Source organism: Lissotriton helveticus, chromosome 5_1 (assembly GCF_964261635.1).
Source record: "Lissotriton helveticus chromosome 5_1, aLisHel1.1, whole genome shotgun sequence".
In the NCBI taxonomy this organism is placed as follows: Eukaryota; Metazoa; Chordata; class Amphibia; order Caudata; family Salamandridae; genus Lissotriton; species Lissotriton helveticus.
The window spans coordinates 1,796,743,453-1,797,031,810 of NC_136065.1; the positions used below are offsets into that span (position 1 = coordinate 1,796,743,453).

Consider the following 288,358-nt stretch of genomic DNA (forward strand, 5'->3'; position numbering starts at 1 on the left):
GAGTGCAGAGTGCGAGAGCGACTGAGTGCAGAGTGCGAGAGCGACTGAGTGCAGAGTGCGAGAGCGACTGAGTGCAGAGTGCGAGAGCGACTGAGTGCAGAGAGTGACAGTGAGTGCAGAGTGCGAGAGTGACAGTGAGTGCAGAGTGCGAGAGTGACAGTGAGTGCAGAGTGCGAGAGTGACAGTGAGTGCAGAGTGCGAGAGTGACAGTGAGTGCAGAGTGCGAGAGTGACAGTGAGTGCAGAGTGCGAGAGTGACAGTGAGTGCAGAGTGCCAGAGTGCAGAGTGCGAGAGTGACAGAGTGCAGAGTGCGAGAGTGACAGAGTGCAGAGTGCGAGAGTGACTGAGTGCAGAGTGCGAGAGTGACTGAGTGCAGAGTGCGAGAGCGACTGAGTGCAGAGTGCGAGAGCGACTGAGTGCAGAGTGCGAGAGTGACTAAGTGCAGAGTGCGAGAGTGACTGAGTGCAGAGTGAGTGCGAGAGTGCGACTGAGTGCAGAGTGAGTGCAGAGTGAGTGACTGAGTGCAGAGTGCGAGTGTGACTGAGTGCAGAGTGTGAGAGCGACTGAGTGCAGAGTGCGAGAGCGACTGAGTGCAGAGAGTGACAGTGAGTGCAGAGTGCGAGAGTGACAGTGAGTGCAGAGTGCGAGAGTGACAGTGAGTGCAGAGTGCGAGAGTGACAGTGAGTGCAGAGTGCGAGAGTGACAGTGAGTGCAGAGTGCGAGAGTGACAGTGAGTGCAGAGTGCGAGAGTGACAGTGAGTGCAGAGTGCGAGAGTGACAGTGAGTGCAGAGTGCGAGAGTGACAGTGAGTGCAGAGTGCGAGAGTGACAGTGAGTGCAGAGTGCGAGAGTGACAGTGTGTGCAGAGTGCGAGAGTGACAGTGAGTGCAGAGTGCGAGAGTGACAGTGAGTGCAGAGTGCGAGAGTGACTGAGTGCAGAGTGCGAGAGTGACTGAGTGCAGAGTGCGAGAGTGACTGAGTGCAGAGTGCGAGAGTGACTGGGTGCAGAGTGCGAGAGTGACTGGGTGCAGAGTGCGAGAGCGACTGAGTGCAGAGTGCGAGAGCGACTGAGTGCAGAGTGCGAGAGCGACTGAGTGCAGAGTGCGAGAGCGACTGAGTGCAGAGTGCGAGAGCGACTGAGTGCAGAGTGCGAGAGCGACTGAGTGCAGAGTGCGAGAGCGACTGAGTGCAGAGTGCGAGAGCGACTGAGTGCAGAGTGCGAGAGCGACTGAGTGCAGAGTGCGAGAGTGACTGAGTGCAGAGTGCGAGAGTGACTGAGTGCAGAGTGCGAGAGTGACTGAGTGCAGAGTGCGAGAGTGACAGTGTAGAGTGGGAGAGTGACTGAGTGCAGAGTGAGTGCGAGAGTGACTGAGTGCAGAATGAGTGCAGAGTGAGTGCAGAGTGAGTGCAGAGTGAGTGCGAGAGTGACTGAGTGCAGAGTGAGTGCGAGAGTGACTGAGTGCAGAGTGAGTGCGAGAGTGACTGAGTGCAGAGTGAGTGCGAGAGTGACTGAGTGCAGAGTGACTGAGTGCGACTGAGTGCGAGAGTGACAGTGAGTGCAGAGTGCGAGAGTGACAGTGAGTGCAGAGTGCGAGAGTGACAGTGAGTGCAGAGTGCGAGAGTGACAGTGAGTGCAGAGTGCGAGAGTGACAGTGAGTGCAGAGTGCGAGAGTGACAGTGAGTGCAGAGTGCGAGAGTGACTGAGTGCAGAGTGCGAGAGTGACTGAGTGCAGAGTGCGAGAGTGACTGAGTGCAGAGTGCGAGAGTGACTGAGTGCAGAGTGCGAGAGTGACTGAGTGCAGAGTGCGAGAGCGACTGAGTGCAGAGTGCGAGAGTGACTGAGTGCAGAGTGACAGTGAGTGCAAGAATGACTGAGTGCACAGAGAGTGCGAGAGTGACTGAGTGCAGAGTGAGTGCGAGAATGACTGAGTGCAGAGTGAGTGCGAGAGTGGCTGTGAGTGCAGAGTGAGTGCGAGAGTGACTGAGTGCAGAGTGAGTGCGAGAATGACTGAGTGCAGAGTGAGTGCGAGAGTGACTGAGTGCAGAGTGAGTGCGAGAGTGACTGAGTACAGAGTGAGTGTGAGTGCAGAGTGAGTGTGAGTGCAGAGTGAGTGCGAGTGCAGAGTGAGTGCGAGTGCAGAGTGAGTGCGAGTGCAGAGTGAGTGCGAGTGCAGAGTGAGTGCGAGTGCAGAGTGAGTGCGAGTGCAGAGTGACAGTGAGTGCAGAGTGACAGTGAGTGCAGAGTGACAGTGAGTGCAGAGTGACAGTGAGTGCAGAGTGACAGTGAGTGCAGAGTGACAGTGAGTGCAGAGTGACAGTGAGTGCAGAGTGACAGTGAGTGCAGAGTGACAGTGAGTGCAGAGTGACAGTGAGTGCAGAGTGACAGTGAGTGCAGAGTGACAGTGAGTGCAGAGTGAGTGCAGAGTGACAGTGAGTGAAGAGTGACAGTGAGTGCAGAGTGAGAGTGACAGTGAGTGCAGAGTGACGGTGAGTGCAGCGTGAGTGCGAAAGTGACAGTGAGTGCAGCGTGAGTGCGAAAGTGACAGTGAGTGCAGCGTGAGTACGAAAGCGACAGTGAGTGCAGCGTGAGTGCGAAAGCGACAGTGAGTGCAGGGTGAGTGCGAAAGCGACAGTGAGTGCAGGGTGAGTGCGAAAGCGACAGTGAGTGCAGAGTGAGTGCGAAAGCGACAGTGAGTGCAGAGTGAGTGCGAAAGCGACAGTGAGTGCAGAGTGAGTGCGAAAGCGACAGTGAGTGCAGAGTGAGTGCGAAAGCGACAGTGAGAGCAGAGTGAGTGCGAAAGCGACAGTGAGAGCAGAGTGAGTGCGAAAGCGACAGTGAGAGCAGAGTGAGTGCGAAAGCGACAGTGAGAGCAGAGTGAGTGCGAAAGCGACAGTGAGAGCAGAGTGAGTGCGAGAGCGACAGTGAGTGCAGTGAGTGCGCGAGTGACAGTGAGTGCAGAGTGAGAGTGACAGTGAGTGCAGAGTGCGAGAGTGCAGAGTGACGGTGAGTGCAGCGTGAGTGCGACAGTGAGTGCAGCGTGAGTGCGAAAGCGACAGTGAGTGCAGCGTGAGTGCGAGAGCGACAGTGAGTGCAGAGTGAGTGCGAGAGCGACAGTGAGTGCAGAGTGAGTGCGAGAGTGACAGTGAGTGCAGAGTGAGTGCGAGAGTGACAGTGAGTGCAGAGTGAGTGCGAGAGTGACAGTGAGTGCAGAGTGAGTGCGAGAGTGAGTGTAGAGTGAGAGTGAGAGCAGAGTGAGAGTGAGTGCAGTGTGAGTGCAGAGTGAGTATGAGTGCAGAATGCGTGCAGAGTGCAGAATGCGTGCAGAGTGCAGAATGCGTGCAGAGTGCAGAATGCGTGCAGAGTGGAGAATGCGTGCAGAGTGGAGAATGCGTGCAGAGTGGAGAATGCGTGCAGAGTGGAGAATGCGTGCAGAGTGGAGAATGCGTGCAGAGTGGAGAATGCGTGCAGAGTGGAGAATGCGTGCAGAGTGCAGAATGCGTGCAGAGTGAGTGCGAGAGTGGCTGAGTGCAGAGTGAGTGTGAGTGCAGAGTGAGTGTGAGTGCAGAGTGAGTGTGAGTGCAGAGTGAGTGTGAGTGCAGAGTGAGTGTGAGTGCAGAGTGAGTGAGTGCAGAGTGAGAGAGTGCAGAGTGAGAGAGTGCAGAGTGAGAGAGTGCAGAGTGAGAGAGTGCAGAGTGAGAGAGTGCAGAGTGAGAGAGTGCAGAGTGAGAGAGTGCAGAGTGAGAGAGTGCAGAGTGAGAGAGTGCAGAGTGAGAGAGTGCGAGAGTGACAGTGAGTGCAGAGTGAGTGCGAGAGTGGCAGTGAGTGCGAGAGTGGCAGTGAGTGCGAGAGTGGCAGTGAGTGCGAGAGTGGCAGTGAGTGCGAGAGTGGCTGAGTGCAGAGTGAGTGTGAATGCAGAGTGAGTGTGAGTGAGTGTGAGTGTAGAGTGAGTGTGAGTGCAGAGTGAGTGTGAGTGCAGAGTGAGAGAGTGCAGAGTGAGTGCAAAGTGAGAGTGCAGAGTGAGAGAGTGCAGAGTGAGTGTGAGTGCAGAGTGAGTGCGAGAGTGACTGCTGAGTGAGTGCGAGAGTGACTGAGTGCAGAGTGAGTGCAAGAGTGACTGAGTGCAGAGTGAGTGCGAGAGTGAGTGTGAGTGCAGAGTGAGTGTGAGTGCAGAGTGAGTGTGAGAGCAGAGTGAGAGCAGAGAGAGCAGAGTGAGAGAGTTCAGAGTGAGAGAGTTCAGAGTGAGAGAGTTCAGAGTGAGAGAGTTCAGAGTGAGAGTGATTGCAGAGTGAGAGTGCACACTCACTCACTCTGCACGAGTGAGTGAGTGTGCAGAGTGAGAGTGAGTGTGCAGAGTGAGAGTGAGTGTGCAGAGTGGGAGTGATTGCAGAGTGAGAGTGATTGCAGAGTGAGAGGGATTGCAGAGTGAGAGTGAGTGCAGAGTGAGAGTGAGTGCAGAGTGAGAGTGAGTGCAGAGTGAGAGTGAGTGCAGAGTGAGAGTGAGCAGGGTATGCCTGTGCGCTTACACGGTGCACTGACACACAGGAGCTAAAACAAAGAACAGCTGAACACATGTCTTGGGAGCTTCATGGAGGCAGCCAGCCCTCTGTGAGGGGAGCAGCAAGGAGGGGACGCCCCAACCAATCAAGCGCAATGTTGGACCCGGCCTCGTGGCGTGGTCCTACCCCTCCCGCATGGCGGGCCCTGGACGACATCGGCCCTCCATCGACCCGCTGTCGCCCCCCGGACACCACCCTCAACGAACTCTCGACGAGAGCCGCCCCCCTGGCAACCCCCGGCTCTCCCACCCTGGAACCCGGCGAACCCGGTTCGCCTCAACTCTGCAGGTCCGGTCACCACCCCGGGCCACCCTTTCAGGCCCGACTCCATCTTGGGCCCATCGCGTCCCGAGCACGTGGCCTCGGCCCGACCCAGGCCGCGGCCCCAGCGAAGCCCCGACATCGTGGCACCAAGATCAACCCAGGTGGTAAAGTGGCCACTTGACGGATCCAGGAGGAGAGGAGTTTCGATGGCCCTCCAGCCATCCCCGGACGCCTGGTATCGATCGCCCTCCGGCCTCCCTGGGCGCTGGCTCCACCCCCCTGCTGGGTGTATGGACACCTTCATCCCGGCCCCTCTGCCCCCAGGCGCGAGGGTCCGGACATCAAAAGACTCCAGTCCTATATCTGGGCCAGCCCTGGATCAGGAAGTCAGTTGTATCTGGGAGTCGAAGCCCTGCTGACCTCGTCGCGGCTGATCCTGATAAGAACTCTTGTGCCTGGAACCTGGAACCTCTGAGCCCTGCTGACGCTGTCGCGGCTCCACCAAGCTGAACCTCTGAGCCCTGCTGACGCGGTCGCGGCTCCACCAAGCTGAACCATCCACTGAGCCCTGCTGACGCTGTCGCGGCTCCACCAAGCTGAACCATCCACTGAGCCCTGCTGACGCCGTCGCGGCTCGACCAAGCTGAACCACCTTCGGAGCCCTGCTGACGCTGTCGCGGCTCGACCAAGTTGAACCATCTTCGGAGCCCTGCTGACGCTGTCAGGGCCCGACCAAGCTGACCCATACTCAGAGCCCTGCTGACGACGTCGCGGCTCCTTGCACCCCCCAGCTCGAGGATTGAGAGCTGTGCGCCGGGTAGCCTAGTACCAGTTGGTACCAAGACTGTCCCGCTACCCCCTTCCCCGGACACAGACTTTTTGAGGATCTCACGATCCCCCTGTACATATTGCTGCGGAAACTTGCCTTTATTCTTTATATAAAGACTCTTAAATCTACTCGCGTGTGGTGTCTCTGTGGTGGTGTGATTGCTCGGCTGTTACGATAGTAGGAGAGGAGCCTCGCCAAGGAGGCCTCTCGACGGCGCTCGGCCAATTCCATACGGAGAGGTGGTTCTCGGGGCAGGCAGTCAGACATCTTCTGTCTCCCCTGGAATCGCCTTTCTAACACGCAACTACTCACAACCTACTGTACGATTACAACACAGGCCAAAGGGCAGAGCTAGGTCTTTTCGTATTATGTAGAGTGAGCAGTGTGTGAGTGTGCAGGGTGAACAGTGTGTGAGTGTTCAGGGTGAACAGTGCGTGAGCGTGCAGGGTGAACAGTGCGTGAGCGTGCAGGGTGAACAGTGCGTGAGCGTGCAGGGTGAACAGTGCGTGAGCGTGCAGGGTGAGCAGTGTGTGCGTGCAGGGTGAGCAGTGTGTGAGCGTGCAGGGTGAGGAGTGTGTGAGCGTGCAGGGTGAGGAGTGTGCGAGTGTGTAGGGTGAGGAGTGTGCGAGTGTGTAGGGTGAGCAGTGTGTGAGTGTGCAGGGTACGAAAACTCAAACTAATTCCACCACACACACACATAACACCACACACATAAGACCACACACAAGACCACACACACTCGCCACCACACACGCTCGCCACCACACACTCGCCACCACACACTCAGCGCAAACTAACACACACTCACCACCACACATGCAACCAAACACGCAACCACAAACACACACAACCACACCGTCAGTGCAAACTTTCACCAGACACAGACACCATAAGTCATCAGTGCATGCTTCCACCAGGCACACACCACCAGACACACACACCACCAGCTGTCAGTGCACGCTTTCACCAGGCACACACACCACCCACTGGCAGTGCACGCTTCCACCAGGCACACACACCACCAGCGATCATTGCACACATCAATTGTTAACGCATCCACAATTAACTATTGAAGCAATCGCAGTATGGTGCACTTTACTTTGAAACATATTCATCTAAAGTGCAGCATATGCCACTATTGCTACAATTCCAATCCAACCCACATAATTCCACTACACACCACATGCATACACTCCAGGGGAGAGGTGTGGCGCCGCTGCCAGGGCGACTGACGCTGGAATCTGGGGACCACGGTTCGATCCCTGGCTCCGGCGGCAGGTTAGCCCAGCACCGGATCACTGACATAATATCGATGTCAAAAATATCGAGATACCAAAATATCGAGGATAAAATATCGAGGGACAAAATATCGACTGCCTATCTTCAAACAGGTAAGTACTAAAATATCGACTCCAAAATATCGACTTACAAAAATATAGACTGTCAAAATATCGATTTTTTTAAATGTCTTAAAATTAAGTTAAAAATAATATATATAAATATATTTAATATAAACTTAGAAATAATTATTAAATAAATGTAATATTAATAAATAATTAATATAAATTAAAAAATTATATCACCAAAAATACATACATATATATATATTGTTAGACGGAGACCTGGAGGGTCGGCCGAGCACAGTGATCGCACAGACAGGTAACTTCCCCCCCACAGATGGACACCACACAAAGATCAGGGTAACACCTTTTATAGGCACTTCTGGTAGTAGAGTGGTGCGATACAAGGCGATCAGGACACGATGATCCTCTCAATTCTAGTCTCTAGTAAGGGAAGGGGGTAGCGGGACAGTCTTGGTACCTACGGGTACTGAGGTGTAACGGTGATAGCTCACAATCCTCGAGCTCGGTGTTCGGATGGGTCGGACCGCGGCAGCGCCGGCAGGTCCCGAAGAGGTCGTAGGTAGCAACGGGCCGCGGCAGCGCCAGCAGGTCCCAACGAGGATGAAGGTTACAACGGGCCGCGGCAGCGCCAGCAGGTCCCACGAGGATGGAGGTTACTACGGGCCGCGGCAGCGCCAGCAGGTCCCAACGAGGATGAAGGTTGCAGAGGGCCGCGGCAGCGCCAGCAGGTCCCACGAGGGTGAAGGTTGCAGAGCCGCGGCAGCGCCGGCAGGCAGGACAATAGTTCACAAGGCAGGGCTGTGGCAGCGCCAACAGTCCGTCAAGGATGAGTTCTTCTCGGTGTCTCTCGACTCCAGGATACAACTGCCTTCCTGTCCTGGGGCTGCCTCAGTTATAGGTCTGGCGCCCTTTGATGTCCGGACCCTCGCTCTTGGAGGTCGGGAGGTCTGGGATGAGGGAGTCCAGACACCCAGCAGGGGGGTGGAGCCAGCGCCCGAGGAGGCTGGGGGTGCTCGGCACCTGGCGGGGGAGAGCCATCGACACTTCGTACTCCCATTGACCTGCCAAGTGGTCCGTTCACCTCCTGGGTGGAGGGTGGTGCCGGGATGTCGGGGCCTGGCCAGGCCCGGGGTTGGGGTCGGGCTGAGGCCGCGCGGCCGCGTGGTGCCGTGTCCAAGATGGCGGCTGGGCCGGGCAATGGTGCTGACGGTGGCCCGGGCCCTGTCCTGCGGGGAGGGAGCGAGCCCTTCATGTGGCCTGTCCAACATGCGTCCCCCCCAGCTGAAGGCGGGGAGAGTCACCCATCTTCTTGGGGACTTTCCTCGTCGAGGCGGAAAAAGCGGGACAGGCCGTCCGCGTTGGCGTGGTCTTGACCAGGGCGATGCTCCACAGTGAAGTCCATCCCCTGCAGGGAGATGGACCATCGCAATAGTTTGGGGTTCTCCCCCCGCATCTGCATGAGCCATTGCAGGGGCCGATGGTCCGTCTGTACCCGGAAATGGGTTCCGAAGAGGTACGGCCGGAGCTTCTTGAGGGCCCATACCACAGCGAAGGCCTCTCGCTCAATGGTGCTCCAGCGCTGTTCTCGGGGCAGTAGGCGTCTGCTGATGAAGGCCACTGGTTGGTCCACCCCTTCGGTGTTCAGTTGGGAGAGGACGGCCCCAACCCCATGGTCGGAGGCATCGGTCTGCACGATGAACTCGCGGCTGTAGTCGGGGGCCTGGAGTACAGGAGCGGTGCACATGGCGGCCTTCAGCGTCTCGAAGGCTGCTTGACAGTCGGGCGTCCAGTTGACCCTCTTTGGGCTGTTCTTGGACGTGAGTTCCGTGAGGGGCCCCACAATGCTGCCATAGTCCCTCACAAACCGCCGGTAGTATCCGGTGAGCCCCAGGAAGGCTCGGACCTCTGTTTGTGTCTCGGGGGGTTGCCAGGACTGGATGGCAGCTACCTTGAGTTGGAGGGGAGCCACCAGACCGCTCCCCACTTGGTGTCCGAGGTACGTTACGGACCCCTGGCCGATTTGGCACTTGCTGGCTTTTATGGTGAGGCCGGCCTGTTGGAGGGCCTGCAGGACCTCTCGGAGGTGGTGGAGGTGGTCTGCCCAGTGGCGGCTGTATACCGCGATGTCGTCCAGGTAGGCGGCGCTGAACTCTTCGAGGCCCGCCAATACCTGGTTCACCAGTCTTTGAAAGGTGGCTGGAGCGTTCTTCATGCCGAAGGGCATCACTCTGAAGTGGTAGTGTCCGTCCGGGGTGGAGAAAGCGGAACGTTCTTGGGCCCCGGGGGTGAGGCCGATCTGCCAGTAGCCCGCTGTCAGGTCAAAGATGCTTAGGTAGCGGGCTGCCCCCAGGCGGTCGACCAGTTCATCTGCGCAGGGGATAGGGTGAGCGTCGGTTCGGGTGACCGCGTTCAGCCCCCGATAGTCGATGCAGAATCGGAGCTCAGGTGTGGTGCCCGGTGCCGCGGCCTTGGGGACCAGGACGACCGGGCTGGCCCAGGGACTGTCCGAAGGCTCGATGACCCCGAGGGCGAGCATCTTGGAGACTTCTTCTTGGATGCATGTACGTACCCGATCCGGTACTCGGTACGCCCGGTGTCGGACAGGAGGACTGTCCCCCGTGTCCACGTCGTGCAGGCACCAGGAGGTGACTCCGGGTGCGAGGGAGAACAGGTTTGCGAACGGCAGCAGGAGGGCCCGGCAATCTTGACGCTGCTCTGGGGTCAGGGCCTCGGAGAGTCGGACCCCGTCCACCGACCCATCTCTTTCACGGGTCCTCAGTAGGTCAGGGAGGGGCTCAGAGTCTCCTTCGGCGCCACTGTCGGTAGCCATCAGCAGGCTGAGTTCCGAGCGCATGAAGTGGGGTTTGAGCCTGTTGGCATGGAGGACCCGGAGGGGGTTCCGGGGGGACTCCAGGTCGATGAGATAGGTGACGGGACTCTTGCGCTCGATCACCTTGAAGGGCCCCGTCCATTTGTCTTGCAAGGCACACGGTTCGATGGGGGACATCACCCATACCTGCTGACCCGGTTCAAACTCGAGGGAGGAGGCATGTTGGTCGTACCACTTCTTCATGTCCTCTTGACTGGCCTCTAGATTGGCTTTAGCGATTTCCCTGAATTTCCGGGTCTGATTGCGGAGGGTCAAGAGGTATTTGTAGACGTCTGGAGGGGTCTTTAGGGGGGCCATCTCCCATTCCTCCTTCACTAGGCTGAGAGGCCCGCGAACGGGGTGTCCGTACAGGAGTTCGAAGGGGCTGAAGCCGAGGGACTTCTGGGGGACTTCTCGGTAGGCGAAGAGGAGGCACGGTAGTAGCACGTCCCACTGGCGGCGTAGGGGTTCTTCCAGCCCCATGATCATCCCCTTGAGGGTGCGGTTGAACCGCTCGACTAGTCCGTTCCCCTGGGGGTGATAGGGGGTGGTGAAGCGGTAAGTGACTCCGCACTGTTGCCAGAGGGATTTCATATATTTTGAAATAAAGTTCGTACCCCTGTCGCTGACGACTTCCCGGGGGAAGCCCACTCGAGAGAAGATCCCCATCAAGGCTCGACCCACTACTGGGGCTGTTATAGTACGAAGGGGGACCGCCTCAGGATAGCGGGTAGCGTGGTCCACCAGGACCAGGATGAAGCGATGTCCCTGTGCTGTTCGGGGGTCCAGGGGCCCCACAATGTCTATTCCCACCCTTTCGAACGGGGTGGTCACCACGGGGAATGGTTGTAAGGGTGCCTTGAGTTTGCGGCCGCTCTTCCCGCTGGCCTGGCAGGTCGGACAGGACCGGCAATGGTTGGATACGTCATTTCTCATTTTGGGCCAAAAAAAGTGAGTCACCAGGCGGTGGTAGGTCTTGTCTTGGCCCAGGTGCCCGGCCAGGGGGACATCATGGGCTAGGTTCAACAGGAAGTCTCTGAAGTGGAGGGGCACCACCAGCACTCGCCCGGCCCCCAGTTCTGCGATTTTCTGTTCGCTGTACAAGAGGTCATTGTCCCAATAAACCCAGTGGGCCCCGGTGGTGTCTCCTTGGCTCTGGGCGAGCGCTTGCTGTCGCAATCCCTCGAGGGAGGGGCAGGTCTTTTGCTCCTGCCGGAATTGTTCCTGGGTGGGCCCCCCTTCTTGGCGCCACTGAGCCAGGTCGGGAAGCTCGGGGGGCTGTGTGGACCCCTCTGGGGTGGGGTCCGGGTGGTCGGTCTGGAGGAAGTCTTCTTCTGAAGTGATCGAGGGCGGAGGTGCTGCCCATTCTGGTTCTTCGGGTCTAGGGATGGTGCGGGTGGCCATGGACCGGGTGGTTACGCACGCCCAGTCCGGGAGACCCAACATCCCCAGATGCTCTCTTCTTTCCACAGCGGCCCACGGGGAGCTCTCGAGATCGTTCCCCAGGAGGCAGTCTACGGGGGCATCGTCACGGACAGTTACTTTCAGCATGCCGGACACTCCTCCCCATTCGAAGGGGACGCAGGCCATCCGACACAGGCTCTCCGAGTTATCTGCCGATCGGACGGGGCAAAGTACGTTTGGTAGGATTTGTTCTGGGGTCACCAGGTGACAGCGGACGGCCGTCACACTGGCCCCGGTGTCACGCAGGGCCTCGGCCTTGCGCCCATTGATGCTCACCCATTGGCTGTACTTCCGAGTGTTGGCGGGCAGGGGAGTCCGCGGGACCATGTCTCTTCCTCCTAGGCATGCCAGGGTCATGGCGGCGGGTTCCCACTCGAACTGCTCCGACTCATAGGTTTCCGTGTCTTCGGAGACTTGTTCTTCTCCCAGGGCGGCGGCCGCCATCTGGCGGGGCCCGGGGGCCTGGTTCTTCGGGCAGGTCGGGTCACTGGCATCGATGACACGTCACGTTAGCTCGGAACCCCGGGCGCATCGGGGGGTTTCCCCGGCCTGCTGGGGCCGGGGTGGCGTTAGTGGGGGTGGCCGGGACGGCGTCTCTGCCCCGGCCCGGGCCTCCTCCTCCTCCTCGGGGACGATGATGACCTTGGTTGGTTCTGTTCTGCTCATTCGGCCCACTCCGGGCCACTCGGGTGCTCTCCCACCGGTCAGCCTCGGTGGCGAGCTGCCGGGGTTCAGTCAATTTACTGTCGAGGAGGTGCTGCCTGAGCTCGACGAAGCAGTTGTTGGAGAGGTGCTCCCACACAATGATATTGAAGAGTTGTTCGTAAGTGGTTACGTTGTTACCCTTGATCCACCCCTCGAAGGCTCGGCTGAAATAGTTCACGTATTCCAACCACGTCGTACCTGGGATCCGGGTGCAGTTGCGGAACCTCTGGCGGTACATTTCGGGTGTAAGTCCATATCGACTGAGGAGGGCGGCCTTCATGTGGTCATAGGACGTCATTTGATGGTCCGGAAGCTGCAGCAGGGCATCACGACCCTCGTTGACGAATCTCCCCCATAGACCGGCTCCCCAGTCACTTCGAGCGACCCGGTGGGCGGTCATGGCAATCTCATAGGCCTTGAACCACTGCTGTATGTCGTCATTCCGGTGATATTCTCGGACCACATCCTTGGGGATGTGGACCTTCTGCTCGGTAGGACCCGGGGAGTGCGGTTGCTCGGGCACCCCTAGGTTTTTGTTCAGTTTGCGTATTTCTATCTCCGCCAGTTTGCACTCGTGCTCGTATGCCAGTCTTTTTTCTTCGAGGTCTCTCTGTCTCTGTTTTTCCTCTCGCTCTTCTCTGAGCCGTAAGTGTTCTAAGTTTATTTTTTGTTCCGCCAGTTTCAATTCTCCGTCTAATCTGAGTCGTGCCAAGTCTAACTCGTGTAATCTATTTTTTTCCCGCTCTTGGATCTCTTCACGGGAAGGGCCTGTTCTCCGTTCCTCCGTCCGGGTGGTGTTGACTTCCGGGGCTGCGGGGTCCCGGGGGGTTGCGGTATTTGTCTCTGCCCAGGCCTCTAGGGCGTTTTTGAAGTCTTCTTTTGTGCTTAGCCCGGTGGTAGCAATGCCTAAGTCCATGCAAAATTGTTTGAGCTCTCGGTGGTTGTATTCTTCCAGCTTTTCCATCTGGAACTTCTCCGCCGATCCGCTCTCTTTGGTCGTCATTGTGGTTTTAGTCGTAGGGTGAGTTACTGTCTGTACGGTACGCGTTGGTTCGGATCGCGCCGCTAGCCACCAATGTTAGACGGAGACCTGGAGGGTCGGCCGAGCACAGTGATCGCACAGACAGGTAACTTCCCCCCCACAGATGGACACCACACAAAGATCAGGGTAACACCTTTTATAGGCACTTCTGGTAGTAGAGTGGTGCGATACAAGGCGATCAGGACACGATGATCCTCTCAATTCTAGTCTCTAGTAAGGGAAGGGGGTAGCGGGACAGTCTTGGTACCTACGGGTACTGAGGTGTAACGGTGATAGCTCACAATCCTCGAGCTCGGTGTTCGGATGGGTCGGACCGCGGCAGCGCCGGCAGGTCCCGAAGAGGTCGTAGGTAGCAACGGGCCGCGGCAGCGCCAGCAGGTCCCAACGAGGATGAAGGTTACAACGGGCCGCGGCAGCGCCAGCAGGTCCCACGAGGATGGAGGTTACTACGGGCCGCGGCAGCGCCAGCAGGTCCCAACGAGGATGAAGGTTGCAGAGGGCCGCGGCAGCGCCAGCAGGTCCCACGAGGGTGAAGGTTGCAGAGCCGCGGCAGCGCCGGCAGGCAGGACAATAGTTCACAAGGCAGGGCTGTGGCAGCGCCAACAGTCCGTCAAGGATGAGTTCTTCTCGGTGTCTCTCGACTCCAGGATACAACTGCCTTCCTGTCCTGGGGCTGCCTCAGTTATAGGTCTGGCGCCCTTTGATGTCCGGACCCTCGCTCTTGGAGGTCGGGAGGTCTGGGATGAGGGAGTCCAGACACCCAGCAGGGGGGTGGAGCCAGCGCCCGAGGAGGCTGGGGGTGCTCGGCACCTGGCGGGGGAGAGCCATCGACACTTCGTACTCCCATTGACCTGCCAAGTGGTCCGTTCACCTCCTGGGTGGAGGGTGGTGCCGGGATGTCGGGGCCTGGCCAGGCCCGGGGTTGGGGTCGGGCTGAGGCCGCGCGGCCGCGTGGTGCCGTGTCCAAGATGGCGGCTGGGCCGGGCAATGGTGCTGACGGTGGCCCGGGCCCTGTCCTGCGGGGAGGGAGCGAGCCCTTCATGTGGCCTGTCCAACATATATATAAACATATTATTAAATAAACATATTAATATAATATAATTTATTTTAATTTAATTTCATTAAATTAATTTAATTTAATTTTACTTTATTTTTACACTGTACCCCTATACCCCAAAAACCCAAAACTGACCCTGAACCCTAAAAATGCCCCTTTACCCAAAAACTAAAAAGTGACCCTGAACCCTAAAAATACCCCTTTACCCAAAAACTAAAAACTGACCCTGAACCCTAAAAATACCCCTTTACCAAAAAACTGAAAACTGACCCTGAACCCTAAAATATCCCTTTACCCAAAAACTAAAAACTGACCCTGAACCCTAAAAATACCCCTTTACCCAAAAACTAAAAACTGACCCTGAACCCTAAAAATACCCCTTTACCAAAAAACTGAAAACTGACCCTGAACCCTAAAAATACCCCTTTACCAAAAAACTGAAAACTGACCCTGAACCCTAAAAATACCCCTTTACCCAAAAACTAAAAACTGACCCTGAACCCTAAAAATACCCCTTTACCCCAAAACTAAAAGCTGACCCTGAACCCTAAAAATACCCCTTTACCCAAAAACCCAAAACTGACCCTGAACCCTAAAAATACCCCTTTACCCAAAAACCCAAAACTGACCCTGAACCCTAAAAATACCCCTCTACCCAAAAACCCAAAACTTAAATTTAATTTCCAAAACCAATTACTTTTCTTGACGAAGTTAATTTTATTTAATGGTCAATTATTAATTAATTAACAAATGTCATTAATTTACATATTAAATTAGTTATTATTAAATTACTCCCCACCCTATCCCCCTATAAACTCACAACCCACTACAGAAATTAATTTACTAATTATTATTTATTTATTCTTTAAATATTTATAATTACCAATTATATTTTAATTATTTACAAAATAATAATTAATTAACACTTATTATTAATTGACATATTTAATTAATTAAATTTAAATTACTTCCCACCCTATTCCCCTATAAACCCACAACCGAAAATATTTTACGAAAATATAATTATTGATCAATTAATCAATTATTAATTACCAATTATATTTTAATTAATTAACAATTAATTAATAATTACTATTATATTACAGATTTAATTAAATTTCAATTACTTCCCACCCTATTCCCCTATAAACCCACAACCCGCTACAGAATAATATTACACAAAAATATTAAAAATATTATTAACTTACCTTAAATTCGATATTTGTTGTCTATATTATGTCTAGTCGATATTATGTCCATTCTATATTTTTGATTCGATATTATATCCATTTTAGTCGATATTTTTGCTGTCTATATTATGTCTAGTCGATATTATGTCCATTCTATATTTTTTACTCGATATTCTGTCCAGTCGAAAAAAACAACTCGATATTATGACTGCACACCCCCAGCACCATGTGACTCTGGGCAATAGCTCGCTTAATCTTCCCGACGGCCCCCAGCGCCTAGAGACCCTTACGGGTGATTGTGCGCTTTACAAATGTGGACTTTACTCCATAACACATGGCTAAAAGACATTGCCATTTGCAATGCCATTAGCTCTAACTCAAATAAATCCGAGACCTATTGCATTTCCAATGCTTGTTTTTTCTTGTTCTTCACCTTGCTGCTTCCATTGACAGCTGGAAGGTTTTTCTCGTCTCCAGTTTTTCCTTCCTGCTGGATATTATTTCTGGAGCACTACTAGACACCCAGTTACAATCTGGCTTGCAGCACTGCCTCTTTAGATAGGTCATTTCTACGAAAGAAGAAAACTCCCCAAGAATTTCCGAGTGGACCAGCTTTGGACACAGATGGTGAATGAGCAATAAAAATGCCTTAAATCCTTTTTTGTATCTTGCCATATTTGCTGTGCTTTTAAAGAAAAAGGTCAAGTGTCAGGCTACCTCTTCTGACAAATTTCTACTCATTTATTTAACATGGAGATTTGCGTTTACTTTTCTTTCTCTGACTGCAAAGTTAGATGATGTTCTAAAGTGAACTATGTGACAATCGTGCTGGAGTACAGGGAGTGTGAAAAGAAAGGCTGTTTGATGTCAGTTTAACACATCTAACACATAATAAAATTTAAATACCACTAAATGAACTGTACGAATATTTCAAAATATATCAGCAGTTAGGAAAGCACAAAATTAGACTTTTTTGTAAATCTGAAGTGCGATGGAAACAAAGCACTTAATATGATCAAAACAAATCAAGACCCTTTACTTCGTCATTTGGCAATGATAAACATTTGCTGAAAACCAATTTCCACACATTATTTTTCGGGCGCTATACTGTTTTATCAGAAAAACGTAGGCTCTCATTACAATGGCAGTTGGACGAGCACCCGACCGCCATCGCCTCAGACAGGTGTCTGAACGACTATATGTCGATATAATGTGACCGCCGTGCAGGTGGTTGAAAAACTGCTCTTTTCCTTTGTAGCTTGTGCTGCGGCCCTAGAAAAGGGCTGCAGCACAAGCAGCAGTGATAAAGGGCAGTTCTCAAACATCCATGCACCGGTGTGGAAATGAGTCTTTTTAGGGGCCCACTGGTGCAGGGGTTCACCCTAATCTGTCCACTGGTCCTTAAACCAACAAAATAGAGATTGGCATTCAAGCAGGACTATCAAATAACAAGTATATTAATCACTCATGAGTGGGACTACATCAATACAACACCCTCGGGCACTGTATGAGGTAGTACAAGGAATACAGAAACCAAGGGTCTTTTACACCCAGCTTGTTGCTGAGTATTTATTTATGCAATTTGTTGAGCGCGAACAATTGCCCAAGGGCGTCTCGGCGCTATGGATGAATCAGAATGAAGGGAAGAGGGGATCGGGTTACTGGTTGAAGAGCCATGTCTTTATTTTTCTGTTGATACGTGGAAACTGCGATCGCCCCATGCGACAGTTCTGGTGCGTGGGACTGTCATGGTGAAATTATTCATTGAACGGAGTGATCGTTTGCGGACATGGAATGCGAAAGGGTCAATGAGAAAACGCAGGCCCTGTTTGTGCAACGCTTTGTAGGCGATGCAGAGAGCTTTAAACTTTATTCTATTTTTGACTGCTAGCCAATGATAGTTTTATGGTATCGGCAATGGGTTGGAATTTGGGGGTGCCGGAAAGCAATCTGGCTGCGGCGTTTTGTATAGATTGTAACCTTTTAATGAGCTTGTTTTGGGCATTAACCAGAAGTCTGTTGCAATAATCCACTGAGGACATGACAAATGAGGTGACCAAGGTTTTGCCAGAATTCGGGGGAAGAAGTGGGAGGATCTTTTTTATGGCTTTAAGTTTGAAGAACGATGATGAGACAATGGAGTTAACATGGGCCGAGTAAGTGAGTTTGTTTTCTAGGAGTATTCCTAGGTTTTTGAGTAAGCAGGGAGACTCAAATAGAAGGTACAGGCATACACAGGAGTAGCTATCAACTAACACGAGCAGATAGATATCACTTGGTCAGCAAAGTGGGAGGGGAGACAGAACTGCTTACATCAGTTGAAATAGCCTGATAGTTACATTCTAAAACAGCTGCATTCTAGCAGATACAGGCCTTTCTGAGCTCATACACTGCTCTGGCTTAGAATAGAAGGAGTTAACTAAAGCTGATGACTCAAGCAGAATAGAAAGGCAGGCAACAGTGAAGACGGCAGAATCACATGGCTTAACAAAATGGATGCCACAACTAAAATGGCTTCAGATTATGCTAATGGCAATTTCTGCGATTTCCACATTCGGCCCTTTTAGAATTAGCTGAAGAAACATGAAAGTTATCACCTATATCAACTAACATTAGTTCTCCTATTTCTTGGTCAGGTACTAGTCGGGCAATTACATTCTGAACATTTCGTTTAGCTGGTATACATGAGGTACAAGTAGAAACACGTGGGAGAAAATAATGGCTATTATCACAGACAGAACTGTCAATATTTTCCAACCCCAAGCAGAAAGCCAATCCCAAAACCACCCAGTCCAATTCCAAGTTCGAGGGCTCTGATGTATTTCAGTGGCTATTCCACTCGGCTTGGAAACAGACAAAATCACATGTCTGATGCAACGTCCAAATAAAAACATTATCTTGATAGACCTTCTAGTGTTCTTCTTTATGAGGGCTAGAGTACCAATGATATGTTGGGGGGGGAGTAGTATTTATCAAAGTGTGCACAAAATATTTTTCTTGCAGAAAAAAACAGTATTCCGAATACGAATATTAAAGCAAATACACATAGTGTCACAAAAACAATCTTTGTTTTGGGGGACCAGGAGGACCAATCGGGGCCATGGGAATTAGGACGAGGAACCGCAAAGGGCTGCTCCTCCTCAAAAATGGGACGCCCAAAGGGGTATATTGCGAACAAAAAAAGTACTTGGCGAATTGAAGCCACTGTACAACCAGCCAGAGGGGAGTCTTCTCCCTGTGTCTGTCTGAGCCTCACAGGCAGGCTCTTATCGTTCAAGTGTTCACTTCTCCCACGGTAGAGCTGCACAACTTGCAACCCAGAAAAACAATCACGTCCCAGAATAAGGAAAACGTTTTTCTTTCAGGATAGGGCAAATACCCTCAACGATCCTGTCCAGTGTCTCAGACAGTGCACCAGTATTCTTCACTCTAAGCTAACAGGCACTAGAGGCACAGCACCTGTACCCTGAACTCAAGTCCTTCCCTAACTCCTGTGTTGCTCTGCTGGCGCACTGCCCATTAGTCGTGCCGCAGATTGCACCTAGTGTGCCCAGGCACCTGCTTATCAACAAGCAAAGGTGCAGACTTGCATTCACTTGGGTGCCGGAACTCAGGCCTGATGCACAGAACCCAGTGTATCCGAAGCAACCCTTGTTTTAGAGGGGGTCACCTCAGGCAAAACCTCCTTGCTCTTGTTAATGGTCTGTGCCTCTCTCAGCTGGGCATCAAAAAACAGGAACAAAGTGAAGAATCAGCTCTCCGTCCTGATTTGTGACCCCGTCTTTCACCCAAGAATTCACTTTCATGGACCCAGTGCTTCCAGCTACCTTCACTGCGGTGCTAGTTGCCAGCAACACCTGAGCTGGTTCCCTTCACCTCGGCTCTGAGCTAGACTTGCGCTGAATCCCCAGGCTGGTTCTGATGTTCGGGCCCTTTTGGCAATGGCTGTAGGGCAGCAGAAATCTGTTAGTGAACAGAACAGAAATCTTTAGACAAAACATACACATAATCAATCAAAAGAGGATATTCTATTTCAGAAACGCCCCTATATTATTCTTCTGACGAACCTCAAAAAAGGAATTTCAAAACAACTATTCTTTTTAACAAACTTGTACTTAATAAGTCATAGAAATCACAATACAGCTTCCCCTTTGTGAACCTTTACTATTGTGCAAAACTGCAGACACCTCTAAAATTATTTTCCTTGCATAAGAACAGCCATGTTTTGCTCTTATGACCATGCTCTCATATTATAGGTGTAGCAGGAAACTACAAAACTGATAAATTAAACATAACCTAGTAGGTATATGAATTTTCCAGCAGAACTTGTTTGTGGCAGACAAGAAAATAAGCAAAAGAACATTTTGTTCATAATAATGTGTGCTAAGGGGATATGGGCATCTTTCCTAGCATTGTGAACCATATGCATCATACTGTTCTCAATCTGGGCCATGTAATATCATATTCAGGGGAGAAACCTATTCACTAGCTCTAACAAGGGTTGTCAGCTTGATTATATAGACTAACTAATGAGGGACTCGTGATGCCTCTGCGACTTATGTAGTGCTGTAATAACATCAACAATAATGGTGTTGCCACCTGGGAATTTTAAACAAAAACCACTAACATAGTTCCCTTAAAGGTCAAATAAGGGAACATCAGTCTATTCTACTCATCCTTTCATCCTTATCCAATTCCAATTTCATCAGTTTACAGACAGGATGGGCAGTAACATGGCATATTTATTTATTCATTTTGTCAATTCTAACAATTTGTTCAAACAGTATTACTTAAGTTAGTTAGACGTGCACTGGTGAGGTGATTTGTCTCTATTTATTCAAGAACATATTCACAGCATCCTGTGAAATGAACAACTAAAGCGAGCCCAACCAATTGTCTCATGGCCGTTCCTAGACAGCTTAGACAGGCGAGAGAGAGAGAGCACACAACAACAAGCTGCCCTGCGAAAATACAGTGTGTTACTTCATTTTGCTTATCCTTAATTTGCCCTGGAGCTACCCCCCTTTGACAGTAAGTAACCTAAGCAAGTGACCTCCTGTCAACAATATGTATCCCTTTTTGGCAGTTGGGCACGGACAGAATTGTAGGAGATAAATAGCTAGGTGAATCCATACCAAGGAGGCCATGTCCAATACTATTCGACTGTACCACTTTGTACATTTTGGTGTACAAGCACATTGAGCTAACTAGAAAACATTAATCCAATGACCAACTACCAATTCCTTTAGCTATTGTACTGTTTTAACATGATGAAGCATGAATACAAGCTTAATTTTATTGCCTCCTTATCTTAGCCCTGGCACAGCAACCTTAAGTTGAAACCATTATTTCTGTATGCATGGCAGAGCTGCTCTCTGCACATGGCCCACAGACACTGCTGCCCCTTCTCTCTTGTGGCTTCGTAGAACCCGCCTGGTCTTTTGCCAAAAATAATAAGCAAAGCTTCTCTCTCTCTCTTCCAAGGTCAAAGTGCTAGAGAAAATCCAGCCAGAAAGAAACACTCCTATGTGGGTATTTTGCTTTCAGCCATGCTAGTTTGCTAAATACAGAACGTGGCCTCTGACCCTTAAACCTGTTGTCCCTCGTCTGAGCAAAGTTACCCATTGTGGCCATTACAATTCAAAGGAACTCTTCCAGAAGCATGACTAAAGGCATCCCTGCTCCGTGCTGATATTTTAAAGGTAGGATGTAACTTACTCTCTTTTTTTTTCTTGTGCACTGTGTTTTTCTAGCACCTAAAGAATTGGCTCAAAATTTTAGTTTTCAGAACGCCATAATGCGCCCAGAACTATTGTGCATTAAGGCATGCGATGTAATTCACATGTCTCCAGAGCTACTCTTTTTATATAACTTTTAATTGTATTTGAGACTGCAGCCATTAGGCCATACTAGAAATCATATTTTAAGTTTGTCACTAAGATACAGTAATATCATCATTGTTAGAGAAACGAATACTCACCTTTTTAATTTTGATACACAATATATTTAACCATTTAAACACTAATATCTTAATGCACAATTTGCACAGGGTAATTTCCTCCAGTGTTAGTGAGAATTTTCTGGACATTTCAGGGGAAAATGTTTGTGCGGGGGAGGAGGGCGCTATTGAGATTACCCTGTGGACCTCTGCTTACCGTCACATCCAGCCTTGTTATTTTCAACACAGATGCCCTAGACTGCCTGCCCCTTTAAGGCTTGGACGGAACATCCCAATGAGGAGGAGGAGAACAACCTGGGTTCTTCCAGCCAATCCCTGTTCCCGGTCGTGAAGACCCTGGAAGAGATCGTGGAGGGCGGGTTCTCTGCTGAGAAAGTGCTGAAGCTGGAGTGGACATCACAAGATCAAGGACCAGAGCCGAAGTTGAGCAGAAGCATCAGCTGGAAGGAAGACCGCCAGCCTGTTCTCGATGTCGGAAGGACGCCAGGAGACCAATGTCCCCACGAACCACCCGCCACACTCCTGGAGAAGCATGGCTAGCCAAGGTACGTGCCCGGGCCTGTGACCTGAGAGCGAGGTGGGGAGAGAGGCACAAGGAGAACAGGGAAGAGTAACGGATATATCGGTCGGAGACAGAGGAGTTAAGGGGCGCTCTCTCTTGTTTTCTTTTTTGTGTGTATAGTTATACCACGAGAGGGTGGCATAATAGGGGGTGTACCCACCCCAAGGAAGGAACCCATTGGTCCTGACCTGAACACCCCTTTAAGCACCCCTAAATTTAGCATTTAGGGGCAACCCTGAACCTTGCCTCCTCAGATTCAAAGAAGAATGACCAAAGAGCTGTGCTGATTCAGGAAGAAGAGGACACCAACTGCTTTGGACCCAGCCCTACCGGCCTGTCCAGTCTACAACTTGCCTACAGCAAGAATCCCGGCGAGTCCAGCAGCCAGTGATCCCCAGAGTCCGGCGGACCTGCCTGCACTCAACTAGCCTACTCTGTCTCCTGTGAACACCGGATTTGCTCATGCCAAGTCTCACACACAGAATCCGGGTTCCAGCAACTCCGCGATTCTGCACCACTCTGCAACCAAGGCCCACAGACAGAGTTTGATTGGCGCAACACCACGAGGAAGTCTCCCCAGCAAACCTTACCTGGGGTCCCTCCTGTTAGAGGGGTGATCCCAGGGAGGTCAGACTCGCACCTGACCACCCCGTGACCCACCTCTCCTAGGAACGCAGCCGGGTAATGGTGGGAGATCCTCAGGGTGAGGACCTCGAATCTAGGATCGTACACGCTGGGCTAGCACCACTCGACAAAGGGACACCACACCGTAGTATTAAGAGAACGGATTCTTTATCTTTAAGTAAAAATGGACCTTTATGATCCGCAGGTTTTTATGTACAGGCGAGCCAGAGCTCAAAGAGTCTCGGTAGGGATAGGGTAGCGGGACAGTCTCAAGGTTCAAAGTCACTGGTGAGTGCGTATCCGGCGCACAGCTCTCAATCCTCGAGCCGGGGGATACAGGGTGATCTTGGGTCCAGCCGGACCAGGATAGTCCCTGAGCCGCGATCGAATCAGCAGGGCTCGAGTAAGGAGGGGGTAGTTCTTACGGTCTTGTAGAGAGCTGCGATCGAATCAGCAGGGCTCAAGAGGTTCTCAAGGTTGCAGGGGAGCCGCGACAGCGTCAGCAGGGCTCAGGTGGTCTCGGGCAGAAGTCCTTCTCTGCTCGGTAGGAGCCGCGACAGCATCAGCAGGGCCCAGGTGGTTCTTCAGGTGGCAAGAGAGCTGCGACAGCGTCAGCAGAAGTCCTTCTCTGCTCGGTGGGAGCCGCGACCAGGTCAGCAGGGCTCACGTAGTCCAGGATACAACTAACTTGGTCATCCAGAACAACCCTTGATATAGGACTCCTCGCCTTTGATGTCCGGAGTCCATGCAGGCGGAGATCTTAGCACTAAGCCTGGGCGTAGTGGGGCTCCGCGGAGCTACGCGGAGGGGGCGAGAAGCTACGCCCACTCCCGCACTCCGCGTAGCCCCACTACGCACCTCCCTCCCGCTCTCCCCTAGATACATTATTTAAGCAACTACCCTGAAAAATACAATTATAAAGCACTTACCTTGTCCGGGGCTCGTCCGGGGCTCCCTCTTTGAATAGCGTCCTTTCCTGGATACCAATGCGCATGCGCGGGCGGCCGCGCATGCGCATTTCTCCCGAGAAATGCGCATGCGCGGGCGGCCGCGAATGCGCATTGGTATCCAGTAAAGGACGCTATTCAAAGAGGGAGCCCCGGACGAGCCCCGGACAAGGTAAGTGCTTTATAATTGTATTTTTCAGGGTAGTTTGCTTAAATAATGTATCTAGGGGAGGGCGGGAGGGAGGCGGGTGGCGGCCGACTCGGAGTGGGCGTAGTGTTGCCGGCTACGCTGTCTACGCAAAATGCGTAGAAGGCAACACTACGCCTACTCCGTGGGCGTAGCCGAATCGGACGCCCAGGGTTACTTAGCACCTGGGGGTCGGTTGTTGCGGGTTCCGCCTCGGCGGCTTCTTTCATCCTTTCAACGTGGGTCTGGAGGGATCCCAGACACTCCGCAGGCCTGGAGCCAGCCCTCAGGGAGGCCGGATGGGTGATCGAAACTCATCTTCGAGGGGAGGTGGGAGGTGTGATCAAGCTACTCCTCCCTCTCTCGCTCACAGGGAGCGCTCTACCCCCTGGCCGGGTATGGCGCCAAAGGCCGAGGTCGGGCTGGGGCCGGGGCGGCCATCTTAGGTGCTGGGACATGGGCATCGGCCTCTGGTACCAGGGAAAATGGAGGGAATGGTCGGGTGAATCAGGGCCATGGGGAACTGTTCGGGTCAGGAGGGGTCACTACGGGTCAATGGGGACCACGCCACGAGGCTGGGTCCAACACCTCCCCCAACCGCGACCAGAGCTGGTAAAGAAACCCAATGCCAAATGACACCCCGGCGCCTGGCGGTCTTCTTGCACCCTGCACCGGGCCGTCGCAGTGCTGCTGGTGGTGCAGCTCCTGTGCTGGTTGTTAGCCTCTGCAGTGCTGACCTTAACCCCAGGAGCTTTGCTCCTTCACCCGAGTGGCCCGAGTAGACGTCAGAATTTAATTAGCAAGACTTGGGACAGAATGGTCCCTCACTTTCACTGGCCCTCTTTGCACAATTGGCTAACATTGGGCCCGGTACACTGCACCAGGCCACCTCAGTGCCGCTGGTGGTGCAACTTGAATGCCTACCTAGACCTTGGGGAACATTAGTCCTAACCCCCAAAACTCCAAATCATGAGACGTTTACTTACCTGTGAATCCGATAACCATTTTTCTCCCATAGGAACCCATGTTATGAGATTTTTGGCCTAAAATGGTCTGTGTTGAACTGTTGTTTGTATGGAGGAAAAAGTCAATATAACTTAACCCAAGAAAACTCTTACTTACCTTGTATTGTGAGCTGCATTGATTTGGTATCTAGACAGACCACCCCCAGTAGTCAATGTAATCTGCATCTCTCAGGTATGGAGGCTCCTTGGACAGGTCTACAATAGGACAGCGTGTGGGCTGTGTTGGGGTGTAGTATTGCCACATTGCAAGCTGCTGGTGCCAATGCCTAGTTGCTCGTGGAACACTTTGAGTAGATATATCATGTTCAAGGCATTCAAAAGACTGGACCAATATACCGATGGGGTGAGCAGATAGTTGCTGGTTGGCTGCTCCTTCAGTGTCATGGGTGCTTCTTGGTCTTTGGTGTGATGTTTGGTTGGCCATAGTCATGTTGAGATGCTCTACTAGTGGTAGCAGTGATGCACTTGTAGAGGAACCGGCTGTGTTGTAGACGAATCTAGGACCCTATTTAAATATTCCCGATTTATGCCCTTATGTGGTTATATCAAATCATATCCTTATAAAGGCATAAGAATCATACCTATATTCAGTCATAGCCAATGCAGTCCAAATACGGCAAGGCTACACCCATAGACTCCTAGAAAGCACAACGCGTTCTTAAACAAACCAAGCCTCCAGCAGCCCGGGAATTCCCCCTGCTTCGGTATTGATTTGTCCTAGAACTCCTGGAGTCCTGAAAGAACTGCGAGTTCTTAGTGACGTCTCATGTCCAACCTTACGTCAAACTCGGCACCTTCCAGGTATAAATATACCAGCATCTGCCCTAGCAAAACACACGGTGGTTTGGAGCAGATCGGCTATCTACTTGCCCGACGCCCTGCTGAAGCAAGTGCCGAAGGAAGTCGACCCTCCCATTGACGCACTGAGAGAGACGCTGTCTTTTCTCCTGCCGAGAAATCCAGCTCCAGTGTTTCCCTGTCACCCTTGCGGGTTGCTGGGAGATCGAGTCCTGAGAGAGAGAGATACAAGACCTCCTTCATTCTATAACCAAGGTATGGAGCCGATTAGACCCGTAGAGAATTCTTGATTCAGATTCTTGGCAGAAACGATCTTAACTCAAACTATAGCTCACTTACTCCTTCCCACGTACTAGGCTTAGGTTAGGTACACCGGGGTAGGCGTATCTTAGAAGCACCAGTTGAGTACGTTTATTCATGATTTTATCATTGTATATATTGTACCCATTTTAAACACCGTATGGCTTAGAAACCATACCATGCTTTTACAGTATTACTTCGTAATACTCCTTTTACTGTACGCACTTTACTTTATGACAAGTATTGCAATTGTAGCAATTCACTTCTCTTGCATGAGAAAGAAGACTGTTCAAGAAATAAACTCTTTTATTTAAAACGCCCGTCTCTCTGTTTCTCTGCACTTCTGGTGAAACTAAGCATGCACGATTGACTGAGTAAAACAGTTATCTATTGTTTCCGCGACTCTGGAGATATACTCCTTGTTCTTGGGGGAGCAAAGTTGTCATGTTTATGCGGTTGTCAGAAACTAATCCCTTCTTGTGTACTCGAGAAAGTTTCTAGTGACCTCTGAGCTAGCTGGCATTCATAATTAAGTCTAACATATTCAATAGAGACCTAGTCGACCTAAGTCCTACGTCTAAACTATCGTTTGTGTTATTCCAATGCGCAGAGCCTATTGCGAATATAGAAACTACACTACATGGCGCCCAACGTTGGTAAGGCGATAATTTAACGCTAGATACTAGAGTAACTCAGTCGTGCTTTTCACACAGACCCCTTTTCCCGTAAAAACTCCAATAGACGTCTGGAGTGGGTAAAAGGTTAATATCTGCCAAAACTTAGTAGGAATAGAATCCTATGTATTAGTTTTTGGTTTAGTCAACGTTGAAGGATAGTGTTCCAAAATATTGTGCACCTAATCTTTGTTTCCTTGAAACTTGCTCTGCAAAAACTTTGTCAGCAAAAATAACGGGAAGTGAAAACGGAAGAGATGCTTTGGCAACTCAATTGTTAGCGGATGACACAGCTCTCCAACAAAATGACCCGATGCTATAATCATCCCGGCAAATGTAAGGAAAACCATAACTATAAGAAAATGGAGTATCATCAAGAGGTGGTACTGTCATATTTGTGGTAGAGGCACATGAAGATCAGCAGACAGAGGTATTCTATTCATGGATAACATTTCCAGCAGCAAATGCTGTGACACACGAGTTCCACTACTACAAAACAGAGGAACCTCCAGCGGAATACGTTCCCTTCGAGGAGGTTGAAATTCCACTAACTTACCAAGAGCATCAGCTCTGGTTTAATGGTGCCCTAAAACATCAAAATCACATTACCAGGCTCGGTCCACTAGGGAGACCAGGAGCCACATGGCCGATCTAGCCAGCTATACACCACATCCTGACATTGAAGGAATGTCAGACCGAGAACTTTTAGTTCAGCTAAAACAATTAATTAAAATACACAGACAATTGGTCCAATATGTCATGCGGACTTTAACAGTCCAACCAGCAATACAAATTCCACAGCACACCCCACACCAGGGGAACACAAATAAAATTACACCACAGACTATACAATCAGTCATTGGCAAATGACCCGCAAAACTGGAACAAATTCCGTTCTGGTTAGCTCAAAAAATTACTCAAATAGAGGCAGTATTTCCTGATTCTACACCTAATGAAAAACACAGAATTCTGACAATCTGTCTACCAATGGGGATCGCACCACATGTGGAGGACTGCGACACTTGGGGAACAGCCTTTGCTTCAATATACACCAAAACACATGGTGTTCCGTCTATGGCGGTTATACCAGACGTACTAAGACAGATTCAAAATGAATACGGTCCGGAGCCTGCTTTAAATCTAGGTATGAAATTACTGAAAGACTTTAAGCAAGTCTCGGCTATACTACTAGCCAACATAAAAGGAGAAGCAGCATCTGTGGCGATGCGCCAAAAATTAAAAGAAACAGAAATAACAGAACAACCTTTTGAACTTGCCAGAATAATTGAAAAGTGCTATGAAGAATTAGGTAGAGATAGTTTGGGTGGGAAACCACTAAAACCACAACTAACAGAAAATCCTGAAAAAAGCTTTATTAAGAATAATCTCATAACTCCAAAAAAGAAGTGGGAGGGTAATAAACAAACCACACCCAGAGAAAAACAGTTTCAGTCCAGAGGAAGATCTCCCCAAAGGAGAGAAAGATCTCCAGAACGGGGGGGCAGGTCTCCACAACGGGAGCCCTCTGAAAAAAGACACAACCTTAGAAATAGGGACAATTTGAGAAAACCTGACAGATATCAAGATAATGATACACGTCCCTCTCGATCTTTTCAGACTTCCGCACAGAAGTCAGAAAGAAGAGGACGGTCAGAACATAAAGAAGAGCGCGTCAAGTACAAAGACAAAGAACCTGCTCATCAAAGTAAAAAATTACAATTTCCCAAAAAGAAGATAGCTAGTATTAAAATAAAACATGCCGAGGATTCTGAGGACACAACTCAAAAACGGAGAATGGGCCCAAACAATGCTAGACAGCGCAGCAGAAGTGACCATAGCTGGCAAGATACTGATGAATCTTCTGGAGACAGTGGACACGAATGAATACATTCAAGTGGAAACTGCAGACACCAGAGTTAGTGTACCCCATAAATTATATGAAATAACATTACGTATAGAGGGGGACAAAACTAGGAAAATAAGAGGTCTCTTTTGGGAGAATCTATCTAAAGGCTATGATATCCTGCTAGCAGAGAAAGACTGGCCACCAGAGTTTGTCAGGGAATGCCCACATGGCGAAGAAATGATTATGCCTGCCTTCTCAAATCATATTCCAATTCAGAAAAAATACACATATGCTAAAAATGGGCAGTGGCCCAAGCCCCTGCATTATATAAAAATCATGTAGGATGGGATGAAGATTCTCCTCACTACAAAATTCAATTAAAAAAATCAACCTACTGCACAAAGGCAGTATCCTGTTAAGCAAGAAGCAAAAAAACAAGTCAGGGAGATCTTAGATCAACTTGAATACCAGGGAGTGATTAAAACATGCACCTCTCAAATGAACAACCCTTTGTTTCCTGTCTCCAAACCAGATGATTCACATCGTCTAGTTTTGGATTATAGACACCTAAACTCTTGTTGCAAAACATTTGCAGTACAAAACTCACACAGTCCAGCACTAATGAATAACATCGTGTGCAAAAATTATAAAACGGCATTAGATATTTCAAAGTGTTTCTTCTGTCAAAGCATTGCACCAGAAAGCTTTCTCCTGTATGGGGGCCCAAAAGCAATTTTGTCGTCTCCCCCAGGGATTCAAGAACAGCCCAGGATTATTTTCAGCCAGGGTAACAGAAATACTACAAATGTATGATGATGAGGCATTATCTTATGTCGATGACATCTATCTTACAGACGATGACCTGGAGACACACTTGAAAATAGTGAACACCATTATACGTGGGTTCGCATATGAAGGGTACAAATTCAACTTTAAAAAATCACGAATTGCCCACCTAACTGTCCTATTTTTAGGATATGAATTATCAAGTGAAGGCAAAAGCCTAGCAGACAACTTCTTAGAGAAGTGTGCAGTACTCCAAACTCCAAAAATGCTGAAAAACTTACAATCAATTCTAGGTTTCCTGAATTTCGGAAGAACTTATATTCTAAACTACGCAGAGAGGGTTAAACCACTCTACGAATTAATAAAACCTGATTTCAAACCAATTAATTGGACACAGAAACACACAAAAATGTTACGATCAATACAAACAGACATGTTAACTAAAACAAAACTGCAAACACGCGCAAACAAACGCAACCTTGTAATCAAAGTCATCCCAGGAAGATGCGGATTTACGTACCGGACCTCTACTGAGGGAGAAACGGTACCAATAGCTTATAAATCACACTTGTACACTGTTGGACAGGCCGCATGGTCGGGCTGCCCCCCCTCCCCGCAGTAGGACCTGGACCCTGGCTCTCCCTGCATCCCCAGCCAGAGTCCCTAAACGACCACCCGAAGTACCCTGCAATCCCTCCACTACAAGACACCAGCCCCGGACCCAGCTGGCCCGGGTCACCATCCACACCACGACATCGAACCGGCCGCCATCTTGGGGCACTGCAGCACGAGGCCGCGTGGCCTCAACCCGACCCTAACCCTGGGCCCGGCCGGCCCCGACATCGGGGCACCAACCTCCCCCCAGGAGGCAGAGTGACCACTTGGCAAATCAATGGGAGAAGGAATCGTCAACGGCTCCCCTCCGCCAGGTGTCGATCACCCCCGGCCGCCCTGGGCGCTGGCTCCACCCCCCTGCTGGGTGTCTGGACTCCCTCATCCCGGACCTCCCGGCCCCCAGGCGCGAGGGTCCGCACATCAAAGGGGACCAGACCTATAACTGGGGCAGTGCCAGACCAGGAAGGCAGTTGTATCCTGGAGTCGAGAGACCCGAGAAGAACTCATCCGTGACTGGCCTGCTGGCGCTGCCGCGGCCCTCTGCCTCGTAAACCCATCTTGGCCTGCTGGCGCTGCCGCGGCCCTCTGCCTCGTGAAACCATCGTCTTGGCCTGCTGGCGCTGCCGCGGCCCTCTGCCTAGTGAAACCATCTTGGCCTGCTGGCGCTGCCGCGGCCCTCTGCCTCGTGAAACCATCGTCTTGGCCTGCTGGCGCTGCCGCGGCCCTCTGCCTAGTGAAACCATCTTGGCCTGCTGGCGCTGCCGCGGCCCTCTGCCTCGTGAAACCATCGACTTGGCCTGCTGGCGCTGCCGCGGCCCTCTGCCTTGTGAGACTACCATCTTGGCCTGCTGGCGCTGCCGCGGCCCTCTGCCTCGTGAAACCATCGACTTGGCCTGCTGGCGCTGCCGCGGCCCTCTGCCTTGTGAGACTACCATCTTGGCCTGCTGGCGCTGCCGCGGCCCGATCCACAGACCCTCCAGCTCGAGGATTGTGAGCTCGCCCCTTACCACTACCTGTACCGATCCGGTACCAAGACTGTCCCGCTACCCCCTTTCCCTACAGAGACTAGAAGTGAGAGGACCCCCGGGTCCGAGATATCCTGTATCGCTGATATCCTTGCCTTAAGAACCTTATATAAAGCATTGAACTCGACTTGGTGTGGTGCCTGTTTGTGGGGAGGGAGGTAACTTGTCTGTACGATCACCGGAGACGGTCCCCCTCGGGGATCTCTCCCTCAGTATCCGGCCGACCCTCAGGGTCCCCGTCTAACATACACACAAGCTGAAATGAAATTCAGTGCTACTGAAAAAATTCTGACTGCGGTTCAAACTGCTGTAGCAAAAGATAGAGCCCTCGCACAAGGTAAACATATAATAATCGTTACACCGGACCCTGCCCTAGAGGCAGTAACAAGACCAAGCATTCCAAATGCTATGGCATTAGATCCAAAATGGATACAATGGGTTAATTCTCTTGCTGCAACAGACGTGATACAGGCATTTGATCCCAAAATGAAAAAGCTAGATCATCTAGAATACGAACATAAATGTCCTCTGCCAATCGAAATTCTGCCTCTCGAACAATACACCTGTGTAATCTACACAGATGTATCTGCACAACACTACGTTGTGGGTAAACAAGCATATAGTGCTGCGTGCGCGATTGTTAAAGGTCGTTGGCACGAAGGAAAATTTAGACCCCTGGTCACTAAAACTCAATCACTTGGAGACTGTACAGCTCAGCGAGCTGAACTACAGGCTTTTAAGATGGCACTTGAAAATATCAATTGCGAATTCCCCACACTAATAGTGTGTGATTCGTATTATTGCGACCAGTCTTACAATGAATACTTGCAGAACTGGGTTCAAAACGGTTACAAAGATGCAAAAGGTGGCACAATCAAGCATAAATGCTTTGGGAACAAGTAGTTCTTTTACAGAAAGAACTACAAAAGACTCATGTGATCCATACACTGAGTCATCAACGTGATGGTGTTCACGTTGCAGGGAATTCATTGGCTGATGAGGCCGCGAAAGCAGCTGTGCAAACGGCTTCCGTAGCTGCCATCACCCGGTCAAAAACAAAAATAGACAATCTGTCATTGCTTCAGTAAAAGAAAGTAGTAAGACACCCCCGAAAGGCTTTCCAGTAAAGTACTCATATAAAACTGATGCAAATAATGTTCCTTTTGCTGTAATCCCTGGAGTGGGGGATAGAGCAATTCCAAACATGGAACACAGGTTAGGACTAATTTTAGCGGCACATGAAGGGCTCGCTTCTGCACATGCTGGTATTTCCGCCACGGTATCATTAAAACAGAGATAATGGTGGCCTCGCATGAGAAAACAGACTAGAAACTATGTTTAAGAATGTGAAATATGCCAAAAAATGAAGGTATCAACAGTGAAACTACCAGCACAGACGCCCCTTCTAATCTCAGATAAACCATTAGCATGTGTTTACCTGGACAACTGTGGTCCCTTACATAGGGATGGCAACTATAAATATATCATGGTCGCAGTAGATTCCTGCACGAGATTCATTTTGGATGTGGCCCCAGCACTCGGCTGACGCCAGAACTGTTATAAAAGATTTGCGAGTCTTTATCGGCACATACGCAATTGGCATGCTACATTCAGACCAGGGTCCTGCGTTTAGCTCGAGCTTACAAGGAGGCCATGGCCAGCCTTGGCATTGCGGTACTCTAGACCATTCCATCCTGAAGGAAATGCGGTAGTGGAGAGAAGAAACCGTGACATAAAGCAATCTACGGGTGTCAGCTCCCCCGCATCTCTCTCAGTCCCATTCCATCGGCCAGGGAGTCCCTCAGGGCTCTGCACTTAGCCCATCCCTTTTCAATCTCTACGTACAGCCACTTGCGGTAGTGGCTAAAGAGTGGGACCTTACGCTGGTATCATATGCAGATGATACTCAGCTGGTCATCACTCTTACCGAGGGGCCATCTACATCGGCCTCGAGATTCAGGGATGGGCTGGCTGCAGTAGCCCAGTGGATGACGGACAACTGCCTGCAGCTTAATGCAGGCAAGACGGAGGTGCTGCTTGTCGGGAAGAATACCGCCTATTGGAATGAGCACTGGTGGCCATCTTCTTTGGGCACCATCCCACCACCTAAATGATTGGTAAAAAACTTGGGAGTCTGGATGGACTCCTCGCTCAGCTTTCAGACCCACACTAAAAGAGTGGCAGCTACCTGTGTGGGCCTACTGAGGAGTCTCAAGCCGATACTGAAGTTTTTTTACTCCAAAGTTCGGCAGCTTATTGTACAGGCCACAATCCTCTCTCGCCTGGATTATGCCAGTGTTCTTTTTCTGGGCGCCAACAAAGCCGAGATTGCACGACTCCAACGAGTTCAGAACTCGGCAGCAAGAACTCTGGTGGGTCTTCCTCGCAGATGCTCTGCCAGAGCCACTATCAGAAAGCTGCATTGGCTTCCTATTGAATCTCGCATTCAGTTTAAAACTCTTACCCTGGCATTCAAGATCCTTAAATCCAGGTGCCCTAAACTCTTATGCCCGCTTCTGACACCATATGGCCTCAGCGCAATCTGTGCTCATTGGGTCAACACCTAGTGATCGTACCTCGCACGAAACTCTGTCACATTGGCGGCCGCTCCTTCAGGGTGCTGGGAGCTAAGCTCTGGAACTCCCTGCCATTGAACATTCGCTCTATGGAGAACCTGTTTGCTTTCCGGAAAGCCGTTAAGACCCATCTGTTTCCCCCCCCTTAGGATTGCCGTTCCAGCTCTTTCACCTCTATCGGTACTGCACTTGTTGATCTCTAGCGCCGGGACGCCTCTTTGCTGGGGCAGCTGTCGCGCTCACACAAACCATTAACATAACATAACAGCGAGGGTATTAGGTTCGGGTGATGGGTGGGTCAAACATCTAATAAGTGTCCAACGTAGTATTAATAATCTGGCAAGAAATTCTCTGGGTGGAATCACTCCATATGAACTTTTGTTTGTTACAAGAATGATAATCGAAGACCTCGATAGTCAGACTTCAGTGGTTGAACAAAAATCCTTTGATATCAAAGATCGTTTGGCTGTTTTACAGGACTTAAATGAAACAAGAAGAAGTCTAAGTAACACAAAGCTAAAGCCAACGGCCACTGAAGAAAAACCACCTGTCCCAGCAAGACCTGTATGGATTCCGAAGATTGGGGGATCTGGTCAGAGAGAAGATCGCGGTGAAGAAGGAATTTGGGCCTTCTTACAGAAAAGCTGTACCTGTCTTGGCAATCAGCGGAACAAGATCAGTAGTACTACCGCCCCTTGCTGGTAAAAAGGAGAATAGAGTTGTATCAATCGACCTGGTAAAACCACAATCATGTGGCCAATAATAAGTAGTAGGCCCAGTGGACTCCCAAGGAGTAGCAGAAGACCAAACCTTGCTACAATCCAAGAGGTTCAAACTGAGAGACTAATCACATTTGATAAACCTGCAGTGAATAAAGAAGGACTATGCAACAAAGCCATGGAACTTGTGCCTCTTGAAACCCAAATTGCAACAGCTCGTCAAGAAACACCTGTCTACAATGATGTAGCCTCTGAACATACAAATACAAAGATTAATGGAAATCCGGAAGCAATTCCAACAATTGACAGAACTGCATCTGGCTACTTCATCAATTTCGATGACTTTTCGGAGGATCCAAGTGAACATGAAGAAAAGCCAGCAAATAAAACTTTCAATGAAAAAATTAACTGAACTCTTTCATCAACTTGGAGAAACATATCTGATTTCACCATGGATTGAATTGTGGATTGTGTTAGGTGTACTTTTCCTCCTACTCTGGCTCATTTTGGTTTTAAGCTTGGGAAGAATGATTGATGGAAAATATAGTACAATTGACACAGCAAGTCAGAACATCAACTTGGTTCTAAAGCCTCACAGATCTTCTCACATTAAAAAAAGAGAACTATCATCAGTAAACATCACAGCCATTCCTATACCTGGTGGTGTAGCATGGGACGCTACTGATTACGACATCTATGGCCCGGTTGAACTCTTGAAATATCCACATCAGTTCAAGATTTCTTTAAGTGACTTTGTATCACCTAGTACTTTCTCTGATGATTGGGACTTTGAAAATATTAATAATATGATGTCAGATTTAGAAATGTCAGCAAAATTTACAGTACATGATTTAGAAGGTTCATCAGATTATGAAGAAATGTATTGCTTTAATCATTATGGGCACCACTATTTGCATAAATCTGCTAATCCTAGAAATGTTTCCACTTAAAATCAATGGGAACATTGTCCAACACCTCCAAAAGGCAGCTCGAAAACATTTTATGAGAAATTCCCATACTTCTCAGGGTTTAATAACACTGATGCAGAAACGTTTTATTTTAAGATTATGAATAAGACCGGAATGAAAAACATGTTGACAAATACTAAACTGATATATTCTACAACATTTTATGAAAAATTGTCTACATTGAGACAAAAACTGTCTGGGGTACAAAAGACTGGCAGGTACAAGGTTTAGAATCATTATTCAGAGCCTGCATGATCCCAGAACAAATAATGTTCCTGAATGACACCATTCAACAAACAACCTGTCTTGGCTTAGCCAGGATAAAGGACTTAAACAAACCGTCTATACCAAAGCCCATACCGGATAGTAATAGCACTACAGATGTGGAGATAGACGTATCCCGTATTTTACACCAAAACAGAACAAATCCTGATTGGAAAAAATGGTTGATCTGGCCCACGGACACCAATAACTGTCAAGATTGAATCCCTGTTTTTTGTTCAGGAATCTAACAGAACAGGCCAGACCCAAGATATTCCCAGAGACAACATCCAGGGATAATAACAACATACAGTGTAGGAAAACTATGCCTCGAATGGCTACAGAAATCCACACTACCTGAAATTAAGCAGCACTTGACCTTACTTAAAGAAGGTGCTGACTTGCGAGATTTCTCATTGGGACCTCGCAAACAGCGTCAAAAACGTTTCATATACGCCGGTATATATGCTGCTTACAACGAAGCTTGGAAAATAACGCAAATTGAAACTGCTGAAAAAATACGAGAAATTGATCGTATTAATTTGGAAAAATTCACTGTCTGTAGTGGACAATGGGTTAACGACTCTGTCCTCCAGAATTTATTCACTGGACAGCATTGTATCATCTGCTATTGATATAATAGAACAGGATATGCTAATGTTACAACATGACCAGTCCCAATTACGTTCTATTGTACAGTTAGGCTGGACGTTACAAAATCTCCATTCAGGCTACGTGCCATGGCGTCTAATCAACACAACGTCATTATTTTCTGTCTTTAACCTTACAGATAAACAAATCTCTTTGCACAGAGAGGGGCAGACTATACGGAGCTGAGCATTGAAAAAATAGAAAGATTATCATTGACAGTCTCCGAAAAACCTGTCATTGAATGGATAATACATGGCACCATTACAATTCCGGTAACGACTTTTCAGTTTCAATATTGCCAAAAGCACATACCAGCGGGCATGTATGAAAGGTTGGGTAAAGGGTACATCAAGTCGACCTGGAATTTACCTTACACACAGATGTTGGAGTGGGGGAAAAAAAAAAAAAAAAAAAAAAAAAAAAAAAAGAGGTATTTCTTAGTGGTAACAACTGTAAAAATTCACTAAGCGGTATACTTCTGTGTCAAGGAATTAACTTGCATGGAGCCTGCAAAGGTTCATCACATAACCTTTCATGCCACCTGCAAGGCACCCCTGCTATACAAATAGAGCCTTTTTCAGACAACTTTCCAACGGCAGTTACGTTATGATAAGTGACCGCAGCTGTTGTGGCATGGTGCCAGGAACGGCCTATCTCGTGAGTGTTACATCCAGGGTCACTTTCTGTATGCAAGTATTGTATCCAAACAGTAAACCAGACAAGGAGGCAACAATATGGCCTTCTCTGAATATCTCTTCTATTCAGATTGATACTTTAAGCAGAATGAAGTCTATTCTTTTACAAGCAACTGTGCCTTTAACCTCGTCTAGAGAAACGTATGATCTGCAAGTCCCAAGGACAGCAGCAGAGATACATACCTTAGTATCAATAAATTGCCCCGCACATTTCGTAGAAATGTTAAGTTAAATCTTGAACATGTCTGATACAAGTGGCATCGCACATGTATTTAAGACAATTTTTTCAGGACTGTTAGCACCCTTTGAAGCAGTCCTGGGCATCTTCCCTAATTTCGTGCACTCTGTGTTTGGTGGCCTGCCTCTCATCTTGGGACTCGTAGCAGGAATCTTATTTTTGTGCCTTCTGCTCCGATATGGCAAGTCAAGTCACAGACAAAACTCAGGCTACCATGGAAGAAACGATCCTAGCAATGCGATACCGAGATCAGATTACTAAAGTCCTCGGCTTGGCTCGGCTAAGGGATCTGAATACTACCTGGTTTCTTTCATTCAGACCAATCTGGCAGGATTGCATCCTACCTGTTCTACGATGCCTCCTCTGCGGAGAAGAATGCGTGTTAGACGTTTGTCTCACAATCCCATCAGCAGTACCTATGGATATCGATACTTTGCTTGGTTCGGTAACGGCTCATGCAACGTGTTGTCCCCAGCGGCTACCTATTCTGATGACGGCATTCGTTGAGACCTCACCATTACGATTAGGTGGCGGTGAGGTACGAGATGAAAGTGGCACACAGGTACAACCTTCTGTGACCATTGCTGATCTAGACACCGATGACAGCAATGCTTCTCACATATGCACTATTTCTACTTTTTCAGACATGGTCCAACTTTCACCTACTGTTGTAGACGAATTCTTTGCCAGCCTATCTGAGTTAATGTTCTCTCCTAACAACGAGAATAACTTTTGAAAACACGAGCACACAGCGTTCCCTGAACTCTGAATTCGGCCTTCAGTTTTGATAAACAGAACTTCTGAAAGAGAATTGGAACTATTTTTTTCCTGAAAGCGAAATTATTTTTTCCCGTTCCCAAAATATTTACCTTTTTTTTTTTTACACGTGATACTCTGCTTAAAGTAGAACTATTCTTAGAGAACAAGATTTCTAATTTTGAAACTCTAGAGGCAATATTTTGACTTAGCCTCTAGCACATGTACAGTCTTGTATAAATATGTGATGAAATGGTCTCAACCTTCTCTTCTGTATTAAGAACCATTTCATAAATGTAAATTTCGCGATTCATTCAGTCAAGATTCCAATGTACAATATATGCATTATCTGAATGATACCACTGCTTGAAAACGTACAGTATAATACTAATTTTTCGTGTATATACCATTTCAAATGCATTTTATGTATTTTGGGGTGGGATGGAAACACACATGCATAGATATGTTTAAAATTGCTTAGTATTTAGTAATGATGGACATTATACATGGAGTGGGTGTTGTAGACGAATCTAGGACCCTATTTAAATATTCCCGATTTATGCCCGTATGTGGTTATATCAAATCATATACTTATAAAGGCATAAGAATCATACCCATATTCAGTCATAGCCAATGCAGTCCAAATACGGCAAGGCTACTCCCATAGACTCCTAGAAAGCATAACGCGTTTTTAAACAAACCAAGCCTCCAGCAGCCCGGGAATTCCCCCTGCTTCTGTATTGATTTGTCCTAGAACTCCTGGAGTCCTGAAAGAACTGCGAGATCTTAGTGACGTCTCATGTCCAACCTTACGTCAAACTCAGCACCTTCCAGGTATAAATATACCAGCATCTGCCCTAGCAAAACACACGGTGGTTTGGAGCAGATCGGCTATCTACTTGCCCGACGCCCTGCTGAAGCGAGTGCCGAAGGAAGCCGACCCTCCCATTGACGCACTGAGAGAGACGCTGTCTTTTCTCCTGCCGAGAAATCCAGCTCCAGTGTTTCCCTGTCACCCTTGCGGGTTGCTGGGAGATCGAGTCCTGAGAGATACAAGACCTCCTTCATTCTATAACCAAGGTATGGAGCCGATTAGACCCTTAGAGAATTCTTGATTCAGATTCTTGGCAGAAACTATCTTAACTCAAACTATAGCTCACTTACTCCTTCCCACGTACTAGGCTTAGGCTAGGTACACCGGGGTAGACGTATCTTAGAAGCACCAGTTGAGTACGTTTAGTCATGATTTTATCATTGTATATATTGTACCCATTTTAAAAACCGTATGGCTTAGAAAAGATACCATGCTTTTACAGTATTACTTCGTAATACTCCTTTTACTGTACGCACTTTACTTTATGACAAGTATTGCAACTGTAGCAATTCACTTCTCTTGCATGAGAAAGAAGACTGTTCAATAAATAACCTCTTTTATTGAAAACGCCTGTCTACCCGTTTCTCTGCACTTCTGGTGAAACTAAGTATTCACGATTGACTGAGTAAAATAGTTATCTATTGTTTCCACGACTCTGGAGATATACTCTTTGTTCTTGGGGGATAAAAGTTGTCATGTTTATGCGGTTGTCAGAAACTAATCCCTTCTTGTGTACTCGAGAAAGTTTCTAGTGACCTCTGAGCTAGCTGGCATTCATAATTAAGTCTAACATATTCAATAGAGACCCAGTCGACCTAAGTCCTATGTCCAAACTATCGTTTGTGTTATTCCAATGCGCAGAGCCTATTGGGAATATAGGAACTACACTACAGCTGGACAGTGTTACAAGTTGGGTTAAACATCAGAAAGGTTGTTGACGACTTGCCCACAAGTTAATCGAAGTTCTTCTATAGTGAGTTGAGTGTTGGGGATAGTAACCAGAGGGACTTCGTATCCATATCCACCAAGGACCTGCTGGTGCTAAACGCCTTCTGCCTGTAAAAGGCGCTGGTGTTTTAGTGTGGATGCCAAGGGCTGCTAGTCAGCCAGTGACTGTACCTTAACAGTTGTTCTGGGAATCTAGCTAAAGAGACTCCGTTCGTGTATGTGGCTTACTCTTGGTTTTCCTGCTAGGCTTTCGCGAAGTCATTTTCGCTGCACGCTGATGGTCTGCCTGGCATTGATGAGTTGGTGAGCTCACAGTGTTACAGTAGTTTACAATAATAATCTTCTGATATGATCCAGCCTGATCAGAGGGAATACCAAGTTATTTTTTCTTCTCGTGATTGGTGATTGCATGACATCTCCAGCCAGAAAAAGCAGAGGCAGCGTGCTGTGCTCTCGGAGTTAGTGTTATGATCAATTACCGCAGTCTGGTTCGTAGGCGGGGTGAAAACGCTGAGAGAAAGCATGTCTGGGAGAGACTAGCTGAGGACTCAATGTCTCAGAAGATCAGAGCTGTCAGTGGGGAAACAGATTGGGATGACACCTTTGGCAGCCATGATGACAACAAAAGCAATAAAAGCCACACCCCGGGATTGCTCATTATTCGATATTCCATATGGTGTGGAGGGCAAACACCGTCTCAACCAGCAACAGTGCAGAGAGTGCTTGGGGCAGCTTTTAACGTGAAGGGACCTTCTGTGGTCTGTTCCTGCGGGCTGAGCGGTGAGTTAGCACAGACTTTCCTCCTACCTCACTAGTGGGTCTCTCCGGCAGTAGCGCTGGAAGGCAGGGACCATTACACATTGCTTCATCTACTGATAGAAAGTTGATCCTTGCAGTTCTGGAGTTTAGATTCTAGTACAAGGTGCATCAGACTCTGTCATCCCATGCCCTCACTTTGACTCTTCTAACCAACAGGTGTGGAGAGCAGGCGGCTAGTACCTGGGGGAGAGGTACAGGCCTTGTGTTGTGTGGTTAATAGGCAATATCGGGTCCTTCCATTTGTCAGCGCCAGCACAGGAGGGAAGGCAATCCGTCCTATTGAGATAGGATCCAGACAGGAGTTGAACTACAGTTCAGATGATTGTGCTGGGCCAGTTTGACTCAGGGCATTATAGACCTGGTGTGTCCCTTCTTGGTACCAATCTAGCAGAGGGCCATTCCTCTTTCACCAACATGAGGACTGAAACCAGTCACACCCTGAGAAGAATATCACAGAATAGGGTTGGCAGTGCAGCCTTAGCTGGAATCTGGTCTTTCATAGCTATGGCAGCAGACAGGATCCAGTCCACTTTGTCACCAATGTGATGTTGTGGGCCCTGGCAGTGAAAGGATGACATAAACATGGGAGTGCTGGTTATATAGAGTTCTGGACAGATGTACCCAGCTCTCTTATATTAGCAGGATCACCCGACAGGTGTTCGTCCTAGTTGGCAGGGTATGCCCAGACATGGGTCCCTTGCTCACTTTGCCACTGGATTCAAGCTAGCTGGGCTGATGAGGGGTGTTACCCTGAAAGCGGTCTGAGGATGCTTTTTGAGTCCAGGTAAGAAATGGCATGGCAGTTCCGACTGGACTGTTCCCATGAGGCACACGGTCTAGACTGATTTGCATATAGAGGTTTCTGAACTGGGGTGGCGAAGTGAGCTAAAGAACGATGATGGATTCAACCCAGATCTGTGACTGGGGGGTGAGTGTCTGAAAAGTTTCAGCACTCCGTCCATCATCTCCTTGTGTTTGCTTCACCCGACAGGTGATGCCTGTGTCGGATGGGTATGGATTAGTGCAAGGAACAGCAATATGTGAAGGGGCTAGCCACACTGTGTTGTGTCCTTAGGACGCTACAGAGTCAAACAGTAAAGATTATGTTGATACAGGTTATTTGCATTCAGATGAGGTCCATGCTTTTCGAACTACAAAGTACATACGTTCCCAGGATTCAGACAAGGACGGTAGGAGTAGCTTAACCTACCTTCGGCATCAGATGACCATTGCAGAGTACATAGTACATGAATCCACTTTCAGCAGGCATTTTCTTTCTGCTAAGATCTTGCTTCTTTTGGCCGAGCCCTGGGAGAGTGGCAGAGACAATCTTTACCAAAGGGAAGTGCCATACTCATTCAAAACCTAGGACAAATCATTATCTTCTGCCTGCTCCCTTCGAAAATAATTTTAACCCAAAGTAAGAAAATGAACAAGTACAGCGTTTCTATTTAACGTGGCTTTTCTGGCAAACACATTGCTAAACAAAATTAACAATAAACTTTACCATTGGAAAATTAGGAGGCTGCTCAAAATAACCTAAATCTATACCAAATGAGTCAAAACTGTTTATAAATAAAAAATGACGAAAAAACATGGCTATCAAAAGTCCCTTGAAGTCAGCGACACCTTGAAACCCATCGAAGAACAGTCTAAATATAGATCACTGGTGGCGCATCGTTTAAATACTATTCTCAGTCACAGTCCCCGCCCTTCTGTCAACCACACGCACAGCGATTGGTCAAACAATTAAAACTTTTTGCTTCCGCACTTCCCAAAGCAAGTTCTATCATCCCTACTACTGATTGGTTTATTTCCCAAGATAGGGCGTGATCTCTCGTTCAGCTGATCATGAGCACTCGCCCTTAAGAGCAGATCACGTGCCTAAATGGTCACTTTACTTTGATGACAGGGGAGTGGCAAATGGCTAAAGCGATACATTTTGGTAGAAAACCTCAACGAAACCCGCTCCGATTGGTCCGCCAGAGGTTTGCGCGAGCTCCCCCTAATTACAAAACTCACACTAAGACGTTGTAGGTCATGCTTATTTTACCAGAATATGTTGCACTACGTGGTTTTTATTACAAATTGGATTGTGGTGCAACCCGAAATCAGTCTAAAATGTCAAAAATAAGCCCGTAAACGCAGCTGTGTGTGCGTACCTGCTTACATTGGAGCCTTACAGTGAGGCTCAAAGCGATAAGCACTCTGCCTATTCCAGTAGAACGTGTTTAAGACCGGCTTTTCAACTTTCACACAGTTATATCCAGTTAACAGGACAGCTTGGGTTGGCGCTCCGCCTCTACCTCCCCGGAAGCGTCTCACATTGGCTAACAAGTGCGGTAATGGGCGGGCTGCCTGCCACAGTGCACGCGCGTCCATTTACTGTGACGCGCTCTTTTGGACTCACGCTCGTCCCCGCTGGAGTCGCCATTTCGATCGTTGGAAAGAAGCAACTGGAGGTTCCCGGAAGAGAAACGGAGGAGCCAGCAGGAGGTGCGGGGATCGTGAGGTAAAGGGATGGGCGACGAGGATCCGTGGCCATGTAGTCTGATAGCGGCTTGGGGGGGTTGCCGTGCTTCTCTTCGCCCCGGCAAGGCCCTTCCGGCCTCGGATGTTGCGCAATTTGGGCAGTGAGGAGGGAATGCTGCTGCCTGCGCCTGCTCAGATAAGCTACCAACATCACCGACTCGTAGTCTCGTGACACTACAAGAAGCACCTCTTCTAAGTGTCTAGGCGAGCACACGGACTCCTTCAAGGAGATAACATCTGGGTTCTCCATGGGGGCGGTGGTGGGCAGGGGGCGTATCCACTCAGAGGTGTACACCGGCTGAAGGAAATTATTCTTGTAGCCCTACTCTGAATAGAAGTAGTAACCAAGAAACCGGCACAATCTGTTGGCGCACGTATTTGCTGTGCTTTGCCAAGACGCGGTGGGTTTTTATGGTGCTTGCTGTGTGTGTGCAGGGGCCATACATAGGAGGTTGCTTACATTTGCTGTGAATATGACCGGAAATGGTAGATATGAAAGGCAGATCTAAGCCCAGAAACAATTTCCGTGGTGGAGCCTAAAGGGTTGTTAATGATGCTACTGTACCGTGTCATTCTAAGGGGGTGGAATTCCCGTTGTTGTTTGCAAGGGCACCTTACCTGAAGGCACCTGTGTAAATGGCAATGGTGCGATAATCTTACAATGGGCTAAAAAGACAACTCTCGCTACGTAAAATAGTGCGATATGCCTACATAATTGGGACAGTGTTTAAGATCTGTAAGAGAGCTAGGACACGACCCCCCCCCCCCCGCTTCTTGTCGTATTTGTGGGGTGTGCGATAGTACATGAGTTCAAACCTTTGCCCAAACAATGCTAGTGCGTGAAAATGACAAAATATGGTAACAATGTTGTCACAAAATGTGCTGCATTGTGCAACATTTATTTTATTTCCTCATAATTTAGTCCACCCTGCAGCATAATTTGGTTCTCTCCTGTCAACTAATTCCAATAGCCCTGCCTATTGTTTAGAATACGCATATAGTGGGGGTTTGGCAAGCCTTGTTTGGACCCCCCTCAAGCATTTGCTGTAAGACAGCCGTAGTTACATATTGGATCGACTCAATACATATTGTATGTCTCACCCCAAGATATTTGCGGGTTGGTGTATCGTTCTGTATCAGAAGTGGATCTTTTGCAATCCAAGAGGATTTTTTTCCATCTGAAAAGTGCAGTCGGTCGTCATGTTTTATCATATTTAATTCTTGAACTACACTCATTGTGTACTAATGGCAGTACTTTTTAACTGCAATATTTGGGCTTCTTTTTGGCAAAACAAATTATTTGCTATTGATGGCAAATTGTGGTTTCTCTAATGATTTGCATTAGAAGAATGACCTGGCGTCCCTGGCAACCATATTAAACTGCCGGTCTCTTGAGTGATTCGCACAACCGGCAGCTTTACTACCCCTGCCATTTACTTGATGCTGACATTCAAATTTAGCACCCCTGTCCCTTTGGTAAAGACAATATGTTCGGCTTATTAGTGAAAAGCCAGGCATATTGGCTTTGTTTATGCTTATTGTTGATGCCTGACGTGGACAACTTTCAACCGACTAACCGTATTTTCACATGATGGGGTAGTCTTGTGTATTGTACTTTTTGCCATTATTTTGGTTATTACGTTTTCAAGACCATTTTAAGAAGTAACACTCATCCTAATCCTGTATGTTTGGTTGGTGGGTGGACAAGAAATGCTGTATTTTTATTGCAATATGTCGGTGCTGTTTTTGTAGTTGACTACGACGTGAAGGTCGTGTTTTTAGAGCCTTCCCACGCAGCTTGTAGTAGTGGTACAAGATGTAAACCAGACCGCATTTTATTACCCCCCCCCCCCCCCCCCCCCCCCCGTACGTGTTACAGTGCAACTTCATGTTCTTGTGTTGTAGGCTTCATGAGGATAGGGACCCATTTTAAGAGTGACATTTGAATCGCCTCCATCACCTCTGGTACTGTGTTGGCCTGATACTGTTACACACTTCACTGTACTTCCTCACTAAAGTATTCTAATCTGTTCATGAGCTCTGCATTCGTTGGTGGATATTACGTCATCACCCAGCCACGCCGCCTTAACCTTCCCTAACTACGGGACAGCACTTACCCAGTTGAACATGGCTTTGGTGACTGAGCCGTGACTCACAGCCTTACCTCCCCGTGTACGTTCACTTGTCTGCCTTAGCTGAATGGGTTTGTTCTCTTTGTGCTGTAATCCATTCCTTGTTCTTGCAATATGATCGGTACAGGAGAGGGAATCACATTTTTTAAGGGGACTCTATCACTGTCTTCCTGTTACATAGCTTTCTGCACACTGCATTCACACGTCCATTTCCCTTGGCTTATCTCAACGGCCCCCAGTGCAGAATTGAAGTGATCGTGCTCTGGTTTGCTTTTTAGCGCTGTAAACACTGAACTGTTTTGAAGTTTTCTTTCATTATTGTGCGTGCTCAGTGTTTCTCTCAACTTTTGCACGTCATTGTGGGCTTCTCGACCCACCGGCTTTCTCTTCTGTGTTCTCCCTAATAGCCTCACGTCCCGCTCTAGCTCATGTGCTTGTCTTTCTCCCCCCCTCCCCGCCACCTGTGCTAAACTTCGTTCTCTCCGGCCCATGTTTCCTGCATCAGGCACTACGATTTCTTCTAGGGTTACCACCTGCCATGGAGGCACATTTTAGTTATTATTTATTTAAGAGTTTTATATGGCGCTGGCCAGACCCAAATGTATCGGAGTGCTTTACCTAGAAAGTAAAACAAGTCCCTAACCAAAAATGTGGATCATGTATTCATTTGTAATCTTGTCTTTTGTGTAGTTTTCTTCAAATCAAATCAAAAATAACTTTATTCGGTTTTCAATATGAAAGCCACAAAAGTACAAATATACACAGTAAATAACCATTAAAAACATTTAAAAATTCATGATATGTTAAAATTAATCTTTCTTATACTAGACAATGCCTTTATTAAAGTCCATGTTTAAGGCAGTTTTTGTGTTTCTCATAAGTTCGTACGATGTTTAAGGCACACTCTAAGGTAATGTGCCACAGATTTTGACACTAAAGTGTTTTCCAAAAACTGCAATGCCAAATATGCTGGGCGGCATCTTCTCACCTTCATTACTTTTAAGATTGGTAGGATCCACCTTTTACGAAATGATGTATAAAATGTACAAAAGAAAAGGACATGAATTGTGGACTGAGAGGAAGTAGTCACAAGGGCACATTGTAGTATTGTGTGTCCAGATGTTCTGAGTAGGAAATGAAACCATAATATGAAAAAGATTAAACCTGAAACGGGTGAGAAGCAGTTTTTCGAATTGGGTCAGGTCATGTTGCAGATATGGTTGTATAGAAGGAACGGTTTGTATCATTAGGCAGTTTTGTACTGATGGTTTACTTATTTCTGTCATCAGTCGTGATTGGGTTAAATGAGACAGACATATATTTTTTAGATCTTTTTTCGCTATGTCTGTTACTGACTGCGGATCGTCAAAGAACCTCGAAAAACCAATGTCTGCAAAAAAAGATTTTACATACCATAACCACTTTATCTTTTCCATATGCTCTAGTTTCATACAGTCCTCAATGATTGCTCTTGTGAGCTGGCATTCTTCCGTAGCCCATATTCTGCGCCATAACATTATGGGCTGGATCTTGATGAGATCTGAGATATGATCTACTCCGAGTTCCAAATGTGGTCGTGCTCTTTGGGACAGCTAATAAGAACTTGAGGAAAGAGTTTTCAATTTTCGGAATTTGTTCTACGTTTGCTATTCCCCAAACTCCTGCTCCGAAGATGGCCGTGCTAATGCATTTTGCATTGTAGATCTTTATCATCTCTACCAGGGTTTTTTTTCCTAGGCGAAGAGAGAAAGCTTTTAGGGCGCCCACTGTTCTTATGAGTGATAGCTTACGAGAAGTGATTACTTCTTTCCATTTGAACTCCTCGTCAATGGTGATGCCAAGATATGGATAAGTTTTAGTTCTTTCAAGGGGCAGATTGTCCACCAGGATTGTCTTCACCTTTTTCCCCTTGTTGCCGGCATGCATCACAAAGGTTTTTTTAATGTTGACTTTTAAATTGAGGTTAGTCATAAAAGTACAGTAGTTGTTTAAAGCTCGCTGTAGCTGAATCGGAGTTCGGGCGAGGATCACCGCATCGTCGGCGTATAACAATGCTGGGATTGGTCGCCGGCCTGCAGTTGGAAAATCTCTTGCTCCCTGTAGCATTGCCGCCTCAAGTCCATTAGTGTAAAGGTTAAATAAGAAGGGGGCCAGCACGCACCCCTGCCTGACCCCCTTCTGTATTGGAAAGCTATCTGTGAGTTGGCCTTCCAGTCCATATCTTACTTTTCCCGTGGCGCCAGAGTATAACTCGCGTAGAAAATCCACGATTGCGGGCTCAATCCCCATTTCCAACATTATTAGCCATAGTTTGGAATGTTCTACACAGTCAAAAGCTGCCGTGAGGTCGACATAGACCATGTGCAGACTAGATTTTTTTTACTGTTGTGTATTTTGCGGCCAATAAGGTTAGATTCAAGACTTGGTCCACGGTACTCAGACCCACCCTAAACCCATATTGAAGATCTGAAAGTACCCCATGTTCTTTGGACCACTCCTGGAGACGATCAAGAAGTATCCTCCCCGCCATCTTTCCCGCTGAGTCCAAAAGCAAAATGGGTCGATAACAGGAAGGACTGTCTCTGTTGCCTTTCTTGAAAATAGGAACTAAGATTGATGTTGACCAGGAGTTAGGGAGGTTAATTTCCTTCGCTGCGTTCAGTACCTTTGTTAGAAAAGGGGACCAGAAATCAGGGAAAAGTTTGTAACGGTCCATGGGAACGGAGTCTGGTCCTGGCGCTTTGCCATTTTTTGCTGACTTAATGGCTTTCTTTGTCTCATTGATGGTGAAGTGTATTTCTAACTGGTAATTCGCCGGTGATAGGACGGGTAGAGGGGCTGGGTCTCCTAATTTTACTTCTCCAAAACCCCCTGAAAAATACTGTACCCAATCCTCCGCATTTATTGCAATGTCTAAGGAGGGACCCTCATTGCTCCCGGCTAAGAATGGCGTCTTAACTATTCTCCAAAAGGCTAGACTATCTTTTTGAGTACTACTATCTACGAGTTGTGTCCAGAGGTTGCTTTGTATCTCTTTTTTCCTTTAAGTGCATGCGCATATAGTTTCCTTAGTTGCACTATCTCTTCCCTGTTTCGATCTTTCTTTGCTAGGGCTTTCTTTAGGTTCGAATAGGCTTTTGTACACTGGCTATTAAACCATCCTTTTCTTAGTGTGTTATTTTGTTTTCTTGGTTTGGTTAATTCGTTTCCTATAATTTTCACTGTTGCATTGTAACCGTTCAGAATTTCAGCTGCAGTAGCAATAGGGTTTAGGCAATCATCGATATGGGTCCTGCATTTTTCAATTATTCTTTTGTTGATTATTTCTTGATTTAGGTTACCCCACTTTAGGGTAAAGCCGTTCAGTCTGTTTAGTGTGAGTGTTTCTTGATGCAATGGAGCAAAATAGTCCTTTACTTGGTTCTTTTGATGATCAGGCTCAGAGTAGGTTAGTTTAAGTGGATAATGGTCACTGAGTGCGTTGTTATTCACTTCAAAGTGCTTTTTCCGTGTTGCGGTGTTGGTAGAAACTAAGATGTAATCAATTAATGTTTGAGCGCCTCTTCCATGAAAAGTTGGTGAAAATTGGGTTGTCGGTGTCATTATTATATTGGCAAACCCTAAATCTAGCTCAATCATGATGGTCTGCATGTTATTTCCTTCATCCGTGTGAGAAAAGTGAGTTAGAAGATTGTCCTGGTCTTCTGTGATCCCGCATGTGGGTATGTTACTTTTACTGCATAAGTGTAGATTAAAATCTCCACCCCAGATTATTGAGTGTGTAACTTTGGCGTTTTTAATTTTTTGCATGTTTGTTACGTTTCGCTTAGAGTTTTGGATAGTTCCGTCAGGCTCATATTGTTATAGAAGTTTATTATTGTGTAGATAACTTGATTAGTTACTTTAATGTTAATCACTTGATAATTCTGATGAAGTGCTATGGGCGTTGTTTCCTGACAGGGCCAAAGGTTCGAGATGTATGTTATTAGGCCCCCTTTGCTTCTCCCTGTAGTTTTCTTATTTTCATGATCAACACAAGTGTATTACAATAATGGATTGTTTTTTAATGTTATAATGATGAATAAAAATTGATTTGTACATTTTTAAGAAAAACTTTGTTTTCTGCATTTGTGTCGACTACAATTACGCGTTAGTGTGATCTTTCTGTAAACACTATATGGCAGAGGAATATTTGATAATTTCTGCATTTTTGTGAATGTATCTAATTGGTCTAACCCCACTGAGATTACAAAGCAACACATGATCAAATTTTTTGGTTAGGGACTTGTTTTACTTTCTAGGTTTTATTACCCTGTCCCTATTTTGGAACATATGGTTTCTCCTTTCGTTAATTCAGAGCGCTTTACAACATTTATCATGAAGCAATCGAACACAAAGTAAAACAATCACATTGATTCGTGACAAGTCCAATTCAGGGAGGGAGGAAAGAGGAGCGAGTCAGGAGGTAGGTGAGGTGATATAGAAGCCTTCTTATCAAAGTGACTATATACTGCAATGGGCAAGATTCAACGTTAGGCGGCAGCTATCCATTCAGGAGAGTTCGGTTGAGGAAGAGGTCTTTGAGCTGACATTTGAATTTTAAGAAGGAGGGGTTAGTCCTGATATGGACTCGGATGGATTTCCAAATTTTGGACGCATTTCCAGAGAAGGAGCGTGATGAGGTTTTTTGTTTGCGAGCTTTTGGAGGTATGAGAAATAGTGTTAGTAATCCTGAGGTTCCTTGTCTGACCGGCCTTATTGAGTTTGGAGGCCAGGTAGGGAGTTTTACCAGTGTGCAGAGCTTTGTGTGTGAGACAGGCAGTTCTGAAGTTGGCATGCATTTGGATTGGGAGGGGTCTGCTCTTTGTTGGATATGAGAAGGATTTTTGTCTTATTTTGGTTGAGTTTCAGGTGGTTGAGGGATAGCCAGTGTTGGACTTCTTAGAGTGTCGTTTAGTCTCTGAATGTCACCAATGGAGGAAGTGTGTCGATAGATCTGGGTTTCGTCCGCATAGAGGTGGAAGGGGATGTTGACTTTTTTGAGTATGGTGGTGAGGTGCTCCGTGTAGATGTTGAACAGTGATGGGGAGAGAACTGATCCTTGAGAGACCCCTCTGCTGATGGGGAGTAGGTCAGACGTGAAGTTTTCAATTTTTATTCTTTGGGTGCCGTTCTGCAGAAAGGAGGTAAACCACTGCAAGACCACCTCTTCTGCTTCAACCATTTCTCGAAGTACATTGATGAGCAGTTTGTAGTCTACTGTGTCGAAGGCTGCCAACAGGTCCAGGAGTATGAGTAGACCGCATCGGTCCGTGTCGATTGATTTGTAGACATCATCTTTGACATTCAGGCTCGCTGTCGCTGTGCTGCAACCTTTTCTTAAGCCCAATTGGTGAGTGTCTAGAAAGTTGTTACTGTCAATGTGTTGGGTAAGTTGAAGGAGAACACATTTTTCCAGGATTTTGGCTAAGAATGGGATATTGGAGACGGGCCTGAAGTTATTGAGAGAGTGTGGGTCAGAGCCCATTTTCTTTAGTAATGGCGTGACTTGGCCGATTGTGAGACAATCTGGCATGACTCCGGTTCTCAGGCAGCTATTTATAATCTTCGTTCAGAGCGGGGCTTGGGTGAGTTTGAGCTTTTTAGCCAGTTGGACAGGGATAGGATCCGAAATGTGTGACGAGGGTTTAGAACTGGTAATCATTTAAATGATCTCTGCTTCGGAGATGGGATTGAAAGACTTCCAGTTGTAAAGGTGGCATCTGGGTGGGATGTTATCACCTTTGCCGGGGGGGCGGGCTTTTGTTAGTGGTCGGCGGTGGTCGTCCAGGGAGAGCTCAATCTTGGTGATTTTACTGTTAAAGAAATTGGCAAAGTTATCACATATGTCTTTGGAAGCCTGCACTGAGGATGAGGGGGTCTTGGTTGTTTGTTGTCTAATGAGATGAAATAATTATTTGTGCCGATTTTTGGCATTGTTTAGTGCATCACAGAAGAAGGACGTTTTTTCATTCTTGATGTGTTTTTTATATTTCCTGCGTTCAGATTTGAGTTGATCAAGGTGGATTGTGGACGGGTTGTTCCGCCAGAGTCTTTCTGCAGCTCTTAGTTGTCTTCTTTCAGAGTTTAGGTCTGTGTTGAACCAAATCTTGATGGAATGTTCCTGACTATTTTTTGTTTCAAGGCAGCTATTTGGTTAAATATGGAAGTCCCTGTTGAATTGCAGTGCGAGTTAAGTTCAGTTGTAGAAAGGTCGCATGTGGTGGTGGGAAGGAGTGAACTTACCGTTTCTTCAAGGACGGCAAGGGGATTCGGTCTTAGATTTCTCGCCCAATAGGAGGATTCCTGTGTATGTGGTAGGCAGTGGATCGTTTGGTTGATGTGGAATAGAATGATGTGGCGGTCTGACCAGTCAACAGGAAGGATGTGGTCAATAGTGACTGTATCTCTGTGAGCTATAATGGCATCCATGATTGAGCCTCTGTTATGGGTTTGCTCTGTGCAGTGTTGGATAAGATTGTTGTTGCGCAGAAGTTCGTTCAGGGATTGGATCAGAGAATTATTTTCGTCATTCCAATGTAACTTGAGGTCACCTAGTATTATGTTGTTGGAGTCCAAGAGTGAGCAGTGTGTTAACAGGTTGGAACGGTGTTCTCTGAATGAGGGGGTGTTGTCTGGTGGATGGTAGAGGAGATGGCAGTATAGCATTTTGTTGTCAATCGTCTACAGTGAGGCAGCAACCTAGTGAGAGCATGTTTTACTCTAGGAACCACTCGTGGATGTTTAAAAACGGAAACTCCAAGTCCTAAAATTCAAGTACGTGTTGCATGCTGTTGACTTTAAAAGTGTTCATTTTAGGCCTTGCTTAATTTGAGCCATTGGTTGCTGGTGGGGCCACTTATTTTTGGGGACCATTTATTTTCACTCCTGAAACTGACCCAGAGCAAGAGAGGAAAGGACATAAAAGGAGTAAAGCAAGAGAAAGGTGGAAAACCGTGACAGAAGGGAGAAATTAGGGAAGAAAAACTTGCAAGAGTGAGATAATGGGGCAAAGATTGCATGGTGGTGGATAAAAGTGACATCAGGGGAATTTAAGATTAGGCAGTTTTTGTATTCAGCAACCCTGATATTTTGCAGAGTCTACCAGGGGCATCTGAAATCTTTAGGCGCTGGCACATATTATTGTACAAAAGAAGCCTAGGTTGTAGGTATTACACATGATTAGAGCTTATTGGTTCCCTTTTTTTGGGTATGTTTAGTTGTAACACCTCTAAAGCACTGGGGCAAATAATTGCTAATCTGGGATTGACGTATGGAATCCCAGTTTGAAGTGAAAGGAAAAAAAACATGGACTGCAATGACATTAACTCAATGTAAGGTACAACTTTTTGAGACCGCTGTTACTGCAGTATGCAACGTTTATTTCTTCTTCCTGTGCTCAATCTAAGGTACAAGCTAAACTAGAATATTGGTAGTCTGGGTAAAGCTAGTAAAATCTCATCCCAGCATATATTAGAGACCTTGCAAATGCACTTCAGGAGCTCGTTACATTGCGTAAAAGGGAACCATTCGGAAACTGATTTCATTGTCCGGACAAAAGCACTTTCTTCTACTCATAATAAAGTGTTACTCAAAGTGGCACACACAAGGCATTACAATGTTACCCACATGCCCATTGAAAGTTAGGAGTTAAATTGGCACCTGCACGGCCTTACTGGAACTAACAGGGCCCTGTCTAGACTTTGTTAAAACCAGCTTGTATGTCTACAGCCCATTGGAGGTTCTCCAGATGGCAACCATGGCAGGAGCACAGGCAGAAGCAGCGGAGTGGGCACTAGTGACCCACTAACATTGGTCCTCCTCTGGCTGCCTAGGCCCATGGCTATCAAATGCCTTCTTACCAGACGCTAAAACTGGAAATCTAGATCTTTCAATTCATATGTTGATGAACAGTTGCCGACAGAAAATGTCACATAAGACCTTATAAATCACAGCTTACAACAACAGCATTGTAGATGCCTGTTGGTGTGGATTGTTAGAGATCCAGGACTGCACATATAGAACCATGCTTTTGTTCCTCAACACTGGATGTCGCCTTCAAAAGAATACTTTTGCTCCTCATAAAATACAACTATTCGCTAAATACATGGTGCACAGGATATGATCAACTGAAATTCCTAGGTCCATTCATAGCAGTGTCTAGGAAATTGGAAATAAGTAAATGAACAGGTTTACTAAAGAGATTTTTCTAGAGTTCCCAAAGAAAATATTAATAAGTGTAACATGGTTTGGAAAATATTTCTACTTCTTTTACGCTGGTGTCAAGCTTTTACCAACAATACAGACATTTTTACACACAAAATATGACCAAGGGTAGTGATCCACTTTTTCCTTCATCTGTAAGTGATTCCACCAGAAAGCAGATGTTGGATAGTCAGATTTGCTAGCATTTAAGTATAGAAAGTTAAGTGCTGTAGGAAATTATTGTAGATTAAGTAATTTATATATGCACTTTCTTCCACCCACCAATTAGAGGACCATCTGATTGGTTGTTTCCACCATAAAAGAAGAATCATATGTCAAACAGGAATCAAGTGATTGGAGATTGTAAAAATCACTGGTGGAGCAATGATGGAAAGATTTTTCCATAACTGTTTTATTGGCATCTCGCTCATGCCTTTCATCTGTGTTTTAAAAAAAATAACGGGGGCAGATTGACATACATTATACAGGGACTGGCACAGTATCTAACTTGAGTTGCTGAACCGTTGCACTAGTATGTGTTTTCCTGGTTACTTTCTTTTGGAGAGTTCTTGGATTTTAAGATGGTAAGATTGTCTCAGCCTGCAATATAGTCAATGCTATTTCCTGCTTAGTAGTTTCCTTTAGAGCTTTAAAAAAATATGTTTTATAGTTCCATGTTGTCTACCACACTTTGAGTTTGGCTTCCAGACAATACCGAGTCCTGTTTGTTGCCACCAGTGCCCTGAACAATATGGATGGATCATAGTTTCAGGAACTTTTCACTGATGCATAATTCTTGATCTCTCATACTTTCTAGGCGGCGTTTAAGGCATTTTGGTCTTAAGTTTGTTGCCTCTTGGCTTGAACAAAATTGGCATACATAGAGAGCAAAGCCGATGGGATCAGAACGATTTCATAGCTATAGAGATGGATAATTTCATTTGTATAAAGGTCATAGATGTGAGGATAATAATTATTACTCTTTTACTTTCCCTACTGAGTAGCATAGAAAATCTTTTTTTTAAAATGCAATAACAAAAAACCATCAAGGGTACACACTACAAATGGTAAGCTTGCCTGAAAGGCACCAGCACTTTCTCCAGTCATTAGACTGCTCCTCACATAAGGGCCTTAGTTCCCCCTGTTCTCCCTTCACACAAACTATGAAACAAGTTAAATCCAAGTGTTAAATCTTTTGTCCTTCTGGTCTAATCCAGTCAGATATATGAAGGAAAAACAGGTTTACGGTATACAACGTCCTGAATGTGAAATTTAAAACTTTGGAACATAAAATACGATAACACATCATCATACATTCTCCTCATTACTAGACACAAACTCATTTATACATCACAATAGTGATGACATTTTTCATTCTGATGGAGGTAATATCAGTCGCACTCCCGCTGGGCAGAATTCTGCTATCATGGCTGCATATTCCCCAACATAATAAAAACAAAAGAACTTACTCTCTGAGGGCTGTATTAGAAAATGTTTTTGGTTTATAATAAGCTCCAAGGCATTGGAGACCCACTGCTCAGGAACATCCAAGAAGGCGGAGTGTGAGTATCTGATTTGCTGCTCCTGGCCACCGTAGATGCCACCCTATTTGTGGTGAACATTCTTGGGTAAATCCAGAGCCTGAACATCTTCACCTGAAGATTAAGGTGCAAGGCAAACTGGTCAATCTTGCACCATCTTAATCTGTCCACCAGTCATGAGTCCTCCATGTGTCTGGAGTTCACTTTACCACCACCTTAGATGCTCTTGGCAGTTATTCCAATACCACAGATATCTGTTTGGCCATGCAGAAGTGTCAAAAATCATTGGCTAACTCAACCAAATTCTTGAATTTGGTACTCCCAAGGTGGTTTATTATTATTTTTTATCACCAGTATATTGTCCATGTGATAAAGGATGTAACAAAATACCCTGTTATTTGTGAGACATTTCCACCCAAGGGACCCAGCCAGAATCTCCAACCAATCGATTCTCATCTTGAGCTCTTCTTTTGACCTCAGATCTCCTGTAGACATACCTCCACTACACACACTCCACGCCAGTCTGCTTGTGTCCAACTCTGATGTGCTTTGTGGTGTTCCCAAAGATAGCCCTGCTGTTCTGGGCATCCATGGGTTCCAACCCGCACTGAAGTTCCATACTGGACTTCTCTGACAGGGAAATCAGCTCTGCATATTCTAGACCCTTCTGGAGGTGGAGGAGGGTCATTGCCTCTGAAGAGTACAATAGTACAGAGGACCCAAAAAGATCACCTGGCTGAACAACAGTAATAGCTCTACCAGCACACCAGAAACTCTTGTGAGACTTTGTCCAATGTTAGAGCTCTCCGCAACTATTTGGTGATTTTTTTTTAAAAATTATTTTTATTTTTTATTTTATGTATTTATTTATTTTTTACTAATTTCTTCTTTGGGAAATGAAGCTTTGCTATGACGGAGTGGATCACAAGCCCTAAGAAGGTTATAGACTAGCAGGGAACTAGGTCCAGCATCTCTCCATTAATGAAGAACACCAGACTCTATAGAAACTACACTATCACCCCCATAGTCGCTTGGAGTAGCCCATGAAACTGATCCCTCAGGAGGATATTGTCTAGATATTAATCTGTGACCCCTGGACCTAGGGAACTCTCAAACTGGCCCGAGGAGCTTGTGAAAGCGCAAAGGACTTCCCAAAGAGAAGTACTGTGAATTTGATCTGGCCTCATCAGCGGAATTGTAGGAAGTCCCGATGGGGACCACCAACTGGAACAGTCATGTAGATGTCCTTCCTATCCAGCCTCCCCATCCATTCATTCTGTAGAAGCAGGTCTCAAATTAGCTGAATCCCTCCATCTTGAAATGATGGTAATGTAACCATCCTTTACATTTCTGGAGGTTGACCACTGGATAGAATTCTTTCTTCTCCACCAGAAATCGGTTGTTTGAGAAGCCTTGGGGATTGACTGACCAGACAATGGCAAATGTGAACTATTAAGTGCGCCTCTTCTGCTGCCACTGTATCACTTTGCTCCTGGAAGAAAATCAGTGGCCTTGCCACCTTTCTTGCCGCGGGGAGCTATAAAACTATCTGAAAACCTCTTGTTGGTTGTAAAACCTGTGCATTTGTTGTTGAGCAATGCCAAGCAGTTAGAAACTAGGCTAACCTTCACCCTAGTCTTAGATGGGATGAAAGCACAAGATCCACCTGTGGGCCCACCTAGGACATTGAGGCTCCTCTGAAGCACCTGCATGCGCCCTGCCATGGCCACCTCTGGTTGGGAAGAAGCCCCGTTATTTGGGTTTATTTTGGAAGTGCAACATTCACTTGATTTACGACTTGGTTTGCAGGGCACACTCCAAAAACTTCCTTAGTGTTGGAAGATCAGTTTCCTTCATGATGGGGAATCTGTGAAGATGACGGTACTAGCCCTTTTATTAGTTTGAGGCCTGCCACGTTTCCCAGGGCCTGCATGCCAAGACTCTCCAGTATTTTCTGCCTTTTTTTGCATTCTGAGACATGTACGCTTGTTTAACTATAAGTCAAATAATGGACATAAAAAACCTGAGCTGGACCTTCTTTTCGTGCATGGATCTGAGAAACTTAGCAGTTATGGTGCTTTGTAGCTCTTCGTCCAGTCAGTCACTCCGATGTGATCGTCCACCATTTGTAGAGACGTACTCCTCACATGGCGAACATCCTTCCTGTTCCTAAAAAAACAAGTAATGTTGTGGAACATCTCATGGTTCTGCTAAGGTTAGGAGTTTTAATAGTGCAATTGGCATTGTAGTAGAATACTGGCACTTCAATTCAAAAATCTTTATTCGGAATCGGATATATCCATGAAAGCACAAGTCCTATAGCAGCATAATAGTAAACAAGTCTTATTGATAATAAAAGCAATAGGATAAAATCAATTCATATTCAAACGTCCAAATATAAACCAATAAAAACAATTTTCCAACTAGGGCCCTTATGCCTTTTCACAATTATAGTGGGGTGTTAAAAGGGCAAGTTGTAGAGAGTATCCATATATTTCACATTACTGGCACATCACTTGTCATGTTGCACTTGTTGCAAAATATATATTTCAGATTACTCCTATGTCAGTTTGGCTAAAGCAATTCCAAGAAAATATTGGATTGCAAGTAGATGCACACGTAGAAAATGCATCCTCATAAATTCTGTTCAAGGCTCTGTTAGCCATCAGATCCTACAAAGGAAGGGACCCGCCTACCTGCACGACTTACTAACTCCCTATTCCCCTACCTGCCAATTGAGATCTAGCGGGACGGGGCAGGTGAGCACGCCTACCATCAGGAGAGCAAGGATGGGTGGCCGTTTCTTTTGCTTTCTGGCAGCACAGCAGTGGAATGAACTCCCTCAGGGGCTCCGGCTGGAGGTTTCGGAGTCTATTTTCCATAAGCAGTTGAAGACTCCTCTCTTTCCCTCTGACTAGATTCCTATCTATTGTTCATCTACTCTATGGTCCTCTTTTGGATGCTGGCCTCGGATTGTACCGCAGCGCAGGGACACACTAGCCTAGTGTAACCATGCACTTTACACATTTTATTATTATACAGAAGAGCAGTGGCGTTCTTAAAGTACTCTCGATTAGGATGGACCACATGTACAGTAGTGCTCTCTTGTTGCTGTATGGACAATAAGGATTGCACTTTGGGGCTCATAATTGGAAGGTAATCAAAAAACAAGGATACTACACTTTTACATCTTGGTACAATATCTGGTCAGGAGTTGGGCTGGTCGAGTAGGTGGCGACGGAATGGCTTGTTGCTTTACATTGCTAGTAGCTAAGTCCTGTAGGAGTTTCATGTTGGGAGTGAGGGAATCTGTTCCATAAAATGAAGGGTGTACATGGGCATTCTGGCACATGGATGTGGTATGCTGCACTTGTGGCCAGTAATCTGCACATAGTCAATATGGTGTTTCTTAGGATTCTACTACACATGCTCAAATGCCTTAGGGGTGATAAGTGTTTTGTTGGTCCTGTTAACGACCGCTACTGTGTTGGGGAATCTTACAATGGTATATAATTTTGCTTTCACTGCTTTAGTCATAAGGGGAAAATAATAGATATTGAGATATTGGACAGGCCATGTGCTTAAGGAGGAGATGCATAACCTAAGTGCACGTCGCGTCCCGCGCTGTACACATCGCAGACAGACACTCGCTCACACCCCCCCTCCCCCACAGTCACACACACGCACTCCAAGACACACACACACGCACACACACACACGCACAGGCCGCCTCTCCCCCCCCCCACGCGTGCGCGTACATGCTTTCTCCCCCCCCCCCCCCCTCCCTCCCCCCCCCGCGCGTGCGCGTACATGCTTCCCTGTCCCCCCCCACCCCCCCCCCCCCCTCCCCCTCCCCCCCCTCCCCCCCCTCCCCCCACCTCCCCCCACCCCCTCCCCCCCTCCCCCGCGTGCGCGTACATGCTTCCCCCCCGCTCAGCAACGCACTCACCGGCTTCCTCTCCTCAGCTGCAAGGCCCGGCAGCAGGACTCTTCTTCCCTCCTTCGGCACCGGGGCGCAGGGTAGGCTCCTGCCTGCTCCGGTGCTCCAAACACGGCTCCAATTGCGGCTCTTCCGTGGGAGGCGGGGTAGGCTCCCGCCCTCCTACTTCCTGTTTCCTGTTGTCGCGCCGGCCTGCCTGACTTCCTGGTCGCAGGCCGGCAGAGTAACGAGGATGTTTTGCGGTATTTATTTATTTATTTAATTATGGACTTTTATATAGCGCAGACTTTACCCGAAGGCGGTATTTATTTATTCATATATTTATGCATTTTTATATAGCGCAGACTTTACCCGAAGGCGGTATTCATTTATTCATGTATTTATGCATTTTGAAAAACGAATCTGACTTTGTGTAATACTTCAGTGAGGATATCTCATCTAACTTTCCTGTCTAATGTTTATCATTAGGGGCAGAGACAACACTATGCTAAGTGTTTGCAGAGAGTGCGCGCCTTTTATTATTACACAATAATGTACACATTTATTTTAAGACAAAAGATGTAAAATATATTTTTTATTTCGTCTATAACGACCATCCACCAAATCTACAACGGACACAATATTTAACAGAACATTGTTTTTTTTCTCTGAAACCATGACTGTATGCGTGATCCCCTCCTTCGAGCCCCCGCCCCCTCAGATCCTCAGTGCATCCCAGTTGACGCACTGAGTTGGACATCCCTGTGTTCTGCATTTCATTGTGAAAGACATAACTATACAAGATCGTGTAGAAACAAAATGCTTTTCTACCATAAACTTCGGGGTGAAACTTAAAAGTTGGCATGATTTTTGTGAGTGTGTGTTTTATCTGACAGCACAGTTGTCATTTCATGCACAGTTGCATACACAGGGGCAGGAATGCTTGCTCTTTAAGCAGTGTAACCAGAACAGAAGGGCTTCAGAAACAGACGTGCGTGCACAACAGAGCTGCTCGCCTTTTAATTCACTTGCAAGAACTGGAGACATGATTTTAGTCTTTTTTCCCCAGTTGTTACATAACTCCTTAATTCGTTCTGGGAAGCACTTGTAATGACGTTCGCCATTAAGAACCGGACGACGATTTCCCAGAGATCTTGCGGGGTCCAGTCCTGTTTTTTCATCCAGTCATCCCGGTTTGAGTCCATAGGTTGACTGGGTTTGCTTAACCCTGTGAAAGGTGAGGGCGAGGAAAGGTGTCCATTCACTCCCAGTACAAAGGAGCATGGAAGTCTATTCACTGGGCTCTGATAGCAGCATGTGGGTCATCCCTGACCCCTGGCCACCCTTGTTGCTGGTAGTAAAGGGCGTTGCAGTGAAAGGGACTGCGCTACACCACCCTCTCCCACTACAGATTACCCCATGAAGCAGACATCTCAAGCTCATTACATGTGGGTAATTCCTACCGGAAAAAAAATACTGCAGTATGGGAAGGGCTCTCCTACTGGGAGCTGCATCAGGAGGGAAGGTCTATACCGTGAGCACTGCCATGTGATTGTGCACTGATTTATTTTGATTGCTCAGGCTGTATTAGTGCTTGTGCAATTTTATAATGTCATTTCTTCAATACATTGATTGCACCATTGCAACACTGCACCACTATTTCTGGTGGACATAAAGTGCACATGTGAACTATAACAAAAATTTATCTGGGTTAAAATGATAAGACGAGCCAAATTTGCACATATATTTCTGGATTGCAGAGATTAACTTTAGTAAGATTTTTTACTTTCAACCACACTGCATTACAACATGGCACAAAAATAATAAAGCCAATAGATATTGTATAGGCAATACCTGTAGGGCTATGCCGATGATTGTTCTTTTAAAGTCTGTATAGCTGAGTGTGTGAATGGGTGATATCCTGAACCATGACATACCTCTGGTTACACTTGAGTGTGTTTGGGCTTTCCCGTGAGTCTCTGTGTCTGGCTTCAGGGGTGGCAAGGATCCGTGCTGAGATAGATGGCTGTCTGTATGCTTTTAACCCCGTGCACCATCCCAATCAATAGGATTAAATGCTACCTGGAAGGGGTAAACAACCTTTTACAACGACCTACCATTACAACGCAACTTTTACAACGCATTGCTATGGGGGGCGCTCTAGGATAGGGAATAGGTTAATTTACTATCCAATAACCTTCCCTACTATCCATGGGGACTGGAGTTGGAATAGTAAATTAAACTATTCATTATCCAGCGCCTAAAAGCATTATGCGTTGTAATGGTATGCGTTGTAAAAACCGCGTTGTAAAGGTAGGCATTCCTGCACTTATATTCGACTGACTTGAAATAGGGCGGTTAATGCCTCACTGTTCATTTGTGGGCACAGCTGTCTGTCACAGAATAAAGTCGTTCTTAGACAGCTGCTGTTCCACTTAATGTTACAAATACTATAGGTGTCACATTTGTGAAAGTTAAAACTATTGGCATTGTAAATGACAAAGCTATTACTTTAGCTATTACTATAGCTATTTTCACAACCAACACATAAATAAAAAAAAATGTAATTCACAATACCAATGGCTCAAACTTTCCTAATGCGAGACCTATTGCATTGCAAATGCTTGTTCTCTTTGTAGTGGGCACCTTGACCTGATACAGGTTACAAATTACTTTCTGTTTGAAGCAGGAGGGTATCTCTTGCTCCATCTCTGCTCTGTACAGCCATTTTTTACAGGTACATCCAACGAGGCTGGTTTTGGGGGTGCACTGATCGTGTCAGGACGGATGCATATCAGAAAGAAGCACTACATGCACTTGATGACACTGAAGCGTCTAAGCCTATACACACCATGACCTAATGTATTGCGGATATCTTTTCATATCTTGCCTTATATTGAGGCATGTTACTTTTTGCCATATTTATTTTATTAATTGTTAATGGCATACATTTCACAGCATTCTTCTGCAATAAACTAGTAATGTACCTTAAGTAAAAGTCAGCTGTACGCAATCACCAACTGGAAAATGCAATGAAACTAAAACTCTTTTCCTACTCTGCAAGCTCTCAAATACGATGCCCTGTACGCTTTCTCTGTGTGGCTACACTTAGGCCAACATACATAGTTTAACATGGAGAAAATTTTATTGTGACTTGTCTGTATTTTTCTTAAAACTCTCTTAACCACCCTTTCTATTCCTCTAGGGTCTCTGTTCATTTATACCTCCCAGTTCATTATTCGTAGATTTACTAATTTTTTAACTGAAGAGCCCTCAGTCTTGTTGAGGAGAAGCATAAATATTGTAGTCTGAGCAGTAGCATATCAGAGTGGCAAATTGGGCGAAGAATTTGCTTTCAGACTGGTTGAAGTTACTCATCATTTTTCATTCCTGCCTAGGCAGTGCTAGTGCGGTCTCGTCCCAACATACTGTATCTAGCATATGAGCTTGAAAAAACACTCCGCTTTGTAATTTGTTCTTGTTGCTGTTCTTTACAAATGGTGGCTTTTCATTGGTGAATACACTTAGTAGTCCCTCCTTTTGGAATTTTGTGTCCTCCCGTGAGGACTGGCCCTCTTACATGTGTTCTTAGTGTTCAGGTTATTTATACTTGGAGAGAACTTTTATTTTTTATTGTTTTTTGGATGGGCTGCATCTTTGCTTCGTAAGTGTTCTGTTTACTTGTGCACTGAAACGTCTGTTGCTTCATTTGCTGTCCCATCGCTTCATTTGCTTTGTCCCATGATCTCCCTATGCCCCCCCCCCACCCCTCTTGACGCTTCCCACAGCACTTCTCCAAGCCTCCACCACCCCTCTGAGGCCACTGCTTGCCGGCCTCCGTTGTATTCTTATGTTACTTTACATTTCCCATTTTTAGCTTTTAATTTTATAGCGCACCTATCCACGTGCGGAAGGGATAAAAAAAATCAGGCTGACACCACACTCGAACCCGGGTCGGCAGCTCTCACCGCTCTGTCATATCCTTTCCTTGGCCACGTTGCAGGGTGCAGTACCGTATGTGGGCAGAAGAGGTCACATGGGTCACCTAGTGACAGCCTGTGGTACTGCTCCCTCTCAACTCTGCTTGTTTCATACATGTTAGTGAGAATTAAAGTTAAAGCCCTTCCCTGATTGTTGGCGTAACAGCACTGCTTCTTCATTCACTTGAAATCGTCAGGCGTTGAGACGAGAACCTCACAAATTGACCAAATCGCCTTTTTATAATATATATGATGGTTAATTTACAGTAGCTTATTTTCAGGAAAGCAAGAGTACACTTGTCATCAGCAAACTCTTGACTTCTTAAAGTTAAATAAAGGGATACTTAAATAGAACATGTAGATATGTTTAATGCGAGTTTGAAGCAAAAAAAAGTGTTACTTTCCAAATACTAATGCTGACATGCCAACAAAGGCTGTCTTTTCTGGAACTGCAGCACAGTTGAAGAATTCAAGCATTCTAGTCTACTGTTTATAATAGATTGCTTAAACACCGCATCCATCTTGGGTGTGTCAGCACCAACTACACTAAATGTGCTGAAACATAGATAGACATTATCTACAAAATATATTAAGCAACCGTGCTTTACTTTTTTCTTGTGCTAAGGTTATAAAGTGCATTAAATATCGGAATAACGTTCACAGGCTGGCTTGCATCATTTAATCGGGGTTTAAGCCACACACAGCTCAACATTCCACTTCCTGCCTGTTTCTGTTGTAGCCACATTTAATTACCTACCCTCCAATCTCCAGCTGCATCCTCTTGACCGATTGGGTTAACAACTTGCATTTACAACACCAATAGCTCTAACTTTCACCAGTGCGAGACCTATTTCATTGCAAATGCTTGTTGCTATTGCTATCGCATACCAGAGTAGGTTAACCTCTCTTTCCCTATTTTTTTTTTTTAGTCCAGGGCCACTTATTGCCTCACTGCGCCCAAAATGTGGGAAGCCAAAGGCCATTCCTGATGAAGTATCCCCTCAAAGTTATCAGGTCTTAAACCCAGTGTAACACTGTGTCTCCAATAACCAATTAATATGGCTAAGGCATGAAGGGTTCCTCCTGTTCCTTGCTCCTCCAGATGAGTTCTATGTCATGGAAAAGATACAAAGTATAAGAGATGAAGTCATGTCATTGGTGAATTTTGTATGATGTTGCCTTTAGTGAAACGTTTTTGAATGTTCTTGGAATTTCAGGCCAGGGAGTTTTCCACAAATCTTCCAATATGTCTCCCTTTAAGTCCTTTTTTTCTCCCACCTAGATGTAACAATTAGTATCTAGTCACTCGTCTGCAGTGTTGTGTATGTTTGAGATGAGTCCTCCTAACCCCATTTGCATTTGAACTACCTTCTCGAACTGTGTGAGGTGCCTGGTATTCGTTTCTGAATTTAGTGGGTGTAATGCTCAATGCCTCAGCGGACTGTATCGGAGCCATTCTGTTTCTGAAATTACAAATTTCAAATCGCACTTTTGGAATGCTTTAATCATTCCCTGGTGGAAAAAGGTCTGCCATTACTCTACACTATGTTCTTCCTATCCGTGAAACGTGGGGCTCCCCAGGGTTACTGTTAAGCCTGGATTATGGTGTATAGGAGTCTGGGTTGATGAGAACATATAGAGACCCCCTGTTTACTGCTATTTGGATCAATACCTGTAGGTCAGTTTTAACAGTAGCCACCAGGTAGGCCTTTGGAGGGTGGTGCCCCCTCCTCCCTATGCCCACCCTGCACCCCTCCCTTTCGACCATTCCTGGTCCCATAAGTAGGATCCTGTTATTGCCCAGACTAAAAAAACACATCTCAGATTCTAGGCCGTTCTATGATCATGCGTAGGTGTTCTGTCCTGCTGTATTGTAGGAGGTCTGGCATGTTTGTCCTCCTGACTTCCTGGGTACCATGAAGATTTTCTTAAGGATTCATGCTTGAACCCTGCCCATATAAATGCCATTGTACGTTTGGGATAGTTTTTAGAGTGTGCTACTTTCATGCTAATAACAAAGCCAGGCAAAAGGAGCCTGAGAGCGAACATTTATTGTTGGTTCATCGAATGTGTTTTCCCCAATCTTCCACCCTCTTATTTTGGCAGGAGACATTTCAGAGTTATGTTATGACTGGTCATATCGGTTGTCACCTCACTTTTTATAGATGATAAGCTGTAGGTATTTCCTTTTTTAATAAATGTGTATTTAGGCATTACTTTAGAGATGACCAGTAATAGCCCATAAAAACACCTATGAAGAGTTGCTAAACCTGAAGTAGCATATAGTTCTCTTTGGTTATTTTGGGATTGCACTAATTTTCAGGAGCAAGTATTTAAGCCCTTTATCACAGAGAATTGCAACACTATCAGGTTAGCAAGTTAATTTAAAGTACTCCTTGAATCATACAGTCGAACTCCCAAGTGGCCATGCTTAAATTAATGCCATATAGTCTGCATCAGTTCCCTCAGGATGTAGATTTTGAAACCCCAGCGAATACAGATTTTAAGTGATGACATTCTGATTTAATAGAGTACAAAAAATATGATCACCATAGCCAAGCCTCAAAAGATTTGCACTTGAAACGATTTCCAAATTGAGAAAGTGCATCTTCCATGATTGCTTTGTTTTCTTGCTTTCTGGAAAGGCACATTTTGGGCGGGAAGACCTGGTGCACTTGTTTGTGCAGAAATCTTACTCTCAGTTAAGGTTTTTTAGTTCTTAGGTGATTCCTAGCATTCATTGTCTAAAATGATGGCTGATGCTGCCTTGGCTGGAAATTAATGTGTATTCTGGCTCATCTGTGCAGTCACTGGAACTAATCCCCAGGGGAATCAGGCTGTTTGTCAAGTCCACAACAAAGGACAAGACGACTTCAGGAGAACTGTTTTGTGAATCGTTCGCTACAACATCCATAGGACATAGGCCACTCTGTACCAGTGCTCATTATATAGACCGCATACAGGGTCCAAAAAACAGGAATCATCTGCATTGCCTTGAATTTAATTTGTCATGAAGTCCACTTGTGGGTTTTTTTGTAATGTATTATATATAATGGGCTGACTAGAAAAGTTTAATGGGGGATTAGCTTGATGGCACCATTGTCCTAACCATCTGAGTACTTTTATTCCTACAACTTAAACTTTCGTAGATGTGTGTTTTGTGGCCAGGGCGGATCGTCTTCTGAGACCAACGTTTCTGGGCTTATTAATAGTAAAATAAAAAAATAACTGATTCTAAGTAAATACATTCCCTAACTGCCAGTGCCAAGGTCCCATAGTTTATAGTGACCAGCTACTCTGCGCCTAAAATGCAGTTCCCCATAGGGAGCGTACTGTGGGTGTTGATACTGCATCTATGGGTACCTGAATAACGTTTAGTTGTTGGTATTTTAAACGTTGCTCTTTTTCCAACTATGCGGTTCCATAAGAGACCAATCCGGGCTGTCTTTAACTGGAATCCCAAGACACAGACACTTTGTCCAGTTTTATGTGTGCCAGGCTGTAGTTCCTCATGTGTGTGGTGGAGTCCAGGTACCTCTTGAGTGGTGGGCTACTGGGTTTGTTCAGATTATGCTGCAGTTTGGTTAACATTGCGGCCATTTCTTCCTTGGGTGACTGTTAGATCAACACTTTTACTGCTTTAGAAACATAACTTTTAGAACACATGGAGCACTTAACAGTGCTCTTTTTGCTACATGTTCACTAAACAGCAGAACTGCTGTTCTGTTCCCATAAATTGTCTATTGAAAGCAGGTGGTTTGTAATTGCAGTGTGTACAGTCCGTAATGATTTAAGAATCGAACCTTCCACTTGTATTTATTTCATTTTCGCAAGATGTTTGATTGTATGCTTCTTTTTACTTTGTTTTTGAAAATGTATTTTGATATGTATTACATGAGACTTGTGCTTTTAATCTATTTAGCGTTAATTAATGCTCGCCTACCACGGGTACTTAAAGTAACCTCTGCAGTGTAACGTATCTAGATGAATCAATTTTCCAGGTTTCTTATCACCATTGTTGCAAATTCTACACGTTTTAACTAATGTCAGAGGCATTTCGACCGTGGTGAAGACTTATTTATTTAAGCATCCCACACCCGCATGGCACCGAAGAACTCTGCGTCATGATGAAATGTAATTAATGTTCACTTCAATCTGCTGAGCTATTTGCCTGCCAGCTCGCAGCGTGATTGGGAATTAAGATCCTACAATTAAGAGACTGCTTCACGATGGATGTTGACGCTGATGCAGTTATTCAAGCATTGACCATTTTCAAATGGAGGTTCCCGTGCCATGCAGCTTCTTTAGTGATCACGGTTTGTTCTGTTTTTAAATGGTTTGGGAAGATCAGCTGCAGTGAATTACCTAAAAGGTTTCTCTTCCCACTTTTTTTTACCTGTTGAAAAGAAGCGGTGAATTGGCCTCACTTGCAGCTCTAAGTGCCGCAAGAAGAGGGCTCCCGTAGCTCGCTGTGCCGTAGGACTCGAGCTGCACCTAAATGCTGAAGCCCCACATGGTCCACGCTTTTGGGGTTACTTGTTCTCTTACAGAGGGGAGGCAGATTGGCAGTTACGGGGCGGGACCAAAACGGATTTGCAGGTGGCTAGTTTTTGTAGTGGCACAGGGAGCAAACCAGCATTGGCAAAATCTGCTCTTGCTTTGCTAATGCTTTTTGGATGGCAGTAGCTTTTATTATTGTCCGCATTTGCAAAGCCAGTATCGGCGACAAGTATTTTGACGTTTTAGTTCTGATCTTTCAAGGAGTCTGCACCTTGCATGACTCCGCATTGTGGGTAATTTTGAAAGCAATTAAAAGCACGACTGGTTTCGGCTATTGATGGCTTTGCAAGTACGAGCGCAATTTTAAAGATTTAAAATAAATATATTGTTTTTCATGTGCTGTACTAGCGCAATTCAAAAAGAATCAACTTTGGCAGAGCCAAAGGTGGTGGGAGAGTGATGGTGAAGAAAGAGAAAACTGGGTGAGCTGAAGCAGACGTGACACCGAGCTGCAGCAGATTTTAGTGTGGGAGGATTACAAGAGAAACTAGGTAGCGGAGCTAGTGAAAGACCACAAACGTACACTCGAAGTACAGACCAGAGATGGAGAATTAAAAGCAAACTATGATCTCCATTGGAGTGCTGTATCAGAATGAGAGTAAAGAGACAGGCGAGCCATCCAGTCAAGAGCAAAGAACTGTGGGGCAGTCCAGAAAGCCATCTAGTCATCACCAAGGGGCTGACCCAAAGCCCACTCTATGTAATGTTCTAGGCAATGCTGTCTGTAACAAGGCGGCAAACTGGGAACTGGAATGTGGTTTGCAGGGTTTACCCAGTGGCTGGGATTAAATCAAGTGTTGCACACTGCAGTCCACAGTAATTGCATCGTTTTGTGGGATGTGTTGATTCTGATGTGTGAAATACTGCCCAAAGCCAGGTGCTGTTACTAATGTCAAGCGGTATGGCCTAATTTGCACAAAGGCAGAGGAAGATAGGAGAATTGAGTGCTGTTTAATGTTATTCTTCCTCTCCCACTGCAGCCTACATGTGCTGCCCACCCACTGCGGTGGCAGAACGAACTGTCAGTGAGGGGTTTGTGATTCATGGTTTAATGAACAGGATTTTCTTAAAGGAAATGTTAAAATGTTCCATGCGCTCCTTTTGCTACGCAGCAAGCGCCCCCCACCATCAAACCATTGTGCGAGCTATAGACTAGTGAAAGGATTCGCGATCAGGTGGTTTTCTTGAAGGATCCACGCTCTCGATGCAGCTGTGTTAATGTGAGGAAAATGCTGCTGATGGATTGCAATAAACTCAAATGTTACCATGGAAACCATTGCATCACAGCCTATGTGCGACATTCCACTTACTCCAGCAAACAGCCTATTTGTACATTACCTGGTTTGTGAGATAGATTTCACATCCGAATTTTTTTTTTCCAAATGTACTTTATCAGAAATGTAATGGCGGGCTGGCACAAAAATCTTCTGTTTATGCACACAACTAGTTCTTGAAACATCACTCTTCTGGCCCCTGTCTGCCACTGAAATAAAATATCGCTAGCAGCAAGGCTGAAGTTTAACCTCAATCCAGAACGGCATCAACCCTCTGCTATCACAGCAGGAGGAGCGCTCACTTCTTTGCCATTGCATCTCGTCACCCGAACCACAATCTGCTGTACCCTTCCTTTTTTAGGTCTCGGCCTGCCAATGCGCTTGCGCATTGCTGGCTGAGATTATAGTAATTGGGTAAAAGAACAGTCTACCAACGGTGGATTTGGCACAGTTCATGTGACCTATGCGCGTGCACAAACCAGCCCCGTCACAAACAACCATTTGTCTGTGCCTCCCGTCACACTTCAAAGCTGCCGCTCCCCGCCCCCGCATCAGACTTCAAAACAATGCGCTCCTGCCCCCCCTCCCCACCCCACAGCAATGCCAAGAGCTTGTTAATCCTCCTTGTGATAAAACCAGCTGCTGCCGCCCCCAGGGAAAGTTTGCTCGAGCTGTCTCCTTCACTAAACCCCACCTCTCGGTCTTGTTCGTCTTCACGTCTCATCCTTTCTTCTTTGCGCCCCTCTCGTTCACCCTCCGTCTTCTTCATTTCTCTCCACTCCCTTGTCATATTTTTTATATATTTAACTCCTTTCTCGCATTTTATTCTCTCTTCTTGTTTCCCTTCTCTGCGTTCCTCTCACCCCGCATCTCAACCCGCCCCTACTTCTGTTCTCTTTTGCTTTCTCTTCTTACCTCACCTTATCACTTTCTTCCTCTTAGTCTCTTTCTTTCATGTATTACCTTGTTCTTCATTATCGCATATCCATCCACCTTTCAATATGTGAGTTTAGGGAGTGCACTGTACAAAATACCCCATATTCATTTATGTGAAGCGCTTCTGCGCTTCATTTCACTTACATAAACAAATGTGGAGCTATCTCGGCGCCCCTCTACTCTGGTGCTATGAGCCAAATGAGCTTCATGTTTTAACATGGCAGCCGACAACCAACGGTGCACAGATGGTTGGCTCTACGCTCACCACAATCTTGTTATATGGTAGATAAGATGTCTATTGAAAGCAACTAAAAGTTGGCTATATGTGACCAGTTGAATCAGTCTGTGAAGAAAGCTTGCACGGAAATAACACCGCTAAAATTGCTTTTTTAAACTGCATTCTATTCCTTGAATGGCAGCCAAAGCAAACCTGTCAGCACCCCGGCGAAAAGCTATGAGTATGCACGGTCTGAGACCTAAGGTGTTTGTAAAAAAAACTCATACAGTTTTGAAACTCATTTTCCTGCGTCGGGCAAGAATCCATTTAATGGTGATACGGCGAGCTCAAGGTAAGTGTTTTTAAAATTTAAATATTGCCTATCCCGTCGTCTGTTGAATTCCAACACCCCGACTTCACCCCGCCCGTCTCACTGCCCTGATGCTCTTACCTCTGCAGACTGCCACTTTGCCTGTGTGTGTGCGCCTGTGTGTGTGAGTCTGTACGTACGCTTGTGTGTGCCTGTTCTTGTACGTGTATCCGTGTGTGTGCTTGTGTGTCCTTGTGTCTGCTTGTGTGTGCTTGTGCGTGTGCGCCTCTGTGTGGGTGTGCTTGTGTTTGTGCCTGTGTGTGTCTGTTCCACATCACTGACTCCATCCAAGAGTTCTATGCCATACCACTCTACACAGTCGAGTGATCATGCACACCAAGTTATTGCTCCCATAAGGATAGATGAGGCAGTTGCCTTATGGAGTCAGCAGTAGATGGTGCCCAATAGCAAGCAAGACCTGGAGAATAGTTTAGCCAGTGGATGCCAGACTCCAGTGTCCATGTGCTGATGTGCCCACCCTTGCACCGTTCGTTGCACGCAACGCTTCGACCATTTACACTACCACCTTACTGGTCAGCCCCCATCTCTGTAGCCCAAGGGGCGTGCTGAGATCCCTAGAAATGCTTCCATAGCCCGCAAGATCATAGACATTCTTTGGGGTGATGTTGTGTGTTGAGTAAGCGATAAATGTTCCCTAAATAAGTGGATAGACATGCAGGCATCCAGGTCTAGTTTTTCTTGAAGGCAACACGCCGGAGGCCACTAGGTTTTGTATCTCATATAAATAGCGCGGTGTCAGAGGGACAGTCATTGACATTCTGGGGACAGGCCTCTCTTTTATGGCTTGGGGAAGTCGGGCCACAAAAGACAACATTAAAAAACCTGATGTGACTGACCTTGAATGTTACTCCATAAAGGCTAATATTGTGAGCGTGCACGGCAAATTAACCCTCGTTTCCAGCGCTTTGTTTAATTTGTTTAATTATTTAAGGGCAAATATGCAGGGCTTTTCCTCTCCATTATAGCAACAAACCTTGCCCGAAGGAGGAACATTAAATCACATCGTAATCTGTACTACTGCCTTGGGCCTCCCTTGACAATTTGGTGTTGTTGAAATTTCATTTTAATATTTACTTCTTGGATTACTTAAGGGCTGTCAAGTTTGGTGTTGTTGAAACTTCATGTTAATATTTACTTCTTGGATCACTTAAGGGCTGTCCAGTTTAATAACCTTTTATCAATCGGATACTTTTATTATACACTGTTTTGTTAAAATAACAAGGCTGTCTTAGGCTTTTAATCAAAAACACAAGAGGGTCCCTGAACAAGAATGCTAGGGGAGGAAGGCAGGGAAAATCTCTGAAATCAAAAACAGAAGAACCCCCCCCCCCCCCCCCCCCCCCCGGATATAAAGAAAGGCAAACGCTCTAATCTATAATTCAAAACATCATCATTGTCCCACACAAAACATTTTATTTGAAAATCATATGTAAATTTATTTTATAGAAAGATTTCTTTTCATTTATAAATCCAGTCCAATAACAGTAAAGACCTAAATGTATATACAAATTCTATTTACATATAGAACACAAAATTGCAGCCTACCCACTTTAATATAATCAATCACACTCACTCAAACCATCATCAATCATGCCACTCAACACTATTTACAAAATCATACACACCTCACAAAAAGAAAAACATTCCTATATATAAATCATTTTAAAAAAGGCATACAAAGAGAAGAAAACAGCAAAACAACAAGCGCCGACGCGCGTTTCGGAACAGGACCGATATTCTCCAATCCTTCTTCAGGGCGCAATTAGGTACATAAAAGTTATTTAGTAGTATTTCACACCGGAAAAAAACATATAATAATTTTCAATGCTTTTTGTAAAAGTTATCGTAGAAAGATGAAATCCAGGCTGCAGGTTCACATCACATTATTCGGTTAACTCCCTATCCTTAGTAGGGAAACACACGGGCGATGTACGGAGGCAAGAGGATGCTTCACAGGGGGGGCACAGTTTCAGATCCACTGGATGGTGGAACTAAGTCCAGGATGACATTCCCCACGAAAGTTCAATCTGTAATATAGAGGTTCCGACTCCCCACAAATCCTCTCCAATACCACCGTGCCTCAGAATCTCCCCGGGGAAGGCCGGTGGCCTACACAAAGTTTGCAATTCCAATCTGTATTCTAGTGCTTTGTTCGAGTACCTCCGAAGGGGAACAAAAGGATGAACTTCCCGGGACGTAACGAATCAGCGCATCTCTTCAAACAGCGTTGTGGCAAGGCTCCGTTCAAACTGCCGAGAGGGTCCAGGCTTTTAGTCCTGTGCGGAGAAAATTATGTTGACTGGACAGGGATTTAGTTTCCAATAACTGTTGGGATGTGTGAGCAGCTTCCCGGCACGCGCAATCAGTTGCGCATCACTGCGGGCATTTATTCCCCTTTTCCTTTACTACACTCATGGGGAATGCACAATCATTAGCCTTTTTTCCCGTTCACGCTTATGGGTCCCCTCTGAGCATCCGCCCCCGCCCCTTGAGCTTACACAGAGCTATTCTGCCAGCCACACTGCCCGGCCAGACCTCTGCCACCCTGGTCCCCACTCCGGAGCCATTCTACGGCCCTGCTCCAATTGCTAGTCACCCAGTACTCATTATTGTCAACTACATGCCATCTCGGGCTTTTGGGCAGGTTCAGCCACTTTTCGGCTAATTCCCCTCCAGTACTGTTGTTCCCTGGGTCTCTCTGGGCACAGTTTCATACTGGTCTCTCTGTTCCTGCCAGCTCCACCACTTACTGTGCAGGCCTAAGAGACTGCGTGATGTTTAACTTTCACCTTTATGGCAATTATTACATCCATAATTTCAGCCCCCCGGGAGCACTTATTTTGGGCCCCTTGCGATTGCGTTTGGCCTCATCCCTGCTCAATCCGACATACTATCTATCTATTGCCCTCCCTCTAGCTAGCTATTGCCCTCTCTCTATCTATCGCATCACCACAGCACCACTCAGGGTCACCACAACATCACTATGTGCTACCACAGCATCACTCTGCGCCACCAAAACATCACTCGGGGCCACCACAGCAGCAATCTGTGCAACCATTCAACAACTGATTCAAATAGGTTCTCTCAATGTTTCAAGCTTTATTACAAATGTCACAAAAAATGTAAATATTTCACTTCTTATTTATTTTTATTTTATTTTGAAAGTTTTATATAGCGCGAACAAGATCTTTGCAGATATCAGAGCGCTTTACAGACGAAAGGAACGACCTGTGAGTAGCTAACAATTGGGGTGAGGAAGGTACATGCGGGAGCATAGTCAGACAGATACATCAATAAGGATACAAGTACAAATTCGTGGTAGCGTAAACACTCAGGTAGGTCAATAACACGAGTCATACAAAAATGCAAAAAGATCAGTAGGACTGAATGGTACAGTGTCTGTAAATATCATCCCCAGTAATAATTCAAGTGTATTTAGCCAGGAGGATAGCTTTTACTTCTTTCTTAAAAAGTATGGAAGAGGAGATGAGCCTGGTTTCAGGGGGGAGTGAGTTCCAGATCCTGGGTGCCATTCCTGAGAAGGAGCGTTTATAGGTTTTTTCCTTGCGGAATCTTTGGGGCTTTAGCAAGAGATTGTTTGTGACTCTGGTGTTTCTGGAGCCTCCAGAAATCGTCAGCTTCTGGGCGAGGTATCCGGGTGAGCTCAGGTGGACAGCCTTGTGTGTCATGCAGGCGATTTTCAGATGTATTCTGGCTTCAAAAGGCAGCCAGTTCAGGGCTTTCAGGTCAGGAGAAATGTGTGAGTGTTTTTTAGATCCAGTGATGAGTCTCGCTGCGGCGTTTAGAGAAGCTCTTATGGGTGCCGTAGTAGTTGGGGGGAGACCGCAGAGGGCGATGCTGCCGTAATCTATTCGAGGGATGACTAGTGCTTGTACCGCAGTTTGAAAATCTTTGGCTGGAAGGAAGGGTTTGAGTTTCCTTAAGGTATTAATCTGGTAGTTCGCACCCTTAGTTGCTTTGTTCCTGCATGTTGAGGTTGGTGTCAAGATTTATGCCTAGAGATTTTGCTGAGTCCACGATGGTGGGATGAACATTGAGTGCAGTTAGGTGTTTAAGCCACATTTGAGCGGTAGTGAGCTTCGCAGGAGGTGAGATCAAGAGGAACTCTGTTTTGAGAGCATTGAGTTTGAGATGATTAGCGGCCAGCCAGGATTGGGTGCTTCTGATCGTTGAGTTTAAAAGCATAATGTCTTTGGGTGATTGTAATTTGAGATAAAGTTGGGTGTCATCGGCGTACATGTGGAAGTGAACATTGGATGCTTGTAGCAAGGTGGTGAGAGGTTCCATAACTAGGTTAAACAAAGTTGGGGATAGGGAGGATCCTTGTGGGACGCCTAGCGATACAGGTAATGGCGAAGACATCAAGTTGTTACTCTTGAATTTCTGCGATCTGTTGTGTAGCAAGGAAGTGAACCACTCGAGCACAGTTCCAGATATACCCATTCTTGTGTTTAATAGATCCAGTAAGTTCTCATGTTTGACGGTGTCGAATGCAGAAGAGAGATCAAGAAGGATAAGGAGGCAGGTATCGTTTTGATCTAGGATTTGAAGGGCGTCATCAATGATGTGAGTCATAGCAGTTTCTGTACTGTGATCTGCTCTGAAGCCTGATTGATGAGGGTTGAGTAGATCAAACTGATTAATGTGTTTAGTCAATTGTATTTGTGCGCATTTTTCCAACAATTTGGCAAGAGTCAGAATATTGGTAATGGGACGGTAATTATTTAGATCAGAGGGGTCGGCTGTAGGTTTCTTTAGTAGAGGTGTGACTTGACCAACTTTGAGGGAGTTGGGGATGGTCCCTTGTTGAAGTGAACTGTTGATAATTTTAGTCCAGAGTGGGAGGAGCGACGGGGTAAGGTCTTTGACAGCGTTGGCAGGAAGCGGGTCCGTGAGGTGATTGGATGGTTTCACAGTGCTGAGAAGTCTACAGATTTCTTCTTCCGAATAGGTGACGAAGGACGACCATGTGGCGTTGTTTTTTGGTTCAGTTGGTTCTGTGTAATGGCGTTTGGGGTAGAGACTTGCGTCAATGAGGAGATCGTTCTTTGTTGTTGGTTTTTTGGCTAAAGAAAGAGGCGAAGTCTTCACAGGAGGGTGCTTCGCCCAAAGTACTGAGTGGTTGGGGTTGTTCCTTGGATTGTGTTCTGATTAGTTCAAACAGCTTTCTCGGACGATTTTTGGCTTGGTCCAGCTGACGGCTGAAGAAATCAGATGTTGAGCGTTTTATTTTCCTGAAGTAGGCATTTCTTTTTCTTCAGCGTTTTTAAGTGCAGTGCGGAGGGAGCTGATCTCCAGGTGCGCTCTGCCATTCGCACGGCCCGTCTATCGTCATTGAGGCTCCCATCGTACCAAGGATTGGACATTTTTGTGGAGGCTCTTTTTAACTGCATAGGTGCAGCTTCATTAACTATAGAGGTCATAGCGTTGAGATAGTGATCCGTCAAGGATTGGACATCCGTAACACCAGAAGGAGGAAGTAAGAGGTTGCAGCTGTTGGGGGGGGGGGGGGGGCGGTAGAGAGTTTGGGTTGAGTTTCTTTAGGTCTCTTTTCCAGACTTTGGGCTTGCAGGATTGAACCGGGTTAAATTTGAGTTTTTCATTGATGAAGAATGTGACAATATGATCTGACCAGTCACAGGGTTGGATAGATTCGAGTTGGATAGAGTCCTCTTTGGAGATGATAAGGTCAATGATAGCCTTTCTCGTGGGTCGGGCTGTTGCATATTTGGGTGAGGTCCAAGGCGTCGAGGAAGTTTTTAAGACTATTTACCACCGCGTCATTATGATCGTTCCAGTGGAGGTTGAAGTCACCAAGGTATATTTGTGTGAGTTGTCGCCCTGAATTGGTTGTGATCAGATCCATGATTTGTTGCGAGAAGGTAAGGTTGTCCCCTGGTGGGTGGTAAATGCCATGAAGAGAGCATATCGGTTTGCCCTCACTGATAATATCGAGGCAGATGTATTCACAGGAGGTTGGGGAGGGTAGGGAGGGAGAGGTTACTTTCAGGACAGAGAGGTTACTCCTGTGTATACATGCGATTCCATCACCGTCTGTTCTTGGATTTTCGTCACAATAAAATACACTGAACATAATCTTCACAAATTATTTACAAAAGTTTCAGCTATTGCCATTATAAATGACAATAACTTTTATTTAAGTATTAATTATTTAAACAAATAAAAAGACATTGTTATTTGTAATATAAATACATCTAAGTCACTTAAATACAACACATATTGCATTACAAATGCTATAGGTGTCACATTTGTGAAAGGTAAAACTATTGGCATTGTAAATGACAAAGCTATTAATGTAGCTATTTTCAAAACCAACACATAAATAAAAAATGCGTCATTTACAATACCAATAGCTCAAACTTTCCTAATGCGACCTATTGCATTGCAAATGCTTGTCTACTCTAGTCCTCTCCGACTGGCCCCACACAGTTCTTTGTTAATGCCTCTTATGCACGACCTGCAGTACTTCCTCTCCTCCCTTTCCTTCAGCACGCCGACAGAACCCTGCCTTAACTCGCTAACTTTCAACTGAGTTGCAGTTACGGGAATACTGTTTTCTACAGTATGACGGAACTCAAGAGAAAGGTGGAGGTGTAGCAGCTCTCTAAAAAAATAAATGTATATATTCTTAAATGCTACTGCCTTCCCGAGCCCTGAATTATGTTCGCAGTCTAAGCTTCTTAGGTTTCGACGAGGTTGCAGTAGTAAACGTATCGCAGACCGTGGAATTTGTTGTTTTCGACCAGGGCCAGCAAAGCTTCATTTGAATCCTTTTCGGGCATCGTTATCATATGGGTATTGAGGATTATCCAGTAGTATAGATGAGTGATTATAATCTTATTGTAGAAGATCAATCCTACTTGAGTAGGTTACTTAATCAGCCTCACCAACATGGGGTTCATACAAATTATTAATAAGCCAGCTCTAGTTATGGGACGTAACGCAGGCAGCATTCACGTACTGCACCTAGGTGTACTCTAGAATTCACGAGTGCGAAACAGAACTGGAGTGCTGAATGGAAACTGTGCAAATACTGCAGCTTGCAGGCTATGGTTCTTGTTTTGTAGGCCTTTAAAGCGCCTAATAGAATGGAAAGTACGAGGCTCACTCTGTAGAGTGAGGGACACAGTGTAAGTAAGGAACCGTGGCAGTTGGTGGATGGGACTTGAATAGAAAGTTATGCAGGAGGATAAGGATTATGAATTTACAATAAACGCTACATTTACTGGTTTCGTGTAAGTAATTGAACTACACAACAATTTGTTAATAAGCTGTATATCGGAAGCCGGCCGCTATATGGACCAATGCACAGTGCGGGGGAAGGCCAAGCAGCTGTTCAAAACTCGACATTGGTAACTAGATATGTACTGGTGAGCAGGGCTAGTTAAGCGCGAGAGCGGTGCATGAGCCCTGAACTCCAGATAAGCTTCACGTGCAGGACAGCGACGCCGTCCATCCCACCTTATTTCATTTGTTGCATCGCACCAAATGAACACGAGAGAACTGTACTCATTGGATACCTTTCTGGCTAACACAAGTTGATGGACGGAGTGCTGAAACTTCAACCACTCTGTCAAAAGACCTGGGTTGAATGAATCCTTTACTCTTTTGCTCACTATGCCATCCCAGTTTAGACCCAGCCATATGCAAATCAGTCGTAACCCTGCTCTCCATGGGAACAGTCCAGCCTGAACTGCCAGGCCAGGTCCTCCCTGGACAGGAAACAAGAATCCTAGTGGCAGTTTCGGGTATCAGCCCTTATCAGCCAGGCAAGCTGGGATGACAGTGATTCAACCCAGATCTCTTGACTACGGGTGACTGGTTGAAAAGTTTAAGCAGTCCGTCCATCATCTTGTTGTGTTTGCAAAGTGCTTTTCCGAGCCACCCCAAAAGTAGTGCTTTAAATGGAAATCTAAAAGTGCTAATACTCGCTATCCAGAGTACATGGATACGTTCCAGTACTCATTAAATGCTTTGTGGGAGTCCCAAGCAGTGCGGGTTTTCTCCATTCCAAATTGAAGTGCAGGTACTCCGTACCGTACACTACCTGTCCATTTAAAGCAATGCTCATAAGTAGTGCAACAAACTGAATTCACGCAAAGCAAATTATGTGCAGTAGTTTCATCTTGGTAACTAAGTAAGTAAACGCAAATGGTGTGTGGGTGAAGGTGTAAGACATAAATGTGGAAAGTACACCATACGTCTTTCAATTTTAGCAAATTTTTTCTTGCATGCATATTTTATGTGATTCATAATACCGTAAGATGGTTACATCGCAAACATTTTCATTCAAGGCACAATTAAACTTAGGCTCTCCTTGTGAGCCACTTCTCCGTTTGTTAGAATGGAAGCAATATACTTAAAATGCGTTCAACAGTAGAGGACTGAAGTTTTAATCCTAAAAAAAAATACACATTTACATTCTGTCTCTTGAAGGATTGCTTATTTATAGCCGAACGTGGGAAAAAAAAGATGCTAAATATGTTTTTCTGAACGCTTTGGCTGATCTGAATGAACACTTCTCACATGTAGTGTGTGTGGTCATTACCGGATTCTTTGTTTTTATGACAATTAAACAGTGAGACACTGGTTGACTTTTTCAGCTTAAAAAAAACTGTTGTAAGTTTGCAATGTTACATGACATGTTTATAAGAGACCAGATTGTAATGCGTAACAGTAGACTTGGGATACAGGATAGAACGTGTGAACTTCTGCGGATTTCCAGGGCCTTGTAATGGAACTTTTGTTGACTAAGGTGGGACGGACTATTTTCGGGATGATCTACTGGTGATTTGGAAGAATAAGGAAGAACCAGACAAGTGTTCTGGGAAAGTGTTGCAGAATTTGGGAAAAGGGTACTTACGGCTGAAATCAGTAAACATGAGAGAATTAAGTCATTTGTTTAGGTCAGAAGGTTAGTTGGAAAGGAATAAGATCACAGGATAATGTGCATAAAGCTGTAAGAACTGCACCTTCACATTGATATAAATATGACCATAGATCTTTTCTGAGGTTGGCAGAGCTCTAATTTGTTCCAAATTTTTCATTTTGAGACCACTTATAAAAACTCAGGCCAAATTCGAATGATCGGATGGTGTCAAGCTAGCCTTTGGCAAAATAAAGTAGTCTGTAAAGCGATGCACCTACATAGTTGCAACTCTACTGTAAATACCATTGTGACCACTGATGCAAGCAGAAAAGTTTTAGGTGCGGTCTTCTTGCAAGTAGAGTAAATGTAAATTTCAGAAGGTTTAGTTGGTGGTATTATTAATAAGTAGTCACAAACCTTTTGCAAAACTGTTAATCACTGAGGGTTTGTTGAGAACTTATTTATGTGATTTCAGTTGTGAAGTGAAGCATGCGCATGGTGTGCAAAGAGGTGGATGAGCGCTAGTGAAAGTGATGCCCGGTTGAAATTGGTTCAACTTTCCGTTCTGAATAACTGTTTTATTTGCTCAACGGGACGTTTTTCCCACACAAATCCAAATTGTGGCCTGTACCATAAACTCTGAAGAATTTTAGGAAATTAATTTACTATTGTATCCGTTCTCTCCATTTATTACCTTGCAAATTAAATATTTGTTCTTGGGTGGTGGCCATATCGTAAATCGTGAAAGGATTTTGTTTGCCTGCTGGAATACAGCCCCCGAGAGGGGTAGCTGTCATTATTGGTGCCAAAGGCTGTTAACAGAAGCTTCTCAGGGTTAGTGTCATGAACTCCTGCACTACCCTTAGTACCATATAACAAAAGATTAAACAAGCATTTGCAATGCAATAGGTCTCGCATTTATGCGAGTTTGAGCTATTGACATTGCAAATAACAATGCCTTTTATTTTTGTTTTTGTTTTAAGAACATATATAAAAGGCATTGTCATTTACAATGTCATTAGCTTAAACTCGGGTAACTGCGAGACCTATTGCATTGCAAAAGCTTGTTTTTGCTCTTGCTCCTGTTGTTGCGGCCTTGGGGGGGCTGTGCGCTTGGTCTTCCGGATTTGCTGCTGGTCGCAGCTCAGTGTGGATTTGAACATCCCTTTGTCTGCTGATCTTGGCTCACTCTCAGTGTGTGCTCCTGTTGCTTCCAGGGCCGTTTCGTCAGCCTGAGTAGGCAACAGTCATATAAACTTTCACTGATACCTGCATGGAGCACAAGCTGCGGAATGCAAATGTTGCTTTGAAAGGCTGTGCACTTCAGCAGGCACTCGGTGTTTTAGCATCAAGTAATGGTGAAAAACAATTTAAATCTGTTCTTTCCCATGTTGTCCAAGTGCCTCTCACTGTAAATCGGTGACTGAGGAAATGCACGAGTCTGTAACTGACAGTGTTTTGTGAGTGCGATTACTATAACTTTGTATGTGCGTGAGTACAGATGTGTACACACACATGTGCACAAACACCCTTCACGATTGCCCATCATAGGTGGCTCCACCAATTCTATTTGTGGCCAGGTGCATCTCCTTTCCTTGTCCCCAAGCCCCTAGAAATCACTTCCAGAGATGCCACTGTGGCTGTAAACAGCTGCGCCTTTCATCCTTTGGAGGTCGATAAAACGAGTGCTCTGTCTTTTATGCGAGCGTAGCTCTGCAGCACCGTTTGTAAAGCGCCTAGGCACTTTGGAAAGAGTGTTTCGTGGCCCGTGGGAGTTTCAAGTATTAATAAAATGCCCTTGGGAATTGAAAAGTAGTATGGTGACTCGCACATGCCGGTTCCTAGATTCCTTCCTGCTGGTCTTTATCTTCGCATGACAGTGAGTTAAGTCGCCTAGGAGCTTCGTACAATACAGGTCAAGGGTCCTAATGTTGGCCGGGCTGTTACAGCCTTTCATCCTTCCACTGTCGTGGTTGCCATTTCGTTACGGAACAGCCTAACTATTCTCGAAGTGTGCAACCACATTCCGGTTTGTAGTTTGCTTTCTGCGAAGGGCCATTGACAGAATTACATCCCATGAGCTGGGAGCGGATTACTCCTCCGCCATCAGAGACGCACAAAGGAGCTGTCACATTCCGGACCCTAATGAGTCACTCAGGAAGAAGAGGGGGCGCAGTGAGAGCCCCCCGCGAGGAGATGCAGTGTTTTGTGAGTGCGATTACTATAACTTTGTATGTGCGTGAGTACATATGTGCGTACACACACACACACACACACACACACACACACACACACACACACATGCACAAACACCCTTCACGATTGCCCATCATAGGTGGCTCCACCAATCAGATTTGTGGCCAGGTGCATCTCCTTTCCCTGTCCCCAAGCCACTAGAAATCCCTTCCAGAGATGCCACTGTGGCTGTAAACATCCGCGCTGTTTCAGGTCCAAATCCCACTGAGGTCTCCTCTGCATTTCATCCTTCGGAGGTCGATAAAATGAGTGCTCTGTCTTTTATGCGAGCGTAGCTCTGCAGCACCGTTTGTAAAGCGCCTAAGCACTTTGGAAAGAGTGTTTTGTGGCCCGTGGGAGTTTCGAGCATTAATTAACCAAAGGTTCAGAAGCAAGATTAACGCCTTAGCCACTTAGGTAGACCCTGACTACGGAATTCCGTCTTCTGTTCCCCCGCCACTCCACCACAGGGTGTCACACCCCACCCCACCTCTGGATCGTGCCTGCAGCTCCCGGCTACTTCTACAGCCCCCGGTGGGGAGCCCGCCTCGCCACCCATCACCCCCAGAGGAGGAGCGCACCGGCTGAGGCCTTCAGCGCACACATGGCCTGTGCGGCAGTGGCCAGCTACGGATAGCAGCAGCACAGCTGGCGGCGGGCAGGACCCCTCACCCCGCAGCCTGCTCACTCCCACAGCAACAGAGCGAAGCCCGCTCGCCGCTCCGGAGCCTCGGCACGGTCTCCCTGGTTGACAGCAGTGCTTTTGCAGACCGCTCTTAGTGCGTGCTCCCTGCAGGATGACGGAGGCTGAGCTGCACAGGGAGAGGCGGCAAGCCATCACGGCGAGTGCCTTCTTCGGTACCGTGCAAGCTGGATGCTGGCTGTTCGGGTGGGGCTGGGAATCTGGGGGTTGCCCCCTCTCGAGGGGGTGCAGGAGGTGTAAGAGCACCTGAGAAGTTTGCAGCAGCTCCTCTGCTTCTTGGCTGCTCCCGCTTATATTGGTGTGATCTTGGGCTGGTTCTGACCATTTCTTGCCCGGGTACTGACCATTTCTTGCCCCACCTTGACCTATAGTGAGATCGGTTCTAGTAGCATCAACGTGATAGGGAAGAATCGATTATGAAACTGATGAGAGTGAGGAAAAAGGGTGGAGCATGGCGCTTCTGATCAGAACTTAGTAGCACAAAGGGGTCCTCTTCAGGTACACAAAGCCCCCATCGCATTGATGAAGAGGATGAGTGTAACGGAGAACGAGACAGCACCACCCATCAACTGGCTATTCTAAAGGCACGTGAACGCCCTTATCAAAACACTGATTGCTCAGACCAGCCAAGAATCTAGCAAGTTTAACACATTAACTTGTATGCAGTTGTATTTAACATGCGCACTTTTTGATCACTCTGGCTTGTTAAAAACGCGTGGATACATGAAATGCCGTACAAACAGTATGAAAATATTAAACAAACAATTGCAATTCGAAAATATACTGGGGTATTTGGATAGGCAGGGACTTTTAGGGAATAATAATAACAGGTAACGAGAGAAAGAAAACGTGAGTGATAGTGGAGACGGAGGCAGGCGACGGAGCGAGAGGGGAAAGAAAGAGAAGTAGAGACAAACGGAACAAGTTCAGCGTGATGCCACGGAGTGCTAGCGGAAGTCAGGCAGCCTTCGTTGGGACGTGGGCGGAGCCTGCAAAGAAACCGGAAGGAACTGCCGGGAGAACGTCCTGGAACCCTGCACGCTGAATGCGGTCTGCCGAGGGACACGCGGAAAGAGCCCGGTGAGTGGAGGGGTGGAGGGGGGTGTACGCGAGTGTCTGTGCGTGCGCGTATGTATGTATTGTATGTATTGGTGCTCTTATATAGCGCAATGGCTGTCACCCTACGGGTATCCTGGTGCTTGGACTTGAGATGACATATCACAGTGTGCAGACAGTTGCAGAACTAACAGGGGATTCTAACAGTTTCTAGGGAACAAAAAAGTTTTCAAAGCCTTCTTGAAGGAAATGAGGTCATCTGTGCGGCGCAAGTCAAGAGGTATAGAGTTCCACAATTTTGCCGCTGTAAATCTAAAGGAGCGGCCTCCTAGGCGAATCCTAAGAATCTTGGGAACGATCACCGTACATGCTGAAGCCGAACGAAGGGGTCTGGTAGGTACATACCAGGCAAACGGCTTCTGCAAAGAGGAGGGTCCTTGACCATGAAGAGCTTTGTGTACCAGACAGAGGGCCTTGAACTCAATCCTCTGAGGGATTGGAAGCCAGTGGAGCTCCCTAAGTGCTTTTGATGAAGAGGCAAGCCGACTCTGTGAAAGAGCCAGCTTGGCAGCAAGGTTTTGTACTTGTTGCAGTTTTGCCACCAGGGTCTTTGGAGCCCCCAGAAGTAGTGAGTTGCAGTAGTCCAACCTACTTTGTATGATACTTCTCACTACTTCTGGCCTGGACTGTGCCGGGAGCATCGGTAATATTGTGTGTCTGTTTAAGGGGGGGTGCGTGTGTGTATGCAGTGTGTGCCTGTGTGTGCATGTGCATGCGTGTGGCTGTGTATGTGCGCATGCGTGAGTGTGGCTGTGTGTGTGTGTGTTTGCGCACGGGAATCTGCGGCAGGAGATGGGCACGGCGCCGTGCGCGCCCACGAGGTTAAATCTGCGCTCGTGCACATCTCGTGTCCTCATTCCCAGAAACGGGTGACAATAGTCGTCGAGCAGACAGCAATCAATGCTTTGCATTGATTGCACGTCTAGGCTCGACCTAAAAAGTGGGCTTCCTATATCGCTTTGACACTTTCATGCAAAGATGATTGTGCTATGTCCAGAAAACCAGGTAAACAGTAATGTTGAATCAGTAGCGGACTTATTCCAATAACATAACCAACATCACACAGCATTCCCTGGATGCTGCTCCTGATTCTCGCAGCAACTGCCAGAATCTGGAACACTCACCAAAGTGCACCCAACCGTAGATTCCATTGTTAAAGTGACCTACCAACCCATAACGTACATCTTTTCCCTTAACAAAACTTGACTAAAAAACATACTAGAAGAACAATCCCCCAACAAACATCACCCCAAAGATACAAGAGCAAAGTATAAACTCCTACATAAACAACATAAATTTACAGGAGCAAAATATTACACAAACGCAAAAACATTAATTTGATTTTTAGTCTTGCATGCATTTGGGACAGCGTGTAACCCTTCTGCCCCACCAGCTAAGGAATTATGAACGTAGTCCGTCCCCGCAGGAAGAGCGCCAACCCTATTTCCTCCTCCATTAGACAAACCCAAACTCAAAACGTTTTGAGAACCTGGACTGTCAACCCCACACACCTTCCCAAGCCAGCCAACACACTGGTTCCATAGCGCCAGCCTCATGGTTGCATCACCAGCCTCCTATCGACCATCCTTCATTCTGACAACATAATCACTCCTCTCCCACACCCCCCCCATTTTCCACCAAAATTGCATGCTTGGACACAACACAAATAGCGGGGGGAAACCTAGATCTTTTTCTTATGACCTCGACGTCTCTTAATCTTAACCAAATTACCCCCCTGAAACTGCACATCTCTCACCTTGTTCAAAGCATTATACTTTTCTTTGCTTTGTTCATGAAAATCCCTTACCTTGTGACATACAATACTCAACTTGGGCACTAGTAGCAGCAGCTGTTTTTATTGAAAACCCAATTAGGTGAAAATTTGCAGGAAGAATGCTTTCTCCTCAACCACAGAAATGGGGACACACCTGTAGAAGAGTGCGACGTATCACAATAGCTCCACAACCTGTCTTGAACTGTTTCCATGACATAAACCCCCAGTAGACATAGCAACCTGACTGATTTTCTTCAGCATCCTGTTCACCCTCTCCACCATTCCATTGGGCACTATAAAACGTCACCGACAAATACTTAATGTCAAATGGATTTAAGAACCCCCTCCATTGCTCGGGACTTTAGTTGTATTCCATTGTCCGTAACCAAATCCGGGAAACACCTCCCCTTCTCAATACATTTGTTAAACATTCAATAACCGAATGCGTGTCAGGCTCCTGCAAAATGTTACGTTACACCCACCGTGAAAAATAATCCAGCACCACCAAAGCATACCTCATATTTGCTTGCAAATTGTACATAGGCCCCGTCAAATCCATCCGGAATTTTTCCCCCGGTCGGTTACGGAGATCAACAGGACAAAACAAGGTTTTGTACACCTGTAAGGACTAATCTGCTTCACTGCAACTAGTGCAATTACTCCATCACCTAAATCTCGTTGTTCTTTCCGGCTACCATTAATAAACTTGAACTCTCTTCTTGGTTCCTGTCATTCCTAAATGTCCTTGATGAGCCAGCTTTACAAATCACAACTTCAAATACTCTGGCTGGATGATTATATTTCCTCGTAAAACAAAATCCAATTCGACAGGCGTCCATGACCTTAATATGGGACTTGACCTCATTGCCCAAATTCCTTTCTTGGGGCCAACCCTTGGTAATGGACTCCTTCAGGGCTACTTGACATGCAACACGTACCAAACAAGCATTCCACTCCTTAAGTGTTATAGAACCTACAGTGACTATAACTCCAACAACACATTCAAGTTTCTTCTCTTGACACTCGCAGTCATCCCCCATAGGGCACCTAAACAGAAAGTCCACTTGTGAATCCTCCTCACGAAATTCAACTCCTCCATCAGTGCCAACAATCTAACCAATCTTGGACTCGCTCAACTTAGATTCTTCTCAGAAAAGTAGAGAAATGTTTAGTCACCCATACACAAGCTAAAACTTCCCTCTCTTGGTTCTATAATTCTGTTCTATTGAAGACGACATCTAGAAGCATACGGTACTCTATTTACTGTTAAATCTACCAGCTGATTGAGAATTACTCCAAAACCCAGACCACTGGCATCTGCAGTCACACATAGTACTTCATCTCTGAAGGCACTAAGAGCTGGAGTGTCCGATATCAACTTCTTCAAATTTTCAACCACCGCGTGATCTCCAGAACGCCACAAATACTTCTCATCTTTGCATAACTTCCCCAGGGCTTCAGTTTGGAAAGCAAAATTGGCTATAAACCGGGAGTAATATTCACACATACCCAAGAAAGATCTTAGCTGGTCTTTATCCACAGGCTAGGGGCTCTTTGATGGCATTCATCAATTCAGCATCTGCTTGATGTAATTTCCTGAAAACACATATCCCAGATACCACACTTCTTTCACCATAATTTAGCATTTTTCCCTTTTAACTGTAAATCCTTGAACTTGGAAAACGCTCAACACTTCACTCTGTATTTTCAAATGACACTCCACATCATCAGGAAATACCTTAATATCGTCCTTGTACAGCATCACATGCTTACTCCGCTCAAATTGCTTAAACATTCATTTATGAAAAACCAATGCTGCAGGGTCTAGGCCAAAATGTTAGTCGCAACAATGTTAATGCCTCAAATAGATTGTTGAAGGCAGTCAATGACTTAGACTCCTCATATAACTCCTCCTGATGTTATGTGGCTTTTAGGTCTAATGTGGAAACTTTTTTAATGCCTCCCAGTTGAGCTAACCTTTCTTGCATCTTTGGGAGAGTAAAACAGTCAACCAAGACACATTTTTTCAAGGACCTTACAGACTTACGTCCCCGGTCGTCATCTTTCCACTCAATGGATTGCTCTTATCATTGTGGCAATCCACTAGCTCTATGACTTTTCCTGAATATAAATTATCCAGGTGTGCCTTCGGTTGACTCCTAATGCTCAATTGAACACTCTTGACCTTGTGCACAACCGGGAAGGCACCATCTCTCAACATTATTTTGTGTTTGAATCCCTTCACTTACCCTAACCTATCTTCTAACAAAGAATCATGCCTACCCAGTAACTGGCCACGATTGTGGAATAAGGGAAAGGGGAGCAGTGCCAGCTAGCGAGATAGGTTACTGAATTTCATATCTCAAAATCATTCCGAATGCTCTCTGATCCCTCCAACTGAAGATATTGTAACCTTTGTTGGCTATGTAAAAATGTATCTAACCTTTATATTTGACAGTTTCTGGAAAATAACCCAGCATGTCAATAGTATGTTCTCCAAAAGTCACTGTACATGTATCAGGAGGACACAATTGACCTGTACCACATTCCTTCAAATACAACTTGTCTGTGATGATGGTGGTAGGAGAACCAGAATCGACCCTGATTTCTATTCCTATGTTACCTATACCAATGTTACATACATGGCCACCTCCTCTGGCTCCATTTTGATGGGTTTCTAACATTTCAATGGATAAAACCACCCTACAATCTTAATGTTACATTTTTGCATTACCTCTTTGGTGTAATTATCATTGAGTACCACTTTTTGCACATTTTTACACAACCTAGCAAAATGGCCAACCTTTTTACACTTTATATAAGTGAATTAGAACCATGGGATGGACCTGAATTCATAGCCATTTCCCCCAATTTCTTGGAAGTACCAGAGCCGAGGTTCAACTTTAGAAATATTGCATTAACTTGTTCCACATTCGTAAGGTTTCTGAACTTACTGAATTCTTTCGAAGCCATTACTGATCTTTCATGCCCTCGGACTATTTCCAAAGTTTCTTGAAGATTAGTATTGCTGCAGCGTAACAAAAATGTGAAGCGGCCCCGTCCCCTACCTCGCTGATGCAGCATCATCACATAAGATCCCCGGCGTCAGAACCCGACCGGGCAGCGTCTATGACAACCCGGGCTCCACCCCTCTATCCTCCATTTCAGGAACCAATGGGAACAGCCGGGAGACCGGAAGCACCTTCCCATGACCCCAGAAGTCCCTCCCTCAACATGGAGCCGGAATCCGGAAAAGCCGACCTCCGAGACAGAAGGGTGTTCGATACGGCGGACTCGTGGCAGGAGACAGCGTGCGGAGAACCCAAGAAGGCGACCGGAGGAGACGAGAAGGACGTCGAACTCGAGAGGAAGATCGGAGGAGGAGGAGAAGACGACGACGTCTGGACCGAGGACTGGTGGAGTCCCCAGGAGGTGGCTGGAGAGCGGCCGCAACTCGCGGAAGAGTTGCGGCGGGGCATGTGAGTACCCTGTCTCCTTGTCCCTTCACAGACGTGTGTGTGTGTGTATAGTTGTAAAAAAGATAGACACCGCCCCCCCCCCCCCCCGGCCCGCACTCCACACTGTATATAGATATTGTATAGCAATATTTCTTCACACGGTCACTGTATAAAGATCCCATCACCTACCCTTCACCCCTATACCCTTCTCCCTTCCCGCTCTCCATCTCTCTGCTCCTACTCCCCTCCCATACCTCCCGCACGATCGCTTTAACCTTCTGCACCCCCTGGTGTTGGTAGAAAGCCCCGATCAGTCCAGCTTTCATGGGCTAACAGTCCTCTTCTTTTCTCTCATTTCAAACACCTCAGAGGACAACATCTGGACCAGTCCACGACCAGGATCCCTCATCGAGACGACCAGTCCCGCAAAACCCAGAACGAGAGGTCATCCTTCCGACGTCCAGACGAGTCAAGCCCAAGGACCTTTCCCTTCCTCCACCACCCTTTGGTTTTTTTTTTCCGCCATTTGGCATCCACCTCTGTAAAACAATAAACAAAGGCAAATCATAGCCCACTATATCCGGCCTCCTCGCCTGTTATTCCAGTCCGCCCTAAACCCACGATCACAAACAATTTTTGTTGAATTTGTCATGTCAACCACTATCTGATTCCTAAAGTAATTACCAAGATTACCATTAAATTCACCGGTTGGAGCTGAATTACAAGTTTTAGCTTCTAAGGTAAATTTCAGTTTTCATAGGCATTATTAGGTCGAAACTTACCAGGCAGCACAGCTGTATGGCTGCAGAGGCCAATTAGGTGCGCGCTGCAAGCTAACCTAGGAATGCATTCCGCACATTACTTGCCACTGACTTTCTTTTGTCACTCATTTGCTTGCTCTGTATTTGCTTGATTTGTTTATTTTAGGTCACACAGCATGTCTTCGTCACTTCTATGGAGCATAGCCTCCTTACCACCTCTCTGATTGGGTGCTTCTATACTTCCACCGGCGCTCGATTTTTGGGAACTGAATTTTTTTTCTTTTTTCTTTTTCACAAAGCACTCCATAAGAGTTCATCCGGTTTCCAGCAGTTTCTCTTTTATGTTTCCCTCCCACCTCCAATGCACAAGCTGCATTTCACTGTCCAGCATAGTGTGCTTCTGTACACAGCCTGCGCGCCACAAGTCTCTCACACGCATGTACTTCTGTAAACGCCCACCTCGTTTTGCTCTTTCTCCCTTTTGATTATCTGACCCCTGCCGCGCTTGTCCGTGTGCACCTCCTCGCCCTCCAAGTTGATTCAAACTCTCCCCAGCCTGCTTTCCACTTAGAACTTTGTTTTCAAACACTTTTGCAAAAAAATCTACGGAGCCATTCTCCGATCAGTAAATAAAAAAATAGGAGTGATGATGCCGTGTCAAAGGAATACTCATTGGCAAAATCAACAGGTCTCGGCTTAAGGACTTATTGACTTTGATAATGCTGACAAGCATGCAAGCCTACAAAACTGTGACCATGCCTACAAAATTATGCGGCAACATAATTTTGTAGGTGCGCTGTCATTAGCAAAGTCAACTGTTCCTCAAGCCAAGACCTGATGACTTGAATAATGCTTGTTAAAGAATATCTCTAAGACAGGTTTTCCGCTGTCCTCTGGCAAGACCATGTATGATACAATGGATTGCGTGCATTTCACAGGCTTCATTCCTTTTCAAGTAGATAGACACTGGCAGCTGCCAGACAGCAGGCCTCTCAGTCCAATTACACATCTCGTGGTCTGACCCCCCACTTCTCCATGAAATATACAAACCATTTTTCAAATGTATCTGTTAACGAATTAGTGTTTTGATAGCATTGAACATGTGTACAGCTAGTGTGCGCTTTGGGGTCGTGTCTAAAAAAGAAAAAAACACAACGAACAGTACAACACTTACAGATGTGGGATAGCTCTGGATCTACCAAACCTGCTAAAATCCCAAAATCAACTTCCCAAAAACACCGCTCTTAGCCGCTTCATGTATCCATGTGCCATAGATAAAATGAGTACAATCAAGCTTGGTAAGTAAAAGTGCCAAGAAGCAGCTAAGCAGTGCTGACTCAGATGCCGGTTTCTGATAATACAAATACTACAGTTCCTTATTTGGGTTAGTGTACATGCTATTGACGTCATGGTAAAGCCTACAGGTTGCATGTATGAACTTCTGGAATTATTTCACTCCTTGGGAGTTGATGAGAGTAGCGCCACAAAGTTAAGTAGCAGTAACAAATGCTACTAACAGTGCAGACCTTTGACAGTCTAATTATATTTTTATGGTCTGCATCTTCAAGCCAGTTGTTAACAAGTCATGAAAATAGTGTGTGTTGGCTCCATCCAGAGGTCTATCTCTGTCCCCACCACATTCTGCTATTGGTTGTTTGGTATAGAATTACTACCTGCCACTGGTTACTTCTCAATCATAAACGCGGGAGTTGTTATTCCCGGCAATCTTGTTTTTAGGAGGACTTGGTGGCGCTGCACTGAAAGTTTCTCCCTAAACCAGGCCTGGTTGCAGAAAACCTATTATGGGCTTACCAAGAACATCCACTCAATTTCTAACAATTGGTTGGATTTCCTGTCACCCTTTTTTGATTTTTTTTGTTGTTGTTGTTGTTGTACATTTTGTTTGTCCCTCCCATGGAGCATTGCCTCTTTTCTCTTTGGCTGGCTTTGTGCTTCCTCTGACCTGCTTTTTAGGTCTCGCCTATGCAGAGCGCAAGCGCTGCTTAGAGAGACCTCTTGGCATCGCTCATCACTTTTGCTAAAACGTCTGCATGTTTGCACCGCTCACTATGGGCACTATTGAACGTATTGCGTTTCCCTTGCCGGAGCGAGCAGCGGCGCCATCTGTTAGCAATTATCGACCCTTGCTGCTTGCTCACACCAGGGAAACACCAGACATGCCCTCCGCATCTACAGGTGTCCTTAGCGCGATCGGATTAGTTAATTGCTTCTCCATTGCGCGGACGCCCTCTCTCGCTTTTTTCTATTTCCCTCGCTGGCTTTCTCCCTCTTTTTGCCCCCTCTCTACATTCACCTTGTCAGGGATCACGGCGTAATTCTCTTTTGACTCAGGACAATGAGAATCCAGCCTTGCACACCCAGCCCTGTTCTGCCGGCCATTGTGCGCAGAGTTTACATAGACAAGCTTTGGGTTTCACCAGAACTCTCCCGCGTCACCCTGCGCGACTTCCTTGTGGTATGCTAGATCCCGGCCCTGCCTGCTTCCTTAACGGTACTAGAGACGGCATGGGTAGGGCACATTTGGGGGAGGGGGTGGATTTTATTTATGCTGTGAATGCTCTTGTACTCCTTTCTCACCCTCATGGATTATTATTGTTCCTGTTTGCACACTCCTCTGTAAGTTGCTGTCACTATGTTTTTGCCTGGTGATTCTTCCTACCCCCTTCCCTCTGCTTTGCTCCTCTCCATCTTGCAGGCAGCCTGCGGGATGTACTCTCTTCCCCAGTGATCCGATCCTGGTTTCCTCTGTCCCCGGCGTGTTGCCTGCGCAGGGTGGTGCTGGGGAGGCTGGCTGGTGAGCAGGAGGAGGCACTGGGGGGGGGGGGGGGGGGGGTCGGGCTTCACGCTACAATTCTTGCCACTTAGCGCAGTGCCCAGCAGCTTGGAGTCCATCAGATCCACTCTCTCCTTCTGGCTCTGGGCCTCAGCACGGGACCTGGACACCCGGCATGCCTGCCCACACCCCGGATGCCAGCCCTCTAAGTGAAGCCCTGTAGAATTTGCTATTGGAGGAAAGAGTTGCTTGTTTAGGTTTTGCACCTCCCTCATGTTGTCCCCTATATGTTGTTGCTGCTCCCGGCCTCTTGTTTTTTTTGCTGGGGGTCGGGTTAGTTTATTTATATAGTGCAATTTCAGCTCCGAGGTATTGGTGGGCTTTACCTGAGTGCCCCTTACCAACGAGGTAGAAACAGTCCTGGTTTCAGCCCTTTTTGGTAGGATGAACAAAGAAGACCTACATCTGCATAGTTTACCTGGGCATGTTAGGGCACTTCTGTCGTCCAAGGGGACGACGACCCCCCCCCCCCCCCCCCCCCCTTACGATGGAACTTTTACGCAGACCCCCAATACGGAAAAGGCACCTCAGCAGCTCTAAAGCACTCCCATGTACCCCCGTTCGTCTCAACCCCCCAAGACACAACGGCATTTAAGTAATGGCTATGCAGAGTATATTTATATGTGAAGCAGCTTAATCAGTGTCCCATGCACACACTGTACATCTAATCCCATGTGGTGGGATGCGGAGGCGTTGTATTGCACAGTGAAAACGACACTGTGCTCTGCCAAAGAACGGCACAGGTTCAACTTTGGTATGCTGTGGGTGGATGTATAAATTCACGAGCATATGCTATGTTGTTTTGAGCCTTCGCTCCACAAAAAGTGTGACAGCCCAGTGGGTTGAGCACATGCGGTTGACATCTATGTTTAACTGCAAGTTCCAGATTCAAAGCCGGTTTATTGAGCATTAGAAGGCTGAGTCATGTTCATTGGGTCTGCCGTTTACTGTGGCCAGCTCTGCAGTACCATTTTCCTGTTGTGCAGGGATAGAATTGCTGCACGTTTTCATATCTAATGTTAGTATAGTCAAAGTTCTGAAGTTATGCTCTGCTATTAAGCATGCAGTGTGAGGTTCCCTATTTTGACATCAGGAATGCATGTGCAGTCATCTTTCTGCTGAGCGTTCCAGTTACGGCACAAAGATTGTGCTGGTACACATAATAAGGGACTTGTGACGGGTGCCCCCTCCCATTTGGGAGCTACAATTGAATGTATTGCAACCACTGTTGCGTTTGCAAACCATTGATCGGATACTGATCGATGGTTCCTGTAGGGAAAGCGTCCTCTTTGGTAATCCTGTTGAACAGCCTCAGAAGACCACTGCATGCTGCACCGATTCTAATCCCAAAATAAAACAAGCATTCGCAGGTGATCACACCATGCAACCTACCTACTTAATATTCAAGTAAGTTGTTTTGTCACTCCCTGCGAATGAACAATTTACGAGTTGATCTATAGTACATAGTTGGCATCACAAATTTTGTACCCATTCGAAACGAATTGGTGTGCAAATTGCACATCCTGGTTTGCAAATTTGGGACCAGATTTACCACTTACTCATGGAAATAAATTACCTTAAAAAAAGCTGAATGTTATAATTACAATTTAAATCCTTTTATAAGCACAAAAGGTCAAACACATATAGTTAAACGTTTGTCCAGAGCAACTAGCACTGTTAAACGAACTGTGACTGGTTGCTCTGTCTTCTTCCTACGGTTGATAAACACGCAGCTTCTGTGCTGAATGGCTAACCACTTATATGGTCCCAAATGCGAGACCTTTTGGCTATGCCAATGCTTGTTTTCGTATTGTTTGTTTAAGCACTTCATGAGTGCATGTGTCTTTCAGCTACCTCCTTAATGTGCTTTTCTTCCCCACCCTTGCTCTCTGCCCATGTTTCTCTTCTCCACCTGCACTCTTGTTGCTCTCTTTCGTTTCTGTGATTCTGCCCTTGCGCTTCATGTTAATCTTGCGCTTTGTTCTCTCCTCCTGTTGCTTCTCCCCGCCTGCTCAGTTTATCTACACCCCTGTCTGTTCTATTGCCTTACTCTCTTCTCAAACCGCTCCTGAAACCAGCTCAGTTTTCCCCCCCCCCCCCCAAGGCGCTGTAGTGCTAAGATTTAAAACTGCAGCTTTGTGCTACTTTTTAAACATTTTCCATATAATCTTTGATAGATAAAAACGCAAGTGCCCTTTTGGCATGTGCAAGTGTGTCTAGCTCATGTACGTGACTAAAAAAGAAAAATAACGCCCCTCTATCATTTTGCAGCCATGCTGCACAGGAGCTGTCATTCTGTACAGTCTGGCTAAAAAGACATTAGCAAGCGAGACCTATTGGCTTTGCTTATGCTTGTTAATGAGTCAACTGAGGCTTGGGTGGGGTTTGTATGCACCTTTGAAGTTTTTCAAATGATTCCACTGTTCAGTTTGTAAGATGTGGTATTATTGCATAGAGCTGCCGGTTTGTTCCGGTGCTCAGTGCCATTATGCTCTATCCAATAATGCTTTAATTCTTGTTTTTCTAGATTGGCACTTGTCTATTGCTCGAGTTAAGAGTATTGCATAGTGATGAGGAAACTTTCTTCTTTGCTCGCTCCTTCTAGGGGCCTTTTGTTATCCAGCAGCTTGGAGAAAGGCAATGGAGGTGGTTTCTACCAACGATATTGTTGGATAGTAGAGGGTATGATCATCCCCCATCTCCTAGTCCACAGGCACGGTTTTCACCTCAAAACATGTATAGCAGAAACGTCACAGTTTACTTCTAGGAGTTGCGTTATTCGTCCTCTTTCAACTGACAGGGGTGCTTGCTGCCTCAAATACAAATCCGTGATACATAGCCTACTGACGAGAAGGAGCAACTCTTGGGGGTTTTCAACGTATCAGGCTAGTTTGTGAGGCATATGTGCCAAGCAGAAATGTGGAACACATGTACGTGGTAAGTACAGACAACTAAGGTTTTTTTTTGGGTATTCCAGAATTACAAGGCGCACAACCAGAGTGTCCGTGAAGTTACAGTTTGAAACAAAGGTATTCAATAGTTGGTACAGGCAATAGGGCGAACGGTAAAACCTCACAACCGCTCCACGATGGACCAAGCTTGGTACATACAAGAACAAGAAGAAAACCACAATGCCCCTGCACTTGTACAGAAGTGTAATTAAGGTGTATGGTAACAACACTGTCAATTCGCTAAGTATGAGGAAAAATTAGAACAACATCCAACTCATACAAGTAGCTCAATTGTCGGTGATCATTTTTAAGACAAAATAGGGAAAGAAGTTCAGGATGTAATCCGTTGTTGGTACGAAAGAGTTTCGTTTATTGTTCCTTTAGGTAGGCCAACACGTGTTTCATCGCAGGGAAACAGACTGCGAATCTTCAGGGCTGGATTAAAACATAGAGAGTACATTTGCGATCATATTTACGTTGCAAGTGTATTCAGATGTGACTTGGTAGTGTCACCAATAGTGACAGGAAGACATGCCAACATGTGACTGTAGGTGACTCAGTGTTAAAGTGTGTGGACATTTTTCTTTTGTGAACGGTGGAAAAAGGTGCAAATCTGTAAATTTCCTGATCGTATTGTTTCTAGTGACGCGTTGTAGACAGTTGAACATTTTGTGGCCGTGGAAAAATATGGTGCTACAAGTGAAAAGGTTGTGTAACAACGTGAGGTGTCTAGCAAGAAAAGAATACGACATCCCGAGTGACTGTTGAAGTGAGTTTACATACATTTATGAGAACTCATATGGTATCTGTACCATGGCGCTTAATTGGTAGATAATTCCTAAAATTCCTATCGGGGTTTCTTTTGTATACATTGTAAGTCCCAACTATTAAATATTGAAAAGCTAGGTAGTTATTAATTTTCCAAAATAGCTCTAGGCTCTTGGAGGCCAGCTATGTACTTAATGCGATGTTTATGCTTTAATGTGTTGTCCAAATATGAGCGGTGATTGTACAAACTGTCTACTATCCAGACGTGTGTAGTCTGAATTTGAATAAGTCTAAAACTGAAGAAACCACAATTAGTAAAATAAAATTAGAGATACTCAGTTTGAGTAGTCTCTGGTTCTGGTATTAGTCAGGAGTTAGGTACAAAAAACGAACCGTGCATCGCATGCTCTTGTGGATGTGTTAATTAACTGAAAAAGGGACCGAGGAGCACTCACCCTAATTAGTGAGGTGCAAAGGCCACCTCGGATAAGTGTATTCAAGGGATCCTGTAAGGCGGAGTTTCACTGGGTGAGTGAAGTCGCACTCGGAGACCTGATGAGTCTGTGGGTAGTACAATCAGGGGTTTTGTATTAAAAACAATTGATCCGGATACTATTAAATAGCTTAGTCTACATGTACTGTGAGAAACAAACAAGGGTTGAAAAAACGCGCGAAAACAAGGGGAGATGGACCTACCTCAATAGTAAAGCACAAGGTTTAAACCGGGAGGAGAGGATTAACAGGTTACTTCATATGAGTGACGTTGTCAACAAACACGAAAGGCGGGTACACCTATATTTGTCCGTCACGAGAAAAATAAATAAAGCAAAACGAATTACTTAGGCTCCATATTCGTCTCTGGAGACTGGGCAAGGCAATTACGGTTATGGGAGAGGAAGAACACGTCAGGGAGAGGTTGCTTACCTTAACGCAGCAGTTCTCCCTCTTGAGTTTCCCGGCGCCGTTTTCCGAGGACGGTCACGTGACAGGAAACCCGGCGTGAAGATATACCGGCCGGCGGTTTCCTGTTCTGATAACGACTAGAACGTCAACCCTGTATGGTTAAATTGTTTAGTGGTGGCTGTGGTGAAGAAATACTACAAGTCCACAGTGATAACTGTGGGCTTAAGTGTGCCCGTCTACGTTTAACGGGTCTTTCTTTAATTCTATGAGTATTATTTATCCGAATTTGTGTAAGTCTGGTGCCATAATATCTATATTGCTTCAAAATAGTAAATCCTTTAGTTAGCAGACGATTCTCTGGCGATGGTTAAGCGGAGATGATTAATTACTTTGAGAGCATGCGTGCAACAATGTTCATAGATTGTGAAGTGAGTATATATACCACACAATCCTTCATTATTAAATCATTAATTCTTGTATAAATGAGGCTTATCGATTGATGTTTTTAGAAGGAGGAAACCTTGTTGTTGAAGTTCCTCACATACAGTCAAGTACTGTATTTCTCAGAAGGTGTACAATTAGGTTATGAGCACAAAGCTAGGTTATTTTTATGTGTGTCTATCAATGTTTAGTTGGGGAAAAGAAAGTCCTGCATCACGATAAGGTTTAGTTTGTTAGGACTGCTACTATTAGCATATTTAGTTTACGTTGTCCTAGTTATCCCACAAAATGCAAGACAAACACACAACATTATTTTTATCAAAAACAAAAACAAAAACAAAAATCCCACAAATAATTTTCCTAAGACATTTAGGGGGTCCTTATGCCAGCACATTTCAAACAGTACCTCATTGTTCACAATTCATTACATTAACGTAAATATGCTTACTAAGAAAATGAAAAAGAGTATGAAAAACTTGAAGAAATTACGGTTAAGGCCGATGTGCCACAGGTTTAAGAAAAAAATAAATATATATAGAATGCATATAGAATCCCAACATACTGAAATTTCTTAAACTATTCTTTCAAAAATTATTTTTTCTCTTCAGTTTAAGTGATGCGAATGGTTATGGATACAAAATCTCCATTTTGGATCCATTGGGATTGCTAGTTTCCTAGGAAGAATTGCATCTCTGGGTCATAATTTAGTCCGTGTTCAATACTTCGAAGACGCATTATCCATGTGGCTTCTTTGCGTCTGAGTGTCAATTCTCTATTGCCTCCTCTTATGTGTACAGGCACAGTTTCAATTCCATAGAAAGAAACTGAAAAGTCTTCCGTATTAGCCTGACACGTAGCCACATGCAGAGCCACCGGATATCTGGGGTCCTGTTTTTGAATGGCTCTCATGTGTTCTGCCATTCTCTCTTTTAGTGCTCTGATGGTACTTCCTACGTAAAGTTTGCCACATCGGCATTCAATGATGTATACCACATATTTAGTGACACAATTGATATTGACTCTTATCTCATAGCTCTCTTTGTCTGGTCCATAGAAGTGTTTAGTTTTGTGTTTGGCCCATTTGCACATCGTACAGAGGCCGCATTTAAAAAACCCATTACTGCGTTGGGTTAACCAGGTAGGTCTCAAGTCGCTTTGTGGGACGGTTGGACTCAGTCTGTTTCTAAGTGTTCTCCCTTTTCGAAAGGTGATTTGAGGGGTTGTAGGTATTATAGCTTCCAAGGTCGAATCATCTTTAAGCAGACCCCAATGTTTCGTCATGCTGTGTCTAAGTGAGTGATGCATTGCGTTGAATTCAGTAATCAATCTCACTGTAGAGTCTTTTGCTAATGGTTGAGTTTTTGGTTTCAGCGTATCTGGTCTTTTGATTTTGTGAAGTTTTTTCTTGGCCTGAGTGAGGATGCCTTTGGGGTATCCTCTTTTCTCAAATCTGCTTTCCATATCTTGTATGGTTATCTCAAGATTCTTATTGTCACTGCAGTTCCTCTTGGCACGGAGGTATTCTCCAAAGGGAATTGATTTGATTTGGTGGTGAGGATGAAAGCTGTCTGCTCTTAGGATAGCGTTACAAGCTGTCGGTTTTCTGTATAATTTACTGTGCAGTTTGTCTTTCTCTACATAGAACTCAAGGTCCAAGAACTCTGTTTGTTTTGCTTGATTTCATTGTGAACTTGATTTCCCAGTCGTTGTGATTGAGATGTGCAAAAAAGTCATTCAGAAGTTCCTCTGTCCCTGTCCATAGTAGAATACAGTCGTCTATATAGCGACCCCAAAACAAGATTGAATCAGTGTATACAGTGCCTTTCGGGCCCCAAATCTGGTCATCCTCGAAGGCACCCATAAACAGATTAGCGAAAGATGGGGAAAATTTTGAACCCATAGCCACTCCGCGTTTTTGCTGGTACCATTTTTTGTGGAAAATGAAAAAATTGTTGTCCAGGATGAGATTCATCATAGAGATCAGCATTTCTGTGTGCGCCCAAAGAGACGCCGGTCGTTTTGACAGAATTTGGGTGATTGCTTTTATACCCAAAGTTGGATTTATGCTGGTATAAAGTGCGACTACATCCATGGTGACTAATATAGTGTTGGGTTGCCATTCTAGGTCACCCAGAACACTAAGTATGTGTTTTGAATCCTGTATGAAAGAGGGCAGGTTCTTCACCAGTGGGTTAAGAAACATGTCCACGTACTCTGCAAGTCTCTCGGTGGGACCTCCGATACCCGAGACGATCGGCCTTCCAGGAGGAAAAGGTAGATCTTTGTGGATTTTGGGTAGAGTGTAGAGCCACGGGTATGTGGGTTTGAGTACTTTGAGGTATAGGTACTCGTCGTCATTCAAGAGACCCTTCTCTTTCCAAGTTCGTAGGTGGTCATTGATGGTGATTGTCAGAGTGCCCATGGGGTTGTTGGTGATGGGTTCGTAACAGGACTGGTCTGCTAGCTGATTTAGTATTTCGTTGTTATAGTCGTCTGTGTTCATAACCACAATATTGCCTCCCTTGTCTGCTTCACGAATGATGATGGTGGGAGTCTTTGTAAGTGGTAAGGGCAAGACGCTCTCCTTTAGTCAAGTTATCTTTAAATATGAAAGTTTCATTGTATTTTTTCGTGTTGATTTTGTTGAGATCTTCTAAAACTAGTTTGTGAAAGGTGTCGATGCTATTACCACCCGGTAAGGTAGGTGTCCAGGTGGATTTGTTTTTTAAGCCACTTACTATATCCAGGTTAGTCTCTATGTTCATTTCCTCGAGAAGTTGTCCCATTTCCATAGGACTATCTTCCCGTTCGGTGATGGATAATAAAAGATGAATTGCTTGAACATCTTTTATTGAAAGCTCATCATTTGCCAAAACATCTGGAATATTTTTTTACATTTTTGTCGCTGGTTGTTTTACCCAAGAAATGTTTTTTAAGTTTCAGGCTTCGAACAAATTTGAAAAGATCTATTTTGATTTGACAGATGTCGCCTGTCGAGTATGGGTTGAAGTTAAGGCCTTTGGAAAGAAGGTTGGTCATGTCTGTGGTTAGGGGAAACGAGGAAAGGTTTATTACTTGTACCTCCTTATCTTCATTTACTACTTCCTTGTCGTTCCTGATCTTAGTTTTTTTCGGTAGTCTTCGTTGGCCACCCCTGCTGCCTCTGTGGGTCTTGGATTTTGTGGTCTCCTTTGAGGCAGTGCCCTGTATCCTTTTCGGATCCGCTCCATTTCCACTAAAAAAGGAGTACTGTTTGTGTCTAGGTTGTCTCCTGCCTCTGATCCAGGTTCGCTAGTGCCTGCGCTGTTCAGGGATGTGTTGCTGGACGAGACTGAGCTGGGGGCAGATCTGTTATCACTCGGTCTTGTAGGATTGGTAGATCGAATCATCGCATCGTATTTGCGATCATAGGTGAAAATTCTACCATTACGGTAGTCCTCATCATCCCTCTTTATTTGTCTGGCTTTCCTTTCTTTTATTTCATCTTGATGTTTGGCTAGAAATTCGTCTAGGATGGTATAGTTTTTGACAGTAGGTTCTGGTAAGTTCAGGTCTTTTATTTCTTTTTCCAGGATCGCTATCTCTTCTAGTAATTTAACTGATTTACGATCCGCGCTCTCTATTAGGATGTCCATGAGAACAAATGAATTATTGGTTACTGAATCTTCCCATTTCTTTAGAAGATCAGCATCTAAATTATCGTAGGTTGGAAAGATTTGGGAGCGTAAGCCTCTAGGTATCTGTTTAAGTCGCATATATTGTTTGAGCGTAGTGGCATCCCACCATCGTGAGCTCTCTTGTTTCTTCAGTCTTTCGAATTTTTTGAATTTGTCTTTAAGACCCTCTACACGAGGGGGACTTTGCACCTCACTAATTAGGGTGAGTGCTCCTCGGTCCCTTTTTCAGTTAATTAACACATCCACAAGAGCATGCGATGCACGGTTCGTTTTTTGGACCCAACTCCTGACTAATACCAGAACCAGAGACTACTCAAACGGAGTATCTCTAATTTGATTTTACTAATTGTGGTTTCTTCAGTTTTAGACTTATTCAAATTCAGACTACACACGTCTGGATAGTAGACAGTTTGTACAATCACCGCTCATATTTGGACAACACATTAAAGCATAAACATCGCATTAAGTACATAGCTGGCCTCCAAGAGCCTAGAGCTATTTTGGAAAATTAATAACTACCTAGCTTTTCAATATTTAATAGTTGGGACTTACAATGTATACAAAAGAAACCCCGATAGGAATTTTAGGAATTATCTACCAATTAAGCGCCATGGTACAGATACCATATGAGTTCTCATAAATGTATGTAAACTCACTTCAACAGTCACTCGGGATGTCGTATTCTTTTCTTGCTAGACACCTCACGTTGTTACACAACCTTTTCACTTGTAGCACCATATTTTTCCACGGCCACAAAATGTTCAACTGTCTACAACGCGTCACTAGAAACAATACGATCAGGAAATTTACAGATTTGCACCTTTTTTCACCGTTCACAAAAGAAAAATGTCTCCACACACTTTGACACTGAGTCACCTACAGTCACATGTTGGCATGTCTTCCTGTCACTATTGGTGACACTACCAAGTCACATCTGAATACACTTGCAACGTAAATATGATCGCAAATGTACTCTCTATGTTTTAATCCAGCCCTGAAGATTCGCAGTCTGTTTCCCTGCGATGAAACACGTGTTGGCCTACCTAAAGGAACAATAAACGAAACTCTTTCGTACCAACAACGGATTACATCCTGAACTTCTTTCCCTATTTTGTCTTAAAAATGATCACCGACAATTGAGCTACTTGTATGAGTTGGATGTTGTTCTAATTTTTCCTCATACTTAGCGAATTGACAGTGTTGTTACCATACACCTTAATTACACTTCTGTACAAGTGCAGGGGCATTGTGGTTTTCTACATGTACGTGGTAAGGCTGCTTCAGAGACCACTCGTCAGGTCTCTGCTACTGATTTTCTACTCACAAATTTTGCCGACCATGTGTATTTGTAGTCGAATGTATAGTATGAACGATGGAGCACGTATGTACAAAACAATGTCCAATAGCATTTCATTTACACACTATTTATTTCAATAACTAAATAGTCTTGTTGAATTTTGCTGTACATTCAACTGTATTAGAGGAGAGGAGAGGAAATAAAACAGAAAGCCAAACGAAAGAAGATCTCTAGTGAACAGTGCAGGTTGCCATTGTGGGGATATTTAATTTAAGAAGGCTATCCACTGTCACCAGATACCTGGTTTCAGGTTATGCTGTTGAGATCTGATCTTTTATTCAGGGCGTGTTCTCCATTATATACGTTTGAAAGCTTTGCTGGGCTTGGCTTGGGTAAAACGAGATTGGCCTGATCATTTCCTGTAAAGTCATGCTTTTATCAACTATAAGTCAGTTGCGTGGGAGCTTGTTCGTTACGATGTAGGAAATTCGAGACGCACCTCCCAAAATGCTTTTACACTACGCAATTCTAGGTTGCTAATGATGGTAGGGAGGCTGGTAACTTCAGTCTTTATTTTCCTGTACTTAATAGAATAGGACATACTTCAGATATATGTTCTGCTCGGTGGTCTGATTCCTCGGGTTTTTAATTTCTGTCGATTGCCTTCCATCTCTTTCCTGTCTTCGAATATAGCCGCGTCATAGTCTAATTTTTATAGTGCTGATCTCGTAAGCAGATCAGACTGGAGGAAGTATCAATTGATAGTGTCTGTTTTGTTAGTGTTTGGTCGTTTGTGTTTAGTACTTTGTTCAGTTTCAAAATGAGTTGATAAATATCGGGAAACGTTCAGGTGTGTTCTGTATGCAGATGGGGTGCTGAAGGACTTGTTTTTTAATGTTTTTTGTGTGCATTTTTATAAAGATGGTTCAGTTGTCTGCTTTAAGCATATTACATTTTAGGTGTGATGTGTATAATGTATGTTTGCATGCATTCATGTCCAATATATTGAGCCCTATATTTACTTGAAGGGGATTTGGGACTAATTCATCCAGCCATTGGCGTCATATGCCCTGCAACCATCAGTCATCTATCTGTAACCTTGACAATCGCATCTTGGATCAACCTTTTTATCACCGCTTTTAGCTGCCTGTTATCGAAAGACATAGTTTGGACCGTGCCAAAAACGTAAGTGGTTTTAGAGCTTGCACAATGATTGGCTTTCTTCTTACTCTTCTTTGTCTTGTGTTTGCCCCTCCCCTGCAGCACAGCTTTTTTACCATCCCTTTGATAGGATGATTTGTTGTTCGCTATTGTTTCACATTCCGGGATCTACTCTTTTTATTTCAGTTCTCCAGGGGAATGCATGTGTTTTCTTGCTGTCCCTCATGTCCTGTTTCTCCTCCTAAGTACTCCCAGCATGAGCTGCTTGCCCCCAGGTCCTAGTCTGCCCCCACCTGCTGGCTGGCCTTGCTCTGTTGCTCCCTTGCCCCATTCCTTGTTACCCCTCGCATTGACTTCTCTCCTCAACCACTCTTCCATCGCTCTTCTGTCTCTTCCGCCAGGTTTTTTTTGGTTACTTATATAAAACAAATGCTATGGGGGGCCTGGAAGCCATAGTCTGCTCCTTCTTGCTTCTTTTTAGGGTCGAGCCTGCGAGTGCATGTACCAGTGCATGTCTCACTTGCAAGACACTATTATTTACAAAAAGGGCTTGGAACCCACCCATTCCTTACCATTTGTTGGCTCCAGTGTACCTCTTCTTTGCAGGCTCCTTAATTGGCTAGTGCTGCCATGGCGTCACTTCCGATCTTTTCAGTGGTGTAAGGACCAAGTACAGATTGAGTCAACTTAATTTGCGTCCGTCCGATGCTCCGGGCATGATTGAGGTACCATTTCTTCCTTCCCCCTCCCAGTCCCTCTGCCCCATCTGTTACTACCTCCCTTCTCCCTTGTGATATATTCCCTATAGCCCCTCTCCCGCTCTATTATTTTTGCATATGAAAGCGCCTTGAAATGCATGGGCTCAGGATGTTTCCTATACAAAAAGAAAGACCATTTTGGGACAGCGCACATCCTGTGCTTATCAAATGTAGGTGCTCTCGTGTTAATGACATCATAAGTACTTATGAGAGCGCCTTGAAATACTTAAGATCGCGATGTGTGCTGTAACATACAAAATTAATTTTGTACTGCGCACATTCTGAGTTTTTTAGGGCTCGGACTCCTCCCCCTGAAGGGGAGGAGTTTGAGAACTAATGTTAAAGGAGAAAAAAAAGAAGAAGAGGGCCTTGGAGAGAGAAATTCCAGACATTCCTTAGCGTTTTCTGTCATCTGGTCAGTGATTCGTCTTCCTTGTGTTTTCTTTTTAATAGGCTTGAAGTGATAGGGTAAATGTAGTTTTGTTCCGCCATTTTGAGGCATATTTCGTGCGTGCTCGCGCAAAGAAGTACATTAATTATAATTAGGAGCTGTCAGGGTGGCCGTGTAATGCATTGCAGATGGTGCGCGCGCGTTCACCATCTAGCAGTGTGTTTGTCGGGCGCGCGTCCTCCTCCTTACGTGCACACAGGCATATACGCCGTGTGCGGCTCCTTCCTGCCGGCCCGGGGAGCTGCTCTGCCGCTCTCTGCAGAGTACGGGCGACCGAGCGGCGAGCAGCATTGTTTCCGTCTAAAGTCGACTTTTTTTCTTTACAATTCAGAGGCAGTTTCTTCTGGTGAAGGTAGAACTTTGAGCCCACACTTGGCAGCCCTCTTGAAATGTTTCCAGGCTTGTGGGTGAGCGCATTTTCTTTTTTTTTGTTGCAGGGAAACCCTTCTTAGTCCTCAACTCCGTGAATATTTCTTCTACAGACAGTGTATTTCGCACTCATCCGTTAATGTGATATTTAACATGCTGTTTCCAGGTATTGCCCTCAGCCTCATATAAGGAGGCATTAATAACACAGATAAGTCCCTTTTCGCTGTTTATCCTCTCACACTTCGAGCTCTGTGCCCTCGCGCTCGTGCCTGGAAAGCAGCCTTGTGTTAAATGGCCTCAGGCAGAACTGTGCGGGTCTGTTTCACATCCGCAAATATCGCAGACTCCACCTCGGACTGCGGCCTGCACCGAAAGGGCCCTGTGTGCTCCTGCTCGCGCCCACGGGTTTGGAATTATGGCACAGATGCCGTCCAGTGGCTAACTTGCTGGTCCGGGGGCCCGGGGACCGCAGTTCTAATTCCGGCTTCACCGCTTGACCAAGTAACAAATGTGTGAATCTGGGCACATCACTTAAACTGCCACATTTTCGAAATATGTGTTATTGTGTTATGTAAATGTAGTACTGTAGTACCCACACTAAATGTAAACAGCACCTTCTACAGTTGCCCTGTTGCATATTCCTGTACTCTCCCAATTTCATATGTATTTCCCCTAGTATGGGGCCTCAGCTGAAAATGTCACACTGGATACTGTACTCTGTCCCAACATTGGTTCCTGCAGCAAGAGACACGATCTCTGTATAGCGCCCAGCTGCTTTTTTGGTGCTATATGCTTGTGATGAAGTGTTGGAAGAGCAAAATAAATAAATAAAATCACGTAGTTACACTATAGCATCGATGTTCAGCATCGGACTACGAAGGCCAGCACTTTAGTATTTCAGTTTAACACCATTCACATCTGTGTGTGTGTGTGTGTGTGTGTGTGTGTGTGTATATATATATATATATATATATATATATATATATATATATATATATATCCCATATTCAAAGTATTGGAGTCGGTTCAATTTCACTGTAGGCCTTTTTCTGTTGTTATTCATCCTTCCATTCGTTTACTTAACTTATTCCTTTTTATTTATTTTAGAGTTTTGTATAATGTTAGCTAGACCCGACGGTATCGGAGTTCTTTGCATCAGTAAATGTGCACAACATGGATACCAAGCATGGTAGACATTTATTAGTCTGAGTTTTTTTTTTTTAAATCACTGGAAGCTGTCAGTTCCCTAAACCTTCTAGAGCGAACATTCGTCTGCCTTCGGTGTGGTAGTCTTGTCTCCCTCGTGGAACACAGTGTTCCACAATTGTGAAGGAGGAGGAGGGCACAGCCGTGCAGTCTCAGGGTCAGCCTTGCCAACTCTTCCAAGAAGCTTGGCAGCAGTGTAGCATCCAACACAATCAAGTGACCTGATGCTTTTTCCTGAACAGATCTATTTGGATTTCAATAGGAGATCACTGGCAGTACACACCACATGAACACATTCCATAACACATAGCAACAATACATTGGCATTTACAATGCCATTAGCTCAAACTCAAATAAATCCGAGCCCGATTGCATTTCTAATGCTTGTTTTTATTGCAAGACGCTTATATTTGTTAATGACCTTCATTATATATGCAAGAGCACCATGAAATCCTTAAGAGCAGGACGTGCACTGATAAAAAAAAAACTTTTTTTAAATTTTGTTTAATGCACATCCTGAGCATGTGTATTGCAAGGCGCTTACATATTTGTCAGTTACCTCATTAGCATATGTGGAGTACGCCTTGAAATACTCAAGTTCTTGATGTGCACTGTACAATTTCTTTTTATTCAGACAAGGTGGCAAACATCAAGTTCCCAAAAATAAGCCAACTTTTTTTTAAGGAGCTGGCATGGCCTTGCAGCTATAACTACTTACTACCTATGTGTTCTGGGTTCGAAACTCCCCTCAGCTCCCAACATGCATTCTCTGATCAGTGCAAAATTTCATCCTAATCTGTGCTCACTGTTTAACATTATAATTGTGTTTTGCGCACGTTCTGTGCTGTAAAAACATTGTATCCTTTTTAGGTCTCGCCTATGCAGCGCGCATCTGCTGCATAGGAAGACCTTTAGCCGTCACTCTGCTCTTTTTTGAAAGCACATACTTGTGCTTGTGGCGGCATCCACCTTGCAGGAGCGAGCAGGGGCGTGCCACGAGTATGTGCTTACAAAAAGAGCAGACTGCGTGCGCACGCACAGCTGCCGGGCTTGTGTCTGTTTTTACTGTTCCTTGGATGACCCTTTTTAACTCTCAGAAATCCTCTGTGCTCCATAAATGGTGAATCAAGTAATTAAGTACGCCCTCAAACTCTTGTGTTCCCTTAATCTTGTTAAGGTGGTTATTTCAGAAGTATGCAGTATTTTTTTCAAAAACCTGAGTTAATTGGTAATTATATTTATTGCTGATCTAGTAGGGTAAACTTTTTCAACAGCAATATTGGCCATACATTAAAGTATAAATATTTCGGGCTCATCTGCTTAAAGATTTTACACACAGAATGATATAATCTAACGTTTTCCATGTCTTTACAAACCTGCTCACGATTAGGTCATGCTTAAATGGTTGAGGTCGCTACTGTCCTGAACAATTGAAGTAAAGCTAATGAAATCACGTGTGTGCGTGTGTCGGTATCATCCCCTGATAGGACTCTGCGTCGCTTTTCGGATCGTCGTGGCCTATAAAGGTAGTGCAGATGACCTGCTTGAGGTGTTCTTATATTGTTTTTGTGCATGTTTTTGAATCCAAGCAACCGGAGGGATTGAATACTTACCCAATCAATCAGGTCATTTATAGAGCGCACTACTCACCCGTAGGGTCTCAAGGCGCTGGTTTGGGGGGGGGGGGTGCCGTTACTGCTCGAACAGCCAGGTCTTGAGTTTCTTCCTGAAGGAGAGGTGGTCTTGGGTCAGGCGCAGGTCGGTTGGGAGTGAGTTCCAGGTCTTGGCGGCCAGGTAGGAGAAGGACCTTCCTCCTGTTGTCGCTCTTCGGATGCGGGGGACGGCGGCGAGGGCGTGGCTGGTTGATCTGAGGAGGCGCTTGGGGGGTCTAGAAGTTGATCCGGTTGTTGAGGTAGCTCGGGCCTTGGTTGTGTAGGGCTTTGTGTGCGTGGGTGAGGAGACGGAAGGTGATTCTCTTGTTGACCGGGAGCCAGTGCAGGTCTCTCAGGTGTCCGGAGATGTGGCTGTTTCGTGGGATGTCGAGGATGAGTCTGGCTGAGGCGTTCTGGATCCGCTGGGGTCTCTTCTGGAGCTTGGCGGTGGTTCCGGCGTAGAGGGCGTTGCCGTAGTCCAGTCGGCTGGTGACGAGGGCCTGGGTGACCGTCTTCCTCGTCTCGGTGGGGATCCACCGGAAGATCTTGCGTAGCATGCGCAGGATGTTGAAGCAAGACGAGGAGACGGCGTTTACTTGCCTGGTCATGGAGAGGGAGGAGTCCAGGATGAAGCCCAGGTTGCGTGCGTGGTCCGTCGGTTTGGGTGCGGTGCCCAGGGCGGGGGGCCACCAGGAGTCGTCCCAGGCGGAGGGCGAGGAGCCCAGGATGAGGACCCCACGAGTGTCATGCAGGGTGCTATGTGGAGGGTTATGCTGAGTCTTGTAGGCTGTGATGCAAGATGTCACACAAGCCTTTAACTGTCTTGGTGACAAATGCGCAGGCCTACCATCCTTCGGTGGCTTATTTTTGTTTTTACCAATGCTGTTCTGCATTGTCATACAAGCTTTTTTAGGTCTCGCCCTGGAACAGGGACGGAGACTTATAGTCGGCTGATGCCGGGGAATGAGGGACACAAAACTGGCACGATTTTTAGCAGTCGGATTTGGCTGCGCGAACGCGCACGTTCCGTCCTGCGCCGCCCTCCCAGCCTACTGCGCATGCGCCGCCCTCCCAGCCTACCGCGCATGCATGCATGCACACAGACACAGACACACACACACACACACACACACGTCGCAGACAGACACTCGCTCACACACACACCCCCTCCCCCACAGTCACACACACGCACTCCAAGACACATACACACACGCACACACACACATACACACACATACACAGGCCGCCCCCCCCCCCCCCCCCCGCGCCTACATGCTCCTCTCCCTCCGCCCGCCCGCCGCTCAGCAACGCACTCACCGGCTTCCTCTCCTCAGCTGCAAGGCCCGGCAGCAGGACTCTTCTGCCCTCCTTCGGCACCGGGGCGCAGGGTAGGCTCCTGCCTGCTCCGGTGCTCCCTGCTCCCAACACGGCTCCAATCGCGGCTCTTCCGTGGGAGGCGGGGTAGGCTCCCGCCCTCCTACTTCCTGTTTCCGGGTGTCGCGCCGGCCTGCCTGACTTCCTGGTCGCAGGCCGGCAGAGTAACGAGGATGTTTTGCGGTATGTATTTATTTATTTAATTATGCATTTTTATATAGCGCAGACTTTACCCGAAGGCGGTATTTATTTATTTATGTATTTATGCATTTTTATATAGCGCGGACTTTACCCGAAGGCGGTATTTCTTTATTCATGTATTTATGCATTTTTATATAGCGCGGACTTTACCCGAAGGCGGTAATGCTTGCCTTAGCGTAATGGTGTTCCTTCTTAATTTATTGGTGGTGTCCCTGTTAGAATTATTCCCACTTTTAGTCTAGCAATGCTTGGCATGATGTTGGCATCTTTGGCATTATTGAGCCCATCCCTGGTATAATGGGACCACAACGTATTGTGGGCATTCTTGACCCAATTGTGCTTCTCTTCACCAGCGGTGATGGTCATCCCTGGCATGCGATGGGTGTTCATGGAATTGGATGTTGATATGTAGACATGTAAAGCCAGACTCTGTCCATGGGGCAGTAATATTCATGAGTACTTGATGACATGGAGATCAAAGATACAACTAAAACTGAAAAGCCATTATTTTGAGAGACTGTCATATTTGTTTTTGGGAATCAGAAATATTTATTAAAATGAAATGCTTGTAATAACAAGCCAATGCATGATTACCAGCTGTGATCGTGTTTTCAAAATGTTTGTAAAGTTGATATTAAAGTGATAATTCATGCTAATTTCTGTAGTCTTATTTACATCTTGTTTACAATTATACTATACTACTAATGTATGTTTACTAGCCATAACTGTACTGTTATATGTTACATTTTAATTACAGTGTTTGCCTTTTACAATCATTTTCTTACAAACTACCTCGTAAAACAAAAATATTTATGGCTAAAATATTTTGCACTGTTTGCACAATATATTTGTGATGTTTACACTTACCTATTTGAAATTAAAATGTACAAATGGACATTTAGTCAATTACCATTAAAAAGTTTAACTTTTTTGCTAAGATATTCTTGTAATCTTTTATGCAAACAAATTTAAATACTGCATAAATAATTTTAACAACAAATACTTTATATGTAGCTTTTTATGTACATAAGAAAACTATAGCATAAAGCAAAAAACATTGCCATTTACAATAATAATAGCTCAAACTTAAATAATGCGAGACCTATTGCATTGCAAATGCTTGTTTTTTTTCCTTTTTGCAAAGGCGAATCAGCAGAAAGCATTGGCAAAGTCAAGACTGGGTCACGCCATTGAAAAGCGACCTTTTGGATTTTCCATTGGTTATTCCACATTGAACGCACTGAATATTTCCATTCATGGACAAGCGTGCCTTTGTGCAGAAACACTGTGTGTCGCTGGAGTTATGTTGTGGCTTATGCTCATTGGCTGTCCATTGCAACTCTTTGACCGATTTTCACCTTTTTAGGTCTCTCCTACGTAGCGCGCATGCGCTGCATAAGGACCTTTAGCCGTCGCTCTGCTCTTTTTGGAAGCACATACTTGTGCTTGTGGCGGCATCCACCTTGCGGGAGCGAGCAGTGGCGCGCCACAAGCACGAGAATGTGCTTCCAAAAAGAGCAGACTGTGCACGAATGCAGCACTCCTGGACTCCTCTCTCTTCTCGCTTCCTCTCTCTCTCGCGCTCTCTCTCGCGCTCTCTCTCGCGCTCTCTCTCGCGCTCTCTCTCGCGCTCTCTCTCGCGCTCTCTCTCGCGCTCTCTCTCGCGCTCTCTCTCGCGCTCTCTCTCGCTCTCTCCCCCTCTCTCCCCCTCTCTCCCCCTCTCTCCCCCTCTCTCCCCCTCTCTCCCCCTCTCTCCCCCTCTCTCCCCCTCTCTCCCCTCTCTCTCGCGCTCTCTCCCCCCTCTCTCGCGCTCTCTCCCCCCTCTCTCGCGCTCTCTCTCCCCCCTCTCTCGCGCTCTCTCTCCCCCCTCTCTCGCGCTCTCTCTCCCCCCTCTCTCGCGCTCTCTCTCTCCCCCCTCTCTCGCGCTCTCTCTCTCCCCCCTCTCTCGCGCTCTCTCTCCCCCCTCTCTCGCGCTCTCTCTCCCCCCTCTCTCGCGCTCTCTCTCTCCCCCCTCTCTCGCGCTCTCTCTCTCCCCCCTCTCTCGCGCTCTCTCTCTCCCCCCTCTCTCGCGCTCTCTCTCTCCCCCCTCTCTCGCGCTCTCTCTCTCCCCCCTCTCTCCCCCCTCTCTCGCGCTCTCTCTCTCCCCCCTCTCTCGCGCTCTCTCTCTCCCCCCTCTCTCGCGCTCTCTCTCTCCCCCCTCTCTCTCGCGCTCTCTCTCTCTCCCCCCCCTCTCTGGCTCTCCTTTCCCCCCCCCTCTCTGGCTCTCCGCCCCACCCCCCCCCCTCTCTGGCTCTCCGACCCACCCCCTCTCTGGCTCTCCGCCCCACCCCCCCCTCTCTGGCTCTCCGACCCACCCCCTCTGGCTCTCCGCCCCCCCCCCTTCTCTCTGGCTCTCCGACCCACCCCCCTTCTCTCTGGCTCTCCGACCCACCCCCCTTCTCTCTGGCTCTCCGACCCACCCCCCTTCTCTCTGGCTCTCCGACCCACCCCCCTTCTCTCTGGCTCTCCGACCCACCCCCCTTCTCTCTGGCTCTCCGACACACCCCCCTTCTCTCTGGCTCTCCGACCCACCCCCCTTCTCTCTGGCTCTCCGACCCACCCCCCTTCTCTCTGGCTCTCCGACCCACCCCCCTTCTCTCTGGCTCTCCGACCCACCCCCCTTCTCTCTGGCTCTTCCCCCACCCCTCTCTCTGGCTCTTCCCCCACCCCTCTCTGGCTCTTCCCCCACCCCTCTCTGGCTCTTCCCCCACCCCTCTCTGGCTCTTCCCCCACCCCTCTCTATCTCTATCTCGCTCTCGCCCCCCAGGTCCCATTGATCTGGATTGTTAATCTGAGTCTTAATACTAACTTCGATTCAGTTATGAATTACTGCATATTCTCCATCGGATTTGTCAGCTTTAATGATGCACGTATTGAGAGACCAGGTTAAAAAGAGAAGCGCAAGTATTTCCAACTAAGCAAACTAGAAGGCTTGCTCTAAAATAGGAAGACCCTGCATACATATGATCTCTCCTTCAGTACCCCGCATTAAGCCCCCTCACTTTCGAAGTTTGTAGCAATACGAATTATCATATTCTTAATCCCCTTTTACGAACCGGTCTCTTGTCTTCTGTCTTTTCTCTCATCCCTTTCTCGGAGCTCCTTGTCGCTGTTTCCAAATTTTGCCCTACAGCCTATCCCAGGCAACTTGAAAGTAGCCCCCAGGGTAATTGGACTGCATATACGTCATTTTCAATGCACCAGTACGAGGGACCGTCATTTTACTTCCTCTCCGATTATTGGCTCATTCAACGTCATTTAACGTAGTTTTCAGATGGCAACAGAGATGGGACAGAATTTTAAGGCTTTAGCCATGTCATTGGTTCTCCATTAAGTGATGTTTTTCGCCATTTCAGATAGGGATATTCTCGTTATAGCCAGCCTTTTAAATAAACTAGAGTTGGGGCATAGAGATTAACTTTGACAAACCATGAATTCAACGCATTCCCTGTTTTTAATTGAACATTTTCCTTTTCTTTTTCGTACTGTAGAATGGAAAATCACAAACGCTGACCCGCTACTTGCGATCGTAGCGTTTGACTCTTTAACATGGGTATCAATTAAACCAACGCATTAGTTAGGCTAGACTGCAATTTCCTCGGTTTGTCTTTCTGTCCAGTCTAATTCTATAGCCGGAGCGTAAAAAGATGGCCGCTATCTTTGATCACTATTGGTGGGCACTGCGTGGGTGAACATAAACAAGCACTGGCAAAGCCAAAAGGTCTCGCATTTATATAAAGCTGACCTCTTGGCTTTGCTAACACTTGTTTGTGAACCTTTGTTCAAAGAAAAGTAAAATTAGAAATAAAAAATGTCATACTTGAGAAAAAGCAAATACGTAACTTGAGGCAACTCGAAACAATACACTGAATTCATTATTTTTAATGTCACTTAAATGGCATGGTTCATTTATCAATTGTTCCGTAAATGTTTACGGATACAGTGGGAGCACAATTAAAGGGCAACTGAAATTAGCGGGGAAGAGTGAAGGTGTCGGAAGGAAATAGCATTATGCAGCACAGGGGTGTGAGCAACAATAATGTGAGTTGTATTGTTGCTGATTGCGAATGTTTTCCTAAATTAATTCTGAATGTGTATTCTGATTGAACTTGGTATACAGATAAGGATATCGCAAAATGTGAGTACAGTAATAATGGATATCTTTATATTATGGTTTAATGAATGTTTTAATGATTTGGGGAAATAATCTAACTGGACCAATGTCTTTGGGTAATGTGGAACATTTAATACATTCATTCGGTTTACATTTAAAATTCTCAGATTGTATTGCATTATTTTGTGTTTGTCTGTTTTTACTTGTTCTTTTTGTGCACTGCAAACCTGAATAGGCATTTATTTTCCAGGCGAATGTATGTAATGAATCCATTAAAAAAATATATATATATGTTTGTTTCACTGTGCACATTCTAAGCATATATAGTGCACAGCACCCTCATGTGTCAATTACCTCTTTAGCATATATGGAGTGCACCTTAAAATACATATGGCGCTTGACAAACAAATGATTCCTTTTAGATCTCGTCTGATATCTATTCTGTCCTAAACCTAAAAAGGGATCAGAGGCCACCCATTACTTACTATTGGAGCCAGCAGCTTTGAGCCAGCACATATCTCATGAATCAATCCACACTTTGCAACTCTACGCCACCCAACAATACTATATTCCGATATATGCCACTCCATTCTATGCCACTCCACGCCATTCTGCTCCGCCCTACGCCACTCTGTTCCACTCCACCCTATGCCACTTTTCAGTACAACACTCCACTTTACGACAGTCCACACCACTAAACTCTCCTCCATGCCACTCCAGTGCATAACACGGCTGCAATTCATTGGGAAAGCAAATAACTGACTTGAAATCACTGGACTGGTTGCCTTTTGAAGCCAGAATACATCTGAAAATCGCCTGCATGACACACAAGGCTCTACACCTGAGCTCTCCCCGATACCTCACTCAGAAGCTGTCAATCTCTGGCGGCTCTAGAAACACTAGAGGCACAAACAATCTTCTGTTAAAACCTCGAAGATTCCGGAAGGAAAAAACCTATAAACGCTCTTTTTCAGGAATGGCACCCAGGATTTGGAACTCACTCCCTCCTGAAACCAGGCTCATCTCCTCCATCACACTTTTTAAGAAAGAAGTAAAAGCTATCTTTATGGCCAAATACACTTGACCTATTAGCGTGGTTCTGTAAAGACTCTACACCGATCTGTTTTATTCTGCTCGAACTCTGACTATGTATTCCACCTGTATTATTGACGTCACTGACTATCTATGCACACATTTATCTGTAATATGTATATTATTGATGTACCTGTATTACTTTGCTCCCTCACGTACCTACCCTTCCCACTTATTATGTTTAATTTCACCCTCTTGTTGGTATTCCCGGCTTTGTAAAGCGCTCTGATATCTGCAAAGATCTTGTACGCGCTATATAAAACTTTCAAAATAAATAAATAAACTCTTGCAGTGGCAAGACCTATTGGTTTTACCAATGCTTGTTTGAAATGCACTTTTCGGGTTTAATAATTTTTTTCATTTACACCTCTGAAACTAGTGCCTTGGAAAGGTAAGAGAAAAAAAGGTGTGAACGTAATGATAAATGGATGTGCATACATGGTGACTCATGCACTTTGCTTGGTTTCTTTTTCACAGCATCGGAAAAAACATTTTTTTCCTCTTTTTGCAGATGTATTGGCAGCCGCTTTTGACTTTGGCAATGCATGTTCTGCTTGCCATTTGTATGTGTTCTTGTGCTTCATTGGCATGCATGGGGATTTATTTGGCTTCTTAAATCAGTTGTTGAGCAGCTTGTTAGAGTTGGCAAGAACAAAATCTGACAATGGCTCTTACAGAAAGAAAATGGTTGCTTTATTTTTAGTTTAATCCATTTTTCCAATGTTTTTTCACTTCTTGCTCCACCCAGTGCAGCCATTACGGAATGATCTTCTATGTAAACTGTTATTTTACCATTTTGAGATGGCCGCCACGAGCACTGTCACTAGGCAAGCAGCACTGCCGAACCAACAGTGGCATAGTAATGAAAAAATGTGTTTTGCGATCTTGCTACATATCGCGTCATCTGTCTGTCGCAGACCGCATTATGCACAGCACTGTTTAGAGTAGGCTTTCAGTCAGCCCCTTGCTTTTGATTGGATTGGTTGCTTGTGCGTTGCCATCTCCTTATTTGTTGGCTTTCCTCGCTGTTTTGTTTGTCTCGCCATTGAACCATTTGTGTTCTACCATGGTATTTTATCGGATGAGCTCGGTCTTTCCACTGCTGACATCAGAACTATATTTTCTTCTTGCTCTTTGTGATTTAGCACTTGGTGGCATTTGCATGCCGCACTTTTTCTTTCTTGAGCTCCTCTTTCCCTTTATCCCCTGCCTAATTGGTTCTGTCTTACCCCCTCCTGTGATATTTTATCATCAGATCTGCCCAACACAGAGCACTGCTGTGGCTTCGTGTAAGGCTTATTTTTCTCTCAACCTCGCTCCTCTAGTCTTTTTTTCTCCCCCTTTACCACCAGAACTTGCTGCTGTTGGCTTTGACAATACTGAATGCTTTTCAAATTGCATTGGCATTCGCAAACGCCAATAGTGGTGGACAACCATCTGGAATTGTTTTTGTTGTTCTTTCAAGATGGTCGCAACGTTGTGCTTTGATGCAACTTTTCGCCCTAAGTGGGATGGGTATGCCCAGACATGGGTCCCTTGCTCACTGTACCATTGGATTAAAGCTAGCCTGGCTGAAGAAGGGGGGACATACCCTTAAACCGGTCCCAGGATGCTAGTTTCCTTTCCAGGGAAGACCTGGCCTGGCAGTTCGGTCTGGACTGTTCCCATGAGGCACAGGGTCAAGACTGATTTGCATATGGCTGGGTCCAACCTAGGGTGTCATAGTGGGCAAAAGAACGATGGGTTTAACCCAGATCTTTTGACTGGGGGAGAATGTTTGCATTGTCTGCATTCCGTGCATCATTTGTTTGCTGTAACACTGTTGATACAACTTATAGAAAATAATAGTTTTCTGCTGCTATCAAAATGCCTGTAGACACTCCGCGTCCTTTTCAAGGACTTCGATTGTGTCTGGTTTGATAAGTTCCTGTCATTGGCACCGCACCGTGCCAAGCCATACAAGCAATGTAACGTTTTTAACGAGACACGTGTGGGAACAATGGATTGTAGGATTTTTGCCGATCCCGGCAAATTTTGAAAAGTTTTCATATGATCAAAATATAATTTACTAGAGGTTGAGGCTTGCTGGGCATTGCGGATAAGAAACCGTCTTGGAAGACACACAAAGCATACCACAATGCGTACTAAAGCCCCCCTCCCCACCCCCCGGTATCTTTCAAATAGGCTAAAACCACAAACATGTGAAGAAACGACCTCTTAGGAAAATGCAAAAAAAAATATGGAAAACATTTTTGGGAATAAATCTGCTTGTTCCTGAAAATTCGAACATAGTGGTCCCAGCGCTATAGATCTATTTTTGATGTCCGTTCCAGAAAAAAAAGATTTTCTTACACATCACTTTGTCCCATTTTTTTTCCCTTTCTTTTTCAAGTAAACCAAAATGTAGCTATATTTGAGCTATTTTCTCTGTTCCTCCCAGGGGAATCTTCAAACACTTAGTATCTGAAGACTGATATTGGAGAAAAAAGATGCACATTTATCACGTATACCTTATGGGGTAAAATGTAAGCTTTAAGCTCCGCTAACCCAAAAATCCAACAAGCATTTACAATGCAACGGTCTCGCCTTTGCAAAAGTTAGAGCTATTGGCATTCTAAATGTCAAACTTTTTATTTGTGTTCGTTTTGAAAACTGATAAATAAATGGCATTGCCTTTACAATGCCAATAGGTTAATCTCTCGCAAATGTGAGACCTATTGCATTTCGCTGCCTGTGCAAGAAAAGTGTGGGTTGCAGGACGAGATACAACAGGATGCATGCATATTCCTCTAACAAGAAAAGCAATAGTGCTGGGGTTTGACTTCACGAAGTGTGAGTGGGTAGAGTAAGAGGTGCGGGTATCCTCCACGGGAGTGGGGGGGGGGTAATTGTGCAGTTATCAGTTTCTGGACTCTGGGATATATGCCATTCTAAAGGAGGCCCAGATGCTAAAATGTGACCACTATGCCCTCTCCTAGAGACCTTCTAGATATGCAAACAGTTGTATTATTTGGTTGCACAGTAATGTACACAGAGAATGGCGTGTGGTGTTATGCAAACAAACGGCTTTATGCACAGCAACAAAAGCAGGCTGGCAGTGTTAGGCACGTGGACAACGGTGGGCAGGGTAGGGCCATGGACAACGGCGAGCGGGCGAGATAATGCATACAGACAACGGTGGGTAGGTTATGCACATTGATAATGGCGGGCGGGGTCATGCACACGGACAACGATGGGTGGGCAGGTGTGATTATGCACACAGAGAATGACAGATATGCACATTGACAACGCAGGGTGGGAAGGCGGGGTTATGCACACTGACAACGGCAGGTGGGGTTAAGCACACAGACCACGATGGGTGGGCAGGTGTGGTTATGCACACTGAGAATGACAGCGGGATATGCACACGGACAACAGTGGGGTGGGCGGGCAGGGTTAGGCACACAGACAACAGAGGGTGGGGGGGCGGGGTTAGGCACATAGAACAGAGGGTGGGGGTGGGGTTAGGCACACGGACAACAGAGGGTCGGGGGGGTTAAGCCCTCGGGCAAGGTGCCTGGTTGCTAGACGCCTTTCCGGTTGCCAGGGGCTGACCTGGCAGATAGGGATAAGCACACGGACAACAGAGGGTGTGCAGATGGGGATAGGCACATGAACAAGCGGGGGAATTACCCCCGCAGCCAAGGGGTTAAATCACAAAACTCTAAAGAAAGTTATTATTACTTGTGTTACCCAAAAGGTGCATCGCTGCTTGAACTGCTAACAATAACCAGCACTGGAGTCCTCTTTCACCTTCCACCACTGCTGCGGATTCACATTACGTTCCTGCTTACATAGTTTGTTGTCTCACCAGCTTAAGAAATGGGAACGCATCTCTCTGCAGGCCATGATCAGCAGTCCTCAGCTAGCCTCATACTGGCCCCCCCCTTGGTGAAGTCTTGCTCGGGGAGCGGGGATTTGTTGGCGCCGTGGGTCTGGTGAAGTCGCAGCGCAACTGGGGTGGGAGGGAGAAGGGGCGTGCAAGCGGGAGCCGCGGGGTGGGGGGCACTGGCTTGGGCACCTAGGAAAGAGGCAGCATTTGGTTTGGTGACGGGGTTAGAGGAGTTGCGAGACACCCTGGAAGGAAGGGGCCAGGGTGGGGGCACGAGCAGGAGGGGGCAGGAGTGTCATCGCCCGGCTGGGGGGCACTGGACCCCCTGGAAGCAGACAGCCGCTTGCAACATCTGCACCGTTTGCATTGGAAGTGGCCGGTGCGCAGTGATTAAGCCATGAGGTACCGGAGTCACTCCATCACACAAATAACATAAACTAGTCTTGTATATGGCCAATCCAGCAAAATCAAGTCACAAAATCAGCAACATAACGCTCCACTATATCAAACTGCCGGGCAACTGTTAAGTTATTTACCTACAATGCATGCAACCAATCACTAAGGCCCTTTAAACACCTCTGATCTGAAATCCTTAATCAATACCTCTATGAATAACCAGAACACAATATCCGAATGACCTCATCAAACATCAACTCTGACTTAACCATCAATGGAAATTTGCGAACTACGTGGGTATGAAGACCCAGACAACAGGCAGTGCTACAAGGCCACACAATGGCAGAATGGGCACTACGCACATTTCAGTTACAATGCACTATGGTGGAAATGGCCACAAAAATACATAGCCAGAGGTCAAAATGAATACGGAACTGCCATGTTCAGATTAAGATCTCGCCTGAAGAACTGATTTTACAGTAATACGTGTCTCGCTCCAAACTCTTTCACTGAAGGTCTCACAAGACGACATAGCCCCAGCTTATTGCTCAGCTAACTTTGCTTCCAGCAAGAGCAGCCCTGAATGCCATGTACAGAGCAAATGCACAAGGACACACAAAAAAGAATCCGAAAAGGAGCCAAAGGGGGGTGAGACAATACTGAAGTAGCTGCCCTTACGCTGCCAGATTAAATGAATCTGTTATAAGGATTCACTTGAAAAAATGAGTTTTGTACAGCAAAATCGCCGCTTGAATACACCAACGTGAGACATGAGAGAACAAGTGTGGCCACACCTTAAAAGGCACTGGGAAGCAGAACTAAGAGTATGGTATGGGGCCACAACAGAACAACATAAACAGAGTATCACATGTACAATTCATACCGAGCAAAAGCGTTTTGAAATGGAAGTCCACCGAGAGGATTCCTGCTCAAATAGGATGCAGTATTATTTCCACGACCTCTCTTCACGGTCTGAAAATAAGTTCTAAGACAGTAAGTGCAGCTGTTTGTAACCACTGCTACCAACAGGGATTGTGTGCTTCAACGTACAGTGCTTCCCAGAAAGTTAACTGAACATTTCATTTTCTTCAGGAAGAATGTTAGCACTCAAACACTGGTTTCATACACCGTAATTAATCATAGACCTCAACGTTGCTATTAACACGTGTCTATAAACGCAAACATCCAGAAAGTTTAGTAGGCATTGAAAAGACTCCTGTCACCAAATACCACCGTAAAATAGCGTATATGACCAGTCAAGTGTAGCTGTAGGTACTTTGAAAAACAAGTTTACCGGGGGTTAGGATATTTTACAAAAGTAACACTGTGCGCAGGAATAAGCTACGAACAGAAGCGGGACACAGCCGCCCTCGTATCCGTTTGGGGCCCGGGTGACAGACGTCTGCCACACATACATACGCCATCCACACCCAAGCGCCACCGAGCACGCCCACAGGTCAAGTGCTCCGCTCCCACATGGAGAGGCGCGAGAGAAACCCTCAACGGCAGACAAGCCCTAGGGTCACGGAGGGCGCGCACGCGACCCCTGCGACCGTGAGGGGCCAAGCAGCCAGCCTCGCGGATAGGAAAGTCGCGGACAGAGAACACAACAAAAGCACCGGCGCCAATACCGACCACCCACGAATCACAGGAGGAACTGAACAGGCCGCCAAAACGAGCGGGGAGAGCCGAACACATGCAGGCTATGGATAATTCAACAGTGACAGGACCCCTCGCACCTGGCGCGTACTAATGGCGTACATACACGACCCCTAAGAATGAGACACGAGAGCAGGAGTACGCGAGGATAATCGACCCCCAGGAGTACAGAACTCATGGGAGCAGGAAGGAGTATAGCCCTGACCGTCAGACCAGGAGAGAGGAGTGGCACGTCTGATGTGAGCGGGAAACCCGACTGACTCCATGACAGTACTCCTTCATTACCCAAGGCGGCCGCTGAAAGGGTGTACACTCCGCGGGTCAAATCTACGGGAAGTGTTTTGTGATCGGCGACCTAAAACCACCACTAACAGGCATTAAAAAAAAAAATACCCACCTGGAGCAAAGAGGAAACATTTTCGTTGAAAGGTCTAACTTTTTCTAATACCGTATTTCTTTATATAAAAAAAAAACATTCACAGCCAACAAGCACTCACCCGAGGCGGCGGTCGAAGAGCTGGGGGGGGTGTTTTTCGTACTCTCCCCTTCCCATTGGCTGGAAGGTAAAACTCCAGCCAATGGGAAGAGGAGAGGGCAGGACTTAAAAAAAGACCCAGAAACGCCCCCGATTCGCGTTCCGACGGGGAAAGAGTGATTGACAGCCAATTTCTTCCAATGGCTAGCCTCCATTTATGGAGCTAGCCAATGGAAGAAGGGGCGTGTTCAAGTCCCCCATACTGTTCTAACTGTAGATTTCGCCTGGGCGAAACGCAGCTTGCGCAGCTTTCGGCAGGCGAAACCTAAAAAAAAAAGATGAGAAGGAACGAAGATAGGAAGCAAGGATTAAAGGTAGTCTAGTAGGCAAATGCCAAGATTAGCTGCAAAGAATTGTATCCCAGGTAGGTGGACATCACTATGTTCTAAAGCTCTTGCTGAGTCACCGTCTCAATGTTGTGCATTTTGTCATATGTTGTGCAGTGACTTTAAAAAAAGTGCACTGCAGACAAGAGTTAAGAGCTGTCCGGTAGATGAAACAAAGCAACAACACTGACCAGAGGATGAACATCACTCGGGGGGCACCCGCACATCACTCGGGGGGCACCCGCACATCACTCGGGGGGCACCCGCACATCACTCGGGGGGCACCCGCACATCACTCGGGGGGCACCCGCACATCACTCGGGGGGCACCCGCACATCACTCTGGGGGGGGCACCCGCACATCACTCGGGGGGGGGGGGGGCACCCGCACATCACTCGGGGGGGGCACCCGCACATCACTCGGGGGGGCACCCGCACATCACTCGGGGGGGCACCCGCACATCACTCGGGGGGGGCACCCGCACATCACTCGGGGGGGGCACCCGCACATCACTCGGGGGGGCACCCGCACAAGACTGGGGGGGGGCACCCGCACAAGACTGGGGGGGGGCACCCACGCATGACGAGGGGGGGCACCCGCACATGACGAGGGGGGCACCCGCACATGACGAGGGGGGGCACCCGCACATGACGAGGGGGGGCACCCGCACATGACTGGGGGGTGGCACCCCCACATGACTGGGGGGGCACCACCACATCACTCGGGGGGGGGGGCACCACCACATAATCACTCAGCACCACAACAGCACTGTCCTTGCTTGCTACCAACAAGCATTGCCATAGCCAATAGGACTCGCATTAGGAAAGTGTAAGCTATTGGCTTTGTGAATAACTATGCTATTAATATATATATATTTTCAAAGCCAACACATTTAAAAAAAATTGTCATTTACAATACCAATAGCTCACACTTTCCTAATGCGAGACCTATTGCATTGCAAATGCTTGTTTATTTTGCAATGTATTCTTTTCTCACTTTGCACTCATTATTTTTTGTTTTTGCTTGTGTGCAATGTTCTGAAAAGATTAGGATTATTTTATTGCAAAGCGACATTGCTTCTTGCTTATGTTTTTATTTCTGAAATGATGCTTTGACCACATTCCAATCCAACCCATCCCATCCACCCCCACTACCTAATTAGACTCCAACCCACTTTGCGCCGCTCCACTCTACCACACTCTGCCACTGAACTCTACTCTACGACTCTACCTACCCGGTCCATCCTGCCCTCTTCACTTCACTCTAGGGCACTCCACACCAGTAACTTTTAGCCATGCTAAACCGCAGCCACACTGGTGTACAACATGGCAAAAAACACATTGCCAAATCCAATAGCTCTTGTTTAAGCAAGACCCATTGACTTGCCAGTGCTTTTTTTGTAGAAAAAAAATTAAAGCGTTCCAGTATAGCCTCTGTGTTGATTTTAGCAACAGCAATCCTGGAACGGTTAAACAATCATACAACCTGCACGGTACTGTTTCGAATTGGCCTTCTAGTTTAGAATCAGGAGGTACGCGAGCTGTGGCTTCCTGCAAAGCAAATGAGCAGCCCACAGTACCATCTGCAAAGCTGCCTAATGGCTAAAGAAGGCTGATCAAAAGGCCCGCTCCTCTGTGTATATATTTTAGATTTTTGTTTTTAAATTAAGAGCTGGGCAGACTGCTGGAGTTGAACTTAATAACAGTCAGGCTAGAACTTAAAAAAAAATTCAAAAAGACCTACACCTTTTCTCCAATATCGTTCAAGATACTCACTGCAATGCAAGAACTAGATCTTTCTGAAGAGCACACAATAACCATGAGCACTTATGGCTAGTAATTGCGGTCCCATTGTCCGTGATTGACAGCCTCTAGGCAGCAGTCAGTCAATTAATTGCCGATCACAGTGGGTTTCCCTTGAAATGGCACATTGTGTCGGTCTAGCTTGTAATGGAGGTGTTTTATTTTGTTGTTTTTTTTTATTTCAATTGCGTTCCAGTAGCTAATGATAAAAAACAGACGCATGAATGCTGGTTTTGGCTCTTATTTATATTCTATTAATAGAGTACCGTCAGACTATTGGATTTTTAATTTTAAATGTAAAACATTGGTTATCAACACAGTGGTGCAGGAGAGAGATCAACATGAGACACCCATACGCAGCTCAGTAGTTTGTATTCTCATTATTTCGTAATAATTAAGAAACTGCAGTTATTAGTAGTAAACACAGCAAGGGGGGCATGTCTAGGAGACCAGAATATTGACAAAGGCTTCCACTTCTAATGCTGTGTTATTGCATAACTAACTGTGATATGGAATGATCACAGAAGTGGGTAACAAGTCTCTTCTGTGGATATGAGGGGCTCGAGGGCTTTGTGATTTCTCTGGTGTCTTATTTTTAATGGCTTTGAAGAACAAGTCTATTTTCTCTAGCATCGGACACTACTGGTGCGTGTAACCTCAGTATGGGGTGACTCTGCCTATGCATAGGCAAACATTTCAAGCGTGGGGATGGTGTAAATCAGTTATCGGGCACACCTAGTTACCACAGTGTGATGTATCAGTCCGAGGACCACGTTCTGATGAGACCCTATGAATGGTTCAGGGTTCAAATATCGTCAATCCTCCCAATTGGTGGTTGTTGAGGATTAACGCATGATGCGGCTGATAAATCAGTTGGATCCTCTTTCTCCCTTGATTTTGCTTTTATAATTATCTCACAACCATTTGACTTTTTACAGTGCCTTGTACGCTATATATTGTAAATATTGCTATGAGCATTGCGTAGTCTGCACTATGTTCACTAACGTTACTGTGCATTATATTTTACTACACTGGGATTGTTGTAATATATTTGTAACAAATTCATATTTTTTTTCTTTTGTACATTTATTTCTAGAACAGAAGTGTATTTCTAATCTGCCTTTGGATTCTTCTAAAGTTTAGGTGAGGTTTCCGGATTCAAATGAGTCTCACGTGACTGTTTGTTCAGAATATATACTTTGTCCCCCATCCCGTCGTCTATAATTATTCTGCGTTATGAGAACATGCACTTTTGCAAAAAAAAATTTGTCTGCCTGTGCATAGGTAATGAATGATACGTGTGCACCGCTTCGGTCTATGCATTAGTGCTATTAAACTTTTGTGAGGCCGTTTTTATTGCAGTACTACTACAGTGTGGGCACTGAAGTGCTTGCCTACTTGGGCTGCAAGCTATGCTGTGCAGAGGGTGTGGTTGGAAGGGAATTTAGGTGGTTTTTTCCGCCCCTTTTTTGATCCTATGTGGATAGCATTTACATATCGTACATGATGACCACTGAGGTGCAGTTATCGTGTTATAGGAAGTAGCACTTAGCAGTGTGGTGGATTAAGAGGTGTATTTTTTTCATCCGTAATTTGTTAAAGGACTAATCTTCAATAGAAGTTTGTCAATAGCAGAGATAAACGGAGCTTGCTGAAGCACCAAGCTATCCTCTAGTACTGTGGTTCTTAACCAGTGGTCCGATGAACCCTGGAAGTCCATGAGGCCTATTCAGCGAGTCAGCCCCGGTCTCACAAAATTGAATAATAAAATTAATGTATATGCAAATTAAAACATTTGATTGTGAGTTAAAGAAAATATTTCAGTATTTTTTTGTGTGCTTTGTTTTGAAATTCAAGTCGAAGACATTGCTTAGGTTGGGGAACCCCAGCTTGCTATATTGGCTTAGTGGGGGTCCCTGAATTCCAGTAACAATTAAGTGGGGGGGTCCAAAGAAGCCAATAGGTTAACAACCGCTGCTCAGACAAGAAAAATCTGAAATAGTCTTCTGCAGGAAATCAAAATTGTTTTTTTGCGTTAACTTGGAGTATGATTCTCTCATTCGTGCTCTAGTTTATAGGACTGATACCTCAGCGCTGGGACACGTCACCTGACGTATCCATGCGCTATATAAATCTCAGTAGTAGTAGTAGGTATAAGCTGCAGTCTGATAGATGCTGGCTACTAACTCATTGTGTCTTCGTTTTTTTACTTTAGTTCAGTAATCTCTTATTTTTTCTTGGAACACAAACCCCAAATAACCATGCTTTGAACTGTTCTGCTTCTCAACAGGTCTGTTGAAACACTACAATGGGGAACATCTTTGCAAACCTGTTTAAAGGACTCTTCGGCAAGAAAGAGATGAGAATTCTGATGGTGGGGCTAGATGCAGCTGGAAAGACCACCATTCTGTACAAGCTGAAGCTGGGAGAGATTGTTACAACCATCCCAACAATAGGTATGCAATTCCGTCCTTTCAGAAACCTGCTTAGCCTGCTTTTTGTTTTTTTAATCTGAATAAATGTGTAGGTAGTTTTGATAAGCACTGTATAAAATTAGCCTTCCAAATCACTAGTAAGTACCATCCATTGTGCATATGCGGTGTTGTGTAAACTTCGCTTTATCCCAGCCCAAAAGCTTGCTATAACATTTTCACTCCATGGTACTGATCTTTAACAAAATTAATTCTTAGTCTCCAAAACAACACTATTGGTGTGCACACCTCGATTGCTGATAGTTTTATCCATTTTTTTGTGTGGCAGATGTGAGTAGATTTCCACTTTTCTTCTTGAGGATCAGAGGTGTACTCTTGGGTGTGAGCAGAATTTCTTCTGATACAATTGTACTGCCATGTCTTGATGTGAATGGTGTATGTTGTGAGAAAAAATAATAGAAATATATAACCAAGAATAAATGTGTTATGTATGGCCTGTACAGCGTCTGGTAGAAATTTGAAGAGTGCCATAGGCATATCGGAAACCTGTTTACATTAAATTGAATAAAATGTAATCGACATACTGGGCTCTCCCAAAAAATTCAGCAGCACAAAGAAAATTTAGGTACTAATTGCAACACCTCTTGATATAAAAAATGACTGACCAATTATACAAAAAGATGGTATAAAAAGTGCAGCGATAGTGTGTATCAAACATGCACCAAGAGGATCGCATCTAATGAACAATGACTGGTTTGCTTTAGGCTCCCAGGAAGGCCTGGAGGCAACCCCTAATCTCTCTCTGCTAGTGGATAGCGGCCCAGCTGAAAATGAGACCGAAAACCTATCCATAGCTAGCGCTTTAAATCAAAGGGGTATGAAAGAGGGGGCAATCCCCAAACAGAAGACTAATAAACAAAAGACCATTAAATCCACCACTCGCAAAGGGAAAAAAGCCCATATTAGCAAGAATCAAGATCCAATCAATCTAGATCCTGCGCTCTTGAATGTGAGCAGCAATCCAGTTGCTCATACCAATGACTTTAGGGGAGGGCACCAGGCCAATATCTGCCTACCATTAAGTCTCCCAGACGAAACCGTTTTAGATAGCAGCTTGGAGGAAATTCTGGAACTAAGTGGTGTAGTAAACAATCAAGTTAGAGGTAGTGAGGACAGTAGTAGCCTGAGCATGGTTAATAATAACATCCTTGAAATGCTAAAAATTCTGCTCGAACCCATCGAGGTTAGGTTACGCTGTTTGGAAACAATACTAAAAAATATTCATAAAGATATAAGTGCCCCTAGCTTTAACTTGAATAATAAAGTTCCTCTTGTAAAAACTAACGAACAGGCCACCCGTAGCTGCTAAAAGTGTCCCTACCACTAATCAACCGCCAAAAACTATACCAACACTTACTACTTTATCAGTTGGGGCGGGAGTTTTGTCAGCCCCACAAACTCTTAAACTACAACAGGATAAAGATAACCCCCAAAAAAGGGAGGTGCGTAGAAACATACACTTACCCCCAAAAGCTGCACCGTATGTTGTGGTTCTCACTGGAGTCCCTCAACTAGATGCAAAATCAAACGAAAATAATGGGGGACTTGTAAATAAAATTATTCACTGGCTGAATGATAGCTGGCGGGAGAGGGTAGTTATCAGAAGTAATATTCTGATGGTTGAAAGGGCTCCTTGGATTGGGTATAATAAAAAAAGGTTACACGGCGATTGTGTGGTGATAACATTTGAGAACCCACGAACTGCCGAATATATTACAACGAGACCCCCAAGAAACCGTGGTCTGTCCATTACGGCCAGGGCACTATCTTATTTTTACCCTGAGGGTGAACACCCGGATAACAGGTGGAGTTGGACTAGGGACAACCGACACCAAGGAGGTAAAAATGGTCTGGTTTTTGATAGCAACCATCATAACACACAATGGGGAGGGAGGAATGAAGATGGTTGGAATGTAGTGAAACATAGAGGGAGGCCTCCTTATTTCCATCCACAAAGTTATGACCCAGGATGGTTAGGCAATCTGCAATTTCCTCCGATCTTTCCGTGTTATAACCGGTTTGATTGTTTGGAAGCGGTGGATTGACTCCCCATGACAAAAGAAGAGGTTTTTAAGACCACTAAACCTGTAGACTTGGGGCTGATAAACCTTTTGGGGTGTGAGGAGACACATGAAATTCGAGCGGTGGATGAGATTACACAAGGGAGTCAGGGTAGACAAACTGGGGCTATTGCAGAAGCGTTACCCATAGAAGAATATTGCAAGGTGGTCTTTTGGAATGTGGCAGGTTTAAAACAGAAAATTTCCAATCCATCCTGGGATGATGTCATTGCCGACGTGGGCATACTAGCTTTACAAGAAACCTGGGCCACCGCACCGATACACTTCAATGGCTATAAAACTTATTTTACCCCTGCGGTGGGGGGTGCACACGGAAGACCCAAGGGAGGATTGACTGTGTATATATCTAACCTGCTAGTTTATGAGAAGATCTCCTTTTCCCCTGGATCCAGTTACTATCAGAAAATAGTGATAGACACAAGGAAGGGTCCAAAGATTGTTTTTCTTAATTTTTACAATAACTGTTTAAGTAGCATGATTAAGGATGTACTTGTTACTATAACTGTAGACATACAGCACGAATTTGATACAAAAAAAAGGGGTGAAGTTATGGTATTATGGGGGGGTGATTTTAATTGTACTCTGTGTAAAAAGGGTCAGAAGGGTATTTGCGGCCTGATGTTGGAACAGGATATTAACTTGACGCATTTTGAACATACCCTATTAGGTGACTCATTAAATGAGATGATTTTTAATTTTGATTTTGGATTTACAAATGAGTTAGCCCACCACACAATGCCATTTGTTCCAACTTTTGTGGGGCGGGGGGCTTCGTCTATTATTGATTTTAGTTTGTGTACATATAACTCTGCGGGCAGATTGATTAGCTCTAGTATTATGGACTTACCATTAAGTGACCACTACCCACAGGTAGTAAAAACGGAGAACCTATTTGCTGCACCCGATCATATAGTAGGTTCCAAGTATATGGTGCAGGATGTGAAGCTAGGTACCCAAAATGGTTATAGCCTTAAATGGAGTAGAGTGGTCCCGGTTGATTTTTTTGTCCAAACTACTGAATAAGTGTATGAGTAGCTTTTTGATCTGTTTGAATGAGCATGCCGAGAGTAATGAAATCTTAACCCATTTTAATATCATTTCTACCACAATTAAGGAGGCGTTGTGGGTTGCAAGGAAAAACTCCCTAAAGTCTAATAGGAAATGGTTCGACAAGAAGTGCACTAAAGCCTTAACAAAGCTTAGACATGCGATTCACAAAAGACCACGGGATGTAACCCTAATTAGAAATTTGAGGAGGGACTATAACATAGTATTGAAGGACAGGAAGGTCTCGATAAAAAGGGAGGCTTGGGATGAATTATGTGCGGCGTCACAATCAAAGGATCCGGCAGCTTTTTGGAGGGTTATTAACACCCCCCTCCTATATGAAAAAAAGGCACGTATGGAAATCGCCGTTCCAGAAGACGAGTGGGTGGCTGGCGCACTTTTCCTCCCTTTATAGGGCTGTGGAACCAGTCCTTGATACAGGCCAGGACCCTATGTTGATAAATTTAGACACCTCTAAAGTCTTGGTTGTAACCCTTCCTGAAGTTCTTGCGAGCTTGAAGGCAACTAAGGGGGGTAAGGCGGATGGACCAGATGGTATACCAGCAGACCTCTATAAGGCTAACACCGAATTATGGGGGCCATTGCTAGTCCAGCTTTTTAATGTTGCCTTGGCAAAAGGTCTAATTCCTACTTGGTTTACATCGATTATAGCCCAAATCTTCAAGAAAGGTGACAGGCAGAATTGCACGTGCTACAGGCCAATTTCTTTATTGGACTCTTCCATAAAAATTCTGGGGAGAGTGGTTTTAGTTAAGTTGCAAAGCTGGGCAGAAGACCATGGGGTGCTAAGTGATTTTCAATTTGGGTTTCAAAGGGGTTTAGGGACTATAGAGCAAGGACTGAATCTGTTTATCTTGCAACAGAAGTATATAAGGGTTAAAAAACAACGTCTATACCTCACTTTTGTTGACTTATCGTCCGCTTTTGACTGTGTGTCACACAATAAATTGTGGGCAATTATGGCCGAACTGGGGGTAGACAATGCTATTATATGCTTCTTGAGAGATCTATATTCCGGGGCCACTGCAAGTGTCCGACATGGGAAAGATGGAGAATGCAGTAGACCATTTGGGATTGGTCGGGGTGTACGCCAAGGGTGCGTTTTAGCCCCCTTTTTATTTTTGCTATATATAAATGGCTTGGAGAATCGCCTTGTGCAAGAGGGTAGGGACATGCCTATGGTGGGTGGGAGGCCTGTCCCTGCCCTGATGATGCTGTTTTGATGGCACGCACCCCAATGGCACTACAAACTTTGGTTACATCTTTTAATAGTTTCATGCTTGGCTTAGACTTGAAAATTAATTGCTCCAAAACTTTGTCTATGTATTGTGGGTCAAGAACAAGCAAGCATCTGAAGCCAATTTTTATAAATTCCAATCCCTTAGAAAAGACCTCCACCTTCCCATATCTGGGAATTTTGTTTCATGAAAGCGGCTCATGGACTACTGGAATCTATGCTAGATCTCTGTTGTTTTCCAAAACTATCATGGCCTTACAATGTTTTATGAAAAAATTAGGAAAAAAAACCATAAAGGAAATTTTAATTATTTATAAGGCGACCTGTTTAGCTGTAGCTACCTATGGATCAGGTTTGTGGGGTTACTCAAATATTAGTTCAATTCAAACTATGGAAAACAAGTTTTTACGTTACATCTTGTCCGTGCCTGAAAGTACTGCGACCATGATATGCCATGCTGAATTGGTAGTGCTTTATGTTACTGATACGATTAAGATTCAGCCAATCTTTCTTTGGCACAGGGTTTGGACAAACGATGAATGTGTGGTTAACCGGGCTATTTTAAAGGACATTTTAGCATTGGACAATATTAATGATTTCAAATGGATATGCTATGTCAGAAACTTTCTCGAAGAATTAAGCTGCGCCCAATACTTTAAGGATCCCTTATCAATGGCATACATATCAAGAAGAGACCTGAAAAATTTGTGTATTACCTATCTCAGGGACAAAAGACATTTAGAGGAGGCGAGAAAAAAGACTGTTTCCGCTCATCAGGATATTTTATGTGGAGAGAAACTACAGCCATATTTATCATTGTATATGTCCAACCATGAACGTTTCCTTTTAACCCGGTTTAGACTTAACATTGTTTTTAGGGTATTATCTTTTCCTGTGATGAATTGTTGGTCGAAAGATCTATGTTTTTGTCCATGTGATGTGTCCCCACAATCTGATATACATATTTTATTTTTTTGTAAATTTTATACTTTTTTCCGAAAGAAACTTATCATCCCTGTTCTTAAAGATTTAAATGTATACAGATGTCGCTTAGCGTTTTTAGAGTGCCAGAAAATGGAAACTGTTTTTATGGTAGCCTCATTTGCTGAATTTTTCAAATCAGTTTTTAAATGTCGCAAATCGATTCAAATGAACTAATTTTTTATGTTGTATACATGTACCTAATTTTGGTGTGTTTTTTTTTTTTTTTTCTTTTTCTTTTGTGTGATTTTAAATAATGATTACTTGACCCCTTTGTAAATTGTACCTTTTCATGCTACTTTTATGGTTATTTTTTGCTTTTTAACCGAATAAAGTATTTGAATCTAGACTGGTTTGATAGTTTTCTAGGTATGTATGGAGACAAAAAGATGTGAAAGATCGGATACATAAGCATTATATGCTAGTGTATGGATGGATTGTGTGTGTGCGCTAGCATGCACAGTGTAGCCTGCTCACACCATGTTTCATCAATGTAGCTGTATACAAGCATTTGTGTAGCAAAGTGTGAGACATTTCCCAAACTAGCATTTGGATCTCTACCATCTTTAGTGTGATATGTTGTATACTTCATATCTGATAGACTTCTAGCCACAGAGCCCTTACTTTAGAATCCTCCCAAGGCACGAGACTGGATTGTGAAATTATTTCATAGCATGGCAGCGTTCCTGCAGAGGGATTCGTGCGACTCAGTATAGGCCGCCGAATGTGACATCAACTGCGTCCACTTAACCCCCTTGGCGACGTCTGTTCCTTTTCCGCTCTTGCAACACTGATCCATAGCGGGCCATTCTACTCTTCTTGTCTAATAAACAGTGTGCCAACGATGGCCACTTGGTGTAAGCCCTGTCGCTCTTGGAAAAGACCGAGGTCAATCACGGATCCATATACTGTCTGTTTATAGTGTCTTGTTGAGCACCATGATTCAGTAGACTGTGGCTCCTGTCAGCGTATCCAGCAGGTGTTTATGGAACACTGTATGAAACTCCTTGCTGCAAAGCTTTGAGATGAACTGCTACGGCGTCCGTCTTCCCCGAAGCAGAGAGACAGTCGAGGAGTCACTGGTGAGGAGCCATCGCCTTCGCAGAAGGCGCCGAAGACCCAACGTGCTAAACGTAAGTTGGACGTCGTCTCACAACTGCCGGTTGCAGAGGCATCTCGGGCGACTCCTTGCCTCCCTGAATATCCTGCAGCCGGGACGAGCTTCGACCAAATAAAAAGAATATCTTTCACTTCAATGGTTCTTTGATCCTCTGACTCCCTCTGGTGCGCTTTCTAGACCCATGCAGCGGGCCCCCTGAATCCGTTAGCAGTATGGACGCAGGGTTGGTGCGCAGCCCTCTGGGGTTCACACCTTTGGTGTCTGTATGTCTTTAGCCTGCTACGCCGCCGACGGCGCGTGTTGCGGATCCCATTGCCTTTCTAATTCAGATCCTTTTCGGTCTCTCTTGTTTTGCAGGTGGAGAGGAGGGTGTGGGGCAAACTCTTTTGGGTACTCTTGCCCCACCTTCCTTGGAACATTATTGGCTGACTGATCTGGGGTGCGCTAGTGGCCTGCAGGCCTCCCCAGCCTCAAGCTTGCCCTCTTCAGTATATGCCATTTGATGGTGTCCATCTGTTTGGGGAGCAGGTTAATTCAACTTTGCGTCAGTTCAAAACTATCTGATCTGATTAAACCACTTCATAAGTATAAGTATTCGTAGCTGTGTCTAGGTCCAGCCTCCGGGCCGCTTTCTGCAGGTCTAAGTTCCAACCTGTATTTCTTCTGGTGGTGCCAGCACCTTTTCTTATGTGGAAATAGACTTATTCTGTTTCTTTTTGCCTTTCAAACCTTTCATGGTTTTACCTCTTAATTCCACTTGTGATGTTCAAGTGGGTGTCACTCAATGAGTGCCGTTTTTCTTTCTCTGCTAGGTGCAGAATTATTCGCCTTTAGTTGTCAGCAGCAGATACTGCTGTTTATTTGTAGGAGTTGGCCAGTTTTCAGTGTTATTCCTTTGCGGTGTATACCATGCCCCTATGTTGTGTTTATAGTACGCTTTCCTTCTGCGTTTCTGTCTATAACCATATACATTTATGTATGTGTGTATCATTTTCTGCTTGCATGTGTGTTTGTATTCCTCACATGTATATTGGAGTTTATGTATATATGTTTTGCAGCGTGAATCTTTCTGGATTCACTATGCTGTGCATTATTCCGCGGTCTTGTGGTTGGGTCCGGAATCGTAGTCATTTCTTTAGTTTTTTTTTCTGTAGCCCAGGTGGGCGTCGGCGTCACACCTCCTTGGGTGTATTTCCGGTGACGTCGGCATGCTTCCTGCGGAAGCTCCCACTCTTGGGCGCCATCTTCAGATTCTTTTTTTCCGCGGTCGGGTCTGGATCGTTCCCGTTTGGGCTCCAGACATTTTTGGAGAGCCCCTACTATAGTTACTACTATGAGGAGGAAGAGGACAGCAGGACTGACGCCGGGTCGGCGCCCTCTGAATCACAGGAGGTGGATTATCTAGATGTCGGCACCCGAAGCCCAGAGGAGGCGGTCGACACATATCCCTCGAAGCCCTCGCCGCCGGACGACATCGGGGCCTACAACTCAGTGATAATGTCTGCCGCAGCAGCTTTCAGACTCGAGCTCGACGAAGAGAAGCAGAAAGCAGACTTCCTTCTGGAGACATTGCTCCCCACACAAACAAGGAGCCAGTACCTGCCAATGCTCGACAGCGTCTTGGCACAGGGAAGGGAAGCATTCAAGGAGCCCGCAACATGCAAGGCGGTCACTCCCAGAACGGAGAAAAAATACAAGCATTCCTCAAAAGACCCACCCTACATTCAGGGCACGGACTCATCACGGCCACAGCAAGAAAGAGGGCTAACGTGCCCACTACTTCTGGGCCACCACCAGATAAGGAAAGCAAGAGGATGGACCTGGTGGGCAGGAGGATCGAACTGAATGCCGCGACCCACTGGCGCATGGCTAATTCCAACGCCCTGATAAACAGGCACATGTACCAGATCATGGAGGAGCTGGGTCAGTTGGTCAAAAACCTGCCCCAGGATGCCAGGCAGAAGGCCGAAAGATTGGTAGAAGAGGGGAAGAACGCGGCAAATTCTTGCCTCAAGACTGCCCTGGATGGAGCAGACACCTCCAGCAGGCTCATGATGATTGGCGTCACTGAAAGAAGACACGCCTGGCTCAGGATTTCAGGTTTCAAACCCGAGGTGCAACACAGCATCCTGAACACACCGTTCAACGGCGAAACACTGTTCGGAACAACAGTTGATGAGAAGCTCAGTCAACTGAAAAAGGATAACGAAACGGCAAGGTCCATGGGAGCATTGCAGTTCAGAGGCAGCAAAAGGGGCACCCCGTCACGGAGGCCCGACGGGAGAGGTGGAAACCAGCCAGGTACATCACACCAGGCTTTCCAACAAACGCACCAGGCTGACTCGCAGGCTCAGCAGGGTCAGCAGAAGCAGTCCTGGCAGTACCAGCCAAGAGGCCAGTCCTTTCGAGGGAGAGGAAACAGACGTGGACAGAATAAAAGAGGGGGGCAGCAGCCCGCCTCTAAGTGACTTCACAAAACTCCGTGTGCCCACCCACAGAAAAGATCCCAGGCGGCAGCACGTACAGAGGGATCAGGTGTTACACAAACTAGACACCTACGAACACAACACCAGTGGGAGGAAGATTAAGATTTTACCTCCAAAAATGGAGAGAAATCACATCAGACAAATGGATCCTCAACATCATCCAATTCGGATACTGCATAGAGTTGGAGGGGAGGCCAACAAGCAGAAAACCAAAAAGAAGACCACTAGCAAACAAACAACTAGAGCGTCTTCAGGAAGAAGCAAAGGAACTCCTGCAGAAGCAGGCCATAGAACGGGTACCCTTCAAGGAAAGAAACAAGGGAATATACTCAACGTACTTCCTGGTACCAAAAGTAGACGAAACAATGAGACCCATTCTGGACCTAAGGTTCCTGAACAAATTCATAAGAACGCAAACATTCAAAATTACCTCCCTGCAAGAGGTGCTCCCGCAATTGCAAATCGGGGACTTCATGGTCACGATAGACCTCAAGGACGCCTACCTGCACATCCCAATGAACAGAAAGCACAAGCATAAGCTCAGATTCACCATCGGAGAAAGCCACTACCAGTTCATAACACTAGCCTTCGGGCTAAAATCAGCACCAAAGGTCTTCACAAAGTGCCTCGCAGCAGTCGCAGCGCACCTACGAAGGCAAGGAATACACGTATACCCTTACCTGGACGACTGGCTAGTGAAAGCAAACTCATACCAGAAATGCAAGCAGCACGCACAAACAGTGACGAGCACGCTCATAAACCTGGGGTTCTCCATCCATTGGAAGAAATCATCAATGGAGCCAGAACAAGTGAAGATCTTCCTGGGAGCACAGATCAACACCTTACAGGGCAAGGTGTTCCCCAGCAAGAAGAGGGCGCTGGTGAAAGAAACTCGCCTCTACCGGAAGGGACAAGCTCGGACAGTGAGGACTGCTAGCAAGATCATGGGCATGATGGCATCATGCATCCACCTAGTACCAAATGTACGACTCCACATGAGACCCATTCAAGAATGGCTACAGGAGCAATGGTCACAAGCTGCAGGTAGGAGGATCTAGTGGTTGTAACGCACTCAGTGCAGAAGGAGATGACATGGTGGAACATGGAGAACATAACAAGGGGAAAGCCTCTAACGCCCCCAACACCAACAGTGACCATCACCACAGACGCATCCCTGAAGGGATGGGGCGCTCACATGGAGGAACTCAAGGTGAGGGGACTGTGGACGCCAGCAGATGCGACAAAGCACATCAATTACCTAGAATTGAAGACAATCTTCCTTGCACTGAAAGCTTTCCAAACAAGGCTGTACAAGCACAAGGTATTGCTACAAACCGACAACACCACAGCGATGTTCTACATCAACAAGCAGGGTGGGACACAGTTAGCCACGCTTTCAATGCTAGCGCAGGAGATATGGAGATGGGCCATCCCTCTCAAGATAGACCTGCTAGCCATACACCTACCAGGGAAGGACAACATACAAGCAGACTGGCTCAGCAGACCGACATCGGCATCCCAGGAGTGGGAGCTCAATGCTCAAGAGACAAGGTGGCTGTTCGACAGATGGGGAACGCCATCAGTGGACCTGTTTGCCACACGCCAGAATGCAAAATGCCAAAACTTCGCATCCAGACAGCCCGAGGAGGGGTCCCTGGGGAATGCCCTATGGATAGATTGGTCCAGGACATTGCTTAAGCTTTTCCCCCCGACACCACTGATGCACAGAGTGCTGAGCAAATGCAGAGCGAGCAACATGACCCTGATACTGGTCGCGCCGCAGTGGGCCAGACCGACATGGTACTCGCAGATCATGGAGATGACAGTGTGCACCCCACAGATTCGGCAAGAGGAAAGACCTGCTCTCCATGCAGAACGGAGAGGTGCTGCACCCAGAGCCAGAGAGCCTGAGCCTGGTGGCATGGCTCCTGAGGACATAGAGTTTGCACACTTGAAACTACCAGAAAGCACCCTGAGGGTTCTTCGGGAGGCACGAAAGCCCAGCACTCGGAAGTGCTTTGTTGCGAAATGGAAAAGATTCACAATGTGGTGCAGAAAAGAAAAACTTCACAATAAAATGAAGAAGGACTCCACAGTGCTAAAGTACCTGACGCACCTGCTGGAGAAGAACCTTAGCTCGTCCTCGTTAAAAGTTCACTTGGCAGCGATAGTCGCCTACACAAGGGGAGAAACGTGCAGGAGTTTCTTCACATCACAGGTGGTGAAGAGATTCCTGGAAGGAGCGAAAAGGATCGCACCACCCAAGCGGGTGCCGCCACCTGCATGGAACTTGAACATAGTCCTAACGGAACTCATGAAAGCGCCCTTTGAACCACTTCACAAGGCCTCCCTAAAGATGCTAACTATGAAAAACGCTTTCCTGGTTGCAATAACGTCCTTACGCAGAGTAAGCGAACTTCAGGCACTGACGCTACAAGAACCCTACATACAAATACACAATGATAGGGTTGTGATGAGGACTGACCCACACTTCATGCCAAAGGTGGTGTCCGAATTCCACATGAACCAGTCTATACAGATACCAAGTTTTTTCCAAAAACCAACCAGTTGCGCAGAGCGAGCTCTGCACACCCTGGACGCCAGAAGGGCAGTCATGCACTACATTGAAAGGACGAAGGGACACAGGAAAACAAAACAGTTCTTTGTGCCATTCGCCAACAGTTTCATGGGCAAGGCAGTAACCAAAGAGACTATTGCACGATGGATCGCACAAACAATTCAACTCTGCCACAAACGTGCAGGACAAGAGCTAGCAGAGGGGACACGTGCCCACTCCACTAGGAAAAAGGGGGCTACAATAGCCTTCCTGGCTAACACACCCATACAAGACATCTGCCTGGCGTCAACATGGGCTTCGGTGGACACGTTCACGAAGCACTACTGTGTGGATATACAGATGAACAAGGAAGCACAAGTCGGACAAAAGGTGCTCCAACACCTATTCAATAACCAACGCTCATCTTCCACCCAGCCGCCACAGAAATGAGAAACCGCTACAAAATCTATGCACCGCATAGTGAATCCAGAAAGATTCACACTGCAAAACGAAGTTTTCTTACCTGTCGGTATAGTTTTGCAGCTTGAAGATCTTTCTGGATTCACTAGCGAACCCACCCACCTCCGCCAGAAAGATGAGGCTGGAGAGAGAAGAGGTGGTAAGAAAAGATTAAAAAAAAAGACTTTAAAAGGACAAGAGCGGTAAAATATCACCTAATGGAACATTGCCATTACTTTGGAAATGAAAGAAACACGGAAAAAAAGAACCCGAAGATGGCGCCCAAGAGTGGGAGCTTCCGCAGGAAGCATGCCGACTTCACCGGAAATACACCCAAGGAGGTGTGACGCCGACGCCCACCTGGGCTACAAAAAAAAAAGAAAGAAAAGACTACGATTCCGGACCCAACCACAAGACCGCGGAATAATGCACAGCATAGTGAATCCAGAAAGATCTTCAAGCTGCAAAACTATACCGACAGGTAAGAAAACTATTCGTTATATATATTCCCAAAACACAGTTCACCAGCCGTTGCTCCGCTATGTTACGGGTGCATCCTCGGCGCACGGTGAAACACGCAATTATATTCCACAACACCAGTCTCTTGATCTCAGGAACTGCTACAGTAGAGTGCACTCTCAAGCCATACCAGGGGTCAAAGCTTTGCTTAAATTAAGTTTATTCATCCGTTTCTACAAATGTTGACAAACGCGTTTCAGCGTTTCCGCCTTAGTCAGTCTCCAAAACAACTTTACTCTATCGTGTTTAAATAAAAACAGTGCTCATAGTTAATAAACATAGAAAGTGTCTTGTGCATGTGAATCAAAATAAACAATGGACTTCATTTTAGCGGCCATCTTGTAGTGGTCCTGAATACGTCCTAATGGATATCATACCATTTATATTTCATTGGATCATAATTTCCATATTCATTATGTTGGATTCAATTATGCCTCCAAAAATAAGCTTCATATACATTAAATATTGAAAACTGAAACAAAACCATTCATAATTAATATAATATACTGTTTTGTTGCCAATTAAATTTGTCGTATTCATTGCATACCACATTTCATATACTTCATTGGCATCATGATGTAATGAGCATACATAGCAGAAATTATATATGTCCGTCATTTCCACTAGTAACGGCTTTTCCTATCCCTGCCAGCTTTTTCATGCCGATATATACCATTCCATTTGGCATATTCGGTTAGGTCTTCATATGTTTAGCCTTGTTGGCTTCACTTGAGTAATGTTTTTTTGTACCCCATAAGGCATTGGGGTGATTCTAATTTTTCATTTCATCTTCTTGATGATGTATATATGTATGTATGTGTGTGTATATGTGTATGTATGTGTGTATATAATTTGTCTACTCCGTGGTGCGTTATGTATACACACACACACACACACACACACACACACACACACACACACACACACACACACACACTTGTCTTCTGTATTACAGTTCAATTCCTTTACATAGTGACATTGTCTATCCTGCCACTGCTTCTGGTATTGCCCTTCAGTTAGACGATGTGTACCCTGCTGTCTGTGGTTGCTTTGAGTCCTGGTGAACTTTCCTACTTCTGGTAGTGCTAGCATTACGGGCCAGGAGCATTTTATATTGTATTCTTGGTTCCCTTATCTACTGTTGATACATCACGTGGTCTTTGCAATACCATTGCACTGCATTTTGAATGCTCTTTTCTACTTTGTAGTGGTATAACGCTATAATATTCTTGTCTACTTCTATTCTGCGGCAAAATCCATGATAAAAAAAATCAATAAATGCACATTGCAACTAAAATAGTAAATTGCATGGTAAAATACCTTTTTAAAAAGATTGTTGAATAAAAATCCTTCTAAAACACAAATATTGATTTACTGTTTAAAACCATCACAAATTATTAACTGTACTGAAATTTGAAACAATTATGCCCAAGTGTGTGTGTGTGTGTGTGTGTGTGTGTGTGTGTGTGTGTGTGTGTGTATATATATATATATATATATATATATATATATATATATATATATATATATATATATATATATATATATATATATATATTCTCTCCAGTATTAGGGGTGTCTTTCATAGATTCACATGCTTGAATAATTGCTCGTCGTCTAAGTGGGAGTCCCACGGTACATAAAATAGTAGTAGAAACATATATACATGAAGTACATACATATATACATATAGATATATACATAAGTATATAAAAAGATATCAAAATGGATCCAAAAGAAATAAAACCTTAAAATACCATAGAACAACATTAGCCCATAGAAAGCATTGAGGGAGAGTTCACGTTGCCCATAGAAAGCATTGAGGGAGAGTTCACGTTAGTAACATATCCATGTCATTATAATCCACGTTCCAGCCAATCGGGCTGTAACACCCTCTAGAACCTTCTCCTCAGAAGCTCAAGCCCTCAGATTTTCTACTGCACGTCGTGTGAAGGGAGTCTCCCTGAGCTCTGCTCAGGTTCTTCATTCTACAAACCACCTATCTTCTACAACATGTCTTCTACAAAAATCTTTATTCCAGCCTTGTTCTGCCTGTGGTAAACTTAGCCTTTTCCATGAGGACCCTCATAAAAAAATGCATCTACTGTTTGTACCCGGACCATGAGGTGAGGAACTGCATGTTTTGCAGAACTTTTTCTTCAAAGACCCTAAAGGATAGAGAGGCCCGTCTCCTTCTGTGGCTACAGAGGTTGAAGACTTCAGACAACCCCGTGTCTGGTATAGAGTGTGTCTTCCTGACATTCGTAGACCTCTCTGAAGCGTGGGTCAGAGACCGAGCTTCCTTCTCCTTTTCTTAAAAAGAAGCTTGTGGACGCTCCTCTCCCAAGTCCGTCTCCCCATTGGATCTGCCGGCCTTTAAGCCTACGGGACCTAGTTCTCTGCCGTCGCAGTCCCATTCCGTGCCCTCGTCATCCAAAACGAATGCCAGACGACAAGATCCGTCGACGTTGTGCCTACTTCAACGACGACCTGCTCTGTCGACTACGACGTCTGCATCGTCGACGATGCACCAAGAAGTCAGGCCTATATCATCCATTGTGAAGATCTCGTAGACGGCGAAGAAATCCGTCTCGTCGACAACCTTACCAAAGAGTCATTCGTCGAAGGATTCGTCGACGCATCACTCGTCGACGCTACCACCTTCGTCGACGGTAGCCTCGTCGACTTCGAGAACCTCGTCGACGTCAAAGTCAAGTCAAAGATAGCTTTATTCGATTTCAATTTTAAAACCATAAAAGCACATATATTACATAATAAAAATATTTAACAGGTATAGAATATTCTAGTCTGTGGCTAAGTACATTCTTTTATAACGAAAACATGAGCACGAGGTTAAAAGGACATTTCATCTTCTGACAGCTAAATTTTTTCAGAAGGGCTGGTCTACAATTAAAATAGATAGGGTTTCGCTTTATTTACAAAGAGAGAGCCAGAACCTCAATTCATAGTTAGTCTACATCTAATTTCATTTTTTTAAAACATGGAGACGAGGTAAATGGACATTTTATCTTCCAGCAATTGAAGTTTCAGAAGGGCTGGTCTGCATTGCCTGAGACCCCATCTCTTCAGTAACACACCAAGATATTTTTTCCTGGCCAACGAGTAAAATTTACAAAACAAAATGGAGTGTAATGTCGACTGTTGAGATACATCGTCACACAGGCATGGAATTAGATCTTTTGTCCAGCTATTAGTTTCAGGGAAAGCAATTAATCTAAAGAAATTTCTGGCCCTAAAACGTGTTAGGAGCATCCGCGCATAGCTGCTTGTTGTAAGGAGCAGGTACTGCTGAATGCCTGAGCCCTGTAAGATCAGGTGATTTTCCTGGACAGAGACCTTTTTACTTTCCACTTTCCAGCGTTTATTATCCAGGAAAATGAGACCGCTTTTCTTCAGATTTTTCCTTGAGATAGTGGCCATGGTGTTTGGGGAATCAAAGAATTTCCGGGTGTCCTATCTCGGTTAAAATACCTTTAACATATGTTAGCCAGTCAATTTTGCTTGCCCTCTGTAGTTTCAAACAGTCCATTACTACGTCAATATTTAAAAAAGTTTCTGCCGAAGTCCATATTTTGTGCCGTAACAAGATAGGGCTCAGTTTTGAGATCAGTAACGTAGACCAAACCTAGCTCCTTATGGCAAACAAACGTCCATGTTGATCTTGGTACACCTAGTAAGTATCTGAGGAAGGTATTTTCATATAGTTGGATGTCCCGAGTGTCAGCAATCCCCCATACTCCAGCACCGTATATTGCTGTAGATATACATTTGGAGACCTAAACATCCCTCAAAATGTGAACTGGTCGTCCCCCCAACTTGGTTTCAAAATTGCGTACTGCACCAATAGCTCGGGAAAAGGCCAGTTTCCTTGTATTAGCAGCAGAAGACCATGACCCATTTCTGTTAAAAATAATACCCAAGTATAAAAAGGTGCTTGTTAGTTCTATCCTTGACTGATCTAAAAAAAAATTACATTGCACATTTCTCTTTTGAGAGCAACACATACTGAAGGTTTTACCTATATATATTTTTAGACCTCTATTACACATATAACTTGCAAAGAGTGTTAATGCTCTCTGGAGTCCAACCTGGGTCCTTGCCATAATGACCGTGTCGTCCCCGTACAATAGAATCGGGACGGCGCAACCATTTATACGAGGGTAGTCCAGGTTAAAACTAATAAGATAATTTGCAATACTATTAATATAAAGATTGAACAGAAAAGGCCAAGTATGCAGCCTTGCCTGACCTCTTTTTTATGGGGAAAGTTGCTGTACATTGTCCCTCATTCCCATATCTTACTTTGGCACCAGCCCCCGGTATAACTCTTTTATAAAGTTCAATATATTGGTATCAATTTCCAATTTTTGTAGGGTGTCCCGTAGGATTTCGTGGCTCAAACAGTCAAATGCCGAGCTTAAGTCGACAAAAGTTAGGAATAAATTTCCCTTTTTTGCGACCACGAATTTCCTTATTAATGCCAAATTTAGCCCCTGCTCGACGGTACCTAACCCCGCTTTGAATCCATATTGGAACTTCGAAAGGGCTCCAGTTTCCTCTGCCCATGACTGTAATCTATTTTAAATTATTCTACCTGCTACTTTCATCAAAGAGTCAAGTAGGGAAATTGGCCTATAACATATCGGGTCATTTCTGTCCCCTTTTTAAACATAGGAACCAAAATTGCCTCTTGCCAGGTACTTATGAAAGCTGTATCGTTACTACTGTTTAAAACATTAGTTAAGAGGGGGGCCCATAGTTATATCTTTGGTTTTATAGATGTCCACAGGGACCCCATCAGGTCCCGGAGCTTTACCAGCGGCTCTTTCCCTGATAGCTGCTTCTACCTCGGAGACTGAAAAGGTGATATTTAAAGGAAAAAGTGCCTGGGGGTTAGTTACTTCTAGACCACGGACAACAGTATGGTCGATACATAATGTTTAATCTTTTTTGTACAACTCTGAGTAATGTTTTACCCAGGTGTCTTCCTCTATGGCCACCTCAATGGTGTCCATTCTCCTGGCCTGAAAAAAAGGGGCTTTCACCGCTTTCCAAAAGCCGATGTTATCTTTTAGGATGCATGCTTGATGTAAAGCTTGCCATGCTTCCTGTTTTAATTGGTTCTTTCTATTTTTTATAGTACCATAATAGTTGGCCCTGTGCTGTTTTTATCTCTGAGGCAATTTTTAGTTTAGATTTAAGGCTCTTAATTAATACAGCGTGGGCTTTACTACACTCTGTATTAAACCATCCCTCCACTCTAGTTTTTATATATTTTGTCTTTTTGTTCTTGTAAGAAGTTTCCTGATCTCTTTCGAGATCCTATGAAAAGCTGCGGTAACTAGGGTGTTGTCTTTACTCTCTGAGAGGCATATCGTGAAATCCCCAAAATTGTTTTCTAGGAGGCGTGTAAGAAAGTCAATGGGCTCTACTTTATTCCAGCCGATGGAGTATCCATTTAATTTTGTTTAGGGTCAGCCCATAGTTATAAAGGTTATCAACAACAGCCCTGTTCTTAATGTCATTTGTTGCCATAACAGAAAAAGAGAAACTAATGGGGAAATGGTCGCTGATTGCGAGGTCCCCTACTTTAAAATTTGAGACATTACACAAATAGCAATTTGATGCCAGAGCGAAGTCTAGTACTGAATTGCACCCCCTACCATTAAATGTTGGACTAAAATACACCTGTGGGCTACACAATTCATTAATGTAACCCAGGTCATATTGAAATAAAAAGGTATTAAAAAATGTTCCATGGGTTGAATGAAGAAAATGGGTACAGGGGTCTCCCGTAATATTTTCCATCCCACCAATCCTAGAGCAGCTATGGGGGCATAGATGACAGTTGAAGTCCCCTACCCATAGAATACATATCCCCGTCTGACTATCATTATCTGCATTTAACAGGCTTTGTGAGAGTTCATTAAAAACATGGACGAAGTCTTCATTTGTTACATTATTATAAAAATTAATCTGCCTGATGGTTTGGTTTCCTCCCATTTTAAGTGTCAGGGATTGATAATAGGCAGAACCCAGATTATGACCCAAAATTTTTATATTTACCGTATTAGATATATAGGTACAAAGACCTCTTGAATTTCTCCCACTCGCAGATGGTTTTGCAGGGGTATGAAAAGTTCGGAAACCATTTGTGTATGGGGTCTTGCTCCCAACTCTCCTGACAATAGAAAATGGAGAAGTTATCTATAAAGGGGAGGAATGCTGGATCGCTAAATTTACTCGTGAGACCTGCTACGTTCCAATTTAACAAGCTTAGTATAATTGAACTCTTATTTGCCAGCGCTTGGTTTTCACTAGGAGATATATCACTGTCCCTTGCAATCTGTGGTGGAGATTCCCTTGGGGCCAGTTGGGAATATTCTATTCTTAGTGCTCGGTCTTCATCTGGATCAGCAAGACTCCTAACTATACTGTGTACCGTTGTATCTCCTATAGCTAAATAATGATTAACTACCCCTTGTTCGTCTTCTCCTCCTTTATTTAAGAGCAGCGGTTCTCGCGGGGCTTGTACATGGTGTTTCCCTAGCTCCCTCACTAAGTCATAATTGCCCTGCCCGCAATTACCCACCAGATCGATATTCATGGTACTACTTGGTTTAGGGGAATAATGCAAGCCTTGTCTTACACCCCCCCCCCCCCTTCAGGTGAACCTCTATACGGCGACTGATGTCAATCTACATTCTCTAAGCCGCTAAACCTATTTTGAGTCGGTATATCTATCCAATCATTACAAGGACCGAACTCATCAAATTCCAACCTCCTCATTGTGCGATTTGTGACCCTAGTCCATTCCCCCTTCGCTCATCTAGGAAAGGTGGAGGATAGAAGTAGGAGAGCAGTCGGGCTTCTATCTTTGTCGAAACATTATGGTGACTCCAGTTACAAATATGAGTCACCATGCGGGGGTCCCTGAAGTTCACTAATACACAGTCCCCTAGGACGTTTTTTGTGCTATTACCCACCCATGATGATCTACGCACCATTAGAATTTCACTCGTAAAATGGTGAGGTAGGGGACGGTTTGTGTTCAGCCAATGTGCTGCTTTATTCTTCAGAGTTAAATGTTTCCTGTGTGGAATCACTCCACTCAGGGACATCTGTTAGTATCACTAAATATGGGCTAGTTTCTGGGGGAAGATTTAATCTTTGGGCCTCCTCTTGCTCCCTTGGCCAGGGCCACTCCACTCTCTTTGGGGCCGGGTTTAAATGTTAAAGTCTCCTTTCCTATCAGGCCGGGGGGGGGGGGGGCAGGTTCTACTGGTTGTTTAGTCCCCTGGGTGTTAGGATTAATAGGGGTCAATTTCTGCACATTGGGTGAGATTTTTTTACTTGTTGCATCTTTCCCTATCGCTGGTCCTTCCTTATTAACCAGTAAGAGCTGACAAAGTTGTTTCTCTATATTTGATAATCTGGATTCTAATGGTTTAAGGAGTGATTTTAACAGCGTCCCTAGCTTATCCATTAGAGGGTCATCTATCACCTTAATAGTAGGATCTACGCTTGCCCCCCCCCCTCCTCCAGCAACCAAATCTTGATCGATGTCGTCGGCGGTTGGTTTGTGTAAAGTAAAGTCCACATTTGTAAAGCGCACAATCACCCGTAAGGGTCTCTAGGCGCTGGGGGGCTGTCGGGAAGATTAAGCGAGCTATTGCCCAGAGTCACTTGGTGCTGGGCTAACCTGCCGCCGGAGCCGGGGATCGAACCGTGGTCCCCAGATTCCAGCGTCAGTCGCCCTGGCCGCGGCGCCACACCTCTTCTTGTGTGACTGATCGGGGGATTTGTAACCAAGGGCCTTTGTTGCCTGGTCGATATATCACTCTTGCCCTGGGCTTTTGGGACCTTTGGGTTTCTACCTCCTGTTACGCTGATGTTGGCCCGTTTTCTTTTAGGTATTGCTCCCTCTCTTCGCTCTCGTAGTTGTCTGGTATTTTGTGGGTCCGGGAGACTCGTCATTTCACTATTTCTAGTTGAGTTGTGGGTAAAGTTTGGGTCTACCATATCTTGGGATTCAGAATTTAATATTGGGTGTAACTGTTCATGTGTTGAAGTATCGTGTATTTGAGCTTCAACATCAATAATGTTATTTACTCCAAGCGAGTGTTCTGGCGTACGCACGGTCGCAAAATGACTCATGGAGGATCTTTTTGCCATGGCCAGACCCTGAGACACCCGGCGTTCCATAAGAATTATCCCTTGATCTATCGCAATGTTAGCATTAGTAATAAAATTGTCAAGGGTACCATTTAAGAGCTTACCGGATTTTAAAATTTTGCTCTTATTGGTAGATACAGACATGGTTAAAAAGAAAATGTACCTTCACGTTAGAAAATAAACCAATGTATTTACCTCTTATAATACAGCATTATGATTTCAAATAATGAATTAAAAGTATTTAGGGGGGTGGCCCGGACCGGACTATTCCGGGCGAAAACGGGCCCACCCTTGGCCCGGGCTTTGCCCGGCGCTGCCCACGCGTCGCGGGTGGGGGCGTGGCTAAGTAGAGGGAAGTGGTTGGCGGAAAGAGGGCCAGCTGTGTCTAATCCCACGCACTGCCTGCTGGTCCTCGCAGTCCCGCTGCCTCTGCGTGCACTCCTCCTTGCAGCCCCGGTCAGCGATTCAGACCCCCAACGGAGTCACTCCAAAGTCTCACGAGCCAAATGCACAGGGAGAAAGTCTTGACCCTTCAGGAAACGGCTACGAGTGGCACCCCTCGTCGTCGATGGCTCCGTCGACGTTGAAGACCTCGTCGACAACAATGACATCTTTGTTGGCGGCAGCGCCGTCGACGACAAAGGCCTCTGCTCCGTCGACGGCATCGCTTCTTTGTCGACTCCTAGTTAATCATTGACTAATCCCTCGAAGACTACTTCGACGCCGAGCTCGTCGACTGGTCCGTCGACGGAGCAGTATTCTCTGGCAACTCCGACCACCCTCACAGTGGTGACGGCTACTACTGTAAAACGTCCGGCTCCACTGCTTCTGAGTCCTATCCAACGTGGAACAGGTCCCCCTGCTCAACTCTTAGCGTCTGCTGAGGAGGAATCTTCTGATGGCTCTTACGCTGATTACACCTTTCGTCCTGCAAGTAGCCCATCAGAGCTACATATAAAGTATAAAGTCTATGATGATGAAGATGATAATGATGATAATGATGAGGGGAGCGCACATCTCAATTCGAGATGACCAGCAGGATGTTGACCCCGAGGTTCCTATGGCACAGATACCTGTGACTTTGATCGCTAACCTTCAACACATGCTAGAGGATTACAATCGTCGTTTCCCACCTTCTTCTTCGCAGGCCTCCCCAAATCCGCCTCCTCCGACACGGGAGTCACGACACGGGGGTGACCTGTTCTCAGGACACCCCTGCGCTGCAGGGCCCCCAGCTGTGTGTGCCCCCTCGTGTGCCCTAGCTGCTGCTCGCAGCCTCGTTTTGCCCTCTGCCTGCCTCCCTAGCTGCCGCCTCTCTGCACTGTCCCCCAGCTGTGTATATTTCTTTCTGTTATTGCTGCATTTGTTACTTGTTTCTGTGAATAATTGTTGTGCTCATTTATGTGATATAGTTGTGTCTGCCCCGCTCTCCGTTTACCGCCGTCGTCCTCGCAGCCACGCCCCCTTTTTCCGTGTCCTCCCCGCTCCCAGCTGCTCCTCCCTCCCACTTGTCCATAAATGGCGACCGCGCGGCGCAGGTGAGTGTGACCTGTTCTCAGGACACCCCTGCGCCGCACGGCCCCCAGCTGTGTGTGCCCCCTCGTGTTCCCTAGCTGCTGCTCGCAGCCTCGTTTTGCCCTCTGCCTGCCTCCCTAGCTGCCACCTCTCTGCACTGTCCAGCTGTGTATATTTCTTTCTGTTATTGCTGCATTTGTTACTTGTTTCTGTGAATAATTGTTGTGCTCATTTATGTGATATAGTTGTGTCTGCCCCGCTCTCCGTTTACCGCCGTCGTCCTCGCCGACGCCCCCTTTTTTCGTGTCCTCCCCGCTCCCGCCTCCCAGCTGCTCCTCCCTCCCACTTAGCCATAAATGGCGACCGCGCGGACGCGCAGGGGGCGCGCCGTTTGTGCGCCAAAGGCAAGCCGTCTGCGCCCGGACCGCGCCCAGAGCCGGAACCCCTGGCCCCCGCCGTTGCAAGACCACCCGACGGACCTATGCCGCCGCCACTCTCAACGCACTCAATGCCGGCCGGAACACTGCCTGCTACCGAGCCACCCCGAGACGCACCCACGGACCCTTCGCCTGCCAAGCCTGCCGATTCACCTGCTACCGAACCTGCACTGCCAAGTCGAGCACCAGCAACAACCACCTGAAGTGCATCCTGCTCAACACCCGCTCCGTCCACAAGCACGCCGTGGAACTCTGGGACCTGCTCGACGCGACAGCACCTGACGTCGCCTTCCTCACCGAAACCTGGATGAACGCCTCCTCAGCGCCCGACATCGCCACAGCCATCCCGGACGGATACAAGATCACTCGGAAGGACCGCGTCAACCAGACTGGAGGAGGCATCGCCATCGTACACAAGAACACATCCGCATCTCGACTAACTCCGACGAAACCTTCACCGCCGCCGAACACCTGCACTTCCAGATACACACTGACTCCAAGACCACCCTCCTAGGCACCCTCATCTACAGACCCCCGGGACCACGCACACAATTCAGCGAAGACATCGCGGACTTCATCAGCCCGCACGCCCTTCCCTCCACCGACTACATCCTCCTAGGGGACCTCAACTTCCATCTGGAGAACAACGACAGAAACACCACCGCCCTGCTGGACAACCTCGCCAACCTCGGACTCAAGCAACTAGTGAACACCCCCACACACTACGCCGGCCACACGCTTTGTGGAGAAGTGTGGCTCACTGGTTAGAAGCAGCAGACCCTGAAGCAGAGGTCGGCCCGGGACCAGGGTTCAATTCCCGTCGTGGCACGGTCTTGGGTCAATGTTCGCGGACTCGATAATTCTCGCTTAGGTGCCTAAGCTAACTATGGGTCCCACTCTGCAACTCTGGGCAATAGCTTGCTTAATCTCCACAACGGCCCCATCAGCGGCGGGGATGCCTCGCTTCACCTTGGGGGTGCCCAGAAGGGACCATCTCACAGGGAAAGCCAGGACTGGTTCCCCAGCGGTATACAGCGCCAGGACACTCCGAGATGGAGTAACAGTGCGCTTTACAAGTATACATTTAATTTTTTTTTTTTACCCCGTCTTCTCATCCAGCAAGCGCATCTCCTTCAGCCACGCCACCGGACTCCACTGGACCGACCGCAGCTGCGTCTACTTCAGCTTCAGAAAAACTACGACCCTCCACCACCCGCAACAGGCCCCCCGCCGGAGCTGGAGCAAGATCACCGCCGAGCAGCTCACCGCCTCCCTCAGCCAGAACACTCCCACCAGCACGACGGACCCCAACGAAGCAGCCGGCAACCTCACCAAGTGGCTGACCGCCTGCGCCGATGACCTCGCACCACTAAAGAACCCTCCCAGCAGACCCGGCAGCAAGAAAACCCCCTGGTTCACCGACGAACTCGAGGAATCCAAGAAGAACTGCTGCACCCTCGAGAAAGCCTGGCGGCTCGACCAGACAACAGGACCGCCCTCAAGCACGCCACCCGCAAACACCATCAGCTGATCCGCGCCACCAAGAAGGCGGCACTCGAACGACTGGACAACAACGCCCACGACAGCAAGGAACTCTTCAGCATCGTCAAAGAGTTCTCCAACCCCAGCGCCGGAAACGACATCACCCCCTCGCAAGACCTCTGCAACTCACTCGCCTCGTTCTTCCACCGCAAGATCGCCGACATACACAACAGCTTCGACGCACAGACAACGCACCCTACCACCGAACCAACGCCCGCCACCACCACCCTTTGCAACTGGACCCCGATCAGCACCGAAGACACCACCCGCACGATGAACTCCATCCACTCCGGATCTCCAACCGACCCCTGCCCACACCACGTCTTCAACAAAGCCGACGCCATCATCGCACCCCATCTCCGAGACATCATCAACTCCTCCTTCCACACCGCCACCTTCCCGGGGAGCTGGAAGCACGCCGAGCTGACCGCCCTCCTGAAGAAACCAACGGCGGACCCCACCGACCTCAAGAACTACCGTCCCATCTCGCTCCTTCCTTTTCCAGCCAAAGTCATCGAAGACCGTCAACAGACAGCTTGCTGCCTTCCTCGAGACGAACGGATCCCTCGACCCCTCGCAGTCCGGGTTTCCGGCCAACCACAGCACCGAGACCGCCCTAATCGCAGCCACCGACGACATCAGAACCCTGATCGACAACGGGGAAACAGCGGCCCTCATCCTCCTGGACCTCTCCGCGGCGTTCGACACTGTCTGCCACCGCACCCTAGTGAAACGCCTCCGCAACATCGGAATCCGAGAGAAAGCACTGAGTGGATCATCTCGTTCCTCGCCGGAAGAACCCAGAGAGTCCGCCTCCCCCCGTTCAGATCCGAGGCCACCGAAGTCATCTGCGGCGTACCACAAGGATCTTCACTCAGTCCAACCCTCTTCAACATCTACATGAGCCCCCTCGCAGCCATCGCACGCCAACATAACCTCAACATCATCTCCTACGCCGACGACACCCAGCTAATCCTCTCCCTCACCAACGACCCCACCACCGCCAGAGCCAACATACACGAAGGGATGAAAGACTTCGCCGACTGGATGAGGAACAGCCGCCTTAAACTGAACTCAGACAAGACGGAAGTCCTTATCCTGGGATCATCACCCTCCGCCTGGGACGAATCCTGGTGGCCCCCGACCCTGGGCACCGCCCCCAAACCAACGGACCACGCTCGCAACCTGGGCTTCATCCTGGACTCCCCCCCCCCCTGTCGATGACCAGACAAGTCAACGCCGTCTCATCTTCGTGCTTCAACACCCTGCGCATGCTCCGCAAGATCTTCAGATGGATCCCCACTGAAACAAGGAAGACCGTCACCCAAGCACTCGTCACCAGCCGACTGGACTACGGGAACACCCTCTACGCTGGAACCACAGCCAAACTTCAAAAAAAGACTCCAACGCATCCAGAACGCCTCCGCATGACTCATCCTGGACATCCCCCGACACAGCCACATCTCTGCCCACCTGAAAGACCTGCACTGGCTCCCCGTCAGCAAGAGAATCACGGTCAGACTCCTTACCCACGCACACAAGGCCCTCCACGACCTGGGTCCCACGTACCTCAACGACCGCATGACCTTCTACACTGTTGGACAGGCCACATGAAGGGCCGCTCTCCCCCGGTCCAACCAGGCCCGAGCCCAGCCACGCAAGTACCACACACCACCATTGCACGTCCACCGTCCCCGCAGGGACCCCTACACTCGAACCTGTTGACCGCGTAGGCCGACCCACTACCGGCCTGCGCGCCCATCCTGGGCGCCATCTTGGACACTCCACCACGAGGCCGCCTGGCCCCCGATCGACCTCAACCCTGGGCCTGGCCAGGCCTCAGACATTCCGGCACCAACATCCACCCAGGAGGTGAGCGGGCTACTTGGTCAGTCAATGGGAGCAAGAGGTGTCGATGGCTCTCCCCCGCCAAGTGCCGCTCGCCCATCGCCTCCCCGGGCGCTGGCTCCACCCCCCTGCTGGGTGTCTGGACTCCCTCATCCCGGACCTCCCGACCTCCAAGTGCGAGGGTCCGGACATCAAAGCACACCAGCCCTATAACTGGGGCAGCTCCAGAGCAGGACGGGAGTTGTATCTTGGAGTCGAGAGACGCAAAGAAGAACTCATCCTGGACGGACTACTGGCGCTGCCGTAGCTCTGTCTTGTGCACCCTCGTCTTGCCTGCTGGCGCTGCCGCGGCTTTGGGAACCACCCTATCCTTCATCATCGTCGGGACCTGCTGGCGTGGCCGCGGACCGTTTGTAACCACCACCTTCATCGGGACCTGCTGGCTCTGCCGCGGACCGTCGTCTTCCTTCATCCATCTCGGGACCTGCTGGCTCCGCCGCGGCCCGTTCATCTACACCACCGAGCTCGAGGATTGAGAGCTATTTCCATCTTTTTGGTAACAAGACTGTCCCGCTACCCTTTTCCCAAACAGAGACCAGAATAGAGGGGACCCCTGAGTCCAGACCTCCTTGTACCATTCTACCGTACTTGAAGAATTGCCTATAAAGTATCGTTGAACTTTATCCTTGTGTGGTGTCCGTCTGTGGGGGGGAAGTTACTTGTCTGTACGATTCACTGGAGACGGCTCTCCCCGGAGACCTCTCCCCTTATCCTCGGCCGACCCTCCCGGTCCGTCTAACATTGGTGGCCAGCGGCGGGATCCGAATCACCGCATAAACCGTACAGAGAGTAGCTCACCCCACGGCGAATCACGATGTCAACTAAAGACAGCGGATCAACGGAGAAATTCCAGATGGAGAAATTGGACGAGTACAGCCATCGTGAACTTAAACAGTTCTGTATCGAATTAGGTATCGCTACCACCGGACTAAATACCAAAGATGACTTTAAGCAGGCCCTAGAATCTTGGGCAGAAACCGGGGCTGCCGGAACCCCCGATCAAAACATCGCAGCACAAACCCCCATGGCCCCTGAAGAGCGAAGAACGGGTCTCTCGCCAGACGAGATCCAGGAACGAGAAAGAACCCGACTACACGAGCTAGAAATGGCCCGGCTCAAAATGGACGTTGAACTGAAGTTGGCCGAACAGAAAATCAACTTAGAGCACCTGCGTCTCCGAGAAGAAAGAGAGGAGAAACAGAGACAAAGGGAGCTCGAGGAAAAGAAACTGGCATATGAACATGAGCGGAAACTAGCTGAAATCGACCTACGCAAACAGAATAAAGAAGCAGGGGTGTCCGAGCAACCCCACACTCCAGGGGCAACAGAGAAGAAGGTACACATCCCCAAGGATGTCGTTCGAGAATACTTCCGAGAGGACGACATCCAGCAATGGTTTAAGGCCTATGAAATCGCTATGACTGCACACCGGATCGATAGAAGCGATTGGGGGGCCGGTCTGTGGGGGAGATTCCTCAATGAGGGCCGCGACGCCCTGCTGCAACTCCCGGACCACCAGATGACCTCCTATGACCATATGAAAGCTGCACTCCTCACCCGCTATGGCCTCACACCCGAGATGTACCGTCAGAGGTTCCGAGACTGCACCCGCATCCCGGGTACAACTTGGGTGGACTATGTCAATTACTTTAGCCGAGCCTTCGAGGGCTGGATCAAAGGAAGCAAGGTCACAACCTACGAACAACTGTTCAATCTTATGGTATGGGAGCATCTGTCGAACAATTGCTTCATTGAACTTCGCCAGCACCTCCTCGACAGCAAGTTAACGGATCCCCGGCAGCTCGCAGCCGAAGCTGACCGGTGGGAGATCACCAGAGTGGGTCGAAATGGGTCCTACGAACAGAACCGGAACAACAATGGTCAGCACCGTCCCCGAGGAGGAGGAGGCCAAGGACGCGGAAGAAGCAACGCTCCGGTCACCCCCACTACCAGCACCACCCCCCCGGCCAACCGGGGCAGCACCCCAGCGCGACCGGGATATCGAGCCAATGTTACCTGCCATCGATGCCAACGAGTCGGACACTATGCAAACGACCCAAACTGCCCCCAGTACCAGAGCCCAAGACCCCGCCAAGTAGCCGCTGCTGCTCTGGGGGAGGAACAGATCTCAGAGGAACAAGAAGAATATGAACAGGAACACCAAGAATGGGAGCCAGCCGCCATGGCTCTCGCCTGCCTAGGGGGGAGAGACATGGTCCCGCGGGTCCCCCTACCCGCTAATACCCAGAAGTACAGCCAATGGGTGGGCATCAATGGACGCCGGGCTGAAGCCCTTCGTGACACTGGGGCCAGTGTAACAGCCGTCCGCTGTCACCTGGTGACCCCCGAACAATACTTACCAAACATTCTCTGCCCTGTACGTTCAGCTGATAACTCAGAAAGTCTGTGTCGGATGGCCTGCGTCCCCTTCGAATGGGGAGGGGTCTCCGGCATGTTGAAGGTGACGGTCCGAGATGATGCCCCCGTAGACTGCCTCCTGGGTAATGACCTGGAAAGCTCTCCATGGGCAGCAGTCGAACGAAAAGAGCACCTGGGGATGTTGGGCGTCCCGGACTGGGCGTGCGTCACCACCCGGTCCATGACCGCCCGTGCCAACCCCCGCCCAGAGGAACCCGAATGGCCGGCGCCACCGCCTCCGGTCGCCCCCGCCGAAACCACCGACCGTGACGTCCCCCCCGAACCAGCTCAACCTCCAGACCTCGCTAACCCCGACCAGTGGCCTCAAGAGGGGGGGCCCACGCAAGAACAATTTCGCCAAGAACAAAAGACCTGTCCCTCCCTCGAGGGACTCCGCCAGCAAGCGCTAGCCCAAAGCGCAGGGGATACCTCCGGAACTCACTGGGTCTACTGGGACAATGATCTGCTGTACAGTGAGCAAAGAATCGCGGAGCTGGGGGCCAGCCGAGTCCTAGTGGTACCCCTCCGTTTTAGAGACTTTCTGCTAAACCTGGCCCACGATGTCCCCCTGGCAGGACACCTGGGTCAAGACAAAACCTATAGCCGCCTGGTGACCCACTTCTGCTGGCCCAAAATGAGGGACAATGTACACCAGCATTGCCGATCTTGCCCCACGTGCCAAGCCAGTGGAAAGAGCGGCCGCAAACTGAAAGCCCCCCTGCAACCTTTTCCCGTGGTCACCACCCCGTTCGAGAGGGTCGGAATCGATATCGTAGGGCCCCTGGACCCGCGCACAAAACAAGGCCATCGATTCATCCTGGTGCTAGTGGACCACGCCACCCGCTACCCGGAGGCTGTTCCCCTGCGGACTGTGACAGCCCCGGTAGTCGGCCGGGCTCTGATGGGGATCTTCTCCCGGGTGGGCTTCCCCCGGGAGGTCGTCAGTGACAGAGGCACGAACTTTATTTCGAAATATATGAAGTCTCTCTGGCAACAGTGCGGGGTTACCTACCGGTTCACGACCCCCTATCACCCTCAAGGAAACGGACTCGTTGAGCGGTTCAACCGCACGCTCAAAGGGATGATCGGGGGGTTGGAAGAGCCCCTCCGTCGCCAGTGGGATGTGCTGCTGCCGTGCCTCCTCTTCGCCTATCGAGAGGTTCCCCAGAAGTCCCTGGGCTTCAGCCCATTTGAACTGCTATATGGACACCCCGTGCGGGGGCCGCTCAGCCTAGTCAAGGAAGGCTGGGAGATGCCCCCTCTAAAGAACCCACCAGATGTTTTCCGCTACCTCCTAACCCTCCGCAACCAGACCCGGCGATTCCGAGAACTAGCAAAAGCCAACCTAGAGGCCAGTCAAGAGGACATGAAAAGGTGGTATGACCGGAATGCCTCCTCCATCGAATTTGAACCTGGGCAACAGGTATGGGTGATGTCCCCCACCGAACCCTGCGCCCTACAAGACAAGTGGACAGGGCCCTTCAAAGTGGTCGAGCGCAAGGGTCCGGCTACCTATCTCATCGACTTGGAATCTTCCCGGAACCCCCTCCGGGTCCTCCACACTAACAGACTGAAACCGCACTTTGTACGGACAGAACTCAGCCTCCTGATGGCCACAGACAATGGGGCTGAAGAGGACTCCGAGCCCCTCCCTGACCTCCTACGGACTCGGGAGAAAGACGGCTCCGTAGATGGGGTCCGACTCTCAGAGGCCCTCACCCGAGAGCAACGCCAGGAGTGCCGAGTTCTCCTGTCACAATTCGCCAGCCTGTTCTCCCTCACCCCAGGTGTCACTTCCTGGTGTACGCACGATGTGGACACGGGGGACAGCCCCCCTATCCGCCACCGGGCCTACCGCGTGCCAGATCGGGTACGGGCCTGCATCCAGGAAGAAGTAGCCAAAATGCTCACGCTCGGGGTCATCGAGCCCTCAGACAGCCCCTGGGCCAGCCCTGTAGTACTGGTCCCCAAAGCCGCTGCCCCCGGCACCACACCAGAACTCCGGTTCTGCGTCGACTACCGGGGCTTGAATGCGGTCACCAGGACAGACGCACATCCCATCCCCCGGGCAGATGAACTAATCGACCGCATGGGAGCTGCCCGCTACCTCAGTATCTTCGACCTGACGGCGGGCTACTGGCAAATCGGCCTCACACCCCGGGCACAAGAACGTTCTGCCTTTTCCACTCCCGATGGCCATTACCATTTCACAGTCATGCCCTTCGGCATGAAGAATGCCCCAGCAACATTCCAACGGCTCGTCAATCAGGTCCTGGCGGGGCTCGAAGGATTCAGCGCCGCCTACCTAGACGACATCGCTGTATACAGCAACCATTGGTCCGAGCACCTCCACCACCTCCGAGCAGTGCTGCAAGCCCTTCAGCGAGCTGGCCTCACGATCAAGGCCAGCAAGTGTCAAATTGGGCAAGGGTCTGTAACCTACCTCGGGCACCAGGTGGGAAGCGGCCTGGTGGCCCCTCTGCAGCTAAAAATTGCCGCCATCCAGTCCTGGCAGCCCCCCATCACCCAGACCGAGGTACGAGCCTTCCTGGGCCTCACGGGCTATTACCGAAGGTTCGTGAAAGACTATGGTACTATCGTGAGGCCCCTCACAGAACTCACGTCAAAAAATCAGCCCCAGAAAGTCAACTGGACCCCAGAGTGTCAAGCTGCATTTGAACAATTGAAAGCCGCCATGTGCTCCGCCCCTGTGCTCCAGGCCCCCGACTACAGCCGGGAGTTCATCGTCCAGACGGATGCCTCCGACCATGGCATTGGGGCAGTCCTGTCTCAAGTGAACACCGAAGGCCGTGATCAACCGGTGGCCTTCATCAGCCGGCGACTCCTACCACGGGAACAACGCTGGAGCACCATAGAGAGGGAGGCCTTCGCGGTGGTATGGGCCCTCAAGAAGCTCCGGCCCTACCTTTTTGGCACACACTTTCGGGTACAGACCGACCACCGACCCCTGCAGTGGCTGATGCAGATGCGGGGGGAAAACCCGAAGTTACTACGCTGGTCCATCTCCCTACAAGGGATGGACTTCACAGTTGAACACCGGCCTGGGCCAGATCACGCCAACGCAGATGGCCTGTCCCGGTTCTTCCGCCTCGACGAGAAGAGTCCCCAAGAGGATGGGTAACTCTCCCCGCCTTCAGCTGGGGGGGACGCATGTTGGACAGGCCACATGAAGGGCCGCTCTCCCCCGGTCCAACCAGGCCCGAGCCCAGCCACGCAAGTACCACACACCACCATTGCACGTCCACCGTCCCCGCAGGGACCCCTACACTCGAACCTGTTGACCGCGTAGGCCGACCCACTACCGGCCTGCGCGCCCATCCTGGGCGCCATCTTGGACACTCCACCACGAGGCCGCCTGGCCCCCGATCGACCTCAACCCTGGGCCTGGCCAGGCCTCAGACATTCCGGCACCAACATCCACCCAGGAGGTGAGCGGGCTACTTGGTCAGTCAATGGGAGCAAGAGGTGTCGATGGCTCTCCCCCGCCAAGTGCCGCTCGCCCATCGCCTCCCCGGGCGCTGGCTCCACCCCCCTGCTGGGTGTCTGGACTCCCTCATCCCGGACCTCCCGACCTCCAAGTGCGAGGGTCCGGACATCAAAGCACACCAGCCCTATAACTGGGGCAGCTCCAGAGCAGGACGGGAGTTGTATCTTGGAGTCGAGAGACGCAAAGAAGAACTCATCCTGGACGGACTACTGGCGCTGCCGTAGCTCTGTCTTGTGCACCCTCGTCTTGCCTGCTGGCGCTGCCGCGGCTTTGGGAACCACCCTATCCTTCATCATCGTCGGGACCTGCTGGCGTGGCCGCGGACCGTTTGTAACCACCACCTTCATCGGGACCTGCTGGCTCTGCCGCGGACCGTCGTCTTCCTTCATCCATCTCGGGACCTGCTGGCTCCGCCGCGGCCCGTTCATCTACACCACCGAGCTCGAGGATTGAGAGCTATTTCCATCTTTTTGGTAACAAGACTGTCCCGCTACCCTTTTCCCAAACAGAGACCAGAATAGAGGGGACCCCTGAGTCCAGACCTCCTTGTACCATTCTACCGTACTTGAAGAATTGCCTATAAAGTATCGTTGAACTTTATCCTTGTGTGGTGTCCGTCTGTGGGGGGGAAGTTACTTGTCTGTACGATTCACTGGAGACGGCTCTCCCCGGAGACCTCTCCCCTTATCCTCGGCCGACCCTCCCGGTCCGTCTAACATACACGCCCACCCGCCAGCTACGATCGACCAACCACGCCCTCGCCACCGTACCACGCATCCGCAGAGCCACCGCCGGAGGAAGATCCTTCTCCTACCTGGCAGCCAAGACTTGGAACTCCCTCCCCACCCACCTTCGGCGAACCCTAGACCATCTCTCCTTCAGGAAGCAGCTCAAGACCTGGCTGTTCGAGCAGTAACATTCCCCTCTCCCCCAGCGCCTTGAGACCCTCCCGGGTGAGTAGCGCGCTTTACAAATGCCATGATTGATTGATTGATTGACTAAAAGTTGCACAGGCACGATCACCAGTTCCTGATACTGATGATGATATTCGGAATGATACAGACCAGGATGATGATGCTGTCCTAGCGGATTGGGACAACTATCAGGCCCAGACTCCGTCTCCCCCTCCTACCTCTCCTCCTCCTACCTCTCCTCTGGCTTCTCCCCTAGTGGACATTGGGGGGTTCCACCTTTGAATGATGAAGCGTTTGCACTTGCCCATGATCGTCAAACAGGGCTGTTTTCTTTATGATTTCAAGGATCAACCTTCAAAGCAAGTGCATACCAGTCCAATCATTGAATTAATTTCGAAGGAGGGGACTCAAACTCATGGAACAACCTAACTCGATCCACGCCTCGACAAAAAGTACAAGGCGCCAGAGGATTCGCCGGCCTGCCTTGTGTCTCAACCAAAGCCAGACTCTGTCATTACGCAAGCTGCCCAAAAGAGGTCACGTAATCTGGCTTCTCATTTAACATCCCCGCCGGATCAGGAAGGTCGGCGCCTGGATACCATTGGCAAAAAATTCACCACAATTGCTGCAACTACGGTCAGGGTGGCAAATTCCTTAGCCATCCTCGGGCAATACGACCGTCAGATGTGGTCGGAGATCGCAGCTTTGGTCGACCTAATTCCTACATTTTCCATGTCAGAGGCACAAAAGATCGTGCAGGAGGGCGAGAAAATATCTTCAGAAATTAGACTGTGCAATAGATATTTCCTCAACCGGTTTCAGACAGCTGGCAGGTGCTGCAGTCTTAAGACGGCAGGGCTGGCTTAAGGCTACGTCTTTTCGGCCTGAGGTGCAAGCAATGGTACTCTATTTGCCTTTTGATGGAGAGTCACTCTTCGGCAAGCACGTGGATGACGTCTTAGAGTCCATCAAGAAAGATACGGACACTGCTCGCGCCCCGGGATCTCTCCAGTACCAGAAGCGGCTATTTTGTGGAGCACGTGGCAGGAGCACATCCTCCAATTTTCGAGGCTCCTCCCAGTACCGCTCCTATCGTGAAAACAAGCTGCGCTATTCCTACCAACATCAGAATAGGCAGTCTGATTCCAGGCCTTTTAGGAGAAAATCCAACTACAGAGGAGGTACTACCTCTAAAAAAACAATGACTTTCTAAAGACCAAGTCTTATCCTGCTCTGAAAATTGGAGGTCTAATCTACCAAAACTTTTACAATTGGTCGAAAATAACTTCAGATCGTTGGGTCTTGGATGTCATCTCAAAAGGCCACACTCTCGAATTTCTCAAATTTCCTCCCAACCGCCCTCCCTCTGGTCCCCCTCCAGCACACTTGAAGGAACTGTTTGCACAGGTTGCAGTTATGATCCAAAAAGGGGCAGTCAAAGTAGTTCCTCGATTACAACAAGGGACGGGCTTTTATTCCCGCTTTTTTCTTATCAGGAAGAAATCTGGAGAATGGCACCGGATCTTAGACCTCCGAGCCCTCAACAAGTTCATCAAGTCCCAATAGGTTTGAATGCTGACCTTGCTGGAAATCTTACAGTTCCTGAATCTCAAGGAGTTCCTCTCCACAATCGACCTCCAAGAAGCATACTTCCATGTGCCAATCCATCAAAGACACAGGAAGTACCTCCGTTTCAAAGTAGGATCGAAACACTTCCAATTCAAGGTTCTGCCTTTCGGCCTTCGTTTCGCACCGAGAGTCCTCACAAAGATCATGGCTCCGGTTACGGCTTATCTACGCCTACAGGGCATACAAATCTACCCTTATTTGGACGACTGCTTGATAAAGGCCCCAACCTTTCTCGCAGCAGAACACACTCAGACTTGCCTGTCAGTCTTCCAAGACTTGGGTCTTTCCATCAACCACGAGAAATCGCATGTCCGTCCAGCACAACAAAGGGTCTTTCTAGGAGCATTAATATACACCTCTAGCAAAGGTGTTTGTTTCGCAGGAGCGTCAAGATCGCATTGCCAAACTGGTGGCTCTTCTACGCTCAAAGTCCGTTTCTGTCCGGATGTTAAAATCCTTTCTGGGCATCACCTCGTCCTGCATACCGCTGATCCCCAATCACAGGTTACACATGTGAGTCCTCCAAGAAGAATTGGACAAAAAATGGCAGCAAGTCTCGGGGACATTCAACGACAAAGTCTTCCTGACCCCTCGCATCCAGGGCGCATTGGAATGGTGGGCTCACCTTCCAAACATTGCAACAACCCCCACGCTTACCCTTACGACAGACGCTTCCTTAGTGGGTTGGAGTGTGTACCTCGAAGGGTTGTCAGTCAAAGGCAAATGGACGGCAGACAAGCGCAAGTGGCACATCAATCTGCTGGAACTCTTGGCTATTTTTCTCACCCTGAAATCTTTCCGTCTGCTGGTGGAAGGAGAGTCACTGTTTGTGCGTACGGACAACACCACCAGTATGCACTACCTCAACAAGCAAGGGGGTACGAGATCTCTTCTGCTCTCCAGACAGGCTCAACAGATCTGGGAATGGGCAATACAACGTCGAGTCCCGTTAACTGCAGTTCACGTACCGGGCATCTCCAACGCCCTAGCAGACTCTCTCAGCAGAACGGCCACAGACAATCACGATTGGGAACTCTATCAGCCAACTCTGGAGTATGTATTTCGCCTATGGGGCCAGCCTGAGCTGGATCGGTTTGCAACTCCACTCAACTGCAAATGCCTACGCTACGCAAGTTGGCATCCCCACAAAGGGTCGAGCGGGAATGCATTTTCGATCAACTGGTCGATAAAAATTCGTATACGCTTTTCCGCCGATACCTCTGATACCTCGCCTCCTGCACAGAATGAGACTTCAACCGTGTCACATCCTGTTGATTGCGCCCAGGTGGCCGCATCGACCATTGTTCACGGATCTTCTTCTTTTTTCCCAGTGCGATCTGATCCCTCTTCGCCCCCTGCCTCACCTTCTCACCATGAACCACGGGCAGATATGCCATCCAGACATGGCATCTCTCCAGCTTCACGCTTGGAACCTGAGCACCGTGAGTTTGCCCATCTAAATATTGATCCGGACTGCAGGGAGGTCCTTGCTCACGCAGTCTTTCTTCACTACAAAAACCTAGAAGTTGAAATGGAAGCGGTTTTATGTTTGGTGCCCCTCGCAAAACATTGATCCTTTGCTCGCTACTCCTGAGCAGATCTTGCCCTTCTTCCTCCTTTTGGTAAAGTCGGGACTTTCACATTCCACTCTCAAGGTTTTCCTGGCTGCACTTTCACGTTTTCTGCATGATGGTTCCACATCTCTGTATTCCTCACGGATCATTCGCCAATTCTTTAAAGGTCTGTTCCGGCTGTTTCCACCTATCTGGCGTCCTCCACCTTCTTGGCGTCTGAATCTTGTCTTGGCCCAGCTTCTTAAGCCGCCATTTGAACCGATCCACACAGCGGATTTGAAATTCCTTACTTGGAAGGTTTCCCTCCTCCTCGCACTGACTTCCTCCAGGCGAGTGAGCAACATGCAAGCTTTTACAATCCAGCCTCCGTTTCTTCAGTTTTCCAAAGACGCTGTTGTACTACGTACAAACCCTGAGTTTATGCCCAAGGTCCCTTCGGACTTCCACCTTAACAAGGAGTGGAGTGGTGTGGCTCACTGGTTAGAGGCGGCAGACCCGTAAGCAGAGGACGGCCCGGGACCAGGGTTCGATTCCCGACGCGGCAGGGTCGTGGACCAGGGTCAGCGGGCTCGATAATTCTCGCCTCGGTGCCTACTCCAGTCAGGGACCACACTCGGCAACTCTGGGCATTAGCTTGCCTCATCTTCACAACGGCCCCCCAGACCGCCGGGGATGCTTGGTCGCACCTTAGAGATACCCATTAGGGACCATCTCTCAGGGTGAGCCAGGACGGGTTCCCCAGCGGTCGAGACGCGGAGATACTCCTCCGGGAGTTGATTCTAGCGCTATATAAACCCACCATTAAATTAAATTATATAAACCCACAATTAAACAAACCTGTCATACTCTAAACCTTTTTCCCTAACCCTCAGTCTCCTACTGAGCGTACTCTTCATTCCCTGGACTTGAATTCTAGTTCTAACGTACTGCTGCCTTTCGAAGGTCGGCCCAGCTCTTTGTGGCTTATTGACGGATGTGCAAGGGACATCCAGTCACTAAACAGACCATCACTCGGATTTCTTCTGCCATATCCTACTGCCATCAGCGGGCTGGCAAGCCTCTTTCTGCTCCGGTGCGAGCACACTCGACGAGAGCAGTAGCACCCTCTACTGCCCTATTTGCTGGAGTGCCTCTACATCAGATCTGCAGGGCGGCAACATGGTCCAGCATGCACACGTTCACGAGGCATTATTGTCTGGAGGCAGCTTCTGCTGCGGATACTGCTGTAGGTCGAGCGGTGCCACGAAATCTCTTCAAATAAAGGTGAGCCTCTGTTGCTTCCCGCCTCCTGTCGTAAAAGGTCTTATTGTGCATTCATGTACATGTTGCAAATGTGTATTGATATGCTTGCTCTTTATTTTATGCCTTTTATGACTCTGGTATTATGGCATACTGCTTTCTATCCTTATTGAAGCATGTGAATTTATGAAATACACGCCTAATACTGGAGAAGAACAATAGTTACTTACCTGTAAACTGTGGTTCTCCAGTATTGGTGTCTTTCATAGATTCACATGCTACCCACCCTTCCTCCCCTCAGAGTCTCTCTTCTCCTCATGCACTCTGTCACTCTTGTGCTACGAAAATCTGAGGGCTTGAGCTTCTGAGGAGAAGGTTAAAGAGGGTGTTACAGCCTGATTAGCTGGAATGTGGACTATTATAATGACATGGATATGTTACTAAAGTGAACTCTCCCTCAATGATTTCTATGGGCTAATGTTGTTCTATGGTACTTTAAGGTTTTATTTCTTTTGGATCTATTTTGATATCTTTTTATATACTTACATATCTACATATAGATATATACATATGTTCTTTATGTATATATGTTTCTACTACTATTTTATGTACCGTGGGACTCACTTCGACGACGTGGAATTATTCAAGCATGTGAATCTATGAAAGACACCAATACCCGAGCACCACAGTTTACAGGTAAGTAACTATTGTTCATATATAATATTACACACTGCAGCAACAAGAAAACACAGCTTGCAGGCACACTTACAGAACACCAGTGGTTCAGCCCTTTGGGGGCTTGCCGTCTCGCCGCATAATGTGCAACAAGGTATCCCAACACGTAATCACAGGATACAGATTAACTTCACAGCAAAATGTTTCAGCAAAGGTTTATTAGAAAGTGTCTACGCGTTTCAAATGCTCACAGTTCTGTGTAAAAACAGCTCTGCTTGTATTCACAAAATGTCTAGCAGTAGTAACTACCAACCCAAGGAGGCAGAACATGCATGTTTTCCCATACCTAGACGATTGGCTGATCAAGAGTTCCAGCAACCAAACATTTCGACTGGACACCTAAACCACTATCTTCACCTTTTATTCAGACTGGTATTCACAATAAATGCAACAAAATCTCATCTGCTGCTTAACCAGTTAGAACAGTACCTAGACGCAATATTCATTTCGATAACCGCAAAAGCTTACCCCAATCCAGAGATGGTTCTCAATCTCCCGCATTAAATAGATTTTCTTCAGCCACATCGTTGCCTAACAGTCAAAATGGTGATGCGCTTTTGGGTATGATGGCTTCTTACATAGCAATAGTGCCACATGCCAGACTACATATGGGACCTCTACAAGAGTGCTTAGCATCACAAAGGTCACAAGCTGATGGCAACATGGAGAATCTAGTGTTGCTTTCACCCAAGGTCCATCAGGCACTACAATGGTGGAACAATCAAAAGTCACAACAAGCAAGAGCCTTCAGGTATTCAATCCCACGTGTGACAGTTGCAACAGATGCATCACTCTTGGGTTGGGGTGCTCACATGGACAACGTCACAGTACAGGGTCACTGGACAGTACAACAGACATTTCATTTCGGTGTACTAGAACTACTAGCCATACAACTAGCTCTCAAAGTATTCCAACCCAACATATAAGGGAAGAATGTACTTCTATGCACAGACAATATGACTACAATGTATTATATACAGAAGCAGGGAGGAATCCACTCATTGCAGCTATCTCAACTAGCACAAGCAATATGGAAATGGGCCATCAAACAAAAAAATTCACCTCCGGGCACAATACATACCAGGAGCGGACAATTCACTAGCAAATCTCCTAAGCAGGACGCAGCAACAGGCACGAGTGGGAAATCGATACTCAAATCCTAAAAATATACTTCCAACTGTGGAACTGCAACAATAGATCTTTTCACCACAGCACAAAATGGAAAATGCCAAAAGTTTGCATCCAGGCACCCCGAATCCAAGGACAATGCACTATGGATGAACTGGTCAAGGATATTTGCGTTTGCTTTCCCACCTGTTACACTCATCCCATATGTGGTCAGGAAACTCCAACATTAACAGTGATACTCCTAGCTCCAAAATGGGCACGACATCTATGGTAAACAACCCTGCTGGAGCTTTAACTAGAATTTCATGAGAAGTTTCTCAACATTCCAGAACATTTCCCACACTGGGGGTAAAGTCTGGCTCCTCAGTGTGGACAACTCAATCTTTTAATCTGGCTCTTGAGGTCCTAGAATTTGGATACCTACAGTTACCTCAAGAATGTATGAACATTTTCAAAGAAGCCAGAAAACCAACAACAAGAACGTTTTATGCAGCAAAATAGAAACACCGTTTACACTTTTATGTAGCAAACAGCATAAACCTTTTCTCACCATCTCGTTTATTTGTTGGATATACAGAAATCACATCTATAAAACTGCATGTTGCATAATTTGCTGCATACCTGCAAAATGGGAAGCATCAATCTTTTTTCTTGTTTTCTAGTCATAAAGTCATTTATTGGAGGTACATAAAGTAATTTCACCATGTACACCTCCTGTACCGTCATGGAACCTCATCATTTGAAGCCATGCATAAATGTGAAATACAATTTGTAACATGCAAGTGGCATTCTTTGTTGCAATAACATGCTATGCAGAGTTTGCGAAATTCATGCACTCACTATTAAAATCTATTACAATCCTACTTCCAAGTGTTCCAGGACAAAGTAAGACTATGCACAAACCCCAAGTTTCTGCCAAAAATTGTATAGCCTTTCCACTTAAATCAAACATTACTTACCAGTTCTCTTTCATAACCCAGTAACAGTCAAAAAGAGACCCCTTGCATACAGTAGATGTCAAGCACACCCTAATGTACTATGTGGAAAGAACAAAATATTTTAGGAAAGCACCTCAATTATTTGTTGCTTTTTCAAACCCCAGAAAAAAGAATCTCATCTCAAAAGCAGGAATGTCAAGATAGACAGTAAAATGTAGCAAATTTGTATACGTCAAAGCAAAACTAACATTACCTGCAATGATATGGGCACATTCAACAAGGAAAAAAGCAGCATTGATGGCATTCTTGGGAAATATCTCACTAAAAGACATTTGCCAAGCTGCAACATGGGCAAACCCACACACTTTTTTACTAAACACGATTGTGTATATGTACAAGCCAGACAACTGGCTTTAGTGGAACAACAGTTTTTCCTCACATTTCTGGCAAATACACCATCTCTTGCCTAAAGCCACAGCGAGCGATTTAGTCCTTTACAGTCTATGCATAGTATGTGTATCTGCAACCAACACATACTACTAATGGAGTATGTTGCTTAACTTGTAAGCATCTGACCGTAGCACCCTCCTGCCTCCCCGGCAGGTATTAGATTGTAGCACATGTACACAATAATTACAGCATGTTCAATAGCATACAGCTAATTTAGGAGACTGTTTCCTCGGTTCTCGCACAGCGGACAAAATTACACCAGTCTAACAAAGGAGCAATTGAACATGTGCAATAGCTCGAGGAGGGAATATGATGCACAACATCAACCATAAAATACTTCCTCGAGAAAAACAACTTGCAGAGTCTGGGCCCAACACTCAGGAGTGTGCATAGCATGTGAATCTGCAGCACTACACTCTACAAATTGGTGCTTACAGGGTAATTAACATGTTCCTTATTCACCACACGTCTTGGCCACCTATCAAGAAATTAAAAGTTTATATTTATGATTCTGAGACCTGTCACTGCCAATCTGCCAAAAGTACCCTGACTCGTGAGATATTAGATTTGTAAGTAATAAAGGCTTTATTTGAAAAAGTTGAAATGGAATTAAAGAAACATTCACCTAAGATTTCAATAGGACCTTTCTAAGTGTTTTTGTAGACTCCGCCGCCTCCCCATCACAAAAATAATAATTAAAAAAAGTTTCAAAGAGTGATGAACGTTTGCGAATTGTCCTTGTCTCCAGGTCTGTTATCTAGTATTGGGGTATCTTTCATAGATTCACATGCTTGAATCATTCCCCGTCATTGGAGTGGGAGTCCCACAGTAATACAAATAAAGCAGTCATTAAAGAATTTTTCATAGGCTATTAAACGCATGGTTGCCTCCATGATAGCCTATCTACCTCCTTTTCTGAAAAAGGACCAAACTTAAATACAACCAATCAGTAACCAGTACCCTCTAGTCTATAACTGTGTTATGATGTTAATTAGGATCATAGAACAAACTCCTGTGTATTACGACCCCAAAGTCAATGTATTGCTCTTTAAATTCTCGACACCTGGAATTCTTGGTGAGGAGTACTGCTGTTGGTGGTTCTGGTCTTGAGAATAAATATAACCACTTACTTCAGGCAGACCTGTGATTTATTGGTGGTTGGTCATCACAGAACACCTTAAATATGTAATGTGGCAATGCTGGCATACTTTTTTTTTTATTTGATTTCAAAGACCTTTATTGTACCAACACAAATTTCCACAGCACAATGCGTACAACCTCACGGGCCGGCTGCATTCGATGAAACATTTCATTTGCTCTTGTATATATACACAGCCAGTGTGCTGACAACCCGGAGGCCCGGCGGCAGAATTCAATAGCTGACTCTTCTATCCACTGTAGCGTGGTACTCTGTAGTCCAAGGTCCATGAATTGTTTTTTTTTTCTCGTAGTAACGGTAAACGTAAACTTGGGGTATGATTTTCCTACAATAATCATGCTAAACAGAAGTATGTAGTTGCTGTAATCTTGCCAATCATGTAAAGGTAATTACATACATAGCAGGTTCATAGGAATAGCAGCTCCCTCGACCAGGACAGATCTTCGTCCGACCCGTCATAGCAACGATATATCAATAAGGACGACAGATCCAGGGGATACTCCAGCACAAGATCACTGCAGAACTCAACCCTAAATTTCTTGGTCCGGCGTCCATGGTGCACGCTGGGACCTTTCTAGTAGATCCATACCAAACCATTGACGCTATGGTAGACCTACACTGTGCAGCAAGGCCCTCCTACTCCCTGAAATCCGCAGCACATCTATAGCCATAAGGAACCTACACGGAGAAGCTTCTTATCAACAGTACATTAAATCCTTCCTTACGGACTCATGTACAGGTCAAACCCTCGTTGATCTCTAACGGACATTCAGCATATTTGTAACGTGTTGACCCTCCACTCCCACATCCAAGGCTGTATCCGCTCCTCCCTGACTCGCATCGTCAGATGAATTTGTAGTGGCTAGCAAGTACTCTTAGTGGATCCCATATGTCCCTGGCCCTGCTGCTCAGTGGTTGTGTATCAGCATATACCGTGTTCTGCTCCTGATAGTATAATAAATCATTCAGCCATTCCTTAAATTTCGGGGCGCGACCCCCTTCCCCATCTACATGCAACCCTCCGCTTTGCTAGCAAAAGTGCAACGTTTACAAACTTCCTGTTCGATTTGGGTATCTGCATAGTATATCCCAGTAGCATAGTAAGTGGATCTCTTTCAATCGTATCACCCACCATAGCCTGTAGTGCTGTGTGAACCTGAGTCCAGTATTCAAACACCCCTGGACATGCCCATGCCAAGTGTAGGAAGCCTGCACCCTCCGAGCTGCAACGCTCACACCTGTCATTATCCGATAGGTTGAACCTCATCTTTTTTTCGGGCGTATAGTACATTCTCTGCAAAAACTTATAATGGATGATCCGCAGTCTGTAGCTGGCCGATATCTTGGAAGTGAGATCACAGCAATACGTCCACTGCGCCTCAGTGATATCCCTGCCGATATCAGTACTCCAGTGCCTGAGCGCTCTACACTCTCCCATCTCACTTTGCCCTCGAATGCTACGGTATAGGTAAGAAACCAGATGCCTTCCATCAGCAGACGTAAGCAGAACTTGCAATGGAAGCACCGTTTCAGGTTCCTTCGGAAAGTGAGGTATAACAGTCCGCAGTCCCTGCCGTAGCCGGACATAGTAGAATATTTCCAGCGATGTAGGCTGGCAGTCGTGAAGCAATTGTTCACGTGTTTTGAACTGACCATTCGTAAACAAGTTGCCCCAGGTGAAAAGTTTCAACTTAGTACACATCCCTTGGAATCCCCTTTCCTGTAATAGGGAGAGATCCGGATGATAAAATAGCGGCATAGCCGGTGCATACAGGAAAGTAGCTGGTAGCCGGTGTAGTATTCGCCGCCACGCATCAACCGTGCATGTCACCGTGGTAGCCGGTGTCTCAATTGCACTTACTGGGCCATGAATAATGCCTTTCAATGGGAGAGGTCTGGCTATCCATTCCTCCACAGCCAGCTGCGGCATGAATGGCGTAGGTGTAAACCAATGGTAGGCAAAATGTGCTTGAGCGCTCCGGTAGTAGACCATAAAATAAGGGACATCAAAACCCCTGCTGATATAAGGCTGGGTGATGATGGACCATGCCAACCTCGGTTGCTTGCCAGCCCAAAACAATCGCAACCGTTCCGAATGTAGTGTTTTTAAAAAAAAATTACCTGGATAATACGGGATATTCTGAAACAAGTATAAAAATCGAGGTAAAACCACCATTTTAATTAGTGAAGCCCTACCAGCCATGGTGAAGGGTAAAGATATCCACCGTGTAACATCCTCCGTCAGTTTAGTGATGGCAGTGCCATAATTTAGTCGCAACGTCTCTTCCTTCACAGTCGATATCTGAATCCCTAAATAACGTAGGTCAGTCACACCATTCCAGTGGATAGTCCAATGCGAACCGGGCCACTGCATGGGTCAGGGGAAAAAACTGATTTCCTCCAGTTTATTTGTATACCAGACAGTCGACTGAATACCAGAAACTCCCTGAGCAATGGGTTGAGGTTAGTCTGTGGATCTACCACATATAGCGTTAAATCGTCAGCATAGAGTGATACATCTATTTGTCATTGGAAACACTTAAAAGCGCTTTGTTTGTGCAATTATCGGGTACGACATGCCAAGGGTTCAATTGCGAATAGTAGCGGGGACTACGGGCAACCCTGTCTGGTGCCTCTGGTGAGGCAAATCGGGTCCGAAAGCTCACCATTAATGAGCACTCTTGCCGTTGGATCCGTATAAAGTAGTTTTATCCATGCCACGAATATTTTAGGGAACCCCATCCTGTTTAAAACGGTAAAAAGGTAGCTCCATTCAACCGAATTAAATGCTTTTGTCGCATCAAGGAATATGGCAGCTACAGGGAGGTCTGGCGCTATCGTTTGGATCAGAGAAAAATGAGTACGCAAGTTACTAGCCGTGGATCTTCCTGGGACAAATCCTGCTTGATCCGGAAGAACTATCCTGGTCATAAGCAAGGAGAGCCTAGTAGCCAGCACTTTCGCCAGTATCTTGGCGTCACAGTTTATTAAAGAAAGTGGTCTATACGAGTCGCATTCAGCGGGCTCTTTACCTGGCTTCAACAGAGAAGTGATTACCACCTCCCTCATCGATCTCGGCAATATGCCCACCTCCAAAGACTCCTCAAAGACCTCCCTTAACACCGGGGCCATTATATCAATATAACATTTATAAAATTCCTCCGGCAGACCGTCCGATCCAGTTGCCTTGCCATTATTAAGGGACATAATTGCATCACGTATTTCATCAAGCTCGAACGGGGCCCCAAGGAACTGCCTATGAGTGTCACTCAGCCAACACAGGGCCACGTCGTCCAGGAAGCTCCCAAATTGGACCTCCCCAGCCTGTTGCGTGGCATATAACTCCTCATAGTTTGCTGTGAAGAGGCCTAGAATACCCTTTGAATCCCGGCTCATTCCACCCTCCGGTGTGCGTATTTCCAGTACGTGTGTGTTGTATCGCGGTTGTCTAGTGACTTCTGCCAATGCTCGACCCGGCCTTTCTCCCTCACAGTATCGTCTTGCCCGCCAATGTTTGCCTCTGAAATTAGCCTCTCTCTGCTTCTTCCTTATACTGTGTTAGCCTGTCTCTAAATTCCTTATGTATGGGGCCCATCGGTTCCCAAGTCATCCTAGATTCCAGCTCCTTCAATTCTTTTTCTAGTTTCTCAAGCGTTCCGCGAATGTCCCTCAGTACCCCAAAGCTCCTTGATATGTAATAGCCTCTTACTGTCACCTTAAACGCCTCCCATATGGTTTCTACGCCATCCACCGATCCATGATTGCGAGGAAAAAAGTCTGCAATTTCCTCCCCTAACTCCGTTTTAAACTGTGCATCCAGAAGTGCCGTGGGTTGCATACGCCACGTTGGTGCGGCCCTATCATATCCCGGGATCGATATCTGCACCAGTACCAGGCAATGGTCTGAGTAGGACCTTGGTAAGTGAGTAACTCTGCCCAAATTAACTGCCAATCCTCGAGACAGAAGACAGTAGTCCAGTCTTGCCCATGTGTTGGCGTGTGTGGTAAAGTGTGTGCCCACTCGAAGCCCAGTAGGCACAAACCTCCAGCTATCTATAAGTCCTCCTTCACTCATTATACCCTCTAATGCATCCCTGGCGCGTCTGTTATATTGAGGGCTTCCATCAGACCTGTCTAACCAACGGGCCATCGCAACATTAAAGTCTCCTCCCCATAGTATATGCATTGACCCAGTGTCTAGTATTTTCCCCCATAGCTGCGTGAAATTCGGGCGAATCTACGTTGGGACCATAACAGTTTACTATTGTGACTGTCAGTACCAAGCCTGCCCCACAATATGACAAATCTCCCCTCTGTATCCGTATGCTCACCAAGTTTCACAAAAGGCACAGTGTTTTTAACTAAGATTGCAGTGCCCCTGGCACAATCGGATTATGAAGAGAAACTTCTGACCGCTGCCCACCTGCTAGCAAATGCATAAGTAGAGCGTGGGCTCGGATGCGTTTCCTGCAATAATGCGATTTGTATATGATGCTGCTCCAGATAAGCCACCACTTTCCTGCCCTTTCTGGCATCATTTAATCCCCTCACATTCCAGGACAAAACTGAGATTTTCGTTATGCGTACAGTATCTGCCATCTCTTATCAAACCCCCATATCCTGAACAGCCATATATTGCAGAGCATGTTACTTTTCACAGGAACCCGCATTCTTATAAAAATTAGCCACAACAACCATAGCAATTTACATTCCTGATTATGCAAAATAGCATTCCAATAAACTTCCCGCACCACCCTCCTCTGTAGGAAAAAACCCCGTAACTGTCCCATGCCTCCCTTCTCCTCCAAAGAACTCCAGACTGCATGCCCATCCTCTGACATTTTAGACCCTCCCCACTCCCACTGAAGCAAACCCCAACCTGCCAGCCATGTACCCTCCCCTCCCCTCCCACAATTGCCCCGAGAACTAGGGCTAGTGCATTCCCCACTCAACAAAGAAACTTGTGGGTATATCCCTTTGGGGACCATTTCTAGGTGGCAACACTAATCCCCTTCACTTTAGCCAAAACCACAATGTGACTTGTAGTCCGGCCCAGTGACCCGGAAGGGGTGTCCAGCGCTATAAACATAGGCAACTTGGGTACCGCACCTGCAAGCAATACTATCAATAGTCAATATAAAACAGAATAAAGAAGCAACACAGAATGTGGGGTCCATAAAGATACTCGTGCACCCCAGTACTCCTACATATAGGGGACAAGCAAACATCCGTGCTCCATTGCAGTACCTTCTTCGGCCAGTAACCCCTTTCTCACACTTCCTGTCCCACATCCATATACTGATGACACCAGTCACTGTATGTGGTCACTGGTCACCCACTCACTGTTCACCTTCCACCAACTCCTCATGCAGTGGATCAGGATCCTCCTCCGCTCCCTCAGCATTCCTGTTAGCACGCCTATAGTGTTTAAGGAAATCCTCTACTTGCTGAGGGTTTGAGAAAAAATGTTGTCGTCCCTGGTATGTGACCCTAAGACGAGCCGGGTAGAGCAATGCATAGTCCATTTGCAAATTACGCAACTTAGCCTTCACAGTCAGAAACTTCCTCCGTTCCTCCTATACCAGCGGCGTGAAGTCTGGGTATATGGTAAAGGAATTGCCATCGTATGAGTAATTTCGCATTGCAGGCCGCACGCAAGGCCGCATCCCTATCCCTATCCCTATCCCTATAATTCAGTAGCCGAGCGATGATAGGTCTAGGAGGTGCACCTGGTTTTGGTTTAGGGCCCAAGGATCAATGCGCCCTCTCCACTATAAATTGCGAAGAAAAAACTTCTGAGCCAACCGGCGCCAGTAACATTTTCTCTACGTATTCCTCCATCTTGCCCACATTGGTTGTCTCCGGAATGCCTACTATACGAACGTTATTACGTCTACTTCTCGCTTCCAAATCCTCGTTCTTGGACGCAATAACCCATAGCAGGTTGTCCATTCTGGAGAGCTGCGCGGTGTCGCGTAGTAGTGTCGTCCGAGATCCGTTCCGCTTCTTTCAGGCGGTCTTCGTGGGCATCCAATTTATGAACTACTGCATCCATGCGCGATGATATTCTATCATCTTTGTCAGCGATCGTCGCAAATCCTTGACTCATCTCGCGCAGAACTTCTTGCAGGTTCGGCGCTGCTTCAGACGATTCTCCCGCTGCTCCACTCGTTCCAGCCGGACTGTGTTGGACCCCTCCAGCTTGACTCGTCTTCTTGGTAGAGTCAAAGGTGAGTTTTGCTGTCTCGTGTCCGGTGGCCCCATCTTTACTGCGGAACAGTGCAGATTATCTCATTCCTTATATGACCACACAGCAATTCCTCAGCCAGCAGTCCGAAAGTGGTATGGTGCACAGGAAGAGTTGGGGGAGATAGGATCCCCAAGTAGTAGGATAGTCCAGGAGCACAGTGCGTCCCTCGGTTTCAGATCTTCCGCCCCACGCTTCCTGGAACAGGAATTGCAGCGCAACCTCCCGTATTCGATACTCGGCAATCTCAGGGCATTGCTGTATGCTGTGCCAAGCAATGGGCGTGAATCTATCTAATCGCCTCCAAATCCAAAATGGCGCCGACCCCCTCACTATTGGGGGGGAAGAGTCATCCACACCCGGTCAGCTAGTTGGGCGATCACAGTCCCAAGACCTGTGCCTCCAAGAGTCGGGCCTCCTTAAGTCCTGGGCAGTATCGGCTCCACCGAGCCTCAGCAAGCTGGCCTGTGGATCGCTTTAGACGCTGTTAGGAGGGAATCCGTGTCGCCACCACCCCAGGCAAGCAGCACCACAATTGTCCCGGTAATCCGACGTGGCAAAGTTGCGCCTCGCCCGATCTCGGGGCCTAAGGCCGCATGTACAGCCACGGGCTTGCCTGGTTAATGCGGGCAGTGAAGCACGCCGTCACCTCCGTCTGTTCAGTCCGTCGAATCTGCCGGAGCGTCTCACCACCGCAGCTTCACTTCGATTCCGACCAAACTCGGCATGCAGTTGTCGGATACCTTGCCGGATCGCTGCCTGCAGTTACAGCCCCCAGAAGTGCCTATAAAAGGATATTTAGACGGATAAATGTCGCCGGACTGCGGGAGCCTCACAGGAAGGCTTCCATACGCTAGTGCGCCACCTAGCGCCCCAGTGCTGGCATACTTTAGCCATAACCCTTCCCACCTTGTTTTTCCTGCAGTTTATTTCTGACCGTTTTTAGGTGTACAAAAAATTAAATGTTATTGCACTAAATCAATTGAATGACCTTGGCAGGTCTCTCCTACTTTTAAACACAACAATTCCTACTGGGGATATTGCACAAAGGGTATCCAGACAAGAGGTCAGTGTTCTGCTCTCAACTTTTTTTAGCGTGTGTTTTTTAAACCAATAATTCTAGTTTGAAGTGAAACTTTCAAGGCCTTGTGTGCGAGGAAAGGAAAAAGTATTGGCAGTGCAATAGGTCTTTAACATGCACATTTATGCATGCTTGGTTTTGCATGTTGGTATTGCTAATGTTTATACTTCTAGTGCAATAGTTTCTGCTGCTGTCAAATTTCATGGCGACTTGGAAGAGTACCCCGAGCCTGGAAATCTGCACCAGTGAAAAATGCAGGTTATGTGAGCAATTCTCACCACATCTCCTTATTGTTAATATTGGAATGTTGCTAGGGAAACTCTTGCTATGCAGGTCCAAAAATGTTACATAGAAAAATCCTATGAACTACTTCCAGGTGGGTTTTCAATCGGGGCTCAGTACCCGCATGTTGGTGCTCTCATGCTGGACGACCTCTGAGCTTTTAAATCTTAACGATTACAACCTCCAATTGTACTTGTAGGTGGATATCACCCAGCTCTTTGTTAGTCGGAGAATGATACCCATAACAAATTGCCAGCCCGTTACATGTTGGTTGGCGTCCTCAACTTCCTTAAGCTCAGTAACACAAACACTGAAGGTTTAGTTTACCAGTATGTAATGTCTAGGTTATGTTGTGCGAATTGGACCTACATGGCTGCCCGTTAAGAATCTGCATTATCTTCAGCTGAGTTAGAACACTGGACTTCCTAAACGTGCATGTTTCTCCTGTTATTATATTACTCACTGCCTTCCAATTCAGAGCAGGATCTGTTTAAAAGCTATGGCAATTGTGTATGTAGCTATCAAGCATATGTGAGTGATGTGTTTAGTTTGAGGAGTGTTGCTCGTTAAGCCCTTCTTTAACCCCTTTGCCGCCGGGCTAATTCCCCCACGGCGCGGGGTGTGGGGACGCGCGCGGTTCTCATGACGAGCTGAGCTCGTCATGAGGCACAGTGGAGCTCTGCTCATGACGAGCTGTGCCCATGGCGAACTGAGCTCGTCATGACTCCGCCCACACAATGGAACACCCCGCACAGGAGGGGAATTATCCCCGCATGGGCGTTCCACTGCCGTTAAGACGAGGTCAGCTCGTCCTGAGCACAGCTCAACTGTGCCTCATAACGAGCTGAGATCGTCATAAGCCTCGAAGAGGTTAAATAAAACCATGACAATTGGCAACTGGGTCTTTTTGTCACTGAATTTCCTCATCACACCACTTACAGAGAAAAGGGAGGTTTAACACTGCACTTACACCTACAACACCTAAAGCACAGAAGGAGCAGTGAGTATGTCCCCAGATCTTGAGAATTATGTTCCTAGAGTCTGTTCCCCAGGTCCTCCGCTCGGGGTCAAAAGAAGATTTGGATGAGGTGATCTCACCCACGTAATATGCCATGCTTCTTCATTGGCCACCTCATCCCACCCTGATGAAATAGTACTACCAGGGAGGACTCAACACGAGGCAGTGGTAGATTTTTTCAGATATATTTGATCTCTGGACAACCATGGGATCCAGCCAATAGATTGCCAATCTTAAGGTATACCACAAGGATATCCTTTATTTGGCGGTACCCCTTAAGTAAGATAAAAGAGATGAACAAGCCCACTGGATGTCAAGGGGTGCCATGGGCAGACATCCTTGGGAAGTGCTGACATGTTTCTGTTCGCTCAGTGTGCCAAGAAGTTGGCCAGTGGCATTCCTCATGGTTGTCAACGGATCCCTATTTAGATTGTGTTAGTATGTCCATTGTAATTATATTAATGGTTACCTTATGAGGCACGTATTCAGTTAAAGATTGTCGTTCTGGCGCACAATGCCCTTCACTTCAATACTCCCTAGTACCTGGCGCAAAAACTCGAACTCTCTTGTGGTGGAAGAGCCTCAAGAATCGCCAAGACTTTCCTCTTGAAACTACTCATCTTTAGGAAAAAGAGAACTTGTCACAGAGCCTTTTCCGGCACTGCCCCAAAGCTACGGAACTCTCTTCCACCGGAAGTACACCGAATCTCTTCAACGACGGCGTTCAAATTGGAAGCCAAAAAATTCTTTATGAATAAATTCTTACCCTAACTGTGCTAGGCGCACCTGCTCGAAGACAGTCGCTCTTCCTTCCATTGGACGATCATTTGTTATGGTTCTTTCTTGTGCAACTGTCCCTGAATATGCTATCATTCCTGTTTTTTTACGCCTACCTGATTTTGCATTGACGTCCTTCCTCCCATCCTATTGCTAAGCGCTCTGATATCCCTTGGGATCTTGTTTGCGCTATATAAAACTTTATAAATAAATAAAGGACAAGAAGGGTGTTGACTACCTGTCCTTGAATCCGCATAGCGACCCTGAAGGCCGCTGGCCCACTCCACTATGGCCAAAGCTGTAATAAGTGTACTGGCAAGAGTGCCTGTCCTGGCCATCTATGAGGCTGCCATCGGGGTTTATGTGCATACATTCACAAAACCGTACTGCCTTGGAAGCCAGGTTCTCTGGGACAGCCATTTTGTCTGCATGGTCCTGCAAGACTTCCTGGCCGGAGTCTAGTCTTCAGATGCTCCATCATTGGAAGGTTCTGCTATGGTATCTATTCTTAAGGTGAGGAATCTACAGTTTGAACACGTTGTCTGAAGAGCAAGCTACTTATCTTTGATAATGCGCTTTCTCGTGGATTCTCTAACTGCAGATTGCTCATTTAACTCCCTCCTTCCCTTTGTGTAAAGGGGCTCTTGTAGCTGTTAAAACATCCAAGGTTAGTTTTGGTAGACTGTCACCTCCCACTTGTCATGATTGATCCATGAATGATCCTTGTATGAGGGTACATAGCTGTCCTCTCCGGGGGTCGCGTGATGTAGTTGCAGAGTCTAAAGGCTCTACCTGCTTTCCCATGGGAGCAGTTGGTTGCCTTTGAAAATCCAGATTTAGCGTGGCACTTGGGTTTCATCCAAAGGTGAGGAATTGCCGTTACAGTCTCCACCAGAAACTGCCTTACCAAAGGTAAGTTACTTCATTTGAGCTATGCATAATCTTGACGTGGTACTGCCTAAATTGGACACGCTGTGTAAGGGAAGCTTGTATTGCTTGCAGCCATATTGTACTTTTCACCGCATGAGTTAAGCAAGCCTTTTGATTATATATACTTTTTATACATGATAGGTAAGGCAGGTAAGGGATGTAAATATAATGGTGCCAAAATGCACAAAAGGATGCAAGTATAACAAAAAGATGAGGCAATACTATCTTCAGTGGCGTTTCAAGTTTCAATGATATTCCATTAACTGTTTTCCGTGTGCCTACTTGCTTTTGGCGAAAAATAAACCATTTTTCTGTACACGCAGAAAACAGTGAATGGAATATAATTGAAACTTGAAACGTCTCAAGATAGTATTGCCTCATCTTTTTGTTATACTTGTATTTCATTTATGACCATATGGCAGCTGGTCGTTTGAGGTGGGCAGTACACAAGTTGTGACTTATGAGTGACTATACTGGTTGGTGCAAATTTTTGTGCCCTGCTGCCTTTCTTTGCCCACAAAAGGATGCATGTCTGCTTACTTAAAATTAGCTTTGTTAAAGCTGTATGCCGATTCCGCTCCAACACTTGGCAACATAAGTTTTACAGTAGCTGGTAAAGCCAGTGCGGCCATGGTTTAGGAGTATTGGAGTTAATATTTTCTAACTTTCTCTTGCTTAAGTTATTGACCGGTGCCCCATAGCAATGTAAGACTCTAGCAGGCCTGCCACCTTGAAGTGTAAGGATGGACAAATACTGTAACTGTACTCCTCTCTCTATATTTAAGAATTCTTGCGTGCCATTATGCTCAAGAGTGAATTGGTATACCACTGAACGCATGTACTTGAAGCATGTTTTGCTCTTACTGTTATTTAATTTCTCATTTTTTGTAACCGATTTATTATATTTTGAAGCTTATATTTCACACTTGTTTCAGGTTTCAATGTGGAGACTGTAGAGTACAAGAACATAAGTTTTACAGTGTGGGACGTTGGCGGTCAAGACAAGATTCGACCTCTGTGGCGTCATTATTTCCAGAATACGCAAGGTGATGATGGATCCTGTCTCTTTAGAGTCAAGCATTCATAAGTTTATAGATACTGTTGTTTACCTCCTGTCTAATCAAATCATGCATGTAAAGTATCTCATCAAGTAGAAATTGTCTTGGCATAACCTCAAAGTCTCTGGCGGGACTGGTCTGTAGGGGCAATCGGGTAGTTCCCAAATGGCTGTTATGATAGGCCAGTGTATTGGCTGTGTTTTTTGTTTGTGGTCCTGTTTTATGGTCTTCCTGGCAGGTTTTACAGTTGATTTCTTTGATATTGCCAAGAACATTGCCTCTAGCCAGCACAAATGCATGCAGTGTCCCAGACCTTGAAAAACATGTATACTGGGTGTCTTTACAAGTTAAAAACTGCCCTGATTTGCAAAATGTTAGCCACATTTTTAGGTAGGCGATTAGCTAATGAGGGACACTTTTTAGGTCTGGCCTAGGCATCGCTTGTGCTGTCTCTTCGAAACATGCTGTATTCAGGTATGGACTGTAAGCTCCGCCCACTCCACCCATCTTTTTAATCGGATCCTGTTACTGTCCGCTGTAATTGTTGACCATTGATTTGTTAACCGCGGCGCGAATTTCACTGCGGTACGGCGGTTTAATTAAGTGGGCGGGCGCGTCGGCCAGTGGACGTGTGCAGCACTACGGAGGTAGTACTCGCAACGGCTGTTGGCCGACAGAAGCAGCTACGGGGTTAAAAGGCTTATTGGTCCCTCCTTAGTACTCCCATGTCTTCTGTTGTCCCCTCCCATCAGGATACCCCCTGTTACATGTGTTGTTACTCCGCAGCTTTCAATTACAGCCTCCAGGCTTTCTCCTGCCTGATTTTGTAGGCAGGCCATGCTCTCCTGCAATTGTTTATTATTTTTAATTTAACTAGCTCAGTACGCCTCAGCACTTGTAATGGCAGCTGCATGCCTTTTTAAAAAGAAATATTTTTAAACTTTCTTTTTTTCTACAATGCCAGCACCCACGCTTTAGCTTCAAACATCTTAACCCCTTCGCTGCTGCAGCTATTCTGCTGCAGCGCTAAGGGGCGGGGGGGGCGCGCGGCACTCCGGCGCTTGTGACGGAGCCGCTCCGTCACGGCCCTCGGGTGGGCTGTGCTTGTGACGGAGCGGTTCCGTCACGGCCCCACCCGCTCTTCAGAACGCTCCGCGCGGAATTCGCGCCGTGCAGGCGCGGCGAGCGGGCCGTGACTGAACCGCTCAGTCACCAGCACAGCCCACCCGAGGGGCGTGGCGGAGCGGTTCCGTCACAAGCGTGGGAGGGGTTAAGCTAAAATGCAGGCGTCGCTATTGCTTCAAAAGTAAAGAAATAGAAAAAATAACGTTTCTTTCTATTTCTTTACTTTTTAAAGCAATCCCTGCATCTGCGTTTTAGTTGTAAACATCCTAAGCTGAAGCGCGGGTAACATGATTTGCTTCAAGAGTAAAAAATATTTTTTTTGGGTCTATTTTCTTACTTTTTAAAGAAATAAGTCCCATGCCATGCTTCGGTCATTGTTCTGTGAGCTGCAGTAACCCTCTCTCCCTTGTGCGGTTGAGCCAGGCCTGGTAGACCCTAACAAGTGTAATTAAGAAAGTTGAAACTGACTCTGCCGGTGGCCCAGTTGTTTGCCAGAAACCTTCCTTGGCAGAGATGGGCAGGAAGCCCATCACGCAATGGCCGCCGGGAGAACATAGAGTACCGATCAAGACATCTTAAAGTAATAACAAGCATTGGCATAGCCAGTAGGTCTCGCCTTTGGGACCTTATAAGTATTTAGTTATGCAGCACAATATCCTTAGTGCATGGCCAAACACTTATATGGTCCCAAAGGTAAGACCTATTGGCAGTGCCAATGCTTGTTCGTTTTGTCTGTTTTCCATATTGCCTGTTTACTTCCAATAGATAAGTGGACCGATGAACTACAAGCTACAATACCTCCCACTACTACAGATCCTTCGGTAGCTAATGATGCATTTAATAATTGGATAACTAGATCGTTGAACACCATACTCCCAGTCAAGACATCTCGGGCTAAAAGATCCAGGATCTCGGCCCCGTGGTATTCTGAGGAGCTCAAGGGAGATTACGCAAGTGCAAAAGGTTAGAGAGGAAATGGCGTCTGGGCTATATTGATTCAGATAAAACTTTATATAGAAATTCCATCAGGGACTATAAGCTGGAGATTAAGAAAGCTCAATCTCGGTATTGCACGCAAAAGATCTCTGAAGCTAGATCTAACTCCAAGGAGATTTACCGAATTGTAAAAAGTCTCACTGTCCTCCCCCAGCCCCCTATAAATAGTGATAACTTACAAACTCGTTGTAATGAGATGGCAGATTTTTTCTATAATAAAGTAGATCTTATCTACTCTTCTTTTCCAACCATCCACTCCGATATCCCAGTAGCCACTCTGGTGCACCCCAAACATGACACGATAGACAATGTGTCATCTGTGCTGGAGAACTTCCCTCTGTTGCACTTGGATTTATTAGCCACCTTAATGGCCCAGGTTAAATCGGGCTCCCCAGTGATCCCGCCCCCGGAGCTTTTTAAAGGCTGTTAGCCATACCATCCTTCCTGTCATACTGAAGGTACTTAATGCCTCAATCTCTACCAGCATAGTTCCATCTGTATGGAAAGAGGCTAGGGTGAGAGCACTCGTTAAGAAGCCTAACATGGATATTAACAACTTCAGTAACTATCGCCCAATTTCCTTGCTTCCTTGGATCAGTAAGTTATTGGAAAAATATATCAACAGCCTCTTGACCGATTTTTTTTTATTTTTTTTTATTTTTTTTTTTTTAGAGAAGAGCCATCTGCTTGATCCCTCACAAACTGGTTTCCGCCCGAAGCATGGGACAGAATCCGCCTTATTGGCGGTCCTGGAGGAAACAAGAGGCATCTTGGAGCGGGGAGGATCGTGGCAGTCATCCTCCTCGATCTGAGTGCCGCTTTTGACACTGTGAACCATGAAATCCTATTGCAGCGTCTCCAGGACATTGGGATTCAAGGAGGAGCGTTGGAGTGGCTTAGGTCATTCTTGACAAATAGACATTTTCAGGTTTTTGAGGGAAACACAACCTCTACTAGCAGACACCTGGACTGCGGAGTTCCGCAGGGTTCCTCGCTTAGCCCGACTTTGTTTAGCGTATACATGAGGCCGCTGGCTGGGATCGTCCACCCATATGGTATCAAGATCGTGACCTATGCGGACGATACCCAGCTGGTGGTCTCTTTGACGCGGGCCGAGGACCCTGCGGGCACGGTGGACCTAGTGGGCTGTCTAAGTGTGAAGTCAACAGCTGGATGACCCTGTCTTGTCTCAAACTTAACGGGGACAAGACAGAGGTCATGCTGTTCGGGACGCTCGGCTCCATCTGCGGTTGGCCAGATCTGGCCAGCCTGCTTGGGCCCTCCCCCAGTCCCCAAGGATGCTATTAAGAGCTTAGGCATTTGGCTGGGCAAGTCCCTAACGTTTGATCATCAAGCTGTCGTGCTATCCGCCACCTGTTTCGGCCTCATTAGAATGTTGAGGAAGATCCTCCCCCTACTACCATTTGAGGCTAAACAAACTGTTGTACAGGGACTGATTCTCTCCAGATTAGACTTTGGAAATGCCCTTTATCTTGGAGCCCCAGACTTCACATTGAGGAAACTACAGGTAATCCAAAATTGTGCGGCCCGGACCCTGCTTCAAATGCCCCATAGGACTTCTGTCAAATCCGGTTTAATAAGACTGCACTGGCTCCCTGTTAATCAATCAATCAAGGCATTTATAAAGCGCACTACTCACCCGGAGGGTCTCAAGGCGCTAGGGGAGGGGGGGGGGGGGTCCGCTACTGCTCGAACAGCCAGGTCTCTTGAGCTGCTTCCTGAAGGCGAGGTGGTACTGGGTCAGGCGGAGGTGGGTCGGGAGGGAGTTCCAGGTCTTGGCGGCCAGGTAGAAGGACCTTTCCCTCTCTGGTGGCTCTTCGGAAGCGGGGGACAGCGGCGAGTGCGTGGCCGGTCAATCGAAGCTGGCGTGTGGGAGCGTAGAAGTTGAGGTGGCTGTTGAGGTATCCTGGTCCTTGGTTGTGTAGGGCTTTGTGTGCGTGGGTGAGGAGACTGAAGGTGATTCTCTTGTTGACCGGGAGCCAGTGCAGGTCGTGCAGGTCTCGCAGGTGTCCGGAGATGTGACTGCGACGGGGGATGTCCAGGATAAGACTTGCTGAGGCGTTCTGGATCCGCTGGAGCCTCTTCTGGAGTTTGGCGGTGGTACCGGCGTAGAGGGAGTTGCCGTAGTCCAGACGGCTGGTGACGAGGGCCTGGGTGACTGTCTTCCTGGTTTCGGTGGGGATCCACCGGAAGATCTTACGTAGCATGCGCAGGATGTTGAAGCATGTTAGGGATAGGATTAGTTTTAAATCCCTCTGTGTTGCCCATCAGTTATTCTGGGAAACTGGCCCAGCGATTAGTCGCTCCTTAATCATCCCTTACCTCCCTAGCAGACAGCTACGGTCTACCAATGCTTTCTGTGCTGTCGTGCCAAAGGTCAAACGGTCCAGATCGGGAGGCCGTTCCTTTTCCCTGAATGCTGCTAGGCTATGGAACAGCATACCCCTGTATTTAAGGTCCAACTCCGATCTCACTTCCTTTAGGAAGCACCTGAAAACTTTTTTGTTTAATAAATAGACTCGTTTTCCTTGTTTCTGCCACTTGCCCAGATGTCTGTACACCGTCAGTCATAGCGCTTGGACGCCTCTGGGCAGCTATCTGCGCTTTACAAAACACATTTTCATTTCATTTCATTTCACATGTTGTAAAGCACTGATACCCACTGGTCCTGCCAACGCTATATAAAACTCTTAAATAATAATCAAATTTAAAAAAATTGGCCATCCACAGAACCAAAATCTCTTTAGCAAATATTTAACATCTGACGAGATGTTTGCAATGACGGTGGATAAAAGACATCAGTCTACCAGTTTCCTGCTCTTTCTTGGCATAGTATACTTATTAGTGCTGTTCCCACCGTCTCAGTGAAACACTTGAAAATTGTTCTGTTACTGCTTACGCTGCGATCGTTTAAGTATTCAATGCACCTGTGAAAAATAGATTATGCAATATTTAAAGCAGATGGTCATAGGAGTGTACTCATACGAGTGAAGGCAGAATGTAGCTACCAACAGTTCTGAGCTGCAACCTGCAGCTCAATTGAAAGTTGTCATGGCTGGAACAAAGACTGCATGAACTCTTGAACGCTGAACATTTCAAACCTCTTCCTAACGAAAGCATGTGACAAAACTGAAATCAACCCATCTTGAGCAATGCCAGAGACAACCACACAGTCAATTGCTCCCTGTAAGTAAACATGAGATGCTGAATTAAACATGCAAAAAAACCTATTGACCTGGAGAGCCAGTGATGTGTATATGATCGATTATGCCTTCTTGCCCCCTGAAAACAGGCTGTTTACCTTCTCTAGAAACGGACATTAAGCTGAGGAGCAAGTGGCAGCAAAGTCTCACTCCAGTACTGGAATTAGATTCGCACATCTCCATAAGGTGGCCCATGTCTGCAATCCAAATTAGTTTCTATGGGATGCCTGAACCTTGAATTTCGATGCAGGCATGTCCTTTCCAAGTAACCACATGCTTATGAAGTCCAATATTTAAAAAAATCTTTCTCTGCCATTATTCTCTGAAATAAAAAGTGCTCATCTGCTTCAAATTGAAGAAAAGGGAATAGCAAGAATTATGCCCGGTAGCACCGTCAAAGTAAATTCAACCCAATGAAGAGTAATAGACAAGAAGCTCGTTTTAAAGTAAACAGGCTCTCACTAGATGCACGGTTTGGTTTGCCTCTCCTTTCAGAACGTGTAATTCGATTACGAGTAAGGTAATGTTAGCAATACTTGCCAACAATGGTTATATTTGTAAAAATATCTCTATGGGAATATTCAGGTTCTATGCGAAGCATGCAGTCTGTGAAAGTAGATGACCTGCAATGAAAACAAGCACTGAGGTACAAGCGCGGCCCGCGCAGCTAAAGTTAATTGTGAGAGAGGGGGAAGCAGGAGGTAAGCCCGCGAGTGGTGCGCGTGCGCGCTGGGGAGAGCAGTCTGCTCTTTTTCGAAGCACATACTAGTGCTTGTGGCATGCTCCTGCTTGCTCCCGCAAGGTGGATGCCTCCATAAGCACGTGTATGTGCTTCGAAAAAGAGCAGAACGACGGCTAAAGGTCTCCTATACTGCGCATGTGCGCTACATAGGCGAGACCTAAAAACACAATCCGAGGAGGAATGCGACTTAAACCTCCGCTAACAATATTGCAGGTGATACCTCGAAGCAAGTTAGCAGGAGATCGATGGAAGAGGACTTGGCTAGTGTAGGAGTGGCAAATTAACAATTCCTCAAAGCTCTGACTTCTGTGCAGTTTAAAATGAACTTTTCTTTTTACAGTTTCAACCTTTTCTGGGAGAGGTGGTTTGGCTCTTTTCCTACTCCAAATAGTTGAGGCATCAGCATTTACAGCACTGGCAATAGCAGTACAAGAAGCAGAAAAAAACTCCTGCCACGGTGCAGATTCATGCAGTGTCTCACACAACTTGCCAGCAGTACAAGCTTTCATAATGCGTGCCCACAACGAATTAAGCATCTGCCGTGTAACACAGTTGTAAAATGGGAGCCAAAATGTCAAGTCATTATTCTGGCATGTGTAAAGACTTTCTTGAAACAATAGGTTCGAGGCATGTGGGCTGCTGAATTCATATCTATAGCATAGATCGCCGCCTAGTGTTGGGTCCGGATGATTGCACCTTGTTGTCCTGGAAGAGTCTTCGAAGTATCTTGAGATAGGTGGCTCCTCCCCTGGACTACAGTGCGCATGGGCATCGACTCCATCCCCAGATTGTTTTTTTCCGCCATTGGGTTCGGATGTATATTCGTTATCTCCAGTTCGGAATCGATATAGACTTTTCTTAAGGCCTGAAGGCCTTTTTTCCTATACCGTCGGTATTGTTTTGCGCTCGGTGCCCAGCTCTGTTCCGGCTCAATTCCCCAGTCGGACATCCCAAGGAGTCGCGTGGCTCTTCGGTGCTCGAGGCCCAGTCGACGCAACAAGACTTTCGACGACACATCATGGAACGGAGCCCGTTCAAGAAATGTCCCGTGTGTGGATCGAAGTATCCCCACATCGACGTCCACCCGGTGTGCAACAAGTGCCTGTCCCCGGACCACGATGAAGCCCACTGTATGGCTTGTTCCCGGTTTCGATCGAAGAAGACGATTCGGTGCGTGGCGCGCCAGGAGGCCCAGCAGTCGGCCCCAGCACCGGTGGACATCTTCGAGAGCGAAGAAGCAGACGAACGAAGTTCATTTGCAGATTTCACCTCCAGCGGAGGAGATAGACTACGACGCGGACATCGAAGCGCTCGATGCAGAAGAAGTCGTCGACTAGGTAGGAGACGACAATGAGGCCTATGGGGCCATGGAAGATAGCTCAGCCGAAGAGCTATGCCCCGTTCGAACAATCACTAAGGCTCAGGTCGAGGGATTGCTACACGGCCTTACCCGAGACCTTACACCCAGATCCACGGCCTCGCCTACAGGCCCGGCTACGGACACCTCTGCGGAGCCGACGTCGGTCAAAACGAAACCGAAAGTGAAACCTTCGGTGTCGACGAAACCGAAAGTGATGGAAACGCTGTCGAAACAGAAGACTTCTGTCCCTCTGGCCGCCTCCTCGTCTTCCAAGATGTCGGGGCAGCCGAAGCCGAAGAAGGCTGTCGACCCGGTGAAGCCGAACAAAGGCGTCGAGCCAAAGTCGGTCAAGGGCGTCGATCCAAAATTGATCAAAAGCGTCGAGCCGAAAACTGTGGCCCCAAACCCAGTTGTCCAGGCCGCCGACCCAAAGACGTCGGCGCCTAAGGCCGTCGACGCGGAAGGAGGGCACGGCGCACCTAAGAGGGCTGATCCTGTACCTCGGCCGGAGAAGACCAAGACATCGACGCTCCAGTCTTCACACGCTGGTGGACCGAGGACGTCTGTCGGGTCGACGAAACCGTCCGCTTCCTTTACGAAGCAGGTGTCGGACTCACTGCATCGCATCAGGAACAAGGCTTCAGCGGTCGATCCGAAGGATGCTTCCACCCCGAAGCCGGCTGCCAAAACACCAAAGTCTTCAACGCCACTCCTGTTTACGGTGGCACCGAAGGCCTTCGCACCAAAGTCGGTCGCCGAAGCGCCCGTGCAAGGGTCTGCAGGGTCGAAGCCTTCTCAGCCGCTTGGGAGCTTGAAGCATCGACAACCCTTGATGGAGGAGCAGTCTGAACACTTTATCGACGCCGACACCGGTAAACTTTCCCTCTACAAGACAGAAAAGAATGTCAAGACTCTCCCAATGCTAAAAGGGGTTCTTAAACATGCTGCAGACATTTTTAAAGAACCCACACGTGCCAGGGTGATCAACCCTAGAATTGAAAAAATATATAAGCCGGCACCTGGCGACCCTACCTACATCAAGGGCCAGTTACCATTGGACTCTCTGGTCGTGTCTAATGCCCGGAAGAGGGCGAATTCGCAAACCACTGGTGATGCTCCTCCCCCTGACAAGGAATCTAAAGTGCTGGAGGCATCAGGGAAGAGGGTGGCGGCTCAAGCAGCCAATATCTGGCGTATCTCGAACACTCAGGCACTCTTGGCCAGATATGACAGGGCGCACTATGACACACTAGAGACCCTGTTACAACATCTACCTGATCAGTATAAAGCGGCAGCGGAAATGCTCATTCAGGAAGGGAAGCTCATCTCCAACGCTTCTATTAAGTGTGCACTGGACGTTGCGGACACCGCGGCCAGGGCCATTAACACCAGTGTGATGTTGAGACGTCAGGCATGGCTCAGAATCTCCGGTTTCAAGCCAGAGATACAAACCACCATCCTCAATCAGCCGGTAAACCCTGATAGGTTATTTGGTCCTGAGGTGGATACCACCCTGGAAAAAATAAAGGATACCGAGACTGCAAAGTCCATGGGAGCTCTCCAGTCCCAACAGTTTAGGGGCAGTACTTTTCGTCGCTCAGGCAATAGGGGTGTTTCCAGAGGCCAGATGTCCCAGCAAACGCAATACACTAAAGGTGGGGCGCAGTCCTCTTACACCAAGCAGAGTAGAAGCGGCTATCGGGGCAACAGTGCCAAGGGCAGAGGCCGTGGAAATAACAACTCCCGTTCCTCCGCCACCAACAAACAGGGACGCCCTGCCGCTGCCCCCCGACCATACCACACCTGTCGGGGGGAGACTCCAGCAGTTCCTGCCAGTCTGGAAATCCATCACCACAGACAGGTGGGTCAGGAAACTTATCCAGTTTGGTTATTGTCTGGAGTTAACATCCACTCCACCCAACATGCCACCAAAACACCGTCCTATGTCCACAGAGCATTTGCACTTATTGCAGCAGGAGGTACTTGTCATGCTGCAAAAGGGGGCAATCGAGCTCGTGCCATTGGAGGAAGAAGGCACAGGAGTGTATTCCCTGTACTTCTTAATCCCGAAGTAGACGGGTCCCTCAGACCCATACTGGACCTCAGACCCCTAAACCAGTATATTCTCTCGGAACACTTTCACATGCTGACGCTGCAGCAAGTTCTTCCGTTGCTCAACCAGGGAGACTTCCTCGCAACCTTGGATCTCAAGGATGCATATTTTCACATTCCACTACATCCATCACACCGAAAATACCGCAGATTCACCATTCAGGGTCGGCATTATCAGTTCAAGGTCCTACCTTTCTGGGTGACCACAGCGCCCAGGGTGTTCACGAAATGCCTGGCGACAGTGGCTGCGCACCTCAGGAGGCAGAACGTTCACGTTTACCCTTATCTGGACGACTGGCTTGTCCAAGCAAAGTCGGCCCAGCAGTGCGCCGTCAACATGTCCCCCACCATTCACCTTCTTCACAATCTGGGATTCTCACTAAATTATCCCAAGTCGCACCTTCAGCCAGCCTATGTGCGGCAGTATCTGGGCGCGACAATAAATACTCTGGCAGCCACGGCTCAGCCGAATTCTGTGAGGATCGACAGCATTCAGTCGCTGATCCAGAAGTTCAGACCGCAACACTCTCTTCCAGCAAGAGTGTTCATGCAGTTGATAGGCATTATGGCCTCCTGCATCTTCATAGTCCCGCACGCGAGGCTACATATGCGTCTGCTTCAAGAGTGCTTGGCACGTCAGTGGACTCAGGCTCAAGGACAGTTAAAGGACCTAGTGTTGGTGACCGGTCGGGCATACAACTCTCTGCATTGGTGGAATCCACACAACCTTTGCCAGGGCCGACCGTTCCAAGAGCCTGTGCCACAAATTATCCTGACGACCGACGCATCTCTCCAGGGTTGGGGAGCTCATGTACTCCACTACACAGTGCAGGGACTATGGACAACGCAGCAGAAGAAGATGCACATCCACTACCTAGAACTGATGGCAATCTTCATGGCAATGAAAGCATTCCAAGTACATCTGTGCAACAAAGTCGTGTTGATCCGGACGGACAACATGACAGCCATGTACTACATCCAAAAGCAGGGAGGTACACACTCTCCACAGTTGTCTCATCTGGCTCAGAGCATGTGGAAGTGGGCCATTCAGAGGAACATCTTCCTCATGGCGGAACACCTCCCGGGCAAGGACAATCAGATGGCGGATCTGCTCAGCAGGTACAGCCACCAAATGCACGAGTGGGAGATACATCCATCAGTACTCCACCCGTACTTCCAGCAGTGGGGTCATCCACAGATAGACCTGTTTGCCACAAGGGAAAATGCAAAATGCCAACACTTTGCCGCCAGGTTCCCTCACCCACAGTCGCAGGGCAATGCGATATGGATGAACTGGTTAGGCAGATTTGCGTACGCTTTTCCCCCAGCACCTCTAATACCGCTGGTGGCACGAAAGCTAACAACACTCGATGACGCTCATCCTGGTTGCTCCAACGTGGGCCCGCCAACCATGGTACACCACGTTTCTAGAACTCTCCGTGGTACCGTATCAAAGGCTGCACCTCACGCCCAGACTTTTGACGCAGAGCCATGGCGACATTCAGCACCCAGACCCGCACCAGCTCAACCTGGCGATCTGGCTCCTGAAGTCTTAGAATTTGGCTACCTTAACTTGCCTCCCGACTGCATGGATATCATACGGGAGGCAAGAAAGCCCACCACCAGAGCTTGCTATGCAGCAAACTGGAAGCGGTTTGTCATTTACTGTACAGAACACAACATCAACCCGCTAGATGCATCCACTCACAACATCATCTGTTATTTGTTACATCTTTACAAATGCAATCTGGCAAATGCTTCCATTCGGATACACTCATCCGCCGTAGCAGCTTATCTCCAAAACAGGCAGCATCTCTCCGTTTTCAGAGTGCCTGCCATTAAAGCCTTCCTAGAAGGACTAAAACGGGTCACCCCTCCCAGGACCCCGTCAGCTCCTGTATGGAACCTTAATGTGGTCCTCACCAGGCTGATGGGCCCACCTTTTGAGCCTCTGCATTCATGCAAGGTTCAGTTTTTAACATGGAAAGTGGCTTTTCTAATAGCCATTACGTCTCTGCGACGTGTTAGTGAGCTCCAGGCGCTCACTATACAAGAGCCATTCATACAAATTCACTCGAACAGGGTGGTGCTGCGCACTAACCCTAAATTTCTTCCTAAGGTGGTTTCAAAGTTCCATGTCAATCAGACCATTGAACTGCCCGCGTTCTTTCAAAACCCAGAGACAGTAGCCGAAAGAATGCTCCACACTCTTGACGTCAAACGAGCTTTGATGTACTACATCGATAGGACCAAGGATTTTAGGAAGACACAACAACTCTTTGTTGCCTTTTCGGCCCAGCACAAAGGCAACCCCATTTCCAAAGCAGGTATAGCCAGGTGGATCGTTAAGTGTATTAAAATTTGCTATCACAAGGCTAAGCGCACTTTAACGGTCCCCCCCCAGAGCCCACTCCACCCGCAAGTTGGGGGCCTCCATGGCTTTCCTTGGTAATATCCCTTTGGAAGACATTTGTAGAGCAGCCACATGGTCTACACCACACACATTTACTAAACACTACTGTGTAGATGTGCACTCCAAGCAGCTGTAGGGCAGGCTGTTCTTAAGACACTTTTTCAAACGTCTGCAGCTGGCACAGACGGCCGCCGCTAATGGAGGGACTGCTGTATATTCTATTCTATAGATATGAATTCAGCAGCCCACATGCCTCGAACTGAATATGCTACTTACCAGTATGCATCTGTTCTTGGCATGTAGGGCTGCTGACATTCATATCGCCCGCCCTCCTCCCCGGCGCCTGTAGCGGCTGCAGAATTTACACTTACTCTTAGCATGGTCATCGCTCACACTGTTACACTCCATCTTCGCCACAATGGCTAAAAACAATCTGGGGATGGAGTCGATGCCCATGCGCACTGTAGTCCTGGGGAGGAGCCACCTATCTCGTGATACTTCGAAGACTCTTCCAGGACAACAAGGTGCAATCATCCGGACCCAACACTAGGCGGCGATCTATGCTATAGATATGAATGTCAGCAGCCCTACATGCCAAGAACAGATGCATACTGGTAAGTAGCATATTCAGCATCTTCCATGCTTCTTGGTAGCACCCACTAACTCGCCTTGCACTTATAATGCACATCATTGATTCCCTGCTCCCTACATTTCTTTTTTCCCAGCACAACAAATACTAAATTTTTGTCAAACTTATGAATTCCACTGCATCACCTGCTTCTAAACATTCAAACATAGTTGACAGAATTTGCGGATTTCAAGCTGTCGGCCAATAATATATTAATAAAAGTTAACCCTTGGAATGCAGAGCTTATTTGTCAAAACTACTCGATGGTTTTAAACCAAACCACAAAACGCATTAACTTTGAGCACAGTTATACTTTAATACTGTGTTTAGCTTACATCTGAACCTGAGCTTCCTTTTTAATACTACATAATTAATAAACAAAACAAAAAAAGACGCTCATGTGTTTACCGGTCTGCATATCATTTCAAGATGGCTCTAACTCATGCGCCACAAATTAAGCCCCCGATGCATTCTGGGTGACTGTCCTCGCAGAAGGAATACATATTGCTACTTCCGGTTCTCCCAGTCCTCTGTGCATTTACTGGGATACAAGGCGTTACAGCCTGAAAATGTGGTTGGGGTTTGGGTGGTGGCAGGAGCAGACTTGGGCTAGCCATCATTAAAGAAAGGAACTTGGGCAGCCGAGTCCGGAGGAGGAAGGACTCTTGGGTGAGTTACTGTCTGTCAATACATGTGCAAAAAGTACACTGCTTCCCAGTAAATGCTTAATAAGAGGACTGGGAGCAAATGTCCCTAGGTAATACAACACGCAGTGAGAAAAAAGTTATTGTTGAATACTTCTTGTTGTAACTTTGTTCGCTCTTTACTACAGTGGCCAAGAACTTTTTACATTCTGAGACTTGTGGTTTCACTTGGTCGACCTAGCTTGCATAGTGAATTTGGCTAAAAAGCCTGGAATGGCTGAAGTTGTCAGATCTGTCATCACCTGGTTAGTTGGCACCTAATTCTGTATGGGTTGCTTAATTGCTCCACGCTCCAAGTTTCCATTTTCCTGGCTGTCTTAATAAATCTTGAACATTACTGAAGTTGTGTTAAATGAGACATCCACACCTGATACCAGTGATTTTGTAATTCTCTTTTAAAGGCCACTCAGAGGAAGCGTTCTCTAAATTTAAACACTGCCTGACCGACATCTCCATCTGGATGACCACCAACTTTTTTTTTTTTTTTTTAACCAACCCACACCTCCCAGATCCGACCTCTGGTGGCCTTCGGTACTGGACCATCCCCCCTGTCCAGTCACCTCTGCTAGAAACTTGGGTTTTAAAATTGAAAACACACTATCTTGTAAATCTCAAATTGGTCATGTCTCCTCTATCTGTTTCCTGAAACTTAAAGCACTGCGCAAATTTCTCCATCTTCTACCCATCGAGTGCAGAAAAACTATTGTACACGCCCTTGTTACATCACAACTGAACTATGTCAACGGCCTATATTTGGGCCTACCCGACTATCTGCACAGGAAGCTGCAAATTGTCCAGAATGCAGCAGCAAGGCTCATAAGGAACATCCCATTCAGGCATCATATTTCTCCCCACTTACGCAGCCTTCATTGGCTGCCAGTTAAGAGGCGCACAGAATTTAAAGCTCTCACTATTGCCTACAGAGCAATAAAGGGCAACGGCCCCCTATACCTGAGGAAACGTACTCACACATCCCGTCAGACAAGAAACCTTAGATCCAACCATCTGGAACTTCTCGTCACACCTCGCTTTTCAAAGCCAGAACAGGCGGATGTTCCTTTGCAGTCAAAAGTACTACCCTCTGGAATTCACATCCCCTACAAATCAGGAAAGCCCCCTTTGAACTCAGTTTCCGTAAACTACTAAAAACATGGCTATTCAACCTTCCCTAGCTCTCACAGGCCACTTCTTGCCAACTGCCCATATCTCCTCTACGCACAGCGCCGGGACTCTCCCGTTGGAGGTAGCCGCGCGCTCTATAAGTCACTTTATTATTATTAAATCTGACCTGATTATGTTAATCACACTTGCAGTTATCGGACAGACTCGTTCTGTGGCACAACCAATCATTCGGTGCTAGCATTTTAACACCTTGAATATTTGTACACCTGGTGATAGAATTGGAAAAAAATTAATCTAGGAGACCATAAATGGGGTGGGGGGGTCAGTGTGGCAGGGGAAAGGGAATGGAGTTTCATGAGACGTAACTTAAAAAGCTGACACTTAACAGTCAACTTAAGCATGTATTTAAAAAAATGCTGCTAACAAACTTTTGTGACAAAAAAGTCCTCCTGAATGATAAAGACGTGTAGCATTGCCCTGGGTACCAAACTGTGTAGTCTGGATCCCCATACAATTAATCTCCACACATTTCCATTCCACAACACAGAATGCAACTCCACAACACAACCATAATTCCACTACACACCACATACATCCAGTCCACACAACAAAATTCCACATCATGCCACATAATTCAACATCACGCCACATAATGCCGCTCATAACATGCCACACCACGGAACGCATTACAGATAAGTCCACTACACTTAATGCCACATAAATACTATCTACATGATCCATTGCACCCGCACGCACTTCTCATTTTGGTTCACTTCGTACATAAACTACCTATCCCTCTCAATCTTACTTTCTAGCCATTCTATACAATTTACACCCTTATCTATTCACCATTCCGCTTAATTCAAAAATAACAATACACTGCACGCCACACAATTCCACCCTGCACAATGCCACAACCAACAAATCCAAATCAAGCCACCTAATTCTACTACAAACAATATACATCCACTCCACAATAAACATAAGTAAAAAACAATAACATTTACAATGCCAAAAGCTTTAACTTTCACAAATGCGAAACTGATTGCATTGCAAATCCTTGTTTTCTTTTGGTGCCCAATTTCTATCCCATTCCGACCCTAAAAAGATGTAACCCTTGTTGCAGAACTTTAGATATCCATATTGGTCTGGTATTTCCAATATTGTATTAGTCCACCCTGCCTAGTAGTCACCAGTAGCTGTGACCTGTTTCTGCTATGCCTGACAACACACTACACACCAAACATCCCCCTAGCCCTAATATCTGAAAGAGACACGTTAGTGATAGATTCCTTACCTTAGAATATCCCCAGGCGTCAGACTGGATCCAAAAAGTTTTGCTTAGCAGTATCCCTGCTCGTCGGTAGGTGGTGTCCCGCGGCTCCGCGTTTGTCACTGGTCTCGTAAGCGCCGAGATGTCACGGAGACTACTTAGGCGCCATCCATGCACGCTGATGTCAGTTCTTTCTTTTTCCGCGCCAGCAAGCGCAGAGCCGGATTGAGCACGTACCTTAGTCACTTTTTTACTACTATTTGAGACTTTTGTCCCCCCCCCCCTTTTTTTTTTTTTTTTCTCCTGGTGCACGTAGGGATGCCTGGCTGTAAGTCCTGTGGGGCCTGCCGCCGTAATGTCAGTGGCGGACCCCCATGATGTTTGCCAGGACTGTCGAGCCATGACCCTGAAGGCCTTGAGGGAGCAGCGCCGGAAATTGCTGGAGGCCCGGCATTTTTGCTAAGCGACGTCCTAAAAAGAAGTCGAAGAAGTGTGTTTGCTCTCCGAGGTCCCCCCCCCCCCCCGATTTCCCCCCACCCCTGTCGCTCCTCAGAGGCGGACGGGGGGGACAGGGGTTCCGCCCCTGTGGCACCTCTGGAGCCTGGGAGTCCCACGGTCTACCCGGGCCTGTCGGCGACTCCGAACAGGTGCAAGAGTTTTCTGCTGACATGGACCGCCTTTTTAGGCTTTGGGCTCCTCCTGGCGTGCCTACGGGCCCCACTGTCCCGTGTCCAGAACCTGGCGGCTCCGCCAGTGGATCCAGTCCTGTTCTATGCCGTTGGCTCCTTCACCGGCGCCACGAGGTGCAGTGTTGCCAGCTCCGGCCCGCCCTCTGCGCCGCACTGGGTGCCGTTCCTTCCGCCCTTGCCCTGGTTCTAGGACCACTTTGTTCCGACCTGGGATCCGCATTGGGAGGTGTAGTTTCCGACACAGTTTGTTACTTCTCCAGCTCTGGTCCTGCCACCGTGACCGGCCCCTCCTGTGCCGGAGGTGGAGGAGGACTGAAAAGGATCCGAGGTCCCCCGTACCCGGCAGTGTGACTCTGAGCAGGATTTCGTTAATGACCTGGAAGACGCCTGTGACCTCAATGTCTCTTATGACTCTGGGTTTGCCTCTCCTCCACCTACGATTGAGGAGGAAGATTCCTACACAATGGTGCTCCGTTGGGCTGCTGAGGCCCTCAACCTCCCCACAGTGGCCCTCAAAACCAACCTCCTCACCAAGGTGCTCCAGACGGCGTCTACTTCGTCGGAGCCGTTGCTTCCCTTGAATGACACCCATACCGAAGTCCACTTGGGTACTTGGTCGCGGCCGGCCACAGGGGCCCCTGAGGATAAAAAAAGACGCCATTGTCCGGCACCTAGCGACCCGGCGTTTCTGACCACCCATCCCAAGCCTGAGAGTCTGGTTTTCCACGCCTCGACATTGCAGAGTGCCTTTCCCACGGCTCCGCCGGACAAGGACTCTAAGAAGCTGGAACAGTTCGGAAAGCGGTTGTTCTCCTCGGCCAGCTTGGGGCTGCGGTCGGTGAACACCGCCTGCTTGTTGGGCCGCTACTCTCACGCAGTGTGGGATTCGGTTGCCTAAGTGTTGCCTCAGTCTCCTGAGGAAGTCCAGGCTGTCCTTTCTCAGGCGATTGCTGAGGGTAAGGATGCGGCTTAGTTAACCTATTGGTGTGGTTTGGACACCGCAGACTTGTTGGGCAGGGCGATTTCTACCACATTGGCGTTGCGACGCCACGCCTTGCTTGCATTAGACTGGGTTCTCGCCCGATGTCTAGCGCTCGCTCATGGATATGCCCTTGACAGCACCCGCCTGTTTGGCGATAAGGCTGACAGCTTTGGAGCATTTCAAGGACCCGCGGGCCACGGCCAAGCCCTTGGGTCTTTCTGAAAAGAGTCGGCCACTCCTGGGTTTCGTTCCTTTCGTGGCCAGGGCAGATGCACCCAGACACGTTCCTTCCACAAGCCTTGCAGAACCAGCCTCAGCGCGGCCGTGTTTGTGGCTTTCCGCAAGGGCGAGTCTGGGAATCAGCCTGCGGGTCAGTCCACCTCCAACCCGCTGCTCCTGCCTCCAAACCTTCCTAGTCTGAGTTTCGTGGGGCACTCCACGCCGGCGGGTCATGCAGATAATCCGCAAGGGTTACTCCCTTCCCTTTCAGTTCTCCCCTCCAGCCATGCCACCTCGGCGCCACAGCATGTCGGGGGATTATTTGGTTCTTCTCCAACAGGAAGTCATGGCCATCAAGTGTGTTCCTGAGCAGGAAGTAGGGAGTGGTTGTTATTCCCGCTACTTTCTGGTCCCCAGGGGTTGGGGGGGGGGGGGGGGGGAGTTCTGCGTCCCATCTTGGACCTCCAGGACGTCAATAGCTTCAAAATGCTGACTCTTGGCTGCCCTAGACCCTGGAGACTGGATGGTAGCATTGGACTTGCACAACGCTTACTTCCACATCCCTGTCCTGCCGGCCCAACGGCCTTACCTGCGGTTCATGGTGGGCCAGGAGCATTTTCAGTTTGCCGTGCTCCCTTTCGGCCTTATCAGTGCCCCTCGGGTGTTCACAAAACTTAGCTGCGCAGGTCTGGGGTGTCAGTCTTCCCCTACCTCGACGACTGGTTGTTGTAGGCGGGCACGCCCCAAGCAGTCGTCACCCACCTTCAGACTATGGCCGACCTACTGCACTTGCAGGGGTTCTCCATCAATGTGCCGAAGTCGCACCGGAGACCCTCTCAGAAGCTCCCCTTCATCGGAGCGGTTCTGGATTAGACGCAGTTTCGGGTTTATCCCCCCTAGCAGTGAGTCCTGGATATTCAGGCTATGATTCCGATCTTTCGGACTCTATCCCGGGTTTCAGTCAGAATGACCCTCCGACTCCTGGGCCTGATGGCCTCCTGCTAGTGCAACATGCCAGATGGCATATGCAGGCTCTGCAGTGGGATCCTAAGGTCCAGTGGGCACAGCATCAGGGCAACCTGTCCGATCATGTCAAGAACTCGGATGGCACTTCTCGACAATTGCAGTCGTGGCTCATGAATCAAGATTGGGTCAGTGGCAGATTCCTCTCCGTTCCCCAAACGGAGCACACAGTGGTGATGGATGTGTCCCTCCTGGGATAGGGAGGCCAATTGGGAGAGGCGAAGATCGGAGGCCTCTGGTCTCCGGCGGAGTCACGGCTCCATATCAACCTTTTAGAGCTGCGGGCGATCCGATTTGCACTGAAGGCATTCCTTCCCTCTGTCCAAGGAAGTGTGGTGCAGGTGTTCACAGACAACACCACCGCCATGTGGTATTGCAACAAACAGGGGTGGGTCCTGGATCCTATGTCAGGATGCTCTGCATCCCTGGACATGGCTGGAATATCAAGGCATTACCTTGGTGGTTCAGCACCTGGCAGGTTCTCTTGAACGCCAGGGAGGACAAACTCAGCTGCCAGTGCTTGATGGATCACGAATGGCGTCTGAACTCAGGCGTGGCGCAAGGTCTCTTTCAGCAGTGGGGAGAGCTTTGGTTAGATCTGTTCGCCACCGAAGAGAACTCGCAATGTCATCAGTTCTGCGCGTTGGAATTTCCAAAGCGGCACTTGCTCGGCGACGCTTTTCGGCACGAGTTGAGTTGCGGTCTATTGTACGCCTTTCCGCCTAGACCACTTCTGCCTAGAGTGCTGAAGAAGATTCGGGGCAACAGGGCCCAAGTCCTTCTTGTGGCTCCTGATTGGGCACGAAGATACTGGTATCCCTAGCTACTCTGCATGGCGGTCGATACCCCCGATCCGTCTGCCTCTTCAGGAGGATCTACTGTCGCAGCAGCAGGGGACGGTCCAGCCTCCACCTCCATGCGAGGAGATTGAGCGGCGACAGTTGACCGCTTTGGACCTTCCTCCCGAAGTCTGTGATGTTATTCTGGCAGACAGGCGTCCTTCCACTAAAACGGTATACGCCTGCAGGTGGAACAAATTTGTGGCATGGTGCACAGCAAAGGCTGTGGATCCCCTTTCTGCCCCTCTTTCTGAGGTCCTTCTGTTCTTTCTCTTCTTGGCCCAGCAAGGCTCTGCTCTGGGCACTATCAAAGGTTATCTTTCGCCCATCTCCACCTTTCTACGGCTTCCAGATCAGCCTTCTCTTTTTAAGTCCCCATTTGTTAAGTTAACTCAAAGGTATTACGCATATGTTTCCACCTGTGCCTTTCATGATGCCTCAGTGGGACTTGACAATTGTCTTGACCTTTCTGATGTGGGCTCCCTTTGAGCCCCTTCATAAGTGTCCCTTACGTCTTCTAACTCTGAAGACGGCTTTCCTGGTAGATATCACCTCTGTCAGAAGGGTGAGTGAGCTCCAGGCTCTCTTCTAAACCGTTTTGGGTGGATGACCAGCTCTTTGTTGGATACGTGGGCGCCAAAAAAGGTTGGGCCGTGCACAAGCGGACCATCTCCCGGTGGGTCGTTTTGTGCATCAAAACTTGGCTAAGAAAGAGCCTCTTCTGGGGCTGCGTGCCCATTCCACCAAGGCGACGACAGCCACTACTGCCTTTGGACGCGGCGTTCCCCTGCAGGGCATTTGTCAGGCAGCTACATGGGCCTCGCTGCACATGTTTACCAACCACTAGTGCCTTGACGGTCCAGAGAGACCGCTTCTTTGGCCGTTCTGTGCTCTTGTTCGCAGACCTACCACCGGGGTTGGTATTGCTGGGGTATCTATTCTAAGGTAAGGAATTTATCACTAACGTGTCTTTCAGATGCACAAGTTACTACTTGTGTAACGATATATCTGTAAGAGACATTAGTTAGTGATCGATTCCTTACCGCCCCACCCATCCTCCCCGTTCTGCGAACTGATTACTAGGGTCCTAGTTTTATGCACCTATGGTCAGTATCTTGCATGGCTCTGCGTTCCTGGCGCTGAAGTTAGTGTACAGAACTGAAGTCCGCGCACATGGATGGCGCCTAAGTAGTCTCAGTGACGTCATCTCGGTGCTTACGACCACAGTGACTGACGTGGAGCCGCAGGACGCCACCTACTGACACGCAGGGGTACTGCTAAGCAACACTTTCTGGATCCAGTCTGACGCCTGGGGATATTCTAAGGTATGGAATCTATCACTAACTAATGTCTCTAACAAATATATTACACAAGAAGTGACTTGTGCACCGCTACCAGAGATTGGAAGAGTGAGCGTAAAGGGCCTATATTATGCTTCTGCCATTCCTCTTTAAGGTGCGAACTGGTTTCCTACCTGTTTCACCTTTCTGGTGGGAACCTAAAGCTTTCCTCGTGCTCCCTCGGTGCTTTGATAGATTCCATTACTGCCATTCCTTTCTATGTGTGGGGTTGGCGAGCCACCTCACCGTTTGATTTCTCTTCCAGGTCATATAGGCCTGAGTAGCATTCTGTTGCTGCAGCCCTGACTGTCACTTTGCTCTGCTGCTTGCCATTATGCACAGGGTGTATCTCCTGCTGTAAATAACCTACACAACTTTCCTATGCCGGCTAGTTTTTTTTTTTTTATTGAATCCTTTGACACTTTATCCCTGCGAGCAATGTAAAGCTACTTGATAGTCTTCTGTTTTTTCCTATTTCGTTAACAAATAAGGTATACATGTGGTACCCTGCATTCCTATGCTGCAGGTTTCAGCTGAAAGAAGCAGAATTGGAAATGTAGAAGGAGCCAGTAAAGCTAAGCTAGACGTGTTGGGGAACAGGAAGGAGACCCACTTAATAGTTCTGAATGATATGAAGTGATGTAGTGTGGTATTTTGCAAGCCCAACAGCAGGACGATGTGTAATTAAGAGAAAGGGATTGAGTTTAGTGAAGCAATTTCAGGACAAAAGAGAAGAAAAAAACGTGTTTTCATGTATTGTCCATATGAAATTGGAAAACTTTGGTAAATGAAGAAAGTTAATAGAAGATTTACCTTTTTGTTGGTTTCCCTTCAGGCCTGATTTTTGTTGTTGACAGCAATGACAGAGAGAGGGTGAACGAAGCAAGGGAGGAGCTAACAAGAATGCTAGCTGAAGATGAACTCCGAGACGCTGTCTTGCTAGTATTTGCAAACAAACAGGTGAAATATATCTACAATTATGGGACTCCCCATTTTAAATATGTTTTGCATATTAAGACGAGCTGTGCTAGTGTGTTGTGGGGAGCGGTTAACCAATATAATCTGTTCAATGATTGGTGTGAGTGCGGGTAGATGACTGCTAGTATCAAGCTGTGATCCAAGATTAGTAATGTTTTTTCGTTTGTTATAGGTGTTTGTACCAGGTACAGAAAAGTATTCGAAAGTATAATTAAATGTATTGTATGTCTGTGTACATGTAGACATTTATGAAAAAAGGGTCACTGAGGGTGGTAGCACAAAATGGTATTCCTTCTTGAGTGGTGTTCGTAAAAAAGTACTATCCAGTGCAAAATATAGTTATTCCTTTATGTAAAATAGCCATGTGCGTTTGACTGACACTGCCAGACTCCTTTCAAAGCCCACCTAACAGCTGCCAGATAGTCCTAGAACATCCGTCCTGCTTGTTCATTGGACTCTAATACATGTGTTTTTGACATCAGCCTAAGTGTGGTCTCTCTTTTTTCTTGGCCCATGGGTTATTGATAGTCATCTGTGCTGGGCTTTAGCAATTTCTACCCACCAGTGATCGTTCTTGCCTTTTGATACTAGTTTGAAATAAAGGGGTACACTGCTGAAGGATTATTGTATGTATGGTCATGTTGGCAGAGAAAGGTTGTGTAAATTGGAGTCAACAAATTTGGCAGGAGACCGGTATGTGGATTCTGTAAGTAGAAATATTTCATGCAAATGGACGGAGGCACTTCATATTTGCTAATTAGCCCCCTATTGCAAATAGTTTTTTAGGGAGTGCCTGACCGCTTTTCTGACTGTTGTAGTGGTTAGCCATCCCCTGTCTGACCGTGAGCTGAAATTGTTCACTCTACTATGGACAGTTTATCTTTGTCTTTTAAAGTCTCTTATGTATCGACTTATGTAGGGTACTTTTAGAATTATGGATATAACTGCATAATGTTTCTCTTCAAATGGCTTAACTTGAATTTGTCTATTTAGGACCTTCCCAATGCTATGAATGCTGCAGAAATTACAGACAAGCTGGGCCTTCACTCCCTTCGTCAAAGAAGCTGGTACATCCAAGCCACATGTGCGACAAGTGGAGATGGCCTTTACGAGGGATTGGACTGGCTTTCCAATCAGCTGAAAAACCAGAAGTGATCCATTCCATCCCCCCAATCATCTCGGCAGAAACAGTCTGCGTCTGCTGTCTGTCCGCCGGCGTGAGAGCGTGTATGTCTGTGTTTGGGAGTGGGAGCAGCAATCTCACACAGTGCCTTATGTATGCTGTCACAGCAGTATTAACACTACCCTCCATTTCTGTAACTCGCTGTCCTAGCGTTTCCACTCGGCTCTTTAGGGACTTCATGGTACTTGAATGGTTAAAGGGACCTTCACCTGTGAGTAAATAAACAACATCTAACCCTGTGTTCCTGAGCCCACTTGCCAGTGAAATACCTACGTTGAAGAATTGCCTTTCTGGTTTTTATTCTGCAATTTATCCTTGCAAAACCAGTCGACATGAAGAAAGGAATCTAAACCCCATAAGACTTACTTTAGGCCACACCTGTAATAGTCTGCAGTATTCCGAAATGCTAAAACCACGGATTCCTAACCCCTCAACGCTGTTTTTTAATTGTTGAATGCAAGCAGCAGGGTCTTGTATGCCTAATGCGATACTTAGAGCAAAACATAGGTTTGTTTCAGAATCTTAGCCTATCGATTTGTGTCAATTTGTAATATTGGCGCTGCTATTTTTTCTGAATGATTGAGCTTTTGTATTTCAGCAGAAATTGGCACGTGTGCACGCACCAGCGTAGTTGACCGTTTTAACTCAATGTATATTTTGCTTTCAATCACCCCAGGCTGAGAAGAGAGGCTTCTGAGATACCTGCTCCCACTCCTCTTTTGTACAGAATATCCTACAATTTAGTGGGTGTTCACTAATTGGAAGGAATATGTACAGTGATATCTTAATGTCATTTACTAACCATTTAAGTTTATTTCTATCCCAGAAGGTCTACCTGTCTGTTGCATAACCTCACGGGAGTTGGTGTCTGTTGTATTTTAAGGGGAGGGGAAGGAGGCTCGAATTTGTGCAGAAAATGTAAAAAAATAAAACTATTGTGAAAGGTATACTTTTGGAAATTGTTTTGTTTGATGTAGACATGAGTGTTTATTCCTTAGCGTTTTGATACCAGTGAAAGTGTTTTAGCGTACAGCAGTAATCCCTTCATTGTTGGTTTTTGGTCCAACCACTTTTAAAGAGATGCTCCCTTTCTACAGCTAGACAAACCTGGCTTTTTTGTTCAGTAAAAAAGTAGTGGTTATTGTACTGTACTTTAATGTCTGGTTACGAGCAAGTTTATTCAGACTCCATATAGTCTGTTAAGATTGTAGTTCTGAAATGCTGGAAAAGAATGCTGTTAGAAATTGGTTTCCCATTGGAAGTCTTCCCATTATCCTTCCTGCCACCACTTTGCAACATCAGGTAAGTATCTGTATTCATATTGGACCAGTTTACATCCGGCTAGAAACTATGTATATTAAAAGTAAAACAAAATAACTACTTTATAGACTCCTTTATCCAAAGTCTGTTCAGTATTTCTAATGGAGTTCCATCGTAGCCTTTTGTAAATATTTCAGTTTCCCATTTCTGGGTGATGCATCCATTTGAACATGTTGGTTGTACCTTCCTCAAGACTGACACGGCTTCAACTCTTCCTGTGTTAATGGTTTTGCTATGACTGCTAGCTTAAAATGGAGGCTTCTGAATTGCAGCGGGAACATTTCTGAAATCTACAGGACACGTTATTAAATCTAACAACTGGTGGTCTGTCTGAATTTGCTCGCACCAGCTCCAGTGAGGAGATACGCAGACTGTTTACCGTACAGTCATCTGAATGTGCAGAACATTGTATTATCCCCAAAGGCCTTTCTTTCTCATTTTAAAAATGTCAAAAAATCTGTATCAGACTTGTACCTATTGTTTGGGGCGGTAAATGTAGCTCCCAATATCAAAATGTACTTAGTTACTTATTGCAAAGCAGAGTGTTCACAACTTCATGTTTAAAGAAAGATGAAGCTTTAAAATATAAATTTAACTGTTATGATTGATGCACGATTGGACCTAAATCTGGATTTGTTTTTTAAAAACATTGTAATTTGTCAGAATAATGCACTATAATAAAGAGATCTGTATTGAAAAACTGTTGTTTGAGCATTTGGATCAAAAATGCAAGAGTAAGCTGTTTGTAGTGATTCTTCCACTGCTGTTCTATTGTTTATAAATGTAAAGTAACAATCTCACCTGGATATGGCTTCTTACCATCCCCATTGGGGTTCTGCACACATTCAAGTTAATGCTGCTATCTTTATATAGTGCCCCAGCCAGCACCTTACGGTATTTTTGTGGTATCTCTTAAATATTTTTGGGGTGTATGCAAAACGGTGTACATGATTCCATGTTACTAAATTTTCCTCATTGGCCCTTAGTATTCCACCTCATATGGTGGTGTTCTGTATTTCAAAAGGTAATCTAACCTGAAAAGGTTTCCAAGCTCGTTCTGTACTTAAGGGTCGTATGACAAATGCCAGTACTTTGATGCAGTTTAATTTTCTGTACCTCTTCCACCTACTGTGAAAGTTAGACATCTGCCTTTCAAATATGACTGGGGTTGCACCAAGATCAGTTCTGACCATCAATTCCTAAGCAGCTGTTGTATCATGCGAGTTGGTGGCACTAAACGCTCTACAGAAACCCTGCACAGCCTTAGAAAGTGACAACACAAAGCCCTATAAATTCCATTATTCCATTCCCTTGGACATTGATCTTGAGCTCTATTTACAACTTTTGTCGCTATTTACTGACCCCACCCCCAACTTGTTTTTCAGACCATTTGCTAGGAAAAATGTCCCTCCTCCACTCCCATTCCCTGAAGCCCAAAGGCTTTTAATGATTGCAGGACACATTTGTCTGTCGGATCCGTTCATTATCTGCCTGTTGTGATTTGTGTTTAGACATGACTCCATATCTTATGTTAAAAGCTCCCTTTATGCACCCAAAGGCCATCGGAGCAGCAGGCAAATCTGTACGTCTCAAAACCCAGAACTAATTGCCCTCCAATCAGTGCTCCTGCTTCAAGTCATCGGGCTCTTCTCGATTAGGGTCCCACCCCAAAGTTGTGGTCTTCTGGTAAGTTGAAGACTAAGTCGACACAAACACAGGAAGGGACTCACCACTGTCTCGCCACTATTGTTCCATGAAGAAGTGACGCGGTTGGTACTCCATGGGCCTGACTCTGCTTCTATTGTCAAACTCTGAATGCCTCTCAGTGGGTTCCAGCTCAACCAGACATCTTTAACATTGGATCTTTTATATATTCGCCTGCTTGAATCATTCCCCTTGTCTTGCTTGGAATCCATGGTACACTGACATAGAGGTTTACAGTTTAAAGTATACTACATACAGTTCAAAGAAGGCCATAGGCCTAAAACGGCATAGTATCTTTAGTAGCACATCCATTTCATTTGAATGAACCCAAATATCAGCCAACGAGGTAGAAGCTTTAGCTCTCCTACTACCCCTAAAGGCCACCATAGCTCAGATTACTCCTGCACCTTTCAGTGAACTTCAACTTGTTTCTATTTTCATCTGCCTTACATTTGAACCAGCCCTATCTTCAGCACTACTGGACTGTGAGTTTTTAGGGAAGAGTGTTACAATATCTGGACATGGACGATCATTTTGTCTGACAATCGACAGTCACCATGGCTGACAAAGAGAAGAAATCTTTGTAAACCTTGTTCATCTTGTGGCAACAAGAACATATACACTGATGACCCACACTGTGTTTTTGTCTTTATACTAAACATTTGTCAGCAGAATGCAAGATTTGTAAGTCTTTCTCAACTAAGACTCTTAGGGACAAAGAAAGGAGGTTGGCATTATTTCTTTTGAGTAATGAGAATTTTCCTCCTTCTAAAGGAGATGCCCCCACTTCAGGGGTAGATTCCATGAGAAGTGCTCCTACAACCACTACCATGAAGGCAGCGCAGCACCGTGGTACAGCGCTTGCTACCACCTTTTCTGGTGACAAACCAGATGAGAATGCGTTGAGCGCTACAGCTATTCACCTGTCGTAAAGAAGAATTCGTTTTCAAAGGACTCCTCTTAAAAGGAAACCTCGTAGACAGCACCGTTGACGACTAGCATTCTGCCAACGATGAACAAACTGTAGACTACGTCCATAATTTCGACAAGTGACCATACAGTCAATGGCATCACCATTGAGAACCACACCGTCAATGAAAAACGTGAGAGGAAATGTGTTTTCACCATTAAGGGTGACCGGTTTACCTCTTTTTCAATTATTGCAGTCAGATCAAGAAGAGGAGGCTAGTGATTTTGCATAGATGACAGGTTCCAGCCCAGCACAATTAGATGGGAGTTGTGTCCGATTTTGGAAAGGAAGCGATGGGCCTCCAGCAAATCTATTTTCCAGCAGGAGTACAAGTCTGTGAGTACTTGATTTTATAAACCGAAACCACCTAAATGTTATCAATTTGGACTAGATGTGGTCCAAGTGCCAATGGCCTTTTGATCAACTTTGCAATAGATGATAGATACTTTCAATAGGTAATTACAGTGGCAACCAACTAATAATCCTAACATGGGGTTACCTGCTACACCCATCTTCTCATCTCCTGAAACTGCTCAATCAATCACCAAATTTGTAGAGCACGCTCCTTACCTGCGACGGTCTCAAGGTGCTGGGGGAAAAAGGGGGGGGGTGGGGTTGCTGCTACTGGTCGAAAGCCAGGTCTTGAGTAGCCTCCTGAAGGTCAGCAGTTCTTGGGTCTGTCGTAGGCTGTGTGAAAGGGTGTTCCAGGTCTTGGTGGCGAGATGGGAGATGGATCTGCCGCCGATGGTTGTTCTTTGGATACGCCGGACGGTGGTGAGGGAGAGGTCGGCGGGGCGGGGCGGAGCGGAGCTGGCGGTTGGGGACGTAGAAAAGGAATCGTCTGAGGTAGGCTGGGCTTGTCTTGTGGAGTGCCTTGTGTGTGTGGATAAGGAGTTTGAAACAGATTCGCCTGTTGACCGGAGCCAGTGCAGGCTTCTCAGGTGGGGGGTGATGTGGCTGTGGCGTGGTACGTTGAGGATGAGGCATGCAGAGGCGTTTTGAATGCGTTGTAGTCGTTTGAGCTTGGCCGGGGCTCCTGCGTAGAGGGCGTTTTCGTAGTCGAGTCTGCTACTGACGAGGGCATGAGGTGACTGTTCTTCTTGTATCTGTCTGGATCCACCTGTAGATCCTGCGGAGGATGTTGAAGCAGGAGGAGGAGACGGCGTTGACTTGCTTGGTCATGGAGAGCGTTGAGTCTAGGATGACTCCCAGGTTTTGTGTGTGGTCGGTGGGTGTCGGGCCGCTCCCAGTGCCGTTGGCCACCAGGAGTTGTCCCAGGCTGATGGGTTAGAGCAGAGGATGAGGACCGCTGTCTTGTCCGTGTTCAGTTTGTCGGCTGCTCTTCATCCAACCCGCGATATCCTTCATGACTTCGTGGAGGTTGAATTTGGCGGTGAGGGGTTCCTTGGTGAGGGAGAGGATCAGTTGAGTGTTGTCGGCGTAGGAGATTATGTTGAGGTCGGGTGATGCGTGCGAGTAGGGCCATGTAAATGTTGAACAGTGTCTGGCTGAGGGATGAGCCCTGGGGTACGCCGCAGATGATTTTGGAGGCTTCGGAATGGGGGGAGGTGGAGACTCTGTGTTCTGCCGGAGAAGAAGGTGGTCCATTCCAGGGCCTTGTCTCTGATCCCTGCATCATGGAGGCGTGTGCGTAGAGTGCGGTGGTAGAGCGCATCGAAGGCGGCAGAGAGGTGCAGCAGGTTAAGGGCTGCAGTCTCGCTGTTGTCCAGTAGGGTCCTGATGTCGTCGGTGGCCGCGATGAGGACGGTCTGTGCTGTGGTTGCTGCGTAACCCTGACTGGGAAGGGTCCAGGATGTTTTCTTCGAGGTATCGGGTTAGCTGTCTGACTATCTTCTCGATGACCTTGGCTGGGAACTGGAGCAGGGAGATGGGCCGGAAGTTCTTATGGTCCCTTGGGTCCGTCTTGGGTTTTTTGAGTAGGGCGTTGATCTCGGCGTGCTTCCAGCTCTCTGGGAAGGTCGCGGTCTCGAAGGAAAGATTGATGATGTTGCGCAGGTGGGGTGCGATGGAGCTGCTGGCTTGTTGAAGATGTGGTGCGGGAAAGGGTCTGACCGGGAGCCGGAGTGGATTGTGCTCATGGTTTTGATGGTGTCATCGATGGACACGTTGGTCCATGCTGTCAGGGGGTTGCGGTTGATGTTGTGCGAAGGGTCTGGTGTGTCGGTGTCTGTTGGGGCTTACTGGGTGTTGAAGCTGTCGTGGATGTTGGAGATCTTGCGGTGGAAGAAGGTGGCGAGGGAGTCGCACAGGGCTTGCGACTGTGGGATGTCGTTGGTGTTGGAGCTGAGGTTGGAGAGTTCCTTCACTATGTTGAAGAGCTCCTTGCTGTTGTGTGTGTTGTTGTCGAGGCGGTCTTTGAAGGAGATCCTCTTGGCGGACCTGATGAGGTGATGGTGGTTGCGGATGGCGTCTTTGTGTGCTGCGTGGCTGTACGGTGTCTTTTCACTGTGCCACTTTTTCTCTAGTTTCCAGAAGGTCCGCTTGGATGCTAGGAGTTCCGGGGTGAACCAGCTGGCTCTCTTGCTGGTGTTTCTGTAGGTGGGTTTTTTCAGCAGGGCTAGGGTGTTGGCGCTGTCGTGTATCCATCGTCTGAGTTTGTGGGCCGTATCGTCAGTGTTGGAGGGGTTGGTGGGTGGGCTGAGAGCGAGGTTTGTCTGTAGTTTGTCTTCAGTGACTATGTTCCAGCAGCGGCGTGGGATCTGTTGGGAGCGGTGGTGTGTGGCGGGTTTCTGGAAGGTGAAGTGGACACAGCGCTGGTCCGTCCAAAGGAGTTCGGTTGTGTGGATGAAGGAGATGTGGGAGCTTGAGGAGAAGACTGGATCTAGGGTGTGGGTCGGCGTTGTGACGAGTTGTCTTAGTCCGAGGTTGTCGACCAGAGTGGTGGAGTTGATGATCTTCAGGTGAAAGTTCAGGTGGAGGTCAGGGTGTGCGTGCCGATGAAGTCGGCGATGGAGTCGCTGAACTGGGGGCGCAGTCCGGGGGGTCTGTAGACGAGGGTGCCTCTGAGGGTGGTGTTGGGTTCCGAGTGGATCTGGAAGTGCATGTGTTCAGAGGTGCAGTGTGTCGTCTGTGCTGGTCGAGACCCTGATGGTGGTCTTGTGGACGATGGCGATTCCTCCTCGTACTCCATTGGTGCGGTCTTTGCGGGTGATCTTATAGCCGTCTGGGATGGCTATGGCTATGTCTGGTGCGGAGGAGTAGTTCATCCAGGTCTCTGTTAGGAAGGCGACGTCTGGTGATGTCGAGCAGGTCCCAGAGCTCAAGGCGTCTTTGCGTGCGGGGCGGGTGTTTAGTAGGATGCATCGGAGGTGGTTGGGGTCCTTCTTGGTGGGTGCTTCGGTGGCTCAGAGGCTGGTGTAGCTGCAGTTCCGGTAGGTGAAGGGACCGTGTGTGTGTTTTGGGGTGGCCTTGAAGCAGGTGTGGGTCCGTCCGGGGTTGAGTGCATGGAGTGTGCTGGCCTCGTAGCGGTGGCGGTCGTCGTGGGGGCCAGGGGTTCTGGCGCTGGGCGCGGTCCAGGAGCGGACGGGCGCAGACGGCTTTGCCTTAGGCACGCCAGCAGCGTTCCTGCTGCGCATGTCACGCAGCGGCCGCCATATATGGGGAGGTGGGATGGAGGAGCAGCTGGGAAGCGGGAGGGAGGCAGGGGCAGCGAATAGACCTGAGAGGGGGGTGGGGCTGCAAGGGAGGGAATCTGCAGTGGCGAGGATGCCGGGGCACGGGTGGGGCACCAGAAAAAGGGGCACAGAAGAGAAAACGGGGGGGTAAGCAAGGCACAACAGCAAAAGGGGCACAAGCAAATTTGGGGTACAGGTAACGAAGGGGCACAGAAGAGAAAACGGGGCACTACAGCAAAAGGGGCACAGAAGCAAAATCGGTACGGAGAACGAAGGGGCACATAAAGGAACAAGGGGCACAACAGCAAAAGGGGCACAGAAGCAAAATCGGGGCACAGAAGAAAAGGAAACGGGGCGTGGACACAAGGTGCAGAGTGCAAGCTTACCAGTAGCGGGCAGGAGACTCAGGTGGGGCTGTGTCGTGGGGGAGCGACCTACCTGGCAAGGTCAAGGGTTACTAGTTCCACCTCCTCTGCAACCATCGCCGCTACCACCTCCTCCAATGCAAAGGAGATAGTTTCATGGATAAGACCTGTATAATGTTTATTCTAATGGTTTTTACATATCCTGATATGGAAGGTGAGCTACCACCAGACGATAATAGAAGAGACAATAACTTGCGTGAATGTATTGTCTCCAGTGGAAATGACAGGCCAATTTCACAGGATTCTACAGATGGTATCTCTAAATTTCATTCATAGGTTCAATTTCTTGGCAGCTCTTTCAGCGACGTCTGTTGATCAACCATGCTTTCTTTATGACTTTATAGGACAACCTCGGAACTGTTAAGCCCGTACCCATTCTTGATTATGTCTGGTCAGAAGGTCTAAAATTAATGTAGATACCTGCTACTGTTCCAGCGGACATACATCGTCATAGGAACAAATATAAGGACCTAGATTCAGCTCTAGCTTTCTTCACTGGTTAGAACAGACCAAATTCACCAATTGCTTCATCAGTTCAGAGAAGAACTAAGACCTCCCAATAACAATCCTCTAGTCCGCCAGCAAATGCATTGACAATCTGAGTCGAAGAACTTCTCTATGGCAGCAACCTCAATGAAAACAGCCAGTGCCCCGGCAGTTGTAGGTCGTTATGATCACCAGGTGTGGCATGACATTTTCTCCTTTAGTGGAGCTTGTTTCTAAGGATAAAAGGGAAATGGCAAGAGCTATCCTAAATGAAGGAAGAACTACTTTTCTTATTGACACAGCAATGGATGTCTCGAATACAGGATTTTGACATTTGGCAGGAGGTACTGTACTAAGGAGACAAGGCTGGTTAAAATCCACAGCTTTCCACACTGATGTCCAATCTAAAATCCTAGCTATGCCTTTTGATGGCCTCACTCTTTGTTAAAGGTGTTGATCAAGATTTGCAAGGCCTTAAAACTGACACAGCAAAGTCGGGGCTTTTGCAATATCGCATATTTGGGATGTCTACTTTTCATGGCTCATGAAGATTACAAAATTACAGAGCAGTATTCAGTCATTATGGAGGTCGGGGACGTTCATATAATCCTGAAAGGCAGTCAGGATACGATTAAAGATACTCCTTCAGTCTGGACTAAAGACAGTCTTATGGGAGGTCTTTCGGAAGGAAAAGAGGTTCTTGACAAGTATCAATGACCATCAGAAAAGAGCTGGATTCCCATCTGGTACTCATCAGACAATGGGTGTTACGAATTGTCCAATCAGTCCATACGTTGGAGTTCGAGAGACCCCCAGTTTGTCCAACAAAAAAGGAGCATCATCTTCATTTGAAGGAACTGGAATTTAAATTTTCCTGTTTCTCATCAAGGGAGCCTTAGAAATGTTCCCCAAATCTCAAAGGAACCAATAATTTTATTCGGGTTGTTTTTAATAAAAAAGAAGACTGGTAAATGGAGACCAGTACTGGGTCTGAGAGAGCTGACAAGTTTTTAAAGAAACATTCATTTTGGATGATTACTTTGCAAGAAGTCCTCCTGATGATGCAGGAAAGGGATTTTTTTTACCTCCCTCTACCATCAGGATGCATACTTCCACATACCTATTTATGGAAAACACCGAAAGTACCTTTGACTATCAGTAGCGGGTCGGCACTACTTTTTTAAAAAAAAACTATGTATTTCTCAAATCCGCGCTGCAAATGTGTACCAAATATCTCGATCCAGTTGCAGCTTTTCTCTGGCGAGAAGTTACAAGGTGTTCCCTTACATGGACAAATGATTAATCAAAGCTCCATCCAGGGAAAGAATAAGATTGTACGAATGCTTGCATCAATTTCTTCCAAAGATTATGTCTCACTTAGAACATAGAGAAATTTTTGTTGGAACCCCAAACCAAGATCCAATTTCTGGGAGTGATACTCATCACTCAGCTGGGTAAAGCTTTTCCATTAGCAGAAAGGGCAAGAAAGCTACAGAACAAGGCAGTTTGCTGGAAAAAAATCAGTCCCAGTGAGGCAATAAAAGCCCCTGTTAGAAATTATACCATCATGTATAGGCCTCATTCCGTTTTGCAGGCTCCGTATGGGACCTGTTCAACAAGAGCTTGATTTGCAATGGAAACTGATAGAAGGCTCATGGGAAGAAATAGATTGTGCCACAAGGTGCTTGAAGCAAACTTTGTGGTGGAGGATTCCAGCAAACCTAAATACAAGCCTTTCTTTTGTGCTAGTAACAGGTTAATATTCACCATGGACGTATAGGGAGCCCACCTGAAAGAGCTCTCAAACAGAGGCTTTTGGTCGGATGCAGAGAAGAGGCTCGACACCAATGTGTTGAAACTCCGCACCATATGCCTAGGTTTACAAGTGTTCCTCCCCAGATTGGCAGGTCAACCAGTCCTAGTTAGAACAGACAACACAACAGCCATGTTCTACATAGCCAAGCAAGGAAAAATACAGTCCAAGATCCTTTCAAAAGAAGCTCAGCTGCTGTGAATCTGGGTCACTTCTCACAGGATAGACATTGCTGTGGAACATCAGCTAGGTTGTCAGAACAATCAGGTGGATGCACACTGCCGGCAAATATTGGATTGCGAGTGGGGAATTTGAACAGAAACGAGTGGATTACATTTTCAATCAGTGGGTTCGACCCTCAATCCATTTGTTTGTCACTCCGAACTAGAGGAAATACCCGCCTGCGCTTTGCAAGAAGGTTCTGGCATCCAGAGACCAAGGGCAATGCTCTTTGGATCATTTTGTCCAAGAAAGTTTGCTTATGCCTTTCCTCCTTTTACCAATTCCCAGGGTGTTGAAAGCAAAGGTATACCATTGCACTCTGATCCTCATTGCTCCTGCTTGGTCTCGTTAGTATTGGTACGGTGGAGTTGTTGGCATGTGCGGCCATTCCTTTGAAGGTGCATCCCAGGATGCTTAACTCACATCATGAAGAAATTCTCCACCACGATCCCAAGTCGTTAACCTGGACCGCATGGTACTTGACCATCTAGAACTTGGCCATTTGGCTCTATCTCAGGAATGTTAACAGATTCTGGCTCAGACTCCAGTGCAATTATTTGTCTGGTACTTAAATAATTCTCACCATCCACTTAAAAAAAGCCTGCTCAGATACTTCCATATTTATTACATTTGGTCAAGAGGGGGTCAAGTGTTCTCCATTCCGGGTTAATCTGGATAGCAGTCTTGAGATTTAGAAGAACTGATTCATCAAAGTCTACTCTGTTTTCCCAAAAGATCATTAAGCAGTTTATGAAAGGGCTCATCTGACAGAGACCTCTATCCGCAGATTCCTTACTTTTGAACTTCTAAGCGTCCGGCTGGATTCAGAAGATTTTTGATAGCAGTACCCCAGCGCGCCAGTTGAAGGTGTAGGTCGTCTCCACGTGACATCGTAGGCGTCGTGACTTCTGCGTTGTCAATATAACCGCCACTCCGGCACGCTGACGTCAGTTCTTTTCTTTCCACCCCTGCCAGTACCGATCTGTTGGAGAGCTCCCCCCTGTCACTTTCTGACCGTTTTTCTGACTTTTTGTCAACTCCTTTTCGTGTCTGAGGATGTCCAGTAGGAAGACTTTGGGGTTCAAGCCGTGCTGCGCCTTTCACTGTGCCATGTCTGTAGCAGACCCCCACCCCGTGTGTCTCTGGTGCCTTGAGCACGACCACGATTGCTAGACCATGGCACTGAAGACTTTGAGGAAGCTTTCCCTGTAGCTGCTTGTGGCATGCACCGCAGAGGTCGCCTCGCCTAATCCTGTCTTGCTCTAGAGGAAGGTCCGAGCATCGCTCCGGGGGCTCGAAGTCCACTTCAAAATTGTCAGGTAAGAGGCACCACACGGCGAGACAGAAGAGCCTCCGTGTTCTAGGTCGATTCTGCGTCTTACTCCCTTTTCCGGACCAGGAGCGATTTTTTTTTTTTTTTTTTTTTTCCCCCAAACTCCCTCCCCCCCCCCCCCCCCCTCCTAATTAAGATGTTTTACGAAGCTATGTGCACCACGATTGGGCGAACTGATCTCACTCCAGACAATACGGAGCCGGTCTGGTGCCCACCGAGGCTTGAGCCGTACAGCTTCATACCATCTAACCAGCCCCTTTCTGAATGTTTGGGGTTGGACGAAGAGAATTGGGAGAGGGAGCAGGACTCCTTACAAATCCCGCAGCCCCAGGACATGGACTGGTATGAGGAACTGGGTGATGCCAGTGGCCTGGACACCTCCCAAGATTCTGCCATGCTGTCTCCCTCTAACCTGGCTACGGAGGAGTGGGCATTGTTCGCTATCGTGGTGCGTAAGACTGTAGAGATCCTGGACCTGCATTTTTCTACAGTGGCTTTCAAGACAAATGTGTTGACGAAGGTCCTGCAGCCAGGTGTCTCCTCAACCGAACCCTTGCTGCCTTTTAACGAGGTCTTAACATAGGCATCTGGGCATCTGATCTAAATCCAGCACAGGGACTCCTGTGAATAGAATAATTGGCCGCCGCCATCGGCCTGCACCGGGCAACCCAGTTTTCCTCCATGCCCACACCATCCCCCCCCCCACAAAAGCTTGGTGTTCCAGGCTTCCACTTCCTGTGCCGCGTTCCCTTCCGCCCCTCCAGACAGGGAATCCAAATAGCTGAAGACCTTAGGAAAGAAAATGTTCTCTTCCACCAGCCTCTTTTCAGTCGGTGAACACTGCATACCTTGTGAGGCATTACTCCCATTCTATATGGGAACCGGTTGCGCAAGTGCTGCCTAGGGTTTCGGAGGAGGACCGGATCCTGCTCTCCAAAGCAATATCAGACGGTAGAAATGCCGTGAATTCACCATTCTCTGTGGCTTATACACAACGGACTCGCTGGGCAGAGCGATTTCTACGGTGGCCACCAGGTGCCACCATGGCTGGGGACGTCTGGCTTTTCGGGGTTTGTCCAGGCAAACCTCTAGGACATGCCTTTTGATGGCTCACGTCTCTTTGGAGACCAGGCTGACACAGCAATTGAGCGCTTACAGGATTGGCGGGCTATGGCCAAATCCTTGCTCCTCAGTACTACACCCCAGCCTGGGTCTGCTTTTCGCTCCTTTAGTGGCTACGGAAAGGGATTCCAACCGTATACCAGCCAGCAGGTTCCACAACTTGCGGTTCATCCCGCCCTCGATGGTTTGTGAGGCCAGAAGTCAAGTCAAGCCAAGCCACCATCTCCTCCTCCACCGCGAAACCTTCCTAGTCCGGTACTTCGTATTCACGAGCATCCAGTGGGTGGCAGGATACCCCATCCCCTCCACCACTGGCACAACATCACCTCTGACAGGTGGGTGTTGCAGATAGCCCAAAGGGGATACTCCCTCTCCTTTGAGACTACCCCTCCTATACCTCCAACTCACGACTGGCTGACGGAAGATCATCTCGCACTACTCTGAAGGGAAGCCAAGACTCTTGGCCAAGGGAGCTATAGAGAGGTTTCCTGGGCCAGAAATAGGCTGTGGTTGCTATTCCTGCTATTTCCTGGTTCCACAGAAGGACGGAGGCCTCCATCCTAACCTCAACCTTAGAGCCTTCAACTTCTTCCTCAAGAAGGAGAAGTTCAAGATGCTCACTCTGGCTCAGGTACTGTCTGCCCTAGACCCAGGAGACTGGATGGTATTTTCGTCTTGCAGGATGTCTGTTTCCACATTTCCATCCTGATGGCCCATCGCTGCTACCTGCAGTTTACAGTGGGCCTGCGGCACTTGGTTTGCTGTGCTCTTTTGGCCTCACCAGCGCGCTGTGGGTGTTCACCAAGTTGATGGCAGTGGTTGCAGCCCATCTGCTGATTTCAGGGTCCCAGTCTTCCCCCTATCTCAATGACTGATTGTTGAAGGCAGGCTCATCCCAAGCCCCCACCTTCAGACTACAGCGAGTCTCTTACATTCTTGGGGTTCACTATCAACGTGCCGAAATCGCACCTCACTCCCTCTCAGATGCTCCTTTTCATCAGAGCAGTTCTGGACATGGTGCAGTTTCAGGATACCCTCCAGATAGTCAAGTCCAGGATATTCGGGCTATGATCAGTGGCGGCTGATGCATAGGGGCGAAAGTGGCCTTGACCCTCTAGACAAGGATCGGGGAAGAGACGAGAGACACCACACACAATGGAGCAGCCTCAAATGAAGTGCTCACTGCCCGGTGTCGGACTCTTAACACAAATCTTTTTTTTTTTTTCTTTTGATAACTTTATTTGGGTAATTGACCATAAAAGTGCAGATAAAATATGTACAAGCACAATGATAAAATACATAGATAAACAGTTTTTTCAAAATAATTATTAAACCGTGAGTTATCGGAAGAAGGGGGCAATTAATTCCTATTAACAAAAACAGTTCTTCTACGCCACATACCATACGGGAAACAGAGAAAACAATAAGGGGGAGGTATTGAATGTTAAAACTCTACAGGCCTGTGTGCATTGTCCCAAATTTCTACACAGCGGCATCAGCCAACATCTCCGAATTATACTATATGCCGGGCAGAAGAACATAACATGCGCAATGTCCTCTCTGTCATTGTTACAAGCAGGGCAACTACCCTCATTTGAATTGGCCCATTTAGAAGTTAGTGCCCTAATAGGCAAAGAACCATGTCTCAATTGAGTGTATAATTTCCTTGCAAGCGGGGGCTGGACTAAGTCCAAGAATTCCTCTTTCTTGGATTCAGTTTTCATCAACAAAAACTCGGTGGATAACGTGCCTAAAGTTGTCGAACAATGTAGTAATTTAAAGTTGTAATATCTCTGAGGCCAACAACTCTGACCTCTGGATCCTCAGGCAACTTTCCTCAGGGGTGTCCCATAGTTGTGGTAGGCCAATTTGGTAGAGGAAAGCTTTAATATGGGATAGCTACGGTATGTTTTTATTCTTTGAGGCCCCAGACCGCAGCGAATTCTACTCTATAGGCAGCAAGCTCTGGTACAGACCAGAGCCTTCTCCAATAGAGCAGTGGTTGTGCGGCCACCAGTTCTTTGATAGACTCCAGGCCCATGTCCAGCTGCAATGGTATAAGAGGGGTACTTTGGGGTAGGCCCACCAAACTATGCATGAAGGCCTGCTCAACCTTTAGTAGGCTCTCTATGTTCGTATGTCCCCAAAGTTCTGCACCATACATTGCTGCTGACCTTGCTTGGGTACTGTAAATCTCGACAACAGGGGCAACTGGTTTAAATTGAGAGGATCTATGAAATTTACCAATGCCCCCCAAGATCTGCAAGAGTCTCAGGGAAGATTTAGATACTTGGTGGCCCCAATCAAAGTGTTCAGTCAGCGTAACCCCCCCGGTAGACGAAAGTTTTTACCCGTTCAAGTGGAATACCACTTAAAACAGGGTTCGGACGGGTGTGCCTCTGGGGATTGTAGATCATAAACTTGGTTTTCTCCAAGTTTATCTCCAATCCCTTCGAGGCACAGACGGTTACAAAACCGTCCAAGACCCGCTGGATGCCCATTGACGTTTGGGACAGCAACAGAGTGTCGTCCGCGAACATCAGAGCGGGCACCCGACCAGTGGCCAACCGCGGGGCATCACTGTCCCTGACACCATTAAGTGCGTCTACCAAACCATTAATGTAGAGGCTGAAAAGTGTAGGGGCCAGGACGCAGCCCTGGCGTACGCCTCTGGTTACAGGGAAACGGGCAGAGATTTCACCGTTCCTCCCACACCTCACCTGTGCATAGTTCCCTGCATGTAGTCTAATTAGGACATCCAATAGGTAGGGCGGAAGACCTAGTTCTTCCAGCACCAGCCATAATCTCTCCCTAGGCACCAAATCGAAAGCGGCCCGCAGGTCCACAAAGACAAGGTAGAGGCTGCCACCCTGTACTCTTGCAGTTTTCCAGAATAGGACCTGCAGCCGGAAGATTTGGTCCAAGGTCGAGATGCCCGTTCTAAATCCGGCTTGGAGGGTGGTCAATGTATCTTGTTCCTCCATCTAACCCAATAGTCTGTCCAATAGTATCCGGCCCATTTGTTTCTGGGTGGTATCTAGAAGACTAATGGGCCTGTAGTTCGATGGAACTAGCGGGCAACCCTTCTTAAAGATTGGGACGATCTCCACTCCCAGCCAAGTCTCCGGTAACACAGGGCCCCGGAGAACTGCATTAAAAAGGACTACCAGGTAAGTTGCCCAAATTTTGGGCTGGGAGCGAAAGAGGTCACCTGGGAGCTTGTCGGGGCCCGGGGCTTTGTTTGGGAGCTATCTTTGAATAGCAGATTCCATTTCTTTGAGAGAAATGCTCTCCAAGCTTTCAGTAGGGATCGTCTCCCGACCATCCAGCAAGCCCGACCGGTATCCCGAGGCCCCCGCCAGTCTATACTCGTGGGAAGGGGGGGGGGTCTATGGCCGGGGAAATCCGGGGGGCCATGTCTGCTTCTGGCATCTTATCCTGACGTTGGGGCTCTTGGGCGCCAAACTCGAGGGTTGCGTAAAGTGCCATGAAGTGAGCCTCCCATACTGAGGGTGCAATGTTTGGTTGTACAGCCTCTCCTCCTTCCTTCACTCCAGAAGAGACTGTAGCCCAAAATGTCTTAGCATCCTTTAAGAGAAGTGCGTGTCTCAGGGCTTCCCACTTTGATTCCTCCCACTCCCTCTTACCCCTGGTGACTTCCTTCTTATACTGCAGTCTAGAGAGGTGTGGCTCACTGGTTAGAGGCGGCAGACCTGTAAGCAGAGAACGGCCCGGGACCAGGGTTCAATTCCCGACGCGGCAGGGTCTTGGACCAGGGTCAACGGACTCGATAATTCTCGCCTCAGTGCCTACTCTAACCAGGGAACACACTCGGTAACTCTGGGCATTAAGCTTGCCTCATCTCTACAACAGCCCCCCACAGATGCCGGGGATGCCTGGTTTCACCCTGGAGATACCCAGAAAGGGACCATCTCACAGGGAAAACCAGGACGGGTTCCCCAGCGGTCTACAGCGCCAGGACACTCGGGTAGAGTAACAGTGCGCTTTACAAGTATCCAACATTACATTACATAGATGCCCGGATTTGTACAGTGTCTTTGGTTTTAATTGCTGCAAGGAGGTCCCTCTTTGCTTTCTTGCAGGTGTAATCAAACCAGGGGTGAGTCGTAGACTTTTGCTGTTTGTTTCCACCTACTGTGTAGAATACATCCCCTAACATCACGGCTAACTGCCTATGAATTTCTATGGCCTGCCGGTGGGAAATCAAGTCACCCATCTCACTTATGTGCGGGATAGCGATCTGATAGATTTTTGGGAGCAGGGTGGGGGAGTTTACACAATGGGGCCATTTGATCCTTCTCCTATTGTTAGTTACCGTAAGGGGTATACACACCGTGGCGGGATTAGGGTCGGGGTTAGTTAAGCCAAAGGACCCAGGCTTAAGAGTTAAGACCAGGGCATTGTGGTCACTGTCATGCCTTGGTACGACCCTGAATTCTTTAAGTCTGTCCCAGTGTTTAGCTTCCAACATGAGGTAGTCAATGATGGAAGAATTGTCAGTCCGATTAAACGTGGATTGCCCTGGACAGTCTGGATCCAGCCTCCCATTGCACGCCCGCAGAGATGTTGCAATGGAGAAAGATTTTATTTGGAATACCAACTGAGTCCAGGCCCTAACACAAATCAAAAATTCGCTTTTGTGTTTTGTTTTTTCCTAGGAAGGGATGAGGTCATAGGTCAGAGACACCTCCTGCGCATGTGCTGGCCGGGGCGAGGACTATTGCTCACCCTTGAAGCACATGTGAGAGGAGTGATGTCATCCTGAAGGGAGTGGCCCGAGAAAGCGGAAAATGGCTGGTTTCAAATGTGGTGCCTATGCTGCGGCCCACGCGAATTCGGCAGCGTGCCACTGAAATGAATGGCGCAGGGCAGTGGGTGGTAACAACTGGAGCACTCCCTTGCCTTCGCACTTGTCCCAGACCTCCTGATTGGACAGTGGGAGGTGAGGGAGTGGGCTGCGTAATGCGGAAGATCCCACAGACCGCCGCACAGCTACGACTTAGGCACTGAATTTACCAATAACTACAAAAATCCAGCGTGGAAAGTGGCTTGGTGGGATTAGGATTACAGCTTGCGTCGAGGTGACCAATTATGGAGGAAGCTTGGGTAATCGGAATCCTAAAGTAAAGCTGATCCCCATTGCGGTGCCAGAACATAACCGTGACCCACTGTATTCTAACAGACCGCGCCAAGCCACTCCATTGCATAAATGAACAACTGCCAGAGTGAAAGAAAAGCGGCACGTGAGATATGAAAAGACGTGCGTGTGTGGATTAAGGAGCAGTGAAAGTAGCGGCAGGCCTGATGATCGGCAGGTAGCAGGTGCGCTGCACTCAATGTGCTGCTGGCTGTGCACAGTGTATTGTTCGGGAAGGACACCGGCTGCAGTCGCAGCAGAGTACTGCAGAAGACTACCGACAGCCTGGTGTGCGAGTCGTGCGACAACAGGTAAGTGCAATTCTATTTGGGGTGCGACAGGTGGAGCCCATCTAATTTGTGTTTCACTCCTTCCTTCAAAACATTTTCAGGGGGAGAACCATCTTGAACACCCTCCCACCACCGGCAACCCCGACCTCCACGCCCACCCCCTTCAAATGTCACCAGCGGCCGCTGGCTATGATACACATATTTCGGCCATATTCTGGATTTCAGTGAGAGTGACTCTGAGGGTGTTGGGCCTCATGGGCTCATGCATCCTTCTTGTGGACCATGCCAGATGGCACATGTGGGCTCTGCAATGGGACCTGAAGTTCAGTGGGCGCAGCATCGGGGAAATCTCACCGACCTCATCCAGATCTCGGAGGGCACTGCGAAAGACCTGCAGTGGTGGCTATTAAACAGTGATTGGGTCATAGGCAGACCCCTTTTCGCTTCCTTATCCAGACCTCACAGTAGTGACTGATGCATCCATTCTGTGATGGGGCTGCCACCAGGGTGAGGTGGAGATCAGAGGACTCTGATCTCTGGAAGACTCCTAGCTTCTAACCTTTTGGAGCATCAGACGGTCCGGCTGGCACTTAAAGCCTTCATGCCGTCCATCAAAGGGGAGGCTCTTTCAAGTGTTCACGTACAACACAACAGCAATGTGGTACTCCAACCAGCAAGGCGGGGTGGGGTTGTGGCCCCTGTGTCAAGAGGCTTTGCGTCTCTGGACTTGGCTGGAACAGCAGGGTAGTTCCCTGGTGGTTCAGCATCTGGCCTGTTCTCTGAACCCAGAGCGGACAAACTCAGCCATAGGTGCCTAGCGGATCACAAGTGGTGTCTCAGTCCAGAGGTGGCACAAGAACTCTTTTAGCAGTGGGGAGAGCCTTGGTTAGATCTGTTCGCCTCCATAGAAAACGCACAATGGCCGCAATTTTGTGCGCTCGACTTTCCATGGTAGTTCTTGCTCGGCGACACTTTTCGTTACAAGTGGAGCTCAGGCCTCCTGTATACCTTTCCGCCTATCTAGGAGCGACCGGGCGCCAGTCATTCATGTGGCTCCGGACTGGGCACCGAGAGTCTGGTATCCCAAGCTTCTGGCAAAGAGCATCGATCTGCTGATCAGGCTGCCCCTTTGGGAAGATCTCCGGTAGCAGGGAGATGGTCCTTCTCCCGCACCTGTCCACTCTCAGCCTCCTTGCGTGGAGTTTTTGTGGTGACAACTGACACCTTCTGACCTCCCTCCCGAAGTCTATGAGGTTATTCTGGCAGCCAGGTGTCCCTCCACAAAGTCAAAATTTTGTAAATATTGTACAGACTGGTCTATTGACCCTGTATCTGCCTCTTTATCTGATATCCTCCTGTTCATACTTTCCTTTGCTCAGCAGGACTCTGCCCTGGGCACCTTGAAGGGCTATCTTTCGGCCTTTACCTCTTTTCTCCGGCTGCCTGATCAGCTTTCTCTTTTCAAGGGGTTAAACCACTTGTTTCCCCCTTCACCCTTTATTATGCCACAGTAGTACCTCTATTTGGTTCTCACCTTTCTTATGTGTGCTCAGTTTGAGCCGCTGCACAACTGCCCTCTACAGCTGCTCACCATCAAAACAGCCTTCTTAGTGGCAATAAAGTCTGCTAGGAGGGTGAGCGAACTGCAAGCACTGTCATCACAGCCTCCTTACCTGATGGTCTTTCTGGATAAAGTGGTGCTCCGCACAAGAGCATCTTTTCTACCTAAGGTAGTAACGCCTTTTCATATGGGGCAGTCTGTTACTCTAGCAACTTTCTATGCTCCTCCGCACCCTTCCAAGGAAGGGGAGCATCTCCATCGTCTGGGCCCAAAAAGAACGTTCTCGTTCTACCTCGATCGAACAAGAGAGTTCCGGATGGATGACCAACTCTTTATAGGGTACATGGATGCAAAGAAAGAGCATTGTGTCCAAAAGAAGACTATATCCTGCTAGGTTATCCTCTGTATCAAAATCTGTTACGCCTTCGCGAAGAAGGCTCCTTCTGAAGGGCCTAGAGCCCATTCCACCAGGGCAAAAAGCAGCCACCACGGCTCTCCAGCGTGGTGTTCCCGTTAAGGATATTTGTCAAGCAGCCACATGGGCTTCGTTGCACACGTTTGCCAGACACTATTGCCTCGATTTCCAGGTTTGCCTGTTTGGCCGCTCTGTCTTGCAGGGTTAATGGTCTGAACCTTTCTGCAGTCCCTCCTCCTGGGATGGCATTGCTTGGGTATCTGTTCAAAGGCAAGGAATCTGTGACTAGAGGTGTCTATCAGATGGACAAGTTACTTACCTTCGGTAACGCCTTATCTAGTAGAGACATAATCTAGCTGCAGATTCCTTACCGACTCACCCATCCACCCCGCTGATCGGTTCTAGTGTCAAGGGCTGTTCCCTTCAAGGCCCTAGTTCCCTTTTTTAACACACCACGGTCAGTCACTTCAAGGCTCTGCGCTTCTAGCATGGAAAGTTGTGAAAAGTACTGACGTCGGAGTTGTGATTATATTGACGACGCGGACTTCATGGCGCCTACGATGTTTGGTAGTCTACCGACGCCACCTACCAGCGCGCAGGGGTACTGCTTTAAAAAATCTTTTGGATCCAGCCTGACGCCTGAAAGTTCAAAGGTAAGGTATCTGCGGCAAGATCATGTCTTTACCAGATAAGGCGTACCGAAATGAGTATGACATTCTTACATCCTTCTTTCCAAATCGATCTTCAACAGAAGAAAGATCGTTACATTCTCTAGACTTGCGTAGATGTCTCAAATTCTTTATAGACAAAATAAAGACATACGCACATTAGACCAGCTTTTTGTGTCATTTGGTCAACCTCGATAAGGTCAAGCCCTGTCCAAACTGGATAGCGCCTTGGCTTTCAGCCTATATTTCTTTCTCTCATGCCAAAGCCTAGCATCCTCTCCAGGGATCAGTGAGGTCTCATTCCATCAGGGTCATGGCTTCAAGGGCAACATGCTATGCTGTGGGGCCTTTAAAGGACATATGCCATGCAGCCACTTGGAGGAGCAGGCATACGTTTACAAAGCACTACTGCCTAGATGTGGACATAGAAGCTGATGCAACAGTGGGATAGGTAGTCCTGAGAAACCAGTTTCATTAAAGGTGAGCCTGCTTCCCACTTTCTGTTTTATAAGGTTACGTTTGCTATTCGGATTCAAGCATGTGAAAATATAAAAGATCCAATGTTGGGGAAGAAATGACTTCCCTGTAACTCCAGTTCTCCAACACTGGTATCATATATTCACATGTGACTCCTTCCTCTCCAGACAGTCTCATATTTGTTCTCACACTTGTACTTTGAAAACTGAGGAAATATTGGCCCGCTAGGGGAATAGGAGAGCTAACCCTTCCACCTCGTTTGCTGAAGTTTGGGTTCTTTCGAATGAGGTGGATGTGCTACTAAAGATTTTATGCTGTTTTAGGCCTATGACCGTTTTTGAACTATTTATAGTTTTGTGTTTATTTTACACTGTATGTTGCTTTGTGAATGTACTGGGGATTCACATCCTGACTGGGAATGATTCAGTCATGTGAATATATAAAATATACCAATGTTGGAGAACTGGAGTTACAGGTAAGTAGCTAATTTCTTTCTCCCTGGACTATTGCCAAAACAGCAGCAGATAGTGGCCCTCAGGGAGGCCATGCTACAGCTGTGTAGGACAATAACTGCTGTCTGTAGAGCAGCTTTTATGTCCCATGAAGCCAGAGGAGCTTTAGTAGGACTAACACAAGCGGGTCCTGCCCTGTCACCAATTGGCTTACTCAGCCTCCGGCTGATCCTTTACTGGCATCTCCTCATATTTCGACTCCCACACCAGTGGCCTTGCCAGTTCTGCCTGCTCTGGCTTCACCAACAGCAATGACGATACCATAGCCTGAGCCAAGGTCAACCAACACCAGGCTTATATCTTAGTGTGAGATTACCAAGCCACAGCCCTCAATCTTGGATGACCTCCATCCTATTCACCAATTCCATTATTTGGAAGGCCTGTTTGGATCAGATTCTGATTCCGTTCCAGGGCATCAAAATGCTCCACCTTATGAGGATGACAGAGGAGCCTGACAACTACCTCATTACACAGATGCTGGCTGTTACTTGGACCTGCTGAAAGCTAGTGGCTTAGATCACTCCCCTGAGACTGAATTGGAAAATCCCACCAGAGCTGCCCAACTGAGAAGAGGTCTCTTCGGCAATAGTAGTCTACCGAGCAGCAGACGTTTTGGATCTACAATAGAAAGTAAGTCAAATCTATTAAAAGACATGTTACAGTTTAGGCTTCCTACTTCAGACCTCTCCATGCTTTTAATGATGCTTTACAGGCGTTGATGGTGTCCTGGTCTAAAGCATGTTCAGCTCCCCCTGCAAGTTGTCCGGTTTACTAGGTGCCATCGACGTGCCCCAGCGATCCTACCTTCCTGAACTGGATAAACACCAGAAAGGTAAATTCAGAACTCATTTCTTTAGCGCCTTAAGAGTTGAAGCGCCTTGTTGCATTCAGCAAAAGAGGCTTCTCCCCTGCCAGTTTGGCTCTCAGATCCCTGATCACCATCTGTATACTGGAACGCTATGCGCGTACCTTGTGTCACATGTGCTATGAGATCTTTTAGGCCATCCTGAAAAATGTCAGGAATTCCTTCACTTCACACAGGTGTCTTGAGGGCTGGACTGGGCATGATTGATTATGTGGACCCCACCATGGGTACCAGTGGTATGATCGGTTGTCATGCCTGGATTCCGGCTGCTGGCTTTTCCAGTGAAGTGTGGACATACCTATGAATATGCTGTTTGATGGATCCAGGCGTCTTGGTTAAAAAAATGTAAAAAATAATTTGCACTGGTGCATTTTAAGAACAGGAGTGCTACTGCTCGCTGTTTGGGTTTACATTTCTCTGCCCTGTCCTTTCCATCAGCCTTCATGAAAATTCTGAGGATACTCTTGGAATCTCACCTATCGCCAGAGGCACCCCTCACAACAATCACCACAACTTTTTTGCGACAAAAGAGAGGGTCTGTTTACGGCAGGGGCAGTGGGTTCTTGAACTTAATTACTTTACGTATGTACTTTAATTTTCCTGTTCTACAGACTCTCCCTTCAGTTCATTGTGGTGTTTGAACACTTTCAGTTCACAGTCCTGCTCTTTGGCCTCACCTCAGCCCCTCTTATTTTTCAAAGTGATGGTGGTTGTTGCCCATCTACATGGGTTAGGGTTGCATGTATTTCCCATATCCAGATGGCTGGCTGCTGAAGGCAGACTCGTTGTAGACCACCTGCAGACAACATTTACCCTTCTGTAATCCCTGGGGTTTTCCATCAACGAACAGAGGCCCCATCTGCAGCATACACAGGCCTTTATAGTTAGCCATTCTGGACACAGTGATATGCAATGCTCTGTCACCTCTGCAGTCCGTCCGGGACATTTATGTTATGGTCCTGATGTTTTGGGATCACTCCTGGGTTCCTTTGTGAAGTTTTCTGAGGTGTCATGTTCTCGTGCATTTTGTTGGTCCCACAGCCCCGGTGGCACACATCGAAACAGCAGTGGATTCCACAGTCAATGCTTGTCTGACTAGATCTGTATTTTGATTGAGGCGTCCTGTACCTCCAGTGGCGTCTGTTGGAGACCAGCCTGACCTGTGGTAGACTTCTACTAACTCCACCTAGAGTTAACAGTGGTGACTGATGCATTGCATCTGCGTTGGCTGGTCGCTGGGAGAGGTGGAGGTCAGGAGACTTTGGTCCCTGGCAACACTAAGGCACCACTTAAATCTGCTGGCTCTTTGCACAATTCAGTTGGCTCATAAGGCTTTTCTTCTGTCCATCAAAGGGAAGCCAGTCAGGTTAGCAAAACTTCAATTGTTGGGGCGTACTATGGTGATCTTTTTGCTTCTACAGAGACCACACAACTTTGCACTTACTGCTCATTGGAACTTTTCTGTCAGGCTACCTGGAAGACTCATTCCACCTGAAGTGCAACTCCAGTCTTTCTGTAAGTAGTTGTGCCCCTAATTCATCTGGCCCACAGTCTAAAAAGATCAGAATAGATCAAGCTCTGATCTTTCGGATAGCCCCAGATTGGACTAGGAGAGTGTGATTAACCAATCACCAGAGTGTCTGCCCTCTGATCCTCCTGCCTTTTTGAGAGGATCTGTATCGACAAGGAGAGGTCCACAACCGACACCTTTGTGCATGGCTGTTGAGAAGTACCCTCTGACTTGGTACAGTTTGCTTGCGTGTGTTCTTTTCATGGCTAGGTGCCCATCTACCGAATTTATTTATTCTGGTCAATTGGGAGAAGTTTGTGGTCAGGTGTAGAGACCAAACTGATCTTCTCCTGGCAAATCTAGCTGATGTATTCTTCATCTCTGGCCCAGCAATGTTTTGTGGTGAGCACTATTAAAGGTTACTTGTCGGCCCTTTCTACGTTTGCTTGACCAACTTTTGTTATTGTAGTCAGCAGTTGTGATGACCTTTTTTTTATTTTATTATAAAGGTCTCCTATACCTGTTACCTCTTGCACCCTCTATTATGCCTCAATGAGATATTGAGTTGGTCCTCACTTTCTTGATGTGAACAATTGAAGCCGATGCTAAGATTGTTGACCATTGACATGGATCCTTCATTGCTTTTACTTTTGCGTGCTGTGTTGGTGAGTTACAGACGCTGTCAGTGCAACCTCTATATATACACCATCTTCTTTTCCAGACAAATTGGTCCTGCAAACCGCTCCTCCTTCATGGAAGGGGGGTGTTACCCTTTCATGTGGGACTGTCGTTCTCTCTCCCTCCTTTGTTTGTCCCAGCTCACCCTTTGAAGGTAAAAGTCTTTACAGACTGGGCAGTAGAAAAGTTCTTAGCTTTTACATTGAGCACATAAAGGCGCACCAGGTAGATGAGCAGCTGGTTATGGAGTTTGCTTGTGGACTGTGTTTCTCTTCTTAGCACGGGCATATCTTATCGCAGGTGGAACTCCCAGTGTATTAAAAAATGCTATGCTTTTGCTAAAAAAAGACTTCCAAGGGCATTTGGACTCACTCTGTCAGAACTATGGCTACCACTGCAGCATGGCATGGGTGAGAGTTGTTTCAGTATTAGACATTTAACAGACTTTCATCCACCTGGCATTATCTTGACAGTCCAGTACACGGGGATGGCTTGGTCTTGACTAACTTCTTGGTGTAGGTCCACTCCTCAGATCCTCCACCTTTCAGGTAGCACTGCTTGGTACCTATTAAGAAGGCAAGGAATGTACGGTTAGAAGGATTCATCCGATCAACAAGTTACTTACCTTTGTTCAGTAACAATGTTTCTGGCGGATGCTCTAACAATATATTCCTTACAGTCATGGGCTTTCAGTGTTCTAGAAAGGTTTTAATTGGGATTTCACACACGTAACACTGCAATCTGTAACGGTTAATACTGCATCTGAGTGTTTCAAAGCATTCCAAATCTTTATACAACTCCATTTCATCCTTTTCAGCTGTCTCATGTTCACCACAGTTATTGGTTTCACCTGTTGGCAAACAGTTACTTTGACATTTAGAGATTCAGTCTCATGCCTGGGGGGAAATCAAAAGTTGAGGAATCTGCTGTTAGATTTAGTATCCACCAGAAAGCATCTTACTGAATTCAGTAATTTGTTATTATTGCAAAGGAAGCAGAGTAGGCGTAGAGATGACAGGTTTTGGATTTGGATTGTGACCCACAATCAACTTTTTCAAAGATTAGTACATGCCTACAACCACCCACACACAGCCCATTGATTTCTAAATTCTACATTGTAGGATCTTCAATAATAGCCTTGAGTCTTCAATAATGCCACTCTTAGTTTGGAATTCTTTTTTTATTATAATATAAATGAGAAAATGAAGTGAAAGTAAAAAATTATAAGCCATTTAGATTTTGTGCCGCCAAATCAGGCTTTGACTTCCATTTGTTTCCCCAATTGTCAAACCTACAAAAAGCAACTTTATTGTACTGTTGCATAATATCAGAATCAAACTAGTTTAAACTAGGGTAAATGAATGGAAGCTTGTGTGTGTGGTTTCTCCCCTCTTTTTCCATAAAGCATTGTGAACTTACAGTCAAAATGTCTAAAAGGCCCCTTGTGAACAGAGTAGCTATCTTCCTGTGGAGCTGTTGGTGAAAGTATGCAATGGTTGTCTAAGAAGGTACAATTTCCACTGTGACTATGCTCTCTAACCCCAAAAGGAATAGGCAACATTTTCAATCGAACTTTGAAAATTGTGAAATTTACTGTTTTATTTTCTCTTCTTTCTGCCAGAGGTGCAGATTTCAGTTATTCTGCTGCTCTGCAAGCAGAAAAAGGCTCAAACCCTACAATACAGTTGACTTTAGGGGAACCGTGACAAGCCAGGCATTTTTTGTTGTTGATGTTTGCAATGACATTGCCTGTCGCAAGATCCCCAGTATGGAAGCCTGTGTGCAGCACCAAGCGACTTCTCTAGCCGGGGGAGCCAACACTCAATGCCTGCTTTCTTGCTTCTTCTGTTGCTGTACCAGACAGGAACCACACATAACCTCCCCTGCTGATCAACTTGCTTTTATTCACGGTCAGGCAGATAAATCTGCTTACTGGAGTTGCCATTAAGGTAGTTACATTGTTTGGCCCCAGATAGGACTGGGCAGTACAAGTATTCCTCCTCTGTGCATTATTCATTGTGTAGAACAAGGAATTCCTGTGCTGCAGGGCATTCTGCCTGCAAACTGCCTTTATATATTTTAATTTTTTTGTTTTTTAATTCCAGGAGCAGACCGATCAGAAAGTGGCAGAACATCTGTGAAGATTGGTACCCGTTTACCGTGGATATAAAAAGTTTCCATTAGGAATGCCTGTCGAAATACTACCATGAACTGCAAAACACTAATAAAAATGGTTTAAACCCAATTAAAGGGAAGATTTGAGGAAGAAAAGATGCGCTGACCCATTGTCATCAGTGGCACTCCTTGTACCGTTCAACATTAAAGCCAGGTACTGTGGCCACTTGCTGCCCATTGAAGACCATTCTGGGTTTAAGTGCGATGTCTGCGCCATCTTCAATGTCTAAAATCTCCGCTGTCTCATTTTACATCATTCGACATCAGATAATTTGATGTTGAGAAACTACGCACCATTCACCTTTGAGAAGGTCACTCTGTTGCTTCTCCATCACCAAAGAAATGACTATGCCATTGATGCAGAAAGATGCCATATGATTTTCTCTCACAATCCCAGAGATGTTTGTACAAACAGAGTTCATGTATGAGTACATTCATAATTTAGGGAAAGTACAAAGTAACAGATACAACCCGTACATGCATGTGGTTCTGTGAGCAGCCTGTTATCTTTCCAATGTCAGTATGACAAATATTCCAGGTAATCTCAAAATGGTAATTTTCGAAAAGATGTGAAGTACTAAGGTATACTCTCCCTAGACATTCTGCTATTATATGAGACTCTGTGGCCTTATAATAGAAATCTTTCCTATCAATGAAGTGCAAAGTGATCAAACGAAAACATCCTTGTAAACAATACGTTGTTGCGTAATAATTTTGGGCAGCAGTTAACATTTCTATAATGCCTTTTGCTCCCAAAAAAGGGGGATATAAGGTACTAAGATATGATCAGTATTAAACTGCTGCTATTGCACAACATCCTAGAGTATTACCAAGTAAATCATTGCATTCAATAAAGTGCTACGGTGGTAAAACCCTTTTAAACCATCTACTCTTGCACAATGATCTTGGGCATCATGTTTGCAATCATCGAAGTGTTACAAAGTAAGTCATTGTATTCAAGAAAATGCTGAGATGGTAAACGCCTTATAGACAGTCTACTCTTATGCAAACATCTTGAGCGTCACATTTTCTATCATTGAGACATTTTCTTCTCATTTCAGTCCAATTTTGGGGATACAAAAAGCACCTATACAAAATCCAGTATGCCTAAAGATAGTATTTTGGAACAAATTCCTGATATACTAAAGTGCTGGTACTTTGGACTTGGAAATCAGAGGAAAGTATGTAATTCAGCTTCAATGTTGAGTCCCCATGGTATCTCTGTTTCAATTGTTTTATGATCCATTTGGACTCCGCTTTCCTTAACGTGAGTTCACGGTCACCTCCTCTTATCCCCCAAGGATACCATAAAATGAAAGTTTGCTCAGGTCCCCTCCAGAGTCCTTCCACAGATGTTTTGCCATAGCATATGTTAAATCTTTGTTTGTTGCTCTTATGTGCTGTAAGATTCATAATTTTAGTTTATTTAAAGTGCCTCCAATATATTGTTTCCAGCACTGGCACTCCAGAACATAGATCTCATGTGCTGTCTCACATAATATTCTTCCTTTCATCTTTTTCTTTTCTCCAGGGAAGGTTACTACGTCCTGGTGATTTTGTCCATATATGCATGCCTTAAATTTGTGGCATTTGTAAAATTCATTCATTTTTAGCCAGTCCCTTTGGTCTCTTCATGTTTCGGTTTTTCAAAGTAACTGTGTTAATATGTCCCCCAGAGATAGAGCTTTCCTGTAAGAGATACTTAGATGATCTTGAGTACAGTTTATTAACTAATGCATCTTGCCTGAGTATCTTCCAATGATGTTGGAGTCATTCCTGAAAGACCCGCTCGAGATGTTAAATTGTGTTCTAAATCTCCGATCTTATTTCCTCCCATCTCTTCCTGCTAGTTTTTTTGTTAGGATATAGCAAATCTTCCCTTACTCATAGCTCTGGATTTAGCATTATCAAAGACCACTGTGGGGTACCCCCTTTTTAGAAATCTGGCATACATCTGGTCCAGCTGTAGCATAAATTCACCTTCTTCTGAACAATTTCTCAGAGCACATAAAAATTCTCCATATGGGTCACTCCATTTAAAGGATTTGGGATAAGCACTGTTTGCTATAAGGATGCTGTTACAAGTTGTTGGTTTTCTTGTTCTCTATATACACTTGTGCAGCCAAATAGTCATTTTTAGGTCTCGCTGGTGATGCAGTGCGAAAGCGCTGTCGCCAGCCAGATCTATTGTGACTGACTTGCTTTCCAAGTGGTACTGACCGGTGCACGAGCAGATTGTGGTCTGTGGACGCGCACGTACAGCCACGCGCACATCGCCAGCATACAGTTTCACTTTCGCATGTACAGCCACACGCACATTTCCTGTCCAGCTTACCATACAGTGTAACTTTCGGGCCATCGAGGGCCAGCAAACAGTGTAACTTTCGGGCCATTGACTCACTCGGTCTTCGGGGTGGGGGTTGCTCCTAAACAACGGTGGCTGGCTGCAGGCAAAGCACTCCAGCTCTTCTACAGTTCTTGCTGCACAACGCGGGGCTCTCTCCATAGCCATGGGAGCCCCGCACTGCTATATCCTGCTCTTCACCCGGGTCCTCTCCTGGGACCCGGGACTTCAGCCCCCGCACTTCCTCTCTGGCGCTGGAGCTCTCTTTCAGCATGGGAGCCCCGGAAAGGGCCAGGCGCGCGAGCCGCAGGGCACGCAAAAGTTGCAGGACCGCGCATGCGCGGGCAGCCCTCGCCCTCCCAGGTCTCCTCTCCGGGTTGGATGTCAAGCTGCTTTCTGTTTTGCTTGTTTCTATTCCATCATCGCTGGGCACAGCGGACTGAGTGCATTGCGGGCCACGCGCTCCCAGTCTATGTTCTGGGTCTGGGATGGGGAGCTTGGGGTCTTGCGGCTGCGTCTGTCCTCAGGCCGTTGATGAGCCGCTGGGCCGGTATCTGAACCTGCGGCCGGTGTAGAGTGACACGCGTTTCTGGGAGACTGCACATTTTTGTCCTAGTTAGAATCTTGCAGGAACCTGATTTTTTTTATTACTGGGCTTACACTTGTACTGATGTAACTTATTGCTGTTCCCTTTCTAGTTCTCTTTTCTATCCCTATTTGGCTCTCCTTATATTCATCTACTTCTACTTTTCAGACACGTTTTCTTCTCCTCCCTTTCCTCTTTTCCGTCACTATCCTTCGTTTCCTCTCTCTTATCCATTCCTAAATACTCCTCTATCATTTCCTCCCTAACCCTTCCACCCCGCACTCCTACCGCCACAGTAAGCACATTAACAAACTTGTGAACTCTTAGCTTGAGTCACGTTCTGCCCCAGCCTCTCCTTGGTGTTGGGTCCCTCTCCTCCTCACCCTGCCTGTGTCTCGTCTGAGCTTGGCATGTAAAGTTGTGTGTCCTGCCACCGTAGTTTTTATTACATTAAACATTGACGTTCATGCTGTGGAGTGCTGCTCTACAGCGCAGGAAGCACAGAAGGGTTGAGTGTCCTCGAGCTGTGAGCGGTCACCCAGTGGGGCACAGATTGTGTCTGAATAGGGCTAGATCCATTTTAGGCCTCTTTTGTGTCGGTGAGAATGATGGCCGAGTGACTGGCACACTCTTAGCACCTTCTTTGTTTATTTACTTACTCAGTCAGTGATCTTTGATGATTGGTTGACTTTGGTTTATTGGTCTTCATTTTAAACCTGTGGTACTTATGCATCCAATGTCAAGTGCCACTTTGCCGTTTTTAACACCATTAGCCTAATCAAGTTTCATTCTGGGACTTGTAGCTTCACTTTTAAGTGCAGGCTCAAAAATCTCAGTATGCAAAGTACTGCTGATGAAAACATCTGGGACTTGACTAAAAATGTCACCCATGACATGGGGCTGTCATGTTACTGATGCATAATTGGAGGAGACAGCTAAACACATCTAGACAATGCAGTTAAAATGGTGCGGTGCACCCAAGCACCCCCAACGTATCATGACCTAGCATAGACTGCCGAATTGACATCCTGGATAGAGCAGGATAGCCAGTAAGAGCGAAGGCACTGTTTAAAATAGCACAAGACCGATAATGTACTGCATGGACACAGTAGAAGAGCACGTTTAGAATCATAGCTACGCCGGATTCACCAATCACCGCACTTGACCAATACTTATAAGAGAGCCCAATGGTCTCATCTGTCATCGCTATAATCTATGGGCAACATGAAAGTGACAATTCTGGAATCGTTGCCAGATGTGTTCTCAATCTTCTCAATCTTCTGATGTTGCTAAATGAAGTACCACCGATCTTTTAAACGGTGCACTGGCTTAATTCAGTTTATAAAATCGAATTGCAAAAAATCAGCATTACATTTTTTTTAATAAACCGTGACCGAAAACTAGAACATTTAATTTTCCTATTTAGTTGATTAGTGTTGTGATGTTTAAGAAGTACCGTAAATCAGTATTTTTTAAAATGCTGAAAGTGGAATTTGTTGCTAGAGTTGGCCAATCTAGTAACAGAACACCATTCCTTTAGCTTGGTGTACTGATTGCGTGTGACTGGATTACCTTATGAAGTATTTAACTTTTGATGTTCTTTCCCGAAGTTTCAATGGTAGGCAGAAGGGCATTTTTATAAGCTAGCAATGCAGTTCCAGTAAATTGTAATTCTTTTTCTGTGTTCGGGGCTGTTGAACGGGCTTAGATATCAATAGTGCAACAAGTGCCTTGGCTCTAACCACGTCCACCACCATGTCCACCACAACATTCACCACCACCGCGTCCACCACCACCATGTACACCACCACACCCACCACCACACCCACCACCACCACCACATCCACCACCACTACGTCCACCACCACCACCACACCCACCTCCACACCCACCTCCACCACGAGGCCACCTCACTCTATCTATTGCCCTCACTCTATCTATCGCCCTCACTCTATCTATCTATCGCCCTCACTCTATCTATCTATCGCCCTCACTCTATCTATCGCCCTCACTCTATCTATCGCCCTCACTCTATCTATCGCCCTCACTCTATCTATCGCCCTCACTCTATCTATCGCCCTCACTCTATCTATCGCCCTCACTCTATCTATCGCCCCTCACGCTATCTATCTATTGCCCTCACGCTATCTGTCTATCTATCGCCCTCACGCTATCTATCTGCCTATCTATCGCCCTCACTCTATCTATCGGCCCTCACTCTATCTATCGGCCCTCACTCTATCTATCGGCCCTCACTCTATCTATCGCCCCTCACTCTATCTATCTATCGCCCCTCACTCTATCTATCTATCGCCCCTCACTCTATCTATCTATCGCCCCTCACTCTATCTATCGCCCCTCACTCTATCGCCCCTCACTCTATCTATCGCCCCTCACTCTATCTATTGCCCCTCACTCTATCGGCCCTCACTCTATCTATCTATCGCCCCTCACTCTATCTATCTATCGCCCCTCACTCTATCTATCTATCGCCCCTCACTCTATCTATCTATCCCCCCTCACTCTATCTATCGCCCCTCACTCTATCTATCGCCCCTCACTCTATCTATCGCCCCTCACTCTATCTATCGCCCCTCACTCTATCTATCGCCCCTCACTCTATCTATCGCCCCTCACTCTATCTATCGCCCCTCACTCTATCTATCATCCCTCACTCTATCGCCCCTCACTCTATCTATCGCCCCTCACTCTATCTATCTATCGCCCCTCACTCTATCTATCTATCGCCCCTCACTCTATCTATCTATCGCCCCTCACTCTATCTATCTATCGCCCCTCACTCTCTCTATCGCCCCTCACTCTCTCTATCGCCCCTCACTCTCTCTATTGCCCCTCACTCTCTCTATCGCCCCTCACTCTCTCTATCGCCCCTCACTCTCTCTATCGCCCCTCACTCTATCTATCGCCCCTCACTCTATCGCCCCTCACGCTATCTATCTATCGCCCTCACGCGATCTATCGCCCCTCACTCTATCTATCTATCGCCCCTCACTCTATCTATCTATCGCCCCTCACTCTATCTATCTATCGCCCCTCACTCTATCTATCTATCGCCCCTCACTCTATCTATCGCCACTCACTCTATCTATCTATCGCCCCTCACTCTATCTATCGCCCCTCACTCTATCTATCTATCGCCCCTCACTCTATCTATGTATCGCCCCTCACTCTATCTATGTATCGCCCCTCACTCTATCTATCGCCCCTCACTCTATCTATCGCCCCTCACTCTATCTATCGCCCTCACTCCATCGCCCTCACGCTATCTATCTGCCTATCTATCGCCCCTCACTCTATCTATCTATCGCCCCTCACTCTATCTATCTATCGCCCCTCACTCTATCTATCTATCGCCCCTCACTCTATCTATCTATCGCCCCTCACTCTATCTATCTATCGCCCCTCACTCTATCTATCGCCCCTCACTCTATCTATCGCCCCTCACTCTATCTATCGCCCCTCACTCTATCTATCTATCGCCCCTCACTCTATCTATCTATCGCCCCTCACTCTATCTATCTATCGCCCCTCACTCTATCTATCGCCCCTCACTCTATCGCCCCTCACTCTATCTATCGCCCTCACGCTATCTATCTGCCTATCTATCGCCCTCACTCTATCTGTCTATCGCACTCACTCTTTCTATCGCCATCACTCTATCCTATCTATCGATTGCCCGCTATCTATCGCCCTCACTCTATCTATCGCCCTCACTCTATCTATCGCCCTCACTCTATCTATCGCCCTCACTCTATCTATCGCCCTCACTCTATCTATCGCCCTCACTCTATCTATCGCCCTCACTCTATCTATCGCCCTCACTCTATCTATCTATCGCCCTCACTCTATCTATCTATCGCCCCTCACTCTATCGCCCCTCACTCTATCTATCTATCGTCCCTCACTCTATCTATCGCCCCTCACTCTATCTATCTATCGCCCCTCACTCTATCTATCTATCGCCCCTCACTCTATCTATCTATCGCCCCTCACTCTATCTATCGCCCCTCACTCTATCGCCCCTCACTCTATCTATCGCCCCTCACTCTATCTATTGCCCCTCACTCTATCGCCCCTCACGCTATCTATCTATCGCCCTCACGCTATCTGTCTATCTATCGCCCTCACGCTATCTATCTGCCTATCTATCGTCCCTCACTCTATCTATCGCCCCTCACTCTATCTATCGCCCCTCACTCTATCTATCTATCGCCCCTCACTCTATCTATCTATCGCCCCTCACTCTATCTATCTATCGCCCCTCACTCTATCTATCTATCGCCCCTCACTCTATCTATCTATCGCCCCTCACTCTATCTATCGCCCCTCACTCTATCTATCGCCCCTCACTCTATCTATCTATCGCCCCTCACTCTATCTATCTATCGCCCCTCACTCTATCTATCGCCCCTCACTCTATCTATCGCCCCTCACTCTATCTATCGCCCCTCACTCTATCTATTGCCCCTCACTCTATCTATCTATCGCCCCTCACTCTATCTATCTATCGCCCCTCACTCTATCTATCTATCGCCCCTCACTCTATCTATCTATCGCCCCTCACTCTATCTATCTATCGCCCCTCACTCTATCTATCTATCGCCCCTCACTCTATCTATCGCCCCTCACTCTATCTATCTATCGCCCCTCACTCTATCTATCTATCACCCCTCACTCTATCGCCCCTCACTCTATCTATCTATCGCCCCTCACTCTATCTATCGCCCCTCACTCTATCTATCGCCCCTCACTCTATCTATCGCCCCTCACTCTATCTATCATCCCTCACTCTATCGCCCCTCACTCTATCTATCTATCGCCCCTCACTCTATCTATCTATCGCCCCTCACTCTATCTATCTATCGCCCCTCACTCTATCTATCTATCGCCCCTCACTCTATCTATCTATCGCCCCTCACTCTCTCTATCGCCCCTCACTCTCTCTATCGCCCCTCACTCTCTCTATCGCCCCTCACTCTCTCTATCGCCCCTCACTCTCTCTATCGCCCCTCACTCTCTCTATCGCCCCTCACTCTCTCTATCGCCCCTCACTCTCTCTATCGCCCCTCACTCTCTCTATCGCCCCTCACTCTCTCTATCGCCCCTCACTCTCTCTATCGCCCCTCACTCTATCTATCTATCGCCCCTCACTCTATCTATCTATCGCCCCTCACTCTATCTATCGCCCCTCACTCTATCTATCTATCGCCCCTCACTCTATCTATCGCCCCTCACTCTATCTATCGCCCCTCACTCTATCTATGTATCGCCCCTCACTCTATCTATCTATCGCCCCTCACTCTATCTATCTATCGCCCCTCACTCTATCTATCGCCCCTCACTCTATCGCCCCTCACTCTATCTATCGCCCTCACGCTATCTATCTGCCTATCTATCGCCCTCACTCTATCTGTCTATCGCACTCACTCTTTCTATCGCCATCACTCTATCCTATCTATCGATTGCCCGCTATCTATCGCCCTCACTCTATCTATCGCCCTCACGCTATCTATCTGCCTATCTATCGCCCTCACTCTATCTGTCTATCGCACTCACTCTTTCTATCGCCATCACTCTATCCTATCTATCGATTGCCCGCTATCTATCGCCCTCACTCTATCTATCGCCCTCACTCTATCTATCGCCCTCACTCTATCTATCGCCCTCACTCTATCTATCGCCCTCACTCTATCTATCGCCCTCACTCTATCTATCGCCCCTCACTCTATCTATCTATCGCCCCTCACTCTATCTATCTATCGCCCCTCACTCTATCTATCTATCGCCCCTCACTCTATCTATCTATCGCCCCTCACTCTATCTATCTATCGCCCCTCACTCTATCTATCGCCCCTCACTCTATCTATCGCCCCTCACTCTATCTATCGCCCCTCACTCTATCTATGTATCGCCCCTCACTCTATCTATCTATCGCCCCTCACTCTATCTATCTATCGCCCCTCACTCTATCTATCGCCCCTCACTCTATCGCCCCTCACTCTATCTATCGCCCTCACGCTATCTATCTGCCTATCTATCGCCCTCACTCTATCTGTCTATCGCACTCACTCTTTCTATCGCCATCACTCTATCCTATCTATCGATTGCCCGCTATCTATCGCCCTCACTCTATCTATCGCCCTCACTCTATCTATCGCCCTCACTCTATCTATCGCCCTCACTCTATCTATCGCCCTCACTCTATCTATCTATCGCCCTCACTCTATCTATCTATCGCCCCTCACTCTATCTATCGTCCCTCACTCTATCTATCGCCCCTCACTCTATCTATCGCCCCTCACTCTATCTATCGCCCCTCACTCTATCTATCTATCGCCCCTCACTCTATCTATCTATCGCCCCTCACTCTATCTATCGCCCCTCACTCTATCGCCCCTCACTCTATCTATCGCCCCTCACTCTATCTATTGCCCCTCACTCTATCGCCCCTCACGCTATCTATCTATCGCCCTCACGCTATCTGTCTATCTATCGCCCTCACGCTATCTATCTGCCTATCTATCGTCCCTCACTCTATCTATCGCCCCTCACTCTATCTATCGCCCCTCACTCTATCTATCTATCGCCCCTCACTCTATCTATCTATCGCCCCTCACTCTATCTATCTATCGCCCCTCACTCTATCTATCTATCGCCCCTCACTCTATCTATCTATCGCCCCTCACTCTATCTATCGCCCCTCACTCTATCTATCGCCCCTCACTCTATCTATCTATCGCCCCTCACTCTATCTATCTATCGCCCCTCACTCTATCTATCGCCCCTCACTCTATCTATCGCCCCTCACTCTATCTATCGCCCCTCACTCTATCTATCGCCCCTCACTCTATCTATCTATCGCCCCTCACTCTATCTATCTATCGCCCCTCACTCTATCTATCTATCGCCCCTCACTCTATCTATCTATCGCCCCTCACTCTATCTATCTATCGCCCCTCACTCTATCTATCTATCGCCCCTCACTCTATCTATCGCCCCTCACTCTATCTATCTATCGCCCCTCACTCTATCTATCTATCACCCCTCACTCTATCGCCCCTCACTCTATCTATCTATCGCCCCTCACTCTATCTATCGCCCCTCACTCTATCTATCGCCCCTCACTCTATCTATCGCCCCTCACTCTATCTATCATCCCTCACTCTATCGCCCCTCACTCTATCTATCTATCGCCCCTCACTCTATCTATCTATCGCCCCTCACTCTATCTATCTATCGCCCCTCACTCTATCTATCTATCGCCCCTCACTCTATCTATCTATCGCCCCTCACTCTATCTATCTATCGCCCCTCACTCTCTCTATCGCCCCTCACTCTCTCTATCGCCCCTCACTCTCTCTATCGCCCCTCACTCTCTCTATCGCCCCTCACTCTCTCTATCGCCCCTCACTCTCTCTATCGCCCCTCACTCTCTCTATCGCCCCTCACTCTCTCTATCGCCCCTCACTCTATCTATCGCCCCTCACTCTATCTATCTATCGCCCCTCACTCTATCTATCTATCGCCCCTCACTCTATCTATCGCCCCTCACTCTATCTATCTATCGCCCCTCACTCTATCTATCGCCCCTCACTCTATCTATCGCCCCTCACTCTATCTATGTATCGCCCCTCACTCTATCTATCTATCGCCCCTCACTCTATCTATCTATCGCCCCTCACTCTATCTATCGCCCCTCACTCTATCGCCCCTCACTCTATCTATCGCCCTCACGCTATCTATCTGCCTATCTATCGCCCTCACTCTATCTGTCTATCGCACTCACTCTTTCTATCGCCATCACTCTATCCTATCTATCGATTGCCCGCTATCTATCGCCCTCACTCTATCTATCGCCCTCACGCTATCTATCTGCCTATCTATCGCCCTCACTCTATCTGTCTATCGCACTCACTCTTTCTATCGCCATCACTCTATCCTATCTATCGATTGCCCGCTATCTATCGCCCTCACTCTATCTATCGCCCTCACTCTATCTATCGCCCTCACTCTATCTATCGCCCTCACTCTATCTATCGCCCTCACTCTATCTATCGCCCTCACTCTATCTATCGCCCCTCACTCTATCTATCTATCGCCCCTCACTCTATCTATCTATCGCCCCTCACTCTATCTATCTATCGCCCCTCACTCTATCTATCTATCGCCCCTCACTCTATCTATCTATCGCCCCTCACTCTATCTATCTATCGCCCCTCACTCTATCTATCTATCGCCCCTCACTCTATCTATCGCCCCTCACTCTATCTATCGCCCCTCACTCTATCTATCGCCCCTGTAGGAGAGTAGGGTCTGCAATCCTATGATCACCCAGATTTTTTGCTTTTTGCTGCACTGGTTTACGACTTTCCCTGGCTGTGGGCCTGCTAATCAGACCCACAGCCTAGCTGTTCTCTCTATCCAAATTGTACTCCGGTACTGAATTGGCACTGGGCCCTCTCCAAGTCCCTGTACCCAGGGCTGAGGTGCACCCAGAAGTCTCCCAGGGGCTGAAGCATGTATTGTGCCACCCCTGGATTGACTAACTAAAACTGACACAACTGGCTGCACGACAGCTGGGGCAAGGTGGTGTACTCACCCTTTGCTTTAGATATAGTATACCTATATCTAACCCTAAAATGGACACACAGATCTCCTATCAGTCACTCCTATGGCAGGCCTTAACAATCCTGAAGGCAGAGTGCTTGGAATCGTGTGAGATGGTGCTCTGGCATGAGCTGAGCCTGTCTGCGGCTTTCGGGATCCATCCCTTAGCCGTTTCCATGATATCGCATACCATATACTCTTAAGTGCATTATAATCCTCGCGGTTATGTGCCAACTCTGGTATCGCTTTATCAAAACATGTCGAGTAAGGTGTCATACGAATTGGAATACTAACCCCTCGCCAATTCTGGCGACGGGGTTAGCATTCCACCCTTCTAGAGGGACACGACATGTATGTAACCCCTAACCCCGGTTAAAGGCAGACAGAGCCTTAGCATCCACAAAATGGATGCTGCCACCGAGACACAAGTCTGCCCTCCTGCTGCTGGGAGTCCTCCCAGAGCAGGAGATAAGGACAAAGGGTTTCCTGCCAGGGGCGGTGCCAGCACCGTCCCAGACAGGGTTTTGTGTATTGTAGGTAGGCAGGGCTTTAGAGGAAGGTGACTGCACGTGGCACCCCGGTGCTCACTGTGCATAGGCTGGCTGGAACCAGTTCCAGGGTCACTCCAGACCCTGTGCTGGGGAAAAGCCCGCCAAGGAAGTGGGTGTAACCACCCCCCTCCCAGTCCCACCCATAGGGCAGGACTTAGTCGCGTGCCAGCCCCTTTTTACAGGATAAAGGTAGGAACTGGCCCCCTTCCAAATCAGATCATCTTTGAATCCTGAAACTACTTTCCACGAAAGGAACTCAAGACTTCTTCCTAAGATTTCTCCCTTGTGACTAAGGAGTAGTCACCCTGCATCCGCAGGCACCATCTAAAGAACACTGCGGTCTGCTGCAAGTCCTTCCTCCGGAATCCGACTGCCCAGCTCGACGAGAACCGGCTTCCCTGGCACCTCTGACCTCTACCTGCATCATCAGTCACGCTGAGATTCGTGGGTGTGACGAGACCTCGAGGGACCGGCCATCTTCAAGACTGCACGACTTCTTTCCAGCAAGCCCGCCGAGTGAATTCCTGGTGAGTGCTTTGGGGTCCGAGAAGCCCCCACCCTGAGCAGCTCCAGCACCGAAGAGCAGCCCCCCAGCATCTCCACGATCTGCGTGGGGCCCTTCTGCTTTTTACTGCTCACCGCGTTGTTTGGCTACTAGCCCGCTGGCTTGTGGCCTTCCTGACGACGCCCGACGACATTTCTGCTGCTGGTCTGGTTGCTCCAGACTGGCCCTTGCTTCCCTCCATCGGAGAAGTACCCTGGACCCTCCTGGTCCACCCAAGACGCCATTTTAGGTCCACCGCGTGGGCCTTGCATTTGCCAAGACTTGTTGCCCAATCCTGGGTCCAGCGACGTCGACAGCAAGAACCTTCGTGGGACAGCTCGCACCTCCACCCTGGTCGCCGACAACGCCTCCTGGTCCGAGAGACTGCAGAGCCCAGCAGCGCCCACTCACCTGACTGCGGTGACTTCGCCCGGTGCCATCCTGGTGCCCACTTAATCACTGGCTAGTGATTCAAGAACTTGGTCCCCTCTGCTTTCAGGTTTTCTTCTTCCTTGATCCAGGCTTGGATCCATCGAACTTTCCTTCACTGGTCGCCTGCCAGCAACTTCTTCCTTCCAGGCTCCTGGTCCGGCAACGAGATCCCCGACGTCTTTTCAGACCTATGCAGCTGCAGCCCCTGGGCTAGGTAACTTCGGCACTTCGGTGTCCCAGCATAGCCTCACTATCCTAGGGTCAGGATCCACTGTCGTTTTCTTCCTACCAGGTCGGGTTCGCCCGTGAACACTAACTTTGCCTTTACTAGCCTCCATAGACTTTGTCCCGCATCCCGCGTGAGAGTGCACACTCTGCACCCGAGTCCCCTAGGTCTCCTAGAAGTAATCTAACGATTCCCTAGTCAAGTCCTAGCGATTCCAAAGCCTATTAGAACTGTTACTTACCTGCTAGTAATTCGCATTCCACTTTTAAAGTATATGGTTTTTCGTGCCCCTCGGGCATTTGTGTATAACGTGCTAACTTAAGTATTTTCGTAAGAGTTTTGTTGTGTGCTTAGCACCCTGTCCTCATAAAGAGTACAGGGTTGTTGTGATTCTAATAAATACACTGTTTATTTTCATAACAACTTGTGTGGTGTCCTTTCACTGGGTGTTCAAGGGGAAATGTGATGGTAAAACAGCTGGCTTAACACGCCCTCTAGAGTCTTAGCCTTAGACTGCTCGTATCCATGCTACTAGGATAGCTGGTCTATAAGGTTGACTTACAACCAATCATCAATAAGGGTTGTTTGGACTGATATATAGTGATCACTAGAATAGTGAGCACTGCACATCAGGCCAACTTCTCACAGCCCCTCACTCTATCTATCGCCCCTCATTCTATCTATCGCCCCTCACTCTATCTATCGCCCCTCACTCTATCTATCGCCCCTCACTCTATCTATCGCCCCTCACTCTATCTATCGCCCCTCACTCTATCTATCGCCCCTCACTCTATCTATCGCCTCTCACTCTATCTATCATCCCTCACTCTATCGCCCCTCACTCTATCTATCTATCGCCCCTCACTCTATCTATCTATCGCCCCTCACTCTATCTATCGCCCCTCACTCTATCGCCCCTCACTCTATCGTCCCTCACTCTATCGTCCCTCACTCTATCTATCACCCTCACTCTATCTATCGCCCCTCACTCTATCTATCGCCCCTCACTCTATCTATCGTCCCTCACTCTATCGTCCCTCACTCTATCTATCTATCGCCCCTCACTCTATCTATCTATCGCCCCTCACTCTATCTATCTATCGCCCCTCACTCTATCTATCTATCGCCCCTCACTCTATCTATCTATCGCCCCTCACTCTATGGCCCCTCACTCTATCTATCTATCGCCCCTCACTCTATCGCCCCTCACTCTATCTATCTATCTATCGCCCCTCACTCTATCTATCTATCGCCCCTCACTCTATCTATCTATCGTCCTTCACTCTATCGCCCCTCACTCTATCTATCGCCCCTCACTCTATCTATTGCCCCTCACTCTATCTATTGCCCCTCACTCTATTGCCCCTCACTCTATCTATCGCCCCTCACTCTATCTATCGCCCCTCACTCTATCTATCGCCCCTCACTCTATCTATCGCCCCTCACTCTATCTATCTATCGCCCCTCACTCTATCTATCTATCGCCCCTCACTCTATCTATCGCCCCTCACTCTATCTATCGCCCCTCACTCTATCTATCGCCCCTCACTCTATCTATCTATCGCCCCTCACTCTATCTATCTATCGCCCCTCACTCTATCTATCTATCGCCCCTCACTCTATCGCCCCTCACTCTATGGCCCCTCACTCTATCTATCTATCGCCCCTCACTCTATCTATCTATCGCCCCTCACTCTATCGCCCCTCACTCTATCTATCGCCCCTCACTCTATCTATTGCCCCTCACTCTATCTATTGCCCCTCACTCTATCGCCCCTCACTCTCTCTATCGCCCCTCACTCTATCTATCGCCCCTCACTCTATCTATCGCCCCTCACTCTATCTATCGCCCCTCACTCTATCTATCGCCCCTCACTCTATCTATCGCCCCTCACTCTATCTATCTATCGCCCCTCACTCTATCTATCGCCCCTCACTCTATCTATCGCCCCTCACTCTATCTATCGCCCCTCACTCTATCTATCGCCCCTCACTCTATCTATCGCCCCTCACTCTATCTATCGCCCCTCACTCTATCTATCATCCCTCACTCTATCGCCCCTCACTCTATCTATCGCCCCTCACTCTATCTATCGCCCCTCACTCTATCTATCTATCGCCCCTCACTCTATCGTCCCTCACTCTATCTATCGTCCCTCACTCTATCTATCGCCCCTCACTCTATCTATCGCCCCTCACTCTATCTATCGCCCCTCACTCTATCTATCGCCCTCACTCTATCTATCGCCCCTCACTCTATCTATCGTCCCTCACTCTATCGTCCCTCACTCTATCTATCGCCCCTCACTCTATCTATCGCCCCTCACTCTATCTATCTATCGCCCCTCACTCTATCTATCTATCGCCCCTCACTCTATCTATCTATCGCCCCTCACTCTATCTATCTATCGCCCCTCACTCTATCTATCTATCGCCCCTCACTCTATCTATCTATCGCCCCTCACTCTATCTATCTATCGCCCCTCACTCTATCTATCTATCGCCCTCACTCTATCTATCTATCGCCCCTCACTCTATCTATCGCCCTCACTCTATCTATCTATCGCCCCTCACTCTATCTATCGCCCTCACTCTATCTATCTATCGCCCCTCACTCTATCTATCGTCCCTCACTCTATCTAACGTCCCTCACTCTATCTATCGCCCCTCACTCTATCTATCGCCCCTCACTCTATCTATCTATCGCCCCTCACTCTATCTATCTATCGCCCCTCACTCTATCGCCCCTCACTCTATCTATCGCCCCTCACTCTATCTATCGCCCCTCACTCTATCGCCCCTCACGCTATCTATCGCCCTCACGCTATCTGTCTATCTATCGCCCTCACGCTATCTATCTGCCTATCTATCGTCCCTCACTCTATCTATCGCCCCTCACTCTATCTATCGCCCCTCACTCTATCTATCGCCCCTCACTCTATCTATCGCCCCTCACTCTATCTATCGCCCCTCACTCTATCTATCGCCCCTCACTCTATCTATCGCCCCTCACTCTATCTATCGCCCCTCACTCTATCTATCTATCGCCCCTCACTCTATCTATCTATCGCCCTCACTCTATCTATCGCCCTCACTCTATCTATCTATCGCCCTCACTCTATCTATCTATCGCCCCTCACTCTATCTATCGTCCCTCACTCTATCTATCGCCCCTCACTCTATCTATCGCCCCTCACTCTATCGCCCCTCACTCTATCTATCGCCCCTCACTCTATCTATCACCCCTCACTCTATCGCCCCTCACGCTATCTATCGCCCTCACGCTATCTGTCTATCTATCGCCCTCACGCTATCTATCTGCCTATCTATCGTCCCTCACTCTATCTATCACCCCTCACTCTATCTATCGCCCCTCACTCTATCTATCGCCCCTCACTCTATCTATCTATCGCCCCTCACTCTATCTATCTATCGCCCCTCACTCTATCTATCTATCGCCCCTCACTCTATCTATCTATCGCCCCTCACTCTATCTATCTATCGCCCCTCACTCTATCTATCTATCGCCCCTTACTCTATCTATCTATCGTCCTTCACTCTATCTATCGCCCCTCACTCTATCTATCGCCCCTCACTCTATCTATCGCCCCTCACTCTATCTATCGCCCCTCACTCTATCTATCGCCCCTCACTCTATCTATCGCCCCTCACTCTATCTATCGCCCCTCACTCTATCTATCTATCGCCCCTCACTCTATCTATCTATCGCCCCTCACTCTATCTATCTATCGCCCCTCACTCTATCTATCTATCGCCCCTCACTCTATCTATCTATCGCCCCTCACTCTATCTATCTATCACCCCTCACTCTCTCTATCGCCCCTCACTCTATCGCCCCTCACTCTCTCTATCGCCCCTCACTCTATCGCCCCTCACTCTATCACCCCTCACTCTATCTATCGCCCCTCGCTCTATCTATCTATCGCCCCTCGCTCTATCTATCTATCGCCCCTCACTCTATCTATCGCCCCTCACTCTATCTATCGCCCCTCACTCTATCTATCGCCCCTCACTCTATATATCGCCCCTCACTCTATCGCCCCTCACTCTATCTATCGCCCCTCACTCTATCGCCCCTCACTCTATCTATCGCCCCTCACTCTATCTATCTATCGTCCTTCACTCTATCGCCCCTCACTCTATCTATCGCCCCTCACTCTATCGCCCCTCACTCTATCTATCGCCCCTCACTCTATCTATCGCCCCTCACTCTATCTATCGCCCCTCACTCTATCTATCGCCCCTCACTCTATCTATCGCCCCTCACTCTATCTATCGCCCCTCACTCTATCGCCCCTCACGCTATCTATCGCCCCTCACGCTATCTATCGCCCCTCACTCTATCTATCGCCCTCACGCTATCTGTCTATCTATCGCCCTCACGCTATCTATCTGCCTATCTATCGTCCTTCACTCTATCTATCGCCCCTCACTCTATCCTATCTATCGATTGCCCGCTATCTATCGCCCTCACTCTATCTATCGCCCTCACTCTATCTATCGCCCTCACTCTATCTATCGCCCTCACTCTATCTATCGCCCTCACTCTATCTATCGCCCTCACTCTATCTATCGCCCTCACTCTATCTATCTATCGCCCCTCACTCTATCTATCGCCCCTCACTCTATCTATCGCCCCTCACTCTATCTATCGCCCCTCACTCTATCTATCGCCCCTCACTCTATCTATCGCCCCTCACTCTATCTATCGCCCCTCACTCTATCTATCGCCCCTCACTCTATCTATCGCCCCTCACTCTATCTATCGCCCCTCACTCTATCTATCGCCCCTCACTCTATCTATCGCCCCTCACTCTATCTATCGCCCTCACTCTATCTATCGCCCTCACTCTATCTATCGCCCTCACTCTATCTATCGCCCTCACTCTATCTATCGCCCTCACTCTATCTATCGCCCTCACTCTATCTATCGCCCTCACTCTATCTATCGCCCTCACTCTATCTATGCCCCTCACTCTATCTATCGCCCCTCACTCTATCTATCGCCCCTCACTCTATCTATCTATCGCCCCTCACTCTATCTATCTATCGCCCCTCACTCTATCTATCTATCGCCCCTCACTCTATCTATCTATCGCCCCTCACTCTATCTATCGCCCCTCACTCTATCTATCGCCCCTCACTCTATCTATCGCCCCTCACTCTATCTATCGCCCCTCACTCTATCTATCGCCCCTCACTCTATCTATCGCCCCTCACTCTATCGGCCCTCACTCTATGGCCCCTCACTCTATCTATCTATCGCCCCTCACTCTATCTATCTATCGTCCTTCACTCTATCGCCCCTCACTCTATCTATCGCCCCTCACTCTATCTATTGCCCCTCACTCTATCTATTGCCCCTCACTCTATCTATTGCCCCTCACTCTATTGCCCCTCTCTCTATTGCCCCTCACTCTATCTATCGCCCCTCACTCTATCTATCGCCCCTCACTCTATCTATCGCCCCTCACTCTATCTATCGCCCCTCACTCTATCTATCGCCTCTCACTCTATCTATCGCCCTCACTCTATCTATCGCCCCTCACTCTATCGCCACTCACGCTATCTATCTATCGCCCTCACGCTATCTATCTATCGCCCTCACGCTATCTGTCTATCGCCCCTCACTCTATCTATCACCCCTCACTCTATCTATCGCCCCTCACTCTATCTATCGCCCCTCACTCTATCTATCGCCCCTCACTCTATCTATCGCCCCTCACTCTATCTATCGCCCCTCACTCTATCTATCGCCCCTCACTCTATCTATCGCCCCTCACTCTATCGCCCCTCACTCTATCTATCGCCCCTCACTCTATGGCCCCTCACTCTATCTATCTATCGCCCCTCACTCTATCTATCGTCCTTCACTCTATCGCCCCTCACTCTATCTATCGCCCCTCACTCTATCTATCACCCCTCACTCTATCTATTGCCCCTCACTCTATCTATTGCCCCTCACTCTATCTATTGCCCCTCACTCTATCTATCGCCCCTCACTCTATCTATCGCCCCTCACTCTATCTATCGCCCCTCACTCTATCTATCGCCCTCACTCTATCTATCGCCCCTCACTCTATCGCCCCTCACTCTATCGCCCCTCACGCTATCTATCTATCGCCCTCACGCTATCTATCTATCGCCCTCACGCTATCTGTCTATCGCCCTCACGCTATCTATCTGCCTATCTATCGCCCTCACTCTATCTATCGCCCCTCACTCTATCTATCGCCCCTCACTCTATCTATCGCCCCTCACTCTATCTATCGCCCCTCACTCTATCTATCGCCCCTCACTCTATCTATCGCCCCTCACTCTATCTATCGCCCCTCACTCTATCTATCGCCCCTCACTCTATCTATCGCCCCTCACTCTATCTATCGCCCCTCACTCTATCTATCGCCCCTCACTCTATCTATCTATCGCCCCTCACTCTATCTATCTATCGCCCCTCACTCTATCTGTCTATCGCCCCTCACTCTATCTATCGCCCCTCACTCTATCTATCGTCCTTCACTCTATCTATCGCCCCTCACTCTATCTATCGCCCCTCACTCTATCTATCGCCCCTCACTCTATCTATCTATCGCCCCTCACTCTATCTATCGCCCCTCACTCTATCTATCGCCCCACACTCTATCTATCGCCCCTCACTCTATCTATCTATCGCCCCTCACTCTATCTATCTATCGCCCCTCACTCTATCTATCTATCGCCCCTCACTCTATCGCCCCTCACTCTATCGCCCCTCACTCTATCGCCCCTCACTCTATCTATCGCCCCTCACTCTATCGCCCCTCACTCTATCTATCGCCCCTCACTCTATCTATCGCCCCTCACTCTATCTATCTATCGCCCCTCACTCTATCTATCTATCGCCCCTCACTCTATCTATCTATCGCCCCTCACTCTATCTATCGCCCCTCACTCTATCTATCTATCGCCCCTCACTCTATCTATCGCCCCTCACTCTATCTATCGCCCCTCACTCTATCTATCGCCCCTCACTCTATCTATCGCCCCTCACTCTATCTATCGCCCCTCACTCTATCTATCGCCCCTCACTCTATCTATCGCCCCTCACTCTATCTATCGCCCCTCACTCTATCTATCGCCCCTCACTCTATCTATCGCCCCACACTCTATCTATCGCCCCTCACTCTATCTATCTATCGCCCCTCACTCTATCTATCTATCGCCCCTCACTCTATCGCCCCTCACTCTATCTATCGCCCCTCACTCTATCTATCTATCGCCCCTCACTCTATCGCCCCTCACTCTATCTATCGCCCCTCACTCTATCTATCGCCCCTCACTCTATCTATCGCCCCTCACTCTATCTATCGCCCCTCACTCTATCTATCGCCCCTCACTCTATCTATCGCCCCTCACTCTATCTATCGCCCCTCACTCTATCTATCGCCCCTCACTCTATCTATCGCCCCTGTTAGACGGACCGGGGGACAGGTCTTTTGTTCTTGGCGAAATTGTTCTTGCGTGGGCCCCCCCTCTTGAGGCCACTGGTCGAGGTTAGCGAGGTCTGGAGGTTGAGCTGGTTCGGGGGGGACGTCACGGTCGGTGGTTTCGGCGGGGGCGACCGGAGGCGGTGGCGCCGGCCATTCGAGTTCCTCTGGGCGGGTGTTGGCACGGGCGGTCATGGACCGGGCGGTGACGCACGCCCAGTCCGGGACGCCCAGCATCCCCAGGTGCTCTTTTCGTTCGACTGCTGCCCATGGAGAGCTTTCCAGGTCATTACCCAGGAGGCAGTCTACGGGGGCATCATCTCGGACCGTCACCTTCAACATGCCGGAGACCCCTCCCCATTCGAAGGGGACGCAGGCCATCCGACACAGACTTTCTGAGTTATCGGCTGAACGTACAGGGCAGAGAATGTTTGGTAAGTATTGTTCGGGGGTCACCAGGTGACAGCGGACGGCTGTTACACTGGCCCCAGTGTCACGAAGGGCTTCAGCCCGGCGTCCATTGATGCCCACCCATTGGCTGTACTTCTGGGTATTAGCGGGTAGGGGGACCCGCGGGACCATGTCTCTCCCCCCTAGGCAGGCGAGAGCCATGGCGGCTGGCTCCCATTCTTGGTGTTCCTGTTCATATTCTTCTTGTTCCTCTGAGATCCGTTCCTCCCCCAGAGCAGCAGCGGCTACTTGGCGGGGTCTTGGGCTCTGGTACTGGGGGCAGTTTGGGTCGTTTGCATAGTGTCCGACTCGTTGACATCGATGGCAGGTAACATTGGCTCGATGTCCCGGTCGCGCTGGGGTGCTGCCCCGGTTGGCCGGGGGGGTGGGGCTGGTAGTGGGGGTGACCGGAGCGTTGCTTCTTCCGCGTCCTTGGCCTCCACCTCCTCGGGGACGGTGCTGACCATTGTTGTTCCGGTTCTGTTCGGAGGACCCATTTCGACTCACTCTGGTGATCTCCCACCGGTCTGCTTCGGCTGCGAGCTGCCGGGGATCCGTTAACTTGCTGTCGAGGAGGTGCTGTCGGAGTTCAATGAAGCAATTGTTCGACAGATGCTCCCATACCATAAGATTGAACAGTTGTTCGTAGGTTGTGACCTTGCTTCCTTTGATCCAGCCCTCGAAGGCTCGGCTAAAGTAATTGACATAGTCCACCCAAGTTGTACCTGGGATGCGGGTGCAGTCTCGGAACCTCTGACGGTACATCTCGGGTGTGAGGCCATAGCGGGTGAGGAGTGCAGCTTTCATATGGTCATAGGAGGTCATCTGCTGGTCCGGGAGTTGCAGCAGGGCGTCGCGGCCCTCGTTGAGGAATCTCCCCCACAGACCGGCCCCCCAATCGCTTCTATCGATCCGGTGTGCAGTCATAGCGATTTCATAGGCCTTAAACCATTGCTGGATGTCGTCCTCTCGGAAGTATTCTCGAACAACATCCTTGGGGATGTGTACCTTCTTCTCTGTTGCCCCTGGAGTGTGGGGTTGCTCGGGCACCCCTGTTTCTTTATTCTGTTTGCGTAGGTCGATTTCAGCTAATTTCCGCTCATGTTCATATGCCAGTTTCTTTTCCTCGAGCTCCCTTTGTCTCTGTTTCTCCTCTCTTTCTTCTCGGAGACGCAGGTGCTCTAAGTTGATTTTCTGTTCGGCCAACTTTAGTTCAACGTCCATTTTGAGCCGGGCCATTTCCAGCTCGTGTAGTCGGGTTCTTTCTCGTTCCTGGATCTCGTCTGGCGAGAGACCCGTTCTTCGTTCTTCAGGGGCCATGGGGGTTTGTGCTGCGATGTCTTGATCGGGGGTTCCGGCAGCCCCGGTTTCTGCCCAAGATTCCAGGGCCTGCTTAAAGTCATCTTTGGTATTTAGTCCGGTGGTAGCGATACCTAATTCGATACAGAACTGTTTAAGTTCACGATGGCTGTACTCGCCCAATTTCTCCATCTGGAATTTCTCCGTTGATCCGCTGTCTTTAGTTGACATCGTGATTCGCTGTGGGGTGAGCTACTCTCTGTACGGTTTATGCGGTGATTCGGATCCCGTCGCTGGCCACCAATGTTAGACGGACCGGGAGGGTCGGCCGAGGATACGGGGAGAGGTCTCCGGGGAGAGCCGTCTCCAGTGAATCGTACAGACAAGTAACTTCCCCCCCACAGACGGACACCACACAATGATAAAGTTCAACGATACTTTATAGACAATTCTTCAAGTACGGTAGAATGGTACAAGGAGGTCTGGACTCAGGGGTCCCCTCTATTCTGGTCTTTGGTTGGGAAAAGGGTAGCGGGACAGTCTTGTTACCAAAAAGATGGAAAGTAGCTCTCAATCCTCGAGCTCGGTGGTGTAGATGAACGGGCCGCGGCGGAGCCAGCAGGTCCCGAGATGGATGAAGGAAGACGACGGTCCGCGGCAGAGCCAGCAGGTCCCGATGAAGGTGGTGGTTACAAACGGTCCGCGGCCACGCCAGCAGGTCCCGACGATGATGAAGGATAGGGTGGTTCCCAAAGCCGCGGCAGCGCCAGCAGGCAAGACGAGGGTGCACAAGACAGAGCTATGGCAGCGCCAGTAGTCCGTCAAGGATGAGTTCTTCTTTGCGTCTCTCGACTCCAAGATACAACTGCCGTCCTGCTCTGGAGCTGCCCCAGTTATAGGGCTGGTGTGCTTTGATGTCCGGACCCTCGCACTTGGAGGTCGGGAGGTCCGGGATGAGGGGGTTCAGACACCCAGCAGGGGGGTGGAGCCAGCGCCCGGGGAGGCGATGGGCGAGCGGCACTTGGCGGGGGAGAGCCATCGACACCTCCTGCTCCCATTGACTGACCAAGTAGCCCGCTCACCTCCTGGGGGGATGTTGGTGCCGGAATGTCTGAGGCCTGGCCAGGCCCAGGGTTGAGGTCGATCGGGGGCCAGGCGGCCTCGTGGTGGAGTGTCCAAGATGGCGCCCAGGATGGGCGCGCAGGCCGGTAGTGGGTCGGCCTACGCGGTCAACAGGTTCGAGTGTAGGGGTCCCTGCGGGGACGGTGGACGTGCAATGGTGGTGTGTGGTACTTGCGTGGCTGGTTCGGGCCTGGTTGGGCCGGGGGAGAGCGGCCCTTCATGTGGCCTGTCCAACAGCCCCTCACTCTATCTATCGCCCCTCACTCTATCTATCGCCCCTCACTCTATCTATCGGCCCTCACTCTATCTATCGCCCCTCACTCTATCTATCGGCCCTCACTCTATCGCTCGCCCTCACTCTATCGCTCGCCCTCACTCTATCTATCGCCCCTCACTCTATCTATCGCCCCTCACTCTATCTATCGCCCCTCACTCTATCTATCGCCCCTCACTCTATCTATCGCCCCTCACTCTATCTATCGCCCCTCACTCTATCTATCGCCCCTCACTCTATCTATCGCCCCTCACTCTATCTATCTATCGCCCCTCACTCTATCTATCGTCCTTCACTCTATCTATCGCCCCTCACTCTATCTATCGCCCCTCACTCTATCTATCGCCCCTCACTCTATCTATCGCCCCTCACTCTATCTATCGCCCCTCACTCTATCTATCGCCCCTCACTCTATCTATCGCCCCTCACTCTATCTATCTATCGCCCCTCACTCTATCTATCTATCGCCCCTCACTCTATCTATCTATCGCCCCTCACTCTATCTATCTATCGCCCCTCACTCTATCTATCTATCGCCCCTCACTCTATCTATCTATCGCCCCTCACTCTATCTATCTATCGCCCCTCACTCTATCTATCGCCCCTCACTCTATCTATCGTCCTTCACTCTATCTATCGCCCCTCACTCTATCTATCGCCCCTCACTCTATCTATCTATCGCCCCTCACTCTATCTATCGCCCCTCACTCTATCTATCGCCCCTCACTCTATCTATCGCCCCTCACTCTATCTATCTATCGCCCCTCACTCGATCTATCTATCGCCCCTCACTCTATCTATCTATCGCCCCTCACTCTATCTATCTATCGCCCCTCACTCTATCGCCCCTCACTCTATCTATCGCCCCTCACTCTATCTATCGCCCCTCACTCTATCTATCGCCCCTCACTCTATCTATCGCCCCTCACTCTATCTATCGCCCCTCACTGTATCTATCGCCTTCACTCTATCGCCCTCACGCTATCTATCTGCCTATCTATCCCCCTCACTCTATCTGTCTATCGCACTCACTCTTTCTATCGCCATCACTCTATCCTATCTATCGATTGCCCGCTATCTATCACCCTCACTCTATCTATCGCCCTCACTCTATCGCCCTCTCTCTATCTATCGCCCTCTCTCTATCTATCGCCCTCACTCTATCTATCGCCCTCACTCTATCTATCGCCCTCACTCTATCTATCGCCCTCACTCTATCTATCGCCCTCACTCTATCTATCGCCCTCACTCTATCTATCGCCCCTCACTCTATCTATCGCCCTCACTCTATCTATCGCCCCTCACTCTCTCTATCGCCCCTCACTCTCTCTATCGCCCCTCACTCTATCTATCGCCCCTCACTCTATCTATCGCCCCTCACTCTATCGCCCCTCACGCTATCTATCTATCGCCCTCACGCTATCTGTCTATCTATCGCCCTCACGCTATCTATCTGCCTATCTATCGTCCCTCACTCTATCTATCGCCCCCTCACTCTATCTATCTATCGCCCCTCACTCTATCTATCGCCCCTCACTCTATCTATCACCCCTCACTCTATCTATCGCCCCTCACTCTATCTATCTATCGCCCCTCACTCTATCTATCTATCGCCCCTCACTCTATCTATCGCCCCTCACTCTATCTATCTATCGCCCCTCACTCTATCTATCTATCGCCCCTCACTCTCTCTATCGCCCCTCACTCTATCTATCGCCCCTCACTCTATCTATCGCCCCCACTCTATCTATCGCCCTCACTCTATCTATCGCCCCTCACTCTATCTATCGCCCCTCACTCTATCTATCGCCCCTCATGCTATCTATCGCCCCTCATGCTATCTATCGCCCCTCACTCTATCTATCGCCCCTCACTCTATCTATCGCCCCTCACTCTATCTATCGCCCCTCACTCTATCTATCGCCCCTCACTCTATCTATCGCCCCTCACTCTATCTATCGCCCCTCACTCTATCTATCGCCCCTCATGCTATCTATCGCCCCTCACTCTATCTATCGCCCCTCACTCTATCTATCGCCCCTCACTCTATCTATCGCCCCTCACTCTATCTATCGCCCCTCACTCTATCTATCGCCCCTCACTCTATCTATCGCCCCTCACTCTATCTATCGCCCCTCACTCTATCTATCGCCCCTCACTCTATCGCCCCTCACGCTATCTATCGCCCCTCATGCTATCTATCGCCCCTCACTCTATCGCCCCTCACGCTATCTATCTATCGCCCTCACGCTATCTGTCTATCTATCGCCCTCACGCTATCTATCTGCCTATCTATCGCCCCTCACTCTATCTATCGCCCCTCACTCTATCTATCGCCCCTCACTCTATCTATCGCCCCTCACTCTATCTATCGCCCCTCACTCTATCTATCGCCCCTCACTCTATCTATCGCCCCTCACTCTATCTATCGCCCCTCACTCTATCTATCGCCCCTCACTCTATCTATCGCCCCTCACTGTATCTATCGCCTTCACTCTATCGCCCTCACGCTATCTATCTGCCTATCTATCCCCCTCACTCTATCTGTCTATCGCACTCACTCTTTCTATCGCCATCACTCTATCCTATCTATCGATTGCCCGCTATCTATCACCCTCACTCTATCTATCGCCCTCACTCTATCGCCCTCTCTCTATCTATCGCCCTCTCTCTATCTATCGCCCTCACTCTATCTATCGCCCTCACTCTATCTATCGCCCTCACTCTATCTATCGCCCTCACTCTATCTATCGCCCTCACTCTATCTATCGCCCTCACTCTATCTATCGCCCTCACTCTATCTATCGCCCTCACTCTATCTATCGCCCTCACTCTATCTATCTATCGACCTCACTCTATCTATCTATCGTCCCTCACTCTATCTATCGCCCCTCACTCTATCTATCGCCCCTCACTCTATCTATCGCCCCTCACTCTATCTATCGCCCCTCACTCTATCTATCTATCGCCCCTCACTCTATCTATCTATCGCCCCTCACTCTATCTATCTATCGCCCCTCACTCTATCTATCGCCCCTCACTCTATCTATCGCCCTCACTCTATCTATCGCCCTCACTCTATCTATCGCCCTCACTCTATCTATTGCCCTCACTCTATCTATCGCCCTCACTCTATCTATCTATCGCCCTCACTCTATCTATCTATCGCCCCTCACTCTATCTATCGCCCCTCACTCTATCTATCGCCCCTCACTCTATCTATCGCCCCTCACTCTATCGCCCCTCACGCTATCTATCTATCGCCCTCACGCTATCTGTCTATCTATCGCCCTCACGCTATCTATCTGCCTATCTATCGTCCCTCACTCTATCTATCGCCCCTCACTCTATCTATCTATCGCCCCTCACTCTATCTATCTATCGCCCCTCACTCTATCTATCGCCCCTCACTCTATCTATCGCCCCTCACTCTATCTATCGCCCCTCACTCTATCTATCTATCGCCCCTCACTCTATCTATCTATCGCCTCTCACTCTATCTATCTATCGCCCCTCACTCTATCTATCTATCGCCCCTCACTCTATCTATCTATCGCCCCTCACTCTATCGCCCCTCACTCTATCTATCGCCCCTCACTCTCTCTATCGCCCCTCACTCTCTCTATCGCCCCTCACTCTCTCTATCGCCCCTCACTCTCTCTATCGCCCCTCACTCTCTCTATCGCCCCTCACTCTCTCTATTGCCCCTCACTCTCTCTATTGCCCCTCACTCTCTCTATCGCCCCTCACTCTCTCTATCGCCCCTCACTCTATCTATCGCCCCTCACTCTATCTATCGCCCCTCACTCTATCTATCGCCCCTCACTCTATCTATCGCCCCTCACTCTATCTATCTATCGCCCCTCACTCTATCTATCTATCGCCCCTCACTCTATCTATCTATCGCCCCTCACTCTATCTATCTATCGCCCCTCACTCTATCTATCTATCGCCCCTCACTCTATCTATCTATCGCCCCTCACTCTATCTATCTATCGCCCCTCACTCTATCTATCGCCCCTCACTCTATCTTTCGCCCCTCACTCTATCTATCGCCCCTCACTCTATCTATCTATCGCCCCTCACTCTATCTATCTATCGTCCTTCACTCTATCTATTGCCCCTCACTCTATCTATCGCCCCTCACTCTATCTATTGCCCCTCACTCTATCTATCGCCCCTCACTCTATCTATCGCCCCTCACTCTATCTATCGCCCCTCACTCTATCTATCGCCCCTCACTCTATGGCCCCTCACTCTATCTATCTATCGCCCCTCACTCTATCTATCTATCGTCCTTCACTCTATCGCCCCTCACTCTATCTATCGCCCCTCACTCTATCTATCGCCCCTCACTCTATCTATCGCCCCTCACTCTATCTATCGCCCTCACTCTATCTATCGCCCCTCACTCTATCGCCCCTCACTCTATCTATCGCCCTCACTCTATCTATCGCCCCTCACTCTATCGCCCCTCACGCTATCTATCTATCGCCCTCACTCTATCGCCCTCACGCTATCTATCTGCCTATCTATTGCCCTCACTCTATCTGTCTATCGCACTCACTCTTTCTATCGCAATCACTCTATCTATCTATCGCCCTCACTCTATCTATCGCCCTCACTCTATCTATCGCCCTCACTCTATCTATTGCCCTCACTCTATCTATCGCCCTCACTCTATCTATCTATCGCCCCTCACTCTATCTATCTATCGCCCCTCACTCTATCTATCGCCCCTCACGCTATCTATCTATCGCCCTCACGCTATCTATCGTCCCTCACTCTATCGCCCCTCACTCTATCTATCTATCCCCCTCACTCTATCTATCTATCGCCATCACTCTATCTATCTATCGCCATCACTCTATCTATCTATCGCCCTCACTCTATCTATCGCCCTCACTCTATCTATCGCCCTCACTCTATCGCCCTCACTCTATCGCCCTCACTCTATCGCCCTCACTCTATCTATCGCCCTCACTCTATCTATCGCCCTCACTCTATCTATCGCCCCCACTCTATCTATCGCCCCTCACTCTATCTATCGCCCCTCACTCTATCTATCGCCCCTCACTCTATCTATCGCCCCTCACTCTATCTATCGCCCCTCACTCTATCTATCGCCCCTCACTCTATCTATCGCCCCTCACTCTATCTATCGCCCCTCACTCTATCTATCGCCCCTCACTCTATCTATCGCCCCTCACTCTATCTATGGCCCCTCACTCTATCTATGGCCCCTCACTCTATCTATCGCCCCTCACTCTATCTATCGCCCCTCACTCTATCTATCGCCCCTCACTCTATCTATCGCCCCTCACTCCATCTATCGCCCCTCACTCTATCGCTCGCCCTCACTCTATCGCTCGCCCTCACTCTATCGCTCGCCCTCACTCTATCGCTCGCCCTCACTCTATCGCTCGCCCTCACTCTATCGCTCGCCCCTCACTCTATCTATCGCCCTCACTCTATCGCCCTCACGCTATCTATCTGCCTATCTATTGCCCTCACTCTATCTGTCTATCGCACTCACTCTTTCTATCGCCATCACTCTATCTATCTATCGCCCTCACTCTATCTATCTATCGCCCTCACTCTATCTATCTATCGCCCTCACTCTATCTATCTATCGCCCTCACTCTATCTATCTATCGCCCTCACTCTATCTATCTAACGCCCTCACTCTATCTATCTATCGCCCTCACTCTATCTATCTATCGCCCTCACTCTATCTATCTATCGCCCTCACTCTATCTATCTATCGCCCTCACTTCATCTATCGCCCTCACTCTATCTATCGCCCTGTGAGGGTTAGGGTTTGGAAAGCGAGGTACGCCACGACCTTTAGTCTGGGGTAAACTGTTTTATTCGATATGTGCGTTTAAACAGCAGGAATAACACAGCGTCCAACAAGTCTCAACACGTTGAGTTCCGGTGCGTTCTCCTTTTTCCGGGCTTCTGAAGTCCTCCGGTCAGGTCTTGTGGGTCACAGCATCAGGCTCAAAAACAAAAGAAAAGAGACAGCCGCGTTAGTGGCTGAGACCGGGGTTCAAGGCATGGGAGGCGGGCAGGGGTGTGAGGGATCACCGGGACAGCTACCCCACCTAACCAGCGGATACAGTGAAGGGAAACGATGTACAGTGACCACCCTCAAACTACCCCGTCCCACCCTGTGCTTTAAACAACCCCTGGAAACGGCCCCGTACCTTGCGGAGCCACACTTCTCCCCTGGAAGTGTGGCAGGGCGGCTCGTGATAACGTTGGCCTCCTGGCTTGTCGGGTCTCGGCTCCGGTGATCCGAGCAGCGGTTCTTCGGCGCTTCCTCCTTCTTCGTCCTTGGCGTTCTCCTCGTGGACCGGCTGGCTTCCTCGAGATTCCGCGCCGTCAAACAGGGGCGATACTTCCTTAAACGCCCCCTGCTCCTCTGATTGGATGGTTGCAGCTGACGTCCGCTCAGCTGATTGGCCGCATGTCGAGAATGCCGTGGAACACACCCCCACCGTCACGGGAGGCTGGCAGTACGGCGGGGTCAGTGAAGACAGGGCCGGCGAACCCCAGGAAACGTCCAAGGGATCCAGCGGACGGGGTGGAAAGGGAGAAACGTTAGCAGGAACACCCCGTCCGGTACAGTCAGGGAGCACATCCGAGGAAGGGAACTCGTCCTCGTGACACGCCCTCACTCTTTCTATCGCCCTCACTCTATCTATCTATCGCCTTCACTCTATCTATCTATCGCCCTCACTCTATCTATCGCCCTCACTCTATCTATCGCCCTCACTCTATCTATCGCCCTCACTCTATCTATCGCCCTCACTCTATCTATCGCCCTCACTCTTTCTATCGCCCTCACTCTATCTATCGCCCCTCACTCTATCTATCGCCCCTCACTCTATCTATCGCCCCTCACTCTATCTATCGCCCCTCACTCTATCTATCGCCCTCACTCTATCTATCGCCCTCACTCTATCTATCGCCCTCACTCTATCTATCGCCCTCACTCTATCTATCGCCCTCACTCTATCTATCGCCCCTCACTCTATCTATCGCCCCTCACTCTATTTATCGCCCCTCACTCTATCTATCGCCCCTCACTCTATCTATCGCCCCTCACTCTATCTATCGCCCCTCACTCTATCTATCGCCCCTCACTCTATCTATCGCCCCTCACTCTATCTATCGCCCCTCACTCTATCGCCCCTCACGCTATCTATCTATCGCCCTCACGCTATCTATCTATCGCCCTCACGCTATCTGTCTATCTATCGCCCTCACGCTATCTATCTGCCTATCTATCGCCCCTCACTCTATCTATCGGCCCTCACTCTATCTATCGGCCCGCACTCTATTGCCCCTCACTCTATTGCCCCTCACTCTATCTATCGCCCCTCACTCTATCTATCACCCCTCACTCTATCTATCGCCCTCACTCTATCTATCGCCCCTCACTCTATCGCCACTCACGCTATCTATCTATCGCCCTCACGCTATCTATCTATCGCCCTCACGCTATCTGTCTATCGCCCCTCACTCTATCTATCACCCCTCACTCTATCTATCGCCCCTCACTCTATCTATCGCCCCTCACTCTATCTATCGCCCCTCACTCTATCTATCGCCCCTCACTCTATCTATCGCCCCTCACTCTATCTATCGCCCCTCACTCTATGGCCTCTCACTCTATCTATCTATCGCCCCTCACTCTATCTATCGTCCTTCACTCTATCGCCCCTCACTCTATCTATCGCCCCTCACTCTATCTATCGCCCCTCACTCTATCTATCGCCCCTCACTCTATCTATTGCCCCTCACTCTATCTATTGCCCCTCACTCTATTGCCCCTCACTCTATCTATCGCCCCTCACTCTATCTATCGCCCCTCACTCTATCTATCGCCCTCACTCTATCTATCGCCCCTCACTCTATCGCCCCTCACGCTATCTATCTATCGCCCTCACGCTATCTATCTATCGCCCTCACGCTATCTATCTATCGCCCTCACGCTATCTATCTATCGCCCTCACGCTATCTATCTATCACCCTCACTCTATCTATCGCCCCTCACTCTATCTATCGCCCCTCACTCTATCTATCGCCCCTCACTCTATCTATCGCCCCTCACTCTATCTATCGCCCCTCACTCTATCTATCTATCGCCCCTCACTCTATCTATCGCCCCTCACTCTATCTATCTATCGCCCCTCACTCTATCTATCTATCGCCCCTCACTCTATCGCCCCTCACTCTATCGCCCCTCACTCTATCTATCGCCCCTCACTCTATCTATCGCCCCTCACTCTATCTATCGCCCCTCACTCTATCTATCTATCGCCCCTCACTCTATCTATCTATCGCCCCTCACTCTATCTATCTATCGCCCCTCACTCTATCTATCTATCGCCCCTCACTCTATCTATCTATCGCCCCTCACTCTATCTATCTATCGCCCCTCACTCTATCTATCTATCGCCCCTCACTCTATCTATCTATCGCCCCTCACTCTATCTATCTATCGCCCCTCACTCTATCTATCTATCGCCCCTCACTCTATCGCCCCTCACTCTATCGCCCCTCACTCTATCTATCGCCCCTCACTCTATCTATCGCCCCTCACTCTATCTATCGCCCCTCACTCTATCTATCGCCCCTCACTCTATCCATCGCCCCTCACTCTATCTATCGCCCCTCACTCTATCTTTCGCCCCTCACTCTATCTATCGCCCCTCACTCTATCTATCGTCCTTCACTCTATCTATCGCCCCTCACTCTATCTATCGCCCCTCACTCTATCTATCGCCCCTCACTCTATCTATCGTCCTTCACTCTATCTATCGCCCCTCACTCTATCTATCTATCGCCCCTCACTCTATCTATCTATCGCCCCTCACTCTATCTATCGTCCTTCACTCTATCTATCGCCCCTCACTCTATCTATCGCCCCTCACTCTATCTATCGCCCCTCACTCTATCTATCTATCGCCCCTCACTCTATCTATCGCTCCTCACTCTATCTATCGTCCTTCACTCTATCTATCGCCCCTCACTCTATCTATCGCCCCTGTGAGAAGTTGGCCTGATGTGCAGTGTTCACTATTCTAGTGATCACTATATATCAGTCCAAACAACCCTTATTGATGATTGGTTGTAAGTCAACCTTATAGACCAGCTATCCTAGTAGCATGGATACGAGCAGTCTAAGGCTAAGACTCTAGAGGGCGTGTTAAGCCAGCTGTTTTACCATCACATTACCCCTTGAACACCCAGTGAAAGGACACCACACAAGTGTTATGAAAATAAACAATGTATTTATTAGAATCACAACAACCCTGTACTCTTTATGAGGACAGGGTGCTAAGCACACAACAAAACTCTTATGAAAATACTTAAGTTAGCACGTTATACACAAATGCCCGAGGGGCACGAAAAACCATATACTTTAAAAGTGGAATGCGAAATTACTAGCAGGTAAGTACAGTACTAATAGGCTTTGGACTCGCTAGGACTTGACTATAGAATCGTTAGATTACTTCTAGGAGACCTAGGGGACTCGGGTGCAGAGTGTGCACTCTCACGCGGGATGCGGGACAAAGTCTATGGGAGCTAGTAAAGGCAAAGTTAGTGTTCACGGGCGAACCCGACCTGGTAGGAAGGAAACGACAGTGGATCCTGACCCTAGGATAGTGAGGCTATGCTGGGACACCGAAGTGCCGAAGTTACCTAGCCCAGGGGCTGCAGCTGCATAGGTCTGAAAAGACGTCGGGAATCTCGTTGCCGGACCAGGAGCCTGGAAGAAGGAAGTTGCTGGCAGGCGACCAGTGAAGGAAAGTTCGATGGATCCAAGCCTGGATCAAGGAAGAAGAAAACCTGAAAGCAGAGGGGACCAAGTTCTTGAATCACTAGCCAGTGATTAAGTGGGCACCAGGATGGCACCGGGCGAAGTCACCTCGACTAGGTGAGTGGGCGACGCTGGCTCTGCAGATCTCACGGACCAGGAGGCGTTGTCGGCGACCAGGATGGAGAGGCGAGCTGTCCCACGATGGATGAAGCTGTCGGCGTCGAAGTTACCCAGGATTGGGCAACAAGCCTTGGCTAATTCAAGCCCACGCGGTGGACTCAAAATGGCGTCTTGAGTGGACCAGGAGGGTCCGGGGTGCTCCTCTTTTGGAAGGGAGTAAGGGCCAGCCTGGAGCAACCAGACCAGCAGCAGAAATGTCGTCGGGCATCGTTCAGAAGGCCACAAGCCAGCGGGCTAGTAGCCAAATGACGCGGTGAGCAGCAAAAAGCAGAAGGGCCCCACGCAGATCGTGGAGATGCTGGGAGGCTGCACTTCGGTGCTGGAGCTGCTCAGGGTCGGGGCTTCTCGGACCCCAAAGCACTCACCAGGAAATTACTCGGCGGGCTTGCTGGAAAGAAGTCGTGCAGTCTTGAAGATGGCCGGTCCCTCGAGGTCTCGTCACACCCACGAATCTCAGCGTGACTGATGATGTAGGTCGAGGTCAGAGGTGCCAGGGAAGCCGGTTCTCGTCGAGCTGGGCAGTCTTGATCCGGAGGAGAGACTTGCAGCAGACCGCAGTGTTCTTAAGATGGTGCCTGCGGATGCAGGGTGACTACTCCTTAGTCACAAGGGAGAAATCTTAGGAAGAAGTCTTGAGTTCCTTTCGTGGAAAGTAGTTTCAGGATTCAAAGATGATCTGATTTGGAAGGGGGCCAGTTCCTACCTTTATCCTGTAAAAAGGGGCTGGCACGCGACTAAGTCCTGCCCTAGGGGTGGGACTAGGAGGGGGGTGGTTCCACCCACTTCCTTGGCGGGCTTTTCCCCAGCACAGGGTCTGGAGTGACCCTGGAACTGGTTCCAGCCAGCCTATGCACAGTGAGCACCGGGGTGCCACGTGCAGTCACCTTCCTCTAAAGCCCTGCCTACCTACAATACACAAAACCCTGTCTGGGACGGTGCTGGCACCGCCCCTGGCAGGAAACCCTTTGTCCTTATCTCCTGCTCTGGGAGGACTCCCAGCAGCAGGAGGGCAGACTTGTGTCTCGGTGGCAGCATCCATTTTGTGGAGCTGAGGCCCTGTTTGACTTTAACCGGGGTTAGGGGTTACATACATGTCGTGTCCCTCTAGAAGGGTGGAATGCTAACCCCGTCGCCAGAATTGGCGAGGGGTTAGTATTCCAATTCGTATGACACCTTACTCGACATGTTTTGATAAAGCGATACCAGAGTTGGCATTTAACCGCGAGGATTATAATGCACTTAAGAGTATATGGTATGCGATATCATGGAAACGGCCAAGGGATGGATCCCGAAAGCCGCAGACAGGCTCAGCTCATGCCAGAGCACCATCTCACACGATTCCAAGCACTCTGCCTTCAGGATTGTTAAGGCCTGCCATAGGAGTGACTGATAGGAGATCTGTGTGTCCATTTTAGGGTTAGATATAGGTATACTATATCTAAAGCAAAGGGTGAGTACACCACCTTGCCCCAGCTGTCGTGCAGCCAGTTGTGTCAGTTTAGTTAGTCAGCCCAGGGGTGGCACAATACATGCTTCAGCCCCTGGGAGACTTCTGGGTACACCTCAGCCCTGGGTACAGGGACTTGGAGAGGGCCCAGTGCCAATTCAGTACCTGAGTACAATTTGGATAGAGAGAACAGCTAGGCTGTGGGTCTGATTAGCAGGCCCACAGCCAGGGAAAGTCGTAAACCAGTGCAGCAAAAAGCAAAAATCTGGGTGATCATAGGATTGCAGACCCTACTCTCCTACATGACCCCCCCCCCCAAACTTTGGGACAATAAACTAACCTTGACCAGGTGAGTCTTCTTGCTCTAAGTGGAAATACCTGGAGAGCCCATCAGCATTGCTGTGATCAGTACCAGGTCTATGCTCCACTGTAAAATCCATCCCCTGTAGGGAAATGGACCACCTAAGCAGTTTGGGGTTTTCACCCTTCATCTGATTTAGCCACAAGAGGGGCTTATGGTCTGTCTGAATGGTGAAGTGAGTGCCAAACAAGTAGGCCCTCAGCTTCTTCAGGGCCCAGACCACAGCAAAGGCCTCCCTCTCAATAGCTGACCAATTTTTCTCTCTGGGTGTCAACCTCCTACTAATGAAAGCAATAGGCTGATCATTACCATCAAAATTCAGTTGAGACAGAACAGCCCCCACACCCAACTCAGAAGCATCTGTTTGGACAATGAATGGCTTGGAGTAATCTGGACTCTTTAGGATAGGTGCTGTGCACATGGCCTGCTTTAGGTCATTGAATGCTTTCTGACAGCTTGCTGTCCACTGAACTTTCTTTGGCATCTTTTTGCTTGTCAGGTCATTAAGAGGGGTCACTATGGACCCATAATTTCTGACAAACTTCCTATAGTACCCAGTCAGGCCCAAGAAAGCTCGAACCTGAGTCTGGGTGATTGGAGGAGTCCAGTCCTTGATGGCCTGTATCTTACTCTCCAGTGGCTGAACCTGGCCTCCACCTACAAGGTGGCCCAGGTATACAACCTGTGTCTGCCCTATCTGGCACTTTGTGGCCTTGATAGTGAGGCCTGCCTTTTGCAGGGCCTCTAACACTTTCCTCAGGTGGACCAGGTGATCCTCCCAGGTGGAGCTAAAGACAGCAATATCGTCTAGTTATGCTGCACAGAAGTCATCCAGCCCAGTGAGGACTTGATTCACCAACCTTTGGAAGGTGGCAGGTGCATTTTTCAGTCCAAAGGGCATTACCACAAATTGATAATGCCCTCCAGGGGTAGAAAATGCTGTCTTGGGTTTGGCCTCCTCAGCTAACCTGATTTGCCAATACCCAGCTGTCAAATCAAATGTACTTAAGAAGTTGGCAGAAGCCAATTTATCTATAAGTTCATCTGCTCTTGGTATTGGGTGGGCATCAGTCTTAGTGACTGCACTGAGGCCTCTGTAGTCTACGCAAAACCTCATCTCTTTCTTACCACCCTGGGTGTGAGGCTTTGGCACTAGAACTACTGGGCTAGCCCAAGGGCTATCTGAGGGCTCAATGACTCCCAACTCCAACATTTTCTGCACTTCAGTTTTGATGCAGTCTCTAACATGATCAGGCTGTCTGTAGATTTTACTCTTGACAGGCAGACTGTCTCCAGTGTCAACATCATGGGTACACCAATCAGTTTGGCTGGGTGTCAGAGAGAACATATGTCTGAAGGATTGCAGAACTTGCCTACAATCCTGTTGCTGATGTTCAGAGAGGCTGCCACAAAAGACAACACCATCAACTGATCCATCATCAGGATTCTGAGTGAGCAGGTCTGGGAGAGGGTCACTCTCTTCCTCCTGTCCCTCATCTGTGGCCATGAGCAAGCTCATGTCCTTCCTGTCAACATATGCCTTGAGCCTGTTAACATGGAGCACTCTGAGAGGGCTCCTGGGAGTTCCAAGGTCCACCAAGTAGGTAACCTCTCCCTTTTGCTCAATGATGGTGTGGGGCCCAGACCATTTGTCTTTCAGAGCTGCTGGGGCCACTGGCTCCAGCACCCACACCTTCTGTCCTGGCTGGTACACAGTCAGAACAGCCTTTTGGTCATGCCAAGCTTTTTGAAGTTCCTGGCTGGCCTCAAGGTTTTTAGATGCCTTTTCCATGTACTCAGCCATCCTGGAGCGGAGACCAAGTACATAGTCCACTATGTTGGTTGCAGGCTTTTTGAGAGGTCTCTCCCATCCTTCCTTCACCAAACACAGGGGTCCTCTCACAGGATGCCCATACAGAAGCTCAAAAGGGCTGTAGCCAACCCCCTTCTGTGGGACCTCTCTGTAAGCAAACAAGAGGCAGGGGATCAGGACATCCCATCTTCTCCTAAGAGGTTCAGGTAGTCCATGAATCATCCCTTTGAGGGTCCTGTTGAATCTCTCAACAAGCCCATTGCATTGTGGATGATAGGGTGTGGTGAACTTGTAGTTCACACCACACTCTTTCCACATTGCAGTCAGATTTCCTGACATGAAGTTTGTACCTCTGTCAGAAACGACCTCCTTTGGAAAACCCACTCTGGAGAACACTCCAACTAGGGCTCTTGCCACCACAGGGGCTGTGGTGGTCCTCAGGGGAATAGCTTCAGGATACCTGGTGGCATGGTCCACCACCACCAGTATAAACTTGTGCCCTGATGCTGTCTGGGGTTCCATTGGACCAACAATGTCAATCCCCACTCTTTCAAAGGGGACCCCCACCACAGGTAGTGGTATGAGGGGGGCCTTTGTTGTGCCACCTGACTTACCACTGGCTTGGCAAGTGACACAGGAGCGACAAAACTCCTTGGTATTCTCATTCATATGGGGCCAGTGAAAGTGTGAGACAAGCCTGTCCCAAGTCTTTGTCTGACCTAAGTGACCTGCAAGGGGAATCTCATGGGCCAAGGTGAGAAGGAAACCTCTCAGAGACAAGGGGATGACCAGCCTCCTGGTTGCACCAGGCTTGGGGTCTCTTGACTCAGAGTACAGGAGTCCATCTTCCCAGTATACCCTGTGGGCACCTGTGGCATTCCCTGCAGCCTCAGCAGCAGCCTGCTGTCTGAGGGGTTCAAGGGAAGGGCAGCTCAACTGTTCCTTCCCCAGGTCTGCTCTGGAGGGTCCCCCTGAGCCCAGAAACTCAACTTGATCAAGTTCAAGCTCTTTAGGCTCAGTTTCCCTCAGTTCTCTCAGATCAGCCTCCTCAGAGACTTGATCCTCAACCTGGGGTAAGGGGGAAGGCAAAGCCTTACCCTTACTGCTCTTCTTCTTGGAAGGTGTCTGGTCCATAATTTCAGGATCCAGCACCTGTTCAGTGGGGCATCTTCTGGCCTGTGACCTAGTCACAGCAAGCACATGTGCTGGCAAGCCTAACATCTCCATGTGAGTCCTCTGCTCCACTTCTGACCATTGTGATGACTCCAAATCATTTCCCAACAAACAATCAACTGGGAGGTCTGAACTGACTACAACTTTCTTTTGTCCCTTCACTCCACCCCAGGAGAAAGCCACAATTGCCACACTATGACTAGTAGTGACATTGCTGGCATTGGTCACCAGGAAATCAGTACCTGGCATGATCTGTCCAGGGTCCACAAAGTTAGGTGTCACCATGGTGACACTGGCACAAGTGTCCCTATAGGCCTGAGCCATTTTGCCATTAATCAAAGGTGTCTCCTGTATTTGCCCAAAGTATTGGGACTTATTTCAGGGGACATATCCACATCCCCTGTACAGACAAGGACAGCCTGAGTGAGTGTGCCAACTAGGTTGTCAGACCCCTCAGTACCCAAGGTTAACCCAACTAATGCATTGGGAGGTACACTACCACTACTGACTGTACTAGGGGGTGCAGTTGCCTTAGGGGCTGTAGTGGCAGGAGTTTGTCCTCCTCTTTTGGTGCACTCACTAAACCAGTGAGATTTACTTTTACAGTACTGGCACCACCTTTTTGACTGGCCTTCTTGAGTCTTCTTCTTCTGGGAAGCCTGAACCCACCCTCTTTGGTTTGTTGGGGACCTGGTGAAGACTTCTGGTCATTTTGCTCATTCTTAACATTACCCTTCTGGTCTGCTTTCTTCTGACCACCCTGGTTCTGGTTCTGGTTTTGCTTGATCCTTGTCCTGACCCATTTGTCTGCCTTCTTTCCCAATTCTTGGGGAGAGGTCAGATCTGAATCAACAAGGTGCTGGTGCAGCAACTGGTTCTGACAATTGTTTAAAATTTGTTCTCTCATCATTAGATTATACAATCCTGTGTAATCTGTAACCTTGCTACCCAGCAACCAGCCCTCCAAAGCCTTAGTGGCACAATCCACAAAGTCAGACCAGTCCTGAGACTGAGTTTTCTGGGTGTCTCTGAACAGCAACCTGTACTGCTCAGTGGTTAAACCAAACCCATCAACCAGTGTATTCTTCAGGACCTGGTAATTGTTAGCATCCTCTACTCTTGTAGTGAGGAGCTTATCTCTACCTTTACCATCAAAGGAGAGCCACAGTATAGCTGCCCACTGACTCTGGGGAATGCACTGCACAGTGCAGGCCCTCTCCAGAGCAGCCATCCATTTCTGGATATCATCCCCTTGCTTAAAGGGGGGCACTATTTTAGTCAGGTGTTTAGTATCTAAACCCTTCTCTCTATCTCTTGGGAGATTGCTGCCACCAGTGGGAGCTAACCCACTCATCTGCTGCTCTCTTGCCAGGGCAAGCTTCTCTTTGGCCAGGGCAATTTCTTCCCTTTCAATCCTCAGATCAGCTTGTCTCATCCTAGCTTCATGCTCCCTTCTCTGAGGGGAAGTAAATCTCCTCTGTGGAGGATTCCTTCTCCCCTGAGAAGAGGCATTAGAGTGCAGAGATCTATTGGAGTCCCTAGAAAGAGATCTATCTCTCCTAACCCCAAGGTTAGGCCCACTTCGGGTTAGTACTGGGGGTCCCCCAGATCCTAGCCCAAGTAAGTCTAAGTTGGTCCTGGTTAGCCTTCTGACTACCTCAAGACCTTTGTCTACCTCATCCCCAGAGAGTTCCTCCTGATCCTCCTCCTCCTCGACTGCATTGGCAATGTTGGGGAGGTCTGGATCCCCAGAGGTACCCTCTAAGGCTGGCATATTCCCATCTAGCTGAGAAAGCTTTCTCGCATCATAAGTCTCTAAGAGACCTATTAAAAAGGGAATGGTGGGGTTAGACCCCTGCTTCAGTTTTCTGGAGACACAGATCTGTCTCATCTCCTGGAAACTGAGAGCTGCATATCTTGAAGTGACCTGTGGAGGGTCAACACTGACCAGGGGAGTCTCAGTAGAATCTCCCTGGGTAGACATGCTTTTCTAGTGAGGTGTAAGTGGTGCACTTACCTACACTATATGTTTGCCTACTGATCCCTTGCTAGAGTTGTAGTTTAGGGTGTGCTAAGCCCTAGGAGCTACAACAGCTGGTTCAGTAGAACTCAGAGTATTCTAAGCTAAGTTATATGTACCTTTAGTACTTATGTGATCTTTCACAAGATATTCTTAGGGCATGTGTGGTAAAACAACAGCAAGCTCAAATCCCAACCGCTGCTCACCAATGTGAGAAGTTGGCCTGATGTGCAGTGTTCACTATTCTAGTGATCACTATATATCAGTCCAAACAACCCTTATTGATGATTGGTTGTAAGTCAACCTTATAGACCAGCTATCCTAGTAGCATGGATACGAGCAGTCTAAGGCTAAGACTCTAGAGGGCGTGTTAAGCCAGCTGTTTTACCATCACATTACCCCTTGAACACCCAGTGAAAGGACACCACACAAGTGTTATGAAAATAAACAATGTATTTATTAGAATCACAACAACCCTGTACTCTTTATGAGGACAGGGTGCTAAGCACACAACAAAACTCTTATGAAAATACTTAAGTTAGCACGTTATACACAAATGCCCGAGGGGCACGAAAAACCATATACTTTAAAAGTGGAATGCGAAATTACTAGCAGGTAAGTACAGTACTAATAGGCTTTGGACTCGCTAGGACTTGACTATAGAATCGTTAGATTACTTCTAGGAGACCTAGGGGACTCGGGTGCAGAGTGTGCACTCTCACGCGGGATGCGGGACAAAGTCTATGGGAGCTAGTAAAGGCAAAGTTAGTGTTCACGGGCGAACCCGACCTGGTAGGAAGGAAACGACAGTGGATCCTGACCCTAGGATAGTGAGGCTATGCTGGGACACCGAAGTGCCGAAGTTACCTAGCCCAGGGGCTGCAGCTGCATAGGTCTGAAAAGACGTCGGGAATCTCGTTGCCGGACCAGGAGCCTGGAAGAATGAAGTTGCTGGCAGGCGACCAGTGAAGGAAAGTTCGATGGATCCAAGCCTGGATCAAGGAAGAAGAAAACCTGAAAGCAGAGGGGACCAAGTTCTTGAATCACTAGCCAGTGATTAAGTGGGCACCAGGATGGCACCGGGCGAAGTCACCTCGACTAGGTGAGTGGGCGACGCTGGCTCTGCAGATCTCACGGACCAGGAGGCGTTGTCGGCGACCAGGATAGAGAGGCGAGCTGTCCCACGATGGATGAAGCTGTCGGCGTCGAAGTTACCCAGGATTGGGCAACAAGCCTTGGCTAATTCAAGCCCACGCGGTGGACTCAAAATGGCGTCTTGAGTGGACCGGGAGGGTCCGGGGTGCTCCTCTTTTGGAAGGGAGTAAGGGCCAGCCTGGAGCAACCAGACCAGCAGCAGAAATGTCGTCGGGCGTCGTTCAGAAGGCCACAAGCCAGCGGGCTAGTAGCCAAACGACGCGGTGAGCAGCAAAAAGCAGAAGGGCCCCACGCAGATCGTGGAGATGCTGGGAGGCTGCACTTCGGTGCTGGAGCTGCTCAGGGTCGGGGCTTCTCGGACCCCAAAGCACTCACCAGGAAATTACTCGGCGGGCTTGCTGGAAAGAAGTCGTGCAGTCTTGAAGATGGCCGGTCCCTCGAGGTCTCGTCACACCCACGAATCTCAGCGTGACTGATGATGTAGGTCGAGGTCAGAGGTGCCAGGGAAGCCGGTTCTCGTCGAGCTGGGCAGTCTTGATCCGGAGGAGAGACTTGCAGCAGACCGCAGTGTTCTTAAGATGGTGCCTGCGGATGCAGGGTGACTACTCCTTAGTCACAAGGGAGAAATCTTAGGAAGAAGTCTTGAGTTCCTTTCGTGGAAAGTAGTTTCAGGATTCAAAGATGATCTGATTTGGAAGGGGGCCAGTTCCTACCTTTATCCTGTAAAAAGGGGCTGGCACGCGACTAAGTCCTGCCCTAGGGGTGGGACTAGGAGGGGGGTGGTTACACCCACTTCCTTGGCGGGCTTTTCCCCAGCACAGGGTCTCGAGTGACCCTGGAACTGGTTCCAGCCAGCCTATGCACAGTGAGCACCGGGGTGCCACGTGCAGTCACCTTCCTCTAAAGCCCTGCCTACCTACAATACACAAAACCCTGTCTGGGACGGTGCTGGCACCGCCCCTGGCAGGAAACCCTTTGTCCTTATCTCCTGCTCTGGGAGGACTCCCAGCAGCAGGAGGGCAGACTTGTGTCTCGGTGGCAGCATCCATTTTGTGGAGCTGAGGCCCTGTTTGACTTTAACCGGGGTTAGGGGTTACATACATGTCGTGTCCCTCTAGAAGGGTGGAATGCTAACCCCGTCGCCAGAATTGGCGAGGGGTTAGTATTCCAATTCGTATGACACCTTACTCGACATGTTTTGATAAAGCGATACCAGAGTTGGCATTTAACCGCGAGGATTATAATGCACTTAAGAGTATATGGTATGCGATATCATGGAAACGGCCAAGGGATGGATCCCGAAAGCCGCAGACAGGCTCAGCTCATGCCAGAGCACCATCTCACACGATTCCAAGCACTCTGCCTTCAGGATTGTTAAGGCCTGCCATAGGAGTGACTGATAGGAGATCTGTGTGTCCATTTTAGGGTTAGATATAGGTATACTATATCTAAAGCAAAGGGTGAGTACACCACCTTGCCCCAGCTGTCGTGCAGCCAGTTGTGTCAGTTTAGTTAGTCAGCCCAGGGGTGGCACAATACATGCTTCAGCCCCTGGGAGACTTCTGGGTACACCTCAGCCCTGGGTACAGGGACTTGGAGAGGGCCCAGTGCCAATTCAGTACCTGAGTACAATTTGGATAGAGAGAACAGCTAGGCTGTGGGTCTGATTAGCAGGCCCACAGCCAGGGAAAGTCGTAAACCAGTGCAGCAAAAAGCAAAAATCTGGGTGATCATAGGATTGCAGACCCTACTCTCCTACAGCCCCTCACTCTATCTATCTATCGCCCCTCACTCTATCTATCGCCCCTCACTCTATCTATCGCCCCTCACTCTATCTATCGCCCCTCACTCTATCTATCTATCGCCCCTCACTCTATCTATCTATCGCCCCTCACTCTATCTATCTATCGCCCCTCACTCTATCGCCCCTCACTCTCTCTATCGCCCCTCACTCTCTCTATCGCCCCTCACTCTCTCTATCGCCCCTCACTCTCTCTATCGCCCCTCACTCTCTCTATCGCCCCTCACTCTCTCTATCGCCCCTCACTCTCTCTATCGCCCCTCACTCTCTCTATCGCCCCTCACTCTCTCTATCGCCCCTCACTCTCTCTATCGCCCCTCACTCTATCTATCGCCCCTCACTCTATCTATCGCCCCTCACTCTATCTATCGCCCCTCACTCTATCTATCGCCCCTCACTCTATCTATCGCCCCTCACTCTATCTATCGCCCCTCACTCTATCTATCTATCGCCCCTCACTCTATCTATCGCCCCTCACTCTATCTATCGCCCCTCACTCTATCTATCGCCCCTCACTCTATCTATCTATCGCCCCTCACTCTATCTATCGCCCCTCACTCTATCTATCGCCCCTCACTCTATCTATCGCCCCTCACTCTATCTATCGCCCTCACTCTATCGCCCTCACGCTATCTATCTGCCTATCTATCGCCCTCACTCTATCTGTCTATCGCACTCACTCTTTCTATCGCCATCACTCTATCCTATCTATCGATTGCCTGCTATCTATCGCCCTCACTCTATCTATCGCCCTCACTCTATCTATCTATCGCCCTCACTCTATCTATCTATCGCCCTCACTCTATCTATCGCCCTCACTCTATCTATCGCCCTCACTCTATCTATCGCCCTCACTCTATCTATCGCCCTCACTCTATCTATCTATCGCCCTCACTCTATCTATCTATCGTCCCTCACTCTATCTATCGCCCCTCACTCTATCTATCGCCCCTCACTCTATCTATCGCCCCTCACTCTATCTATCTATCTATCGCCCCTCAGTCTATCTATCTATCGCCCCTCACTCTATCTATCTATCGCCCCTCACTCTATCTATCTATCGCCCCTCACTCTATCTATCTATCGCCCCTCACTCTATCTATCGCCCCTCACTCTATCTATCGCCCCTCACTCTATCTATCGCCCCTCACTCTATCTATCGCCCCTCACTCTATCGCCCCTCACGCTATCTATCTATCGCCCTCACGCTATCTGTCTATCTATCGCCCTCACGCTATCTATCTGCCTATCTATCGTCCCTCACTCTATCTATCGCCACTCACTCTATCTATCGCCCCTCACTCTATCTATCGCCCCTCACTCTATCTATCTATCGCCCCTCACTCTATCTATCTATCGTCCTTCACTCTATCTATCGCCCCTCACTCTATCTATCGCCCCTCACTCTATCTATCGCCCCTCACTCTATCTATCGCCCCTCACTCTATCTATCGCCCCTCACTCTATGGCCCCTCACTCTATCTATCTATCGCCCCTCACTCTATCTATCTATCGTCCTTCACTCTATCGCCCCTCACTCTATCTATCGCCCCTCACTCTATCTATTGCCCCTCACTCTATCTATTGCCCCTCACTCTATCTATCGCCCCTCACTCTATCTATCGCCCCTCACTCTATCTATCGCCCTCACTCTATCTATCGCCCCTCACTCTATCGCCCCTCACGCTATCTATCTATCGCCCTCACGCTATCTATCTATCGCCCTCACGCTATCTGTCTATCGCCCTCACGCTATCTATCTGCCTATCTATCGCCCTCACTCTATCTATCGCCCTCACTCTATCTATCGCCCCTCACTCTATCTATCGCCCCTCACTCTATCTATCGCCCCTCACTCTATCTATCGCCCCTCACTCTATCTATCTATCGCCCGTCACTCTATCTATCTATCGCCCCTCACTCTATCTATCGCCCCTCACTCTATCTATTGCCCCTCACTCTATCTATCGCCCCTCACTCTATCTATCGCCCCTCACTCTATCTATCGCCCTCACTCTATCTATCGCCCCTCACTCTATCGCCCCTCACGCTATCTATCTATCGCCCTCACGCTATCTATCTATCGCCCTCACGCTATCTGTCTATCGCCCTCACGCTATCTATCTGCCTATCTATCGCCCTCACTCTATCTATCGCCCTCACTCTATCTATCGCCCCTCACTCTATCTATCGCCCCTCACTCTATCTATCGCCCCTCACTCTATCTATCGCCCCTCACTCTATCTATCTATCGCCCGTCACTCTATCTATCTATCGCCCCTCACTCTATCTATCGCCCCTCACTCTATCTATCTATCGCCCTCACTCTATCTATCTATCGCCCTCACTCTATCTATCTATCGCCCTCACTCTATCTATCTATCGCCCTCACTCTATCTATCTATCGCCCTCACTCTATCTATCTATCGCCCTCACTCTATCTATCTATCGCCCCTCACTCTATCTATCTATCGCCCCTCACTCTATCTATCTATCGCCCCTCACTCTATCTATCTATCGCCCTTCACTCTATCTATCTATCGCCCCTCACGCTATCTATCTATCGCCCTCACGCTATCTATCGTCCCTCACTCTATCGCCCCTCACTCTATCTATCTATCCCCCTCACTCTATCTATCGCCCTCACTCTATCTATCGCCCTCACTCTATCTATCGCCCTCACTCTATCTATCGCCCTCACTCTATCTATCGCCCTCACTCTATCTATCGCCCTCACTCTATCTATCGCCCTCACTCTATCTATCGCCCTCACTCTATCTATCGCCCTCACTCTATCTATCGCCCTCACTCTATCTATCGCCCCTCACTCTATCTATCGCCCCTCACTCTATCTATCGCCCCTCACTCTATCTATCGCCCCTCACTCTATCTATCGCCCCTCACTCTATCTATCGCCCCTCACTCTATCTATCGCCCCTCACGCTATCGCTCGCCCCTCACTCTATCTATCGCCCCTCACTCTATCTATCGCCCCTCACTCTATCTATCGCCCCTCACTCTATCTATCGCCCTCACTCTATCTATCGCCCTCACTCTATCTATCGCCCTCACTCTATCGCCCTCACGCTATCTATCTGCCTATCTATTGCCCTCACTCTATCTGTCTATCGCACTCACTCTTTCTATCGCCATCACTCTATCTATCTATCGCCCTCACTCTATCTATCTATCGCCCTCACTCTATCTATCTATCGCCCTCACTCTATCTATCTAACGCCCTCACTCTATCTATCTATCGCCCTCACTCTATCTATCGCCCTCACTCTATCTATCGCCCTGTGAGGGTTGGGGTTTGGAAAGCGAGGTACGCCACGACCTTTAGTCTGGGGTAAACTGTTTTATTCGATATGTGCGTTTAAACAGCAGGAATAACACAGCGTCCAACAAGTCTCAACACGTTGAGTTCCGGTGCGTTCTCCTTTTTCCGGGCTTCTGAAGTCCTCCGGTCAGGTCTTGTGGGTCACAGCATCAGGCTCAAAAACAAAAGAAAAGAGACAGCCGCGTTAGTGGCTGAGACCGGGGTTCAAGGCATGGGAGGCGGGCAGGGGTGTGAGGGATCACCGGGACAGCTACCCCACCTAACCAGCGGATACAGTGAAGGGAAACGGTGTACAGTGACCACCCTCAAACTACCCCGTCCCACCCTGTGCTTTAAACAACCCCTGGAAACGGCCCCGTACCTTGCGGAGCCACACTTCTCCCCTGGAAGTGTGGCAGGGCGGCTCGTGATAACGTTGGCCTCCTGGCTTGTCGGGTCTCGGCTCCGGTGATCCGAGCAGCGGTTCTTCGGCGCTTCCTCCTTCTTCGTCCTTGGCGTTCTCCTCGTGGACCGGCTGGCTTCCTCGAGATTCCGCGCCGTCAAACAGGGGCGATACTTCCTTAAACGCCCCCTGCTCCTCTGATTGGATGGTTGCAGCTGACGTCCGCTCAGCTGATTGGCCGCATGTCGAGAATGCCATGGAACACACCCCCACCGTCACGGGAGGCTGGCAGTACGGCGGGGTCAGTGAAGACAGGGCCGGCGAACCCCAGGAAACGTCCAAGGGATCCTGCGGACGGGGTGGAAAGGGAGAAACGTTAGCAGGAACACCCCGTCCGGTACAGTCAGGGAGCACATCCGAGGAAGGGAACTCGTCCTCGTGACACGCCCTCACTCTTTCTATCGCCCTCACTCTATCTATCTATCGCCCTCACTCTATCTATCTATCGCCCTCACTCTATCTATCGCCCTCACTCTATCTATCGCCCTCACTCTATCTATCGCCCTCACTCTATCTATCGCCCTCACTCTATCTATCGCCCTCACTCTATCTATCGCCCTCACTCTTTCTATCGCCCCTCACTCTATCTATCGCCCCTCACTCTATCTATCGCCCCTCACTCTATCTATCGCCCCTCACTCTATCTATCGCCCCTCACTCTATCTATCGCCCCTCACTCTATCTATCGCCCCTCACTCTATCTATCGCCCCTCACTCTATCTATCGCCCCTCACTCTATCTATCGCCCCTCACTCTATCTATCGCCCCTCACTCTATCTATCGCCCCTCACTCTAACTATCGCCCATGTTGGACAGGCCACCTGAAGGGCCGCTCTCCCCCGGCCCAACCAGGCCCGAGCCCAGCCACGCAAGTACCACACACCACCATTGCACGTCCACCGTCCCCGCAGGGACCCCTACACCCGAACCTGTTGACCGCTTAGGCCGACCCACTACCGGCCTGCGCGCCCATCCTGGGCGCCATCTTGGACACTCCACCACGAGGCCGCCTGGCCCCCGATCGACCTCAACCCTGGGCCTGGCCAGGCCTCAGACATTCCGGCACCAACGTCCACCCAGGAGGTGAGCGGGCTACTTGGTCAGTCAATGGGAGCAAGAGGTGTCGATGGCTCTCCCCCGCCAAGTGCCGCTCGCCCATCGCCTCCCCGGGCGCTGGCTCCACCCCCCTGCTGGGTGTCGGGACTCCCTCATCCCGGACCTCCCGGCCTCCAGGTGCGAGGGTCCGGACATCAAAGCACACCAGCCCTATAACTGGGGCAGCTCCGGAGCAGGACGGGTGTTGTATCTTGGAGTCGAGAGACGCAAAGAAGAACTCATCCTTGACGGACTACTGGCGCTGCCGTAGCTCTGTCTTGTGCACCCTCGTCTTGCCTGCTGGCGCTGCCGCGGCTTTGGGAACCACCCTATCCTTCATCGTCGTCGGGACCTGCTGGCGTGGCCGCGGACCGTTTGTAACCACCACCTTCATCGGGACCTGCTGGCTCTGCCGCGGACCGTCGTCTTCCTTCATCCATCTCGGGACCTGCTGGCTCCGCCGCGGCCCGTTCATCTACACCACCGAGCTCGAGGATTGAGAGCTATTTCCATCTTTTTGGTAACAAGACTGTCCCGCTACCCTTTTCCCAAACAGAGACCAGAATAGAGGGGACCCCTGAGTCCAGACCTCCTTGTACCATTCTACCGTACTTGAAGAATTGCCTATAAAGTATCGTTGAACTTTATCATTGTGTGGTGTCCGTCTGTGGGGGGGAGTTACTTGTCTGTACGATTCACTGGAGACGGCTCTCCCCGGAGACCTCTCCCCTTATCCTCGGCCGACCCTCCCGGTCCGTCTAACATTGGTGGCCAGCGGCGCGATCCGAATCACCGCATAAACCGTACAGAGAGTAGCTCACCCCACGGCGAATCACGATGTCAACTAAAGACAGCGGATCAACGGAGAAATGCCAGATGGAGAAATTGGATGAGTACAGCCATCGTGAACTTAAACAGTTCTGTATCGAATTAGGTATCGCTACCACCGGACTAAATACCAAAGATGACTTTAAGCAGGCCCTAGAATCTTGGGCAGAAACCGGGGCTGCCGGAACCCCCGATCAAAACATCGCAGCACAAACCCCCATGGCCCCTGAAGAGCGAAGAACGGGTCTCTCGCCCGACGAGATCCAGGAACGAGAAAGAACCCGACTACACGAGCTGGAAATGGCCCGGATCAAAATGGACGTTGAACTGAAGTTGGCCGAACAGAAAATCAACTTAGAGCACCTGCGTCTCCGAGAAGAAAGAGAGGAGAAACAGAGACAAAGGGAGCTCGAGGAAAAGAAACTGGCATATGAACATGAGCGGAAACTAGCTGAAATCGACCTACGCAAACAGAATAAAGAAGCAGGGGTGTCCGAGCAACCCCACACTCCAGGGGCAACAGAGAAGAAGGTACACATCCCCAAGGATGTCGTTCGAGAATACTTCCGAGAGGACGACATCCAGCAATGGTTTAAGGCCTATGAAATCGCTATGACTGCACACCGGATCGATAGAAGCGATTGGGGGGCCGGTCTGTGGGGGAGATTCCTCAATGAGGGCCGCGACGCCCTGCTGCAACTCCCGGACCACCAGATGACCTCCTATGACCATATGAAAGCTGCACTCCTCACCCGCTATGGCCTCACACCCGAGATGTACCGTCAGAGGTTCCGAGACTGCACCCGCATCCCGGGTACAACTTGGGTGGACTATGTCAATTACTTTAGCCGAGCCTTCGAGGGCTGGATCAAAGGAAGCAAGGTCACAACCTACGAACAACTGTTCAATCTTATGGTATGGGAGCATCTGTCGAACAATTGCTTCATTGAACTTCGCCAGCACCTTCTCAACAGCAAGTTAACGGATCCCCGGCAGCTCGCAGCCGAAGCTGACCGGTGGGAGATCACCAGAGTGGGTCGAAATGGGTCCTACGAACAGAACCGGAACAACAATGGTCAGCACCGTCCCCGAGGAGGAGGAGGCCAAGGACGCGGAAGAAGCAACGCTCCGGTCACCCCCACTACCAGCACCACCCCCCCGGCCAACCGGGGCAACACCCCAGCGCGACCGGGATATCGAGCCAATGGTACCTGCCATCGATGCCAACGAGTCGGACACTATGCAAACGACCCAAACTGCCCCCAGTACCAGAGCCCAAGACCCCGCCAAGTAGCCGCTGCTGCTCTGGGGGAGGAACAGATCTCAGAGGAACAAGAAGAATATGAACAGGAACACCAAGAATGGGAGCCAGCCGCCATGGCTCTCGCCTGCCTAGGGGGGGGGGACATGGTCCCGCGGGTCCCCCTACCCGCTAATACCCAGAAGTACAGCCAATGGGTGGGCATCAATGGACGCCGGGCTGAAGCCCTTCGTGACACTGGGGCCAGTGTAACAGCCGTCCGCTGTCACCTGGTGACCCCCGAACAATACTTACCAAACATTCTCTGCCCGGTACGTTCAGCCGATAACTCAGAAAGTCTGTGTCGGATGGCCTGCGTCCCCTTCGAATGGGGAGGGGTCTCCGGCATGTTGAAGGTGACGGTCCGAGATGATGCCCCCGTAGACTGCCTCCTGGGTAATGACCTGGAAAGCTCTCCATGGGCAGCAGTCGAACGAAAAGAGCACCTGGGGATGTTGGGCGTCCCGGACTGGGCGTGCGTCACCACCCGGTCCATGACCGCCCGTGCCAACCCCCGCCCAGAGGAACCCGAATGGCCGGCGCCACCGCCTCCGGTCGCCCCCGCCGAAACCACCGACCGTGACGTCCCCCCCGAACCAGCTCAACCTCCAGACCTCGCTAACCCCGACCAGTGGCCTCAAGAGGGGGGGCCCACGCAAGAACAATTTCGCCAAGAACAAAAGACCTGTCCCTCCCTCGAGGGACTCCGCCAGCAAGCGCTAGCCCAAAGCGCAGGGGATACCTCCGGAACTCACTGGGTCTACTGGGACAATGATCTGCTGTACAGTGAGCAAAGAATCGCGGAGCTGGGGGCCAGCCGAGTCCTAGTGGTACCCCTCCGTTTTAGAGACTTTCTGCTAAACCTGGCCCACGATGTCCCCCTGGCAGGACACCTGGGTCAAGACAAAACCTATAGCCGCCTGGTGACCCACTTCTTCTGGCCCAAAATGAGGGACAATGTACACCAGCATTGCCGATCTTGCCCCACGTGCCAAGCCAGTGGAAAGAGCGGCCGCAAACTGAAAGCCCCCCTGCAACCTTTTCCCGTGGTCACCACCCCGTTCGAGAGGGTCGGAATCGATATCGTAGGGCCCCTGGACCCACGCACAAAACAAGGCCATCGATTCATCCTGGTGCTAGTGGACCACGCCACCCGCTACCCGGAGGCTGTTCCCCTGCGGACTGTGACAGCCCCGGTAGTCGGCCGGGCGCTGATGGGGATCTTCTCCCGGGTGGGCTTCCCCCGGGAGGTCGTCAGTGACAGAGGCACGAACTTTATTTCGAAATATATGAAGTCTCTCTGGCAACAGTGCGGGGTTACCTACCGGTTCACGACCCCCTATCACCCTCAAGGAAACGGACTCGTTGAGCGGTTCAACCGCACGCTCAAAGGGATGATCGGGGGGTTGGAAGAGCCCCTCCGTCGCCAGTGGGATGTGCTGCTGCCGTGCCTCCTCTTCGCCTATCGAGAGGTTCCCCAGAAGTCCCTGGGCTTCAGCCCATTTGAACTGCTATATGGACACCCCGTGCGGGGACCGCTCAGCCTAGTCAAGGAAGGCTGGGAGATGCCCCCCCTAAAGAACCCACCAGATGTTTTCCGCTACCTCCTAACTCTCCGCAACCAGACCCGGCGATTCCGAGAACTAGCAAAAGCCCACCTAGAGGCCAGCCAAGAGGACATGAAAAGGTGGTATGACCGGAATGCCTCCTCCATCGAATTTGAACCTGGGCAACAGGTATGGGTGATGTCCCCCACCGAACCCTGCGCCCTACAAGACAAGTGGACAGGGCCCTTCAAAGTGGTCGAGCGCAAGGGTCCGGCTACCTATCTCATCGACTTGGAATCTTCCCGGAACCCCCTCCGGGTCCTCCACGCTAACAGACTGAAACCGCACTTTGTACGGACAGAACTCAGCCTCCTGATGGCCACAGACAATGGGGCTGAAGAGGACTCCGAGCCCCTCCCTGACCTTCTACGAACTCGGGAGAAAGACGGCTCCGTAGATGGGGTCCGACTCTCAGAGGCCCTCACCCGAGAGCAACGCCAGGAGTGCCGAGTTCTCCTGTCACAATTCGCCAGCCTGTTCTCCCTCACCCCAGGTGTCACTTCCTGGTGTACGCACGATGTGGACACGGGGGACAGCCCCCCTATCCGCCACCGGGCCTACCGCGTGCCAGATCGGGTACGGGCCTGCATCCAGGAAGAAGTAGCCAAAATGCTCACGCTCGGGGTCATCGAGCCCTCAGACAGCCCCTGGGCCAGCCCTGTAGTACTGGTCCCCAAAGCAGCTGCCCCCGGCACCACACCAGAACTCCGGTTCTGCGTCGACTACCGGGGCTTGAATGCGGTCACCAGGACAGACGCACATCCCATCCCCCGGGCAGATGAACTAATCGACCGCATGGGAGCTGCCCGCTACCTCAGTATCTTCGACCTGACGGCGGGCTACTGGCAAATCGGCCTCACACCCCGGGCACAAGAACGTTCTGCCTTTTCCACTCCCGATGGCCATTACCATTTCACCGTCATGCCCTTTGGCATGAAGAATGCCCCAGCAACATTCCAACGGCTCGTCAATCAGGTCCTGGCGGGGCTCGAAGGATTCAGCGCCGCCTACCTAGACGACATCGCTGTATACAGCAACCATTGGTCCGAGCACCTCCACCACCTCCGAGCAGTGCTGCAAGCCCTTCAGCGAGCTGGCCTCACGATCAAGGCCAGCAAGTGTCAAATTGGACAAGGGTCTGTAACCTACCTTGGGCACCAGGTGGGAAGCGGCCTGGTGGCCCCTCTGCAGCTAAAAATTGCCGCCATCCAGTCCTGGCAGCCCCCCATCACCCAGACCGAGGTACGAGCCTTCCTGGGCCTCACAGGCTATTACCGAAGGTTCGTGAAAGACTATGGTACTATCGTGAGGCCCCTCACAGAACTCACGTCAAAAAATCAGCCCCAGAAAGTCAACTGGACCCCAGAGTGTCAAGCTGCATTTGAACAATTGAAAGCCGCCATGTGCTCCGCCCCTGTGCTCCAGGCCCCCGACTACAGCCGGGAGTTCATCGTCCAGACGGATGCCTCCGACCATGGCATTGGGGCAGTCCTGTCTCAAGTGAACACCGAAGGCCGTGATCAACCGGTGGCCTTCATCAGCCGGCGACTCCTACCACGGGAACAACGCTGGAGCACCATAGAGAGGGAGGCCTTCGCGGTGGTATGGGCCCTCAAGAAGCTCCGGCCCTACCTTTTTGGCACACCCTTTCGGGTACAGACCGACCACCGACCCCTGCAGTGGCTGATGCAGATGCGGGGGGAAAACCCGAAGTTACTACGCTGGTCCATCTCCCTACAAGGGATGGACTTCACAGTTGAACACCGGCCTGGGCCAGATCACGCCAACGCAGATGGCCTGTCCCGGTTCTTCCGCCTCGACGAGAAGAGTCCCCAAGAGGATGGGTAACTCTCCCCGCCTTCAGCTGGGGGGGACGCATGTTGGACAGGCCACCTGAAGGGCCGCTCTCCCCCGGCCCAACCAGGCCCGAGCCCAGCCACGCAAGTACCACACACCACCATTGCACGTCCACCGTCCCCGCAGGGACCCCTACACCCGAACCTGTTGACCGCGTAGGCCGACCCACTACCGGCCTGCGCGCCCATCCTGGGCGCCATCTTGGACACTCCACCACGAGGCCGCCTGGCCCCCGATCGACCTCAACCCTGGGCCTGGCCAGGCCTCAGACATTCCGGCACCAACGTCCACCCAGGAGGTGAGCGGGCTACTTGGTCAGTCAATGGGAGCAAGAGGTGTCGATGGCTCTCCCCCGCCAAGTGCCGCTCGCCCATCGCCTCCCCGGGCGCTGGCTCCACCCCCCTGCTGGGTGTCGGGACTCCCTCATCCCGGACCTCCCGGCCTCCAGGTGCGAGGGTCCGGACATCAAAGCACACCAGCCCTATAACTGGGGCAGCTCCGGAGCAGGACGGGTGTTGTATCTTGGAGTCGAGAGACGCAAAGAAGAACTCATCCTTGACGGACTACTGGCGCTGCCGTAGCTCTGTCTTGTGCACCCTCGTCTTGCCTGCTGGCGCTGCCGCGGCTTTGGGAACCACCCTATCCTTCATCGTCGTCGGGACCTGCTGGCGTGGCCGCGGACCGTTTGTAACCACCACCTTCATCGGGACCTGCTGGCTCTGCCGCGGACCGTCGTCTTCCTTCATCCATCTCGGGACCTGCTGGCTCCGCCGCGGCCCGTTCATCTACACCACCGAGCTCGAGGATTGAGAGCTATTTCCATCTTTTTGGTAACAAGACTGTCCCGCTACCCTTTTCCCAAACAGAGACCAGAATAGAGGGGACCCCTGAGTCCAGACCTCCTTGTACCATTCTACCGTACTTGAAGAATTGCCTATAAAGTATCGTTGAACTTTATCATTGTGTGGTGTCCGTCTGTGGGGGGGGAGTTACTTGTCTGTACGATTCACTGGAGACGGCTCTCCCCGGAGACCTCTCCCCTTATCCTCGGCCGACCCTCCCGGTCCGTCTAACAGCCCCTCACTCTATCTATTGCCCCTCACTCTATCTATTGCCCCTACTCTATCTATCGCCCTCACTCTATCTATCGCCCTCACTCTATCTATCTATCGCCCTCACTCTATCTATCTATCGCCCTCACTCTATCTATCTATCGCCCTCACTCTATCTATCTATCGCCCTCACTCTATCTATCTATCGCCCTCACTCTATCTATCTATCGCCCTCACTCTATCTATCTATCGCCCTCACTCTATCTATCTATCGCCCCTCACTCTATCTATCGCCCCTCACTCTATCTATCTATCGCCCCTCACTCTATCTATCTATCGCCCATCACTCTATCTATCGCCCCTCACTCTATCTATTGCCCCTCACTCTATCTATCGCCCTCACTCTATCTATCGCCCTCACTCTATCTATCGCCCTCACTCTATCTATCGCCCTCACTCTATCTATCGCCCTCACTCTATCTATCGCCCCTCACTCTATCTATCGCCCCTCACTCTATCGCCCCTCACTCTATCTATCGCCCCTCACTCTATCTATCGCCCCTCACTCTATCTATCGCCCCTCACTCTATCTATCGCCCCTCACTCTATCTATCGCCCCTCACTCTATCTATCGCCCCTCACTCTATCTATCGCCCTCACTCTATCACCCCTCACGCTATCTATCTATCGCCCTCACGCTATCTATCTATCGCCCTCACGCTATCTATCTATCGCCCTCACGCTATCTGTCTATCTATCGCCCTCACGCTATCTATCTGCCTATCTATCGCCCCTCACTCTATCTATCGGCCCTCACTCTATCTATCGGCCCTCACTCTATCTATCGGCCCTCACTCTATCTATCGGCCCTCACTCTATCTATCGCCCCTCACTCTATCTATCTATCGCCCCTCACTCTATCTATCTATCGCCCCTCACTCTATCTATCTATCGCCCCTCACTCTATCTATCTATCGCCCCTCACTCTATCTATCGCCCGCCCCTCACTCTATCTATCGCCCCTCACTCTATCTATCTATCGCCCCTCACTCTATCTATCTATCGCCCCTCACTCTATCTATCTATCGCCCCTCACTCTATCTATCTATCGCCCCTCACTCTATCGCCCCTCACTCTATCTATCGCCCCTCACTCTATCTATCGCCCCTCACTCTATCTATCGCCCCTCACTCTATCTATCGCCCCTCACTCTATCTATCGCCCCTCACTCTATCTATCGCCCCTCACGCTATCTATCTATCGCCCCTCACTCTATCTATCATCCCTCACTCTATCGCCCCTCACTCTATCTATCGCCCCTCACTCTATCTATCTATCGCCCCTCACTCTATCTATCTATCGCCCCTCACTCTATCTATCGCCCCTCACTCTATCGCCCCTCACTCTATCGCCCCTCACTCTATCTATCGCCCCTCACGCTATCTATCGCCCCTCACTCTCTCTATCGCCCCTCACTCTCTCTATCGCCCCTCACTCTCTCTATCGCCCCTCACTCTCTCTATCGCCCCTCACTCTATCTATCGCCCCTCACTCTATCTATCGCCCCTCCCTCACTCTATCGCCCCTCACGCTATCTATCTATCGCCCTCACGCTATCTGTCTATCTATCGCCCTCACTCTATCTATCGCCCTCACTCTATCTATCGCCCTCACTCTATCTATCGCCCTCACTCTATCTATCTGCCCTCACTCTATCTATCGCCCTCACTCTATCTATCGCCCCTCACTCTATCTATCGCCCCTCACTCTATCTATCGCCCCTCACTCTATCTATCGCCCCTCACTCTAACTATCGCCCCTCACTCTATCTATTGCCCCTCACTCTATCTATTGCCCCTCACTCTATCTATTGCCCCTACTCTATCTATCGCCCTCACTCTATCTATCACCCTCACTCTATCTATCGCCCTCACTCTATCTATCTATCGCCCTCACTCTATCTATCTATCGCCCCTCACTCTATCTATCTATCGCCCCTCACTCTATCTATTGCCCCTCACTCTATCTATCGCCCCTCACTCTATCTATCTATCGCCCCTCACTCTATCTATCTATCGCCCTCACTCTATCTATCTATCGCCCTCACTCTATCTATCTATCGCCCTCACTCTATCTATCTATCGCCCTCACTCTATCTATCTATCGCCCTCACTCTATCTATCGCCCCTCACTCTAACTATCGCCCCTCACTCTATCTATCGCCCCTCACTCTATCTATCGCCCCTCACTCTATCTATCGCCCCTCACTCTATCTATCGCCCCTCACTCTATCTATCGCCCCTCACTCTATCTATCGCCCCTCACGCTATCTATCTATCGCCCCTCACTCTATCTATCATCCCTCACTCTATCGCCCCTCACTCTATCTATCGCCCCTCACTCTATCTATCTATCGCCCCTCACTCTATCTATCGCCCCTCACTCTATCGCCCCTCACTCTATCTATCGCCCCTCACTCTATCGCCCCTCACTCTATCTATCGCCCCTCACGCTATCTATCGCCCCTCACTCTATCTATCGCCCCTCACTCTCTCTATCGCCCCTCACTCTCTCTATCGCCCCTCACTCTCTCTATCGCCCCTCACTCTATCTATCGCCCCTCACTCTATCTATCGCCCCTCCCTCACTCTATCGCCCCTCACGCTATCTATCTATCGCCCTCACGCTATCTGTCTATCTATCGCCCTCACTCTATCTATCGCCCTCACTCTATCTATCGCCCTCACTCTATCTATCTGCCCTCACTCTATCTATCGCCCTCACTCTATCTATCGCCCCTCACTCTATCTATCGCCCCTCACTCTATCTATCGCCCCTCACTCTATCTATCGCCCCTCACTCTAACTATCGCCCCTCACTCTATCTATTGCCCCTCACTCTATCTATTGCCCCTCACTCTATCTATTGCCCCTACTCTATCTATCGCCCTCACTCTATCTATCGCCCTCACTCTATCACCCCTCACGCTATCTATCTATCGCCCTCACGCTATCTATCTATCGCCCTCACGCTATCTATCTATCGCCCTCACTCTATCTATCTATCGCCCTCACTCTATCTATCTATCGCCCCTCACTCTATCTATCTATCGCCCCTCACTCTATCTATTGCCCCTCACTCTATCTATCGCCCCTCACTCTATCTATCTATCGCCCCTCACTCTATCTATCTATCGCCCTCACTCTATCTATCTATCGCCCTCACTCCATCTATCTATCGCCCTCACTCTATCTATCTATCGCCCTCACTCTATCTATCTATCGCCCTCACTCTATCTATCTATCGCCCTCACTCTATCTATCTATCGCCCTCACTCTATCTATCTATCGCCCTCACTCTATCTATCGCCCTCACTCTATCTATCTATCGCCCTCACTCTATCTATCTGCCCTCACTCTATCTATCTGCCCTCACTCTATCGCCCCTCACTCTATCGCCCCTCACTCTATCTATCTATCGCCCTCACTCTATCGCCCCTCACGCTATCTATCTATCGCCCTCACGCTATCTGTCTATCTATCGCCCTCACGCTATCTGTCTATCTATCGCCCTCACGCTATCGATCTGCCTATCTATCGCCCCTCACTCTATCTATCGCCCCTCACTCTATCTATCGCCCTCACTCTATCGCCCTCACTCTATCGCTCGCCCTCACTCTATCTATCGCCCTCACTCTATCTATCGCCCTCACTCTATCTATCGCCCTCACTCTATCTATCGCCCTCACTCTATCTATCGCCCTCACTCTATCTATCGCCCTCACTCTATCTATCGCCCCTCACTCTATCTATCGCCCCTCACTCTATCTATCGCCCCTCACTCTATCTATCGCCCCTCACTCTATCTATCGCCCCTCACTCTCTCTATCGCCCCTCACTCTATCGCCCCTCACTCTATCTATCGCCCCTCACTCTATCTATCGCCCCTCACTCTATCTATCGCCCCTCACTCTATCTATCGCCCCTCACTCTATCTATCGCCGCTCACTCTATCTATCTATCGCCCCTCACTCTATCTATCTATCGCCCCTCACTCTATCTATCTATCGCCCCTCACTCTATCTATCTATCGCCCCTCACTCTATCTATCGTCCCTCACTCTATCGCCCCTCACTCTATCTATCTATCGCCCCTCACTCTATCTATCTATCGCCCTCACTCTATCTATCTATCGCCCTCACTCTATCTATCTATCGCCCTCACTCTATCTATCTATCGCCCTCACTCTATCTATCTATCACCCTCACTCTATCTATCTATTGCCCCTGACTCTATCTATCTATCGCCCCTCACTCTATCTATCATCCCTCACTCTATCGCCCCTCACTCTATCTATCGCCC

General features: G+C 48.0%; 1 protein-coding gene and 1 long non-coding RNA gene across 6 annotated transcripts; one reads left to right on the top strand and one right to left on the bottom strand.

Moving 5' to 3' along the window:
• Positions 1-16,063: 16,063 nt before the first annotated feature.
• Positions 16,064-41,851, bottom strand: LOC144755820 (uncharacterized). Its single transcript, XR_013594971.1, has 3 exons — positions 41,701-41,851; positions 41,404-41,501; positions 16,064-19,303 (listed from the first exon to the last, which is right to left on the bottom strand). It is a non-coding gene; the product is annotated as an uncharacterized LOC144755820 (long non-coding RNA).
• A 193-nt stretch (positions 41,852-42,044) lies between these two features.
• LOC144755819 (ADP-ribosylation factor 1-like) lies at positions 42,045-203,429 on the top strand. Of its 5 annotated transcripts, none has more exons than XM_078645105.1 (6): positions 42,562-42,705; positions 123,871-123,917; positions 125,065-125,230; positions 178,335-178,445; positions 200,084-200,208; positions 201,220-203,429. In XM_078645105.1, exons 3-6 carry the CDS (start codon positions 125,083-125,085, stop codon positions 201,379-201,381), a joined length of 546 nt encoding a protein of 181 aa, XP_078501231.1. In that variant the 5' UTR covers positions 42,562-42,705; positions 123,871-123,917; positions 125,065-125,082; the 3' UTR covers positions 201,382-203,429. The 5 variants fall into 5 exon arrangements, with proteins under 5 accessions (XP_078501230.1, XP_078501233.1, XP_078501231.1 ...); XM_078645106.1 differs by having other exon boundaries at positions 42,601-42,705; positions 123,876-123,917; XM_078645109.1 differs by having other exon boundaries at positions 42,601-42,689; positions 123,876-123,917.
• The last annotated feature ends 84,929 nt before the right edge of the window (positions 203,430-288,358 follow it).

Bases quoted from the DNA above. Each gene is read 5' to 3' on its own strand.
- LOC144755819 (XM_078645104.1), top strand. From the start codon at position 125,083: ATGGGGAACATCTTTGCAAACCTGTTTAAAGGACTCTTCGGCAAGAAA. The intron at 125,231-178,334 runs GTATGCAATTCC...CACTTGTTTCAG, and splicing joins TACAACCATCCCAACAATAG to GTTTCAATGTGGAGACTGTA. The intron at 178,446-200,083 runs GTGATGATGGAT...GTTTCCCTTCAG, and splicing joins TTATTTCCAGAATACGCAAG to GCCTGATTTTTGTTGTTGAC.